The 255,000-nt window shown below is 38.5% G+C and overlaps 2 protein-coding genes across 3 annotated transcripts in view; one reads left to right on the forward strand and one right to left on the reverse strand.

Annotated features, from left to right (window-relative positions):
• Positions 1–91,449: 91,449 nt before the first annotated feature.
• Positions 91,450–206,761, forward strand: SCN3B (sodium voltage-gated channel beta subunit 3). Its single transcript, XM_053691524.1, has 6 exons — positions 91,450–91,901; positions 143,472–143,638; positions 180,562–180,787; positions 187,953–188,091; positions 202,425–202,504; positions 205,694–206,761. Exons 1-5 carry the CDS (start codon positions 91,847–91,849, stop codon positions 202,486–202,488), a joined length of 651 nt encoding a protein of 216 aa, XP_053547499.1. The 5' UTR covers positions 91,450–91,846; the 3' UTR covers positions 202,489–202,504; positions 205,694–206,761.
• Positions 206,762–247,737: 40,976 nt separating this feature from the next.
• GRAMD1B (GRAM domain containing 1B) overlaps positions 247,738–255,000 on the reverse strand; it is a 602,742-nt gene continuing 595,479 nt past the window's right edge. For both annotated transcript variants that reach the window (XM_053691526.1, XM_053691525.1), the window contains one exon: positions 247,738–250,938. In XM_053691526.1, the coding sequence (XP_053547501.1) occupies positions 250,855–250,938 (84 nt within the window). In that variant the 3' untranslated portion in view covers positions 247,738–250,854. The remainder of the gene's footprint in view (positions 250,939–255,000) is intronic.

Below are 255,000 nucleotides of genomic sequence, written 5' to 3' on the forward strand. Positions count from 1 at the left end.
AGTGAAAAGATACTTGTACTGAAGAAGTAACTACTTAATACCCACTGTCTTCTATACATTACTATAATAATCCAATGTGACCCTGAAGAGTGAAAAGATACTTGTACTGAAGAAGTAACTACTTAATACCCACTGTCATCTATACATTACTATAATAATCCAATGTGACCCTGAAGAGTGAAAAGATACTTGTACTGAAGAAGTAACTACTTAATACCCACTGTCATCTATACATTACTATAATAATCCAATGTGACCCTGAAGAGTGAAAAGATACTTGTACTGAAGAAGTAACTACTTAATACCCACTGTCATCTATACATTACTATAATATTCCAATGTGACCCTGAAGAGTGAAAAGATACTTGTACTGAAGAAGTAACTACTTAATACCCACTGTCATCTATACATTACTATAATAATCCAATGTGAACCTGAAGAGTGAAAAGATAATTGTACTGAAGAAGTAACTACTTAATACCCACTGTCATCTATACATTACTATAATAATCCAATGTGACCCTGAAGAGTGAAAAGATACTTGTACTGAAGAAGTAACTACTTAATACCCACTGTCATCTATACATTACTATAATATTCCAATGTGACCCTGAAGAGTGAAAAGATACTTGTACTGAAGAAGTAACTACTTAATACCCACTGTCATCTATACATTACTATAATATTCCAATGTGACCCTGAAGAGTGAAAAGATACTTGTACTGAAGAAGTAACTACTTAATACCCACTGTCATCTATACATTACTATAATAATCCAATGTGAACCTGAAGAGTGAAAAGATACTTGTACTGAAGAAGTAACTACTTAATACCCACTGTCATCTATACATTACTATAATAATCCAATGTGAACCTGAAGAGTGAAAAGATAATTGTACTGAAGAAGTAACTACTTAATACCCACTGTCATCTATACATTACTATAATAATCCAATGTGAACCTGAAGAGTGAAAAGATAATTGTACTGAAGAAGTAACTACTTAAAGGATTACTTTCTGTTATAATTTTTAAGCTAAACAACTAACATATTAAAGTTAATAAACATTAATTAAAACCTACTGACCTATATTTTCTCCAAAACGAAGTTTCATAACGTTCTAAAAGTTATATCTTTTATTCGCCGATGATGTCACGTTATCCTGCCCACTATTTTCAGCACTGCATGTTCAAAATACTTAAACCAATAACTTTGGCCTAGATTTGGAGTTCGGCGGTAGCCGTCAAAACCAGCGTTAGAGGCTCCTAATGCTGGTTTTGGCCGCCCGCCGGTATTTGGAGTCAGTGATTAAAGGGTCTAACGCTCACTTTACAGCCGCGACTTTTCCATACCGCAGATCCCCCTACGCCATTTGCGTAGCCTATCTTTTCAATGGGATCTTCCTAACGCCGGTATTTAGAGTCGTTTCTGAAGTGAGCGTTAGAGCTCTAACGACAAAATTCCAGCCGCCTGAAAATAGCAGGAGTTAAGAGCTTTCTGGCTAACGCCGGTTCATAAAGCTCTTAACTACTGTACTCTAAAGTACACTAACACCCATAAACTACCTATGTACCCCTAAACCGAGGTCCCCCCACATCGCCGCCACTCGATTAAAATTTTTAACCCCTAATCTGCCGACCGCCACCTACGTTATACTTATGTACCCCTAATCTGCTGCCCCTAACCCCGCCGACCCCTATATTATATTTATTAACCCCTAATCTGCCCCCCACAACATCGCCGCCAGCTACTTAAAATAATTAACCCCTAATCTTCCGACCGCAAAGCGCCGCCACCTACGTTATCCCTATGTACCCCTAATCTGCTACCCCTAACCCCGCCGACCCCTATATTATATTTATTAACCCCTAATCTGCCCCCCTCAACGTCGCCGACACCTGCCTACACTTATTAACCCCTAATCTGCCGAGCGGACCTGAGCGCTACTATAATAAAGTTATTAACCCCTAACCCGCCTCACTAACCCTATCATAAATAGTATTAACCCCTAATCTGCCCTCCCTAACATCGCCGACACCTACCTTCAATTATTAACCCCTAAACTTCCGACCGGAGCTCACCGCTATTCTAATAAATGTATTAACCCCTAAAGCTAAGTCTAACCCTAACACTAACACCCCCCTAACTTAAATATAATTTACATCTAACGAAATAAATTAACTCTTATTAAATAAATTAATCCTATTTAAAGCTAAATACTTACCTGTAAAATAAACCATAATATAGCTACAATATAAATTATAATTATATTATAGCTATTTTAGGATTAATATTTATTTTACAGGCAACTTTGTATTTATTTTAACCAGGTACAATAGCTATTAAATAGTTAAGAACTATTTAATAGTTACCTAGTTAAAATAATAACAAAATTACCTGTAAAATAAATCCTAACCTAAGATATAATTAAACCTAACACTACCCTATCAATAAAATAATAAAATAAACTACCTACAATTACCTACAATTAACCTAACACTACACTATCAATAAATTAATTAAACACAATTGCTACAAATAAATACAATTAAATAAACTAGCTAAAGTACAAAAAATAAAAAAGAACTAAGTTACAGAAAATAAAAAAATATTTACAAACATAAGAAAAATATTACAACAATTTTAAACTAATTACACCTACTCTAAGCCCCCTAATAAAATAACAAAGCCCCCCAAAATAAAAAATTCCCTACCCTATTCTAAATTAAAAAAGTTACAAGCTCTTTTACCTTACCAGCCCTGAACAGGGCCCTTTGCGGGGCATGCCCCAAGAAGTTCAGCTCTTTTGCCTGTAAAAAAAAACATACAATACCCCCCCCCCAACATTACAACCCACCACCCACATACCCCTAATCTAACCCAAACCCCCCTTAAATAAACCTAACACTAATCCCCTGAAGATCTTCCTACCTTTTCTTCACCATCCAGGTATCACCGATCCGTCCTGGCTCCAAGATCTTCATCCAACCCAAGCGGGGGTTGGCGATCCATAATCCGGTGCTGAAGAGGTCCAGAAGAGGCTCCAAAGTCTTCCTCCTATCCGGCAAGAAGAGGACATCCGGACCGGCAAACATCTTCTCCAAGCGGCATCTTCGATCTTCTTCCATCCGGAGCGAAGCGGCTGATCTTGAAGACCTCCGGCGCGGATCCATCCTCTTCTTTCGACGTCCAACTGAAGAATGAAGGTTCCTTTAAGGGACGTCATCCAAGATGGCGTCCCTCGAATTCCGATTGGCTGATAGGATTCTATTAGCCAATCGGAATTAAGGTAGGAATTTTCTGATTGGCTGATGGAATCAGCCAATCAGAATCTAGTTCAATCCGATTGGCCGATCCAATCAGCCAATCAGATTGAGCTCGCATTCTATTGGCTGATCGGAACAGCCAATAGAATGCGAGCTCAATCTGATTGGCTGATTGGATCAGCCAATCGGATTGAACTTGATTCTGATTGGCTGATTCCATCAGCCAATCAGAAAATTCCTACCTTAATTCCGATTGGCTAATAGAATCCTATCAGCCAATCGGAATTCGAGGGACGCCATCTTGGATGACGTCCCTTAAAGGAACCTTCATTCTTCAGTTGGACGTCGAAAGAAGAGGATGGATCCGCGCCGGAGGTCTTCAAGATCAGCCGCTTCGCTCCGGATGGAAGAAGATCGAAGATGCCGCTTGGAGAAGATGTTTGCCGGTCCGGATGTCCTCTTCTTGCCGGATAGGAGGAAGACTTTGGAGCCTCTTCTGGACCTCTTCAGCACCGGATGCCAGGACGGATCGGTGATACCTGGATGGTGAAGACAAGGTAGGAAGATCTTCAGGGGCTTAGTGTTAGGTTTATTTAAGGGGGGTTTGGGTTAGATTAGGGGTATGTGGGTGGTGGGTTGTAATGTTGGGGGGGGGTATTGTATGTTTTTTTTTACAGGCAAAAGAGCTGAACTTCTTGGGGCATGCCCCGCAAAGGGCCCTGTTCAGGGCTGGTAAGGTAAAAGAGCTTGTAACTTTTTTAATTTAGAATAGGGTAGGGAATTTTTTATTTTGGGGGGCTTTGTTATTTTATTAGGGGGCTTAGAGTAGGTGTAATTAGTTTAAAATTGTTGTAATATTTTTCTTTTGTTTGTAAATATTTTTTTATTTTCTGTAACTTAGTTCTTTTTTATTTTTGTACTTTAGCTAGTTTATTTAATTGTATTTATTTGTAGCAATTGTGTTTAATTAATTTATTGATAGTGTAGTGTTAGGTTAATTGTAGGTAATTGTAGGTAGTTTATTTAATTATTTTATTGATAGGGTAGTGTTAGGTTTATTTGTAACTTAGGTTAGGATTTATTTTACAGGTAAATTTGTTATTATTTTAACTAGGTAGCTATTAAATAGTTCTTAACTATTTAATAGCTATTGTACCTGGTTAAAATAAATACAAAGTTGCCTGTAAAATAAATATTAATCCTAAAATAGCTATAATATAATTATAATTTATATTGTAGCTATATTAGGATTTATTTTACAGGTAAGTATTTAGCTTTAAATAGGAATAATTTATTTAATAAGAGTTAATTTATTTCGTTAGATGTAAATTATATTTAACTTAGGGGGTGTTAGTGTTAGGGTTAGACTTAGCTTTAGGGGTTAATACATTTATTAGAATAGCGGTGAGCTCCGGTCGGAAGTTTAGGGGTTAATAATTGAAGGTAGGTGTCGGCGATGTTAGGGAGGGCAGATTAGGGGTTAATACTATTTATGATAGGGTTAGTGAGGCGGATTAGGGGTTAATAACTTTATTATAGTAGCGCTCAGGTCCGCTCGGCAGATTAGGGGTTAATAAGTGTAGGTAGGTGTCGGCGACGTTGTGGGGGGCAGATTAGGGGTTAATAAATATAACATAGGGGTCGGCGATGTTAGGGCAGCAGATTAGGGGTACATAGGGATAACGTAGGTTGCGGCGGTTTACGGAGCGGCAGATTAGGGGTTAAAAGTGTAATGCAGGGCTCAGCGATAGCGGGGGCGGCAGATTAGGGGTTAATAAGTGTAAGGTTAGGGGTGTTTAGACTCGGGGTACATGTTAGAGTGTTAGGTGCAGACGTAGGAAGTGTTTCCCCATAGGAAACAATGGGGCTGCGTTAGGAGCTGAACGCTGCTTTTTTGCAGGTGTTAGGTTTTTTTTCAGCTCAAACAGCCCCATTGTTTCCTATGGGGGAATCGTGCACGAGCACGTTTTTGAGGCTGGCCGCGTCCGTAAGCAACTCTGGTATCGAGAGTTGCATTTGCGGTAAAAATGCTCTACGCTCCTTTTTTGGAGCCTAACGCAGCATTTGTTTTAACTCTCGATACCAGAGTTAAATTTATGGTGCGGCCAGAAAAAAGCCCGCGGAGCGTTAACAGCCCTTTTACCGCCAAACTCCAAATCTAGGCCTTTGTGTTTAAAGCGCCATTTTGAAACCTAGGTATTGTAAACGGATTGGTACAGAACAAAGGATACCCACGGAGTGGGTTTGGAAAACAATTAAATTTGCAGACAAGATTTCTGATATACGGTAGAGATATGTTAATGAAATGATATTGATAAAAAGCGTATTTGGGGTAGTTAGTTAGTAACAGGCATAGAAAATATTTACTTACAGTGGCCCTTTAATACCCACTGTCTTCTATAAAGAGGCAGCACATTCTAATAATCTCACATATACAAAAATAATTATTAATGTAGGAATATATCGAGGCAAGTTTAGAAATATATTGTTTATTTTGCAACACATTCAGCCAAGTGCAACACTTTCCTAGTATTGTAAAATAATTTTACCAGATATACTAAGAATGAATGAGTTACAGCTCAGCCAATACTATAGCAATAGGTTTTCCAATATTGTTATTATTTAAAGAGCACTTTCCCTCCACCCAGAATAAGCAAAAGTGTCAGTTATTATAGCAGTCGAGTAATAACGCAACCCAGACGTAATGGTGTGTTCTAGGGTTACAATGAGATGCTCTATATCTTTAGTGCATTTCATTTTTAATGACTGCTCAATTTGTGGCATATGTAGGTACAGTGCATTGATAATTCTCAGCAGGGAGTAGCCAGTCAGCCAATCACAGGAGGAAAATGCTCAGATTCAACCAATCACCAGCTATATACTTTTCATAAACAGCAAGGGAGATTGCTGAGTGTGCTACTTCATGTGTTTAACCCCTTTGCAGAGCATTTTATATTCCCCCTAGAGTTTTCAACAAGTATTACAGTGAGCCACTTACTAACTAAGCCAAGCCATATCCATATTGCACTCATTTAAAATGGAGATGAGATTGCTTATAGACATGATGCTCATCCGTTGGTTGTCTGGAGCAAAAAACAACAAGAGCTAAACACACTACAGTGGAGATTATAATAGACTCCAGGAGGAAGACAACAGCACTTCTTCTCCTCACCATCCTGAATAGTGCTGTAGTCACTGTAGAGTCCGTCAGGTTCTTGGGCTCTATTATCTCACGAGACCTAAAGCGGAAGCTCCACCACATTAATTCAGTACTGGTAGCCCTCAGTTTACGCCGGGGTTAGGTTCCAGAAGGAATGGTTGTAAATCGAAACCGTTGTAAATTGAAACCCAGTTTATAATGTAAGTCAATGGGAAGTGAGGGAGATAGGTTCCAGGCCCCTCTCAAAATTGTCATAAGTAACACCTAATACATTATTTTTAAAGCTTTGAAATGAAGACTTTAAATGCTAAACAGCATTATAAACCCAATAAAATAATCACACAACACAGAATATATAATTAAACTAAGTTAAATGAACAAAAATATTTGCTAAACAGCATTATAAACCTAATAAAATAATCACACAACACAGACTTCACTTGCATTTTTCAGCAAACAGTTCTTTCTATGCATTCCAATCTGTAATGATTTATAGACAGGAAGATCTTGTTCCTTTGAAATCTGCTCGATAGCTCAGATCTGGTTAAACTGATTAATTTCATCTTGCTTGGCTTTGCTGCAACACAAGCGGACAGCTTCATCTACTGGCTATTTTAATAAATGCACTGCTTCTCAATGCTTTTCAATAGCAGTCACATGACTGGAAAAAAGGTTGTTATTCTGAAACGGTGTAAATTGAACCGTTGTAAAACGAGGGCCACCTGTACTGAAAAAGGCCCAGCAGAGGCTGTATTTTCTTCACTAATTGAAGAAGTTCAATTAGTCACAGGAGATGCTGACTCAGTTTTACACAGCTGCAGTCTATTGCATATATTTTTCTATGGTAATACAGTCTATTTTATATATTGTACTCTCTATGGTAATACAGTCTCTTGTATATATTGTACTCTCTATAGTAATACAGTCTCTTTTATATAATGTACTCGTTATGGTAATACAGTCTCTTTTATATATTGTACTCTCTATGGTAATACAGTCTCTTGTATATATTGTACTCTCTATGGTAATACAGTCTCTTGTATATATTGTACTCTCTATGGTAATACAGTCTCTTGTATATATTGTACTCTCTATGGTAATTCAGTCTCTTGTATATATTGTACTATCTATGATAATACAGTCTCTTGTATATATTGTACTCTCTATTGTAATACAGTCTCTTGTATATATTGTACTCTCTATGGTAATACAGTCTCTTGTATATATTGTACTCTATATGGTAATACAGTCTCTTGTATATATTGTACTCCCTATGGTGATACATTCTATTGTATATATTGTACTCTCTATGGTAATACAGTCTCTTGTATATATTGTACTCTCTATGGTAATACAGTATATTGTATATATTGTACTCTCTATGGTAATACAGTCTCTTGTATATATTGTACTCTCTATAGTAATACAGTCTCTTTTAGATATTGTACTCATTATGGTAATACAGTCTCTTTTATATATTGTACTCTCTATGGTAATACAGTCTCTTGTATATATTGTACTCTCTATGGTAATACAGTCTCTTGTATATATTGTACTCTCTATGGTAATACAGTCTCTTGTATATATTGTACTCTCTATAGTAATACAGTCTCTTGTATATATTGTACTCTCTATGGTAATACAGTCTCTTGTATATATTGTACTCTCTATGGTAATACAGTCTCTTGTATATATTGTACTCCCTATGGTGATACATTCTATTGTATATATTGTACTCTCTATGGTAATACAGTCTCTTGTATATAGTGTACTCCCTATGGTGATACATTCTATTGTATATATTGTACTCTCTATGGTAATACAGTCTCTTGTATATATTGTACTCTCTATAGTAATACAGTCTCTTGTATATATTGTACTCTCTATAGTAATACAGTCTCTATTATATATTGTACTCTCTATGGTAATACAGTCTCTTTTATATATTGTACTCCCTATGGTAATACAGTCTCTTTTATATATTGTACTCTCTATGGTAATACAGTCTCTTTTATATATTGTACTCTCTATAGTAATACAGTCTCTTGTATATATTGTACTCGTTATGGTAATACAGTCTCTTGTATATGTAGTACTCTCTATGGTAATACAGTCTATTGTATATATTGTACTCTCTATGGTAATACAGTCTCTTGTATATATTGTACCCTCTATGGTAATACAGTCTATTGTATATATTGTACTCTCTATTGTAATACAGTCTCTTGTATATATTGTACTCGTTATGGTAATACAGTCTCTTGTATATATTGTACTCAATATGGTAATACAGTCTATTGTATATATTGTACTCTCTATGGTAATACAGTCTCTTTTATATATTGTACTCTCTATGGTAATACAGTCTCTTGTATATATTGTACTCATTATGATAATGCAGTCTCTTGTATATATTGTACTCTCTATGGTAATACAGTCTCTTGTATATGTAGTACTCTCTATGGTAATACAGTCTATTGTATATATTGTACTCTCTATGGTAATACAGTCTATTGTATATGTAATACTCTCTATGGTAATACAGTCTATTGTATATATTGTACTCTCTATGGTAATACAGTCTCTTGTATATATTGTACTCTCTATAGTAATACAGTCTCTTGTATATATTGTACTCTCTATGGTAATACAGTCTCTTGTATATATTGTACTCTCTATGGTAATACAGTCTCTTGTATATATTGTACTCCCTATGGTGATACATTCTATTGTATATATTGTACTCTCTATGGTAATACAGTCTCTTGTATATAGTGTACTCCCTATGGTGATACATTCTATTGTATATATTGTACTCTCTATGGTAATACAGTCTCTTGTATATATTGTACTCTCTATAGTAATACAGTCTCTTGTATATATTGTACTCTCTATAGTAATACAGTCTCTATTATATATTGTACTCTCTATGGTAATACAGTCTCTTTTATATATTGTACTCCCTATGGTAATACAGTCTCTTTTATATATTGTACTCTCTATGGTAATACAGTCTCTTTTATATATTGTACTCTCTATAGTAATACAGTCTCTTGTATATATTGTACTCGTTATGGTAATACAGTCTCTTGTATATGTAGTACTCTCTATGGTAATACAGTCTATTGTATATATTGTACTCTCTATGGTAATACAGTCTCTTGTATATATTGTACCCTCTATGGTAATACAGTCTATTGTATATATTGTACTCTCTATTGTAATACAGTCTCTTGTATATATTGTACTCGTTATGGTAATACAGTCTCTTGTATATATTGTACTCAATATGGTAATACAGTCTATTGTATATATTGTACTCTCTATGGTAATACAGTCTCTTTTATATATTGTACTCTCTATGGTAATACAGTCTCTTGTATATATTGTACTCATTATGATAATGCAGTCTCTTGTATATATTGTACTCTCTATGGTAATACAGTCTCTTGTATATGTAGTACTCTCTATGGTAATACAGTCTATTGTATATATTGTACTCTCTATGGTAATAGAGTCTATTGTATATGTAATACTCTCTATGGTAATACAGTCTATTGTATATATTGTACTCTCTATGGTAATACAGTCTATTGTATATGTAGTACTCTCTATGGTAATACATTCTATTGTATATATTGTACTCTCTATGCCATGGTAATACATTCTATTGTATATATTGTACTCTCTATGGTAATACAGTCTCTTGTATATATTGTACTCTCTATAGTAATACAGTCTCTTGTATATATTGTACTCTCTATAGTAATACAGTCTCTATTATATATTGTACTCTCTATGGTAATACAGTCTCTTTTATATATTGTACTCCCTATGGTAATACAGTCTCTTTTATATATTGTACTCTCTATGGTAATACAGTCTCTTTTATATATTGTACTCTCTATAGTAATACAGTCTCTTGTATATATTGTACTCTCTATGGTAATACAGTCTCTTGTATATATTGTACTCTTTATGGTAATACAGTCTTTTGTATATATTGTACTCTCTATGGTAATACAGTCTCTTGTATATGTAGTACTCTCTATGGTAATACAGTCTATTGTATATATTGTACTCTCTATGGTAATACAGTCTCTTGTATATATTGTACCCTCTATGGTAATACAGTCTATTGTATATATTGTACTCTCTATGGTAATACAGTCTCTTGTATATATTGTACTCGTTATGGTAATACAGTCTCTTGTATATATTGTACTCGATATGGTAATACAGTCTATTGTATATATTGTACTCTCTATGGTAATACAGTCTCTTTTATATATTGTACTCTCTATGATAATACAGTCTCTTGTATATATTGTACTCATTATGATAATACAGTCTCTTGTATATATTGTACTCTCTATGGTAATACAGTCTCTTGTATATGTAGTACTCTCTATGGTAATACAGTCTATTGTATATATTGTACTCTCTATGGTAATACAGTCTATTGTATATGTAGTACTCTCTATGGTAATACAGTCTATTGTATATATTGTACTCTCTATGGTAATACAGTCTATTGTATATGTAGTACTCTCTATGGTAATACATTCTATTGTATATATTGTACTCTCTATGCCATGGTAATACAGTCTATTGTATATATTGTACTCTCTATGGTAATACAGTTTATTGTATATATAGTACTCTCTATGGTGATACAGTCTATTGTATATATTGTACTCTCTATGGTAATACAGTCTATTGTATATATTGTACTCTCTATGGTGATACAGTCTATTGTATATATTGTACTCTCTATGGTAATACAGTCTATTGTATATGTAGTACTCTCTATGGTGATACAGTCTATTGTATATATTGTACTCTCTATGGTAATACAGTCTATTGTATATATTGTACTCTCTATGGTAATACAGTCTATTGTATATGTAGTACTCTCTATGGTGATACAGTCTATTGTATATATTGTACTCTCTATGGTAATACAGTCTATTGTATATGTAGTACTTTCTATGGTAATACAGTCTCTTTTATATATTGTACTCGTTATGGTAATACAGTCTCTTTTATATATTGTACTCGTTATGGTAATACAGTTTCTTGTATATGTTGTACTGTCTATGGCAGTGCTTTCCAAACTGTGTGTCATGACACATTAGTGTGTCGGCCGCAGAGTGTCGGTGTGTCCCTGCTTCTGCACACATTTTTTTTTATTTAAAATTCTTTTTAATTTTTCTTTTGGTTTCCGACTTTCTTCCTGACTGCTATGACTATCACGTGGTTGACACATGATTGATACCTAGTGGGTCACAGATCATCTTAACGTATTGGCGCAGCTTAGCAGGTACTGAAACTATTCCTGTTGGTGACACATTGGCATCTATTTATCAAGCCGTCAACTGCAAATACACTGGAATTCCGCAGCGTATTTGTGGCAAGCCTGATTCCCCTTAGTTATCAAACCCTACAGACCGGCAAAAGTAGAATTTTGTGACGTAACATACGATCCGCCGGACTCAGTCTGACACAGAACGATGCTGACGTCATTACAGATGTTCCGAATGCAAAATCGGCACAATCTGACTACTTTTGCTAGTTATCAAATTTCTACCAGGTACGCTCGCCACTATTCCGGCCCAGCGTACCGGGTTTTCAATCCGCTGCCCTGGAGGCGGTGGATGCCATAGGAATCAATGGGAGTCTGAAAGCTGCGAAAGCTCATGTTCGCTGCTGCCCGATATCCCATTGATTCCTTTGGTAACGTTTACACCTAACACCCTAACTTGTACCCCAAGTCTAAACACCCCTATTCTGCCCCCCACTACACCGCCGCCACGTACATTATACTTATTAACCCCTAATCTCCCCCCCACATCGCCGCCACCTACATTATACTTATTAACCCCTAATCTGCCGCCCCTGACACCGCCACCACCTACATTATACTTATTAACCTCTAATCTGCCCCCCTACATCGCCGCCACCTACCTACATTTATTAACACCTAATCTGCCGTCCCCAACATCGCTGCCACTATATTACATTTATTATCCCCTAAACTTAAGTCTAACTCTAACCCTAACACCCCCCTAACTTAAATATAATTTAAATAAATCTAAATAAATATTCCTATCATTAACTAAATTATTCCTATTTAAAACTAAATACTTTCCTATAAAATAAACCCTAAGCTAGCTACAATATAACTAATAGTTATATTGTATCTAGCTTAGGGTTTATTTTTATTTTACAGGCAAGTTTGTATTTATTTTAACTAGGTACAATAGTTACTAAATAGTTATTAACTATTCTTTTAAAGGGACAGTATACACTCATTTTCATATAACTGCATGTAATAGACACTACTATAAAGAATAAGATGCACAGATACTGATATAAAAATCCAGTATAAAACTGTATAAAAACTTACTTAGAAGCTTTCAGTTTAGCTCTGTTGAAGTGGTAAATAAGACACTCCCCCCTCCCCCTTCTTTTGCATATGAAAAGACCCTTTACACAAACAGGAGCAAGCTGGAGAAGGTAGCTGACGGTATTCACATAAAACTTTGGGGCTTGGTTAGGAGTCTGAAAATCAGAGCAATGTTATTTAAAAATAAGCAAAATTATACATTTAAAAAAAACAAACTTTATGGGCTTTATAAATAGATCATCTACAAAACATTTATGCAAGGAAAAAATGTGTATAATGGCCCTTTAAGTATACATTTATACATGGACTGAGCAACTCTCTTTTTTATGGGCTTAAGGGGCCGCCTACCCGCCTCTCTCCTAGCCCTCCCACACCACCAACGATTGGCACCACCGCTGTCCGATGCAGATAGGGCCACAGAGTGGCACTCTCTGGATCGGTAACTCTGCCCGTCTATTTCTGCACTGCCACACACATGGGGCATGCAGAAATATTGCAATCTCAATACTTTTAGCGAGATCACAACAGAGAGAGGCCCAGGACAGCAGCGTCATACAGAGTCCTTAAAGGCATAATGACCAGCGTCATACAGGGTACGGCGCTAGTCCTTAAGGGGTTAAAGGGATATGAAAACCAACACTTTTCTTTCACAATTCAGATAGGGCAGCAATTTTAAACAACTTCCTAATTTACTTCTATTATCAATTTTTTCTTAGGAGCTGGCCCATTTTTTGAGCACTATATGGCAGCAGGTTTGCAAGAATGTTATCCATATGCAAGAGCACTAGATTTCAGCACTATTTCCTGCCACGTAGTGCTCCAGATGCTACCTAGGTATCTCTTCAACACAGAATACCATGGGAATTAAGCAAATTTGATATTAGAAGTAAATTGGAAACTTTTTTTTTAAATGTTATGCTCTGGGTCACAAAATAAAAAAAATGTTGGGTTTCATATCCCTTTAAGGTTACATCTGTTTTACCCCCTTTTTACAGTGTGTAAGGGAAATTGTCATTTACATGTAATCAATTAACCTATTGTAAACCATTTGTGTACTGGCATGATGGGTATACTGGTCATGTTTACTCAATGATTATATTGACACTTTTAACATTTTAAAAGTGTCATAATTTTTACCAAATACTGATTGAGAAAGCACTGCTTTCCATATGTTACAGTCATGATCTCTGTTGTTTATTGTGCTTTCCTTTCAAGTACTGTTAACTGTGCAGATTATCACATATACATATGTAACTGCAGACAGACTACACAATAGTAAGGAATAGAGCTTTAATGTATCTAAACCATATTAATGAATGCCCCCCTAAAATGTAATCTGTTGCTATGTCAGAGTGTCTTGCACATGTACAACATAATAGAAATATTCCAAATAGTCTTGGAATACTTGCAAATATGTCAAAAAGGCAGTTTTGGGACTTTAACAAGTGCCTTTAAGGGTCAAATTCAATAAGTTTAAAAAGTCTCAAAAACCAGTTGAAATGTATCAAGAAAATGGATCACTGTGAAAATTGACTCCATAGTTCAATGCAAACAACAGTGCAATTATAAAATGCTATAGAAAGTGGAGGGTCATTTTACAATCTAATACAGCTTAATTCTTGCATATGAACTTGAGTTCTCCTTTCTCACAGGATACTAAAATTAGCTTGTAGTTTATAGCTGCACACATTATCTCCCCTAACCATTTTACTGTCAGACAGCCACAGAGCAATGCTATGTAATGCACTACATGCCCTTGCAGGAAGCCAAGAAGTTAAAGCTGCTATATCTGTGGTCACAGTATCCATTTAAAGTTATTGATCATCTGAACATTTTTATCATATTTCCATCACTAGCTGTGATGCTCCTGATTCACATTCAGTTGCTGCTAAGTAACTGTGTAATACAATCTCTAGGTCAGAAGCTTTTAGTGCACAGCAAGCTGATTTTATTTGTGAGCTTGGAGAAAAGTCAAGAGAGACCTCCTACAGACTATATGATAATGACCAAACCAAAGGAATCCATTTGTGCACTTTTTAAAAGCTGCATGTTTATATTCAGAAGTAATTGGCACATCTAACTTCATTCATCTGCATTTCAATGGCAAAAACATCTTATTATTTCTGTATCTCTTTTCTAACTGACAAACAAATCTGTGCCACACTGGTCTTTAAATGTCCTTGCTATAAAAACTTTTTAGAATAGAACAGATTGTTTCAGTGTCTTGCTTATTTATCATACATTGTCATTCAAATATATTTCACTGGGATTTGTACCATTTGATGTACATAATATATCATATTGAGGGCTAGATTACTAGTGGCACGCTATTTAGTGCTTTTGTTTGAGCGCAAACACCGACAGAAGTAAAGCAAGTGAGTGCGCATTATTAATTGAAATTAAATGGTTTGTGCATGAGTAAAAGCCGACGCTAATTACATGATTTTGGATATTGCGACCACGTTAACTTCTTCTCGCCTTAGACTTTAATGGAGAGCACTGCTAAAAAATTGCTTACTCTTATCACTCACTCAGTATACTATATGGCCAAAAGTATGTGGGTTAATTATTGAGTTCAGGTGTTACAGCCACACCCATCGCTAGCAATTGCATAAAATCCTCCACATTGCCATGAAATCTCCACAAACATTAGCAGTACAATGGTTTGTACTGAAGTGCTCTGTGACTTTAACCCCTTAAGGACCAAGGACGTATAGGGTACATCCTACAAAAAATGTCAGTTAGTGACCAAGGACGTACCCTATACGTCCTCAGGGCTTTCAAGCGGTGGAAGTAATCTCGTTATTTTGAAAAAAAAAATATGTTGTTTTGCACCAATGGTGGTGAAATTAAGGACTTTGTGGAAGGGATCTGGGAGGGAGGTAGGACATCGAGGGGGGCAGCTACACTACAGAAAATGTGTTTGTAATAAAAAATAAACAAAGAACACATTTTTTGGAGGCAAACTGGGTACTGGCAGAGAGCTGCCAGTACCCAAGATGGTGGCAAATTGGTAGAGGGGGGAGGGTTAGAGAACTGTATGGGGGAATTAGGGAGGTTGGGGGCTAAGAGGGGATCCAACGCTGCAGAATCAATTGGGGGGAGGGAATTAAAAAAAAATGTTAAAATGCTTTATTTTTTAGTACTGGCAGACTTTCTGCCAGTACTTAAGATGGCGGTGACAATTGTGAGGTGGGGAGGGAAGAGAGCTGTTTGAAGGGGGTCAGAGAGGGTTCAGGCTGATCTCTACAGTAAAGCTAAAATGAACCCTACAAACTACCTAATTAACCCCTTTATTGCTGGGCATAATACAACTGTGGTGCGCAGTGGCATTTAGCAGCCTTCTAATTACCAAAAAGCAATGCCAAAGCCATATATGTCTGCTATTTTTGAACAAAGGGGATCACAGAGAAGCTTTTACAACCATTTGTGCCATAATTGCACAAGCTGTTTGTAAATAATTTCTGTAAGAATCCTAAAATTGTGAAAAATTTAACGATTTTTGTATTTGATTGTATTTGGCGGGGAAATGGTGGCATGAAATATACCAAAATGGGCCTAGATCAATACTTTGGGTTGTCTACTAAAAAAAATGTATACATGTCAAGGGATATTCAGGGATTCCTGACAGATATCAGTGTTACAACGTAACTATCGCTAATTTTGAAAAAAAAAAAATGGTTTGGAAATAGCAAAGTACTACTTGTACTTATTGCCCTATAACTTGCAAAAAAAAGCAAAGAACATGTAAACATTGGGTATTTTTAAACTCAGGACAAAATTTAGAAACTATTTAGCATGGGTATTTTTTGGTGGTTGTAGATGTGTAACAGATTTTGGGGGTCAAAGTTAGAAAAAGTGTGTTTTTTTCAATTTTTTTATCATATTTTATAAAAAAATGTTATAGTAAATTATAAGATATGATGAAGTGGCGAGAAAAACAGTATATAATATGTGTGGGTACAGTAACTGCGACAACCACTCGCTTTTACTGTTTGCTTATATTCCTTCCACACTTTGTTGCAAACCGGTTGATATTATGTTCCACCATGTGTTATGTATACATTGAATGTGCTTTGCCTAGTTACTTTATATTGATATAGGAATGACCATTTGCACTATGAATCTGCTTTCTCATTTGTTTAGATTATATATGGATAGCCCTGTTTGCTTATATCAGAGTGGTGAAACACCTTTACTTTATCACACAGAATTTGGTAATACTATTTGATGACTTGTTGAACTAATAAATATATAACTGTTAATTTAAAAGAGTGCTGGATTCCCTTTCTATAAAGAAGAAGGCTTAAAGGGCCATAATACCCAAATGTTTAAACACTTGAAAGTGATGCAGCATAGCTGTAAAAAGCAGACTAGACAATATCCCCTGAGCATCTCTATGTAAAAAAGAAAGATATTTTACCTCAAAAGTTCCTCAGTAGCCACCTCCCATTGTAAAGGATTTCTAAGCAACATTTTAGTGTGTCTGTCCTGGGACATCTGAAGGGATGAGCATCGTGAACTCTCATATTATTTCACCAATCAGGTAAAGGAAGCTTACTATGAAATCTCATGAGAGTTAAGTGAAATCTCATGAGATCACAGTAAGAGCTCATGACCTCAGCACTGCTGATGCTGATTGGCTGCTGTTCATTTCTTCATTTTTTTTTATTTTTACCTGCAGCTGGGAGCAGGTGAAGTATAACTTTTTACACAGAACTTACTCTGCTGAGCTGAGGAGATTGTGAGGTAAAATATCTTCCTTTTTTACATAGAGATGCTCAGGTGATATTTTCCTGTCAGCTTTTTACAGTTATACTGCATCAGTTTCAAGTGATTTAGCATATGAGTATTATGTCCCTTTAATTACCTTCTACACACTCTCTGTAAATTCAAATTAATATTTCTTCTAAAGGGTCTGCACCATTACCTTCAAAAAGGTGCAAACAAACAATTAAGTTTAAAATATAGGATTATTACTCTCTCCATTACTAAGTTAAAACATGTACTGTATTTATGTGTTTATATGTCTATAAATACATATAATCACATATAAATACATAAATACATCTGTACACACATATAGACATATAGAAACATACATATACATATTTAGACATCATGTATGTATCTCTATGTTAAAGCCCTTTGTCTGCCTTTTTTCCCTAACACCTGAGACCTCATATCTTTGAGCCCTTATAACTTTTTAGTTCAATAATTGAATAACTTTTATCAGATAGTGTTATTATGAGTGTAATCGTACTTTTTTTTTTGCGAAACAGTTTACCAGAGCTCTGAGGTCGCAATATCCTGTTAACTTCTATCATGCTTAATCGATCATGTTTACTTTTAATTTGTATTACAAACGATATATCCGCTACATGTGCGCCATTCATAATCAGGTCCTAAGTGGTCACAGATATGGGAGTTCCTATATAAATTCACTCAGCCCATCTTTCTGGGCTGAGTTATTGAGCAAGTAGCCTTGAGCCTGCCTGTTACCTGCTGTTGAGCTCACCTTGTATCTTGTGTTGCAAATCTACTTTGTACCTACTTTGTTTCCTGTTTGCAACTTACCTTGATCATCCTGTACCAGCTGCACGTACTCAGCTTCACCACTTGTACCTGCTGGGTTTCTTGTACCTGCTGAGTCTCCTGTAACCACTGTACCATTTGTAACTTACCTTGATCTTGCTGTACCAGCTGCACTTACCCGGTATCTTGTACAAGCTCCACCATCTCTCCCTTCTAAGTTTCCTATACCTGTTGAGTTTCCTGTACCTGCTGTATGTACCAGTTACAAATTACCTTTATCCTCCTCTACTAAGTGCACTTATCTGGTATCACATTCACCTTCTGTACCTGCTGAGTCTCCTGCACCTGCTGTACCATTTACAAATTACCTTTATCCTCTTCTACTAAGTGCACTTATCTGGTATCACATTCACCTTCTTTACCCGCTGAGTCTCCTGTACCTGCTGAGTCTCCTGTACCTGCTGTACCAGTTACAAATTACCTTTATCCTCCTCTACTAAGTGCACTTATCTGGTATCCCATATCATGTTCACCTTCTGTACCTGTTGAGTTTCCTGTGCCTGCTGTATGTACCAGTTACAAATTACCTTTATCCTCCTCTACTAAGTGCACTTATCTGGTATCACATTCACCTTCTGTACCTGCTGAGTCTCCTGCACCTGCTGTACCATTTACAAATTACCTTTATCCTCCTCTACTAAGTGCACTTATCTGGTATTACATTCACCTTCTGTACCTGCTGAGTTTCCTGTACCTGCTGTACCAGTTACAAATTACCTTTATCCTGCTCTACTAAGTGCACTTATCTGGTATCCCATATCATGTTCACCTTCTGTACCTGTTGAGTTTCCTGTACCTGCTGTATGTACCAGTTACAAATTACCATTATCCTCCTCTACTAAGTGCATTTATCTTGTATCCTGTATCACATTCACCTTCTGTACCTTCTGGGTTTCCTGTACCTGCTGAGTCTCCTGTCCTTTTGTACCAGTTGTAATTTTTCTAAATCCTGCTGTATCATTTGTACCTACCAGGTATCCCGTACTAGCTTCACCACCTGTATCTGCTAGGTTTCTTGTACCTGCTCTACCAACTGCATCTGCCTGGTAATCTCGGTTGACTTAATTTGCTCAATTGTCAGTGCAATCCTTTTGCCATCTTTGATTTGTACCTTGTTGTTGGTCTGATCTCTCGGTACCCAATCTTTGGCCTTTCCTTGGACACTGCTCTCGCTTTACCCCTTGGTACCTTGCTGCTATTTTGATCTCCCGGTACTAAATCTTTGGCCTTTCCTTGGACACTGCTCTCGCTTTACCCCTTGGTACCTTGCTGCTGGTTTGATCTCCTGGTACCCAATCTTTGGCCTGTCCTTGGACACTGCTCTTGCTTTTCCCCTTGGTACCTTATTGCTGGACTGATCTCCAAGTACCTGACCATTGGCCTGTCCTTGGACACGGCTCTTGCTTTTCCTTTAGTACATTGTTGGACTTATCTCCTGATACCTGATCTCTGGCCTAATCTTAGATTCAGTGTATCTTGTTTTATTAAAACCTTTTACTGCTTTTGGTTTTCTTCATGTCTATTCCTCCATCTGAGTTCCATTCACCTAAATCCTTACATAAACCCCATTTTACAAATTCAGGATAACTGACATGTTTGAGGTTTGGGTGCTTCAGTGATAAATGGGGGTGCTTTGCATCATTCAGCACCCCTAGAACCCCTTCTGATGGTAACCTTAACACTTGACAACCATAAGTCACTAGGGATGATCAGTAGGAGCTGTTTGTTGAGAGCTATTAGAAACTCTTCTCATGTCTCCTCATAGCATAAATCTCACAATGAGCTACAAGTATATTTAAGCCTGCTCCGAAATCATAATAAATGTATTCTTACGTCCCAACAGCTTGGTGTTTTCTGAGTGTGTAGGATTCAACTAAGCTACCTGGTAACTTGTCTTTCTAAGACAAGCCAGTGTGGGCTAGCTGCAATGACCACTGTTCTTCTCAGGTCACTAATCTTATGACCATTGACCTCAATCCGGGAAATCACATATTAACATGAGACAGTGTTGTTCACTACTAGGGGGAAAATTCATAGGTAAGATGTAACTTGGTATTAAGTGAGGGTGCACACACTTATCTGTCAAACAACGTAATACAACTGAATGTGAATAGCACCACATGACTATCAAGGTGTCACGTAAAGTGAAGACTCTGGAAGGCAGCTGTATACTTTACTTAATAAAAAGGTCCTAGAGTTAGAGGCAATAATTAATAATGCTACTTCTGCATATTGCAATCCTTCATTTTGCAAAATACAAAGTCATACAGATCAGACGGGCACAGTGTAAATGTTTCATCTTGTAGACATTCCGCTGGAGAAAGAGATATGGAAACATTGCAGTGAAGTGTTTTTTCCTAGAACATATTGGTCCCTCAGGGGGCTGTATTAGGTTTTGTGGATGTTTGAAAGAAGTTGTAATATTGGTGTAATTAAGTGATCAGTAATTAGGGCATAATTTGTGGTTTTGTCATTTTATAGCCGCCTAAGCCAAAGTAGTCTGTACTGAACACATATAGGAGGGTTATTCTATTGGCATCTGGTTAACAAAATGCTTAAAAAGTGTAATTTAAACATTTTATCCAAAAACTAATTAAACTCATTTAATTTTAATATAAATGTTCCTTTATGATTGCAATTACATATTTGAAGATATAAAAATGGTGTTTAAAAAATTAATTTAAATGATCTGAAATTATTAATTGTACACAACACATGAATTTTATTGGTTAAGGGTCATGCAAATCACCATTAAACTTTCATGGATCAGATGGAACATGCAATTTTAAGAGACTTTACAATTTACTTCTACAACTTTGATCAAATTGACTTTGTTATCTTAATATTGTTGGTTGAAAGGCATATCTAGGTAGGCTCATTAGCAGCAATGCACAATTGGGAGCTAGCTTTTTTTAGTGGCTAGGCACATATGTCTCTTATCATTGGCTCACCAGATTTGTTCAGTCAGCTCCCAGTAGTGCATTCCTGTTTTGGAGCTAACTTTCACCTAGATTACGAGTTTTGCGTTACGGTGCCGTACGGCTTTTAAAGTGAAGGTAAACTTTGATGAATGAAAGCCCGTTTTTTAAAAATACTATTAAAAACAGGGGCACTTTCATTCATCAAAGTTTACAAAGCAGCCGTTTCGATTAAACACTTACCTTTTTTTTTCTTTTCACAGCCAGAGCAGCTTCCCCCTCCTGGAAATCCTCTCTTCATACCTCAGCAATGACTAATCCAGCTTCCACCAATCACGGCTTTCCCCCCAAGGTAGTCATTGCCTGAGGCCATGCTGTGATTAGAGAAAGCCGGATTAGTCATTGCTGACGTGTGAAGAGAGGATTTCCAGGAGGGGTATGCTCTGGATGTGAAAAGAAAAAAAGGTAAGTTTTTAATCAAAACGGCTGCTTTGTAAACTTTGGTGAATGAAAGTGCCACTGCTTTTAATAGTATTTTAAAAAAACGTGCTTTCATTCATCAAAGTTTACCTTCACATTTATGCTGAAAAAATGGCCATTATGCTGGAATGGCCAGGAACGCATATTACGAGTCATGACGGTATAGCTATACCGCACATATTTTAGCCTGTAACGCAACGTCCATTCCGCACTCAAAAAAATTACGTTTTTGTGTGGGATTTTCATAGTGCCAGTATTACAGGTTGTGTGGTCAGGCTAAAATGCTGGCGTTACAGCCTATACCGACAATATCCATACTGTTATCTGAGACCAGTAGTTATGGATTTTGCGAAACAAGTGTTTCACAAAACTCATAACTAAACTGTTACAAAGTACGCTAACACCCATAAACTACCTATTAACCCTTAAACCGCCACCCACCCGCATCGCAAACACTATGTTAAACATATTAACCCCTAATCTGCCGCCCACTCACATAGCGACTATTAAATAAACCTATTAACCCCTAAACCTCCAGCCTCCCACATCAACACCACTAAATAAACCTATTAGCCCCTAAACCGCCCCCCACATCGCAAAACCCTAAGTTAAACTATTAACCCCTAAACCTAACACCCCCTAAATTAAAATTAAAATTACAATATAACTGTATTTAAATAAATAAAAACTTACCTGTGAAATAAAAATAAACTGAAGTTTAAACTATAAATTAACCTAACATAACTATTCTAATAAAATTAAAAAAAAATATCAATTAAAAAATCTAAATTACAAATTTAAAAAAAACCTAACACTACGAAAAAAATTTTAAAAATCTAAAATTGCAAATAATTATAAACACTAACGGCTAGATTACAAGTTTGGTTGGTAAAAACTTGCGGTGCTAACGCTCCATTTTATTCCAGCGCTCACTTTAAACAGCGCTGGTATTACAAGTTTTCTGAATGGCTGCGTTAGCCTCAGAAAAGTGAGCATTTAGCAAACTTAGCGCCACTTCTACCTGTAATACCAGCGTTGCTTATGGTAGCGGTAAGCTGGCAAATAGTGATGTCGCGAATAGTTCGCCGGTGAATAGTTCCCGGTGAACATAGCATGTTTGCGTTTGCCGCTGCGGGCGAACATATGCGATGTTCGATCCGCCCCCTATTCGTCATCATTGAGTAAACTTTGAGCCTGTATCTCACAGTCTGCAGACACATTCCAGCCAATCAGCAGCAGACCCTCCCTCCCAGACCCTCCCAGCTCCTGAACAGCAGCCATTTTAGATTCATTCGGAAGCTGCATTGTTAGTGAGAGGAGGGACAGTGTAGCTGCTGGTGATTTAATAGGGAAATTGATAGCTAGGCTAGTGTATTCAGTGTCCACTACAGTCCTGAAGGACTCATCTGATCTCTGCTGTAAGCACAGCCCCCCAAAAAGCCCTTTTTAGGGCTAGAACATAATTTTTTAATTTTTATTTTTTTCCCTGTGTAATCTAATTGCAGTTGCCTGCCTGCCAAGCCACTTGCCCAGTGCCACCACTCATATCTGGTGTAACAGTAGTGTAAATTTAAAAAAAAAAACGTTTTTGACTGTGAAACATCAGTCTGCTAGTGTAATCTAATTGCAGTTGCCTGCCTCCCAGCGTGTGTACCAGGCCCACTTGCCCAGTGCCACACCACTCATATATGGTGTAACAGTAGTGTAAATTTTTTAAAAAAAAAACTTTTTTGACTGTGAAACATCAGTCTGCTAGTGTAATCTAATTGCAGTTGCCTGCCTGCCAGCGTGTGTGCCAGGCCCACTTGCCCAGTGCCCCCACTCATATCTGGTGTAACAGTAGTGTTAATTTAAAAAAAAAAACTTTTTTGACTGTGAAACATCAGTCTGCTAGTATAATCTAACTGCAGTTGCCTGCCTGCCAGGGTGTATGCCAGGTCCACTTGCCCAGGGCCACACCACTCATATCTGGTGTAACAGTAGTGTAAATTTAAAAAAAAAACTTTTTTGACTGTGAAACATCAGTCTGCTAGTGTAATCTAATTGCAGTTGCCTGCCTGCCAGCGTGTGTGCCAGGCTCACAGCGTATACTGTGCCCACTTGCCCAGTGCCACCACTCATATCTGGTGTAACAGTAGTGTAAATTTAAAAAAAAAAACTTTTTTGACTATGAAACATCAGTCTGCTAGTGTAATCTAATTGCAGTTGCCTGCCTGCCAGCGTGTGTGCCAGGCCCACTTGCCCAGGGCCACACCACTCATATCTGGTGTAACAGTAGTGTAAATTTAAAAAAACAAACTTTTTTGACTGTGAAACATCAGTCTGCTAGTGTAATCTAATTGCAGTTGCCTGCCTGCCAGCGTGTGTGACAGGCCCACTTGCCCAGTGCCACACCACTCATATCTGGTGTAACAGTAGTGTAAATTTAAAAAAAAAACTTTTTTGACTGTGAAACATCACTCTGCTAGTGTAATCTAATTGCAGTTGCCTGCCTGCCAGTGTGTGTGCCAGGCCCACTTGCCCAGTGCCACACCACTCATATCTGGTGTAACAATAGTGTAAATTTAAAAAAAAAACTTTTTTTGACTGTGAAACATCAGTCTGCTAGTGTAATCTAATTGCAGTTGCCTGTCTGCCAGCATGTGTGCCAGGCCCACTTGCCCAGTGCCACACCACTCATATCTGGTGTAACAGTAGTGTAAATTAAAAAAAAAAAAAAACTTTTTAGACTGTGAAACATCAGTCTGCTTGTGTAATCTAATTGCAGTTGCCTGCCTGCCAGCGTGTGTGCCAGGCCCACTTGCCCAGTGCCACCACTCATATCTGGTGTAACAGTAGTGTAAATTTAAAAAAAAAAACTTTTTTGACTGTGAAACATCAGTCTGCTTGTGTAATCTAATTGCAGTTGCCTGCCTGCCAGAGTGTGTGCCAGGCTCACAGTGTATACTGTGCCCACTTGCCCAGTGTCCCCACTCATATCTGGTGTAACAGTAGTGTAAATTTTAAAAAAACAAAACTTTTTTGACTGTGAAACATCAGTCTGCTTGTGTAATCTAATTGCAGTTGCCTGCCTGCCAGCGTGTGTGCCAGGCTCACAGCGTATACTGTGCCCACGTGCCCAGTGCCACCACTCATACCTGGTGTAACAGTAGTGTAAATTAAAAAAAATTAAAAAAATTGACTGTGAAACATCAGTCTGCTAGTGTAATCTAATTGCAGTTGCCTGCCAGAGTGTGTGCCAGGCCCACTTGCCCAGTGCCCCCACTCCTATCTGGTGTAACAGTAATGTAAATTTAAAAAAAAAACTTTTTTGACTCTGAAACATCAGTCTGCTTGTGTAATCTAATTGCAGTTGCCTGCCTGCCAGCGTGTGTGCCAGGCTCACAACGTATACTGTGCCCACTTGCCCAGTGCCACCACTCATATCTGATGTAACAGTAGTGTAAATTAAAAAAAAAAAATTTTGGACTGTGAAACATCAGTCTACTAGTGTAATCTAATTGCAGTTGCCTGCCTGCCAGCGTGTGTGCCAGGCCCACTTGCCCAGTGCCCCCACTCATATCTGGTGTAACAGTAGTGTAAATTTAAAAAAGAAAAACTTTTTTGACTGTGAAACATCAGTCTGCTTGTGTAATCTAATTGCAGTTGCCTGCCTGCCAGCGTGTGTGCCAGGCCCACTTGCCCAGTGCCACCACTCATATCTGGTGTAACAGTAGTGTAAATTTAAAAAAAAAAAACTTTTTTGACTGTGAAACATCAGTCTGCTTGTTTAATCTAATTGCAGTTGCCTGCCTGCCAGCGTGTGTGCCAGGCCCACTTGCCCAGTGCCACCACTCATATCTGGTGTAACAGTAGTGTAAATTTAAAAAAAAACCTTTTTTGACTTTGAAACATCAGTCTGCTAGTATAATCTAATTGCAGTTGCCGGCCTGCCAGTGTGTGTGACAGGCTCACTTGCCCAGTGCCACCACTTATATCTGGTGTAACAGTAGTATAAATTAAAAAAAAAAAAAAAAATTTGGACTGTGAAACATCAGTCTGCTAGTGTAATCTAATTGCAGTTGCCTGCCTGCCAGCGTGTGTGCCAGGCTCACAGCGTATACTGTGCCCACTTGCCCAGTGCCGACACTCATATCTGGTGTAACAGTAGTGTAAATTAAAAAAAAATAACTTTTTTGACTGTGAAACATCAGTCTGCTTGTGTAATCTAATTGCAGTTGCCTGCCTGCCAGCGTGTGTGCCAGGCTCACAGCGTATACTGTGCCCACTTGCCCAGTGCCACCACTCATATCTGGTGTAACAGTAGTGTAAATTTAAAAAAAAAAAACTTTTTGGACTGTGAAACATCAGTCTGCTTTTTTTGTGTCAGGCTCACAGCGTATACTGTGCCCACTTGCCCAGTGCCACCACTCATATTTTGTTTAATAGTAGTGTAAGTGTACATTTCAAAACAAAAAAACTTTTTGGACTGTGAAACATCAGTCTACTTTTTTGTTTCAGGCTCACAGCTTATACTGGGCCCACTTGCCGAGTGCCACCACTCATATCTTGTTTAATAGTAGTGTAAGTGTACATTTAAAAACAAAAAAAACTTTTTGGACTGTGAAACATCAGTCTGCTTTTTTGTGTCAGGCTCACAGCATATACTGTGCCCACTTGCCCAGTGCCACCACTTATATCTTGTTTAATAGTAGTGTAAGTGTACATTTAAAAACAAAAAAAAACTTTTTGGACTGTGAAACATCAGTCTGCTTTTTTGTTTCAGGCTCACAGCTTATACTGGGCCCTCTTGCCCAGTGCCACCACTCATATCTTGTTTAATAGTAGTGTAAGTGTACATTTAAAAAAAAAAAAACTTTTTGGACTGTGAAACATCAGTCTGCTTTTTTGTGTCAGGCTCACAGCGTATACTGTGCCCACTTGCCCAGTGCCACCACTCATATCTTGTTTAAAAGTAGTGTAAGTGTACATTTAAAAACAAAAAAAACTTTTTGGACTGTGAAACATCAGTCTGCTTTTTTGTGTCAGGCTCACAGCTTATACTGGTCCCACTTGCCCAGTGCCACCACTCATATCTTGTTTAATAGTAGTGTAAGTGTACATGTAAAAAAATAAAAACTTTTTGCACTGTGAAACATCAGTCTTCTTTTTTGTGTCAGGCTCACAGCTTATACTGGGCCCACTTGCCCAGTGGCACCACTCATATCTTGTTTAATAGTAGTGTAAGTGTACATTTAAAAAAAAATTACAGGCAGAGGCAGGCCACCCCGCAGGTGCCGTCGTGGTGCTGTGATTCCCTTTGGCACTAGAATAATGCCTAGTGTTCAGAGGCCACGTCCCATGAACTTGAAAAGTTATGAGGAAATAGTTGGCTTTATGACACAGGACACCCAATCTTCTATAGCTTCCGCTCTGATCCTTGACGCACCATCCTCCTCCAGCTTATCTTCGGCACCTCTCAAGTTACCACTCACCCGCCTGCTGCCACCACCAACTCTAGCACCACAGCCACTTCACTTGATCTGTCAGAGGAGTTTTTTACACATCAGTTGGAAGAAATGAGTGATGCGCAACCATCATTGACAGAGGATGTAGATAACAGTGATATGTCTCAGTCAGGCAGCATTACAGACATGGACGTACGGTGTGATGATGATGATGTTGTACCCACTGCTGCTTCCTTTGTTGATTTGTCAGATACAAGTGAAGCGGTTGATGATGCCGATGCATCCGTGGATGTCACGTGGGTGCCCGCTAGAAGAGAAGAAGAACAGGGGGAAAGTTCAGATGGGGAGACAGAGAGGAGGAGACGAGTTGGAAGCCGGGGGAGGTCATCGCAAGGAGCTAGTGGCACAGTCAGACAGCATGCATCGGCACCCGGGGTCAGCCAGACAGCACGCCAATCAACGCATGCTGTTGCCACCACCAGAATGCCTTCATTGCAGAGCTCAGCAGTGTGGCATTTTTTTTGTGTGTCTGCCTCTGACAACAGTGATACCATTTGCAACCTGTGCCAAAAGAAACTGAGTCGTGGGAAGTCCAATACCCACCTAGGTACAACTGCTTTGCAAAGGCACATGATCGCACATCACAAACGCCTATGGGATCAACACATGAGTAGAAGCAGCACACAAACTCAAAGCCGCCATCCTCCTCCTGGTCCAGCATCTTCAGACACGTCAACCACTGCTGTCCTCCTTTCCCCCTTTCAACCATCCGCCACTCCGTCTCTCTTCCGGAGCAGTTCCTGCTCATCTGCCCACAGCCAGGTGTCTGTCAAGAACATGTTTGAGCGTAAAAAGCCAATGTCACAAAGTCACCCCCTTTCCCGGCATCTGACGGCTGGCTTGCCTGAACTCTTAGCCCGACAGCTTTTACCATACAAGCTGGTGGAGTCTGAAGCGTTCAAAAAATTTGTAGCTATTGGGACACTGCAGTGGAAGGTACCCACCCGAAATTTCTTTGCACAAAAGGCTATCCCAAACCTGTACTCGATTGTGCGAAAGGAAGTAATGGCATGTCTGGCACACAGTGTTGGGGCAAGTGTCCATCTGACCACTGATAGCTGGTCTGCAAAGCATGGTCAGGGCAGGTATATCACCTACACTGCGCATTGGGTAAACCTGCTGATGGCTGCCAAGCATGGAATGCGTGGCTCTGCAGAGGAGGAGTTGGTGACACCGCCACGACTTGCAGGCAGGCCTGCTGCCACCTCCTCTACTCCTCCTACTCCATCCTCTTCCATAACCTCTTCGGCTGAGTCCTCTTCTGCTGATGTGTCTTGCTCCACATCAACGGCACCCCCCCAGCTCCGCAGGTACTATTCCACATCCCGGATACGGCAGTGTCACGCCGTCTTGGGGTTGACTTGCCTGAAAGCAGAGAGTCACACCGGACCAGCACTCCTGTCTGCCCTGAACGCACAGGTGGATCAGTGGCTGACTCCGCACCAACTGGAGATCGGCAAAGTGGTTTCTGACAACGGAAGTAATTTGGTGGCGGCATTGAAATTGGGCAAGTTGACACATGTGCCGTGCGTGGCACATGTGTGTAATCTGATCGTACAATGCTTTGTGCATAAGTACCCAGGCTTACAGGACGTCCTGAAGCAGGCCAGGAAGGTGTGTGGCCATTTAAGGCATTCCTACACGGCCATGGCGCACTTTTCCGATATCCAGCGGCAAAAAAAACATGCCAGTGAGGCGCTTGATTTGCGACAGCCCGACACGTTGGAATTCAACACTCCTAATGTTCGACCGCCTGCTCCAACAAGAAAAAGCTGTTAACGAGTATTTGTATGACCGGGGTGCTAGGACAGCCTCTGCGCAGCTGGGATTTTTTTTGCCACGTTACTGGGCGCTCATGCACAATGCCTGTAGGCTCATGCGTCCTTTTGAGGAGGTGACAAACCTAGTCAGTCACACTGAAGGCACCATCAGCGACATCATACCATTTGTTTTCTTCCTGGAGCGTGCCCTGCGAAGAGTGCTGGATCAGGCCATAGAGGAGCGTGAAGAGGAAGAGTTGCGGTCACCATCACCACCAGAAACAGCCTTATCAGCATCGCTTGCTGGACCAGCGGCAACGCTGGAAGAGGATTGTGAGGAATAGGAGTCAACCACAACAGGCATCCCAGGGTGCTCGTTGTCACCTATCTTGTACCGGGGGTGTTGTACGTGGCTGGGGGGAAGAAGATACCTTCAGTGAGATCACTGAGATCGAGGAACGGGACATGAGTAGCTCGGCATCCAACCTTGTGCAAATGGGGTCTTTCATGCTGTCGTGCCTGTTGAGGGACCCTCGTATAAAAAAGCTGAAGGAGAACGACCTGTACTGGGTGTCCACGCTACTAGACCCCCGGTATAAGCCTAAAGTGCCTGAAATGTTACCGAATTACCACAAGTCGGAAAGGATGCAGCAGTTCCAAAATAAACTAAAAAGTATGCTTTACACAGCGTATAAAGGTGATGTCACAGCACAATGGGAATCTAACAGGGGAAGAGGTGAAAGTAATCCTCCGACTCCCACAACCACGCCGGCAAGGACAGGATGCTTTACTGACGTGTTGTTGATGGAGGACATGCAGAGCTTTTTAACTCCTATGCATCGCCAAAGCCCTTCGGGGTCCACCCTCAGAGAATGACTCGACCGACAGGTAGCAGACTACCTCACCTTAACTGCAGATCTCGACACTCTGAGGAGCGATGAAACCCTTGACTACTTGGTGTGCAGGCTTGACCTGTGGCCTGAGCTATCCCAATTTGCAATAGAACTTCTGGCCTGCCCCGCTTCAAGTGTCCTTTCAGAAAGGACCTTCAGTGCAGCAGAAGGTATTGTCACTGAGAAGAGAAGTCGCCTAGGTCAAAAAAGTCTAGATTACCTCACCTTTATTAAGATGAATGAGGGATGGATCCCGAAGGGACTGACATTGAGCAATACATTTGAGTAAAAAAGGCCTGATGAGATGATCTGCATTGGGCTAAAAATGGTCCACACGCTGCTGTATTTTATCTTCGAATGCCGTATGACTTGCGTGACTTATCCGCCACCAACTAGGGTTCAAGACGCAATGTTTTATGGCACTTTCTGCCTGGGAAACAAACATCAATTTTTCTGGCCGCTGCTACAGCAGCGGCTGCAACAATACCTAATTTTTCAGGCATGTGTACATGCCAAATTTTTCTGGCCTCTGGTGCTGCACTGTGGCTTCAAAAAACAAACAAAAAAAAGGCACTTAACAGGGATTAAACTGATAGGAATAGTACTACTTAACACACCACTCCTATCTGGTGGCACATTAGATTGCACGCGCAGTGCCCCAAATTTGAAGTAGGAGGACCGACCAAGCAACTTTTTCCATCTCCCGGTTCCTAAATTCCATGCCATATACATGTCCCCTGATAGGGGACGTAACAGGGATTAAACTGATCAGAATAGTACTACTTAACACACCACTCCTATCTGGTGGCACAGTAGATTGCACGCGCAGTGCCCCAAACTTGAAGTAGGAGGACCGACCAAGCATCTTTTTCCGCCTCCCGGTTCCTAAAATCCATGCCATATACACGTCCCCTGGCGCCGCAACTGCCTTTGGGAACCTTACCATGGGTCCCAGAGCGCACGTCTTGTAATTCTCTGTCTGGGAAATTATATATCTATCAAATCTATCTATTTATCTATCAAATCTATCTATCTATTGTATCTATCAAATGTATCTATTGCATCTATTGATCTATCTATCTAATCTATGTATCTATCTATCTATCAAATCTATCTATCTCATGGCCGGACTGTTATCTGACAGCCACTTGTGTTTTGGCCAAATGTCCGTCGGCTAAAAGTCCGGCCACGATTGCACGCGCAGTGCCCCAAATTTGAAGTAGGAGGACCAGCCAAGCATCTTTTTCCATCTCCCGGTTCCTAAAATCCATGCCACATACACGTCCCCTGATAGGGGACGGAACAGGGATTAAACTGATAAGAATAGTACTACTTAACACACCTTATAATAACGCAGAGAGAGGCAATGCAGAGAGAGGAGTCTGAAGAAGAGGAGTCAGAGGAGGAAGGTGGCTTTGAGGAGGTGGAAGACCAAACACAGCAGGCGTCCCAGGGGGCTTGTTGTCACCTTTTGGGGACACTTGGTGTTGTAAGTGGCTGGGTGGAGGAAGAGACCTTCAATGACATCAGTGAGGACAAGGCTAGCTTGGTATCCAACCTTGTGCAAATGGGGAGTTTGCGGTTGTGCAAATGGACTGTTTGCGGTTGTTTGCGGTGCGTTAAATGGGGATTTTGGTCTGTCACTGTGAAGCGGGCGTAACACTTACACTACCTGATCGATACAAAATCATACCTGATGTTTTAAAGCACGTTATTCCAAACAATTTAGGAATGTTAGGTGATTTATGCCCTTTATGGCTTAAAACCAGACTCTGCATCAACTATGTAATTTTACGTGGGAGTTTTGCCATGGATCCCCCTCCGGCATGCCACAGTCCAGGTGTTAGTACCCTTGAAACAACTTTTCCATCACTATTGTGGCCAGAAAGAGTCCCTGTGGGTTTTAAAATTCGCCTGCCTATTGAAGTCAATGGCGGTTCGCCCGGTTCGCCCGTTCGCGAACAGTTGCGGAAGTTCGCGTTCGCCATTCGTGAATGGAAAATTTTACGTTTGTGACATCACTACTGGCAAAACGTACTCGTGCACGATTTCCCCATAGGAAACAATGGGGCTGAGATGGCTGAAAAAAAACCTAACACCTGCAAAAAAGCAGCTTTCAGCTCCTAACGCAGCCCCATTGTTTCCTATGGGAAAATACTTTTAATGTCTACACCTAACACCCTAACATGAACCCCGAGTCTAAACACCCCTAATCTTACACTTATTAACCCCTAATCTGCCGCCCCCAACATCCTCGCCACCTGCATTATATTATTAACCCCTAATCTGCTGCTCTGGACACCGCTGCCACCTACATTATACCTATGAACCCCTAATCTACTGCCCCCAACATCGCCGACACCTATATTATATTTATTAGCCCCTAATCTGCCGCCCCCAACGTCGCCGCTACTATATTAAATGTATTAACCCCTAAACCTAAGTCTAACCCTAAGTCTAACACACCCTAACTTAAATCTATTTTTAATAAATCTAAATAAATATTCCTATAATTAAATAAATTATACCTATTTAAAACTAAATACTTACCTATAAAATAAACCCTAATATAGCTACAATATAACTAATAGTTACATTGTAGCTATTTTAGGATTTATATTTATTTTACAGGCAACTTTGTATTTATTTTAACTAGGTACAATAGCTATTAAATAGTTAATAACTATTTAATAGCTACCTAGCTAAAATAATTAGAAAATTACCTGTAAAATAAATCCTAACCTAAGTTACAAATACACATATCACTACAGTATCAATAAATTAATTAAATAAATTAACTACAATTATCTAAAATAAAATACAATTAAATAAACTAAACTATATTACAAAAAAAACCACTAAATTACAAAAAATAAAAAAAATATTACAAGAAGTTTAATCTAATTACACCTAATCTAATCCCCCTAATAAAATAAAAAAGCCCCCCAAAATAATAAAATTCCCTATCCTAAACTAAATTACAAAGTAATCAGCTCTTGTACCAGCCCTTAAAAGGGTTTTTTGAGGGGCATTGCCCCAAAGTAATCAGCTCTTTTACCTGTAAAAAAAGAACAACCCCCCCAACATTACAACCCACCACCCACACACCCCCTACTCTAAAACCCACCCGATCCCCCCTTAAAAAAACCTAACACTACACCATTGAAGATCACCCTACCTTGAGCCGTGTTCACCCAGCCGGGCACCGATGGGGCAGAAGAGGACATCCGGACCGGCAGACATCTTCATCCAGGTGGAATCTTCTATCTTCATCCTTCTGGAGTGGAGCGGAGCCATCTTCGATCCAGCCGACGCAGAGCCATCCTCTTCAATTGAAGTCCTAACGAAGAATGAAAGTTCCTTTAAATGACGTAATCAAAGATGGCGTCCCTCGAATTCCGATTGGCTGATAGGATTCTATCAGCCAATCAGAATTAAGGTAGGAAAAATCTGATTGGTTGATTTAATCAGCCAATAGGATTGAAGTTCAATCCGATTGGCTGATTGGATCAACCAATCAGATTTTTCCTACCTTAATTCCGATTTGCTGATAGAATCCTAGAGGATGAAGATAGAAGATTCTGCCTGGATGAAGATGCCTGCCGGTCCGGATGTCCTCTTCTGCCCCATCGGTGCCCGGCTGGGTGAACACGGCTCAAGGTAGGGTGATCTTCAATGGGGTAGTGTTAGGTTTTTTTTAAGGGGGGATCGGGTGGGTTTTAGAGTAGGGGTGTGTTGGTGGTGGGTTGTAATGTTGGGGGGTATTGTATTTCTTTTTTTTACAGGTAAAAGAGCTGATTACTTTGGGGCAATGCCCACGCAAAAAGCCCTTTTAAGAGCTGGTAAAAGAGCTGATTACTTTGTAATGTAGTTTAGGATAGGGAATTATATTATTTTTTTTTTTTTTTTATTTTATTAGGGGGATTAGATTAGGTCACGGTGTAATTAGTTTAAATAAATTGTAATTTCTTTTTTATTTTCTGTAATTTAGTGTGTTTTTTTTCCCGTAATTTAGTTTATTTAATTTAATTGTAATTAGTTTAATTTCATTTAGGTAATTAATTTATTTATAGAGTAGTGTTAGGTGTAATTGTAACTTAGTTTAGGGTTTATTTTACAGGTATATTTGTATTTATTTTAGCTAGGTAGTTATTAAATAGTTAATAACTATTTAATAACTATTGTACATAGTTAAAATAAATACAAAGTTGCCTGTAAAATAAAAATAAATCCTAAAATAGCTACAATGTAACTAATAGTTATATTGTAGCTATATTAGGGTTTATTTTATAGGTAAATATTTAGTTTTAAATAGGAATAATTTATTTAATTATAGTAATTTTATTTAGATTTATTTAAATTATATTTAAGTTAGGGGGGTGTTAGGGTTAGGTTTAGACTTAGGTTTAGGGGTTAATAACTTTATTATAGCCGCAGCGACGTTGGGGACGGCAGATTAGGGGTTAATAAAATTTATTATAGTGTTTGCGAGGCGGGAGTGCGGCGGTTTAGGGGTTAATACATTTATTATAGTGACAGGGAAGTCCGGTCGGCAGATTAGGGGTTAATAAGTGTAGGTAGCTGGCGGCGACATTGGGGGGGCAGATTAGGGGTTAATAAATATAATGTAGGTGTCACCGATGTTAGGGGCAGCAGATTAGGGGTTCATAGGTATAATGTAGGTGGCGGCGATGTCCAGTCGGCAGATTAGGGGTTAAAAAATGTTATTATAGTGTTTGCGATGTGGGGGGGCCTCGGTTTAGGGGTTCATAGGTAGTTTATGGGTGTTAGTGTACTTTGTAGCACCTTAGTTAAGAGTTTCATGTTCCGGCGTTAGCCCATAAAACTCTTAACTACTGACTTTTATATGCGGTAGGAGTCTTGGAGGTAGAGGCTGTGCCGCTCACTTCTTCCAAGACCAGCGTTAGGAAAATCCCATTAAAAAGATAGGATACGCAATTGACATAAGGGGATTTCAGCTCTTTTACAAGTGCCCAAAGCCCTAATCTAAAAAAAAAAAACATTAAAAAAAATGGAAAAAAAAGTCCGGACATCCATCTTCATCCAGGCGGCGAGAAGTCTTCATCCAAGCGGCAACACCTTCATCCATCTCGGGGACAACGTTTATCTTCATCCCGGTGGTGCAGAGTGGAGCTATCCTGGAAGCCCATCCCATCCTGCGTGGAGCGTCCTCTTCATACGGTCACCACCGTACACTGAAGTTGAATGCAAAGTAGCGGTTTCAAAATGGCGTACGTTGCATTCCTATTGGCTGATTTGATTCTTCAAATTCAAATCAGCTAATAGGATGAGAGATTCTGAAATCCTATTGGCTGTTCAAAACAACAAAAGGATGAGAAATACTGATTTGAGCAGCCAATAGGATTTCAGTAGCTCTCATCCTATTGGCTATTAGATTAGGTGTAATTGTTTTTATTTTTGATAATTTCGTTTATTATTTTTTGTAAGCTTAGTGATTTTTATTTTTAGCAATTTAGTGTTTATTTTTTTTTGTAAATAAAACGATTATGTATACTACTAGTATACAAAACGAAGCGCTATTAGATCTAAAATATAAAATATGTCTATAGGTATATGCACAGGGTTCCTATGTAATGAAATATTATATTAGTGCTGATATATAGATCAATATGATATATATGTGATCAATACACAAGCTATAAGTAAAGTCCCGTATAAGTCCATTAAAATATAGTGAGTCCAAATTAGCACAACAATTAGGTACAACATCAAAATGGATAGATGTATACTTATAAGTTCATATAAAAACAGTCCTGCAGCTCCTCTTAGGTTATGGCAACTCCAGTGATCCCAAAAAGAAACAAACTGTAATGGAAAAAGGCGAGAAGCATAGACTCAAGTGCAGATTACAAATTTTAATCACACAGCACACGTTATTCTAAGAACTCACAAGACAGAGTCATTTTTTTAGATTTTTTTTATTTTTTTTCGTAGTGTTAGGTTTTTTTAAAAAATTTTAATTGGTAGTATTTTTTTATTTTATTAGAATAGTTATGTTAGGTTAATTTATAGTTTAATGTTAGGTTTATTTTTATTTCACAGGTAAGTCTTTATTTATTTAAATATAGTTATATGGTAATTTTAATTTAAAGTTAGAGGGGTGTTAGGTTTAAGGGTTAACAGTTTATTTAGTGTTTTGTGATGTGGGGGGCTGGCGGTTTAGGGGTTAATAGGTTTATTTAGTGGCGATGATATGGGGGGCCAGAGGTTTAGGGGTTAATAGGTTTATTTATTAGCGGCGATATGGGAGGCTGGAGGTTTAGGGGCTAATCATTTCATTTAGTGACAGCGATGTCGGGAACAGCCCATTAGGGGTTAATAACTTTATTTAGGTGTCAGCAATGTCGGGGGGCAGCGCTATGGAGAGTGATATAACGCAACTTTTTAGAAGCTAGTTTCGCACCCTGTTTAGCGCAAAATCAGCCAAAAGGATTTCAGAAGCTCTCATCCTATTGGATGATTTGAATTTAAAGAATCAAATCAGCCAATAGGAATGCAAGGTACGCCATTTTTGAAACTGCTACCTTTCATTCAACTTCAGTGTACAGCAGTGACCGTATGAAGAGGACGCTCTGCTCAGGATGGAATCGGCTTCCAGGATAGTTCCGTTCCGCGCCACCGGTTTATAGATAGAAGACGTCCCTGAGATGGATGAAGGCGTACGGACTTCAGGATTTAATGTAATGGGGTTAGTGTTAGGGTTTGTTTTTTTTTCGTTTTTTGGGGTGTTTTTTTTTTCTAGATTAGGGCTTTGGGCAATTGTAAAATAGCTGAACACACTTTAAGGGCAATGCCCATACAAATGCCCCTTTAGGGGCAATGGGTAGTTTAGTTTTTTTGGGGGGGTTGTTTGGCGGTTGGTTAGGTGGTGGGTTTTACTGTTGGGGGACTTTGTATTTTATTTTACAGGTAAAAAAGCTGTTTAACTTAGGGCAATGCCCTACAAAAGGTCCTTTTATGGGCTATTGGTAGTTTATTGTAGGTTGGGGGGGTTTATTTTGGGGGGCGTTTTTATTTTTATAGGGCTATTAGATTAAGTATAATTGTTTTTATATTTGATAATTTCATTTATTATTTTTTGTAAGCTTAGTTTTTTTATTTTTCATAATTTAGTGTTTATTATTTTTTGTAATTTTAGATTTTTTTAATTGGTATTTTTTTTTATTGTATTAGAATAGTTATGTTAGGTTAATTTATAGTTTAATGTTAGATTTATTTATATTTCACAGGTAAGTCTTTATTTATTTAAATATAGTTATATTGTAATTTTAATTTAAAGTTAGGGGGGTGTTAGGTTTAGGGGTTAATAGTTTAATTTAGTGTTTTGCGGTTAGGTTTCGTTTAGGGGTTAATAGGTTTATTTAGTGGCGGCGATGTGGGGGGGTGGAGGTTTAGGGGTTAATAGGTTTATTTAGTAGCTGCGATATGGAAGGCCGGAGGTTTAGGGGTTAATCATTTTATTTAGTGATAGTGATGTCAGGGAGCAGCAGATTAGGGTTTAATTTGGCTAGATTGTCCCTTTAAGCAGTATAAACCCCCAAGACTAATAGATTGAAAAACAATAGCATGCCCTTTCAAACAGAGTGTGTCTTGGGGTTAAAGTTTAAGTACTGTACACTTTTTTTTTTTTAAATAATAAAAAATACGCCAGTTGTAATGCACTTAACATGTATATATCTAGATCCCCAAGCCTCTCTTTAAAATAAAAGCTAGAGTATCACTGTGGTAATAGTGATTACCTGGTGTGAATAATTTTTATATATTTGCATAGCGGCTCATGGGAGTTCCTTTGTGCACATCAAAGCTACATAACTATACCAATAGCTCAGTATTTATACAAGGATAATCCCGTCTTTTTAATACTGAGTTTAGGGAAAAACACACACACTATTGTCTATAAAGAAAAAAGTTAGCATCATCTAAATACAGCAAAACAGCTCAGCACAGCAGTTAAAGGGTTAATACCATTTATATAAGTTAAACACATAGTTATATGCAAGCAATAGAGCAATAATTCAATACAGAAACACATTTAAAAAAAAAACAACAAAAAACATTCAAAAGTATCATCAGTGGCTGCAATTATTTTTATTTCCTAAATGTCTATGAAAATCCTTCTTACAGATTTTGGTTTGGATTTAGTTTTCTAGATCACATATTTGTTGTGCTTCAATCAGCAGCTTACTGTTTGAAATCAATAAAAAAAAATCTAAGATGCTATACAATTTTTTCATGTTCACATGGTTTGTAAAGTGTCTGCCCTCTCTGTCTTCAGACAGGATAAATAATCGTAAAGTTTTTCAGGGACTGCCCTAGTTTTGCCCAGGAAACAAAGTATCCAGCACCAATGTACTTAAAGTGACACTAAACCCAAATTTTTTCTTTCATGATTCAGATAGAGCATGCAATTTTAAGCAACTTTCTAATTTACTCCTATTATCAATTTTTCTTTGTTCTCTTGCTATATTTATTTAAAAAAGCAGGAATGTGATGCATAGGAGCCAGCCTATTTTTGGTTGAGAACCTGGGTTATGCTTGCTTATTGGTGGGTAAATGTAAGCCTCCAATGAGCAAGCGCTATCCATGGTGCTGAACCTAAAATGGGCTGGCTGCTAATATTTATATTCCTGCTTATAAAATAAAGATAGGAAGAGAATGAAGAAAAATTGATAATAGGAGTAAATTAGAAAGTTGCTTAAAATGTCATGCTCTATCTGAATCATGAAAGAAAAACATTGGATGCAGTGTCCATTTAAATAGGTGCATGCTGCAGGGTCCTGTATTCACCCAAACAAAGTCAATATGCAAAAGACAACAGCACCAATTCTTTACAGCAAAGTTATTAGGACATAACCAACAGGGTAAAACGACGTTTCGGTATACACGACCTTAAGCATTGTTGTAAACTGTTGGTTATGTCCTAATAAACACATAACTTTGCTGTGAAGAATTGGTGCATGCTGTTGTCTTTTGTATATTGAGTACTAGTTTTGCCCAGGGACACCCTAAATCCACCTGGGTCTGCCAAAATGCCAACCACTGCCCATGACACTTCCATGGTCCCATACTCAAAACACTGGTGGGTGGGCCTGTTCTTGGCCTGGGAAATGTTGGGAGATATTATAATAACAAAAAACAGCCTCTTGTACTGGTGCCAGGAGGAACTTTTACAGAAAATAAACCCCAACACTTAAGTGGCAGAGGGTTTTTTGCACTTATGTCAGTATTATGTAAATAATTCAAGGGCCCTTTTGCCTCAGTACCTGGGGGTTATTCCTTTACAGAAAATAATGCGATTTTTCATAGGTGCCAGAGGCCATCCTTTCAGAAAATAAGGTCCTTTTCCTTTGCTTTCAGGGTTTATTTTAAAAAAAAGAAAAGTGCCTTTTCATTTATGTGTGAGGGTTATTTTTACAAAAGAAAAATAAGTCACCATTTGCTTTGGGTATCAGTGAGTATCTTAACCAAATTAAGGCCCCTTTGAATTATCCCTAATGGTCGCACAAAAAGCCCCTTTGCATTATCCCTAGTGGTCACACAAAAAGCCCATTTGCATTATCCCTAGTGGTCGCACAAAAAGCCCCTTTGCATTATCCATAGTGGTCACACAAAAAGCCCCTTTGCATTATCCCTAGTGGTCACACAAAAAGCCCCTTTGCATTATCCCTAGTGGTCACACAAAAAGCCCCTTTGCATTATCCCTAGTGGTCACACAAAAAGCCCCTTTGCATTATCTCTAGTGGTCACACAAAAAGCCCCTTTGCATTATCCCTAGTGGTCACACAAAAAGCCCCTTTGCATTATCCCTAGTGGTCACACAAAAAGCCCCTTTGCATTATCCCTAGTGGTCACACAAAAAGCCCCTTTGCATTATCCCTAGTGGTCACACAAAAAGCCCCTTTGCATTATCCATAGTGGTCACACAAAAAGCCCCTTTGCATTATCCCTAGTGGTCACACAAAAAGCCCCTTTGCATTATCCCTAGTGGTCACACAAAAAGCCCCTTTGCATTATCCCTAGTGGTCACACAAAAAGCCCCTTTGCATTATCCCTAGTGGTCACACAAAAAGCCCATTTGCATTATCCCTAGTGGTCGCACAAAAAGCCCCTTTGCAATATCCCTAGTGGTCGCACAAAAAGCCCCTTTGCATTATCCCTAGTGGTCACACAAAAAGCCCATTTGCATTATCCCTAGTGGTCACACAAAAAGCCCCTTTGCATTATCCATAGTGGTCGCACAAAAAGCCCCTTTGCATTATCCCTAGTGGTCGCACAAAAAGCCCCTTTGCATTATCCCTAGTGGTCGCACAAAAAGCCCCTTTGCATTATCCATAGTGGTCGCACAAAAAGCCCCTTTGCATTATCCCTAGTGGTCGCACAAAAAGCCCCTTTGCATTATCCCTAGTGGTCGCACAAAAAGCCCCTTTGCATTATCACTATTGGTCACACAAAAAGCCCCTTTGCATTATCACTAGTGGTCACACAAAAAGCCCCTTTGCATTATCCATAGTGGTCGCACAAAAAGCCCCTTTGCATTATCCCTAGTGGTCGCACAAAAAGCCCCTTTGCATTATCCCTAGTGGTCACACAAAAAGCCCCTTTGCATTATCCCTAGTGGTCACACAAAAAGCCCCTTTGCATTATCCCTAGTGGTCACACAAAAAGCCCCTTTGCATTATCCCTAGTGGTCACACAAAAAGCCCCTTTGCATTATCCCTAGTGGTCACACAAAAAGCCCCTTTGCATTATCCCTAGTGGTCACACAAAAAGCCCCTTTGCATTATCCCTAGTGGTCACACAAAAAGCCCCTTTGCATTATCCCTAGTGGTCACACAAAAAGCCCCTTTGAATTATCCCTAGTGGTCGCACAAAAAGCCCCTTTGCATTATCCCTAGTGGTCGCACAAAAAGCCCCTTTGCATTATCCCTAGTGGTCGCACAAAAAGCCCCTTGCATTAGTGTCAGTGTTTTTGTTTTTTCACACACAAAAACCAGGCCCTGTTTGCGTTGCTGCTAGTGGTTAGTTCATTGGAAACCAAAGCCCATTGGCTACTTTTCAATTAATGTCAGTGGTTATTTTTGCAGAAAAAAAGATTAATTTGCACTGGTTTCAAAGGGTTTTATTTACAGACAATAAAAAATTTCATTTTCATTGGTGTTTTTTTGTTTTTTTTTAATACAGAAAATAAACCCCATTGCATTAGTTCTGATGTTTTGTGTTTGCTTGTTTTTTTCTTTTAACAGAAAATAAGGCCCCATTTGCGTTCCTGACAGTAATTATTTTATTAAATAGAAAATAAATTCCTTAAATAAAACCCCAATTTCAGTGGTTACCTAAGCGGAAAATTAGGTAAATTTTGCGCTGGTATCAGTGGGTATTATTTACAGAAAATTAACCATTTTTTTGCATTTCTGTCAGGGGCATCAGAACAGAAAATAAAGCCCCTTTGTAAGGATTTTAGTGTTATTTTGATGTTATAAACAAATGCGAAAAAAATGGAAGTTAATGCACTAATGCTCAGATGACACTTTAAATAACAGATCGCCATAATAATCATATTCGTATTTGGACAACTGTTAAAAACACGTAGTCAGCTAATCACTGTGGCAATGCCATACAGCTCCGTCCTGTGAGGCGTCTGATATGTTCAAATAGTACAAATATGTCTAAACCAAACCAAAGCCTCAAACTAAATTTATAAAAAAATAATGTTCCTTTAGTAATATCTAACAGAAACAGAGAAAAATGTTTGGAATACACATAAATTCTGAGTCTGATGCGCTTAGTACCTCATAGTACCTTATAGATTGTAAGTTCCCACGGGAATAGGGCCCTCAATTCCTCCGGTATGTGTTTGTAAATTTTGTCCTGTCTCTTACAAGTTTTATATCATTGTTTTATTTAAATTAATTGTACCCATGGACAGCGCTGTAGAAGATGTTGGCGCTTCATAAATAAAGTATAATAATAATAATAATAGTGAGGATATACATTTATGCAGCAACTAAATGCATTAGACTGAGGGTATCTGTTGCCCAAATATTTTTCTCTGATAAATTACAGACTCATGGGGAAACTGAAATAAACAGACAGACAACGAGAAATATGCTACCTCATCGAAATTTGCTACCTTCATTAGCACATGTGCACAATTATGTAATCGCAGTCCACTAATGTTTCAAATCACTGTGTGGAATGCAATTACGTAATTAGAAGCATAGCAGATGGAGGTTGCAAATCTTGACAGAGAGGAAATTTAGTCCTTGCATTTCTTGTTAAAGTAGCCATGGACAGGTGTGCATGCGCACCTAAATGGTAGCAAATTTCGCCTACATCGTTTCTTTCTAATGACACAATGAGTCCACAGATCTTCATTAATTACTGTTGGGAATATCACTCCTGCCCAGCAGGAGGCGGCAAAGAGCACCACAGCAAAGCTGTTAAATATCACCTCCCTTCCCTCGCACCCCAGTCATTCTCTTTGCCTACGTTAGAGCAAGGAAGTGGTAAAGTAGGTGTTAGTAAGAGATTCTTCAATCAAGAGTTTATTATTTTTTAAGTAGTGCAAGATTGTGCTGCTTTGTTCTGGGGTGTAGCCGTAGTCCATACCAGTCTCTTCAGTAGAACAGTGGTGGCTTGGTGGCATTAGAGCAATGGGAACTTGTGGGACATAATTCTCACTGTGCCTCCCATATATTTATGCTGCCCTAATCCTGATAGCCTAAGTAAGATTACTCAGGCTTTATCTTTTCTCCACAGGGCTATGTGAGGGAGAGGACCTCTCAAACCTGGTGAGCTGCTTTACTGTCTGTCAGATTTAAAAGGTAAGTGCTGACTTTTTATTCTGGGTCTGGGAATTAAAAGGATCTCAGAGGAAGTGGAGCACTTTATTTACCTGGGACATAGAGCCTCCTATAAATAAAAGAAGGGGATTTATACAATAGCACTTTTTAAGCAGGCACTGGGGCTGAGGAGACTCTAGATTAGGTGATTTTTCACTGCTCCACTAGGGCTGAGGAGGTAGGCTCAGTATGAGGTAGTTTTTCACTATTCACATATAGCACATTGGCTAAGCTGCTTTCTAGCAAGCGGAAGACCCAGTTTGCCTCCAGGCTTGGCAGAATGTTAATTTAAATACCAGTGGCTTAACTTTACAACAATAAAAGTGGCGACCTGGAGATTGCTTTTTGTAACTAGGGATGGGCCAATGTTTAAAAAAATTTGAAATTTAAAACAAATTTTGATACATTCGTTCGTTCAAATCGAATTTCGAATATTTATATAACATTCTAACATTCTATTTTCGAATTTTCTTTTTCAAATTTTTCAATAAAATTCGAAAATATTCGTTCGAATAATAGTATTTTTAGCTATGCATTCATTCAATTTCGAAATGTAATATTCGAATTTGAATGTGACATTAGAATTCGAATGTGACATTCAAATTTGAAATAGTATTTCTAGTCTAATACTTTTAAATGTGATATTCGATTCGAATGTGATATTTGATTCGAATGTGACATTCAAATTCGAAATAGTATTTCTAGTCTAATACTGTGTTTTAACAATGCAATATTCGAATGTGACATTCGATTCGAATGTGATATTCGATTCAAATTTGACATTCGAAATTGTGTTTCTAGTCTACAATTGTGTTTTATAAATGTAATATTTGAATTTGAATGTGACATTCGAATGTGACATTCAAATTCGAATGTGACATTCGAATTCGAATGTGACATTCAAAAACTGTAAACATTCAAAAATCAAATTTTTAAGAATATTCGTTCTTATCAACAATCTATTATGTAAATCGAATTTCTACGATAACATTCGTTCTAACATTCAAATTCAGATATAAATACATTCGCCCATCCCTATTTTTAACGCCCACGATGGGCGGAGCTATGTGTGGTGCTAATTTGGGTTGCGCACCCTTCCTCAACACTTCCTGTTATCGGAAGGAACGGAAGGAAAAGACAGCTTGAAGTTATAAACAGAGTCCTCAGTGTGTACACATACGTTAGGACCGGACAGCGCTACAGCTGAGTTCCGAACTTTTACTGAGGGGAATGTAACCGGTGTCAGAAGGGCAGGTAGGCACCTCAGCAAAGTTAAAGGGACATAATACTCATATGCTAAACCACTTGAAACTGATGCAGTATAACTGTAAAAGGCTGACAGGAAAATATCACCTGAGCATCTCTATGTAAAAAAGGAAGATATTTTACCTCACAATTTCCTCAGCTCAGCAGAGTAAGTTCTGTGTAAAAAGTTATACTCAGCTGCTCCCAGCTGCAGGTAAAAAAATAAAAATAAATGAAGAAATTAACAGCAGCCAATCAGCATCAGCAGTGCTGAGGTCATGAACTCTTTTACTGTGATCTCATGAGATTTGACTTAAAGGGCCACTAAACCCAAAATCTTTTTCATGATTCAGATAGAACATACAAATTTAAATAACATTACAATTTACTTTTATGATTTATTTTGCTTCATTTTTTAGATATCCTTATTTGAAGAAAAAGCAATGCACGTGAGATAGCCAATCACATGAGGCTTCTATGTGCAGCAACCAATCAGCAGCTACTGAGCATATCTAGATATGCTTTTCAGCAATGAATATCAAGAGAATAAAACAAATTAGATAATAGAAGTAACTTAGAAAGTAAATCTTTCTTTCTAAATCATGAAAGAAAAAATGTGGGTATCATGGCCCTTTAACTCTCATGAGATTTCATTGTAAACTTCCCTAAACTGAATAGGGAGATAACATGAGAGTTGTCAAAGTATATGTGAAGATTAAAATATATATATTATATATTTGGCTAACAGTACCAAATGATTCATTCATTCATAGAACATTAAATGCATTGACTTGAAACCCATATTCAAGAACTGCTCATTGGAATGGCTGATCAAAGAGAGTACAAAGTTATACTCTATTAAGCAGTCCGGTGAACAGTGGGATAAAAGGGAGAGAAAGCCCAATCCTAAAGTAGTGGCCGAAACTAGGGTGTCACCTAGCCCACTCAATTTGGAGTCTAAAAAGAAAACCTATGCGGAGGTAGCCCATGGAAACTGGCCATCCCCACAAAGGTTTAACTCTACCCCTCCCCCATCAAGGGCTGAGGCACAGAGAGGCAATACCCAAAATGGGGGACATACCCATGTATATAATTACTCCCAAAAAGAAGAATACCCACAAGATAATAAATATACCCTCAAAGGTAGATACAATAAGTGGCGAAAATACTCTCAGGGTAACCAGACACCCCAAGTAAATAATGCTCCCCAAAATACTAATGCTGAAAAAGTTGAACCCCAGGGGCAAAGATGCCAGGATAAAAACAGCGGCCCTGATTCTGAGGGGACCCAAGGGCCCAGGAATCACTAGTATGGGGCATCAAGAGATAGGCCCAGGGGTAGAGGTAACTTGTACGATCAAGTAGATCAGCTTAGTACCCAGCTAATTCGGTTGAGTGAACAAGTCACTAATATGAGTCAAATATTTACGGCTCAACAACCTAACAATCCTTTTTTAGGGATACAGCCAGTGGCCAGCGGTGGGCCACAGGCACAGTCATAAATACTGCAGTATCACCTGAAAGGGAGGGGAGAGATATGCTAAATGTAATGCTAAATGTCAATAATGGTACTAATCATAGTCTCTCCCCACAGACCGGAAACAGATGAATTAGCTGTGATTACGAGCAACCTCGGCCAGAAAGCATTAACAAATCTCTTCCTTTGCAGCGTTCTCTTAACCTTGTTTCCACAGATGCAGTACACAAGAACCCAGTTGACCCTGTTACAGAGGGAACCGGTAAGAGTGAAGTCTCTTCTGCATCAGGTAACACGGCGGATTCAGGTAACACGTGGCGAAGCCCACAGATGTATGGTGATGCCAATTTTATGTGTGAAATGGTAGAAACTGCAGGAAGATATTATGTATTAGCTGAGCTGCAGGATTCAGTATACAACCCTATCATGAAATTAATTGATACTGGGTCTCAGGCAACTATTTTCTCCCACAGGTACTACTCACAGCTAAACGAGCTAACACCCCACAAACCTAAAATGAAATAATTTGATGGTTCTCTAATAGGAGTTGGGGTGACTCTCTAAAAGTCTACGGTATGGCCTGGTTAAGATTTAAACTGGGGAACAGGGTCATAAGACACCCTCTCATTATAGTGGATCTGCCAACTAATCGTTTAATTATTGGTAGTGATCTCCTGAAGCGATTAAGCACCATAATTGATTGCATAAATAATGTAATTTGGTCACAAGTTAAAAGGCCTATTAATTATGAGAAATCTGGTATATCTCGCCCCCAACATTACTGTCATGTGGTGGAAGAGAAACCAAATGCTGTGGAGATTCATTTCAGGTTAAATATCTCTCTACTTAAGCGCCAACTACACCTATGTGCCCGGATAAAGGTGAAACCTAGCTTCCACCAAAGGAAATATAGCTACAAGTCTAAGGGATTCCCAGGCGCCAATAAACAAAGGCTAGGTGTGACGAGAGTACATGTAAAAGTTGATTTTAATAAACAATAATAAAATTGATTCAATATTAAAAATGTTAAAAATGTTAAACAGGTTGTAACTTCTAATTCATGGATCCATGAAAATACAGTATATAAAAACAATACAAATGAGTACAACGATATGCTTGACTGGCCTGAGTGGGTTCAAAGGCTTGTGTAGATAAAAACCATAGGTGCTGTATAGAGCTGTGTATACACCAGATACAACAATGATAAAGAAAATAAAAAAAGGCAATAACAGCGTGTGTCCGGATAAAGTGTCCTCAAAGTCCTGATACTAGTGTTAATGAAAAAAAGTCCCGTGAATAAAGTCAATCCCAATTTGGTGTAGTATAACAAATCCAAAAAAATTGTATCCCAAAAACAATGTATATCTAACGTATCCAAAAAGAAAAATGAAAAAAAAATTCAAAATTGAAACAAAGTGTGAAAAAGGGGGAAAATATGAAAAAATAATAATAAAATGTGAAAAAATGTGCTTAATAACAAGTACTAGAAAAAGTGCTTAGTACTAAAAACAAATATTGGTGAAGTCTTCCAATCCTAATCAAAAGAGGTGTAGAAACTTTCTTATCCCTGATTCTTCTTTATGAAGGTGTAGTGCACAAGACAAAAAACACTCATAAAAAACAGGAGAATGCAAAAAATACCTGTGAAGAAAAAAATAAAGACAATGTGTGGCAAATTCATAATTAATAACTCCAATAGAAAATAGGCTTACCAGTCTACGCATTTCGGCCCCTAGTATGTGTTATCGGCCTTTTATAGCCCTCTTGTCTGATTGACCGGAAGTTAGGTTTTCCGGTACTTCCGGTTTCGCCACTAAATGTAAATCTATTTTATTTTGTTGTTTTGTTGTTATTGTGTCTTTTCTAAACACTACTGTGTAATAATATTGTATCCGTTATGAAATTCTTAAAGGTATTGTGTCTCAGATCTAAATTCATGACCAAGCTTAGCCTCCGTTATAAGTGACGTCACTTCCGGTTGGGGTGGTTGCCGATAATTGCGGCTATTTCTCAGATTTCTCGATCCGATGTCTACCATCAACTATATTTCTTGTATACTTATGGAAATAGTAGTCATTTATGTCATTATTGAAATCCACCATCCGATTTTGTATTTATTATTAATATGCCGATTTTTGGGCTATCCCATTGGTTGTGACGTCACCTGTTAGCCACAGAATGATTGGATGTCATAGCGAATGTTTATTCTGCAATTTCTGTATATATTTAATGATACTATTTTTGACACTTAAGTTTCTTATATTGATTTATGTTAGGTATGCAAATAGTATAGTTTGATTGTCATGAGGGATCTAATTTAAAAAACCGCTCAGACACTGTTAACAACATACCGATATCTGAGCTAGCTGATTGGCTTAAAATTATCTTCTAACTACCAATAGATGTATAATATATGATCCCTACTTATATTATCTTGTCATATCAGAGAAATAAGTTATTTCACTTAATAGTGTTCAAGACTTATTAATCTCAGTTATAGAAAATCGTTTCTTTTTTGGCGTGGTATTGCATTAGTCGTTGCTCTACTTATCTGAGCTAGCGATATCTACTTTTTGGGCGTAATATTGCATTGGACGTTGCTCTACTTATCTGAGCTAGCGATATCTGCTTATCTGAGCTACTTATCTGAGCTACCGATATCTGAGCTAGCTGATTGGCTTAAAATTATCTTCTAGCTACCAATAGATAGATGTTTTTTTTTTAAAAAGTGTATAATATATGATCCCTACTTATATTGTCATATCAGAGAAATAGGTTATTTCACTTAATAATGTTCAAGACTGAGTTATAGAAAGTCGTAGTATTGCAGAGTGTGATAATGTTTTTAATGTACATTTTTCTCAAGACTAGAGAAAGGAGTTAGTAAAGAGATCTTATATTTAAATATAAAATATAATAATAGCAGGAGATGTTAAATGAGAGGTACTTAGTTCGTAATGTTGCGATCTAAACTTCATAAATATTTCGTTAGTCTCTATAATGAACGACTGTCTTACTGTCAGGGGAAATATTATTCCATAATTTCTTAATAATGGATCCCTATTGGAATCTGTATTTCCTATAGAAGGATCCTTATTATAGTCTTATATAAAACTGGGTTTAGGAAAGGTTTCAAACCTGTTGATTTAACTGTATTCTATCTCTTACTGGTTGTTTCTGGATGTATATAAATGGCCATATAAAAGAGTTCCTTAAATGTTGACACTTTTTCCTTTAAATACATATGACAGACCCAAGGGTAATTTTGTCAAAATCTAAAGATAAAAAGAAAAAGAAAAAAATGATTGAGAAATAAAAATGCTGCTATCCAAAATTTCTTATCCTATTACATCTAAATAACTATCCCAAGTATTTGTGGGTAAGGAATAAGTTTAATAACTGTAAATTCTATCTCTAGAGGAAACAGTTTATATATATTATATCTTTAGTGGAGAAGCAGTTTGTATAAAGATGAGATTTACGATCTCTGGGGCTTAAACAATTTGTGAAAGTTGAAGATAGAAAATAGAAATGGAGGGGGGCATTGATCTAGAGGTTTAAAATTGGAGTTTTCAATCTTAAATTGGACATACCCATATAGTCATGGAGTCCTAACAATGAGGTAATTAAACTGAATCTAATTATACGAGACCACCTAATGGTACCTCTATTTTTTAGGAATAATACCTGGTCTAATAGTATTTGCTTATATAAGTATAAGGGGAATGTACCTATATATCTATTTTCAGGAGGCCACCGGATGGTGCCTCTATTTAAGGAATGATAACTAGTTTAATATAGATTTCTTATGTGAGTGTTACTTACATAAGTATGAAGTGGGTGTTAAGTGCATATATATACACCACTGCACATATATATATATATATATATAGTATATGTACAATCCACACGGATTTATATGCATGCGTATACATGTTCTAGGGGAGAGAGGCACGATCTTGATATTGTCAATTCTTCATAAAATGATAAAAATTCAATAGGAGTGGTCTTTAAATTGTTCTTTGTCTTTGGAGAGGGTGACTGTAATGTTTAGTGATGATCTATAATGATTAAGAGTCAAGTACCAGAAGTTTGCCTTAATGCTTGATGGTGGCCCATAACGGTTAAAAGTCAGATATAATGAGGTAATGTAGTGTAGGTCTAGCGGAAATATCCAACCGTATAGTCGTTGCTTGTTAAGAATTAGCCTCATCTGGCTTATGCTTTTGACTCATTTGTGAGAGTGTCAAATGATGTTGAACAAATGTGAGAGGTCTTCTTTGTTATTTAGACCTTTTGGGTACAGACAGTCTAAATTGAAGATCCATTTGGATTCGGCAATACGTAATTTCTTATTGTAATTGCCACCTCTCCAACATTTTGTTACTTTTTGTATTCCCATGAATGATGTCTTTCGTATTTCCTTGATGTTTAGTAGAGAAATGACTATATAAGGCTGTATCCATATTTAATTTCTCAATAAGGAGTAGGTGTTCACGGATTCTATCCTTCAGGGTCCTCGAAGTTTGGCCTACATATTGAAGCCCACAAGAGCATTGTAGCATGTAGATGACCCCATTGTCCTGGCATCTGATCAGATCTTGGACATTATATTTTTCTCTTGTATGATAACAATGGAAAGTTGCAGACTTGGTACCATGCTTAGAGGCCTTACATGATATACAGGGGAAGAAACCTTTTATGTTGTTTCCATATACATCTTTAACTCCTGGTTTCTTCTTCTTTTGTAGACTAGGAGCTAGCCTACTCTTTAAGTTCTTGGTCTTCCTATAGATGAATTGTGGGTTAGATGGTAGTTTCTCACCTATAATATCATCGTCCTTCAATAATGACCAGTGTTTACGAAATATATTTTCGATAATCTTTTTGTTACCACTATATTCTGTTATCATACTGATGTTAATAGTGTCATCTTCCATTAGTTTCTCTTTCTTATTATATTTCATCAATTCTTTTCTCTCGACTTGACTGATTTCCTGTATTTTTTGTTCCAGTTTGTCCTCCTCGTACCCTCTATCCAAGAACTTGTTCTTAATCAGTTCTGCTTGTTGTTCCCATTTTTCGTTAGTCGAGCAGTTTTTCTTTATTCGTAAGAGCTGCCCAGTCAGGATGTTGTCTTTCCAAGATTTATGGTGGCAGCTCGTTCTATGAATAAAGTTATTGCTGTCCACTTTTTTTTAAAAAGTGGACGTCTCTATTTTGCCTTGTTCTATTTCGATTTTGAGATCCAAGAAGACCAATTCAGTCCTGCTCCAAGTATAGGTAAATTTTAGGTTGGTGGTACTCCTATTCATCACTTCGATGGTGTAATCAAGATCTTCCTGTGTCCCCTTCCATATGATGATGATGTCATCTATGTACCGACGATAGAGGACCAGGTCCGCACTAGCTGGGCACGAATCCCAGAAGATGTCTTCCCATTTACCCATATATAGGTTGGAGTTATTAATTAAGAATTTGCCACACATTGTCTTTATTTTTTTCTTCACAGGTATTTTTTGCATTCTCCTGTTTTTTTATGAGTGTTTTTTGTCTTGTGCACTACACCTTCATAAATAAGAATCAGGGATAAGAAAGTTTCTACACCTCTTTTGATTAGGATTGGAAGACTTCACCAATATTTGTTTTTAGTACTAAGCACTTTTTCTAGTACTTGTTATTAAGCACATTTTTTCACATTTTATTATTATTTTTTCATATTTTCCCCCTTTTTCACACTTTGTTTCAATTTTGAAATTTTTTTTCATTTTTCTTTTTGGATACGTTGGATATACATTGTTTTTGGGATACAATTTTTTTGGATTTGTTATACTACACCAAATTGGGATTGACTTTATTCACAGGACTTTTTTTCATTAACACTAGTATCAGGACTTTGAGGACACTTTATCCGGACACACGCTGTTATTGCCTTTTTTTATTTTCTTTATCATTGTTGTATCTGGTGTATACACAGCTCTATACAGCACCTATGGTTTTTATCTACACAAGCCTTTGAACCCACTCAGGCCAGTCAAGCATATCTTTGTACTCATTTGTATTTTTTTTATATACTGTATTTTCATGGATCCATGAATTAGAAGTTACAACCTGTTTAACATTTTTAACATTTTTAATATTGAATCAATTTTATTATTGTTTATTAAAATCAACTTTTACATGTACTCTCGTCACACCTAGCCTTTGTTTATTGGCGCCTGGGAATCCCTTTGACTTGTAGAGATTCATTTCAGGAATGTACCTGAAATCACTATTTTACAAGTAGATGATCAGACTCCTTTAAGTGATTCTGATGGTAATACTTTTAAAATTTCGCCTGGAAAGATAGCGAATATTTTCTTAGACGGCGATGTATTAACCATATCTCTCCACAAGGGGGATCATAAAATCCCTAAGGTTGGAGGCCACACTCAATACCTCACAGGAATTGAGAGAGTTAAAGAGGATCTATTTATCCCTATACAAGTGCATGACCTTGGTAAAACCAAGTATGCTAAATTGAACTTAAAACAGGAAGCTAGCTATATAAGCGAAGGCTTATTAGCGCAGATAGCTGAATCTAAAGGATTAAATATCTTTCTCCCCAAGACCACTGTGTCCACAGCCTGGATGACAGGTTTGAAAGCTATAACATCAGAGCTAAGTGCTTATTATCTGTCTCTATAGGTAATAAATCAGTGAAGCACCTGTTTTTAGATTTAAATACTCCCCATAATCAAATATACATTGGCAATGATATCTTACATAGATATGCCATACAAATAGATTTGATTAACTCTTGCCTCTGGAGCAGGATAAAGGGGGACCCTGAAGTATTTCAGGATGAAAATGCAGCCCTGAAATCAAACCAGCAATTGCCATATGCTGTGAATATGCAGGTGTCTAGCGATGTTATAATTCCTGCTGGGGCTGATAAATTTCTTTTACCCTTACAGGTAAAGAGAGGTCAGAAATTAAAAACTTCTGAAACACTCATTTGTCTCTCCCATAGAATACAAAATCTGGGTATAACAATGGCCTATACTCCTATGATATTGTACATAACATGACCCCACAGGATGTTATTACACTTTTGGATTCCAGAATAATATAATTGGGCTAATACCTGAAGGGTACTTAACTGAAGAACAATTAATAGATCTTTTTTGCATCTATGCCAGAGGGTCTATTTACTATTCAGTCTATTTATCCATTCAGCTCAGAGGAAGGCATCTGTAAAATTGAAGAAGCCTCTCTAGTATTTGATCAGCCGATCAAACAGCAAGAATACCCCAATACCCAGAGTCATGGGGGCAATGTAAATTATAATCAAGGGGACCTCATCTCTAGATTGGAAGAAGCCTATGAAATAGGACAGAAGAAGAAAGTGGAGGCTGTTTCCTTAAAATAATTCCTTTATTTATTTCGTTAAAAACCGGCAAATACAGCAAGGATAGGATATGGTGTAGAAGGCGCAGCACAGTCTGGCTTACGCGTTTCGGATGAAATCCGTAGTCATAGCCTACTGTGCTGTGCTCCACACCTGTTTAAAACTAGTTAAAACAAATGTGATTGGCGCACACATAAAAACAACGCCTTCAAGTTTTAACCAATACCAACAGTGTATAAAATTAACCCACTGGTGTCAGGACCGCACATTCTCGGGTGCCTGAAGGTTTAAATTCAAGATATGATGTAATGAACCTGTGGAAATGAATATTATGGTATCTTGCAATACATTTACAAACAGATCTCCTTGTTTATTATAATGCAAGACTCATCGGGTGGTCATGTGTGCTTAACCTGTATTACATCACATTAGATTACTATAGGGGGAGGCACCATTTGTCAGCTTGTCGTTTCCTACCAGATGTCAGTATGATGTCAATTTGCTAAGATACTTTTATTTTACATAGTATCTGATAGGTTACTCCTCATTTAGAACTATTTGCTTATTGCATGTTTATTAATTTGTTAAATACATTCATTTAATTTTTGACATATGATATCCATCTATTGTGGTAATCTTTACTATGGGTTCTATTTGAATTCTGTTGCCCATTAGTGCATTAGATAGGATAGGAATAATGATTTGATTCTTACATATTGAGGATTCACTAATTGAGTCCCCTATGCGCATTATTTGGGCAACAGAGTTTCTAACAACATTAATATTATTTACTAACCCTTAGTATCGGATATTTTGTTTACAATGTATACTACAATGTTGGTTTTTCACACAAACATTGCAGTGTGTATATTACGTCTGTATGAGCTAAGGCAATGTATTAGAATGTGCGGTCCTGACACCAGTGGGTTAATTTTATACACTGTTGGTATTGGTTAAAACTTGAAGGCGTTGTTTTTATGTGTGCGCCAATCACATTTGTTTTAACTAGTTTTAAACAGGTGTGGAGCACAGCACAGTAGGCTATGACTACGGATTTCATCCGAAACGCGTAAGCCAGACTGTGCTGCGCCTTCTACACCATATCCTATCCTTGCTGTGTTTGCCGGTTTTTAACGAAATAAATAAAGGAATTATTTTAAGGAAACAGCCTCCACTTTCTTCTTCTGCAGCTATTATTGTCCGGAGTTTGGCTGTTTCCTGCTGTGCATTACGAGCTTATATACTTCAAAAAGGAGTGCATTGTGTGCTGTTTTACATTTGGCAGTTTCCTATTGCAAGCAGGAACTGTTTTTCGCTACGTCACTGGCGGAGGGATATTGCTTTCTATCGGAGGAACAAGTGTCTGGAATAAGTTGAGGAGGAGCAAGGGATCTCTGCCTCGTTCCAGAGTGTGTTCCATTGGCCGGGATTGGGCCGTGCCCCCTTAGAGGCGTCCGGATAGAACCTACAGCCGCGAATGGCGATACCCGCCTTCTCCATAGGATTGGGTGAGTGAGATCTCCATTGTCCACGCTGGAGTGAGTGAATGAGTGATACACCAAGGAACTTGGTAGTTTCTATTTAGCACCTTGCACTTTATTTGATACCTTTATGTTGTTAATACATTAAGACTGCCTATCATATTCTGGGTTTCCTTTTCTTACATTTATGAAATAGGACAGCCTGAAATCTTTCCAGGATTTCAGCAAATAGTCGAAGAGCAAATATCTTTAGCTAATGGCTGTTCCAGTGATGATGAACGCCAACAGCTGCGAGAACTCCTGATGGAGTACAAGGATATTTTTGCTAGGGACTCTTATGACTGTGGGACTACAGACTTGCACATTGCAAGAATACAAACAGATCCCGATGCGCCACCTGTCTTTACAGACTTCCTTTAGCATCATATGATTCTCTCGCAGAAATCATAAGGAACTTGGAAGAAAGGGGTATTATCAGACAGGTGCACAGCTCTTATAACAATCCTATTCTAGGTGTTGTTAAGCCCAATGGACAATGGCGTTTGTGTGCTGACTTTTGACAGCTAAACAAACAAGTGTACATGTCTGGCTGGTCTGTGTCATATATTGACCAGTGCCAAGCACAAATGCAGGGATCCAAAATATTCACTGCCATTGATTGTGCACAGGGATATTGGACCATAAAGGTACATGAGGAGGACCAGTATAAGCTGGCATTCTCCTTCCAAAAGGTCTAGTATGCTTTCCAGAGACTTCCATTTGGATACATAAATTCTGGACATGAATTTGCTGTATTCATGCATAAGGCTATGCCTGATGCACTGGAAAGGGGGACCTTATCTTATGTTGATGATGTTTTAATCGAAAGCACAGACTTTGAAAAACACATCACAGAGCTTAAACATGTCCTCAGCCAACTTAAAAGGGCAGGTGTCAAATTATCCCTACAAAAAGCTCAATGGTGCCGCACTCGTGTAAGCTTCTTGGGACATGAAGTTACTTCTGAAGGGCTAAATCCTCAGAAGAAAAAGGTGGAAGCTATAGTAAATTCTAAAAACCCAACTAACTTAAAGGAATTAAGATCATTCCTGGGTATGACGAATTATTCTCGCAAATTCATTGATAATTATGCAGAATTAGCTAAACCACTACTACTTCTGCTAAAGAAGGATGTGAAATGGCACTGGAGTGAGACTCAAGAGACAGCCATTAGAGAGCTGAAAAGAAAAGTCACTCAAGCACCTTGCTTAGCGTACCTTGAAGGTGGTAAACCTTTCTTTTTAGAGACAGGTTACACAGATATAAGCATGAGTGCTGTTTTATACCAAAAGCATGAAAATTTAAGCAAAGCCATTGCTTATGCGAGCAAAACTCTATCCCCAGTAGAAATAAAATTTAGCAATTGTGAAAAAGCCCTCTTATCTACTGTATGGGCTCTACAAAATTTCCGCAGCTATATACAGGGTGAGAAAATTATTGTAGAAACGGCCCACCAGCCTTTGCTATACTTGCAAAGTGAGAGAATAAGAGATGGGAATTTGTCTAATAGCCGCATATCAGCGCGGACTCTTTCCTTACAAGGCTGGCCTTTAGAAATTCGCTACAAACAGAATAAAAAGAATCCCGTTACATAGGGGCTTGCTGAGCTCCACAACTGTACTGCTAAGGATCCTTGGGAAGAATTATCAGAAGATGATTTTCTGGAGGAACAATTGCTTCCCCCATATAAAATGTACAATGAGGACCATTGTCAAACATTACCTTGGGTTTATGTTGATGGTTATTAGACTTGTTGCAAGAGAGGGCGCCAGAGGCCAAAAGTATCAAACACTAATATATAAAAAAATAGAACAGAAATTTATTAAAAATATAAGTTAAAATACATACTATAAGGGACATCTCCCTATAACAGTTATAGCACAATATATAAAACTATAAATGGTATATCGTATCTAAAAATAGCATACCCAGAGAGATGGCATATACATAACAAATAGTGATGACGTTATATAAAAGTCAGCAATAATGTCTGTTTTAGGGAGGTATTATACCAATGAGTATGGCTTGCTGATATATGTCTGGTATGTGACAATTACCAAAATAAAGCTGCGTTCTAAGGTTAATCCTAGGAGGGTGGATGTACACAATCCCAATATTGAGTTCACATACAAGATGTTAAATGTAGTTTACGTGAGGGTTGTAAATCATACCCTTTCCGTGATAATGGTTGTTCTTACCATGCCACTATTGATAATGAGCGCAGATTAGTCGCTGGCATTGGTATAACTTGGGCAAATGGATTCCCAAATATATCTATAGGTTTCAACATTGGACCAAAATCCAGTCAAGTTCCAGAACTCACTGCTGTTCTAAAAACCATTGAAATGGCTATTGAACATTGTCTTCATGAATTTGTGATCATAACTGACTCAAATTATGTGCGTGACAGTTTTGTTGGATACCTGCCAACTTGGAAAAGGAATGGAATGCAGAAAGTAATAACAAACCAGTCAAGCATGGCAAGTTGTTCTGCGAGATTGATAATCTGGTGGTATCCAATGATTTAACCATACACTGGAAAAAGAACAAGGGTCACTCCAGGGTTCAAGGTCCAGATAAGGAAGGCAATGATCTTGCGGATTCATTGGCCAAACAAGGAGCCATAACTGGAGAACTTAATAATGACCACTTAATGGGTGCAATTCAGGTAGAAGCCATTACCAGAAACCAAGCTAAACAACAGAGTGAGCCTAACCTGGTGCAATGGAGTCAGGATTCTCCTAGCGAGGACCTGATCACTAGTCAAAAAGAAGACCCCATTGTAGGCATCTTCTATAAACACATAGAAGATCCTGAAAGCAACCCCATCTCAAACAATGATTGTATTGGCAAAGAAGATCTTAGAATCTTAATAAAATCCAGATCACAATTTAAGTTACAGGATGGTTTGTTAATTAGAGCCTACAAAACTGGCATTCAGCAATTGGTAGTATCCACCAAGTTCAGTGGTCTAATGCTTCAACATGCCCATGATGCTCCCACATCTGGTCATTGTGGTGCCAAACTCACGTATGAAATATTGCGTGATTATGCATTCTGTCCACACATGTTGAAAGATGTTCAAACCTACTGTCAAGGTTGTCTAATCTGTCCACAGTTCCAACCCACTGCACCAACGCATAGAGCGCCATTGCAGAAAAGGGGGATGGTAATGCCATGGTCAGATATACAAATTGATTTTATTGGTCCAGTAACTAGGTCATCAAGAGGTAACAAATACATGTTAACAGTGACATGTCTGTTCACTAAATGGGTAGAGTGTATCAGTGCACCTAACAATAGTGCTGAAACATGCGCAGCATTGCTCATCAACCACGTGTTTTCCAGATTTGGTTTGCCCCAAAGAATTGAATCAGATCGGGGAATCCACTTCACTGGCGAAGTGATTACCAAAATGTGGAAAATACTAGGGGTAAAAAGAAAGCTCTATATTGCTTATAGAGCTGCCTCAAGTGGTGGAGTAGAGCATTACAACCAGTCCATTATTAAAATCCTCAAAAAGTTTGTGAAACGGGTAAACACTGGGATGTAAAACTACCTCTAGTCAATGGCATTAAGAGCAACTCCAAGTAGTGCTACCAAGATGTCACCTTTTGAACTGATGACTGGTAGAATAATGGTTCTACCTCAGCATCTACTGTACCGTACATCACAGCAGAACTTGATAAACGCTGCCAATACACATCAATATGTGGAGAATCTAAGAAAGCACCTGCAATATGCCTTTGCATTTGCACAAAGGATCTTAGAGAAAGCCGCAACTACCACTAAAACCTATTATAATCTCAAAATGTCCAAAAAGGAATATGAAATAAATGATAAAGTTTATCTTTATAACTTTGGAAGAGATCAGGTTAAGGAGAATAAATTTCTCCCATCATGGAAAGTGGCCTATAAATTATGGATCCCCAAAAATAATAGTTTCATAGATAAATGGGTCCATATCAATCAGCTGTGAGCATGCCATCCTAGGTCCCAACTACAAGTCATAGAGGGAGAATGAAGTGTCATATCCCCAAATGCACTTAAGACATACTGTAGTTTAAAGATGGCTAGCTGAAAAGCATGAAGGCTCAAAAATTACGGAATCTCTTCATAGAAGACTGTCTATGATGTGTACGGTCAACATCCTCACCAAATACCATTGACGTTAAGCCAGTTTAAATACATGTGTCCAACATCTATTTAAAATTAGAAGGGGGATTTATATCAAAGTATATGTGAAGATTAATATATATATATATATATATTATTATATATTTGGCTATCAGTACCAAATGATTAATTCATTCATAGAACATTAAATGCATTGACTTGAAACCCATATTCAATCCTCCCCCATTCAGTATGTAAAGTTAAAATGCATCCAAGTGAGGACAATAAAACATTTGGTTTACTTAACTTAAACAACTTCAAAAGACCATATGGTCACTACCTGGAAATGTGTGATAAAATTTCCTACTCCTTACAAAGTAGCCTAGAAGTCTGGCATAAGTGACATATTTTGTGGGAAAGTAACCATTTATATTTCAATGCAAATTAGTCCCTGCTGTGTAATTGAAGCAATGAAAATTTTACCAGCTAAAAAAACACATGTTCTAAATTATACTCTTAAACCCATTGTTAAAATGCAGCATAGAAATGGATACATATATATATATATATATATATATACATGTACATATGTATTTAGACAAAATATTTAATATATATATACCTTAGACTGTATTACATGTCTATAATGAAATTCAGATTGAAATAAATTAAATGAATAACTGCATTAGTAGATATAAAATGTTTATGTTATTCCAAAATTAATAAAATGTCTCTGTATTCCAGGAAAACAAGAGGTCCTTAATCATAAAAACAGACATATAGATATTTAATATTTTAACATAAAAATTAATAACCCTATTATTTTTATTTCAGATCTGCATAGAAGATGATTCATGCATTCAGGATTTATTAGAAATATGAAACATATTATATTCATGTTGGGATGCAGTGCAGTACTGAATATGAAATATGCTGTGTTTGTATATAAATGTGGGGAAATGACCTGGCGACATTTTAAATAGATTTTAAGATAATTAGTTAGCAGTATAAATTACTTTGATATAATATAATGTTAGAAACATAATGTGTTTGGTATTAGAATAATCAGAAGAAATAATGTGACATAGTCCAGTACATGTGAAAATGTAACTTATTAAAGGGACACTGAACCCAAATTTTTTCTTTCGGGATTCAGATAGAGCATGCAATTTTTTTTTTTTAAATATTTATTTATTTTCCACTGTGCAATGAACAAGAAGCCAACATAACATAACATAAAGTTTCCAGTTAAATATGTTTACAACATATATCCACCAGCACTTTTCCTTATTAATATAATCAATAACAAACTTATCATAATTACACTGATATCCAGTCATCTTATCAGTCTTAATGTAAACTTATTTTCTTGTATACAGTTACTGCACAGCAGGATTTTGTAAACCATTAATTATCATTCACTCAGTGGTCCTGTGACCATGGACCCTCACAAAACAGAAAAACAAGACAAAACAAAACAAAACAAAACAAAAAAAAATTATAAATAAAAGAAGGGAAGAAAATGACCCTCTCTCCCATTCTCCCCGACGTCCCTGCTACCAAACACATAGAAGCACCAACTCTGAATTCTGAAATGGAAAAATCATATAATCAATCTCATTTTCAGGGAGTGTTTTAATATATACAGCCCATTTAGTGAAAAAAATGTTTATATCTTCTGTGTTGTCTATATCAGTATCAAGTACACATTGTTTTTTCAAACAGTTCTGAATTTCAGAGACACTTGGTGTGGAACGCATTTTCCATTTTTTACATATGAGATATCTAGTTGCTAAAATAGACATGGATACAATGTTCTCATTTGGGTAATGCTTCTTTAAATTATCAAAACAAAAAATAATCTGAAAGAGGGATAAGGTCACTGGGGAAATTTTAAAAACATTATTTAGCCAATGTTCAAGCTTACCCCATACTTTACGAATTTTTGGACAAAATCAGAACATATGCTTAAGGTCAGCTGCAGGAAGTGAGCATTTAGGACATCTGTCGAAGTCCGAGTTGTGCAACCTGTGGCCCTTCTCCGGGGTAAAGTATGCTCCATGCAGCAGTTTAATGTGTGCCTCCCGCCATGTGGCAGATAGGGTTGTCTTTGCTACTCTGATTATGGAATATTGTAAGATTTTTGGTTCCACTATGGTCTGGCCTAAGATTGAGGACCATGATAAGGCAAGGTTAGCTAGAGTTGAAGTACCCCTGTCAGTGACAAGTAAGCGGTAACAAAAAGAAATGGACATCCTATTCACTTTAATAAGTGTAAGCCAATTTTCTAATTTACCCAGTGTCCAGGACCATCCTACTTCTCTGATAATTCCGGAAATATAATGCCTTATCTGAAGGAAAGCAAAGAAGTCTTTGTTAGGTAAGTTAAATTACATTTTGAGTTTTTCAAATGTATTAATCAATTTGCTGTCAGCATCTATCATTAAAGATAACTTATTTAAGCCATTCCTATGCCATCTGAAAAAGACCTCAGATTGTAGCCCAGGCTGGAATCCTGGATTACCTATTAAAGGTAAATGGATCGAAATTCTGGGATTGATTGAAAGAAGATTTGATATTTTCCACCAAGCTTTGATAGGGTTGGCTATCGTTTTGAATCTCTGGTGGAATCTCTTTAAATGGGAAATGTAAAAGAGCGCAAGGGAGATATGGATCACACATATTTGTTTCGAGAGAATTATTTAAAACATAATCTTTAGAGAGAATCCACCCTGATGCTATCCGAGCCAGAAAACTAAGATTATAAGCGCGAATATCAGGCAATGCCAAGCCTCCCATTTCGCGCGGAAGAGAAAGTTTAGTGCGAGAGATCCGTGCTTTTTTCCCCTGCCAAAGAAATTGGCCAATTAGATTGTTTAAAAGCCGGACATCTTTTTCAAAAAGAAATAGCGGTACGTTCTGGAGTACGTATAACAGTTTTGGGAGGAGAATCATTTTCCATATTGCAATTCGACCCGAGATTGATAATGGGAGATTTTGCCATTGCCTGAGTTTTTCCCTGACTTGACTTATAATTGGAGGTATATTATATTTATAAAGATCGCCAGATTTTGCTGGAATAATTATCCCTAGGTATTTAAAGGACTCTGTTACTAATTTGAAAGGATTCGGGACACAGGAGTCGTTCTTCTTGTGAATCCATAATATTTCTGATTTAGATGCATTTATCTTATAACCCGAAAAGGTACCAAAATGATCAATTATCTTCAAAAGTCTATGGATATTGGTTTTAGTGTTAGATATATACAACAAAACATCATCCGCATATAAGCCAATTTTAATCTCATGTTGCTTAATCTTTATGTCTTCCATATTTTGTCTTAATGTGATTGCCAGTGGTTCAATAGCAATGTCGAAGAGGAGTGGAGAGAGGGGGCATCCTTGACGTGTCCCTCTTTTTAACAAAATTGGGGGGGAAACAGATCCGTTGACTAATAAACTTGTAACTGAATGGTCATATAAGTTCTCTATAAATTCTGGGAATTTACCATTGATTCCAAACTTAAGCAAAGAGGTGTTAAGATGTTTGAAGGTGACAGAGTCAAACGCTTTCTCTGCATCAATGGTAAGAATAGCCATATCAGATAAATTATCATGCACCTTATTAGATTGTAGTATTTTTTCGAAATAATCCAAAACAACTAGAACCTCCCGGATTTTAGCCGACAAATTCCGTTTATGTAGGAAACCTGCTTGGTCCGGGTGGATTATTTTGGGAAGAATAAACTGTAATCTAGAGGCTAAGATAGAAGTTAAAATCTTGTAGTCTGAATTAAGTAAGGCTATAGGCCTATAAGAATCCATTCAATGGATCTTTCCCTCCCTTAAGTATAAGACTAGTATAGGAAGAGGAAAAAGAGGATGTAACAGGGTTTCCAGTAATGTAAATGTCATTATACAGATTCGTTAAATGAGGGGTGATTTCAGCAACTAATATTTTATAAAATTCGTTAGGTCACCCATCTGGGCCAGCTGCTTTATTACTAGAAAGCTTGGAAATCATGTCTGTAACTTCCTGAACAGAGTTCGGAGAATTAAGAGAATCTATACACTGCTTTGTTAGTACAGGACTCACGATTTTGTCCCAAAATTCTGCAGATTTATCACCATCGTATCCTCTACAGGAATATATATCCTGGTAGTATTCCACAAATGCAGAAGCAATTTCATCTGGCTTCAAGAATCGCTTATCCTTGTTTACAATCTCTTCGATATATGACTGTTTTTTTTTCGTTTTTAACTAATCTAGCTAACATCTTTCCAGACTTGTTACCAAATCTATATAACTTTGCTTGCATTCTTAACTCTTTTTGTACTTGTTGAGTTAAAGTAAATGTGTCTCTTGCTTCTTTAGCTTGTACATATTTGGCCCAATTTAAAGGGTTTTTCTGCAACAGAAATTTGTTATATGAATTAGATAATATTTTTTGTATTTCTTTTTTCTTTGACCTCAACTTCTTAGACAAAGTCATATTGAAGGCAATAATTTCGCCTCTAAGAACCGCTTTAGCGGTCTCCCAGAACACGGCAGGGCGATCTATGTAATTAGAGTTAAAATATAGAAATTCCTCAAATTTTGACTTAAGGCAGGTTTTAAACTTCATATCAGAAGCTAGAAAATATGGAAAATGGAAGCGCAGAACCTTGGGTCTTGCTTGTTTAGGCTGTATATCCAAAATTATGGGGGCATGATCTGATAAGAAAATAGAAGCAATACTCGCCTAAATCCTAAGGGATCCCAATCTCTCATCTGTCAAATATAAATCAGTACGTGAAAGCGTCTTATGTGCTTTTGAGAGACAGGTAAATTCCTGGGTATCTGGGTTCTGACTTCTCCATATATCACGTATAGCTAAGTTTTGTTTTAGACTGTTTCCTCAGGCATAATTATGCCTGAGGAAACAGTCTGAGACTGAGAAACGCGTCGCAATTTATTATTATTTTATTAAAGTGATTTTAACTTTTACTATAAACACTTGCTGCCTATGAACTGGTTTTTATCTGAGGATATCACTGACCTAAAGACCACTGAGAGGACTATTGCATGCTGTATGCCACGAGCTAAGTCTGTTGGGTGACTGAATTAATCCCAGCTTGTCTCTATAGCATCATTGGGGATGCTTCACCAAATGTGAGTTCAAAATCTTATACTACTATCTGGTGTGGAATCACTCTAGTCATACAATACTAGGCCATATAGGCTTTTTTGTGTTTTCTATTTTACACAGACCCTGAACATCTCGAGAGGCCGGTCTGCTGGGTGACTGTTATAGATCCCAGACTGTGTCATTTGCACCAATTGAGGTGCTCCAATTCATGTGAGTTCAACTATATAATAAAATCTACATAAATTTGGAAACTACAATATTGGGCCTGTGGCGCATCTGTCTCTGTTTGATATTTTAGATTGCTTAATTGGATCCTGGTCTGGACCACTACAGATTGCTGCCTTGGTATTCTACTATCAAGACCTTTATAAAGGACAATATAGTGATCATTGTCACCCATTAATCACTATCTTTGAGTGAGATATAACTATCCTATTAACATTGTGATTATTAAATTGTATAGGCTAACATCTATTTACTCTGTTCACAACGTATATACTAATTTTGAGTGAGATACAACTGTCCTATTAACATTGTGATTATCAAATTGTATAGGTTAACATCTATTTACTCTGTCCACAACATATATACTAGTTACTACTGAATCAGTGTATCATCATTTATACTGAAAAGTGCATTTCTATTGGTAACATATAAGCTACCTCATATACTACATATTACCATTTATAGATACTCTCAAGGGCGCCCCCTTTTCTTTTGTTGTATTGATAAGTTTTGTTTTATTTTATTAAACAATTTGAATTCTAAGTTGTCCTTTTTCTGTCTTTTCTGTTTCATGGTATCTCGGAGTCTATCTAACGGGCATTGAGGAGCCATATTAAAATCGCCTCCCATGATTAAATGCCCTTCTGTGTATAGAAGAATTTTGGATTGTAGTTTATCCCAAAACTCTGAATCATAAGAGTTAGGGCCATAAATATTACATAAGGTGAACATTTCTTGGGCGATTCGAACCTTTAATAAAACAAATCTTCCCCCCAAATCCGGTTCACAGTGCACAACTTCGAGCTGAATCATTTTCCCTATTAGAATAGCTACCCCCCTTTTTTCCCAACACTTGGTGAGAAAAATACATCTCTGACCCAAGAAGTTTTAAGTTTACAGGATTCTTCCAGACTCAAATGCATTTCTTGAATGAATCCAATGTCTGCGTGCAGTTTTCTTAATTGGGTCAGTATGGTTTTACGTTTGATAGGGGTAGAAATCCCACCCACGTTCCACGAGACTATCTTACATCCCTCCATTATTTATAATATTAGTCAACATGGGGGCAAGGGGGGAGAAAAGAGAGAAGAAGGGGGAGGAGAGAGGAGAAAGAGAGAAGGAAAAAAAAACAAATAAAAACCCCCCAAAAAACAAAAAATTATACTTTGGTCATTCCATACATACATAATCCCGAACCCAAGGGATAATCGCAACTACTGGACCATTTCTGACTATGGCGGTGCAGACCCAACTGAGGCTAGAGGATCCAGGGATATAAGGAACTTCTCAGCTTCCAAAGCCTCTGAAAAAAGTGGACTGCATCATTCGCTGATACTTTAAGTTTAGCAGGGTACAGTATGGTGGCGTCAAAGCCATTGTTTATAAATTTAGTGCAGATAGGTGCTAGTTCTCTCCTCCTAGAGGCTGTTTCAGCCGAGAAGTCCTGAAATAAAAGAATCTTAGCACCATTGATAATAAGTGGTTGTGTTTTCCGAAAATGTTGTAAAAGAGCAACTTTATCTTGGAAGTTCAATAATTTTGCAATAACAGGTCTAGGACGGGTAGTGGTTTTGTTTGGTGTACGGGGTGGACCTAGCCTGTGCGCCCTTTCTACTACAATACGATGGTTTGTAGGAGGAAATTTAAGTGCAGTGGTCAGAGTATCTGTGATAAAAGAGGACAAGTTCTCATACTGTTTTTCCTCTGGGAGGCCAATTATTCTAATGTTATTCCTTCTGCTGCGGTTTTCTAAGTCTTCTAACCTTGAGAAAACTTTTTGGATACTGTATATCAATATTATCAATTTTGGAACCATGTACTATTGTAAGGTCCTCTAGATCTGACACTCTCTGCTCAGCCTCAAGAAGCCGGGAGGAGAATTGTCTAACTTCTTGCGATAAAGAAGATATGTCTTGCTTGATATCTATCTTCAGGGCCTCAAATTTAGGAGAAAGGGCCTCAGAGATGCTAACCGCTAAGCTTTGAATGTTTAGTGCCTCAGGCATAGGTGTATTTACTAAGGCTGAGTGCAGATCAGGGACTGGGTCCTGTGTTACCTTGGGCTTTCTATCCCTTTGCCTAGCTGACATAGCTGGAGAAGATGGTTTAGCAGAGATACCCAAGTATTTGTCCATGTACCAGGTGTGGTTCGGTGACCGTGAAGAAAAGTGCACATATAATTATTCTACAAGTGATGAGATAGGTGGAGAGGGAAAAAAAAAAAAAGGGGGAGAAGTGAAAAATTAATTGGTGCTAATAATGGGTGCTAGTGAAAAAGTGAAATGGGCAAGAGATTGTGTTGCCCGATACCGTTAGTGAAGTGAGAACCAAAAAAAAAGAATTACCACACTGAAGATCCTATAAAAGTGAGGATTATCCTAGTGAACTATAACCGTGATAGCAAGGGGAAGAAAAGTATAGCTTCCACACAGTGAACTTAGTGAATTAATTTAAAGTACACAGCTATATTACCCTTTTTTAGGCCAGCTATGTAACTAAGCTGCAGGGTTTATGTCAAATGTGTGACAGTTTAGCTTAGTTTAATAGGAACTATGAAGGTTAGATTCAATAAGGCTTAGTTATACATCCTTGTACTTAGTAAGTAGTTAGTGGTTTAGAATTTTTTATGCAAAACTTAGTAGCAGAGAATCAAAGGACCTCAGTTTAGAAGGATCCTTCTTAGTTCAATTCATATATATTCATGCGCTATAAATCAATACAGCTTAATGCCATAAGGCGATCCAAAAGTAAACAACGCCAAGTGCTTAGTGAGATATAAATATAGGCCCTAAAGTTTGTCTTGCATATATAAGAGTACCCCAAATAACTTGGGTTAGATAGATTTTCTCTTTTTCCCCCTTCTTCCTCCCTCTCCCACATCTCTACCTTCCCTTCCCCTTTCCTTCCCCCCGCATTGATACCAAGGAAGATGAGATTAAAGAGCGATTCCCCTTCTCTTCCTTTTTAGCACTTTACAATTCGTTGTAAGTTTCTATTAGAGATTATAACAATTATTGTAAACAACAGGGATATGATGCAGTTACACAGCTATAATTACTGAAAGAGAAAGATAAAAAGAAGCAAAATGTGATAGAAATGCAAGTATCGTCAGACCAATAGCAGCCGTAATCTCTATGAATCTGGAGAGAGTGTAGCAATATAATGTAATATAAACAGTATGAACATCTAAAGGAAAATCATCAAAGTTAATTAATGTTTCCCCTCCATTCTGCATGGTTTTCCAGGGTAAAAATTGCATAGATACTGTACCCACAGACCCAAACATTAAAGTATACTAGTACAGTCACAAGAAGCCTCTGTTAGGCAAGTACCCTGTTTCAGAGTCTTATAGTAGCTTTGTTTTAAGCTAAAAAAGGAAAATGAGGGAGAATTCAGTGTCCACCGATATATCCTAGTCAATCAGCTCATACAGCCTTACAAAGATATTAGTCCGATGACTAGCAGGGACTCTCACTCCGAGCTTAGTCAGATTCTGCTTTAGTGTCTTTGTCTTTATTCCCCTTTCGTGAAGTGCTTCTGATACGAATTGATTAGATAGAAAGATAACACTCACCCCTTCTCGTGGCGTTGGGCTGCCCGCGGTGGCTGTATCTTAGTTTGCTGCTCCCTGAAAGGTAACTCAGTCCCAGAGGTAGCCGACGTCAGGAGCCTCAGTCACAGAAACAGGAGCCAAGAACAAAGTTTCCCTCACGCAACATCGGTGGGAGGGGAAACCCTGAAGCCCTCCGGCGACACCACAGGTGAATTCCAGACTCAGTCCCCATGACGAGACCAGGCCCGACCTCCTCCTGCGCAACCCGCCGGTCGGTAGGGCCTGCAGGCAAACAATGCGGAGCTCCTCAGTGGCAGTGCTGGTGAGGCTGTAGAGGAAAGAACCCCTAGCATCTTGAAATCCCGGATCCAGCCGAAGACAGGCAGCGGGCAGCAGACCCAGAGAGGGGGAGTGGGGACAGCAAACAAGACACTTCAACGGGGTAAGAGGAAAAAAGTAACTTTGTATCGGGTGCTTCAGGTAGATTAATTTCCTTATTAACCAAGCCAGTTGGTCTGTATAAATCGCTACACTGAGTCCAAGTAGCGAATATCCAGCATATACCAGTGGGGTGGAAGTCCACTGGTGAGGTTCCAGAGATGGTAAAAAAATCTGTCCTTCAAAGCAGCCTCAAAAGCTTGAGGTAAGGCGCAGATAGTTTCTCCGCCAGTGGCAAACGAACTGGAGCTGCGAGCTAAGCACACCTGCGTGAGCAACACCTGCCTAGCTCCTCCTCCACCGCAACCTCTAGAGCATGCAATTTTAAGCAACTTTCTCATTTACTCTTATTATCAAATTTTCTTCATTCTCTTGGTATCTTTATTTGAAATGCAAGAATGCAAGTTTAGATGCCGGCCCATTTTTGGTGAACAACCTGGGTTGTTATTGCTGATTGGTGGATAAATTCATCCACCAATAAAAAGTGCTGTCCAGGGTCTGAAACAAAAAAAAGCTTAGATGCCTTATTTTTCAAAGATAGCAAGAAAATGAAGAAAAATTGAAAATAGGAGTAAATTACAAAGTTGCTTAAAATTGCATGCTCTATCTGAACCAAGAAAGAAAAAAAATTGGGTTCAGTGTCCCTTTAATGTAAAGAAATTATGGCATTTTGAATATATATTTTAAAGAAATATTTTACTGTCTAGAAATGGTTAAATGAATCTGTTTGTTTGTCATGTTGCCCACGATGGCCAAAATCCGGTATTACAGCCAAAAGATTTGACTGTTAAAAAGATACATTTCCAAAATGAACCAATAAGAAGGGACAAAGTTTTCAAAGGGCCTCCCATGTTTCTCACCTATGATTAGACAATATAAGCTGGAATGCAGGATGAAGGGGACTGAGGCTGATTTTTGCTAAACTGACTGATAACTGGTTGCGTGGGAGACAGTCAAGACTCTAAGCAACTTTTGGCTATACCTTCCTTATCTATTGCAAAGACACTTATTTTTATATGAGGTGGGACAAGTTTTGAAGCTGAATATCATTTTGGTAAAGTATATATATAGAGGTTGCTAAAATATAGGTAAACATTTAAGATAAGCATTCCTTGTTGCTGTAGTAAATAAATTTAAAGAGCATATGTGTATTTTAAAACTAGTATTTCATAGTCTGTGTATTTTAAACTAATCATTAGTGCTAAGCAATTTATCCTGGAAAATATACATATATATATATATATATATATATATATATATATATATATATATATATATATATATATATATATATATATATATATATATATATATATATATATACCAGAATTGTCTTAATTGTAGATAACTAAGAATTTATTTCAGTTAGATAAATTGGCATAGAGTTTGGTTATTGGTACAAATAATATATACAATTGCTGATGTTTTAAATTGGAATTATATAGGATAAATTGTGGCTAAATAGCTGAGTGTATTGCTTGAATGTTAGTAGCTAAATATCTTGGAATCTCATTGTGTTAAAGGGACAGTCAACACAAGAATTTTTGTTGTTTAAAAAGATAGATAATCCCTTTATTACCTATTCCCCAGTTTTGCAAAACCAACACTGTTATATTAATACACTTTTTACTTCTGTGACTAACTTGTATCTAAGCCTCTTCTGACCGCCCCTAATCACATGACTTTTAGTTATCTATTGACTTGCATTTTAGCCAATTAGTGCAGTGTCTGCCACTAGCCACGATCGTGATCACAATGCTATCTATATGGTCTACATGAGCTTGCTCTCCCCTGCTGTGAAAAGTAAATAAAATAGAGGAGGCCTTCAAGGGCTTAGAAATTATCATATGTGCCTTCCTAGGTTTGCTTTAAACTAGAATACAGAGAGAACAACGCAAAATTGTTGATAAAAGTAAATTGGAAAGTTGTTTAAAATTACATGCCCTATTTGAAAAATAAATGTTTTTTTTTTGGACTTGACTGTCCCTTTAATTGAATGAAATCCTATTGTGAATAAGGCTAGTTAAAAAGTTACAATTTGGTTTGCCTTGTAAAGAGTATTGCATCAGTTTAAACACTATATAGTTTGATTCATATTCTGGTTCCTACAAATATATTTCAATGTGTTTATAGATATAAACTAATAAAAAGAATTCAGGAATTTATATTAATTTTATGGTCTAGTTTGTATATGCATATTGATTGGGGTTTAGTTTAAAGGATACATATTACATATTGTGTTATAACCCAGCCATATACTGACAGAGTGCACGAGGCTCATCCCTTCAGCTGTCCCAGGACAGACATACTAACATGCTGCTTAGATGTCCTTTACAATGGGATGTGGCTACTGAGGAACTTTTGAGGTAAAATATCTTTCTTTTTTACATAAGGATGTTCATGTGATATTTTCTAGTCAGCTTTTTACAGCTATGCTGCATCATTTTCAAGTGTTTAAACATTTGGGTATTATGGCCCTTTAAGCTGAGGTGTAGAGGGGTTCTGCAGTATTTGTGTACCAATTTAGACTTTTTCTGCACACAAAAATAAAAAGTTACGTTTTAAAATTTAAAGAGACAGTAATGTTTTTTTCTGTTTTAATTTTTATTAAAAAAATTTAAAATTTTTATTCGATTAATTCATCCTTTGTGAGTCAGAATGGACCAAGAGGGCCTGTTAGGTGTCACTTGTTCTTTATATTTTGATGCCAATGTAGAACCACCAATCCCTTTCTGTTCCTCATGTGTTGAGAGAATTTTAAATTATAGGGATAGATTTTTTCTGAGCCAACTTCTGGTAAGGCGGATGTTGTTCAGGAGTCTAATGACAATGTTCAATATATGCCGCAACTTTCTCCTCAACTGTCCCAAATTTTATCGCCCACACATGCAGTGCCCTGTGCTTCCTTTCAAACTCCACCTGGAGTTACCTTGCAAGACATTGCTTCTCTAATGTCATCGGCGGTATCTGATGCATTGTCTGCTTTTCCCATGCTGCAGGAAAAGCACAAGAGGAAATGTATACAAGTAAAAGTTGCTGATACAGTAGTGGTTATTCCGAATGTTTCTTCCCAGAAGCCTGAAGAGGAAGATACTTCGGTATTATCTGAGGGGGAAATCTCAGATTCAGACAGTGTAATACCTTTAACTGATACTGAAGTTGTTCCTTCAGGTTTAAGCTTGAGCACCTCCGTTTGTTAATTAAGGAGGTTTTAGCTACCCTGGACGACTCTGACACTACCAGCGTAGTCAATCCTAAAAAAGTCCAGTAAACTAAACAAGTATTTTGACATGCCCTCCATGGTGGAAGCATTTCCTGTACCAGTAAGGGCTACAGAGATTATTGATATGGAATGGGAGAAACCAGGTATCCCTTTTTCTCCATCTCCTATTTTTAAAAGGTTGTTTCCTATAGCGAACTTTATTAAGGAGTCTTGGCAGACGGTACCCAAAGTGGAAGGGGCAATTTCCATGCTAACCAGAGAACTACTATGCCCATAGAGGATAGTTGTTCCTTTAAAGATCCTATGGATGAGAAGTTAGAGGGGTTGCTCAAAAGAATGTATGTACACCAGGGTTTACAATGGCAACCTGCGGTACTAACGTCACTAGTGTGGCAGCATACTAGTTTGATGCGTTTGATTCTATTCAGACAGACTCTCCCCTCGAAGAAATACATGATAGGATAAAGGCCTTTAAGTTAGCCAACTCCTTTATTACAGATGCTTCCCTTCAGGTTATTAAGCTGGGAGCTAAGATTTTAGGCTTTGCCATATTGGTCCGCATAGAGTTATGGTAAAAATCTCCAAACTTTTGGCAATTCCTTACAAGGGAAAGACCTTGTTTGGACCTGGTTTGATGGAGATAAATTCTGATATTATCGGAGGTAAGAGACATTCCCTCCCTCAGTATAAAAGAAATAAACAAAAAGGATGTCAGAGTAATTTTCGTTCTTTTTAAAATTTCTAGAAAAATCCTTCCACTCCCTCTTCCAAGCGTGAGCAGTCCAAGTCTTCCTGGAGACCCAATCAGTCTAAAATAGGGGAAAGCAATCCAAGAAGCCTGCTGTTGAATCAATGACAGCATGAGGGGCCTGCCTCCGATCCGGGACCGGATCTTGTGGGGGGCAGGCTTTCCTTCTTCGTTCTGGCTTGGGTTGGAGATGTTCTAGATCCCTGGGCAGTGGACATTGTGTCCCAGGGATACAAACTGGAGTTCAAGACCTTTCCTCCCAGGGGCAGGTTCTGCTTTCAAGATTATCTGCAGACCAGACAAAAGGAGAGGCGTTCTTACACTGTTTGTGGAACCTCTCCGACCTGGGAGTGATAGTTCCTGTTCCAATGCAGGAACGAGGTTTGGGATTCTATTCCAATCTGTTCGTGGTTCCCAAGAAGGAGGGAACCTTTAGACCAATTTTAGAGCTCATGAGTCTAATTCAGTTTCTCGGAGTGCTGCCCTTCAAGATGGAAACTATTTGTTCCATTCTTTCTTGGGTCCAAGAGGGTCAGTTAATATGACCACGGTAGATTTAAAGGATGCTTACTTGCATGTTCCCATCCACAAGGACCATCACAAATTGGCTCTTCCATTCAGCCTTGCCACAGCTCCCAGAATTTTCTCAACTCTTGGATGGAAGGTGAATTTGGAAAGAGTTCTTGGAATCCTTTATAGACTCCTTATCAATTAAAAAAAAAATTCTGACAGAAGTCAGGAAATCAAGGATTTTAATTTTGTCTAGCACTTCAGTCCTCACCTCGACCGTCAGTGGCTCAGTGCATGGAGGAAATTGGGCTGATGGTAGCGGCGATGGACATCAATCCGTTCGCACGTTTCCACCTCAGCAGTTAAGCATGCTCAGGCAGTGGAACTGAGATTATGCGAATCTTTCTCCGCAATTAAAGCTGGAGACAAGGGTTTCTCTACTTGGTGGTTGTCTCTGTATCATCTCTCCCAGGGAACCTGCTTCTGCAGACTCTCTTGGGTGATTGTGACAACAGACGCCAGCCTTCTGGGAGGGGGAGCAGTCTGGGGCTCCCTAAAGACTCTGGGAACATGGAGGTTCCAGTAGGACAATATATCTTCAGTGGCTTACATTAATCAGCATAGCCAAGATCATTCAGTGGGCAAAGACCCACAATTGCTGTCTGTCTGCAATACACATTCCAGGAGTGGACAACTGGGAGATGGACTTCCTAAGCAGACAGATTTTCCACCTGGGGGAGTGGGAACTCCACCGAAGGTGTTTTCCAGCTTGATTCTCAGATGGGGTCAGCCGGAATTGGACCCCATGGTATCTCGGCATAATGCCAAGCTTCTGAGGAATGGGTCAAGGGACCCTCAGGCTGTACTGATAGACGCTCTGATGGTACCTTGGAGCATTCCGTCTTGCATACCTTTCTCCTTCTTTTGCTTTTCTTCTTCGAGTCATTGCTCGAATCAAGTAAGAGAGGGCGTCAGTAATCCTGAATGCACCGGCGTGGCCCTGCAGGATTTGGTATGCAGACCTGGTGGACATGTCATTTCTTCCACCTTGGAGACTCCGTTGAGGAAGGACCTTCTACTCAAGGATACTTCCTTCATCCAAATCTAGTTTTCTCTGAAGCAGACTGCTTGGAGATTGAATGTTTAGTTTTATCCATGCGTGGAATTTCAGAATCAGTCATTGAGACCATGATTCAGGCTAGTAAACCTGTAACTAGAAAGATTTACTATAAGATATGGCGTAAATATCTATATTGGTGTGTATCCAAAGGCTACTCTTGGAGTAGAGTTAGGATTCCTAGAATTTTGTCCTTTCTCCAAGAAGGTTTGGAGAACGGTTTATCGGCAAGTTACCTAAAGGGAAAAATTTCTGCCTTGTCTATTTTGTTACATAAATGTCTGGCAGATGTCCCAGTCGTACACTATTTTTGTCAGGCCTTGGTCAGGATCAGGCCGTATTCTAACCAGTTACTCCTCCCTGGAGTCTTAATTTAGTTTTTAAGGTTCTTCAAGGGACTCTGTTTGAGCCGATGCATTCCTTAGATATTAAGTTGTTATCTTGGAAAGTTTTGTTTCTTATTACATTTTCCTCTGCTCGTAGAGTGCCAGAGCTCTCAGCATTTCAGTGTAAGTCACCTTACCTTATTTCTCATCAGATAGGGTGGTTTTACGTACCATAATGTAATTTCTGTCTGGAACATTAATTGAGGAGTCTGGTGTTCTTTCCTTGTGACCTAATCCTTCTTCTTGGAAGGAACGGCTTTTGCACTATTTGGACATGGTTTGTGCTCTAATATTTTACTTACAGGCGACTAAGGATTTTGTAAGTCTTCTTCCTTTTATGTGGTTTTCACCAAAAAAAGTAAGGGAAAGTTTTTCTTTCTTTATAGCTGAAGAGTATCATACGTTTTGCCTATGAAATTGCTAGACGGCAGCCTCCAGAGAGAGTGACGACTCATTCCACGAGGGCTGCTGATTTCTCATGAGCATACAGAGTTGGAGCTTCTATGGAACAGATTTGCAAGGCTGCATCTTGGTCCTCTCTTCACTCTTCTTCAAAATTCTATAAATTTGACATTTTGGCCTCAACTGAGGTCGCTTTTGGGAGAAAGGTTCTTCAAGCTGCGGTGCCTTCAGTTTAGGTTTCCTGTCTTTTCGCTCCCTTATCATCTGTGTACTCTAGCTTGTGTATTGATTCCCAACAGTAATTAATGATGATCCTTGGACTCATCGTGTCATTAGAAAGAAAACAAAATTTATGCTTACCTGATAAATGTATTTATTTCTTGACATGATGAGTCCACGGCCTGCCCTGTTTTTAAGACAGGTTGTTGGTATGTTATAAACTTCAGACACCTCTGCACCTTGTTGTTTCCTTTCTCTCCTTTACTTCGGTCGAATAACTGGGGTGGGAGGGAAGGGAGGTGATATTTAACAGCTTTGCTGTGGTGCTCTTTGCCACCTCCTACTGGGCAGGAGTGATATTCCCAACAGTAATTAATGATGATCCGTGGACTCATCGTGTCAAGAAAGAAATACATTTATCAGGTAAGCATAAATTTAGTTTTTTCAATCAATTACACATCTAATAAAAATTAAATAAAGTGTTGTTCCACCACTCCAACACTATTTAATATGCCCTTCTTAATTACAGGTCAATTTTAAATAAAGAATTTCTCCATTATTTTTTAATATGCACATTAATTAAAGGGGCATTATACACTAGATTATTCTTTGTATAAATGTTTTGTAGATGATCCATTTATTTTGTCCATACAGGTTTTTTTTTTTTTAAATGTAAAGTTGTGCTTATTTTAAATAACATTGCACTGATTTTCAGAGTCCTAGTCAAGACCCAAAGTTTTAGGAGAATACCGACGTATACCTACTCCAGCTTGCTCCTGTTTGTGTAAAAGGTCTTTTCATAAGCAAAGGAAGGGGGAGGGGGGAGTGTCTGTTATTTCCCACTTGCAGTGGGTGTTCCAGTAACCTTTTTAACAAAGCTAAACTGTAAGCTTCTAAGTAAGTTTTTAAACGGTTTAATACTGGATTTTTAGATCAGTATCTGTGCATATTATTCTTTATAGTAGTGTCTATTACATGCAGTTAAATGAAAATTGGTGTATACTGTCCCTTTAAGATTATTCCTAAATTCATTGTCTGTGCGCTACAGGAGCTGATCAAGAAGACAAGACAACGCATCATACAGTTAAGAAGTGCATATAACTGGGAGCTAGCGGATTGCATCAGTAGCCAATGATAAGAGGTATATTTGTGAAGCCACCTATCAACTACTAGTCGCCAGCTACTGAGCCTACCTAAGTACACTTTTCAACAAAGGATATCACGAGAACGAAGCAAATTAGATAATAGAAGTAAATTGGATAGTTTTTTTTTAAATTGTATGTACTGTCTGAATCATGCAAGAAACTTTTTGGATTTCATGTCTTTAAAAATCATGTGTAAAGCAGAAAAAAAGCCAAACGTTAGTTAAAGCATAAAACAAGGCTATAAATTTATACATGTACATAATGTATGTGAGATTCCTTGAGGGCTACTTTAAATGAGAAGTTATTTTTAAAAAACACTTGAAGAATGTTCAGATGATTGTTACGTTTACAGTGACAAGTACGCAATAATTAACTAGCCGTTACAAGTGTCTGGTTATTGCTAATGCGACCTTGAGGTAGCAGTTAGCTCTCTGAAGATTAACTAGAGATTAGATCTCTGGTTAATTTTTCTAAAAGTGCCTCAAATGCCCTCAAAGTAGAGGACATTATAGTTTTTTATTAAAAAAAAAGTAGCATTTTTTTAAAATAAAAAACAACTGCACTAGGCAGTTTTGGGGCTTTAAAGTTGGTGGGAGGGGGGTGTTAGAAAAAAAAACAGCACGCAAAGTGCCTTTACATTGCGGTCTATAGGAACTGTGTGTTCTCATAGAACACAAGGTAAATATATATGTATATGATTATATACATATATATTTATCTGTTTATATGTACAGAAGGTTTATATACACACAGTGCCTACACAAAACGATACAAGCTCCCAAAATGAGATCCCTAATAAACTCAAAAGTTAGTTATAATAGTACAGAAAGAGGGAGCGCCAAAAAAGGCTAAATTATCACTCTATTCAACTTAACACTCTATTGAAATTCTAAAATACAATTGTGTATTTAAAATCAACATTTATTACAATAAAAATAGGGTACCCTATGTAGGACAAAATTATAAACAAAGTGAAATAAAAATGATCTCAATGTCTCTGATGAGAGATGGCCAGTATAAGAAGTGCAAATAAAATGAGTGATTAGCAGTGACTCGAGACTTATATGTAGGGCAAGCCTGGTTTTAGTAGATCTTAATCCACATTTTATTTGCACTATGTGATCTTTTTTCCACAGATTCCGACACCATTGGACACTTTTGGATTAAAGTGAAGGTTAAGTTTTCACGATTTGAAGACATAAATGCATCCATTACTTACATAATAAGCAGATTGCTAAGTTTATTAAAATGCATTTTACCCATTTCTATTTATTTAAAACATAGTAATCTACCTACCGTTTGCATGTAAACTCCTCCCCACCTCTACTTCCGGATTTTCTATGCATCTCCAAACCGCATGCACGATGATCGTAAGTATTGCGCATGAGCGAATCGCAGATTTCTAGTACTAATGCGCATGCGATACTCTTCAATCTCACCCACCAATGCGCATGCTTTACTCGCGGTTTGCAACATAGTATTGAAAGAATAAGGAATTACGCCTAGATTTAGAGCTCTGCGTTAGCCGTCAAAACCAGCGTTAGGGGCTGTACCGATCAGCCAATAGAATGCGAGCTCAATCTGATTGGCTGATTGGATCAGCCAATCGGATTGAACTTGAATCTGATTGGCTGATTCCATTAGCCAATCAGAATTTTTCTACCTTAATACCGATTGGCTGATAAAATCCTATCAGCCAATCGGAATTCAAGGGACGCCATCTTGGATGACGTCCCTTAAAGGAACCGTCATTCGTCTGGAAGTTGTCGGCCAGGATGGATGTTCCGCGTTGGCGGGATGAAGATGGATCCAGAAGAAAGAAGATTGAAGATGCCGCTTGATAGAAGACTTCAGCCGGGTGATGGACCTCTTCAGCCCCCGCTTGGATCAAGAATTCAGCCGGATGATGGATCTCTTCATCCCCCGCTTGGTTCAAGTCTTCCGCCGGATGATGGACCTCTTCAGCCCCGGATCGGATGAAGACTTCGGAGCCTCTTCTGGATGGATCGGTGATACCCGGTGTGGTGAAGACAAGGTAGGAAGATCTTCAGGGGCTTAGTGTTAGGTTTATTTAAGGGGGGTTTGGGTTAGATTAGGGGTATGTGGGTGGTGGGTTGTAATGTTGGGGGGGGTATTGTATGTTTTTTTTACTGGCAAAAGAGCAGAATTCTTTGGGGCATGCCCCGCAAAAGGCCCTTTTAAGAGCTGGTAAGGTAAAAGAGCTTTTCAATTTTTATTTTAGAATAGGGTAGGGCATTTTTTTATTTTGGGGGGCTTTGTTATTTTATTAGGGGGCTTAGAGTAGGTGTAATTAGCTTAAAAGTGTTGTAATATTTTTATAATGTTTGTAAATTATTTTTTATTTTTTGTAACTTAGTTCTTTTTTTATTTTTTGTACTTTAGTTAGTTTATTTAATTGTATTTATTTGTAGGTATTTGTATGTAATTAATTTATTGATAGTGTAGTGTTAGGTTTAATTTTAGATAATTGTGGGTATTTTATTTAATTTATTTATTGAGAGGTTATTGTTAGGTTTAATTGTAACTTAGGTTATGATTTATTTTACAGGTAATTTTGTAATTATTTTAACTAGGTAACTATTAAATAGTTCTTAACTATTTAATAGCTATTGTACCTAGTTAAAATAAATACAAAGTTGCCTGTAAAATAAATATTAATCCTAAAATAGCTACAATATAATTATAATTTATATTGTAGCTATATTAGGGTTTATTTTACAGGTAAGTATTTAGCTTTAAATAGGAATAATTTATTTAATAAGAAATAATTTATTTTGCTAGATAAAAATTATATTTAACTTAGGGGGGTGTTAGTGTTAGGGTTAGACGTAGCTTTAGGGGTTAATAAATTTATTAGAGTAGCGGCGAGGTCTGGTTGGCAGATTAGGGGTTAATACTTGAAGTTAGGTGTCGGTGATGATAGGGAGGGCAAATTAGGGGTTAATACTATTTATTATAGGGTTATTGAGGCAGGAGTGAGGCGGATTAGGAGTTAATAACTTTATTATAGTAGCGGTGAGGTCCGGTCGGCAGATAAGGGGTTAATAATTGTAGGTAGGTGGCGGCGACTTTGGGGGCGGCAGATTAGGGGTTAATAAATATAATATAGGGGTCGGCGGTGTTAGGGGCAGCAGATTAGGGGTAAATAGGGATAACGTAGGTTGCGGCTGTGTACGGAGCAGCAGATTAGGGGTTAAAAAAATATGCAGAGGTCAGCGATAGCAGGGTCGGCAGATTAGGGGTTAATAAGTGTAAGGCTAGGGGTGTTTAGACTCGGGGTACATGTTAGGGTGTTAGGTGCAGACTTAGGAAGTGTTTCCCCATAGGAAACAATGGGGCTGCGTTAGGAGCTGAATGCTGCTTTTTTGCAGGTGTTAGATTTTTTTTCAGCTCAAACTGCCCCATTGTTTCCTATAGGGAAATCATGCACGAGCACGCTTTTTAAGCTGGCCGCGTTCGTAAGCACCACTGGTATTTAGAGTTGCAGTGGCGGTAAATTATGCTATACGCTCCCTTTTTGGAGCCTAACACAGCCCTTCTGTGAACTCTAAATACCAGCGGTATTTAAAAGGTGCGGGGGGGAAAAGACATGCGTAGCTAACGCACCCCTTTGGCCGCAGAACTCTAAATCTAGGCGTTAGTGAATAAAATAGTGCGCTGGGTGTTGGAATATCAAACTCCTTACAGAAAAAATATATCCTTCAATCTATTTAAAGTTTGTGAACACAGAAAGGGTTGTAAGGGCGCTCAAAGCTAAAGCTATCCAGCTAGAAGCTGAAAATACGTATGTATGCAAAGAATATATTAAAAATCTAGAACCATCAAAAGAAGTTAAAATAATTTATTCTTTAAGTACATAGAAATATAATGAACCTATAGAGACGTCTCTAAAACTAATATAAAAAATTGAATAAAGTGTTAAAAAATTAACAAATTCATGTCTAAGCTAAATTGCTAAGCATAAAAAATACAGAATATATAAAAAATACAGAATATATAAAAAATACAGAATATATAAAAAATACAGAATATATAAAAAATACCTCGTGTGAAAGGTCACAAACAATCTCTGAGTGGTGACAATCAGACCCAATATCTATGCCACATTTGATAAATATGTACAACATTTATATCTATACTCTAGATCGTGCCTAAAACTATAAACAGCGGATTAGCTAAAAAGAGTCTAGACAACAGACTAACTGGATTAGGTCTATATAGATATGTACCAAACAAACGCTAAGTAAAAGCAGTGCTAAATATTAAATAAAAAAGGTTTCACACTGATATATAAAACAGAGTCCATTGGATCCAGCAGTGTTAAAAGGGGAAAGCGCTATTATCCAAAATTAGGTATAGGTAGTAAAGCTATAGAATGTCAAATATCTTGTCAGAATATAGCCGATGGATGGTGTTGAAAAAGCCTCCTAAGGGATTAAATGACGTTCCTGTTCAACTATTTCATCTACAGAACCTGCGTGCATAGCACTAAGGACAGGTGAAGTCTCTATAATAATATATCCCTCAGCTTGAATACACACTAAGAAGGGGAGTTCTAAAGGTATTCCTTTTCTGTGTCGGCTTGGAAGTCGGAGCTGGTTGGTAGGGCTGAGACAAGCCCCCGGAGTGTTGGCCGTGATGTCAGACGCCCAAAGTCACGAGGAACAAACTCACGAACATCCAGATTGCGGGACACACAGGACACTCTTTTCCTTCAGGACAACAAAATTTCTAAGGTACAATCCTATATTATAATATAAACAGGAACGTCATTTAATCCCTTTGGAGGCTTTTTCAACACCATCCATCGGCTATATTCTGACAAGATATTTGACATTCTATAGCTTTACTACCTATACCTAATTTTGGATAATAGCGCTTTCCCCTTTTAACACTGCTGGATCCAATGGACTCTGTTTTATATATCAGTGTGAAACCTTTTTTATTTAATATTTAGCACTGCTTTTACTTAGCGTTTGTTTGGTACATATCTATATAGACCTAATCCAGTTAGTCTGTTGTCTAGACTCTTTTTAGCTAATCCGCTGTTTATAGTTTTAGGCACGATCTAGAGTATAGATATAAATGTTGTACATATTTATCAAATGCGGCATAGATATTGGGTCTGATTGTCACCACTCAGAGATTGTTTGTGACCTTTCACACGAGGTATTTTTTATATATTCTGTATTTTTTATGCTTAGCAATTTAGCTTAGACATGAATATGTTCATTTTTTAACACTTTATTCAATTTTTTATATTAGTTTTAGAGACGTCTCTATAGGTTCATTATATTTCTATGTACTTAAAGAATAAATTATTTTAACTTCTTTTGATGGTTCTAGATTTTTAATATATTCTTTGCATACATACGTATTTTCAGTTTCTAGCTGGATAGCTATACTGTATTCATTCCGTACTATGTTGTGCGATCAAGAGAGCAGCAGCAGTTTTTTTATACGTGACCAGATTCCAACGAAAATTACTATACTCTTACTGTACAAACAATGTTACGTAATGTGGGCGGTCTGCATTCAAGCTATTATGCCTGCGCGAAACCGGAGTGCGCATAGAGTCCAAGATGGAGAATAAGACAGTAGCGCATGAACAGTTTCAATAGGAGGCAGGTGACGTAGATCGACGGATGCCTAACGGACAGAATTTCAATTGGTTGTTTGCAGAACGTGATCTTAAATTTTTAAAAAAAAAAAACGGGTTGATTTTGAAACATGAAAATAAGTATTTAATACGGCGATAACTTTATTTCAAGGTGATTTCATACAAGATGATGAATGAAACTCATATTAATTTGGGACTGAGAATTGAATTCAAGTTTGACATACAGGTAACTTAACCTTCACTTTAACTATATATTTTTCGGTTCATTTTTGCATTACCATTTTTATTCTACTTTTTCTATTTTTATTTTTATTTGTATCTTTATTTTTTTACTGATTCTTTTTTTTGTGCCTTTTTTTCTTCCAACACTGGGGTCGATCCGATATAGATCGTAGTTTGCGGCGCAAGCGAGGGAACCCGCGTCGCCCGCAGTTTCAGCTCGCAACTCGAGCTATCCCATATATGTCGCCGTCAGATGCTAACGTGCCGTAAGTCTGATAAACCAGCGATGTCCAGAAATCTGCGCAAGTACAAATTTCTGGCGTCGCCAGTGACTTGCGGCACGTTAGAAACTGCCGGCGCCTACAAAACCTGACTAAAGTCTAAATTACCCGCACTGTCTAACACGCCTCCCTAACATAGCCCGACACGTCTAACACGCCTCCCTAACATAGCCCGACACGTCTAACCCTCTATCCGCTATCCCCCCTCACTAGCCTAACAATAAAATATGTATTAACCCCTAAACCGCCGCTCCCGGAGCCCGCCGCAACCTAATAAAATTATTAACCCCTAAACCGCCGCCAGCTATACTAAATCTATAACCCCCTAAAGTGAGCCCCTAACACCGCCGCCATTTACCTTACCTACCCCCTAAAGTGAGCCCCTACCCCACCGCTATCTATTTTAAAATTATTAACCCCTAATCTAATCCCCCTACCCAGCCGCCATCTATATTAAATTATTTAACCCCTAAAATACTAAACTATCCCTACCACTAAACCTAAGTCTAACTCTACAAATAGCCCTGAAAAGGGCTTTTTGCGTGGCATTGCCCCAAAGTAACAGCTCTTTTGCCAGCCCTTAAAAGGGCTTTTTGCGGGGCATGCCCCAAAGTAACAGCTCTTTTGCCAGCCCTTAAAAGGGCTTTTGGCAGGGCTTTGTCACAAAGTAAACTGCTCTTTTGCCTACAATCTACATCCCCCTACACCGCGGCCATCTATAATAAATGTATTAACCCCTAATCTAATCCCCCTACACCGCCGCCAGCTATATTAACTATATTAACCCTAATTATATTAGGGTTAATATAGTTAATATAGTTACTATAGTATTTATATAAACTATATTAACTCTATCTAACCCTAACACCCCTAACTAAATTCTTATTAAATAAATCTAATTCATATTATAAACTAAAATATTCCTATTTAAATCTAAATACTAACCTATAAAATAAACTCTAAGATAGCTACAATGTAATTAATAATTACATTATAGCTATGTTAGGGTTTATATTTATTTTACAGGTAAATTGTTAATTATTTTAACTAGGTATAATAGCTATTAAATAGTTATTACCTATTTAATAGCTACCTAGTTAAAATAATTACCCAATTACCTGTAAAATAAATCCTAACCTAAGTTACAAATACACCTACACTATCAATAAATTAAATAAACTACAAATATCTATCTAAAAATACAATTAAATTAACTAAACTAAATTACAAAAAAAAACAAACACAAAAAAAAAAAAGATTACAAGATTTTTAAGCTAATTACACCTATTCTAAGCCCCCTAATAAAATAATAAACCCCCAAAATAAAAAAAATTCCCTACCCTATTCTAAATTAAAAAAAAAGTTCAAAGCACTTTTACCTTACCAGCCCTTAAAAGGGCCTTTTGTGGGGGCATGCCCCAAAGAAAACTGCTCTTTTGCCTGCAAAAAAAAACACAATACCACCCCCCAACATTACAACCCACCACCCACATACCCCTAATCTAACCCAAACCCCCCTTAAATAAACCAAACACTACCCCCCCTGAAGATCTCCCTACCTTGTATTCACCCCGCCGGGCAGAACTCCTCATCCGATCCGGGCGATGTCTTCCAGCAAGCGGCAGTGAAGTCTTCTTCCATCCGGGCGATGTCTTGAAGCAAGCGGCAGAGAGTCTTCTTCCATCGGCGATGTCTTCAAGCAAATCGGCATCTTCAATCTTCTTTGTTCGCTCCTCCGCCGCGGAGCATCCATCCGGCACGACGACTTCCCGACGAATGAGGTTCCTTTAAATGACGTCATCCAAGATGGCGTCTGCCGAATTCCGATTGGCTGATAGGATTCTATCAGCCAATCGGAATTAAGGTAGAAAAATCTGATTGGCTGATTGAATCAGCCAATCAGATTCAAGTTCAATCCGATTGGCTGATTGAACGCTTCTCCGTAACCCTGTCCGACTGCTATGAGCAGGCGGACAGGCATCGCTGCAATTCAACCCGATCGAATATGATCGGGTTGATTGACACCCCCCTGCTGGTGGCCGTTTGGCCGCGATTCTGCAGGGGGCGGCATTGCACCAGCAGCTCTTGCGTCGCCGACTTTTGCAGGCGACGATTTTTATCGGATCGACCCCACTGTCTTCAGATTTTCTGGACACTACTCACTTGGAACTTTTACACCTATTGAACACTATTATAGAAGATAATCACTAATTTTATTTTAACTTCTTATACTGGCCAAGTGGCCATCTCTCATCAGAGACATTGAATTTATTGTTATTTCACTTTTCTTATAATTATGTCCTACATAGGGTACCTTATTTTTATTCTAATAAATGCTGATTTTTAATATGCAAATGTATTTTAGAATTTCAATAGAGTGTTAAGTTGAATAGAGTGATACTTTAACCTTTTTTGGCGCTCCCTCTTTCTGTACTATTATGTGTTTAAATGTGTAAATACACAAATTAACACATAAATATATATATGTATATACACATAGTAACACATAAATATATATGTATATACACATAGTAACACATAAATATATGTATGTATATACACATAGTAACACATAAATATATATGTATATACACATAGTAACACATAAATATATATGTATCTACACATAGTAACACATAAATATATCTGTATATACACATAATAACACATAAATATATATGTATGTACACATAGTAACACATAAATATATATGTATATACACATAGTAACACATAAATATATATGTATATACACATAGCAACACATAAATATATATGTATATACACATAATAACACATATATATATATGTATATACACATAGTAACACATAAATATATCTGTATATACATATAGTAACACATAAATATATACGTATATACACATAGTAACACATAAATATATATGTATATACACATAGTAACACATAAATATATATGTATATACACATAGTAACACATAAATATATATGTATCTACACATAGTAACACATAAATATATACGTATATACACATACTAACACATAAATATATCTGTATATACATATAGTAACACATAAATATATACGTATATACACATAGTAACACATAAATATATATGTATATACACATAGTAACACATAAATATATATGTATATACACATAGTAACACATAAATATATATGTATATACACATAGTAACACATAAATATATCTGTATATACACATAGTAACACATAAATATATACGTATATACACATACTAACACATAAATATATATGTATATACACATAGTAACACATAAATATATATGCATATACACATAGTAACGCATAAATATATCTGTATATAAACATAGTAACACATAAATATATATGTATATACACATAGTAACACATAAATATATATGTATATACACATACTAACACATAAATATATATGTATATACACATAGTAACACATAAATATATATGTATATACACATAGTAACACATAAATGTATCTGTATATACACATAGTAACACATAAATATATATGTATATACACATAGTAACACATAAATATATATGCATATACACATAGTAACGCATAAATATATATGTATATACACATAGTAACACATAAATGTATCTGTATATACACATAGTAACACATAAATATATATGTATATACACATAGTAACACATAAATATATATGTATATACACATAATAACACATTAATATATATATATATATATATATATATATATATATATATATATATATATATATATACACACATAGTAGCACATAAATATATATGTACATACACATAGTAACACATAAATATATATGTATATACACATAGTAACACATAAATATATATGTATATACACATAATAACACATTAATATATATATATATATATATATATATATATATATATATACACACACATAGTAGCACATAAATATATATGTATATACACATAGTAGCACATAAATATATATGTATATACACATAGTAACACATAAATATATATGTATATACACATAGTAACACATAAATATATATATATATATATATATATATATATATATATATACACATAGTAACACATAAATATATATGAATATACACATAGTAACACATACATATATATGTATATACACATAGTAACACATAAATATATATGAATATGCCCATAGTAACATATATATATATATATATATATATATATATATATATATATATATATATATATATATATATATATATATATATATATGTACACATAGTAACACATAAATATATATGTATATACACATAGTAACATAAATATATAAGTATATACACATAATAACACATAAACATATATGTATATGCACATATTAACACATAAATATATATGTATATACACATAGTAACACATAAATATATAAGTATATACACATAATAACACATAAACATATATGTATATGCACATATTAACACATAAATATATATGTATATACACATAGTAACACATAAATATATAAGTATATACACATAATAACACATAAATATATATGTATATGCACATATTAACACATAAATATATATGTATATGCACATAGTAACACATAAATATATATGTATATACACATAGTAACACATAAATATATATGTATATACACATAGTAACACATAAATATATATGTATATACACATAGTAATACATAAATATATATGTATATACACATAGTAACACATAAATGTATATGTATATACACATAGTAACACATAAATATATATGTATATACACATAATAACACATAAATATATATGTATATACACATAGTAACACATAAATATATATGTATATACACATAATAACACATAAATATATATGTATATACACATAGTAACACATAAATATATATGTATATACACATAGTAACACATAAATATATATGTATATACACATAGTAACACATAAATATATATGTATATACACATAGTAACACATAAATGTATATGTATATACATATAGTAACACATAAATATATATATACACACACATAGTAACACATAAATATATATGTATACAGGTAGCCCTCAGTTTACGCCGGGGTTAGGTTCCAGAAGGAATGGTTGTAAATCGAAACCGTTGTAAATTGAAACCCCGTTTATAATGTAAGTCAATGTGAAGTGAGGGAGTTAGGTTCCAGGCCCCTCTCAAAATTGTAGCACCTAATAAATTATTTTTAAAGCTTTGAAATGAAGACTTTAAATGCTAAACAGCATTATAAACCTAATAAAATAATCACACAACACAGAATATATAATTAAAGTAAGTTAAATGAACAAAAACATTTGCTAAACAGCATTATAAACCTAATAAAATAATCACACAACACAGACTTCACTTGCATTTTTCTCCAAACAGTTCTTTCTATGTTCCTTTGAAATCTGCTCGATAACTCAGGTCTGGTTAAACGGATTAATTTCAGCTTGCTTGGCTTTGCTGCAACACAAGCAGACAGCTCCACCTACTGGCTATTTTAATCAATGCACTGCTTCTCAATGCTTTTCAATAGCAGTCACATGACTGGAAAAAAAGGTTGTTATTCTGAAACGGTGTAAATTGAACTGGCCACCTGTATACACATATTAGCACATAAATTTATATGTATATATTAATTTACATATATATTTTAAAATGCAGCCTATCGCTGTGCTACTTATCCTCATAGGAGCTTATGGAAACGCACTCTTGTGAGCTCAATGCTTCCTAGCAATGCGAACGCGGGCTCACGTTCGCATTGCAATTAACTTGTTATACCAGCGCACATTATCATGCGCTCCACTTGTAATCTGGCCCTTATTTGGGAGCTCACTGAAAGCAACAGTACCAGAAATTGACTTTCATAAGAAATATTTAGACCATCTATTGCAGTAATTCATTATTCAGATACTGAGGTAGGCTCAGGCACATACATTTGTTTTGACCACTATATATTTGCAACAAATGTTTTACATATTCTCATGTTAAATGTGCACGCTCCTATGCCTACATCAGTATGCTCTCATGTAAAAAAAAAAAAAAAGCGGCTTTGAACAAAGGATACCAAGAGAAAGTGATACATTTGTTCAAAAGAGTAAATTGGAAAGTGCATGTGAAACATAGCGAGATATTCTCAGTTCACCAGCATTTTAACTACTGCAGCTGCTCAGGGCGCTAGTGGGGCTTGTATCATACCAGCAATTAACATATTTGAGTCATTACCAGATGGTGCAAGCAAGTGCTGTGTTTAAAATGCTTGTGCACGGTGCATACTTAAAGGGCCATGATACTCACATTTTTTCTTTCAAGATTTGAAAGATAATGCATTTTTAAACATCTTTCTAATTTACTTCTATTATCTAATTTGTTTTATTCTCTTGATATTTTTTGCTGAAAAGCATATCTAGATATGCTCAGTAGCTGCTGATTGGTTGCTGCACATATAAGCCTCACGTGATTGGCTCACCGTTGTGCATTGCTTTTTCTTCAAATAAGGATATCTAACAAATGAAGCAAAATAAATAATTGAAGTAAATTGTAATGTTGTTTAAATTTGTATGTTCTATCTGAATCATGAAAGAAAGATTTTGGGTTTAGTGGCCCTTTAAATACACATTTGAAACAGCTATATATTTTATTAGAAGCATGTTTGCTAATACGTGTATATTACAAAAACGCTTCTATTCAAAACTAAAATGCATCCATGTGGATTCCAATTTGGAATGTCCCTTTAAGTACAAGGACTAGTGCTATGAAGTTAGAGGACTGTAGGTTCAGTGATATTTTGTCATTTACAAAAAGGACAATATAATAGATATTTGAAACAGTGTCTCCGCAGATGTAATAGAAAAATGCAGAACTAAATTTAAACAATACCTGAGATATAAGTTTTGTTTGAGGATTAACTAACAATACACTTAAGTAAGGATAATGAGCAGAGTAAGTGACACTGCTGGTTTATATACTTTCAGCTGATAGCTACAAGATCATGTAAAACATCATTTGAAAGACGTGACCATGATCCTGAGTATCATTATGATCATTTGAAAAAGATCATAAGTCAGTCCCTTGCAGCCTATAAGAATACCCTCATCTGAAAGAATTGCCATCTGTTAATGACCTAGTTAACTTGAAAATGATAATTAATAAATAAATAAATAAATAAATAAATAAATATAGGATGTTTACTGTAATAAGTGAAAGTCAAATCCTTACACCTACCAATTAGAGTCCTTAATATAACAATAGAACCTCCTGTAGAAGCTCCACTGTCTATATATGTTCTCAGCTGTACACAGCTTTGTACAATTGTGCATTAGAAGATTCAGGAGAAATTGTGTTACCTCTTCTTTATGAGCAGCAGACCAGACTAGTACAGTAGACCAGACTAGTACAGTAGACCAGACTAGTACAGTAGACCAGACTAGTACAGTAGACTCTAACCTAAGAGGGCATGACAATTCAGAGATATTCAATCGCCCAGTTGTTTGTATATATTGCACTGGACATCTGATAGTTCAGAGTTGGCAACCAAAGTTCTCAAAGAAAATTGAGCCTTATAAACAATAGACAACATCTTGAGTCTACGAAATATTGAAAGGATCATTACCCTGAAGTAAAAGGATATTAGTGAGCGTTCATGATGATAAGGCTATTGTTATGGGGAAAGCACAGAGCAAAAGAAGATTGGATATGTATAGTCAGATGCTATATAATTATGTACCACAATCTATTACTATACACTGTATGTCTACTGATTTGATAAGAACATGAGCTGTTATGTAGTTGTGCAATACAGTGTAGGTTATATGGTTCCCACTCTCTCAATCCTCTGTGTTAGTCCCTATACCGCCTGCTCGTCATTCTTTATAATAGATTGCTGACTATTACTTTAATCACAAAGACTGTGAATCCACCCTCACACTGGGTAAACTAACTTTAATCCTGATAGAACAAAAATATATCTTAGATTTGTTCATTTTCAGTTGGGAAGGTTCTGAGAATGGAAGCCATGCAGCTCATTGCACGTGCACAAAGACTTGTATGGGCTGTATAAAGGGACAGTGTATTCAAAAATAAACTTTCATGATTCAGATAAAGCATGCAATTTTAAGCAACTGTCTAAATGTAGCCACGAATCAGCAAGCGCTACCCAGGTGCTGAACCAAAAATGGGCCGGCTTCTAAGCTTACATTCCTGCTTTTTCAAATAAAGATAGCAAGAGATCGAATAAAATTTGATAATAGGAGTAAAATAGAAAGTTGCTTAAATTGCATGCTCTGTCTAAATCATGAAAGTTTTATTTTGACTAGACTATCCCTTTAAGCATATACATTTTAATGGGATATAACAGTCAAATTCTAAACCTCACAATATATTTGTTTGCAAAACGGTTGATAATTCTGTGCCAATTGTCCTCCCTGTCATGTCTGCCTTTGCATATCCATGAAAGCTGTGTGCATCTGACACTAGCACATGAGTTGCCTGGTGACCAGTTCTAGGGGGAAGCAAGGTCTACAAACTATCCCTAGGCTTCTAGTTTGCAATCTCATTTGGCTGAGGGTAAAATGTAATAATTACTATTCCCTGCACCATCATTTAGTGCCGGCCACGTCCCACAACTGCCTAACCCAACCTCCAGACCACCTGGCTCTGCCCTCAGAACATCTTCACCTCTTCCTGACCTGACCCTACTCATGTAGGGTTTGTCCCCCATAATAAGGTTTCTGGAACCGCCCTGCTGATGACACAACCAATGTGCTTGACAAATTGTAACAAAAAAATATTGTTACAAACTATAATGTATTGCAAATGTGCACCTTGTAAAATGTATACTGTGCTGCTGTGAACTTCAGAATAGAATTGTATGTCCCTTTAATAGTGTACAGCATACAGCCTGAGTCTGGTTCAGTTGTGCTGTCTGTAGATAAACCTTTTAAAGGATGGGGCATTTTAATTTTAAATGTCTTCCCATTTCTCTTAACATCTGGTAAAAACCTGCAAATGGATGAAAGTAAAAAAAGTGAACCTGGCTCACTTCCATGCTGCTACAGAGGCTATAACCAGTGAGCCAATCAAGAGCAGGAATAGGTGTGAATGATCCAATCACTTGCTGCAGTCTCATCTTGTGCAGTATAGGAGTGTTCCAGCACAGACTTTCCTACCATTTTGCAAGGGTTAAACACATAGGTAAAGGAAGTAATTTAATGACAAAACAATGCTATAAAAAAGATGATTATCATTGTAACTGTAGCAACACCTGCTATTCGCTTACATTACTCACATCTCTATGACAATAGGGGAAACTTTTGTTTATTCACATATAGAACAGTTTAGCTTTCTGGTGGCATTTACTGCTCTGTTGTCTTCACTGATCTTTATGTTTATCCCACATCTTTTGTATTGTAATTTTCACAAAGACCTCTTCTTACATTTGTGCTGTGTAGCAAGACCCCAGTTAATCTATGTCCACTTGTCCAGCACATGAATTCTAATCACATTTTATCATGCAAACCGGCCTTGCTCTCTGCTACCACCTAGTGGCAGTAAAGCTAATTTATTTGCCTGCCCATCTTCCTGTTGCCTTCCCTTTGTGCGCAGTGCAAGCATATTAGACCGGGGTTTATCCTACAGATCTCTCATGCTGTGTGCCAGGAGAACAGAGCTGCTGCCTTCATAAAGACACTAGGTTACCTGATCCTCTGAGGATGCAATATTAGATCACCTTTATCCAGCCGAGAACTGCTTATTCTGAAAGCTACTACACAAAGCCCTGTCCTGCAAGCCCAGCCAGCTGACAGCACCAACACCCTAGCCCTGCCTGGATCCTGCCTCTGGGAACTGCCAGGCTCACATTCTCTCCAAGGTGCTGATTCTAAAGGCCTTACAAGCTCTGGCTCTGATGGGTGCACAGAAAATGTAGTATACTATCAGCTTCAGTAGCATCTCATCAAGACCTTGTAAAGGGGACTATACCTAGGCTGATCATGGCTGCCTTGTGGAACAGCATCTGGACAAAGTCACTGCTGCTTCTGTTTATGGGTATGTGATGTACATTCATACTATCAATTTATCTAGCTACATGCCTATAGTGTGTATGTGAGTATGTATGGTTTTGTGTGTGTATGTGGGTATTTATGCATATGGGTTTGTGTGTGTATGTGGGTATGTATGTGTATGGTTTTGTGTGTGTATGTGGGTATGTGTATGGGTTTGTGTGTGTATGTGGGTATGTATGTGTATGGGTTTGTGTGTGTATGTGGGTATTTATGCATATGGGTTTGTGTGTGTATGTGGGTATGTATGTGTATGGGTTTGTGTGTGTATGTGGGTATTTATGCATATGGGTTTGTGTGTGTATGTGGGTATGTATGTGTATGGGTTTGTGTGGGTATGTATGTGTATGGGTTTGTGTGTGTATGTGGGTATTTATGCATATGGGTTTGTGTGTGTATGTGGGTATGTATGTGAATGGGTTTGTGTGTTTATGGGTATGTATGTGTATGGGGTTGTGTGGGTATGTGGGTATTTATGCATATGGGTTTGTGTGTGTATGTGGGTATGTATGTGAATGGGTTTGTGTGTTTATGGGTATGTATGTGTATGGGTTTGTGTGTTTATGTGGGTATTTATGCATATGTGTTTGTGTGTGTTTGTGGGTATGTATGTGTATGGGTTTGTGTGTTTATGGGTATGTATGTGTATGGGGTTGTGTGGGTATGTGGGTATGTATGTGTATGGGTTTGTGTGTGTATGTGGGTATTTATGCATATGGGTTTGTGTGTGTATGTGGGTATGTATGTGAATGGGTTTGTGTGTTTATGGGTATGTATGTGTATGAGGTTGTGTGGGTATGTGGGTATGTATGTGTATGGGGTTGTGTGTGTATGTGAGTATGTATGTGTATGGGTTTGTGTGTGTATGTGGGTATGTATGTGTATGGGTTTGTGTGTGTATGTGGGTATGTATGTGTATGGTTTTGTCTGTGTATGTGGGTATATACTGTATGTGTATGGGTTTGTGTGGGTATATATGTGTATGGGTTTGTGTGTGTGTGTGTGTATATGGGTATGTATGTGTATGGGTTTGTGTGTGTATGTGGGTATGTATGTGTATGGGTTTGTGTGTGTATGTGGGTATGTATGTGAATGGGTTTGTGTGGGTATGTGGGCATGTATGTGTATGGGGTTGTGTGGGTATGTGGGCATGTATGTGTATGGGTTTGTGTGTGTATGTGGTTATGTATGTGTATGGTTTTGTCTGTGTATGTGGGTATGTATGTGTATGGGTTTGTGTGTGTATGTGAGTATGTATGTGTATGGGTTTATGTGGGTATGTATGTGTATGGTTTTGTCTGTGTATGTGGTTATGTATGTGTATGGTTTTGTCTGTGTATGTGGGTATGTATGTGTATTGGTTTGTGTGTGTATGTGAGTATGTATGTGTATGGGTTTATGTGGGTATGTATGTGTATTGGTTTGTGTGTGTGTATACACACATATACACATGCATATACACATATCTATCTATCTATCTATCTATCTATCTATCTATCTATCTATCTATCTATCTATCTATTTATCTATCTAATCAAGTTTTCTGTTTAACTATCTGTCTTTCTGCATGTCTGTCAGTTACACACATCTACAAACTCATATAGGGAGGGGCAATGCAGGCTGACAATTAACTGTTTGCATGCCATGCTAGGGCCTTAGGTGTATGATGCCACTGAACAAGCAGCCTTCAACAGCACAATCAGAAGAGGAATGTTACTATAAATCTATTTTCTGCACAGATAGACAGTTGATATGGAACCATATTGCTGGGGTCTTATGCTGAGATATACTGTATATAAAATATATTAAGCTCACAGGCCATCAGCCTTGGACTATTGATTGAAATGTCAGCATCCGTCCTGAGTGTATTCCCAGGAGTAGTTTGAGTAGCTGTGCAAATGCAAAATAGCAGTGAAAGTGGCGAAGCGGCATCTGTAGACCATAGGGTAGACTCCTGGCACCCCTAGGCAAATGCTTACTAAATATATCCTGACATTTAAATGACCTGTGCCAGGTGATGTCACCTCTCATGTATCACTATAGCAACTCACAAATATAATAAATACAGAGAAAATAAGTTGGTTGCATTCAGTGGGAATACCCTTTCATTGGACCAAGAATGAATATTAAACGACAAGCTTTTAACGGTTTAATCTCCACTTCAGCAAACAGATCAACCTGCAGAAGAGAAAACAAATTCAGAAACTTATCTTTTAATATCCATTGCTGGTCCAATGAAAATCATCTGAATCAATAGAATAACACAGGTACTGCAATCAACACAAGGACACACACACACACATACAAATATATGATAACAAAATAACGTGATAATAAACAGAGTGTACTGCTCACGAAAAGTCACAGTTAACACTTATTGGATGTATTTTACAGCCTACTGTATCTGATATTTTAATAAGGTCTTAAACCAGGCAAAAAAAGCTGAGAGTTTGGCTTAAAGGGATATGATTCAGATAGGGAAAGCAATTTTTAGCAACTTTCTCATTTATTCCTATTATCAAATGTTCTTTGTTCTCTTGGTATCTTTATTTGAAAAGCAAGTATGTAAACTTAGGACCCAGACCATTTTTGGTTCAACACCTGGTTAGCCCTTGCTAAATATAGCCACCAATTAGCAAGCGCTACCCAGTGTGCTGAACAAAAAATGGCCTGGTTTCTAAGCTTACATTCCTGCTTTTCAAATAAAGATACCAAGAGAATGAAGTACAATTGATAATAGGAGTAAAGTAGAAAGTTGCTTAAAATTGAATGCTCTATCTGAATCATGAAAGAAACGGTGTGGGTTTCATATCCCTTTAACTTACATGTGAGGGCTAAAATATTGAAAAAATCTTAGTGGAATGTGGAAATATGTCAGAAAAGACAAATAGGTTTGTAATGTAGATCCGGGTGAAAGATGTTTTTTTAATAACTACTTATAAACAACTAATATGTAGTTGGAGGACTTTGGCAGATACCCCTTACAACTCATTGACTGACAGAGAATACTGCCCTGATATTAGTGCTTCTAACAGCACACTGATGTGAAGTTTCATTTATACCTCTACTTCTCTGCTGAGTACTCCAGTAGCTGTTATTATTATAATTATTATTATTTTTTTATTTCTTTCAAAAATTCTAACCAATTATTAAAATACAAACAGTAAACATGGAACAATAAATGCAGAATTCACAGTGGTAAAGTGACCAGGTACACAACGTTGAAAATTCAGATACTCCTGTTCACAAGATTCATTTCTCATCTCTCAATTAATTGGCCTAAAAAAGTGAAAAAGTTTAGAGCCTCAAAAGAATTAAATGTCTAGAATCATAAACATATAGCAAAGATATACAAATACAAATGTACGGGTGTTTGGATATAAAATCTTCCCACAAAAAGGAGTGATAGTCATCCATATGTTTAATCCATATATAGTGGGGGAGGGGGTTTCTAGTTGAAGGGTGTGAGTTACCCTATCTCTTCATAGAACAACATTTGGTAAAGCAGTTTTTTTCTAGTTCATAGGGATCAACCGTTTTGCTCTATTAATCATAATGGTTAGCAAGTTTAAATGTAATAGGCATTTTATTTTAGGAAGTCGATTAAAGAGGAAAAGCCTTTGGTCCATATTCAGTTGTATGGATAGTGCCAGTTTTATTTCAGCTTTTATGTTAGACCAATAATTACCAACAATGGCGCACGACCACCATATATGTATAAATGTACCTCTATATATGCAGCCTCTCCAACAATTCATTGTGATACCTGTATAAAGTACCACCTACTTAAGAGTTTTAAATTCATCTCTATTATGGAAATGGACAAAGTGGGTGAGTTCATTTGTTCAAATACTCATTGTCATTCCATTTTAGTTTGTGATTGTTGGATTTTAGCTGAAGAGAGTGGATTTGGATAGTGCGCTATAAGTTATTTGTAAACCATGGAAACTACACCCTTTAGTAAATAAGCATTATAACACATTTTAAAAAATGGTAAGTGGACATGAAATAGCAGACTTAAAGGGATGAATGGAAATAAAATAAAACAATTGTCGAATCTCAGGCCTAGGGATTCAATTATTTCCGTTTGTGATTTTAATTTTCTCTCACGCAGTATTGTATAATAAGGAAGTGACCTGTGTAGAGTATTTTCCGGTAGTATTATCAAGGAATGCAGAGGGGAGGTAGGGTTATCTAAAAGGGGCATTAAAGGGGATGTTAGGGTAGAGATTGATTTACATTTCTTATTACATTTATCCCAGACATTAAAGGGTGAAGAAGTCTGTGGGCAGCCGGTAACCAACACTTCCCTCCTAACTGTTTATAGTCTGCAATGTTGTCTAATTGTGACCATTCCTTGTTTGTGGTGTTTTTACAAGAGTTTACCACTCTAGTTAAAAAGGATGCTATCCTGTAATACATCAAATTTGGGGCTCTCATTCCCCCCTGCATTTAACCAAGTGCGCTAATCTGACATTAAATATTAATATTTCACATTCCAATGTTCTTCACATAGAAGAATATGTTCTATTATCATTATATATTTATGATGTTTTTTTTTTATTAAATATATATCTACTAGTCCTAAAGCCTGTGTACATGGGCCATTTTTTGCAGTGCAGCAGTCCCACCCCTTGCTCTCTCTCTCCCCCCTCTCTTTTACTCTCTCACCCCCCTCTCTCTCTCCCCCCTCTCTTTTGCTTTCTCTCTCTCCCCCCTCTCTTTTGCTCTCTCTCCCTCCCCCCTCTCTTTTGCTCTTTCTCTTTCACACGCTCTTTTGCTCTCTCTCACCCTCCTCCCTTTTGCTCTCTCTCCCCCCTCTTGTTTGCTTGCTCTCTCCCCCTCTCTTTTGCTCACTCCCCCCCCCTCTCTTTTGCTCTCTCCCATCTCTCTTTTGCCTCTCTCTCTCTCCCCCCCTCTCTTTTGATCTATCTTTCTCCCCCCTCTTTTTGCTCTCTTTCTCCCCCCTATTTTTTGCTCTCTCTCTCTCCCCCTCTCTTTTGCTCTCTCTCTCTCTCCCCTGTCTCTTTTACTCTCTCTTTCCCCCTCTCTTTTGCTCTCTCTCCCCCTTCTCTTTTGCTCTCTCTCCCCCCTCTCTTTTGCTCTCTCTCTTCCCCCTCTCTTTTTGCGCTCTCTCTCCCCCCTCTCTTTTGCTCTCTCCCCCCTCTCTTTTGTTCTCTCTCCCCCCTCTCTTTTGCTCTCCCCCTCTCTTTTGCTCTCTCTCCCCCCCTCTCTTTTGCTCTTTCTCCCCCTCTCTTTTGCTCTCTCTCCCCCACGCCCACTCTCGCTGGCCACGTCCCCGCAACCGCCCGCCAGCCACACCCCATCACGGGGCTCCCATCTTGCAACACCCCCTCATCACAGCCGTTCCCACTGGCCACGCCCCCATCACGGCGCTCCCATCCGGGCACGTCTTGCGCATGCCTCTGTTTTGCCTCGCCCACGCCTCTGTCACTGCTCTATCACTGAAAGCCAGGTTATCCTGTAATACATCAAATTTGGGGCTCTCATTCCCCCTTGCATTTAACCAAGTGCGCTAATCTGACATTAAATATTCATATTTTACATTCCAATGTTCTTCACATAGAAGAATATGTTCTATTATCATTATATATTTATGATGGGTTTTTTTTATTAAATATATATCTACTAGTCCTAAAGCCTGTGTACATGGGCCATTTTTTTCCGTGCAGCAGTCCCACCCCTTGCTCTCTCTCTCTCTCTCTCCCCCCTCTCTTTTGCTCTCTCTCCCCCCGCTCTCTCTCCCCCCTCTCCTTTGCTCTCTCTCCCCCCTCTCTTTTGCTCTCTCTCCCCCCGCTCTCTTTTGCTCTTTCTCTTTCACCCGCTCTTTTGCTCTCTCTCACCCTCCTCCCTTTTGCTCTCTCTCCCCCCTCTTGTTTGCTTGCTCTCTCCCCCTCTCTTTTGCTCACTCTCCCCCCTCTCTTTTGCTCTCTCCCATCTCTCTTTTGCGCTCTCTCCCCCCTCTCTTTTGCTCTCTCTCTCCCCCTCTCTTTTGCTTGCTCTCCCCCCCCCCCCTGTCTCTTTTACTCTCTCTTTCCCCCCTCTCTTTTGCTCTCTCTGCCCCTTCTCTTTTGCTCTCTCTCCCCCCTCTCTTTTGCGCTCTCTCTCTCCCCCCTCTCTTTTGCTCTCTCTCCCCCTTTCTTTTGTGCTCTCTCTCCCCTCTTTTTTGCTCTCGTCGCCGCCGCCCCTCTCTTTTGCTTTCTTTCTCTCTCCCTTCTCTTTTGCTTTCTCTCTCTCTCCCCCCTCTCTTTTGCTCTCTCTCCCGCCCCCCTCTTTTGCTCTTTCTCTTTCACACGCTCTTTTGCTCTCTCTCACCCTCCTCCCTTTTGCTCTCTCTCCCCCCTCTTGTTTGCTTGCTCTCTCCCCCTCTCTTTTGCTCACTCCCCCCCCCCTCTCTTTTGCTCTCTCCCATCTCTCTTTTGCTCTCTCTCCCCCCTGTCTTTTGATCTATCTTTCTCCCCCCTCTTTTTTGCTCTCTTTCTCCCCCCTATTTTTTGCTCTCTCTCTCCCCCTCTCTTTTGCTCTCTCTCTCTCTCCCCTGTCTCTTTTACTCTCTCTTTCCCCCTCTCTTTTGCTCTCTCTCTCCCCCTTCTCTTTTGCTCTCTCTCCCCCCTCTCTTTTGCTCTCTCTCTTCCCCCTCTCTTTTGCGCTCTCTCTCCCCCCTCTCTTTTGCTCTCCCCCCCTCTCTTTTGTTCTCTCCCCCCTCTCTTTTGCTCTCCCCCTCTCTTTTGCTCTCTCTCTCCCCCCTCTCTTTTGCTCTTTCTCCCCCTCTCTTTTGCTCTCTCTCCCCCACGCCCACTCTCGCTGGCCACGTCCCCGCAACCGCCCGCCAGCCACACCCCATCACGGGGCTCCCATCTTGCAACACCCCCTCATCACAGCCGTTCCCACTGGCCACGCCCCCATCACGGCGCTCCCATCCGGGCACGTCTTGCGCATGCCTCTGTTTTGCCTCGCCCACGCCTCTGTCACTGCTCTATCACTGAAAGCCAGGTTATCCTGTAATACATCAAATTTGGGGCTCTCATTCCCCCTTGCATTTAACCAAGTGCGCTAATCTGACATTAAATATTCATATTTTACATTCCAATGTTCTTCACATAGAAGAATATGTTCTATTATCATTATATATTTATGATGGGTTTTTTTTTATTAAATATATATCTACTAGTCCTAAAGCCTGTGTACATGGGCCATTTTTTTCCGTGCAGCAGTCCCACCCCTTGCTCTCTCTCTCTCTCCCCCCTCTCTTTTACTCTCTCTCCCCCTCTCTCTCTCCCCCCTCTCCTTTGCTCTCTCTCCCCCCTCTCTTTTGCTCTCTCTCCCCCCGCTCTCTTTTGCTCTTTCTCTTTCACCCGCTCTTTTGCTCTCTCTCACCCTCCTCCCTTTTGCTCTCTCTCCCCCCTCTTGTTTGCTTGCTCTCTCCCCCTCTCTTTTGCTCACTCTCCCCCCTCTCTTTTGCTCTCTCCCATCTCTCTTTTGCGCTCTCTCCCCCCTCTCTTTTGCTCTCTCTCTCCCCCTCTCTTTTGCTTGCTCTCCCCCCCCCCCCCTGTCTCTTTTACTCTCTCTTTCCCCCCTCTCTTTTGCTCTCTCTGCCCCTTCTCTTTTGCTCTCTCTCCCCCCTCTCTTTTGCGCTCTCTCTCCCCCCTCTCTTTTGCTCTCTCTCCCCCTTTCTTTTGTGCTCTCTCTCCCCTCTTTTTTGCTCTCTCGCCCGCCCCTCTCTTTTGCTTTCTTTCTCTCCCTTCTTTTTTGCTTTCTCTCTCTCCCCCCTCTCTTTTGCTCTCTCTCCCCCCCTCTCTTTTGCTCTTTCTCTTTCACACGCTCTTTTGCTCTCTCTCACCCTCCTCCCTTTTGCTCTCTCTCCCCCCTCTTGTTTGCTTGCTCTCTCCCCCTCTCTTTTGCTCACTCCCCCCCCCTCTCTTTTGCTCTCTCCCATCTCTCTTTTGCTCTCTCTCCCCCCTCTCTTTTGATCTATCTTTCTCCCCCCTCTTTTTTGCTCTCTTTCTCCCCCCTATTTTTTGCTCTCTCTCTCCCCCTCTCTTTTGCTCTCTCTCTCTCTCCCCTGTCTCTTTTACTCTCTCTTTCCCCCTCTCTTTTGCTCTCTCTCCCCCTTCTCTTTTGCTCTCTCTCCCCCCTCTCTTTTGCTCTCTCTCTTCCCCCTCTCTTTTGCGCTCTCTCTCCCCCCTCTCTTTTGCTCTCCCCCCTCTCTTTTGTTCTCCCCCCCCTCTTTTGCTCTCCCCCTCTCTTTTGCTCTCTCTCCCCCCTCTCTTTTGCTCTTTCTCCCCCTCTCTTTTGCTCTCTCTCCCCCACGCCCACTCTCGCTGGCCACGTCCCCGCAACCGCCCGCCAGCCACACCCCATCACGGGGCTCCCATCTTGCAACACCCCCCTCATCACAGCCGTTCCCACTGGCCACGCCCCCATCACGGCGCTCCCATCCGGGCACGTCTTGCGCATGCCTCTGTTTTGCCTCGCCCACGCCTCTGTCACTGCTCTATCACTGAAAGCCAGGTTATCCTGTAATACATCAAATTTGGGGCTCTCATTCCCCCTTGCATTTAACCAAGTGCGCTAATCTGACATTAAATATTCATATTTTACATTCCAATGTTCTTCACATAGAAGAATATGTTCTATTATCATTATATATTTATGATGGGTTTTTTTTATTAAATATATATCTACTAGTCCTAAAGCCTGTGTACATGGGCCATTTTTTTCCGTGCAGCAGTCCCACCCCTTGCTCTCTCTCTCTCCCCCCTCTCTTTTACTCTCTCTCCCCCTCTCTCTCTCCCCCCTCTCCTTTGCTCTCTCTCCCCCCCTCTCTTTTGCTCTCTCTCCCCCCCGCTCTCTTTTGCTCTTTCTCTTTCACCCGCTCTTTTGCTCTCTCTCACCCTCCTCCCTTTTGCTCTCTCTCCCCCCTCTTGTTTGCTTGCTCTCTCCCCCTCTCTTTTGCTCACTCTCCCCCCTCTCTTTTGCTCTCTCCCATCTCTCTTTTGCGCTCTCTCCCCCCTCTCTTTTGCTCTCTCTCTCCCCCTCTCTTTTGCTCTCTCTCTCTCCCCTGTCTCTTTTACTCTCTCTTTCCCCCCTCTCTTTTGCTCTCTCTGCCCCTTCTCTTTTGCTCTCTCTCCCCCCTCTCTTTTGCGCTCTCTCTCCCCCCTCTCTTTTGCTCTCTCTCCCCCTTTCTTTTGTGCTCTCTCTCCCCTCTTTTTTGCTCTCTCGCCCGCCCCTCTCTTTTGCTTTCTTTCTCTCCCTTCTCTTTTGCTTTCTCTCTCTCCCCCTTCTCTTTTGCACTCTCTCTCCCCCCCTCTCTTTTGCTCTCTCTCTCCCCCCTCTCTTTTGATCTCTCTCCCCCTTTCTTTTGTGCTCTCTCTCCCCTCTTTTTTACGCTCTCTCCCCCCTCTCTTTTGCTCCCTCTCCCCCCCTCTCTTTTGCTCCCTCTCCCCCTTCTCTTTTGCTTTCTCTCTCTCTCCCTTCTCTTTTGCTCTCTCTCTCCCCCTCTCTTTTGCTCTCTCTCTCTCTCCCCCCTGTCTCTTTTACTCTCTCTTTCCCCCTCTCTTTTGCTCTCTCTCCCCCTTCTCTTTTACTCTCTCTCCCCCCTCTCTTTTGCGCTCTCTCTCCCCCTCTCTTTTGCTCTCTCTCCCCCCTTTCTTTTGTGCTCTCTCTCACCTCTTTTTTGCTCTCTCTCCCCCCCTCTCTTTTGCTCCCTCCCCCCCCCCCCTCTCTTTTGCTTTCTTTCTCTCCCCTCTCTTTTGCTTTCTCTCTCTCCCCCCTCTCTTTTGCTCTCTCTCTCCCCCCTCTCTTTTGCTCTCTCTCCCCCTTTCTTTTGTTCTCTCTCTCCCCTCTTTTTTACGCACTCTCCCCCCCCTCTCTTTTGCTCCCTCTCCCCCCCCTCTCTTTTGCTCCCTCTCCCCCTTCTCTTTTGCTTTCTCTCTCTCCCTTCTCTTTTGCACTCTCTTTCCCCCCTCTCTTTTGCTCTCTCTCTCCCCCTCTCTTTGCTCTCTCTCTCTCCCCCTCTCTTTTGCTCTCTCTCTCCTGCTCACTTTTGCTCTCTTTCTCTCCCCCTCTCTTTTGCGCTCTCTCTCCCCCTCTCTTTTGCTCTCCCCTCCTCTATTTTGTTCTCTCCCCCCTCTCTTTTGCTCTCCCCCCTCTCTTTTGCTCTCTCTCCCCCCTCTCTTTTACTCTTTCTCCCCCTCTCTTTTGCTCTCTCTCCCCCACGCCCACTCCCGCCGGCCATGTCCCCGCGCTCCCATCTGGCCACGCCCCCTCATCACAGCCGTTCCCACTGGCCATGCCCCCATCACGGCGCTCCCACCCGGGCACGTCTTGCGCATGCCTCTGTTTTGCCTCGCCCACGCCTCTGTCACTGCTCTATCACTGAAAGCCAGGTATGTTTGTCTCTACTGCGCATGATAGCTTCGGACAAACATACCTGGCTTTTTTATATTATAGGATACTTACATAAATAGATGATTATATATAGGTATAGATATATACAGAAATATATAGGAATGTCTATTTAAAAAACTTGAAACATATTCCCTATGTGAAAAACATTGAAATGTGAAATATTTACAGGTACATACACAGTTAAACACTTTATTAAATATGAATAATGCATAAATATGGTTTTTCATGTTTTCATCCACTTGACTGCAAAGGGCTCCAATGCACTGAGATATATATTATATATATATATATATATATATATATATATATATATATATATATATATATATATATATATATATATATATATATATATATGCCACAGTGCATTCCCTGCTTGGGACACATACACACACAGCATGGAAGAAGGGCCGTGACCTCATGCAAAACTTTCTGCCTTCCAGAAAGCTCACTCCTCACCACTGTACAATGCATGCTGGGATTAGAATCCAGAATACTGAGAGTGAAACAGAGAACTTTAAATTCCACAATGCTATGTAACTTCCAGAATATTGTGCCTGTTCCTCTAAAACAGAGCTACATTGAGGGGTATTAAAAGGAAGAAAATAAAACGGACATTCAGTTGTCTTTTTTTCTAACGTTTCTACTCCCCCTAACCCCCCTCCCCTGTGTACACCCATGCATAGGTATTAATATGGAGTTTGACCCCCCTTAGTGGCTATAGCAGCTGCCACTCTTCTGGGAAAGCTTCCGACTGAATTTTGGAGTGTGTATGGTGGAATTTGTGCCAATTCAGTCAAAAGAGCAGTTGTAAGGTAAGGCATTGATGTAGGATTGGAAGGTCTAGCTAGCAATCAGCATTTAACTTCATCCCAAAGGTGTTCAGTGGGGTTGAGGTCAGGGTTCAGTGCAGACCACTTGACTTCCTCTACACCAAACTCAACAAACCATGTCTTTATGGACCTAACTTTGTGCAGAAAGGCACAGTCATGTTCAAATAGGAAAAAGCCTTCCCCAAACTATTACCACAAATTTGGAAGCACACAGCTGTCTGCAATATCCTTTATCAGTAATATGACCCTTCCCAGCAACTAAGAAGCCTTGCCAAAACCCTAAAAAACATTCCCTGACCATTATCCTTCCTCCACCAACCTTACAGTATGTACTATGCATTGTGGTAGGTAGTGTTCTCCTGGCATCTAGCACACCCAGATTCTTCCTCTTGACTGTCAGATGGTGAATTCTGATTCATCACTCCAGAGTCCAGTGGTGGAGTGCTTTACCCCACTCCAGCTGGCACTTGGCATTGCACATGTTCATATGAGGCCTGTGTACAACAGCTCAGTCAAGGAAGCCTATTTCATGAAGCATCCTATGCACAGTTTGTGCACTGATGTTGCTTAGAGAGGCATTATGGAACTCTGTAGTGAGTGATGCAGCAGATGATTGGCAATTTGTATGTGCTGCACACTTCAGGATTCAGTAGCCCCACTCTGTTGCTGGGCTGTTTGTTGCTTCTAGAAACTTCCACTTCACAATAAAAGCACTTGCAGAAGACCGCCACGGTGGGGCAGAAATTTCACAAATTAACTTATGGCAAAAATGACATCTTATGACCGTGCCATGTCTGAAATCACTGAGCTCTTCAGTACAACGTACTGCCAATGTATTTCTATGAAGATTTCATAGCTATGTGCTGGATTATATGCATTTATATCTAAATCAGTGCCTGAAATACAAAACCCAGAGGGGCGGTACTAACTTTTCCACTCAGTCCCTAAACACAAAAAATATAGTACAAAGGTTCGAGGGTGTATTAAGCGCTGGGCTAGATAAAGGAGATAGAAATGAACGAGATACAATACAGTAGTGGAAATATATGAAATAAAGTGTATAATAGGATATCTCTAATATGTTGATAGTTCCTAATAATATATCACAATACAGTATATAACCCCATACGGATAGAACAGGTGGAATAAAATGGCACGGGTTAGTATCAAAAGGAAAACTGGGTAACCTATAACAGTAAAATAATGCACTCAAAATATGGCAATGAATGCCTCTATGTAATAATGGACCGAGGTAGTTAAAAAAGTTCAAATATGTCCATATAAAATTCAGAGGTGTATGAAAAACCAAATACACAGAGATTGAAAATCCCACAGTTCTTCCCCTCTTGTGAATCTACTTACAGACTCGTACCCCAATAGTATGAGGTAATTTGAAAGCAATGGAATCTTTGTTTCAATCGGTCCTTTTACATATAGGTAGGGCTATTTGATATGCTCCTGAATCTTTGTTCCGTTCTCTTGTACGGCTCCGTTTGATATGCTCCTGAATCTTTGTTCCGTTCTCTTGTACGGCTCCGTTTGATATGCTCCTGAATCTTTGTTCCGTTCCCTTGTATGAAATGTATGACCCCAATGATATGAGGTAACAACAGTGTATGCAAAGTGATAGTGACAGGTTGCAGCTGTAAAACTATACACAGATCTGTACCGGCCGGTTACAGTTATCTGGAACACTGCATTTGGAATCAACGTGAAGAGTCGAGTATACAATAAGAAACAAAGTGTTCCTCTGGTACACCGACAACTGATGCGTTTCCTTCTTCATCAGAGGCATAATGCCGATGTTGAGTGGGTTGCGCTTTTTAAAGTTTGGCGGCAACACCCCCCCTACACTACTCGCCTTCCGATTGGTCCTGTCGATTCACACCCACAGTTGTTAAAATAAACGGATGGCGAGGACTCTTCACTACAGATTTTTCATTATTACAAATATATTATAAATAGCTGATATTCAAATGACATCCCTTAATTGAAATAACGTATGTCAAAAAGTTTTAAACCCTAAAAGGTATATCTATATGAGTAGCGTCTTACTCGACGGTTAAGACTAAATTTTTTAAAAATTCGATCTAATTCTAAAAACATACTATAGCTGTTAAGAACTTATCTAGTAAAAATAGATTTGATTAAATAAAATATATATAATCCAGTTCTTACAGACTGGATTAGATATATTGGTTAATTGATATGCAGCCTTTTTAAATGATCCATGGCATTATATACTAGACGTACATCTTTACATGGGTTTATTATTATATTTATGGATTTATGACAAAGAAAGAAATATTGGATGTAGGTATGAAGAAAATAGAGAATAAGTATTTTCTTTTTTGGTCCCCTGTTCTAGCGTGTATGAATATACGCAAGAAATATTTCATTTGATTTATATTCACATAGTATTAAATGTAGTTTTCAGTCTTCATTTCAGATATAGCCCTACTGTTCAGTATAAAATGTTAGTTAGTACATTGTGTTTGGAACAACTAAAGAGTGAATTTGATACAACTGAAACACTTTTTTAGTATAATCTTTTAGCTTTTTATTTGCACGTATATATATTTTTTCACCTATTAAATATTTAATTTAAGCAAATCTATTTTTACTAGATAAGTTCTTAACAGCTATAGTATGTTTTCATCCATGCAGGCATTCTATTCGGATGAATATTGCATTCAAAATCATCACTGTTATTTCCAATCGAAACTTCAGCTAATAGACAATTTATATTAACAAAAAGCTAACATTATAGGATTTGAACCTATCTTTCAATGTTAAAAGATCATTCAACTCTGTAGGACTAAAATCCAGCATCTAGTGCCTGAATGGCTGACCCTAATATCAGTCATTTGGATTAGTAATACTATGGCAGGAATTCACTGGACCAGTGGACACATAAATGGTAAGATCCCTGTACATCATCAAACAAAGTAGCTTATTAACCAAACAACTTAACACCTTCCTCCCATTCCAGCACCTTTTTTGACACCAAACGGCACAACAAATTAACAAATCAATATTGTCAAACAATCATTAGTTTCTCATCCATTTTGTTCAATAACATATTTGGCTTTTCGTGTACCGAACAACTTGACGATTATGCACATGTGTGAATGCACAGCTCTAATAAGATTTTCCCTTTTTCTTCTGCTAATGCCTCTTGCCCAGCATTATTCACCAAATTTTTAGAAATAATAGTTTTAAAATCCTGTTGCTCTTTTACTACTGTCAGTGATTTGACATAAATACAACACAAAACCAGTATAGTATATACAGTATCTCACAAAAGTGAGTACACCCCTCACATTTTTGTAAATATTTTATTCTATCTTTTCATGTGACAACACTGAAGAAGTGACACTTTGCTACAATGTAAAGTAGTGAGTGTACAGCCTGTATAACAGTGTAAATTTGCTGTCCCCTCAAAATAACTCAACACACAGTCATTAATTTTTAAACTGTTGGCAACAAAAGTGAGTACACCCCTGAATGGAAATGTCCAAATTGGGCCCAAAGTGTCAATATTTTGTGTGGCCACCATTATTTTCCAGCACTGCCTTAACCCTCTTGGGAATTGAGTTCACCAGAGCTTCACAGGTTGCCACTGAAGTCCTCTTCCACTCCTCCATAATGACATCACAGAGCTGGTGGATGTTAGAGACCTTGCGCTCAATAGGGTTTAGGTCTAAGACATGCTTGGCCAGCCCATCACCTTTACCCTCAGCTTCTTTAGTAAGGCAATGGTCGTCTTGGAGGTGTGTTTGGGGTCGTTATCATGTTGGAATATTGCCCTGCGGCCCAGTCTCAGAAGGGAGGGGATCATGCTCTGCTTCAGTATGTCACAGAACATGTTGACATTCATGGTTCCCTCAATGAACTGTAGCTCCCCAGTGCCGGCAGCACTCATGCAGGCCCAGACCATGACACTCCCACCACCATGATTGACTGTAGGCAAGACACACTTGTCTTTGTACTCGTCACCTGGTTGCCCCCACACAATCGACACCATCTGAACCAAATAAGTTTATCTTGGTCTTATCGGACCACAGGACATGGTTCCAGTAATCCATGTCCTTAGTCTGCTTGTTTTCAGCAAACTGTTTGCAGGCTTTCTTGTGCATCATCTTTAGAAGAGGCTTCCTTCTGGGACAACAAAAACCATGCAGACCAATTTGATGCAGTGTGCAGCGTATGGTCTGAGCACTGACAGGCTGACCCCCACCCCTTCAACCTCTGAAGCAATGCTGGCAGCACTCATATGTCTATTTCCCAAAGCCAACCTCTGGATATGACGCTGAGTACCTACACTCAACTTCTTTGGTTGACCATGGCGACGCCTGTTCTGAGTGGAACTTGTCCTGTGAAACTGCAGTATGGTCTTGCCCACTGTGCTGCAGTTCAGTTTCAGGGTCTTGGCAATCTTCTTATAGTCTAGGACTCTAGGTCATCTTTATGTAGAGCAACAATTCTTTTTTTCTGATCCTCAGAGAGTTCTTTGCCATGAGGTGACATGTTGAACTTCCAGTAACCAGCATGAGAGAGTGTGATAGCGATAACACCAAATTTAACACACCTGCTCCCCATTCACACCTGAGACCTTGTAACACTAACGAGTCACATGACACCGGGGAGGGAAAATGGCTAATTGGGCCCAATTTGGAAATTTCCACTTAGGGGTGTACTCACTTTTGTTGCCAACGGTTTAGACATTAATGGTTGTGTGTTGAGTTATTTTGTGGGGACAGTAAATTTACACTGTTATAGAGGCTGTACACTCACTACTTTACATTATAGCAAAGTGTCATTTGTTTAGTGTTGTCACATAAAAAGATAATAAATATTTACAAAAATGTGAAGGGTGTACTCACTTTTGTGAGATACTGTATATCATTGTTACAGTGTTGCAAATACAGCTGCCATATATTGTCCATTATGATGCTGTTTTTGATGAATTCAGATTTCCAATATGCTTTTCCAGAATGCAGACTAACTTATAAAGTCCAGAAATCATGTTAAAGAAATATAAGCTAGCATATTGCACAATAAAGGAACATGCTACACTTTCCAATTTACTTCTATTTACCAATTCCCTTCATTCTCTTGTTATCCTTTATTGAGGGAGCAGCAGTACACATCAGTAAGCTAATGAAAACATGAATATATGTGCAGCCACCAATCAGCAGCTAGCTCCCAAGCCTACCTAGATATGCTTTTCAGCAATGGATACCAAGATGTAAATTAGAAAGTTATTTAAAACGGTATTATCTATCTGAATCATTAAATATTTTTTTGGGTTTCATGTCCCTTTAATGACAAAACATTTCTTAAGATAATTAACTCGTAAGGGCTGTAAAAACTAAAAAGGAATACAAGTTAACATATATTTTAGTAATAAATCACACATGGTCCTTCAGTACCATATGTCTGATATTTTAAGTAATGTGTGCACTTTAAAATAGAGTCATTATTTATTTACGTGGAAATAGTATTCAGGGTAAATGTCTGTGGATAATGGCAGTTACAAGGAGCTTAGACGATCATTAAATGGACAAACAGCTCTCGTAGCATTTACTGTGCACTTAAAATATGATTAGAATAGGGATCAGAACTATCAGCGGTGTTGCTAAGGGGCTACTCTAAAAGGAGATGAAATAAAAAATGTATTTTGTGATTTAGATAGAGCATACACTTTCCAGTTTATAAAGAGCATATTCTTTCCAATGTATTTCTGTTATCAAGTTTAGTTCATACCTTTTAGTATCTTTTGTTCAAAAGCAGGTAGTTAGGCTCAGGAGCATGTGTGTCCTGAGCACTATTTGGCAGCAGTTTTGCGAGAATGCTTTTAGCCATGTTATACAATGTGCAGACATTCCTGCCAATTAGTGCTCAAAAGCATTCTTGCAAACACTGCTGCCATATACTGCTCCAGAAATGTGAATGCTACCTACCTAGGTATGCTCTTCAATTAAGCATTCAATGGGAGCTAAGTAAATTTGATAAAAGAAGTAAATAGGAACCTGTTCTATAATTGTATTTTCTATCATAATCACAATAGGAAAATCTTGGGTTTAATGTCCCTGCTTTTTTCCCATGAGGCTAAAAATTCCTGAGAACATTTTGATTTTATGTAGAATAAAAAATAGTTTTTATTTATTTTACCCATTTTTTTCCACCACCTAAGGAGAAGGTGGAATGTAGCCCAAAGGATTTACATTAACTGACCCCACAACATGCTACATGTACAGCTAGATTACAAGTTTGTGCATTCGTCTTTTAACGCTGAAAATATGGTATATTCAGCGTTAAAACAGCACCACAGCCATTAAAAGTCTTGTTGGTAAAGGTGTACCACAAGCGTTTTAGCCTGTAACGCAACGTCAGTACCGCACTCCTAAACAATGACATTTTCAATGCGATTCCCATAGCGCCGGTATTACGAGTTTTGCAGTGAGGCTAAAAAGCGAGCGTTACAGCCTAAAACAACAAGATCCGTAACGCCATCTAAAGTCAGTAGTTATGAGTTTTACGCTACAAAAGCTGTAACATAAAACACTAACACCCATAAACTACCTATTAACCCCTAAACTGAGGCCCTCCCGCATCGCAAACACTATTTTAAAGTTTTTAACCCCTAATCTTCCGCTCCCGACATCGCCGCCACTAAAAAAAAATATTAACCCCTCTCTGCCGCTTCCTAACATCATCATCACTATAACAAACTTATTAACCCCTAAACCACCACCCTCCTGCATCGCAAACACTATTTAAATATTATTAACCCCTAATCTTCCGTCTGCCCACATCGCCCCCACTATACTAAAGTTATTAAGCCCTACACCGCCAGCACTATAATAAACCTATTAACCCCTAAATCGCTAGCCCCCCCCACAACAAAATATACTAAATTAAACTATTAACCCCTAAACCGAAAGCCCCCCACATCGCAATAAACTAATTTAAACTAGTTTATATTAAAATTACAATTTCCCTATCTTAAATTTAATTAAAAATCTCCTTTTAAATTAAAAAAACTAACCACTAGATTTAGAGTTTTGTCGGTAAAAACCTGTGTAGCTAATGCTGCTTTTTTTTTGCCAACGCACCCTTCCAACAACGCTGGTATTTAGAGTTGTCTGAGGGGCTGCATTAGGCTCAAAAAAGGGTGCGTTGAGCCTAACTTAGCTCCACTTCAACCCTCAATACCAGCGTTGCTTACGGTAGCGGTAAGCTGGCAAAACGTGCGTGTGCACGATATCCCCATAGGAAACAATGGGGCAGTTTGGGCTGAAAAAAAACCTAACACCTAACGCAGCCCCATTGTTTCCTATGGGGAAACACTCTCTAAGTCTACACTTAACACCCTAACATGAACCCCGAGTCTAAACACCCCTAATCTTACACTTATTAACCCCTAATCTGCCGCCCCCGCTATCGCTGACACCTGCATTATACTATTAACCCCTAATCTGCCGCTCTGGACACCGCCGCAACCTACATTATACATATGAACCCCTAATCTGCTGCCCCTAACACCGCCGACCCTTATATTATATTTATTAACCCCTAATCTGCCCCCCCAACGTCACCGCTACCTAACTACACTTATTAACCCCTAATCTGCCGACCAGACCTCGCCGCCACTATAATAAATGTATTTACCCCTAAACCGCCGCACTCCCGCCTCGCAGTCTAAGTCTAAGCCTAACCCTAACACCCCCCTAACATAAATATAATTTAAATTAAACAAAATAATATTCCTAAAATTAACTTAATTAATCCTATTTAAAACTAAATACCGGTACTTACCTATCAAATAAACCCTAATATAGCTACAATATAAATAATAATTACATTGTAGCTATTTTAGGATTTATATTTATTTTACAGGCAACTTTGTATTTATTTTAACTAGGTACAATAGCTATTAAATAGTTAATAACCTACCTAGTTAAAATAAATACAAAATTACCTGTAAAATAAATCCTAACCTAAGTTACCATTAAACCTAACACTACACTATTATTAAATAAATTAAATAAATTTCCTACAATTACCTAAAATAAAATACAATAAAATAAACTATTCTATTATACAAAAAAAAAACAAACACTAAATTAAACCTAAATAAAAAAAGAATTACAAGCAGTTTAAACTAATTACACCTAATCTAAGCTCCATAATAAAATAAAAAAGCCCCCCAAAATAAAAAATTCCCTACCCTATTCTAAAATACAAAAGTAATCAGCTCTTTTACCAGCCCTTAAAATGGCTTTTTGCGGGGCATTGCCCCAAAGTAATCAGCTCTTTTACATGAAAATAAAAACATTACAACCCACCACCCACATACCCCTACTTTAACCCACCCAAACCCCCCTTAAATAAACCTATCGCTAACCCCCTGAAGATCATCCTACCTTGAATCGTCTTCACCCAGCCGAGCCAAATTCTTCATCCAAGGTGCGCAGAGGAGGTCCTTGATCGGGTAGAAGTCTTCATCCAAGCGGCAAAGAAGAGGTCCTCCATCTGGTAGAAGTGTTCATCCAGGCGGCGTCTACAATCTTCATCCAACCCTGAAGTGGATCGTCAGGGGGTTAGTGTTAGGCTTTTTTTAAGGGTTTATTGTGTGGGTTTTATTTTTTAGATTAGGGTCTGGGCAGTAAAGAGCTAAATTCCCTTTTAAGGGCAATGCCCATTCAAATGCCCATTTCAGGGTAATGGGTAGCTTAGGTTTTTTAGATTTTTTTTTTATTTTGTAGGTTTGGGGGGTGGGGGTTGTAATGTTAGTTGGTCTTCGTATTTTTTTTTTCACTAAAAGAGCTGCTATTGTATGTGGTAAGGGATAATCATCTTATCCTCCACGTCCATATTTGGCAGAGTGGTATTGTCTCTGCCCTGCTCGTGGAGCCTTGTTTGAGAGTGTCCCGGTTAGCTTATAAAAATGGCTCCTCGGGAATTTCCTATGTTTACTATTATGTGTTCATTACATCTAAATACTTTTTTATTTTCGTCTTAGTATAAGAGTTTTCTCACTTATGTACCTAAAGTATGGTAATCTACACACCCCATATTACTATAATAGTCATCATATAACACCTGATTTTCATTTTGTTTATTATATGCTGAGAATCTTTCTTCCTGTATGTTATGTCTCCAGACAGGTACTGACTTTCAGATCCCACAAGTGGATCTATTTCATTTTGTTGACACATGCTTTCCCTGTTACTTAACTGTAAAATGGGGCTTTATTAGGGTCAATACCGTGCTCCTCCTAATGTCACTGTATTACTGTTTGATCGAAGGACTACTGTCATGTACTTTTGTTTGAGATATTGCCCTATCAACAATGTTTGTACTTGGATGTTTTATTGCCTCAATAAAAATAATTAAAAAAAAAAAAAAAAAAAAAAAAAAAAAGAGCTGCTATCTTTAGGGCAATGTCCTACAAAAGGCCCTTTTAAGGGCCATTGGTAGTTTATTCTAGATTAGTTTTTTTTATTTTGGGGTGTTTTTTATCGGTATTAGAATAGGAATAGTTTTTTTTTAGTTATGATAATTTGTTTGTTATTTTGTGTAATGCATATTTTTAGGGGGTGTTTTTTTTAGCAAAAGAGCTGTTTAACTTAGGGCAATGCCCTACAAAAGGCCCTTTTAAGGGCCCCCCATAAAGGCCCTTTTAAGGGCCCTTGATAGTTTATTCTAGATTAGGCTTTTTTATTTTGGGGTGTTTTTTTTTTTTTTTTTTTAAAGGCTATTAGAATAGGAATAATCTTTATTTTTTTGTATAATTTCGTTTGTTATTTCGTTTGGTAGTTTTTTTTATTTTTTGTAATGTTAGGTTTTAGTGTAAAGCAGGTTAGGTTTTATTTCACAGGTAAGTTTGTATTTATTTTAACTAGGTAGTTAGTAAATAGTTAATAACTATTTAGTAACTATTCTACCTAGTTAAAATAAATACAAACTTACCTGTGAAATAAAAATAAAACCTAAGATAGCTACAATGTAACTATTAGTTATATCGTAGCTACCTTAGGTTTTATTTCACAGGTAAGTATTTAGTTTTAAATAGGAATTATAAATGAAAATTCAATTTAGATCTAATTTCATTATGTTAAATTTAGGGGGTGTTAGGGTTAGGTTTAGGGTTAGGATTAGGTTTAGGGGTTAATATAGTTTAATTTAGGTTGTTGCGATGTGAGGGCGCTGGCGGTTTTAGGGGTTAATAGGTTTATTTAGTGGTAGTGATGTGGGAGGCCAGAGATTTAGGGGTTGATAACTTTATTTAGTTGCGGTGATGTTGAGGAGTGGCGGAATAGGAGTTAATAACCTTAATATAGTGGCGGCGATATCGGGAGCGGCAGATTAGGGGTTAATAATTTTATTTAGGTGGCGGCGATATCTGGAGCTGCAGATTTGGGATTAATAACTTTAATATAGTTGCGGCAATGTTGGGGTGCGGTGGAATAGGGGTTAATAACTTTAGTATACTGGCGGCGATATCGGGAGCGGCAGATTAGGGGTTAATAATTTTATTTAGGTGGCGCGATATCGGGAGTGGCAGATTAGGGGTTAATAACTGTAGGCAGGCATCAGCAATGTCAGGGGCAGCAGATTAGGGGTGTTTAGACTCAAGGTTTATGTTAGGGTGTTAGGTTTAAACTGTATTTTCTTTTTCCCCATAGACCTCAATAGGGCTGCGTTATGGAGCTTTTTATTCTGCGATTGCAGGTGTTAGACTTTTTTTTGCCGGCTCTCCCCATTGATATCTATGGGGAAAGCGTGCACAAGCTTGTTTTGGGTGCGGTATGGAGCTTAAAATCTCCTTATTGCACACGCAAGCCGTGTTTTTCAAAACTTATAAAGGCAGCGCTATAGGGAATTAAATAACGCAACTTTTGTTGCGTTCGTTAATTTCCCTATAGCGCTCAAAACTCGTAATCTAGCTGATTGTTCACTGCAGGAGCTTATGTATATCAGTTTGTATTTTGGCCGCCGCAAAGGACATAAGATAAACATATTCAAAAGGCTTTTCCCTGATCTGCAACCAAAATGTAGATGTTGCTAATAAAATTACAGTTAACTGTTCATGAAACATTTGTTGTATATGCAGATGTTTTGCAATGCAGTATAGGAATATGTACATATGAATTCTACACATAGAGAAGCGCTTTATTGCCCCGTTAATCTGTTCCTAGCAGCACTTTATTTTTCAGATACATATTTTACATATAAGAAGGCTTTTTTATCAGACACAGAAACAAATGAACCTGCTGTGGTTCAGCTAGCATTATCCAGGCCCTCTATATGCATATATACATATGCCAAACAAACAGAGCCATCACAGCTATGCAGACAGATTTATGATCACTTTAAAAGCAGCTATTACATATCTTTAGGGCACAATGTATTGACTGCCTAATTGGTAGTCCTCAAATAACCTACAGTTACAGCTGCAATTAAATCTAAAAATACACTTGTATCTAGAAGTCCATTAAGGGCTAGATTACGAGTGGAGCGCTATTTACAACTCACAAGCTAACTCCACTAGTAAGCTTTTTTATATTTATATATACAGTGTATATATATATATATACTGTATATATATATATTTATATATATATATATATATATATATATATATATATATATATATATATATATATATGATATTTTGGTACAATATACAGGTAGCCCTCAGTTTACGCCGGGGTTAGGTTCCAGAAGGAATGGTTGTAAATCGAAACCATTGTAAATTGAAACCCAGTTTATAATGTAAGTCAATGGGAAGTAAGGGAGATAGGTTCCAGGCCCCTCTTATTAAGTAACACTTAATACATTATTAAAATGAAGACTTTAAATGCTATACAGCATTATAAACCTAATAAAATAATCACACAACACAAAATATATAATTAAACTAAGTTAAATTACCAAAAACATTTGCTAAACAGCATTATAAACCTAATAAAATAAACACACAACACAGACTTCACTTGCATTTTTCTGCAAACAGTTCTTTCTTTGCATTCCAATCTGGACTGAGTTATAGACAGGAAGATCTTGTTCCTTTGAAATCTGCTCGATAGCTCAGGTCGGGTTAAACTGATTAATTTCAGCTTGCTTGGCTTTGCTGCAACACAAGCGGACAGCTCCACCTACTGGCTATTTTAATAAATGCACTGCTTCTCAAAGCTTTTTAATAGCAGTCACATGACTGGAAAAAAAGGTTGTTATTCTGAAACGGTGTAAATTGAACCGTTGTAAAACGAGGGCCACCTGTATATTTATACCTATATATATATATTTATATATATATATAGGAATAGCTATTTAAAAATACCTAGAACATATTCTGCTATGTGCTATATTTACAGTAAATATAAATATTGCATAAATATGATTTTACCTGTTTTATCTACTTGACTGCATAGCGCTCCAATGCACTTATATATATGTCTATGTGTATATATACCTGTACATACATGTATACACATATAAATACATAAAGTTTTTACACTGGATTTTAGATCAGCATCTGTGCATATTATTATTTATAGTAGTGTCTGTTACATGCAGTTAAATTAAAATTGGTGTAATGAATATATATTACACAGTACAGTTACACTCATAATAACACTATCTAATAAATTATCATTACAAAGTACAGTTACACTCATAATAACACTATCTAATAAATATACATTACACAGTACAGTTACACTCATAATAACACCATCTAATAAATATATATTACACAGTACAGTTACACTCATAATAACACTATCTAATAAAAATACATTACACAGTACAGTTACACTCATAATAACACCATCTAATAAATATACATTACACAGTACAGTTACACACATAATAACACTATCTAATAAATATACATTACACAGTACAGTTACACACATAATAACACTGTCTAATAAATATACATTACATAGTACAGTTACACACATAACACCATCTAATAAATATATATTACACAGTACAGTTACACACATAATAACACCATCTAATAAATATACATTACACAATACACTTACACATATAATAACACCATCTAATAAATATACATTACACAGTACAGTTAAACTCATAATAACACCATCTAATAAATATATATTACACAGTACAGTTACACACATAATAACACCATCTAATAAATATACATTACACAGTACGGTTACACACATAATAACACTATCTAATAAATTATCATTACAAAGTACAGTTACACTCATAATAACACTATCTAATAAATATACATTACACAGTACAGTTACACTCATAATAACACCATCTAATAAATATATATTACACAGTACAGTTACACTCATAATAACACTATCTAATAAATATATATTACACAGTACAGTTACACACATAATAACACTATCTAATAAATATACATTACACAGTACAGTTACACACATAATAACACTATCTAATAAATATACATTACACAGTACAGATAAACTCATAATAACACCATCTAATAAATATATATTACACAGTACAGTTACACACATAATAACACCATCTAATAAATATACATTACACAGTACAGTTACACACATAATAACACCATCTAATAAATATATATTACACAGTACAGTTACACACATAATAACACCATCTAATAAAAGTTATTTAAAAAAAAAATATTGCACAAAAAGTGCTAAAAAGTGCTAAAAAGATATGAGAAGAAAAAAGGCAGGCAAAGGGCTTTAACAAATACATATATACATATATATGACTAAATATGTATATGTATGTGTATGTATGTATACATATATATATATATATATGTATGTATTTGTATGTGTGTACATATGTATTTATATGTGTATACAGTATATGTATTTACAGACATAAATACACATAAGACATACAAATATATATACAGCAAAGCTTTTTTTCTATAGTGACTACGCCCACTAAACCTTTCACGACAAATTATCTGACACATCTCCAACATACGCAAATTCCGTATGAGAAACCTTCATTGGGGATTTATACATTCAAGTGGCGAACACCTCCAAGTGGCCGAAACATTATTGAAGTAACTAGCTGGCTAACCAAGTCCCACAGTGCGCTCGACAACGAGTACCAGATACAGTTCTGGACACAGCTTTATTTGTCCATCCGTGCCTGCCTTACCGAATAAGATTGAGGTTAATTCCAGTAAGTGAATACCCCATATGGGCTTTTGCCTGAAGAATTTTATTGACACCAATATGGACTATATCTTTTTTTTAATTTCTAATTCGAGTCAGATTTCTCCGCTCTGACATCTTTTATGCACATTATTAGCGTTGCACTTTTATGGACGGCATCTAAATTATATGGTGTTTTTAGGTTAAAATACGTTTTTTAGGTTTCATTGAGATTCCATTTATCTTCAATATCCATTTATATATATGTTTATATCTGAGATGCATTCATGTACCACCGTGGTTCGCTATATGCATCTATTCTGAGTCACAATTACTATTCGTTCGCTCCCTAGTCCACACATATATACACAGTCTTATTTTTCATCGCTTCTTCTCTTGGATACAGTGCACTTATATATATATATATATATATATATATATATAGTCATTATTTATTGGACGAATATTTATCATTCACACTTTTGATTACTATCTAGTCTCATTTTATAGCGCTGAGGTGTTGTGCAGTATTCCTTCCCTTTACATTTATCGCTCGAGTGTCTTGGAAAAGGTCACTCACCCTTACTATCTCATCAACACCTCTTGGCAGCTATTTTTTAACACTCACAATTATTTTATTTATCATTTTTATTCTAGTACATTATTTTCCCATTACAGTATTTTATTTCATTGCTTGTTTTGCATTGCATCCAATCTTATCTATATGAATTATTGTTACTATTTTTTACTATTTATATAGTTTTGCACTTTCTATTCTAAATAGCTTACACCTTCTCCAGTAGTTGGTGTATTCTACTTCAAGTTTATATATACAGTATATATATATATATATATATATATATATATATATATATATATATATATATATATATATATATATATATAAAGGGAGTGCAGAATTATTAGGCAAATGAGTATTTTGATCACATCATCCTCTTTATGCATGTTGTCTTACTCCAAGCTGTATAGGCTTGAAAGCCTACTACCAATTAAGCATATTAGGTGATGTGCATCTCTGTAATGAGAAGGGGTGTGGTCTAATGACATCAACACCCTATATCAGGTGTGCATAATTATTAGGCAACTTCCTTTCCTTTGGCAAAATGGGTCAAAAGAAGGACTTGACAGGCTCAGAAAAGTAAAAAATAGTGAGATATCTTGCAGAGGGATGCAGCACTCTTAAAATTGCAAAGCTTCTGAAGCGTGATCATTGAACAATCAAGCGTTTCATTCAAAATAGTCAACAGGGTCGCAAGAAGCGTGTGAAAAAACCAAGGCGCAAAATAACTGCCCATGAACTGAGAAAAGTCAAGCGTGCAGCTGCCAAGATGCCACTTGCCACCAGTTTGGCCATATTTCAGAGCTGCAACATCACTGGAGTGCCCAAAAGCACAAGGTGTGCAATACTCAGAGACATGGCCAAGGTAAGAAATGCTGAAAGACGACCACCACTGAACAAGACACACAAGCTGAAACGTCAAGACTGGGCCAAGAAATATCTCAAGACTGATTTTTCTAAGGTTTTATGGACTGATGAAATGAGAGTGAGTCTTGATGGGCCAGATGGATGGGCCCGTGGCTGGATTGGTAAAGGGCAGAGAGCTCCAGTCCGACTCAGACGCCAGCAAGGTGGAGGTGGAGTACTGGTTTGGGCTGGTATCATCAAAGATGAGCTTGTGGGGCCTTTTCGGGTTGAGGATGGAGTCAAGCTCAACTCCCAGTCCTACTGCCAGTTTCTGGAAGACACCTTCTTCATGCAGTGGTACAGGAAGAAGTCTGCATCCTTCAAGAAAAACATGATTTTCATGCAGGACAATGCTCCATCACACGCGTCCAAGTACTCCACAGCGTGGCTGGCAAGAATGGGTATAAAAGAAGAAAATCTAATGACATGGCCTCCTTGTTCACCTGATCTGAACCCCATTGAGAACCTGTGGTCCATCATCAAATGTGAGATTTACAAGGAGGGAAAACATTACGGTACCAACAGTGTACCAAGGGTTAATACCAGATGACAACGTCCTGCATAGACAATCAGCAATTCACAACCCCGATCAATTTCCCCTCAAACATGAGACCAAGCTCCACATTTCAGGTTTAAAACAGAATGACATTTATTAAAGGCTAGATGCCTAGTATTTATACAGGTTTGACTCCAGATGGGGGGGTTGAAAGACTCTTGTACATTTAGATAAAAAGGGGAAGACGCCCTTTTATGAAACAGTAGAATTACATTACTTAAATACTTTACTTAGGCAGATAACAACTTAAACACATTTGGCTTGTCTTATCACCTAGCGTCTGCTCTCTGAGGGTGATTAAACAATGGCCTGTTTATTACTTAAATGAAATTATAGCACACAATAGCTGAGGCCAGAAAACCTGTCTTTAGAAATTAGATTCTTAAAGCTAAACACAGTTAACTCCTTCAGTCCTGACAGAAGGGTCTGTCACAGTACACCTCTCTGAACAGTGTCTGGGAGGCTGTGGTTGCTGCTGCACGCAATGTTGATGGTGAACAGATCTAAACACTGACAGAATCCATGGATGGCAGGCTTTTGAGTGTCCTTGCAAAGAAAGGTGGCTATATTGGTCACTGATTTGTTTTTGTTTTGTTTTTGAATGTCAGACATGTATATTTGTGAATGTTGAGATGTTATATTGGTTTCACTGGTAAAAATAAATAATTGAAATGGGTATATATTTGTTTTTTGTTAAGTTGCCTAATAATTGTGCACAGTAATAGTCACCTGCACACACAGATATCCCCCTAAAATAGCTATAACTAAAAACAAACTAAAAACTACTTCCAAAACTATTCAGCTTTGATATTAATGAGTTTTTTGGGTTCATTGAGAACATGGTTGTTGTTCAATAATAAAATTAATCCTCAAAAATACAACTTGCCTAATAATTCTGCACTCCCTGTATATATGTGTGTGTACAAACATATATACACATATAAATACATATATACTAAAATTGCGTTTGTAACGCGTCCGTTTGAGTCACCAGTTGCGCACGCATCCTCATAGGAATGTTGGCTGTGCGAAGCAGCCAAAAGAATCTACCTGGATGCAGCGAAGCTGCATCCAGGTGGATTTCGAAAGTGGCAGGGTGGTGGTCAATTCTTTCACCACCCTGCCATTTTCGGAATTCACTTGGATGCAGCGTAGGGAAACAAAGCATTAAAAAAAAACATGCAAAACTAACCTCCTGCACGAAGTATTAACAAACACCTAAACCGCCAACCCCCACATTACAAAATATTAAAGTAATTAACCCCTAATCCGCAAATTAAACAACGCAAATAACATAATTAAAATATTAACCCCTAAACAGCCAACACCCACATCGCAATAAACCTAATTAACCTATTAACCCTTAAACCGCCAACTCCCCACATTGCAATAAACTTAATTAACCTTTTAACTACTAAACCGCCAACCCCCCACAACGCAAATAGCTAATTTAATTAATAAGCCTCCTAACCTAACACCCCCTAAATTAACCCCAATAACATAAACTAAGTTACAATTAAAATAAAACCTAACATTAAATTACAAAAAATGTATCTAAAATTACAAAAAATAAAAAGTCTAAAATTACAGAAAAAAAAAATATATCAAAAATAAAAAGCATTAAACCTAATCCCTATGAACCCCCCCACAAATAAAAACACCCCCTAAGGCCGTTTGTAGGGCATTGCCCTAAGTAAAACAGCTCTTTTACATTTAAAAAATACTAACGGCTAGATTTAGAGTTTTGCGTTTAGCGTTAGCTACGCATGCTTTTTTTTTCTCCGCACCTTTTAAATACCGCAGGTATTTAGAGTTCACAGAATGGCTGCGTTAGGCTCCAAAAAGGGAGCGTAGAGCATAATTTACCGCCACTGCAACTCTCAATACCAGCGGTGCTTACGGACGCGGCCAGCTTCAAAAACGTGCTCGTGCACGATTCCCCCATAGGAAACAATGGGGCAGTTTGAGCTGAAAAAAAACCTAACACCTGCAAAAAAGCAGCGTTCAGCTCCTAACGCAGCCCCATTGTTTCCTATGGGGAAACACTTCCTAAGTCTGCACCTAACACCCTAACATGAACCCCGAGTCTAAACACCCCTAACCTTACACTATTAACCTCTAATCTGCCGACCCCGCTATCGCTGACCCCTGCATATTTTTTTAACCCCTAATCTTCCGCTCCGTACACCGCCGCAACCTACGTTATCCCTATGTACCCCTAATCTGCTGCCCGTAACACCGCCGACCCCTATATTATATTTATTAACCCCTAATCTGCCGCCCCCAACGTCGCCGCCACCTACCTACAATTATTAACCCCTAATCTGCCGACCGGACCTCACCGCTACTATAATAAAGTTATTAACCCTTAATCCGCCTCACTCCCGCCTCAAAAACCCTATAATAAATAGTATTAACCCCTAATCTGCCCTCCCGAACATCGCCGACACCTAACTTCAAGTATTAACTCCTAATCTGCCGACCGGACCTCGCCGCTACTCTAATAAATGGATTAACCCCTAAAGCTAAGTCTAACCCTAACACTAACACCCCCCTAAATTAAATATAATTTTTATCTAACGAAATAAAATAAATCTTATTAACTAAAGTATTCCTATTTAAAGCTAAATACTTACCTGTAAAATAAACCCTAATATAGCTACAATATAAATTATAATTATATTGTAGCTATTTTAGGATTAATATTTATTTTACAGGCAACTTTGTATTTATTTTAACTAGGTTTAATAGCTACCTAGTTAAAATAATTACAAAATTGCCTGTATAATAAATCCTAACCTAAGTTACAATTAAACCTAACACTTCACTGTCAATAAATTAATTAAATAAAATACCTACAATTACCTACAATTAAACCTAACACTACACTATCAATAAATTAATTACATACAAATACCTACAAATAAATACAATTAAATAAACTAACTAAAGTACAAAAAATAAAAAAAGAACTAAGTTACAAAAAATAAAAAAATAATTTACAAACATTATAAAAATATTACAATTTTTATCTAATTACACCTACTCTAAGCCCCCCTAATAAAATAACAAAGCCCCCCAAAATAAAAAAATGCCCTACTCTATTCTAAAATAAAAATTGAAAAGCTCTTTTACCTTACCAGCCCTTAAAAGGGCCTTTTGCGGGGCATGCCCCAAAGAATTCTGCTCTTTTGCCTGTAAAAAAAAACATACAATACGCCCCCCAACATTACAACCCATCACCCACATACCCCTAATCTAACCCAAACCCCCCTTAAATAAACCTAACACTAAGCCCCTGAAGATCTAACTACCTTATCTTCACCGATCACCGATCCGTCCACAAGAGGATCAGAAGTCTTCATCCAAGCCCAAGCGGGGGCTGAAGAGGTCCATCATCGGGCTGAAGTCTTGATCCAAGTGGGGGCTGAAGAGATCCATCATCGGGCTGAAGTCTTGATCCAAGCGGGGGCTGAAGAGATCCATCATCCGGCTGAAGTCTTGATCCAACCGGGGGCTGAAGAGGTCCATCATCCGGCTGAAGTCTTCTATCAAGCGGCATCTTCAATCTTCTTTCTTCCGGATCCATCTTCATCCCGCCGATGCGGAACATCCATCCGGGCCGACGACTTCCCGACGAATGTCGGTTCCTTTAAGGGACGTCATCCAAGATGGCGTCCCTCGAATCCCGATTAACTGATAGGATTCTATCAGCCAATCGGAATTAAGGTGGGAAAATTCTGATTGGCTGATGGAATCAGCCAATCAGATTGAGCTCGCATTCTATTGGCTGATCGGAACAATAATTGTAGGTAGGTGGCGGCGACGTTGGGGGGGACAGATTAGGGGTTAATAAATATAATATAGGGGTCGGCGGTGTTAGGGGCAGCAGATTAGGGGTACATAGGGATAACGTAGGTTGCGGCGGTGTGCGGTCGGCAGATTAGGGTTTAACAAATTTTTATTAGAGTGGCGGCGATGTGGGGGGACCTCGGTTTAGGGGTGCATAGGTAGTTTATGGGTGTTAGTGTACTTTAGAGCACAGTAGTTAAGAGCTTTATGAACCTGCGTTAGCCCAAAAAGCTCTTAACTCCTGGCTTTTCTCTGCGGCTGGAGTTTTGTCGTTAGAGTTCTAACTCTCACTCCAGCCAAGACTCTAAATACCGGCGTTAGAAAGATCCCATTGAAAAGATAGGATACACAAATGGCGTAGGGGGATCTGCGGTATGGAAAAGTCGCAGCTGGAAAGTGAGCGTTAGACCCTTACCTACACGACTCTAAATACCAGCGGTAGCCCAAAACCAGCGTTAGTAGCCCCTAACGCTGGTTTTGATGGCTAACGCAAAACTCTAAATCTAGGCGTAAGTCCCCCTGCCAACAGTAAAACTCCCCCACCCACCAAACCCCCCAAAAACCTAACACTAAGAAAAACCTAAACTGCCCATTGCCCCTAAAGGGGCATTTGTATGGGCATTGCCCTTAAAAGGGCATTCAGCTCTTTTACAAGCCCATTAAATTCCTAATCTTAAAAATAATTTAAAAAATCTAACCCCCAAATAGGTACTCACCGTTCCTGAAGTCTGGCAGAGAAGGTCTTCTTCCAGGCGGCTCCATCATCTTCTGTCTTCATCCGGAGCAAATGTGGCGTTGAGCGGAGGTGCGGAGCTGGCTACCCTGATGCACGGATCCTCAGCGGTGGTATTCAGTGGAGGTTCCTCTTCATGCGATCGTCCGTCGCACACTGAAGATTGAATGCAAGGTACCCCATATTTATTGGGGTACTTTGCATTCCTATTGGCTGAAATTTTGAAATCAGCCAATGGGATGAGAGCTACTGAAATTTTATTGGCTGATTTGAACAGCCAATAGGATTTCAGTAGCTCTAATCCTATTGGCTGATTTCAACATCTCAGCCAATAGGAATGCAAGGTACCCCAAATTGAATGCGGTACCTTGCATTAAATTTTTTGTGTGCGCCAGAGATCGGATGAAGAGGAGCCTCCCCGCAGCTGAGAATCGCCGCCTCTGAAGACCGCCCCTGAGGACTGCCAAGAACCACTGTTAAGGAGCACAGCTCCGGATCCGCACATCAGGGAAGACCGCTCCACACCTCTGCTCAGCGCCACCTTCGCTCCAGATGAAGATAGAAGATGATGGAGCCGCCTGGAAGAAGGCCTTCTCTGCCGGACTTCAGGAACGGTGAGTACCTATTTGGGACTTAGTCTTAGGCTTTTATTTTTTGGGGTGGCTTTTTTTTAGATTAGGTTTTTTAGGGCAGTAAAAGAGCTGAATGCCCTTTTAAGGGCAATGCCCATACAAATGCCTCTTTAGGAGCAATGGGTAGTGTAGGTTTTTTAGTGTTAGTTTTTTTATTTTAGGGGTGGGGGATTTTTACTGTTAGGGGGGACTTAGTATTTTTTAAATGTAAAAGAGCTGTTTAACTTAGGGCAATGCCCTACTAAAGGTCCTTTTAAGGGCTATTGGTAGTTTAGTATTAGATTAGGAGGTGTTTTTTGGGGGGTGTTTTTATTTTTATAGGGGTATTAGTTTAGGTTTAAATTTTTTATTTTGGAAAGTTGTTTTTTTTTTTCTGTAATTTTACTTTTTTATTTGTTGTAATATCACCTTTGGGGTTTGTTATTTTTAAACATAGACTACCCTCTGGGAAGGATTATCGCCTATATATATATAAAAGCATTGGAGCTCTTTGCAGTTAAGTAGATGAAAACATATAAAATCATATTTATGCAATATTCATGTTTCATAAAGTGTTATACTGTGTATTTAATGTAAATATTTCACTTCCCAATGTTCTACACATAGTCCTATGTGTGTCTGTAAATATCTATACACAGGGATGGAACTACTATTGGTGCAGTGGCAATGGAGCCCAGGTGCTGGGGGGGGGGGGGGCATAGCAGTCAGTCTATACATAGGTATGTGCAGAATGTCTATAATACTAATGCTGGGGGGTCACATAGCAGTCAGTCTATACATAGGTGTGTGCAGAATGTGTACAATACTAATGCATGGGGGCCCCATAGCAGTCAGTCTATACATAGGTGTGTGCAGAATGTGTACAATACTAATGCTGGGGGTCCCATAGTAGTCAGGCTATACATAGGTGTGTGCAGAATGTGTACAATACTAATGCTGGGGGATCACATAGCAGTCAGTCTATACATAGGTGTGTGCAGAATGTGTACAATACTAATGCTGGGGGTCCCATAGCAGTCAGTCTATACATAGGTGTGTGCAGAATGTGTACAATACTAATGCTGGGGGGTCACATAGCAGTCAGTCTATACATAGGTGTGTGCAGAATGTGTACAATACTAATGCATGGGGGTCCCATAGCAGTCAGTCTATACATAGGTGTGTGCAGAATGTGTACAATACTAATGCTGGGGGGCCCCATAGCAGCCAGTCTATACATAGGTGTGTGCAGAATGTGTACAATACTAATGCTGGGGGGTCCCATAGCAGTCAGTCTATACATAGGTGTGTGCAGAATGTGTACAATACTAATGCTGGGAGGTCCCATAGCAGTCAGTCTATACATAGGTGTGTGCAGAATGTGTACAATACTAATGCAGGGGGTCCCATAGCAGTCAGTCTATACATAGGTGTGTGCAGAATGTGTACAATACTAATGCAGGGGGTCCCATAGCAGTCAGTCTATACATAGGTGTGTGTAGAATGTGTACAATACTAATGCAGGGGGTCCCATAGCAGTCAGTCAGGGGCGTATTAAGGCATAGGCCAACGAGGCCGGTGCCTAGGGCAGCAGATTTTTAAGGGGCAGCAGAATTTTGAGTCCCTAGGGCTACTTTACTGAACTCAGGGTCGGGTGGCTATGGGATTGTATGTGGGTGCGCATGACATGGTGACAGTGGAGGCGGAGCTCACTTGCGCAGCCTGGCCTGGACTGAGAGAGAATGCGGTATTCTTCCTGGCTCCACCGCGTGATTGAGATGCACACAGACTACACAGTGCAGTGTGCACTACAATGTGACCACTGTGAAACAGCATATGCATTAAAATACTTAAATGGATTAGTCACTAAATACTTGTACATTTACTGTTTGTCTATCCGTCATACATGCAAAGAATAAGTATTTATTGCTGAATCTATATAACTATGTGACTTAAAACACAACTGAAAATATGTTGCATGCATTTAATACATTCAGAAACAATACAAGTATATACTTTATTATGATTGTATCATGTGACTTTATCCCCTAGGATACAATTCCTAAACCTATCATAACTACTGTTGTATTTTTTTAAGTACTTTTAAAGGCCAGTTTGTATATTCATTACATATTTATCCAAGCAGATATTTTGCTTAAATAACTGTCAATCACTAAAGAAGATGTTTAAGGTTAAACAACTAGCTACTGACAAACTATCATACAGTGAAGAATATTTTTTTCCGATATAAACACTTTAATCATCTGACTTGCAAAATAATGTATTAATATGTATGTATGTGTGTGTGTGTGTGTGTCTATGTGTGATCAGAGTGAATGCAAGCCCTGGTGAACATCTAATTAAAAAGACATTATTTTTTATAATATTTACACCCTGCCCCAAAAATATTATGTCTAAAAAAAGGCCTTAAACCTGGGGTGGGGTGGGGGGTAGGGGGGTTGCAGAATTTTGAGTGCCTAGGGCAGCACAAAACCTAAATACGCCCCTGCTGTTATGGGACCCCCCAGCATTAGTATTGTACACATTCTGCACACACCTATGTATAGACTGACTGCTATGGGACCCCCCTGGATTAGTATTGTACACATTCTGCACACACCTATCTATAGCCTGACTGCTATGGGGCCCCCTAGCATTAGTATTGTACACATTCTGCACACACCTATGTAAAGACTGACTGCTATGTGACCCCCCAGCATTAGTATTGTACACATTCTGCACACACCTATGTATAGACTGACTGCTATGGGACCCCCAGCATTAGTATTGTACACATTCTGCACACACCTATGTATAGCCTGACTGCTATGTGATCCCCCAGCATTAGTATTGTACACATTCTGCACACACCTATGTATAGCCTGACTACTATGGGACCCCCAGCATTAGTATTGTACACATTCTGCACACACCTATGTATAGCCTGACTGCTATGGGGCCCCCCAGCATTATTATTGTACACATTCTGCACACACCTATGTATAGCCTGACTGTTATGGGACCCCCCAGCATTAGTATTGTACACATTCTGCACACACCTATGTATAGACTGACTGCTATGGGACCTCCATGCATTAGTATTGTACACATTCTGCACACACCTATGTATAACCTGACTGTTATGCAGGGGCGTATTAAGGCATAGGCCAACGAGGCCGGTGCCTAGGGCAGCAGATTTTTAAGGGGCAGCAGAATTTTGAGTCCCTAGGGCTACTTTACTGAACTCAGGGCCGGGTGGCTATGGGATTGTATGTGGGTGCGCATGACATGGTGACAGTGGAGGCGGAGCTCACTTGCGCAGCCTGGCCTGGACTGAGAGGGAATGCGGTATTCTTCCTGGCTCCACCGCGTGATTGAGACTCACACAGACTACACAGTGCAGTGTGCACTACAATGTGACCACTGTGAAACAGCATATGCATTAAAATACTTAAATGGATTAGTCACTAAATACTTGTACATTTACTGTTTGTCTATCTGTCATACATGCAAAGAATAAGTATTTATTGCTGAATCTATATAACTATGTGACTTAAAACACAACTGAAAATATGTTGCATGCATTTAATACATTCAGAAACAATACAAGTATATACTTTATTATGATTGTATCATGTGACTTTATCCCCTAGGATACAATTCCTAAACCTATCATAACTACTGTTGTATTTTTTTAAGTACTTTTAAAGGCCAGTTTGTATATTCATTACATATTTATCCAAGCAGATATTTTGCTTAAATAACTGTCAATCACTAAAGAAGATGTTTAAGGTTAAACAACTAGCTACTGACAAACTATCATACAGTGAAGAATATCTGTTTCCGATATAAACACTTTAATCATCTGACTTGCAAAATAATGTATTAATATGTATGTATGTGTGTGTGTGTGTGTGTGTCTATGTGTGATCAGAGTAAATGCAAGCCCTGGTGAACATCTAATTAAAAAGACATTATTTTTTATAATTTTTACACCCTGCCCCAAAAATATTATGTCTAAAAAAAGGCCTTAAACCTGGGGTGAGGTGGGGGGTAGGGGGGTTGCAGAATTTTGAGTGCCTAGGGCAGCACAAAACCTAAATACGCCCCTGCTGTTATGGGACCCCCCAGCATTAGTATTGTACACATTCTGCACACACCTATGTATAGACTGACTGCTATGGGACCCCCCTGGATTAGTATTGTACACATTCTGCACACACCTATCTATAGCCTGACTGCTATGGGGCCCCCCTGCATTAGTATTGTACACATTCTGCACACACCTATGTATAGACTGACTGCTATGCCCCCCCCAGCATTAGTATTGTACACATTCTGCACACACCTATGTATAGCCTGACTGCTATGGGACCCCCCAGCATTAGTATTGTACACATTCTGCACACACCTATGTATAGACTGACTGCTATGGGACCCCCCAGCATTAGTATTGTACACATTCTGCACACACCTATGTATAGACTGACTGCTATGGGGCTCCCATGCATTAGTATTCTACACATTCTGCACACACTTATGTATAAACTGACTGCAGGGGCGTATTTAGGTTTTGTGCTGCCCTAGGCACTCAAAATTCTGCAACCCCCCTACCCCCCACCCCACCCCAGGTTTAAGGCCTTTTTCTCCAACATAGGTGTGTCCGGTCCACGGCGTCATCCTTACTTGTGGGATATTCTCTTCCCCAACAGGAAATGGCAAAGAGCCCAGCAAAGCTGGTCACATGATCCCTCCTAGGCTCCGCCTACCCCAGTCATTCTCTTTGCCGTTGTACAGGCAACATCTCCACGGAGATGGCTTAGAGTTTTTTAGTGTTTAACTGTAGTTTTTATTATTCAATCAAGAGTTTGTTATTTTAAAATAGTGCTGGTATGTACTATTTACTCTGAAACAGAAAAGAGATGAAGATTTCTGTTTGTATGAGGAAAATGATTTTAGCAACCGTTACTAAAATCCATGGCTGTTCCACACAGGACTGTTGAGAGGAATTAACTTCAGTTGGGGGAACAGTGAGCAGTCTTTTGCTGCTTGAGGTATGACACATTCTAACAAGACGATGTAATGCTGGAAGCTGTCATTTTCCCTATGGGATCCGGTAAGCCATTTTTATTACAGACAGTAAATAAGGGCTTCACAAGGGCTTATTAAGACTGTAGACATTTTCTGGGCTAAATCGATCATATTTACACATATTTAGCCTTGAGGAATCATTTAATCTGGGTATTTTTTGTATAATTATATCGGCAGGCACTGTTTTAGACACCTTATTCTATAGGGGCTTTCCCTAATCATAGTCAGAGCCTCATTTTCGCGCCGGTATGGCGCACTTGTTTTTGAGAACAGCATGACATGCAGCTGCATGTGTGTGGAGCTCTGATACATAGAAAAGTCTTTCTGAAGGCATCATTTGGTATCGTATTCCCCTTTGGGCTTGGTTGGGTCTCAGCAAAGCAGATTCCAGGGACTGTAAAGGGGTTAAATATAAAAACGGCTCCGGTTCCGTTATTTTAAGGGTTAAAGCTTCCAAATTTGGTGTGCAATACTTTTAAGGCTTTAAGACACTGTGGTGAAATTTTGGTGAATTTTGAACAATTCCTTCATACTTTTTCGCAATTGCAGTAATAAAGTGTGTTCAGTTTAAAATTTAAAGTGACAGTAACGGTTTTATTTTAAAACGTTTTTTGTGCTTTGTTATCAAGTTTATGCCTGTTTAACATGTCTGAACTACCAGATAGATTGTGTTCTGACTGTGGGGAAGCCAAGGTTCCTTCTCTTTTAAATAGATGTGATTTATGTCATAAAAAATTTAGTAAAAATGATGCCCAAGATGATTCCTCAAGTGAGGGGAGTAAGCATGGTACTGCATCATCCCCTCCTTCGTCTACACCAGTCTTGCCCATACAGGAGGCCCCTAGTACATCTAGCGCGCCAATACTCCTTACTATGCAACAATTAACGGCTGTAATGGATAATTCTATCAAAAACATTTTAGCCAATATGCCCACTTATCAGCGAAAGCGCGACTGCTCTGTTTTAGAAAATACTGAAGAGCATGAGGACGCTGATGATATTGTTTCTGAAGGGCCCCTACACCAGTCTGAGGGGGCCAGGGAGGTTTTGTCTGAGGGAGAAATTTCAGATTCAGGAAAAATTTCTCAACAAGCTGAACCTGATGTGATTACTTTTAAATTTAAGTTGGAACATCTCCGCGCTCTGCTTAAGGAGGTGTTATCCAATTTGGATGATTGTGATTATCTGGTCATTCCAGAAACACTATGTAAAATGGACAAGTTCCTAGAGGCCCCGGGGCCCCCCGAAGCTTTTCCTATACCCAAGCGGGTGGCGTACATTGTTAATAAAGAATGGGACAGGCCCGGTATACCTTTCGTACCTCCCCCCATATTTAAAAAATTGTTTCCTATAGTCGACCCCAGAAAGGACTTATGGCAGACAGTCCCCAAGGTCGAGGGGGCGGTTTCTACGCTAAACAAGCGCACCACTATACCCATAGAAGATAGTTGTGCTTTCCAAGATCCTATGGATAAAAAATTAGAAGGTTTGCTAAAAAAGATGTTTGTTCAGCAAGGTTACCTTCTACAACCAATTGCATGCATTGTCCCTGTCACTACAGCCGCGTGTTTCTGGTTCGATGAGCTAGAAAAGGCGATTATTAGTAATTCTTCTTCTTATGAGGAGATTATGGACAGAATTCGTGCTCTTAAATTGGCTAATTCTTTCACCCTAGACGCCACCTTGCAATTGGCTAGGTTAGCGGCGAAAAATTCTGGGTTTGCTATTGTGGCGGGCAGAGCGCTTTGGTTAAAATCTTGGTCAGCGGATGCGTCTTCCAAGAACAAATTGTTTGACATTCTTTTCAAGGGGAAAACACTGTTGGCCCTGACTTGAAAGAGATTATCTCTGATATCACTGGGGGCAAGGGCCACGCCCTTCCTCAGGATAGGTCTTTCAAGGCCAAAAATAAACCTAATTTTCGTCCCTTTCGCAGAAACGGACCAGCCCCAAGTGCTACGTCCTCTAAGCAGGAGGGTACTACTTCTCAAGCCAATCCAGCCTGGAGACCAATGCAAGGCTGGAACAAAGGAAAGCAGGCCAAGAAACCTGCCACTGCTCCCAAGACAGCATGAGATGCGGGCCCCCGATCCGGGACCGGATTTGGTGGGGGGCAGACTCTCTCTCTTCACTCAGGCTTGGGCAAGAGATGTTCTGGATCCTTGGGCGCTAGAAATAGTCTCCCAAGGTTATCTTCTGGAAGTGATTCATCCTGTTCCATTAAAAGAACGAGGGATGGGGTTCTACTCCAATCTGTTCGTAGTTCCCAAAAAAGAGGGAACGTTCAGACCAATCTTAGATCTCAAGATCCTAAACAAGTTTCTCAAGGTTCCATCGTCCAAAATGGAAACCATTCGAACAATCCTTCCATCCAGGAAGGTCAATTCTTGACCACGGTGGATTTAAAGGATGCGTATCTACATATTCCTGTCCACAAGGAACATCATCGGTTCCTAAGGTTCGCATTCCTGGACAAGCATTACCAGTTTGTGGCGCTTCCTTTCGGATTAGCCACTGCTCCAAGGATTTTCACAAAGGTACTAGGGTCCCTTCTGGCGGTGCTAAGACCAAGGGGCATTGCTGTAGTACCTTACTTGGACGACATTCTGATTCAAGCGTCGTCCCTTCCTCAAGCAAAGGCTCACACGGACATAGTCCTGGCTTTTCTCGGATCTCACGGATGGAAAGTGAACGTGGAAAAGAGTTCTCTATCTCCGTCGACAAGAGTTCCCTTCTTGGGAACAATAATAGACTCTTTAGAAATGAGGATTTTTCTGACAGAGACCAGAAAAACAAAACTTCTAAACTCTTGTCGGATACTTCATTCCGTTCCTCTTCCTTCCATAGCGCAGTGCATGGAAGTGATAGGTTGGATGGTAGCGGCAATGGACATAGTTCTTTTTGCGCGCATTCATCTAAGACCATTACAACTGTGTATGCTCAGTCAGTGGAATGGGGACTATACAGACTTGTCTCCGAAGATACAAGTAAATCAGAGGACCAGAGACTCACGCCGTTGGTGGCTGTCCCTGGACAACCTGTCACAAGGGGTGACCTCATTGTCACGACCGACGCCAGTCTGATGGGCTGGGGCGCGGTCTGGGGATCCCTGAAAGCTCAGGGTCTTTGGTCTCGGGAAGAATCTCTTCTACCGATAAATATTCTGGAAATGAGAGCGATATTCAATGCTCTCAAGGCTTGGCCTCAGCTAGCGAGGGCCAAGTTCATACGGTTTCAATCAGACAACATGACGACTGTTGCGTACATCAACCATCAGGGGGGAACAAGGAGTTCCCTGGCGATGGAAGAAGTGACCAAAATCATTCAATGGGCGGAGACTCGCTCCTGCCACCTGTCTGCAATCCACATCCCAGGAGTGGAAAATTGGGAAGCGGATTTTCTGAGTCGTCAGACATTGCATCCGGGGGAGTGGGAACTCCATCCGGAAATCTTTGCCCAAATCACTCAACTGTGGGGCATTCCAGACATGGATCTGATGGCCTCTCGTCAGAACTTCAAGGTTCCTTGCTACGGGTCCAGATCCAGGGATCCCAAGGCGACTCTAGTAGATGCACTAGTAGCACCTTGGACCTTCAAACTAGCTTATGTATTCCCGCCGTTTCCTCTCATCCCCAGGCTGGTAGCCAGGATCAATCAGGAGAGGGCGTCGGTGATCTTGATAGCTCCTGCGTGGCCACGCAGGACTTGGTATGCAGATCTGGTGAATATGTCATCGGCTCCACCATGGAAGCTACCTTTGAGACGAGACCTTCTTGTTCAAGGTCCGTTCGAACATCCGAATCTGGTCCCACTCCAGCTGACTGCTTGGAGATTGAACGCTTGATCTTATCAAAGCGAGGGTTCTCAGATTCTGTTATTGATACTCTTGTTCAGGCCAGAAAGCCTGTAACTAGAAAAATTTACCACAAAATATGGAAAAAATATATCTGTTGGTGTGAATCTAAAGGATTCCCTTGGGACAAGGTAAAGATTCCTAGGATTCTATCCTTTCTTCAAGAAGGATTGGAGAAAGGATTATCTGCAAGTTCCTTGAAGGGACAGATTTCTGCCTTGTCTGTGTTACTTCACAAAAAGCTGGCAGCTGTGCCAGAAGTTCAAGCCTTTGTTCAGGCTCTGGTTAGAATCAAGCCTGTTTACAAACCTTTGACTCCTCCTTGGAGTCTCAACTTAGTTCTTTCAGTTCTTCAGGGGGTTCCGTTTGAACCCTTACATTCCGTTGATATTAAGTTATTATCTTGGAAAGTTGCAATTTCTTCTGCTAGAAGAGTTTCAGAATTATCTGCTCTGCAGTGTTCTCCTCCTTATCTGGTGTTCCATGCAGATAAGGTGGTTTTACGTACTAAACCTGGTTTTCTTCCAAAAGTTGTTTCTAACAAAAACATTAACCAGGAGATAGTCGTGCCTTCTTTGTGTCCGAAACCAGTTTCGAAGAAAGGAACGTTTGTTGCACAATTTGGATGTTGTTCGCGCTCTAAAATTCTATTTAGATGCTACAAAGGATTTTAGACAAACATCTTCCTTGTTTGTTGTTTATTCTGGTAAAAGGAGAGGTCAAAAAGCAACTTCTACCTCTCTCTCTTTTTGGATTAAAAGCATCATCAGATTGGCTTACGAGACTGCCGGACGGCAGCCTCCTGAAAGAATCACAGCTCATTCCACTAGGGCTGTGGCTTCCACATGGGCCTTCAAGAACGAGGCTTCTGTTGATCAGATATGTAGGGCAGCGACTTGGTCTTCACTGCACACTTTTACCAAATTTTACAAGTTTGATACTTTTGCTTCTTCTGAGGCTATTTTTTGGGAGAAAGGTTTTGCAAGCCGTGGTGCCTTCCATTTAGGTGACCTGATTTGCTCCCTCCCTTCATCCGTGTCCTAAAGCTTTGGTATTGGTTCCCACAAGTAAGGATGACGCCGTGGACCGGACACACCTATGTTGGAGAAAACAGAATTTATGTTTACCTGATAAATTACTTTCTCCAACGGTGTGTCCGGTCCACGGCCCGCCCTGGTTTTTTAATCAGGTCTGATAATTTATTTTCTTTAACTACAGTCACCACGGTATCATATGGTTTCTCCTATGCAAATATTCCTCCTTAACGTCGGTCGAATGACTGGGGTAGGCGGAGCCTAGGAGGGATCATGTGACCAGCTTTGCTGGGCTCTTTGCCATTTCCTGTTGGGGAAGAGAATATCCCACAAGTAAGGATGACGCCGTGGACCGGACACACCGTTGGAGAAAGTAATTTATCAGGTAAACATAAATTCTGTTTTTTAGACATAATATTTTTGGGGCAGGGTGTAAAAATTATAAAAAATAATGTCTTTTTAATTAGATGTTCACCAGGGCTTGCATTCACTCTGATCACACATAGACACACACACATACATACATATTAATACATTATTTTGCAAGTCAGATGATTAAAGTTTTTATATCGGAAAAAAATATTCTTCACTGTATGATAGTTTGTCAGTAGCTAGTTGTTTAACCTTAAACATCTTCTTTAGTGATTGACAGTTATTTAAGCAAAATATCTGCTTGGATAAATATGTAATGAATATACAAACTGGCCTTTAAAAGTACTTAAAAAAATACAACAGTAGTTATGATAGGTTTAGGAATTGTATCCTAGGGGATAAAGTCACATGATACAATCATAATAAAGTATATACTTGTATTGTTTCTGAATGTATTAAATGCATGCAACATATTTTCAGTTGTGTTTTAAGTCACATAGTTATATAGATTCAGCAATAAATACTTATTCTTTGCATGTATGACAGATAGACAAACAGTAAATGTACAAGTATTTAGTGACTAATCCATTTAAGTATTTTAATGCATATGCTGTTTCACAGTGGTCACATTGTAGTGCACACTGCACTGTGTAGTCTGTGTGAGTCTCAATCACGCGGTGGAGCCAGGAAGAATACCGCATTCCCTCTCAGTCCAGGCCAGGCTGCGCAAGTGAGCTCCGCCTCCACTGTCACCATGTCATGCGCACCCACATACAATCCCATAGCCACCCGGCCCTGAGTTCAGTAAAGTAGCCCTAGGGACTCAAAATTCTGCTGCCCCTTAACAATCTGCTGCCCTAGGCACCGGCCTCGTTGGCCTATGCCTTAATACGACCCTGCATAACAGTCAGGTTATACATAGGTGTGTGCAGAATGTGTACAATACTAATGCATGGGGGTCCCATAGCAGTCAGTCTATACATAGGTGTGTGCAGAATGTGTACAATACTAATGCATGGGGGTCCCATAGCAGTCAGTGTATACATAGGTGTGTGCAGAATGTGTACAATACTAATGCATGGGGGTCCCATAGCAGTCAGTCTATACATAGGTGTGTGCAGAATGTGTACAATACTAATGCTGGAGGGTCCCATAACAGTCAGGCTATACATAGGTGTGTGCAGAATGTGTACAATAATAATGCTGGGGGGCCCCATAGCAGTCAGGCTATACATAGGTGTGTGCAGAATGTGTACAATACTAATGCTGGGGGTCCCATAGTAGTCAGGCTATACATAGGTGTGTGCAGAATGTGTACAATACTAATGCTGGGGGATCACATATCAGTCAGTCTATACATAGGTGTGTGCAGAATGTGTACAATACTAATGCTGGGGGTCCCATAGCAGTCAGTCTATACATAGGTGTGTGCAGAATGTGTACAATACTAATGCTGGGGGGTCACATAGCAGTCAGTCTATACATAGGTGTGTGCAGAATGTGTACAATACTAATGCATGGGGGTCCCATAGCAGTCAGTCTATACATAGGTGTGTGCAGAATGTGTACAATACTAATGCTGGGGGGCCCCATAGCAGCCAGTCTATACATAGGTGTGTGCAGAATGTGTACAATACTAATGCTGGGGGGTCCCATAGCAGTCAGTCTATACATAGGTGTGTGCAGAATGTGTACAATACTAATGCTGGGGGGTCCCATAGCAGTCAGTCTATACATAGGTGTGTGCAGAATGTGTACAATACTAATGCAGGGGGTCCCATAGCAGTCAGTCTATACATAGGTGTGTGCAGAATGTGTACAATACTAATGCAGGGGGTCCCATAGCAGTCAGTCTATACATAGGTGTGTGTAGAATGTGTACAATACTAATGCAGGGGGTCCCATAGCAGTCAGTTTATACATAAGTGTGTGCAGAATGTGTAGAATACTAATGCATGGGAGCCCCATAGCAGTCAGTCTATACATAGGTGTGTGCAGAATGTGTACAATACTAATGCTGGGGGGTCCCATAGCAGTCAGTCTATACATAGGTGTGTGCAGAATGTGTACAATACTAATGCTGGGGGGTCCCATAGCAGTCAGGCTATACATAGGTGTGTGCAGAATGTGTACAATACTAATGCTGGGGGGGCATAGCAGTCAGTCTATACATAGGTGTGTGCAGAATGTGTACAATACTAATGCTAGGGGGCCCCATAGCAGTCAGGCTATAGATAGGTGTGTGCAGAATGTGTACAATACTAATCCAGGGGGGTCCCATAGCAGTCAGTCTATACATAGGTGTGTGCAGAATGTGTACAATACTAATGCTGGGGGGTCCCATAACAGTCAGGTTATACATAGGTGTGTGCAGAATGTGTACAATACTAATGCTGGGGGGTCCCATAACAGTCAGGCTATACATAGGTGTGTGCAGAATGTGTACAATAATAATGCTGGGGGGCCCCATAGCAGTCAGGCTATACATAGGTGTGTGCAGAATGTGTACAATACTAATGCTGGGGGGCCCCATAGCAGTCAGGCTATACATAGGTGTGTGCAGAATGTGTACAATACTAATGCTGGGGGGTCACATAGCAGTCAGTCTATACATAGGTGTGTGCAGTATGTGTACAATACTAATGCAGGGGGGCCCATAGCAGTCAGTCTATACATAGGTGTGTGCAGAATGTGTACAATACTAATACTGGGGGGCCACATAGCAGTCAGGCTATACATAGGTGTGTGCAGAATGTGTACAATACTAATGCTGGGTTCCCATAGCAGTCAGTCTATAGATAGGTGTGTGCAGAATGTGTACAATACTAATGCTGGGGGGTCCCATAACAGTCAGGCTATACATAGGTGTGTGCAGAATGTGTACAATACTTATGCTGGGGGGTCCCATAGCAGTCAGTCTATACATAGGTGTGTGCAGAATGTGTACAATACTAATGCTGGGGGTCCCATAGCAGTCAGGCTATACATAGGTGTGTGCAGAATGTGTACAATACTAATGCTGGGTTCCCATAGCAGTCAATCTATACATAGGTGTGTGCAGAATGTGTACAATACTAATGCTGGGGGTCCCATAGCAGTCAGGCTATACATAGGTGTGTGCAGAATGTGTACAATACTAATGCAGGGGGGCCCATAGCAATCAGTCTATACATAGGTGTGTGCAGAATGTGTACAATACTAATGCTGGGGGGGTCACATAGCAGTCAGTCTATACATAGGTGTGTGCAGAATGTGTACAATACTAATGCATGGGGGCCCCATAGCAGTCAGTCTATACATAGGTGTGTGCAGAATGTGTACAATACTAATGCAGGGGGGCCCATAGCAGTCAGTCTATACATAGATGTGTGCAGAATGTGTACAATAGTAATGCTGGGGGGTCCCATAGCAGTCAGTCTATACATAGGTGTGTGCAGAAAGTGTACAATAGTAATGCTGGGGGGTCCCATAGAAGTCAGTCTATACATAGGTGTGTGCAGAGTGTGTACAATACTAATGCTGGGGGGCCCATAGCAGTCAGTCTATACATAGGTGTTTGCAGAATGTGTACAATACTAATGCTGGGGGGCCCATAGCAGTCAGGCTATACATAGGTGTGTGCAGAATGTGTACAATACTAATGCATGGGGGTCCCATAGCAGTCAGTCTATACATAGGTGTGTGCAGAATGTGTACAATACTAATGCATGGGGGTCCCATAGCAGTCAGTCTATACATAGGTGTGTGCAGAATGTGTACAATACTAATGCTGGGGGGCCCAATAGCAGTCAGTCTATATATAGGTGTGTGCAGAATGTGTACAATACTAAGGCATGGGGGTCCCATAGCAGTCAGTCGATACATAGGTGTGTGCAGAATGTGTACAATACTAATGCTGGGGGTCCCATAGCAGTCAGGCTATACATAGGTGTGTGCAGAATGTGTACAATACTAATGCTGGGGGATCACATAGTAGTCAGCCTATACATAGGTGTGTGCAGAATGTGTACAATACTAATGCTGGGGCTCCCATAGCAGTCAGTCTATACATAGGTGTGTGCAGAATGTGTACAATACTAATGCTGGGGGGTAACATAGCAGTCAGTCTATACATAGGTGTGTGCAGAATGTGTACAATACTAATGCTGGGGGGCCCCATAGCAGTCAGTCTATACATACGTGTGTGCAGAATGTGTACAATACTAATGCTGGGGGGTCACATAGCAGTCAGTCTCTACATAGGTGTGTGCAGAATGTGTACAATACTAATGCTGGGGGGTCCCATAGCAGTCAGTCTATACATAGGTGTGTGCAGAATGTGTACAATACTAATGCTGGGGGGCCCCATAGCAGTCAGTCTATACATAGGTGTGTGCAGAATGTGTACAATACTAATACTGGGGGCCCATAGCAATCAGTCTATACATAGGTGTGTGCAGAATGTGTACAATACTAATGCTGGGGGGGCCATAGCAGTCAGTCTATACAGTGGGGGGCCCATAGCAGCCAGGCTATACATAGGTGCGTGCAGAATGTGTACAATACTAATGCATTGGGGTTCCATAGCAGTCAGTCTATACATAGGTGTGTGCAGAATGGGTACAATACTAATGCTAGGGGGCCCAATAGCAGTCAGTCTATACATAGGTGTGTGCAGAATGTGTACAATACTAATGCTGGGGGGTCCCATAGCAGTCAGTCTATACATAGGTGTGTGCAGAATGTGTACAATACTAATGCATGGGGGTCCCATAGCAGTCAGTATATACATAGGTGTGTGCAGAATGTGTACAATACTAATGCAGGGGGTCCCATAGCAGTCAGTTTATACATAAGTCTGTGCAGAATGTGTACAATACTAATGCATGGGAGCCCCATAGCAGTCAGTCTATGCATAGGAGTGTGCAGAATGAGTACAAAACTAATGCTGGGGGGTCCCATAGCACTCAGTCTATACATAGGTGTGTTCAGAATGTGTACAATACTAATGCTGGGGGGTCCCCATAGCTGTCAGGCTATACATAGGTGTTTGCAGAATGTGTACAATACTAATGCTGGGGCGGCATAGCAGTCAGTCTATACATAGGTGTGTGCAGAATGTGTACAATACTAATGCTAGGGGGCCCCATAGCAGTCAGGCTATAGATAGGTGTGTGCAGAATGTGTACAATACTAATGCAGGGGGTCCCATAGCAGTCAGTCTATACATAGGTGTGTGCAGAATGTGTACAATACTAATGAAGGGGGGCCCATAGCAGTCAGTCTAAACATAGGTGTGTGCAGAATGTGTAGAATACTAATGCTGGGGGCTCCCATAGCAGTCAATCTATACATAGGTGTGTGCAGAATGTGTACAATACTAATGCAGGGGGGCCCCATAACAGTCAGGCTATACATAGGTGTGTGCAGAATGTGTACAATACTAATGCTGGGGGGCCCATAGCAGTCAGTCTATACATAGGTGTGTGCAGAATGTGTACAATACTAATGCTGGGGGTCCCATAGCAGTCAGTCTATACATAGGTGTGTGCAGAATGTGTACAATACTAATGCATTGGGGTCCCACAGCAGTCAGTCTATACATAGGTGTGTGCAGAATGTGTACAATACTAATGCAGGGGGGCCCCATAGCAGTCAGTCTATACATAGGTGTGTGCAGAATGTGTACAATACTAATGCTGGGGGGGTCCCATAGCAGTCAGTCTATACATAGGTGTGTGCAGAATGTGTACAATACTAATGCTGGGGGGTCCCATAGCAGTCAGTCTATACATAGGTGTGTGCAGAATGTGTACAATACTAATGCTGGGGGGGGTCCCATAGCAGTCAGTCTATACATAGGTGTGTGCAGAATGTGTACAATACTAATGCTGGGGGGTCCCATAGCAGTCAGTCTATACATAGGTGTGTGCAGAATGTGTACAATACTAATGCTGGGGGCCCCATAGCAGTCAGTCTATACATAGGTGTGTGCAGAATGTGTACAATACTAATGCTGCGGGTCACATAGCAGTCAGTCTATACATAGGTGTGTGCAGAATGTGTACAATACTTATGCTGGGGGTTCCCATAGCAGTCAGTCTATACATAGGTGTTTGCAGAATGTGTACAATACTATAGGTGTGTGCGGAATGTGTACAATACTAATGCTGGGAGGTCCCATAGCAGTCAGTCTATACATAGGTGTGTGCAGAATGTGTACAATACTAATGCTGGGGGGTTCCATAGCAGTCAGTCTATACATAGGTGTGTGTAGAATGTGTACAATACTAATGCTGGGAGGTCCCATAGCAGTTAGTCTATACATAGGTATGTGCAGAATGTGTACAATACTAATGCTGGGGGGTCCCATAGCAGTCAGGCTATACATAGGTGTGTGCAGAATGTGTACAATACTAATGCTGGGGGGTCCCATAGCAGTCAGTCTATACATAGGTGTGTGCAGAATGTGTACAATACTAATGCATGGGGGTCCCATAGCAGTCAGTCTATACATAGGTGTGTGCAGAATGTGTACAATACTAATGCATGGGGGTCACATAGCAGTCAGGCTATACATAGGTGTGTGCAGAATGTGTACAATACTAATGCATGGGGGTCCCATAGCAGTCAGTCTATACATAGGTGTGTGCAGAATGTATACAATCCTAATGCAGGGGAGTCTTTTATTAGCGCAGGTTGCAGGGTCATTACACAGGGCAACATGTATATTATTACTATTTCATCTGAGTTACCTTTGGGGGGGGGGTCCAAAAAATATTTGCACCAGGTCCCTCAGTTAAGAAGGTCAGCTACTGTCAATACCTATATATAATCATATATATATATATATATAGATACCAAAATACCATTTTATATATATATATATATATATATATATATATATATATATATATATATATATATATATATATATATATATATATAGGTTCTAATATAGCGCACTCTCACTCACAAGTACATTCGCCAGGGTGCGAGCAGTTAAATATAACAAATTACAATGATGGCACTCACTGGTCTTTTGTCAATATGTAGTATTTAATCCATTTGACGTTTCGGGGGACACCTCCTCCCACAGGGGAATAGAACATAATCTGCTATGGGAAGAACATTGGAAAGTGAAATATTCATATTTTTATTTTGTGTCAGCGCACTTGAGAAAATGCAATCTGGTTTGCGTGCGAGTAGCGTGTTTTTTCCACTTTTTTTGTTCAATTGACAATTATGGGGGGAATACGTAATCACGCACGCGACATTCTAAGTTTCAGTTTTTACACGAATCAGGTGTTCGCACGAGCGAAAACAGTTTACTTTCAACTTGTAGTACAAGCGCTCGAGCTAGAGCGTTAAATAGGACATTAAACACTAAATAAATGCTAGACAGAATGAAGCATCCAAAGAAAAGAATAACAAGTAGATGTATTTTTAAACTTTCATTAGCTGTTTAAATATTGGCAAAATAAGTGTAAAGTTTTAGTGTCTATAAAACAATGGGAGCTGCCATGTTGTAACTTAGGTTACCTTCTCTGCTGTAGCCAATTAGAGACAGTTATAAATAGGTCATAGAGTGTGCAGCCAATGGCTGTGTGGAATATATCAGTGTTCTGCACTTCCACTTCTAACAGGAACTGAAACCCTCACAATTTCAGAATGGAATTACAGGAAAAGGGAACAAAATAAATAATGAAAGTATATTGTAGTGTTTTTTTTATATATGCAATTTATCATTTTATATTACCATCTCAAAGTGTTTCCTGTTCCTTTATTGTTTATTTTATGTATAAAATTTGCATTCCAACATATTATAGTTTTCTCATTGTATATTGAATTAGCTGTCATCATGCTTTCATTTTGGCCTCATAAGTTTTACTTCTGTGAAGATCTCTGTAAATCCTTGCAAGATTCTACTTGAAAATTCCAAGATGCCGTTGTATTTTATTGTTTGTTATTTTGTGCGTTTTTTTTAGTCAAGAGCAAAAAAAAAGCACACTGGCATCCAGAAATATTGTAAAGTAACCCAGGTAAATGTATTTGTTGTCTGATTTATTACAATAGCTCTGAAATCAATAAAAACAAACAGTATGCTTTTAAAGGACTGGAATCCAGGCCTGTGTGTCACATTATTATATAATGCATTTTTTTTACATTAACATTAGTATAAATACAGTGGTGATGTTATTCTCTAGACATTTATATTCATTTGAAATGTTGTCTTTTAGGAATAAAAAAAGGTATAATTTAACTAATAGATGTTTCTCTCTTCTCTGTCCCCTTTCATTGTATTTTGTGTCTGTTGTTAACCTTCCCTATGTTACCAATATTTTGTATTTCTTAATTTTTTATTTCTATATTTTTTTTCAATTCTGATCTCCCATATTGCAACCCTTGTTTTGTTGTGTAATATTGTTTCTTGTGATATCTGTATTTTGTTTGGTACAATTTTCCATTCCTTTTGTTTTTTACCCCTAAATGTGTTTGGTTTTTGGGTGACCTCCCTTGCACGCTTTACATCGCTCATCTGAAGTCGGCATCTGCTCACCTGTATGCGTTGAAGTTCCTCCTGGGACAGAGGCGGTAAAAGGAGAGAACATGACCTTATTGTGCATTTCTTGTATGAAGAGGGAAGAAGTTTATGCCGTCACCAATGTTAAGTGGTTTTACCAGCCTAACGATAAGGAACAAGAGCTACTTGTATGTATTTAGAATTAACTACTGTTCTTTCTCAATTTAGATTGCGTATTGCGTAATTGCATACTTGTAAGCAAGGTGTGGGAGAGTTTATGGAAAAAAAATGCAGCTACCTTCGTAGAAAGTGCTTTGTGTCTTTTTTATATAAGGAATAAGTGTTCTGAAGGTTAAAAATTGTTCATTTTGTTTATATATTTATGGAAATAAGATTTCTGAATAACTTATGCTAAGGGAAATTATAATCTGAATATCTGGTTGTTCAAAATGTAATAGTAACAGTATAGAGGTTTATGTTATTATTTAGACCTTCTGATTCTGTCACCAATAGGAAAGAGCAGAATTTAAACATGATACTTCCTGCTGATGGTCATTGGCTGATAGGTACTTCCTGCTGATGGTCATTGGCTGATAGGTACTTCCTGCTAATGTTTATTGGCTTGAAGGGACTTCCTGCTAATGCTTATTACGTTATTATTAAAGTGTGCCCATAAACTGGAAAATTTGCCCCTTTACGGGCGCACGTTAAATTAGCGCTTCACTTGTAATCTAGCCCTAAGTAACTACTTTTATTCTGACCTTACATCCCCAACCACACAGCTATTTTTTACCCTCATGACCAGTAGGCAGTACAGTCATGTATACTATTGATCTAGAGCAGTGATCTCACTGCTGCTATTATTGAGATACAGTTACTGCCTATATTTATATGAAGAGCTTTGACTTAACTGTATATGTACAATATACAGTTATAGCCCTTCATGAGAAATTGCCATGGAGTGGTCTGTATGTTTATTATGATTGGCTGTATTGCCTGCTGGTCATAAGGGAAAGAAAAACTGCATAGATGGGGGAGGTTGGATACACCTTACAAGGTCAGAATAAAATTAGTTATATAACTTTCAAATTGTGTTTTAAACTCTGAAACTATATTTAATCATGTGCAGTCATCATAGACTGCATTTTAATATGGTTAGGCTTACCAGAAGTCCCAGTTTGACTGGGATTGTCCCTGTTTGGAGGTGCTGTCCAGTGTCCCACCCGATTGTTCATTCTGTCCCAGACGGTGCCGGCATTACAAATACCAGCAATGCTAAAGCTGTTTTTTTACATTCTGATTGCAATTGGCTAGCATAGCTGACATGGGCGGTATTATCAGGAAATGCTATACTGTGTAGGTCCCTGAATGCCACCTCTAAACTCAAAATAAAGTACCACACAACCCTCCGATTGGAAGCCACACTCAGTTACACGCCCAAATAGCTTTATTCATCCAATCCAAAAACGCAATGCGGTGAGAGGAATTTAAGGTGTCATCTGACAAAATACTGACAGCAGCACTGACAGTGCAAGGCAGAACCGGGGCTATAAGGAACTGGTAATAATCGTGGAAGAAAAGACTGAACCAGGACATGAAGAGAGTCAGTAAAGGAAGCAAAGCGGGACAAGGAAAGAGTTAATAATAACTGTGGCACCAAGGCACACAGGGCAGAACAGGAGTGAATAAGACCAGGAATATCCAAGCTACCTCCCGTACACACTACCATGCCCCCCCCTCAGAGTGAGCATAATCGGTTCAGGAAATTGGTGAGTCAGAATCAGCAGTCATCACTGTGCCACAAGCAGTGAATATCACTTATTTGGGTCATAGTCTCATATAGTCTGACCCGTTGAAACTAGGAGGTAAATAATAAATGCAACCAACTGGGATCTTGGTGTAGTATTAGCCAGTACTGGTATTTATTTACGGGAACAACAATTACGACACTTAATTTCCTAAAACTAGACTCTGTCTTATTTTACTGGTACAGTCTCCAACTCCCATCAATAAATGGTGAAATCTTAATCTTTTCACTGTTTCGGTCAGTGCTTACCATGAATACTACGTGAATAGTTATTATTCACTACCGACTGCTTCTACTCTAACCTCTTATCACTAGACTAGCGCTGACCTCTCAACCACAACCATTAACCACTAATGATTTCTAGTTACTATAAGATTATCGATTAGGATGCAAGGAATGTAGTTGTTATCCCTCCCAAAGCTCTAGGGAGCCACATTAGACATCTTTTTCTGTCTCTTCTCTCTCTATTATAGAGAGACGCAGAGAGATTTAATAGAGATTTAAAAATTAGCCTTTGTTGTGCCCCAAAATGAAGCATTCAAGTGCAACAGATCAAATGACTATTCTTTTATATGGGTGAAAAATAAAAAGGAAGGGTGTAAAGGAGGAGCTCAGTTTTTTACATTTTGCTATGGGGCCTAGGTTTCCTTTAGTTATGCCCCAGACTGGTCAAGCAGCAGCCTTCCATCAATGAGCATTCTGCCCCTGCTCTTCAGCTATAGTGATGTCGCGAATTGTTCACCGGCGAATAGTTCCCGGCGAACATAGCTTGTTCGCGTTCGCAGCAGCGGGCGAACATATGCGACGTTCGATCCGCTCCCTATTCGTCATCATTGAGTAAACTTTGACCCTGTATCTCACAGTCTGCAGACACATTCCAGCCAATCAGCAGCAGACACTCCCTCCCAGACCCTCCCAGCTCCTGAACAGCAGCCATTTTAGATTCATTCGGAAGCTGCATTGTTAGTGAGAGGAGGGACAGTGTAGCTGCTGCTGATTTCATAGGGAAATTGATAGTTAGGCTAGTGTATTCAGTGTCCACTACAGTCCTGAAGGACTCATCTGATCTCTGCTGTAAGGACAGCACCCCAAAAAGCCCTTTTTAGGGCTACATCAGTCGTGTTTTTTTGTTTTTTTGCCTGTGTAATTTTGACTGTGAAACATCAGTCTGCTAGTGTAATCTAATTGCAGTTGCCTGCCTGCAGTGCCACTACTCATATCTGTTGTAACAGTACTGTAAATTTAAAAAAAAAACTTTTTTGACTGTGAAACATCAGTCTGCTAGTGTAATCTAATAGCAGTTGCCTGCCTGCCAGCGTGTGTGCCAGGCCCACTTGCCAACTAGTGCCACCACTCACATCTGTTGTAACAGTAGTGTAAATTTAAAAAAAAATAAAAAAATTGACTGTGAAACATTAGTCTGCTAGTGTAATCTAATTGCAGTTGCCAGCGTGTGTGCCAGGCCCACTTTCTAAGTGCCACCATTCATATCTGTTGTAACAGTAGTGTAAATTTTTTTTTAAAAAAAAACTTTTTTGACTGTGAAACATCAGTCTGCTAGTGTAATCTAATTGCAGTTGCCTGCCTGCCAGCGTGTGTGCCAGGCCCACTTGCCAACTAGTGCCACCACTCATATCTGTTGTAACAGTAGTGTAAATTTTTTTTTTTTAAAACTTTTTTGACTGTGAAACATCAGTCTTCTAGTGTAATCTAATTGTAGTTGCCTGCCTGCCAGCGTGTGTGCCAGGCCCTCTTGCCAACTAGTGCCACCACTCATATCTGTTGTAACAGTAGTGTAAATTCACAGTCAAAAAAGTTATTTTTTAAAAACATCAGTCTGCTAGTGTAATCTAATAGCAGTTGCCTGCCTGCCAGCGTGTGTGCCAGGCCCACTTGCCAACTAGTGCCACCACTCATATCTGTTGTAACAGTAGTGTAAATTCACAGTCAAAAAAGTTTTTTTAAAAAAACATCAGTCTCCTAGTGTAATCTAATAGCAGTTGCCTGCCTGCCTGCCAGCGTGTGTGCCAGGCCCACTTGCCAACTAGTGCCACCACTCATATCTGTTGTAACAGTAGTGTAAAAATTTAAAAAAAAAAAAAATTTGACTGTGAAACATCAGTCTGCAAGTGTAATCTAATTGCAGTTGCCTGCCTGCCAGCGTGTGTGCCAGGCCCACTTGCCAACTAGTGCCACCACTCATATCTGTTGTAACAGTAGTGTAAATTTTTTTTTTAAAAAAAACTTTTTTGACTGTGAAACATCAGTCTGCTAGTGTAATCTAATTGCCGTTGCCTGCCTGCCAGCGTGTGTGCCAGGCCCACTTGCCAACTAGTGCCACCACTTATATCTGTTGTAACAGTAGTGTAAATTTAAAAAAAAAAAAAAACTTTTTTGACTGTGAAACATCAGTCTGCTAGTGTAATCTAATTGCAGTTGCCTGCTTGCCAGCGTGTGTGCCAGGCTCACAGCATATACTGTGCCCACTTGCCCAGTGCCACCACTCATATCTTGTTTAATAGAAGTGTAAGTGTACATTTAAAAAAAAAAACTTTTTTAACTGTGAAACATTAGTCTGCTTTTTTGTGTCAGGCTCACAGCGTATACTGTTCCCACTTGCCCAGTGCCAGCACTCATATCTTGTTTAATAGTAGTGTAAGTGTACATTAAAAAAAAAATGACAGGCAGAGGCAGGCCACCCCGCAGGTGCCGTCGTGGTCGTGGTGCTGTGATTCCCTTTGACCCTACAATAATGCCCAGTGTTCAGAGGCCATGTCCCATGAAAGCGAAAAGTTCTGAGGACCTAGTTGACTGGCTAACACAGGGCACCCAATCTTCTACAGCTTCCGCTCGGAACCTTGACGCACCATCCACCTCCAGCTTAGCTTCGGGCACCTCTCAAGTGACCACTCGCCCTCCTGCCGCCACCACCAACACTAGCACCACAGCCGCTTCACTTGATCTGTCAGAGGAGTTATTGACACAGTTTGAAGAAATGAGTGATGTGCAACCATAATTGACAGAGGATGTAGATAACAGTGATATGTCTCAGTCAGGCAGCATTACAGACATGGACGTACGGTGTGATGATGATGTTGTACCCGCTGCTGCTTCCTTTGTTGATTTGTCAGATACAAGTGAAGCGGTTGATGATGATGGGTCCGTGGATGTCACGTGGGTGCCCGCTAGAAGAGAAGAAGAAGAGGGAGAAAGTTCAGATGGGGAGACAGAGAGGAGGAGGAGGAGACGAGTTGGAAGCAGGGGGAGGTCGTCGCAAGGACCTAGTGGCACAGTCAGACAGCATGCATCGGCACCCGGGGTCAGCCAGACAGCACGCCAATCAACGCATACTGTTGCCACCACCAGAATGCCGTCATCGCAGAGCTCAGCAGTGTGGCATTTTTTTTGTGTGTCTGCCTCTGACAACAGTGATGCCATTTGCAACCTGTGCCAAAAGAAACTGAGTTGTGGGAAGTCCAACACCCACCTAGGTACAACTGCTTTGCAAAGGCACATGATCTCACATCACAAACGCCGATGGGATGAACACATGAGTACAAGCAGCACACAAACTCAAAGCCGCCATCCTCCTCCTGGTCCAGCATCTTCAGCCACATCAACCACTGCTGTCCTCCTTGCCCCCTCTCAACCATCCGCCACTCTGTCTCTCTTCCGTAGCAGTTCCTGCTCATCTGCCCACAGTCAGGTGTCTGTCAAGGACATGTTTGAGCGTAAGAAGCCAATGTCACAAAGTCACCCCCTTGCCCAGCGTCTGACAGCTGGCTTGTCTGAACTCTTAGCCTGCCAGCTTTTACCATACAAGCTGGTAAAGTCTGAGGCGTTCAAAAAAATTGTAGCTATTGGGACACCACAGTGGAAGGTAACCGGACGAAATTTCTTTGCACAAAAGGCAATCCCCAACCTGTACTCGATTGTGCAAAAGGAAGTAATGGCATGTCTGGCACACAATGTTGGGGCAAGGGTCCATCTGACCTCTGATAGCTAGTCTGCAAAGCATGGTCAGGGCAGGTATATCACCTACACTGCGCATTGGGTAAACCTGCTGACGGCTGCCAAGCATGGAATGCATGGCTCTGCAGAGGAGTTGGTGACACCGCCACGACTTGCAGGCAGGCCTGCTGCCACCTCCTCTACTCCTCCTAGTCCATCCTCTTCTATAACCTCCTCAGCTGAGTCCTCTTCTGCTGCTGTGTCTTGCTCCACATCAATGGCACTCCCCCAGCTCCCCAGGTACTATTCCACATCCCGGATATGGCAGTGTCACGCCGTCTTGGGGTTGAATTGCCTGAAAGCAGAGAGTCACACCGGAACAGCACTCCTGTCGCACAGGTGGATCAGTGGCTGACTCCGCACCAACTGGAGATCGGCAAAGTGGTTTCTGACAATGGAAGTAATTTGTTGGCGGCATTGAAATTGGGCAAGTTGACACATATGCCGTGCATGGCACATGTGTGTAATCTGATCGTACAACGCTTTGTGCATAAGTACCCAGGCTTACAGGACGTCCTGAAGCAGGCCAGGAAGGTGTGTGGCCATTTCAGGCGTTCCTACACGGCCATGGAGAATTTTGCAGCTATCCAGCGCCAAAACAACATGCCAGTGATTTGCGACAGCCCGACACGTTGGAATTCAACACTCCTAATGTTCGACCGCCTGCTCCAACAAGAAAAAGCCGTTAACGAGTATTTGTATGACCGGGGTGCTAGGACAGCCTCTGCGGAGCTGGGGATTTTTTTGCCATGTTACTGGACGCTCATGCACAATGCCTGTAGGCTCATGCGTCCTTTTGAGGAGGTGACAAACCTAGTCAGTCGCACCAAAGGCACCATCAACGACATCATACCATTTGTTTTCTTCCTGGAGCGTGCCCTGCGAAGAGTGCTGGATCAGGCCGTAGATGAGCGTGAAGAGGAAGAGTTGTGGTCACCATCACCACCAGAAACAGCCTTATCAGCATTGCTTGCTGGACTAGCGGCAATGCTGGAAGAGGATTGTGAGGAAGAGGAGTCAGAGGAGGAATGTGGCTTTGAGGAGGAGGAGGAGGAGGAAGACCAACCACAACAGGCATCCCAGGGTGCTCGTTGTCACCTATCTGGTACCCGTGGTGTTGTACGTGGCTGGGGGGAAGAAGATACCTTCAGTGAGATCACTGAGGACGAGGAACGGGACATGAGTAGCTCGGCATCCAACCTTGTGCTAATGGCGTCTTTCATGCTGTCGTGCCTGTTGAGTGACCCTCGTATAAAAAAGCTGAAGGAGAAGGACCTGTACTGGGTGTCCACGCTACTAGACCCCCGGTATAAGCATAAAGTGCCTGAAATGTTACCAAATTCCCGCAAGTCGGAAAGGATGCAGCAGTTCCAAAATATATTAAAAAGTATGCTTTACACAGCGTATAAGGGTGATGTCACAGCACAACGGGAATCTAACAGGGGAAGAGGTGAAAGTAATCCTCCGACTCCCACGACCGCGCCGGCAAGGACAGGACGCTTTACAGACGTGTTGTTGATGGAGGACATGCAGAGCTTTTTAACTCCTATGCAACGCCACAGCCCTTCGGGGTCCACCCTCAGAGAACGACCGACAGGTAGCAGACTATCTCGCTTTAACTGCAGATCTTGACACTCTAAGGAGCGATGAACCCCTTGACTACTGGGTGTGCAGGCTTCACCTGTGGCCTGAGCTATCCCAATTTGCGATAGAACTTCTGGCCTGCCCCGCTTCAAGTGTCCTGTCAGAAAGGACCTTCAGTGCAGCAGGAGGTATTGTCACTGAGAAGAGAAGTCGCCTAGGTCAAAAAAGTCTAGATTACCTCACCTTTATTAAGATGAATGAGGGATGGATCCCGAAGGGACTGACATTGGGCGATACATTTGAGTAAAAAAGGCCTAATGAGATGATCTGCCTTGGGCTATAAATGGTCCACAAGCTGCTGTATGTTATGACTTGCGTGACTTATCCGCCACCAACTAGGGTTCAAGCCGCAATGTTTTAGGGCACTTTCTGCCAGGGAAACAAACATCAATTTTTCTGGCCGCTGCTACAGCAGCGGCTGCAACAATACCTAATTTTTTAGGCATGTGTACATGCCAAATTTTTCTGGCCCCTGGTTCTGCACTGTGGCTTCAAAAAACAAAACAAAAAAAAGGCACGTAACAGGGTTTAAAGTGATAGGAATAGTACTACTTAACACACCACTCCCCCAATATTTGAAGTAGGAGGACCGACCAAGCATCTTTTTCCATCTCCCGGTTCCTAAAATCCATGCCATATACACGTCCCCTGATAGGGGACGTAACAGGGATTAAACTGATAGGAATAGTACTACTTAACACACCACTCCTATCTGGTGGCACATTAGATTACACGCGCAGTGCCCCAATATTTGAGGACCGACCAGGCATCTTTTTCCATCTCCCGGTTCCTAAAATCCATGCCACATACACGTTCCCTGATAGGGGACGTAACAGGGATTAAACTGATAAGAATAGTACTACTTAACACACCACTCATATCTGGTGGCACAGTAGATTGCACACGCAGTGCCCCAAATTTGAAGTAGGAGGACTGACCAAGCATCTTTTTCCATCTCCCGGTTCCTAAAATCCATGCCATATACACGTCCCCTGATAGGGGACACCACAGTGGAAGGTACCCGGACGAAATTTCTTTGCGCAAAAGGCAATCCCCAACCTATACTCGATTGTGCAAAAGGAAGTAACCTTACCATGGGTCTCAGACCGCACGTCTTGTAATTCTCTGTCTGGGAAATTATCTATCTATCAAATCTATCTATTTAACTATCAAATCTATCTATCGTATCTATCAAATGTATCTATTGCATCTATTGATCTATCTATCTAATCTATGTATCTATCTATCAAATCTATCTATCTCGTGGCCGGACCGACCAAGCATCTTTTTCCATCTCCCGGTTCCTAAAATCCATGCCATATACACGTCCCCTGATAGGGGACGTAACAGGGATTAAACTGATAAGAATAGTACTTCTTAACACACCACTCATATCTGGTGGCACAGTAGATTGCATGCGCAGTGCCCCAAATTTGAAGTAGGAGGACTGACCAAGCATCTTTTTCCATCTCCCGGTTCCTAAAATCCATGCCATTTACACGTCCCATGATAGAGGACACCGCAGTGGAAGGTACCCAGCCAAAATTTCTTTGCACAAAAGGCAATCCCCAACCTGTACTCGATTGTGCAAAAGGAAGTAACCTTACCATGGGTCTCAGACCGCACGTCTTGTAATTCTCTGTCTGGGAAATTATGTATCTATCAAATCTATCTATTTATCTATCAAATCTATCTATCGTATCTATCAAATGTATCTATTGCATCTATTGATCTATCTATCTAATCTATGTATCTATCTATCTATCAAATCTATCTCGTGGCTGGACAGACCAAGCATCTTTTTCCATCTCCCGGTTCCTAAAATCCATGCCATATACACGTCCCCTGATAGGGGACGTAACAGGTATTAAACTGATAAGAATAGTACTACTTGACAGACCACTCATATCTGTTGGCACAGTAGATTGCACGTGGTGCTCTGACAAAATGCAGAAGGACATTTGGCAGACGGACATTTGGCCAACAGATAGAAAGCTAAAGAATGTTCTGATTTCGGCCGAGGGCAGATACGTTCCAGAGTGCTCTGTTCTAATCAGAGCCTCGGGCGCCGCAACTGCCTCAAGGAACCTTACCATGGGTCCCAGCCCGTACGTCTTGTAATTCTCTGTCTGGGAAATTATCTATCTATCTATCAAATCTATCTATTTATCTATCAAATCTATCTATCGTATCTATCAAATGTATCTATTGCATCTATTGATCTATCTATCTAATCTATGTATCTATCTATCTATCAAATCTATCTATCTCGTGGCAATGGGGAGTTTGCAGTTGTGCAAATGGACTGTTTGCGGTTGTTTGCGGTGCGTTAAACGGGGAGTTTGGTCTGTCACTGTGAAGCAGGTGTAACCCTTACACTACCCGATCGATACAACATCATACCTGATGTTTTAAAGCACGTTATTCCAAACAATTTAGGAATGTTAGGTGATTTATGCCCTTTATGGATGTAATTTTCCGTGGGAGTTTTGCCATGGATCCCCCTCCGGCATGCCACATTTCAGGTGTTAGTACCCTTGAAACAACGTTTCCATCACTATTGTGACCAGAAAGAGTCCCTGTGTGTTTTAAAATTTGCCTGCCTATTGAAGTCAATGGCGGATCGCCCAGTTCACCCGTTCGTGAATACTTGCGGAAGTATTAAGTTTGATACATCACTATTCAGCTTCTGACTGTTCATTCAGTTTTATTACTTAAATCTGATCATGGACACAGACCAGCAGTTTAATGCTTCCATATCACAGTACCTACCTCCATCCCTGTACAATTGCAGAGCCTGTATGTGTCTCCTTCTGTGCACCATGCTGTTACATTGGTCATACTAATGATAATTAACATTGTGAACACAGATACCATCATGTATATTGTTCAATATAATATAACTCCTCTATATATGTAGAAATACAATTTGATTAGCCATATCCTCACCATCTCCGAGTAGTTTCTTCTTTAAAGGGACATTAAACACTAAATACATGCTAGATAGAATGATGCATTCAAAGAAAAGATTAGTCCATGAGTAACATTTAGATGTATTTTTTAAAGTTTCATTAGTTGTTTAAAAAGTGACAAAATAAGTGTAAAGTTTTAGTGTCTATAAAACACTGGGAGCTGCCATGTTGTAACTTGTGTTACCTTCTCTGCTGTGGCCAATTAGAGACAGTTATAAATAGGTCACTAGAGTGTGCAGCCAATGGTTGTGCTGGATTTAACAGTGTTCTGCACTTCCATTTCTAACAGGAACTGAGATGCTCACAATTTCAGAATGGAATTACAGGCAAAGAGGACAAAATAAATAATGAAAGTATATTGCTGAGCTGTTTTATATATACAATTTATCATTTTATATTACCATCTCAAAGTGTTTAATGTTCCTTTAAGTTCTGACTTTTCCAACCCTAACTACTTTCATGCAACTGAATGATCTAATTCCTATTATTGATACATTCTATTCCAGTCAGAGTCTATTTTCAAAAAAGATTAAATGATGCATTTGTGAGCTTTTTGAAAAATTTGTTTTGGTCGGCAATGACCATGCACCTTGACACGCTCCTGACCACACACCCACTGGCACAGCGCCAGGTGGTCCCAGTTTCACCTCTAAAAATGATGGTAAGCCTAAATATGGTGAGATTTACTATCACTTTAATAGGTACTTCATGATCATGTTCATACTAAAAAGTACTTACTGCTATTCCCATTGTCTGTTAGGTACTTCCTGTTAATGCTCATTGGTTACTTTCTCCTAATACCTATTTTCTGTTAGGTACTTCCTGTTAATACTTGTTGGTTACTTTCTGCTAATGCCCATTGTCTGTTAGGTAAATCCTGTTGATCCTCATTGGTTACTTTCTGTTATTACCCATTATCTGTTAGGTACTTCCTGTTAATGCTCATTGGTTACTTTCTGCTAATACCTGTTAGGTACTTCCTGCTAATGCTCATTAGTTACTTTCTGCTAATACCCATTGTCTGTTAGGTACTTCCTGAAAATGCTCATTAGTTACTTTCTGCTAATACCCATTGTCTGTTGGGTACTTCCTGCTAATGATCATTGGTTACTTTCTGTTAATACCCATTGTCTGTTAGGTACTTCCTGTTGATCCTCATTGGTTACTTTCTGCTAATACCCATTATCTGTTAGGTACTTCCTGCTAATGCTCATTAGTTACTTTCTGCTAATACCCATTGTCTGTTAGGTACTTCCTGTTGATCCTCATTGGTTACTTTCTGCTAATACCCATTATCTGTTAGGTACTTCCTGCTAATGCTCATTAGTTACTTTCTGCTAATACCCATTGTCTGTTAGGTACTTCCAGTTAATGATTATTTGTTACTTTCTGCTAATACCCATAATCTGTTAGGTACTTCCTGCTAATGCTCATTAGTTACTTTCTGCTCTTACCCATTGTCTGTTAGGTACTTCCTGCTAATGATCATTGGTTACTTTCTGCTCTTGCCTTTTATCTGTTAAGTACTTCCTGTTAATGATTATTAGTTACTTCTTGCTAATACCCATTATCTGTTATGTACTTTCTGCTAATGCTCATTTGTTACTTTCTGCTCTTACCCATTATCTGTTAGGTACTTCCTGGTAATGCTCATTTGTTACTTTCTGCTCTTACCCATTATGTGTTAGGTACTTCCTGTTAATGCTCATTTGTTACTTTCTGCTCTTACCCATTATCTGTTAGGTACTTCCTGTTAATGTGCATTGGTTACTTTCTGCTAATACCCATTGTCTGTTAGGTACTTCCTGTTAATGCTCATTTGTTACTTTCTGTTAATACCCATTGTCTGTTAGGTACTTCCTGTTGATGCTAATTGGTTACTTTCTGTTAATATCCATTATCTGTTAGGTACTTCCTGTTAATGCTCATTGGTTACTTTCTACTAATAATCATTATCTGTTAGGTACTTCCTGCTAATGATTATTTGTATCTTTCTGCTAATACCCATTAACTGTTAGGTACTTCCTGTTGATGCTAATTGGTTACTTTTTGTTAATATCCATTGTCTGTTAGGTACTTCCTGCTAATGATTATTTGTATCTTTCTGCTAATACCCATTAACTGTTAGGTACTTCCTGTTGATGCTAATTGGTTACTTTTTGTTAATATCCATTGTCTGTTAGGTACTTCCTTCCACTGCTTATGAATTACTTTCTGCTAATACCCATTGTCTGTTAGGTACTTCCTGTTAATGCTCATTGGTTACTTTCTACTAATACTCATTATTTGTTAGGTACTTCCTGCTAATGATTATTTGTTACTTTCTGCTAATACCCATTATCTGTTAGGTACTTCCTGTTGATGCTAATTGGTTACTTTTTGTTAATATCCATTGTCTGAATTACTTTCTGCTAATACCAATTGTCTGTTAGGTATTTCCTGTTAATGCTCATTGGTTACTTTCTGCTAATACCTGTTGTCTATTAGGTACTTCTTGCCAATGCTTATTAATTACTTTCTGCTAATACCTATTGTCTGTTAGGTACTTCCTGCTAATTCTCATTAGTTACTTTCTGCTAATACCCATTGTCTGTTTGGTACTTCCTTCTAATGCTCATTGGTTACTTTCTGCTAATACCAATTCTCTGTTTGGTACTTCCTGCTAATGTTCATTGGTTACTTTCTGCTAATACCCATTATATGTTAGGTACTACAAGTTAATGCTAATTGGTTACTGTTTGTTAATGTCTATTGCCTGTTATGTACTTCCTGCCAATACTCATTAATTACTTTCTGCTAGTAACCATTATCTGTTAGGTATTTGCTGTTAATGATTATTGGTTACTTTTTGTTAATATCCATTGTCTGTTATGTACTTCCTGCTATTGCGCTAATACCCATTATCTGTTAGGTACTTCCTACTAATGCTCATTAGTTACTTTCTGCTAATACCCATTGTCTGTTAGGTACTTCCTTCTAATGCTCATTGGTTACTTTTTGCTAATACCTGTTAGGTACTTCCTGCTAATGCTCATTAGTTACTTTCAGCTAATACCCATTGTCTGTTAGGTACTTCCTGTTAATGCTCATTAATTACTTTCAGCTAATACCCATTGTCTGTTAGGTACTTCCTGCCAATACTCATTAATTACTTTCTGCTAATACCTATTTTCTGTTAGGTACTTCCTGGTAATGCTCATTAGTTACTTTCTGCTAATACCCATTGTCTGTTAGGTACTTCCAGCTAATGATTATTTGTTACTTTCTGCTAATACCCATAATCTGTTAGGTACTTCCTGCTAATGCCCATTAGTTACTTTCTGCTCTTACCCATTGTCTGTTAGGTACTTCCTGCTAATGATCATTGGTTACTTTCTGTTCTTGCCTTTTATCTGTTAAGTACTTCCTGTTAATGATTATTAGTTACTTCTTGCTAATACCCATTATCTGTTATGTACTTTCTGCTAATGCTCATGTGTTACTTTCTGCTCTTACCCATTATGTGTTAGGTACTTCCTGTTAATGCTCATTTGTTACTTTCTGCTCTTACCCATTATCTGTTAGGTACTTCCTGTTAATGCTCATTTGTTGCTTTCTGCTAATACACATTATCTGTTAGGTACTTCCTGTTAATGTGCATTGGTTACTTTCTGCTAATACCCATTGTCTGTTAGGTACTTCCTGTTAATGCTCATTTGTTACTTTCTGTTAATACCCATTGTCTGTTAGGTACTTCCTGTTGATGCTAATTGGTTACTTTCTGCTAATATCCATTATCTGTTAGGTACTTCCTGTTAATGCTCATTGGTTACTTTCTACTAATAATCATTATCTGTTAGGTACTTCCTGCTAATGATTATTTGTATCTTTCTGCTAATACCCATTATCTGTTAGGTACTTCCTGTTGATGCTAATTGGTTACTTTTTGTTAATATCCATTGTCTGTTAGGTACTTCCTTCCACTGCTTATGAATTACTTTCTGCTAATACCCATTGTCTGTTAGGTACTTCCTGTTAATGCTCATTGGTTACTTTCTACTAATACTCATTATTTGTTAGGTACTTCCTGCTAATGATTATTTGTTACTTTCTGCTAATACCCATTATCTGTTAGGTACTTCCTGTTGATGCTAATTGGTTACTTTTTGTTAATATCCATTGTCTGAATTACTTTCTGCTAATACCAATTGTCTGTTAGGTATTTCCTGTTAATGCTCATTGGTTACTTTCTGCTAATACCTGTTGTCTATTAGGTACTTCTTGCCAATGCTTATTAATTACTTTCTGCTAATACCTATTGTCTGTTAGGTACTTCCTGCTAATTCTCATTAGTTACTTTCTGCTAATACCCATTGTCTGTTTGGTACTTCCTTCTAATGCTCATTGGTTACTTTCTGCTAATACCAATTCTCTGTTTGGTACTTCCTGCTAATGTTCATTGGTTACTTTCTGCTAATACCCATTATCTGTTAGGTACTACAAGTTAATGCTAATTGGTTACTGTTTGTTAATGTCTATTGTCTGTTATGTACTTCCTGCCAATACTCAATTACTTTCTGCTAGTAACCATTATCTGTTAGGTATTTGCTGTTAATGATTATTGGTTACTTTTTGTTAATATCCATTGTCTGTTATGTACTTCCTGCTATTGCTCATGAATTACTTTTTGCTAATACCCATTATCTGTTAGGTACTTCCTACTAATGCTCATTAGTTACTTTCTGCTAATACCCATTGTCTGTTAGGTACTTCCTTCTAATGCTCATTGGTTACTTTTTGCTAATACCCATTATCTGTTAGGTACTTCCTGTTAATGCTCATTAATTACTTTCAGCTAATACCCATTGTCTGTTAGGTACTTCCTGCCAATACTCATTAATTACTTTCTGCTAATACCTATTTTCTGTTAGGTACTTCCTGGTAATGCTCATTAGTTACTTTCTGCTAATACCCATTATCTGTTAGGTACTTCCTGTTAATGCTAATTGGTCACTTTATGCTAATACCTATTGTCTGTTAGGTACTTCCTGCTAATACTCATTAGTTACTTTCTGCTAATACCCATTGTCTGTTAGGTACTTCCTGCCAATGTTCATTGGTTCCTTTCTGCTAATACCCATTGTCTGTTAGGTACTTCCTGCTAATACTCATTAATTACTTTCTGCTAATACCTATTTTCTGTTAGGTACTACCTGGTAATGCTCATTAGTTACTTTCTGCTAATACCCATTATCTGTTAGGTACTTCCTGTTAATGCTCATTTGTTACTTTCTGTTAATAACCATTATCTGTTAGGTACTTCAAATTAATGCTAATTGGTTACTTTTTGTAAATTTCCATTGTCTGTTAGGTACTTCCTGCCAATACTCAATAATTACTTTCTGCTAATACCCATTATCTGTTAGGTACTTCCTGTTGATGCTAATTGGTTACTTTTTGTTAATATCCATTGTCTGTTATGTACTTCCTGCCATTGCTTATGAATTACTTTCTGCTAATACCCATTATCTGTTAGGTACTTCCTGTTGATGCTAATTGGTTACTTTTTGTTAATATTCATTGTCTGTTAGGTACTTACTGCTAATGCTCATTGGTTACTTTCTGCTAATACACATTGCCTTTTAGGTACTTACTGCTAATGCTCATTGGTTACTTTCTGCTAATACCCATTGTCTGTTAGGTACTTCCTGTTAATGCTCATTGGTTAATTTCTGCTAATAACCATTATCTCTTAGGTACTTCCTGCTAATGTTCATTTGCTAATTTCTGCTAATACCCATTATCTGTTAGGTACTTCCTGTTAATGCTCATTGGTTAATTTCTGCTAATACTAGGGATGGGCGAATGTTTCTAAAAATTCAAAATTTAAAACAAATTTTGATACATTTGTTTGTTCGAATCTCGAATGTTTATATAACATTCTAACATTCTATTTTCGAATTTTCGATTTCGAATTTTTCAATAAAATTCAAAAATATTCCGTTCGAATAATAGAATGTTTAGCTATATATTCATTCAATTTTGAAATGTAATATTCGAATTCAAATGTGACATTCGAATTCGAATGTGACATTCAAATTTGAAATAGTATTTCTAGTCTACAACTGTGTTTAATAAATGTAATATTCTAATTTGAATGCTACATTTGAGTGTCACATTCGAATTTGAAATAGTATTTCTAGTCTAATACTGTGTTTTAAATGTGATATTCGATTCGAATGTGCTATTCGATTTGAATGTGACATTCAGATTCAAAATAGTATTTCTAGTCTAATACTGTGTTTTATCAATGTGATATTCGATTCGAATGTGACATTCGAAATAGTGTTTCTAGTCCACAATTGTGTTTTATAAATGTAATATTCGAAAACTGTAAACAACATTCGAAAATCAAATTTTTAAGAATATTCTTTCTATTATGTAAATCAAACTTCTACAATAACATTCAAATTTGGATATAAACACATTTGCCCATCCCTAGGTACTTCCTGTTAATGCTCATTGGTTACTTTCTGCTAATACCCATTGTCTGTTAGGTACTTCCTGTTAATGCTCATTGGTTACTTTCTGCTAATACCCATTGTCTGTTAGGTACTTCCTGTTAATGCTCATTGGTTACTTTCTGCTAATACCCATTGTCTGTTAGGTACTTCCTGTTAATGTTCATTGGTTACTTTCTGCTAATACCCATTGTCTGTTAGGTACTTCCTGTTAATGCTCATTGGTTACTTTCTGCTAATACCCATTGTCTGTTAGGTACTTCCTGTTAATGCTCATTAGTTACTTTCTGCTAATACCCATTGTCTGTTAGGTACTTCCTGTTAATGTTCATTGGTTACTTTCTGCTAATACCCATTGTCTGTTAGGTACTTCCTGTTAATGCTCATTGGTTACTTTCTGCTAATACCCATTGTCTGTTAGGTACTTCCTGTTAATGCTCATTGGTTACTTTCTGCTAATACCCATTGTCTGTTAGGTACTTCCTGTTAATGCTCATTGGTTACTTTCTGCCAATACCCATTGTCTGTTAGGTACTTCCTGTTAATGCTCATTGGTTAATTTCTGCTAATACCCATTGTCTGTTAGGTACTTCCTGTTAATGCTCATTGGTTACTTTCTGCTAATACCCATTGTCTGTTAGGTACTTCCTGTTAATGCTCATTGGTTAATTTCTGCTAATACCCATTGTCTGTTAGGTACTTCCTGTTAATGCTCATTGGTTAATTTCTGCTAATACCCATTGTCTGTTAGGTACTTCCTGTTAATGCTCATTGGTTAAGTTCTGCTAATACCCATTATCTGTTAGGTACTTCCTGTTAATGCTCATTGGTTAATTTCTGCTAATACCCATTGTCTGTTAGGTACTTCCTGTTAATGCTCATTGGTTAACTTCTGCTAATACCCATTATCTGTTAGGTACTTCCTGTTAATGCTCATTGGTTAATTTCTGCTAATACCCATTATCTGTTAGGTACTTCCTGTTAATGCTCATTGGTTAATTTCTGCTAATACCCATTGTCTGTTAGGTACTTCCTGTTAATGCTCATTGGTTAACTTCTGCAAATACCCATTATCTGTTAGGTACTTCCTGTTAATGCTCATTGGTTAATTTCTGCTAATACCCATTATCTGTTAGATTCAGAAATTAATTAGTGGGTTTGGAGTAATAAGCGACAGTGAAATTTTTTTTTTTTTTTAAGTGTTGTGGGTGCTGTAGCATCCCACAAAACAGCTTAAAGGGACATGAACATTTTCATTCAATATTCAGAGCATGCAATTTTCTTTGTTCACTTGGTATCTTTTGTTGAAAAACAGGGACATAAGCTCAGGAGTGTGCACGTGTCTGGAGCACTAGATGGCAGCACTTGTTCCTGCCATGTAGTGCTCTAGACCCCTACCTAGGTATCTATTCAACAAAGTATATCAAGGGAACAAAGACATTTTTGCTAATAGAAGTAAATTGTGTGCTCTGTCTGAATCACAAAGGGACATTAAAGTCAAAATGTAGTTTCCTTAAAAATTAATACTGCCAAAAATAAATCTGAAATCTACTTTCTTTCTTTGTTTTTCCTGATTTTCCTGTAAATTAAATCTGAAAATGTTATTTTTTTTTCCACTGCCTCCAGAAAGGCTGTGGAATTCAGAACATTTAATCTTTTTATTTGCTGTGGTGATTGCTTAATATGTGACAGTGCCAATTCATATTTGTCTCTAATTGGCAACTGCAAAGGAAATTTGATAAACAACATCTAATCAACCTTCCAATAAGCCTTCAAAGTGATTTGTGTGTAAAATGAAAAAGAATGCACATTTTGCAAACAAAATGACAGTTTTACATTTTTTTAAAACTAATATTCCATCTTAATATGAGTCCACAATGCATTCCTTACTTGTGGGAAATACTGAACCTGGCCACCAGGAGGCGGCAAAGACACCGCAGCCATACCTCCCCCACTTCCTCATAACCAAGAAGTAGGTTGTATCCAGCACAAATGTGCCCAAAGTGTGCAAAAGCTGTGGGGTGTAAACTGCCAAATACCAAAAAGTAGTGTCAAAAATACAAAATCACAGCAGCACCACTTGCAATGTTCAAATCCCTTCTTTATTCCATGTCACAAGGATGGCAAAAAGCAATAAAACAGAACGACGTTTTGGGTTAAGAACCCTTACTCATGTTCATACAGTCTGAGTACCTATACACAGAACTTAAGTACCTATAGCCAGGTGTGACCACACCTCTTCAATTAACACTTTTAGGTATAACTTACTATTCTTTATTCCTATACACTGACACCTAGTGGTCAACACCTGTAAACATTACCAGTTTTTTTAAAAAAAACTTTTTTCAAAGTTTTTTTTACAATTTAAAACTCAATAATACAGATATGGAGTAGGCAGTTCTAATTTACAGATTACATCAAAGACAATGTATAACTTATCACTTTATCACTTGCCCATTCAAATTAACCTTAAAAACAGCCTCTATATGAATACACTCAAATCAATTTCCCTATTCATCCCTTTGGGAATTAATGACTCTAATTTATTTATCCAAAGTGCTTCTCGCCTTTTAAGAAGAAGTTCCCTATTACCCCCTCTTCTCGGGATGGGTACATAGTCAATAATCTGAAATCTTAGCTGTGAGACTGTGTGGCCTTTTTCCACAAAGTGGTATGCTACAGGGGCATTAAGATCACTATTCGTAATATTGGATTTGTGTTGTAAGATTCTGTCCCTGACCCCTTGGGTCGTCTCACCAATATAAATTATGCCACACGGACACTTAATCAAATACACCACATAAGTTGCATTGCAATTATAGTACCCTTTAATTCCAAATTTCTGACCCGTTAGGGGGTGGGTAAAACTATCTCCTTTTATTAGATTGTTACAATTTGAACAATTAAGGCAGGGATAGCAGCCATTGTTTTTTGAAGTAATAAAACTCTGTTTAGTCTTCTTCTTACTACCCACATCTGCCCTAATTATCTTATCTCTTAGGCTAGGAAGTCTAGTATAGGCAGGCATAGGTGGCTGTTTAAAGGCTTTTACCTCAGGGTTACACTCACTTAGAATGTGCCAATGCTTTCGAATAATTCTTTGTATTTTTGGGCTACAGGCATTGTATTCTGAAATAAACACCATTCTGTCAGGGTCTTTCTTCTTTCTGCTATTCTCTTTATTAACCCTTCCTTTTGGTGTTTGCAATACATTTTCAGTAACTTCATCTATCATTTTCTGGGGATAACCTCGCTCTACAAATCTGTCTCCCATTTCTTTAAGTCTTACCTGTGCCAGAGTATCATCTCCCACAATCCTTCTCACTCTTAACATTTGGCTAAATGGAAGTGACTTAATCAATGCTGGGGCATGAGCACTAGTATAGTGAAGAAGTCCCCAGGCAGAGGGAAACTGTGGGGATATAGAAGAGCGCAATTATGAGACAGAGAACTGAGCACCAGGTCTTAGTTTGTCCTTGTCGCCATTGTGACCTGGTGCTCAATATTTGTACAGCAGTGTTTTAGACCTACATAAGATCTTATTTTAAAATTAAATTGTACAAATCGTTGAACCCGGTTTATAGATTATTTTAATTCACAGGATCATTTGCTTTACAGATAGAAGAAATAATTTCACTCGTGGTACAAAAAGGTAAAAGCTAACATGCCGACTCTCTTGCATGCCACCTCATTACCATAGAGGCAATGTCACATCTGTCACAGGTGAGCAGTGTGAGATTCCGTCCCGAAATGGGATGGCGTTATCTTCACTCTTCCTAAACGTACTACTATCCCACTTGAAGAGCCCATGGATAAAAGATGGAAACTCTGTTAAGAAAGATGTTTCAACATACAGGATATTTGTTTCAACTGGCGGCGGCTGTTGTCATGGTTACTGGAGAAACTACCTTCTGGTGTGACTCCTTATAGGATTTGATCAGGGTGGAGGATCCAACGTTACTCAGAAAAGATTTACAGCCTTAAGGGTTGTTATTCTTTTATCTGTGCTGCTATCAGGCAGTTTATTTGCTTGGATGCTATGGCTTCAGCTTTTTCTGTTGTGTTCTGTTTTTCTGGCTGAAGTCATGGTCTGTGGATATGACTTCTAAGTCTAGACTTCTTACCTCCCTTTAAGGGAATGATTTTGTCTGGTCCAGGCCTGGACTCAATTATCTCCATGGTCACAGGGGGCAAGGGTGCTCTCCTACTACAAAGGTTTATGAACTAATCTAAGGGATGATTTTCGTTCTGATAAAGCCCATGTCAGCAGTCCTCCGCTAAGCCAGAGCAAACCAAGAGCTCTTGGAAGCTGGCTCAGTCCTAGAATAAATCCAAGCAGAGCAAGAATCCCACAAGTCTACATCAGCATGGATGGGCAGTCCCCAGTCCTCTTCTGGACAGTGTAGAAGACAGTATGTTGCTCTTTTCAGTCGCTTGGTTTAGGGACGTGCAGGATCCATGGGTCCTGGAGGTCATAGCTCAGGGTTACAAGATAGGTTTTTAGTCTCAGCCACCCAAGGGCAGATTCCTCCTGTCTTCCTGACCAGGAAGGAGGGAAGCCTTTCTGCAGTGTGTACAGGATCTGTCCTCTAGGAGTTATTGCCCTGATGCCTATCGCAGTTAGAGGTTTGGGATGCTATTCAAGCCTTTTCGTGGTCCCTAAGAAGGTGGGAACTTTCTGTCCGATTCTGGACCTAAAGTGCTTAAGCAGGTTTTTAAATGTCCCCTTGTTTAAGATGGAGACAATAAGGTCCATTCTTCCCCTCGTTTGAGAGGGGTAGTTCATGACCACGATAGATCTGAAGGATGCTCCAACCCTCAAGGACCACTTCCAGTTCCTAAGGTTTGCATTCCTGGACCATCATTTCCAGTTCATTGCCTTCCGTTTGGTCTAGCTAAAGAAATTTTTGGAAGAGTGGACCATTCGGAATATCTCCTCTTTTTTCTTCAATCCCATGTGTTACAGTACCAACAGTGTACCAAGGGTTAATACCAGGGAACAACGTCCTGCATAGGGAATCAGCAATTCACAAAACCAAGCCAGTTTTCAGGTTTAAAACAGAATGACATTTATTAAAGGCTAGATACCTAGTATTTATACAGGTTTGACACCCCCCCCCCCCCAGATGGGGGTTGAAAGACTGTTGTACATTACATGGAGGGAACAAGCCCTTTGACATGATACAATAGAATTATATTACTTAAACACTTCAACCACAAGACACTCTTGGCCCTTCTTATCACTTAGGCGTTTTCTCTCTGGAGGTGATCAAACAATAGAATGCTTAGCACTAATTAGATTATAGCTGGAGCCAGCAACTCTGTCTTTAGAAATTAGTTTCTTAGCTAAACACAATTAACTCCTTCAGTCCTGACAGAAGGGTCTGTTACATATCTCCCCCGTTGTGGAACACTCCGGCAGACCCGGCTTGACCCTTTGGCGGGTCAACCTGGGGATGACCGGACTAGGAGGTGGTAGGCATGTCAGTTTGCCAGGACAATCCATCTGTATTCCCGTTATGAGAGAGAATTCCTGTCCATACAAAGAAGGGTTCAACTTCCTCAGTGCCCAGACTAGGGCTAAACAGTCCTTCAAAATCCCATCAGCTTCTTTACGAGTTTTCTGTACCTGCTCTTTATAGATATCCACAATCCCTTCATACTGACATAGGGTGCCCTTGAGTTGCTGCACCTCACTATGAGCCAGCGTCAGCTTCTCCTCAAGTGTCGCTAAGTTTGTCTTTAAGGTTTCATATCCCACTCTCAAGCTGGTGTTTTCTGCAGTCTGTCGGTGCAGCTTGTCTAGCAGAGATTCACGTTCTAAACGTGCTTTTTCCTCTGCGCTCCTCTTCTCCTTCATCAGCGCATTGTAACGGGACCTCCACATATCAATAGCGGATAGAGATTTACTGAGCTCAGCGTCCTGGGGCTTAGCAGCAGGTGGGTCAGTCTCTGCTGCACGGATCTGGGCACGGGTAGTCACAGAGTTAACATCAGCGGGACCCATAGGAGCGTAGGCAGAAACAAGGGGGGCCAAGTCATTTCCAAGAAGAACATCAGCAGGTAAGTCCTTCTTGACCCCCACATTCACAGGTCTAGCGCCCACTCCCCAATCCAAATGTACCCTGGCAACAGGTAGGCTGAACACATCGCCCCTTGCTACCCTCACAGCCACAGTGTCTCCAGTGTACTGTTTCTCAGACACCAAGTTCTTTTGAAGCAAGGTCATGGTAGCACCAGTATCCCGTAGACCACTGACCTTCTTCCCATTCACTTTAACCAGTTGCCGGTTATTCCGGTGGGCAGCTTGCACAAGGTCTGCCTCATGTAGGATGCTCCAGCATTCTTGCGCCTCTACGTAGCGGGCCGCAGGCTGAGGATTACGTGGGATTCCGCCGGCAGGTCTTCTCCAGGACTGCGCTTGGTTCGCTGCGTTTAGGGGACACTCTGGTCTTTTGTGCCCTAGTTGCTTACATCCAAAGCATCGAATCGGTTGTGAGTAGCCCCGCAAATTGAACCAGGCTCTCTGAGGGTAGTTCGTGGCCGGAGGCCGTGTGGTATAGCGGTGCGCCGGGGTTTGGTAACTGGCAGCTGCTGGGGTGACTGGGGGTCTGTACTCCACTCTAGCAGGGGGCTTAGTGGTAGCAGTGTCCAGTTTGCGGGCATCCGTATACTCATCTGCCAAGCGAGCCGCTTCCTGCAGGGTGGAGGGTTTACGGTCCCGAACCCACTCTCGAACTCCTGCGGGTAACTTGTCGAAGCAATGTTCCAACAGGAATAGCTGCAGCACCTCTTCCCCAGATATGGCTTGGCACCCCGCTATCCAGTGAGCTGCTGTGCGGTGCACCTTACATGCCCACTCAAGGTAGGAATCTCCAGCTAATTTAACAGTGTCTCTGAACCGTCTCCGGTATGCCTCCGGTGTAACCGCATACCTGGAGAGCAGAGCCTCTTTTACAGTATTATAATCCCTGACTTCCTCATCTGGAATGGCCCGAAAAGCCTCTCTGGCCCGGCCGGATAATTTTCCAGATAATATCGTGACCCAGTCCTCTGCGGGTACCTTGTGTAGTGCACATTGCCTCTCAAAATCCGCAAGGTACCCATCAATCTCTCCTTCTGTTTCCAGGAAGTTTTTAAAAGCTGCAAAATTTACTTTTCTCTTTTCCATCTTAGTCAGTATTGTAATAATCCCCCTCTTCCTGAGGTTACTGGCTTGTGTAGTTGCTCTTCTGGGCGATAAGGTTCATTCCGTCGCTTGCCACCAATGTTACAGTACCAACAGTGTACCAAGGGTTAATACCAGGGAACAACGTCCTGCATAGGGAATCAGCAATTCACAAAACCAAGCCAGTTTTCAGGTTTAAAACAGAATGACATTTATTAAAGGCTAGATACCTAGTATTTATACAGGTTTGACACCCCCCCCCCCCCCAGATGGGGGTTGAAAGACTGTTGTACATTACATGGAGGGAACAAGCCCTTTGACATGATACAATAGAATTATATTACTTAAACACTTCAACCACAAGACACTCTTGGCCCTTCTTATCACTTAGGCGTTTTCTCTCTGGAGGTGATCAAACAATAGAATGCTTAGCACTAATTAGATTATAGCTGGAGCCAGCAACTCTGTCTTTAGAAATTAGTTTCTTAGCTAAACACAATTAACTCCTTCAGTCCTGACAGAAGGGTCTGTTACACCATGGATGGCAGATAATCTAGAGAGAGTTCTCTTGTATCAAGTACCAGGGTAGAATTGTCGGATACTATAATAGTCTCCATAGACATGAGAATATTTCTAAAAGACCATAGACATTGCAAGCTAGCTTCAACATGCCTTGCCCTCCAGATCTCCTTAAGGCCATCTGTGGCTCGGTGTATGGAGGTGATTGGTCTCATGGTGTCCAGCTTGGACATCATTTCCTATGCCAGGTTTCACCTCAGACTGTTGCAACTGCGCATCCTGAATGAGTGGAACGGCGATCATTCGGATCTGTCTCAAAAGATTTATCTGGACAACCAATCGGGAGAATCGCTCTCTTGGTGGTTTTGTCTGGATCACTTGTCCTGAGGTACGTCCATCTCAAGACCATCCTGGGTGATTGTGACTATGGTAGTGAGTCTGTCAGGATGGGGAACTGTTTGGGGTGCCAGGAAGCCACAGGGCCTCTGGTCTCAGGAGGAAAAGCGCCCTAATGATCTCATTTTGGATCTTTGGGCAATATACAATGCTCTGAAGGCTTGGCCTCTTCTGGGTTCGTCCCAGTTAATCAAGTTCCAATCAAACAATATATCCTCAGTGGCTTACATCAACCATCAGGGGGAATGAGAAGCTCCCTAGTTTTGAGGTAAGTATCTCAGATTTTGGTGTGGGGAAAACCTGCATTTGTTCGCTGTCAGCGATCCACATTCCGGGTGTGGACAACTGGGAAGCGGATTTCCTCAGCAGACAATCCTTTCATCCGGGAGAATGGTCTCTTCATCCCGAGTGTTAGCAGAGATTTGCAATAGGAAGATCTTATAACGTTTCAATACCAAGCTACCCAGATAGTGGTCGAGGTACAGGGATCCTCATGCGGAGCTAACAGATTCAGTTTGCCAGGACAATCCATCTGTATTCCCGTTATGAGAGAGAATTCCTGTCCATACAAAGAAGGGTTCAACTTCCTCAGTGCCCAGACTAGGGCTAAACAGTCCTTCAAAATCCCATCAGCTTCTTTACGAGTTTTCTGTACCTGCTCTTTATAGATATCCACAATCCCTTCATACTGACATAGGGTGCCCTTGAGTTGCTGCACCTCACTATGAGCCAGCGTCAGCTTCTCCTCAAGTGTCGCTAAGTTTGTCTTTAAGGTTTCATATCCCACTCTCAAGCTGGTGTTTTCTGCAGTCTGTCGGTGCAGCTTGTCTAGCAGAGATTCACGTTCTAAACGTGCTTTTTCCTCTGCGCTCCTCTTCTCCTTCATCAGCGCATTGTAACGGGACCTCCACATATCAATAGCGGATAGAGATTTACTGAGCTCAGCGTCCTGGGGCTTAGCAGCAGGTGGGTCAGTCTCTGCTGCACGGATCTGGGCACGGGTAGTCACAGAGTTAACATCAGCGGGACCCATAGGAGCGTAGGCAGAAACAAGGGGGGCCAAGTCATTTCCAAGAAGAACATCAGCAGGTAAGTCCTTCTTGACCCCCACATTCACAGGTCTAGCGCCCACTCCCCAATCCAAATGTACCCTGGCAACAGGTAGGCTGAACACATCGCCCCTTGCTACCCTCACAGCCACAGTGTCTCCAGTGTACTGTTTCTCAGACACCAAGTTCTTTTGAAGCAAGGTCATGGTAGCACCAGTATCCCGTAGACCACTGACCTTCTTCCCATTCACTTTAACCAGTTGCCGGTTATTCCGGTGGGCAGCTTGCACAAGGTCTGCCTCATGTAGGATGCTCCAGCATTCTTGCGCCTCTACGTAGCGGGCCGCAGGCTGAGGATTACGTGGGATTCCGCCGGCAGGTCTTCTCCAGGACTGCGCTTGGTTCGCTGCGTTTAGGGGACACTCTGGTCTTTTGTGCCCTAGTTGCTTACATCCAAAGCATCGAATCGGTTGTGAGTAGCCCCGCAAATTGAACCAGGCTCTCTGAGGGTAGTTCGTGGCCGGAGGCCGTGTGGTATAGCGGTGCGCCGGGGTTTGGTAACTGGCAGCTGCTGGGGTGACTGGGGGTCTGTACTCCACTCTAGCAGGGGGCTTAGTGGTAGCAGTGTCCAGTTTGCGGGCATCCGTATACTCATCTGCCAAGCGAGCCGCTTCCTGCAGGGTGGAGGGTTTACGGTCCCGAACCCACTCTCGAACTCCTGCGGGTAACTTGTCGAAGCAATGTTCCAACAGGAATAGCTGCAGCACCTCTTCCCCAGATATGGCTTGGCACCCCGCTATCCAGTGAGCTGCTGTGCGGTGCACCTTACATGCCCACTCAAGGTAGGAATCTCCAGCTAATTTAACAGTGTCTCTGAACCGTCTCCGGTATGCCTCCGGTGTAACCGCATACCTGGAGAGCAGAGCCTCTTTTACAGTATTATAATCCCTGACTTCCTCATCTGGAATGGCCCGAAAAGCCTCTCTGGCCCGGCCGGATAATTTTCCAGATAATATCGTGACCCAGTCCTCTGCGGGTACCTTGTGTAGTGCACATTGCCTCTCAAAATCCGCAAGGTACCCATCAATCTCTCCTTCTGTTTCCAGGAAGTTTTTAAAAGCTGCAAAATTTACTTTTCTCTTTTCCATCTTAGTCAGTATTGTAATAATCCCCCTCTTCCTGAGGTTACTGGCTTGTGTAGTTGCTCTTCTGGGCGATAAGGTTCATTCCGTCGCTTGCCACCAATGTTACAGTACCAACAGTGTACCAAGGGTTAATACCAGGGAACAACGTCCTGCATAGGGAATCAGCAATTCACAAAACCAAGCCAGTTTTCAGGTTTAAAACAGAATGACATTTATTAAAGGCTAGATACCTAGTATTTATACAGGTTTGACACCCCCCCCCCCCCCCAGATGGGGGTTGAAAGACTGTTGTACATTACATGGAGGGAACAAGCCCTTTGACATGATACAATAGAATTATATTACTTAAACACTTCAACCACAAGACACTCTTGGCCCTTCTTATCACTTAGGCGTTTTCTCTCTGGAGGTGATCAAACAATAGAATGCTTAGCACTAATTAGATTATAGCTGGAGCCAGCAACTCTGTCTTTAGAAATTAGTTTCTTAGCTAAACACAATTAACTCCTTCAGTCCTGACAGAAGGGTCTGTTACACCATGGATGGCAGATAATCTAGAGAGAGTTCTCTTGTATCAAGTACCAGGGTAGAATTGTCGGATACTATAATAGTCTCCATAGACATGAGAATATTTCTAAAAGACCATAGACATTGCAAGCTAGCTTCAACATGCCTTGCCCTCCAGATCTCCTTAAGGCCATCTGTGGCTCGGTGTATGGAGGTGATTGGTCTCATGGTGTCCAGCTTGGACATCATTTCCTATGCCAGGTTTCACCTCAGACTGTTGCAACTGCGCATCCTGAATGAGTGGAACGGCGATCATTCGGATCTGTCTCAAAAGATTTATCTGGACAACCAATCGGGAGAATCGCTCTCTTGGTGGTTTTGTCTGGATCACTTGTCCTGAGGTACGTCCATCTCAAGACCATCCTGGGTGATTGTGACTATGGTAGTGAGTCTGTCAGGATGGGGAACTGTTTGGGGTGCCAGGAAGCCACAGGGCCTCTGGTCTCAGGAGGAAAAGCGCCCTAATGATCTCATTTTGGATCTTTGGGCAATATACAATGCTCTGAAGGCTTGGCCTCTTCTGGGTTCGTCCCAGTTAATCAAGTTCCAATCAAACAATATATCCTCAGTGGCTTACATCAACCATCAGGGGGAATGAGAAGCTCCCTAGTTTTGAGGTAAGTATCTCAGATTTTGGTGTGGGGAAAACCTGCATTTGTTCGCTGTCAGCGATCCACATTCCGGGTGTGGACAACTGGGAAGCGGATTTCCTCAGCAGACAATCCTTTCATCCGGGAGAATGGTCTCTTCATCCCGAGTGTTAGCAGAGATTTGCAATAGGAAGATCTTATAACGTTTCAATACCAAGCTACCCAGATAGTGGTCGAGGTACAGGGATCCTCATGCGGAGCTAACAGATGCATTAGCAGTGCTTTGGAGGTTCAATCTAATTTATCCTTTCCGACCATTACCACTACTTCCTAGTGTAGTGGCTCGAGTCAAGCAGGCGTCAGTTATACTGACTGCTCCATCTTGGCCGCGGAGGATATGGTTCACGGATCAAGTGGGAATGTCATCATATCCTCCGTGGAAGTTACTTTGTCGCAGGGATCTGCTGACCAAGGTCTCTTTGTTCATCAATGTCTAGATTCTCTGAGGCTGTCTGCGTGGAGATTGAACGCTTAGTCCTAGCCAAGAGAGGGTTTTCTGAGAGTTATTTTTACTCCCATTCAAGCTCGTAAGCTGGTTGCTTGTCGCATCTATCATAAGGTGTGGAAGACCTACTTATTCTAATCTCCAGGATGAACTGGAGAAAGACTTTTCTGCAAGTCCCCTGAAGGGACAGTTTTCGGCCCTGTCTGTGATATCCCTTTAAGAATTACTAGCTATCAGCACTTCCTCCTATTTAAGGAAGTGCTATTCCTTCACTCAGGGCCTGAAAATTAAAGTGGATTCTCACATTTTGTTTTCCTAAGAACAAAACTTTGTATTATCCTTTCAGGTCCTATCTTACAACTTGCTGTGTTGCTTTTGTGGCTATCTTGCTGCACTTCTTCCCTGCTGATACTCAGACTTCAATACCATCCCAGATCCCTACGCTAGCCGGATCTTCTTGCACACGCGATCCGAAGTCGCGCTCACACACGCTGCTACCAGAACGCCGCTGTTAGCTCTCTCTCCGGGCTTGCTCTCACCAAGGTGTCATTCACCGCTCTCCATGCCACACCACCGCCCTGGGGAATACTGGATCATTATCCACGCTGCTTTTGGGTATCGTAGCATACTAACCTGATAAACTCTCTTTTATTTCAAGTTATGTTTGCTTATATAAATTAGGTGCTTTTTCCTGATTAACCCATCTCCTTGCTGGGCAATATTGTGTGTGTGCTGGAACTTTGTATATATATTTTAGAGTGTTTGTGTGAGTGCGTGGACCTTGAGGAAAACTAACTGAACATTCATATTGGAGTATTAACTTTGAATGCTAAAGACTTATCCTGAATATTTAGGATTTATCACATTACTGCTTAACCAAGCTTTTTGAGCAATTATTCATACAACTCTGAGGCTTAGAGAGTTTCTCTCATAACCTTTATTTTTTCTTTATTATGAGAAATGCCATACTATAGATTCAATTACAAAAGTAAATGCTCACCTTTTGCATGCTAGTAAAATAAGTTGTTTTTACCAGCTGTTAATAAGAATAGAGCAACATTACTATTATTTTCTTGATAAAGTTATTCAGCTAATTCAGTGAGATTGTATATCACAGAATTTTCAGGCCTAAAAAAGTTTTTTTTTCAGATCATGGATCCTAATGAAATAAAAAATGAATTTTCTAATATTCATCAAAAATTAGAATACCTTGCTAGAGCCTTAACTGAGGTACAAACGGAGCATAAAGCCCTCAAAACCCTAATAAAAGATTGTATGCCAGGGAAAGAAGCTGAAGTTCCTGAACCTCACATCCAATACCCACAACCCTTTTCGGGTAAACGTAGCGAATTCAGGGATTTCAAAAGTGCATGCAAACGCCTATATCAGACCTAAAACTTATCATAGTGAAAGGATCAAGGTTTGCACCACTATCTCTTTCCTCCAGGGGGAGCCTCGCTCCTGGGCTAATAGATTCTTTGAAAGTGAACATCCAATAATAGATTCACTTGAAGATTTTTTTCTAGCAATGACTGCGTTGTATGAGGATTCCCACACTCAAATAACTGCAGAAACTAAATTAAGATCTATGAAACAGGGGAAAAGGAACATAGAGGAATATATCACAGAGTTCCAAATGTGGATTGATGACTCCCAGTGGAACGAAATCAGCTTAAAGAACCAATTCAGATTGGGACTATCTGAATCCCTTAAAGATGAATTGTCCCGATTAGAGATGCCTGACACACTTAATGGATTGATGAAATTAAGCACCACATTGGATCGCAGATTACGTGAAAGAAAGGCTGAAAGAGCTTCCTATGAAGTTATGCCTAGACGCTCCTATCCTTGCCCTTCAAACATGGAAAAGGCCACCTCTAACCAGATTCCTATGGAAATTGGAGCTATAAGGGGTCCTCTAACTCCTGAAGAAAAGGCCAGACGTCGATCAGAAAACCTCTGTCTTTATTGTGGACAAAAAGAACATTCGGTCACAAATTGTCCATCACTGCTAAGAAAAAAAAAGGGTAAGAATCAATTCAATCATAATATTTTGCATATCTCACAAAATCCACAACTTACTCTCATCCTTTCTTTACAGTGGGATCAGAAAAACGTGCGTTCTAATGCTTTGATTGATTCTGGGGCGTCAGGAAATTATATTGACACCTCCTATGTTAAAGTTAATAAAATTCCAATTGTTTGCAAATCACATCCTGTCTCTGTTAAACTCATAGATGGTTCTATCATACAACAGGGCCCCATTACCCACCAGACAATCCCTCTACTCGTAACTACTGACAAGGGGCATTCTGAATATCTTACTTTTGACCTTATACCTATCTACATGCATACTCTCATCTTGGGTTTTAGTTGGTTACAAATACATAACCCACATATTGATTGGTCATCATCACAGGTAACCTTTGATTCTGACTTTTGTGTAAAGACTTGTTTTCCCTATCAGGTAATTTCTGCTATAGAACATGAACTACCTGAAATTTATCAGGACCTGGCAGAGTTATTTGATCTTAAAGAGGCAGAAAACCTCCCACCACATAGGGAGTTTGACTGCCCCATTGATTTAATACCTGGATCTCAAATACCTCATGGAAAGATTTATCCTCTTTCACAAGAAGAACTAGTATACTTACGTTCATATCTGGATGAAAACCTGCGTAAAGGTTTCATCTCTCACTCAACATCTCCTGCTGCACCCGGAATGTTTTTAGTACGCAATAAAGACGGAACAATTAGACTTATTATTGACTACAGGGCCTTGAACGAAATAATAATTAAAAACAGGTATCCTTTACCCCTCATTCCCGAACTACTCGAAAGGTTAAATGAGGCTACAATATATTCAAAATTAGATCTAAAGGGCGATTATAACCTAATTCGTATAAAAGAAGGACATGAATGGAAAACTGCATTTAGAACTCGCTATGGACTTTTCCAATATAACCTAATGCCCTTTGGGTTAAGCAACACCCCAGCAACCTTCCAACATTTTATTAACGACATTTTTCATGATCTAATGGATATCTGTGTCGTCATATATCTAGACGACATTCTGATATATTCTAAAACTCCCATAGAACATGAAAAGCATGTCATATGGGTGCTTGCTCGTCTCAAAGAGCATAAACTATATGCGAAATTGGAAAAATGTGTTTTCCATGTGTCTAAAATAAAGTTTTTGGGTTATATAATAACCCCAAACAAAATAGAAATGGATCCTGAAAAAGTATCTGCCATTGAAAATTGGCCTACACCCACGACTGTAAAATCATTACAGCGGTTTATAGGCTTCGCAAATTTCTACCGTAAATTTATTAAAAACTTCTCCTCAGTAGTAAGACCCCTAACACAATTAACAAGTATAAATAAGCGTTTCAAGTGGTCAGAACAAGCTCAAGAAACCTTTGAGAGACTTAAGAAGTTGTTTACTACAGCTCCCATATTATCACTGCCTAATTTTGATCTACAATTCCAATTGGAGGTAGATGCCTCTAACACAGGCAATGGGGCTATTCTCTCCCAACAAGATAAGGAAATTGGTGAGGTTCACACCATTGCCTTTTATTCAAGAACATTGACTTGTGCTGAATCTAACTATAGAGTGGGTGATAAAGAACTCCTTGCAATAAAATGTTCTCTAGAACAATGGAGACATCTATTAGAAGGGTCAGTAATTCCATTTCTCATTTATACTGATCATAAAAACCTAGAATACTTAAAGAAGAATAAGACTTTAACAGCTAGACAGGCAAGGTGGTCAATTTTTCTAGATCGCTTTAATTTTATTATTACCTATAAACCTGGGAGTCAGAACACCAAAGCAGACACACTTTCCCGTATACATGAGTTACTTCCTCAGGAACAATCTAACTTTACTATCTCACCAGAAAAGATAATAGGTAATCTGACACCACTAGAAGAAGAGGTTTACACCGCTTTGAAACATGATTCAATTCCATTTCAGCATTGTTCTAAAGATCCTGAAACAGGTCTCTTTTATCATGAAGAACAGTTATACATACCCGAGAAAATAAGAACATCCATTCTCTCTCACACCCATGATGATACTATTTCTGGTCATCCTGGTATCCAAAAAACCATTGAACTTACCCGCCGTAAGTTCTGGTGGCCAGGAATGAATAAATACATTTACGATTACGTATCTGGGTGTGAGAACTGCGCCAGTAATAAAGTAGATCACAAGAAACCTATAGGTTTACTTACACCTCTGCCCATTCCAGATAAACCATGGAGTACAATTGCCATGGATTTTATAGTGGAGTTACCTGAATCACAACAATATAACACCATCATGGTAATTGTTGACCATTTAACAAGACTGGCACATTTCATCCCACTAAAGGGATTACCGACTGCTATGACAACTGCAAAAGTATTTCTTGACCAGGTTGTCAGACTACATGGACTACCCTCTAATATAATTACTGATAGGGGTACCCAATTCACCTCCTCCTTCTGGAGATCCTTATGTAAGCTTTTGAAAATAGACCACCGTTATACCACTGCTTTCCATCCCCAGACAAATGGGTTGACAGAAAGACTGAACCAGACTATTGAACACTTTTTACGCTCTTATATTTCACATTTACAGGATGACTGGTCAGTATTCCTTCCTATGGCAGAATTTACACACAATAATTCAATATGTACCTCAACCAAAATGTCCCCCTTTTTTGCAATTTATGGGTATCATCCTAACACCATAACCTTATCCCACAAAGCAGTGAATTCACCAACAGCCATAGAATTTTCTTCCACTCTCCAAGAAAGATTGAGTATTTTAAAGAAACATCTATCTGTGGCCAAAGATTACTAGAAGAAATATTATGATCGGAAACATGCAATCGGACCTGATTATAAAGTAGGTGATTTAGTACTCCTTTCGACCAAGAATCTTAAACTTCGGGTTCCCTGCAAGAAATTGGCAAACCAGTTTCTGGGACCTTACCCTGTGGAACAAATAATGAACTCCAATGTGGTCAAACTTAAATTGCCCAAGGATTACAGAATTCATCCCGCCTTTCATATTTCATTGTTAAAACCTTTCCACTCAATGACTCGCACTAGCAATGATCCTCCCCCTCCTATACTAGTGGATTGTCAAAAGGAGTTTGAGGTCGAATTAATACTGGATTCTAGGATTCGACGGCACAAACTAGAGTATCTCATTAAATGGAAGGGATATGGCCCTGAGTATAATTCCTGGCATCTTCACTCCGAAGTCCATGCCCCTCGCTTGGTGAGGTCTTTTCATCGAAAATACCCTCTCAAACCAGATCTGGAATCCCCGGGGGTGATTCCCTGAGAAGGGGGGGATGTGATATCCCTTTAAGAGTTACTAGCTATCAGCACTTCCTCCTATTTAAGGAAGTGCTATTCCTTCACTCAGGGCCTGAAAATTAAAGTGGATTCTCACATTTTGTTTTCCTAAGAACAAAATTTTGTATTATCCTTTCAGGTCCTATCTTACAACTTGCTGTGTTGCTTTTGTGGCTATCTTGCTGCACTTCTTCCCTGCTGATACTCGGACTGCAATACCATCCCAGATCCCTACGCTAGCCGGATCTTCTTGCACACGCGATTCGAAGTCAGGCTCACACACGCGGCTACCGAAACGCCGCTGTTAGCTCTCTCTCCGGGCTTGCTCTCACCAAGGTGCCATTCACCGCTCTCCATGCCACACCACCGCCCTTGGGGAATACTGGATCATTATCCACGCTGCTTTTGGGTATCGTAGCATACTAACCTGATAAGCTCTCTTTTATTTCAAGTTATGTTTGCTTATATAAATTAGGTGCTTTTTCCTGATTAACCCATCTCCTTGCTGGGCAATATTGTGTGTGTGCTGGAACTTTGTATATATATTTTAGAGTGTTTGTGTGAGTGCGTGAACCTTGAGGAAAACTAACTGAACATTCATATTGGAGTATTAACTTTGACTGCTAAAGACTTATCCTGAATATTTAGGATTTATCACATTACTGCTTAACCAAGCTTTTTGAGCAATTATTCATACAACTCTGAGGCTTAGAGAGTTTCTCTCATAACCTTTATTTTTTCTTTATTATGAGAAATGCCATACTATAGATTCAATTACAAAAGTAAATGCTCACCTTTTGCATGCTAGTAAAATAAGTTGTTTTTACCAGCTGTTAATAAGAATAGAGCAACATTACTATTATTTTCTTGATAAAGTTATTCAGCTAATTCAAGTGAGATTGTATATCACACTGTCTGTGTTACTGCACAAGAGGTTTGCAGAGCTTCCAGATGTGCAGCCATTTGTTAAGACTCTTCTGGGATCAGACCTGTGTTTAGATCTAAGGCTCCTCCTTGGAGTTTAAATCTCGTCCTTAAGGTTTTGCAATGGGTTCTGTTGGAGCCTATGCATGAAGTAGACATTAAATTGTTTTCTTGGAAGGTTCCTTTTCTACTGGCTATTGCTTCTGCGTGCAGAGTATCTGTGATTGCTGCCTTGCAATGCGTCCCTCCTTATCTGGCTTTTCATGCCGATAAGGCTGTTCTACGAACCAGGTTAGGTTTTATTCCTAAGGTTGTGTCAATTCCCAACATCAATCAAGAGATTGTGGATTCTTTCTTATGTCCTAATCCTTCTTCGTCAAAGGAATGTTTACAACGTATTTCTGGATGTGGTTTGTGCCTTGAAGTTCTATCTTCGGGCCATGAAGGAATTTAGAAAAACCTTTTTCTCTGTTTATTCTCTTTTCCGGGAAGCGTAGGGATCAGAGGGCCTCTTCGACTTCCTTATCTTTTTGTCTGAGGAGTGTCATCCGTTTAGCATAGAAACGGCGGGAGATAAGCCTCCTCTGAGGATTATGGCTCATTCTACGAGAGCAGTGGTTTCTTCTTGGGCCTTCAAATATGAGGCCTCTATGGATCAGATTTGTAAGGCGGCTACCTGGTTCTCCTTACATACTTTTTCCAAAATTTTACAAGTTTGATATTTTTGCTTCTGCTGAAGCAGCCTTCGAGAGAAAGGTTTTGCAGGCTGTGGTGCCCTCAGATTAGGGTCTGCCTCTCTTTTTTCCCTCCCGTTAGCATTCCGTGTACTCTAAAGTTTGGGTATATGTTTCCCACAAGTAAGGAATGCAGCTGTGGACTCTTCCCATATTAAGATGGAAAACATAAATTATGCTTACATGATAATTTAATTTCCTTCTGTATGGGAAAAGTCCACAGCTCCCGCCCGTGTTCTCTGATGGGCGGCCCTAAATTTGAAATTTTTTCTTCTGGCATCTTCTTCACCCTGAGATTTCTCCTACTGTTCCTTGTTCTCTCGGCAGAATGACTGGGGTTATGAGGAAGTGGGGGAGGTATTTAAGCCTTTGGATGGGGTGTCTTTGCCTCCTCCTGGTGGCCAGGTTCAGTATTTCCCACAAGTAAGGAATGCAGCTGTGGACTCTTCCCATACAGATGGAACTGAAATTATCAGGTAAACATCATTTATGTTATTTTTGTAGCAAAACTTTTGTAATGATTCATTTTTCGACTGTATTTACAAAATGTACTTCAATGACCCTAAACCAAATACCAAGAGTCACAGATTCTAAAATTGTACCACCCCCTCCTATCTACTTTTATTTATCTATCTATCTATCTATCTATCTATCTATCTATCTATCTATATATATATATATATATATATAACTGTAAATTAAATCATTTTTACTATTTCATATTCTGGTTTGCTTCTATATTTCATACATAGAATGTATGACATAAAACCACTGCTTCAACTCACAGGAAGGCTCTTGTTTTCAGGTAGTACAGATATGGGAAATGTAACATGGAATTGTGCAAAAAGCCTAGGGCAAGACTAGTTAACCTACAGCTTAAGATAGCAGAACAGGTACGCAGCATGCAATGCCACCCCTCTAATGTCACCATACTGCTTAAAAGAAGATTGTTTTTTTTAGATTATAGCCAATGTTGGCACACACTGAAAAAGTTTTACCACACTTTGTGTAGAGCACAACATATAGTATATCATTTATAAGGTGACTAGAACCTGTATTTTGTGGTACGTGCAATGTTTCCAACTCACTTAGGCTGTATAGTATTGCATAGAAAGGAGATGAAGCCATAATTGTCATTTAAGACATTTATTTCATTTCAGAAGCTGTATTCAGAACTGCCAATGGATATTAAGATTTGTTCTACCTTGTCTCCAACTAGATCTTCGAATACGACAGGGGACCAATGATATACGATAGCCCTATGAAAGGTCGTCTTCACTGGAATGGCAGCAAAGATCTTCAGGATGTTTCTATTACCTTACATAATGTGAGACTGAATGACTCGGGAGTCTTTACCTGCAATGTAACACGCATTCTCCATTTTGATTCATACCGTCACTCTGTTCAGAGCAATGTAAGCATTAACCTCAGGGTCACAGAAGAAGGTAGGTAGTGATGCAGTTTTATTCCACCCTCATTTTATACGAAAAAATGTCATAACAATACAAATAAATGGAGACTATATTTCCAAATCACCATTCCTGCATTATAAGCATTGTACAAATATAACAGTTTACTAATCTTACAAATTATCCACAAGAAAGCTGTTTAGAAAGATGGTGGTCTATGGGCATCTGGGAGTGAAGGGGAAGCAAAATAAAACAAACCCATTGTGGATGTTTTTTTTTTCAGACCCAGTGCGCAGTGCAATGCTTTACCGCGCAGCAGCAGGAGAGTACCGTACCACAGGTCCTATCTGCACTGTGCTACATCCCTGTTATAATCCATGTACAGACAGGACTAATATGCAGACCTGGCTGTGTTTCCTTTTTGCTGTGCTTCCATTCCACCTTGCTGGACTCAGTCATTAGTGCAACATTTTACTCGTGAAATCAAGCTAAAGAGTTTGATATTATCGTTTTGTTTATTATATGCCATTTTTTTGTACCTTTGACAACAATGTTGTAGACCTTAAAAACCTTTATATTTCGGAATTTAGTGGCGAAAAAGACCATTTAGGGTTACTGTGTAAAATGTTTTCCCCTTTTATTTCTTGCCATTTTACCTGCTGGACAGTATAAAATTGTTTAAAAATAGACCCTTTACTTTTATTTTGGCATCTGAAATAGACGATTTTGTCTGTGATATTTCCACCTATACATGAAGTTTCAATACTTAAGTACTTACAAAAAAAAAAGCTATGTAAACACAGTCATCAGAAGAAATTGCACTCCCAGTTGGGGGTATGCGAGATAAGTAATAAAATGTTAATTTTGCAATTGTTCTGTCTAAATATTAAACTTTCATAAACAAACTGAGATAAAACAAGAGTTTATAGAATTTAGATAGAAAGTAGTCAAATAAGGAGATATGATTTCCTTGTAAGCTCAGCCCATTTTAATGGTTTATGGTGACAAAAAAAACCCTGTTATCTCATATAAAAACATAAACATAAAAGAGGAAGTTTTTAAACGTTGCTGAAACATAGGGAGCAGTTAACTACAATCACACCAGTTAACTGATGTTTCCTGTCTCCTTAGCAAACATCAGAACCATCGGCATATACATTTAGAGCTATTCAGAGGTTCATCCAACAATACCTTATAGGGACATGAAACTCAAAATCTTTATTTCATGGTTTAGATAGAACATGCAATTTTAAACAACTTTCTAATATGCTTCTGTTATCAAATCCTCTTTGTACTCTTGGTATCTTTTGTTAAAAAGCAGGGACATAAGCTCAGCAGCGTGCACGTGTCTAGAGGACTATTTGTCGGCAGTTTTGCTACTATGTTATCTGGCAGCACTATTTCCTGCCATGTAGTGTTCCAGACACCGACTTACTTACGGCTAGATAACGAGTTTTGCGTTATGAGCGGCGCGGTACTAACTTGCAAGCTATTTCCACCGCTCCACTCCCTATAGCGCTGCTATTTCAGGTTTTCATAAACCCAGTGTTAGCAGGCAATATTGCAGCGTTGAGCTCCATTGAGCACCATACCGCACTCAAATACCAGCGCTGCTTTGAGCTGGTTTTACATGCTCGTGCACGATTTCCCCATAGACATCAATGGGAAAGCCAGCTAAAAAAAAAGCCTAACACCTGCAATAAAGGAGTTTAAAGCTCCGTAACGCAGCCCCATTGATTCATATGGGGAAACAAAATTTATGTTTACACCTAACACATACACCGAGTCTAAACACCCCTAATCTGCCGCCCCCGACATCGCCAACACCTACATTACATTTATTTACCCCTGATCTGCCGCCCCTGACATCGCCGCCACCTACCTACATTTATTAACCGCTAATCTGCCGCCCCCAATGTCATTGCTACCTACCTACACTTATTAATCCCTAATCTTCCGCCCCCAACGTCGCCTCCACTATACGAAAGTTATTAACCCCTAACCCTAACACCCACTAACTTGAACATAATTAAAATAAATCTAAATAAAAATTACAATTAATACCTAAATAATTCCTATTTAAAACGAAATACTTACCTATACAATAAACCCTAAGCTAGCTACAATATAACTAATAGTTAAATTGTAGCTAGCTTAGGTTTTATTTTTATTTCACAGACAAGTTTGTATTTATTTTAACTAGGTAGACTAGTTACTAAAATAGTTATTAACTATTTACTAGTTACCTAGTTAAAATAAATACAAATTTACCTGTAAAATAAAACCTACCCTGTCATACACTAACACCTAACCTTACACTATAATTAAATAAATTACAAACAAAAAAAAACACTAAATTACACAAAATATTTTTTTATCAAATATTTAAACTAATTACACCTAATCTAATAGCCCTATCAAAATAACCCCCCCCCCCCCCCCAAATAAAAAAAACCCTAGCCTAAACTAAACTGCCAATGGCCCTTAAAAGGGCCTTTTGCGGGGCATTGCCCCAAAGAAATCAGCTCTTTTACCTGTAAAAAAATACAAACAACCCCCCAAAATAAAACCCACCACCCAAACAATCAAACCCCCCAAATAAAATCCTATCTAAAAAACCTAAGCTCCCCATTGCCTTGAAAAGGGCATTTGGATGGGCATTGCCCTTAAAACGGCATTTAGTTCTTTTTCAGCCCAAACCCTAAGCTAAAAATAAAACCCACCCAATAAACCCTTAAAAAAACCTAACACTAACACTAACACTAACTAAAAGTTTTTGAAGACCGGACATCTATCCTCAACAAAGCCAGGAGAAGTCTTCATCCAAGCGGCAAGAAGTCCTCAACAAAGCCGGGAGAAGTCTTCATCCAGACAGCAAGAAGTGGTCCTCCAGGTGGGCAGAAGTCTCCATCGAGACGGCATCTTCTATCTTCATCCTTCCGACGTGGAGCGGCTCCATTTTCAAGACAAGAGCATCCTCTTCTGACGACGGCTACTGAAGAATGAAGGTTCCTTTAAGAGATGTCATCCAAGATGGTGTCCCTTGAATTCCAATTGTCTGATAGAATTCTATCAGCCAATCGGCATTTAAAGGTGAAAAAATCATGTTGGCTGATGCAATCAGCCAATAGGATTGAGCTTCAATCCTATTGGCTGATCCAATCAGCCAATAATATTGAGCTTGCATTCTATTGGCTGATTGGAACAGCCAATAGAATGCAAGCTCAATCCTATTGGCTGATTGGATCAGCCAATAGGATTGAAGCTCAATCCTATTGGCTGATTGCATCATCCAATAGGATTTTTCACCTTTAATTCCGATTGGCTGATAGAATTCTATCAGCCAATCGGAATTCAAGGGACGCTATCTTGGATGACGTCTCTTAAAGGAACCTTCATTCTTCAATAGCCGTTTTCAGAAGAGGATGCTCCACGCCGGATGTCTTGAAGATGGAGCCGCTCCGCGTCGGAAGGATGAAGATAGAAGATGCTGTCTGGATGAAGACTTCTGCCCGCCTGGAGGACCACTTCTTGCCGTCTGGATGAAGACTTCTCCCGGCTTCATTGAGGACTTCTTGCCGCTTGGATGAAGACTTCTCCCAGCTTCGTTGAGGATGGATGTCTGGTCTTCAAAAACTGTAAGTGGATCTTCGAGGGTTAGTGTTAGGTTTTTTTAAGGGTTTATTGGGTGGGTTTTATTTTTAGCTTAGGGTTTGGGCTGAAAAAGAGCTAAATGCCCTTTTAAGGGCAATGCTCATCCAAATGCCCTTTTCGGGGCAATGGGGAGCTTAGGTTTTGAGGGCCATTGACAGTTTAGTTTAGGCTAGGGGCTTTTTTATTTTGATAGGGATATTAGATTAGGTTTAATTAGTTTAAATATTTCATTACTTCTTTTTTATTTTGTGTAATTTAGTGGGTTTTTTTTGTAATTTAGGTAATTGTATTTAATGTAATTTATTTAATTGTAGTGAAAGGTTAGGTGTTAGTGCAACTCATGTTAGTTTTTATTTTACAGGTAAATTTGTATTTATTTTAGCTAGGTAGCTAGTAAATAGTTAATAACTATTTAGTAACTAGTCTACCTAGTTAAAATAAATACAAACTTACCTGTGAAATAAAAATAAAACCTAAGATAGATACAATGTAACTATTAGTTCTATTGTAGCTAGCTTAGGGTTTATTTTATAGGCAAGTATTTAGTTTTAAATAGGAATTATTTAGGTATTAATTGTAATTTTTATTTAGATTTATTTTAATTATATTAAAGTTAGTGGGTGATAGGGTTAGGGTTAGACTTAGGGTTAGGTTTGGGGGTTAATAACTTTAGTATAGTGGTGGCGATTTTGGGGACAGCAGATTAGGGGTTAATAACAGTAATGTAGGCTGTGACAATGTTAGGGACAGCAGATTAGGGGTTAATAATATTTAACTGTCGACAACTGCATCATTACCCCGCATGCCCGATATCTCGGGGTCACATTTGACTCAAATCTTTCTTTCACTCCTCACATTCAGTCATTGGCTAAAACCTGCCGCTTCCACCTTAAAAACATCTCTAAAATTAGACACTTCCTTACACAAGACACAACTAAGATTTTAATCCACTCTCTCATTCTTTCCCGCCTCAATTACTGCAACTCTGTCCTCTCTGGTCTCCCCACCTGCTGCCTAGCTCCTTTACAATCCATAATGAATGCCTCTTCCAGACTCATCTTCCTTACACTTCGCTCTTCATCTGCTGCACCTCTCTGCCAATCCCTTCACTGGCTTCCTCTTGCCTCTAGGATCAAACACAAAATTCTCACTCTGACATACAAAGCCCTCAACTGCACTGCTCCCCCCTATATCTCAGACCTTGTCTCCAGATACTCTCCCTCCCGTCCCCTTCGCTCTGCTCACGACCTTCTACTCTCCTCCTCTCTTGTCACCTCATCATACTCCCATTTACAGGACTTCTCCAGACTGGCTCCCATCTTGTGGAACTCTCTGCCTCGCCCCACAAGACTCTCTTCTAGTTTTAAAAGCTTCAAGTGCTCCCTAAAGACTCTACTGTTCAGGGATGCATACAACCTACGCTAACCTTTCTTTATACCAGTTCCTCTCCTCCATTGCTATCCCCTTAACCCCCTTAGCATTTAAGCCTAAGAGTCCAGCTGTTTGTAGATCACCTTCTTAAGAGCTGACTACAACAGTGTAACTCTTGGCAGGGCCCTCTACCTATTTGATCCCTATAATTGTTTTGTTGTACTCCGCATTTGTTTATAGGGCTGCGGAATCTCTTGGCGCTTTACAAATAACCGATAATAATAAAATAATAATAAAATCTAGTGTTTGCAATGCGGGAGTATGGCGGTTTAGGGGTTAATATGTTTATTCTAGTGGCGGCGATGTCGGGAGTGGCAGATTAGGGGTTAATAATTTTATTTTAGTGTTTGTGATGCAGGAGGGCCTCAGTTTAGAGGTAATAGGTAGTTTATGGGTGTTAGTGTACTTTTTAGCACTTTAGTTATTTGTTATGGCTTTGTAACATTAAAGCCATAACTACTGACTTTCAGTTTAAGGTATGGATCTTTTAGTTATGGGCTGTACCGCTCACTTTTTGGCCAGACAGGCAAACTCATAATACCGGCACTATGGAAGTCCCATTGAAAAAGGACTTTTAGAAAGCTGCGGTAGTTACGTTGCATGACGGCCAAAAAAGTTTGCTTTACAGCTATACGTACAAGACCGTAATACCAGCAGTAGTGAAAAAGCAGCGTTATGAGGCTTTTTCACCCATAACTCAAAACTCGTAATCTAGCCGTTAGTTATCTCTTCAACACAGAATATAATGGGAACAAAGCAATTTTAATTATAGAAGTAAATTGGAAACTTTTTGTATGCTTTGAATCACAGAAGAAAATTTTAAGTTTCATATCCATTTAATTGTATATATTTTAAGATACTTTTGTCCATGAATTAAAATGTCAAAATGTTAAAAATGCAGCACAAAAAAAAGAGGAATACAATTGTTTTCAAGACAATAACCACAATTCTGTTAATAACAATCATAGTTGCTTGATGTATTATAATTACGATAATTACAAAATCTTTTTTTTTTTTAGATCAATCCTATTTTTTTTTTCTTTTTAATATTCATGTAAAGTATATGCTTGTGCATCTATTGACATGCAAAAATAATAATAATAATAGGATTCACCCACATGCTGTTCCATAGATTCCTTAAAGATGTTTTAACCTACAAATAATTTCACATCTGTTACTTCATTTTGACCACAAGGGGCTGCAGTTTCTAAGTGAAATATCCAGTAAACCTCTTATTTAGAAACAACAGTCTATCTTTATTATGGGGAGTGTCTTTGTGCATGCTCAGTGGTCCGCTGTAGTAGTGAACATTCACTGGTGTGCTTGTTTTCTGCTATTAATTGTATATTATCCGCTAGTAAGTTGTATAGCAGCCCTTATGTAAAATATACATTTTATCACAATAGGTCATTGGTAAGGTAGAACCAGCAAAATTATGCAGTAAAATATGTGGTTAAGAAATGTTGTTTTTATTGTTTGAATTACTAATAAGAAAATTAGAACATACCATTTTAAACAACTTTCTAATTGACTTCAATTATCTAATTTCCTTTGTATCTTTTGTTGGAAAGCATACCAAGGTAGGCTCAGGATTATCAATGATGCACTAATGGGTACAAGCTGCTGATTGGTGGCTGCACAGATATGCTATTGTCATTGGCTCACCTGATGTGTTCAGCTAGCTCCCAGTAACGCATTGCTGCTATTTGGTTTAAGAATACCAAGAGAATGAAGCAAATTTATTATTAGAAGTAAACTAATTGTTTAACCCCTTAATGACAGCTGTATTACAGTCGTATTACAGGGCGTAAAACTCCTTAGGACACACTATATACAGGGTAAATTTGTGTCATTAAGGGGTTAAAACTGTATGCTCCATCTGAATCATGAGAGAAATATTTTGGGTTTCATGTCCTTTAAATATTGTATTATAGACTATTTCTGCTGTTAGTAACATTATACTTATAATATTGGTTTTAAATAAGTTATTAAAACCATCATCAGTCATTTTTATGGCCTCTAGGTTGGGCAAACAACATGTAATGTAGAGTGAATGGAGAATCAGAAGCAATTTCAGTGCTATTTTAACCATTAGTTATCCTCTTGTGTCTAACAGCTGGGGAAGATTTTACATCCGTGCTCTCTGAAATTGTGATGTACGTCCTCCTCGCTTTCCTAACCTTCTGGCTCTTGGTTGAAATTGTATATTGCTACAGAAAAATCTCTAAAGCAGAAGAAGTGACCCAAGAAAGCATGTAAGTTTATTTATTTACACTTACAGGGACATAAACTTTTTTGTGGCATTTCAATTTATTAACACCCCAAGGGGTTGGCCACAATCTATCATTTAATAATTATGAGCAAATTAACAGCTATGGATGAGCGATTTTGGATGCCCACATGAACACTAGCAGCCATTTTGATTAGAAGCACTATTTTCATTCTTGGTTCAGTGAACTTTTGCTCTATGCTTAAAGGGACATTAAACATTAAATACATTTCATACTTCTCCCTTTAATTATTGTTCCGCCATTTTGGAACCTAGGTTACACAGCAGATTTCTGAAGGAGAGTTGCTGCACATGTGCAAACACATCAGTACGGGACTGAAGTGAAAGGTAGATTTGACAGCACCCATAATTACAAGGAGGCGGGAAATAGCCTAAATACTATGCTTAGAAAATAGTTTTTAATGGCCCTTTAATATGTGCCAGTTTTACTGACCACAAACCAAACTCTAGATAATAAACAACACATATACTGGGTCATATTTCACTTATTATTCTGACTCAGATAGTTGTAATAATGATCTATCCCTTGCTGAGACCTCTATGCCTGGCCTTTATAAGAAGATACAATCATTGCAGACAATCCTTGTCAGATAGCTGAACTTACCAATACCTTGTCCATCCACAAAGTTGATTTATTCTGAATATCAGGTTTCAGCAGATAATAAAATACAGCAGATGAATGACTGGTTACAGTATTTAAGCGGTCAAAAGTTGATACTGATCGTAGCTTGCAATGTATTATCATGAGTGCTTGTTACATGAGGCTGTTAGCTGCAGCCATGATACAGGAAAACATCATAAAACTACAAGGGCGGAGCAATACACAAAAAGGAAATGCATAATAGGTCAGAGGTAAGATACTGTAGAAAACAGGAACTTTACCAAAAAGGGTCACTAGATGGCAGTACAGAATAAACATAGGGAAGCCTTGAGAAAAATGGCGGGTATAATGAGAGGATTCTGTTCTTGACCTCCCAACTTAGCCTTGTTTAATCGTCCTCCAACCCTTAACATTCCATCATGAATGGGTTCAGGTTAGCTATTGGGCTGTTTTTTGGAATGCCCCTCTTGTCACGGATACATTTACTTTCTGAGCCAAAGACATCCTGTTGTACACTGCGTATTATGAACAGTTCACTTTCAGCAATATCCTTTGCAGAAAGAAACCTTTGGCACATGTGCCAACCTTGACAATGAGCATCTGTGGGCTTTGTGTGAAAGCAGTGTGCAATGTGGACTAACCTTGCAATGGTACGTACAAGCCTTGTCCACTTGGAAAAATGTTCAAAGCGTTGACAGCCCAAGACGAGTCTTTGTTCAGTTCTGGTGACAAGGGTTTTTACTTCAGGACGAATCTCTGGATCGTTGTCAGGTACTAGAAGACTGAAGACATCAGCTGTGGTTTCTTCTGGATCATTCCGCAGGAATTCAGAGCCTGTTAACCAAGAAGAATTTGCAAAGACACTTGCAGACACCGGCCTAGTGGCATGATCTGCAGGATTAATTTCAGATGGAACATAATGCCATTGTTTGGGCTTAGATGATTTCCTGATTCTTTCTACACGGTTGCTGACATAGACATAGAAATGTTAAGTCTGGCTGTATATGTAGCCCAGAACAGCTTTGCTATCTGTGTAGAACTTGACGTCGTCTATCTGAATGTCTAGCTCCCGCAGAATGAAATCTGCAATTTCTACAGCTAGCACGGCCCCACAAAGTTCAAGCCTGGGAATGGTGTGTTCAGGCTTAGGAGCTAGCTTAGCTTTCCCAAACAGAAACCATAAATGGGTTTGATTAGAAGAGTCTCTTACCTTGAGGTAGGCAACAGGTGCTATGGCCTCAGTAGACGCATCTGAGAAAATGTGAAGCTCTTTTCTCTGACTTGTAGCAAGGGAAGCTGAAGTGTAGCAACATGGTATACAAATTCCATCTAAGGAATGTAGAGAATGTTTCCAGGACTCCCACCTTGAAAGTTTGTCTATTGGTAGTGGAGCATCCCAATCTTTAATAGTCTCTGAGAGCTGTCTCAATAGGGCTTTAACTTGTATGGTGATGGGGGCCACAAATCCCAGTGGATCGTATAGACTGTTCACCACCGACAGAACACCACGTTTGGTAAATGGCTTATCTGCAGAGCTGACTTGAAAGCCAAAGGTGTCCTTTAACAAGTCCCACCGTATGCCCAGACTTCTCTGTACAAGTGGAATGTCCATTCGCATGGTCGCCAGGTTGAAAGGCCTTCATAACAGCAACACTATTTGAAGCAATCTTGTGTAGTCAGAAAGCATACTTTGTGTCCTTTGGAGCAGATCTATGGCTTCTCCATCTACAGGTAAAGATTTAAGTCCATCGTCGACATAGAAGTCTCTCTCAACGAAGTGTCTAGCATCCACACCATACTCCTTTTCTCCGTCAAGAGCAGTCCTTCGTAAACCATATGTTGCAACAGCAGGTGAAGGGCTATTTCCGAAAACGTACCTTCATGGGGTACTCAATCATTTCATTGTCCATGTTGTTGTCACGGTACCACAGAAACCTTAGGAAGTTCCTATGGTCTTCTTGTACAATGAAGCAATTAAACATTTGTTCAATATCAGCAGTTATGGCAACTGGCTCTCTTCTGAACCTCATAAGTACACCTACAAGGTTGTTGGTTAGGTTAGGACCAGTGAGAAGAACATCGTTCAGGGATACGCCTTGATGCTTGGCACTGGAGTCGAACACTTCCCTGATTTGTTTTGGCTTACGTGGATGATACACTCCGAAGAAAGGCAGGTACCAGCACTCTTGGAGTTTTTGAAGTGGTAAAGCTGGTTCGGCATGATCATTGTCAAAGATTCTTTTCATAAAGGCAATGAAATGGTCCTTCATTTCAGGCCTGTTCTTTAGTGTTCGTTGAAGTGAGTTGAATCTGGATAACGCCTTTTCGTGATTGTTTGGGAGTTTGACCCTTGCAGCACGAAAAGGCAATGGTGCAACCCAGTTGTTAGATGCGTCCTTGAAGAATTCTTTGTCCATTACTTCAACTGACAAGGCTATTTTGTTGTCATCACTTGTAGTACAAAACAATGTGGTACCCAGATTGTCGTCACAAAGTATAGGAGTAACATCGGGTATTTGGATGATGTCAGGAGGCTTCTCCCTTACTTCATAATGATGAAAGCACTGTTTGAAGTAGGGTGCACGTCCATTTCCTAATATGTACGTTTTGAAGGAGTGGATCTCAGATGATGTACGCATACTATTCAAGCATACATCGCCAACTATCACCCAGCCTAGATCAAGTCTTTGTGCATAAGGCGCATCATCCGGTCCATCGCACTGCTCGCGTACTTTATGTACTCTGAGAATGTCTCTTCCTAGCAGGACCAAGATTTCTGCATTCATGTCCATTGCCAGAATCTCATCAACAAGGTGCCTTAAGTGAGGATGGTGATAGGCAGCCTCTGGAGTAGGAATCTCTTCCCTTTCGACTGGTATCTGGTCACACTCGACTAATGTTGGTAGGGGTATGCCTTTGTTTCTTTTGATATGAGAGACCATGAATCCATTGGCCCTTCTGCCAAAGGCCTCTACACAACCAGAACAGGTTCTCAAAGTATACGGTGTTGCATGACCCTCTATGCCGAAGATCTCAAAGAATTTAGGCTTAACCAGGGATCTGTTGCTCTGTTCATCTATTATAGCATACATCCTAGCAACTTTCTCAGGTTGATCCTGTGGGTAAATCTTGACTAGACATACCTTGGCACAGCATTTGTAGTCTAAGCCTTCTCCACAGACTTCTGTGCATGCAGAGGAAACCCTTGCTGTGACTGGAGCACGACTTTGTTGCTCCCCGCCATGAATTGAGACAGGGGTAAAGGCAGTTAGCGGCTGTGGGTTGTCTGGAAGGGGAGTAGGATGCATAGCTGTAAAGTGTCTGTCGCTACTGCATTCTGTGCACTTTATAACAACTTTACAGTCTTTAGCAAAGTGACCATTATTATTATTATCGGCTATTTGTAGAGTGCCAACAGATTCCGCAGCACTAGACCATAAGAAGCACAACACCTGTAGCATACTCCAAGTTTCTGGAGAATCTCCCTGCGCTCTTGTAAAGTCTTCACCCTAAGCCCACAACATTTCTTAAGAGGGTGAGGCTTCCTGTGAATAGGGCACTGACAATTAGGGTCTTTATCTCTCTCTCCCAAGTCACTCTGGTGTGCAGGAGAGGATACTGGTGGTGACTCGGAGATGTCTGCCCTTTTAACAGATATTGCTCTATTAAAGTCTCTTTGTTTAGCTGCCGTGTTATCATACCTTGATGATGTTGGTGAGGATGATGAAGCAGGCAAGTTGGGTTCGCAGAAGCTGAAGCTGGGATTGTTTCTCATCCAGGCTTGATTGCTGATGTACCTGCAAAAGTATGAGAATGGAGGAAAAGATACATTATAGTCTCTTTTGTATCTTGAGCCCTATTGTGCCCATTTCTCTTGCAGGTTACATGACAGTTTAGACACCACTGGATTGACACCATGAGCAGTGTCCAGAAAGCTTAGTCAAGGTAGACGTGGGTCTGTCTTTGCCAACTCAAGCTCCATGAGGAGGTCACTTAGTTCTTGGAGCTTGCGATAGTCTTTGTTCCCTATTTTCGGGAAGTTTTGCAGTCTCTTGAACAGAGCGCTTTCTATGGCTTCAGAGCTACCATAGGCTTGCTCAAGTCTTGCCCATGCAGCAACAACGCTTGAATCTGGGTGGTCAACATGTACTGTTCTCAGTCTTTTAACACGATCTGCAGATTCTGGCCCTAGCCACTTTATGAGCAAATCAAGTTCCTCCTTGGTTGTAAGGTCGAGATCAGCGGTAGCAGCCTTGAAGGTTGATCTCCAGGCCCTGTAGCTCTCTGGACAGTCGTCAAACCTTGAGAGGCTTGTGTTAATGAGCTCACGGCGAATCATGTATCTGGCAAAGTAAGTAAAGTCTGATCTCTCACTCTTTGTGCCAAAGTAACTTGAGGAACCCCTTGGGTGTGAAAGTTCTTTGGTGAAGAAGGGTGAAGTTTACCAGGATAAAATGATGTTGCAAGAGCATTCAACTGTGGTGTAGTCTCTAAGGCTTCTGCTGACTGTGGCTTGAGCTGTGGCTTGTCACTTGAAGTCACCTTATTGTCAGCGGAAGGTGATGCGGTTTGCTGCTTAGATGCACTTTTGTTGTGGATTTGAAGAGGCTCAGGCATTTGGTGCCGAGAGGTCTCTGTGTTGAGATTGAGAATGATGGTGTTAGTAGCAGGCACAGGAGATGACTCTGTATCGTTGCAAATATTATGCTTTAGCACGTATTTACTAGTGCGTTAAACTGGTTCGTCCAGATCTGCTGGGATATGGCAATCTGAATTAGTACTTTCTCCCATTGCTTGCTGAAGGACTTTCAGCCTTGCTAGGGCTGCTGATTCTTCCTTTTCCATTTGCAGAACCTTTATTTGGGAATCCACCTCTGCTTGCTGGGCAGCCATTTGTGCTTCCTGGGCAGCCCTTTGTGATTGGAGAGCTTTGCTTTGGGCTTCCATCTCTGCTTCCTGGGCAGCCCTTTGTGCTTGGAGAGCTTTGCTTTGGGCTTCCATCTCTGCTTCCTAGGCAGCCCTTTGTGCTTGGAGAGCTTTGCTTTCTCTTCCATTTCTGCTTCCCTTCTGATAAAGGAGCTTTGCGCTTTTTTGATTCTGCATCAGCACGGGCCTCTATTAGCTTGTCTCTTAATGTTGAACTTCTGGAGCGAGAGGATCTAGAAGAACGTGCAGTGAGCTTAGTTGATGTGGATCTATGAGATCTGGTCTCCTGCAGTTGAGCAATGCAGAACTCTGCCTTTTCTTTAGCGATTTGTACTAAGAGATCTCTATGTTGGTCGAGTGCATCAGTCCTAGTCAGTTCTGCTGAAGAGTCCTCTATATTAAAGTCCTGTAAGAAGCCTGTGTATTTTGCAGACAGCCGCTGGTAGCGTTCATATGCAGCAGATAGGTGATCTATAGAGTCTCTCAATTTGGCTGGTTGATCATTAAAGTGTGACAAAACTGACATGCATTGTGAAATTCTGTCCCATAAGTCTGACAGATTGCTGGAGATCTCATCTCTAGTGAATTCATAGTTTTCTCTGAGTTTATGTGTCAGTTTTATTGTACGTTTGGGTCTTACACTCTGTTCAGCAATATCTGCAGGATCTGCTCCCTGTACATCTGCGGGTTTGGCTATAAAAAGAGTGCTCAGAGCCTTGTCTAGACATTTTTTCAAGTTTTGCAAAAAATGGTACTGTCTCTTTAAGAAGACAAACAGCAGCTTAAACAGGTGGGGTAACAGTTCAATGCAGAGAAACAATTTTCAACATTCAGATGAAGTGCAGTAAACTTGTGCGACCTTGTGCTTTCACAAGATGGCGGATGGCCCTGAGCTTGATTGCAGATTAGACACACACATATACATAGCAGGCTGTAGGAATTCTATACAACTTTTGACTATTCTGACTCAGATAGTTGTAATAATGATCTATCCCTTGCTGAGACCTCTATGCCTGGCCTGTATAAGAAGATACAATCACTGCAGACAATCCTTGTCAGATAGCTGAACTTACCAATACCTTGTCAATCCACAAGTTGCTTTATTCTGAATATCAGGTTACAGCAGATAATAAAATACAGCAGATGAATGAATGGTTACAGTATTTAAGCGGTCAAAAGTTGATACTGATCGTAGCTTGCAATGTATTAACATGAGTGCTTGTTACATGAGGCCTGTTAGCTGCAGCCATGACACAGGAAAACATCATCAAACTACAAGGGCGAAGCAATACACAAAAAGGAAATGCATAATAGGTCAGAGGTAAGATACTATAGAAAACAGGAGCATTACCAAAAAGGGTCACTAGATGGCAGTACAGAATAAACATAGGGAAGGCTTGAGAAAAATGGCATAAAAATATATACACCTAGATTTAGAGTTCTGCGTTAGCCGTCCAAACCAGCATTAGGGGGTCCTAACGCTGGTTTTGGCCGCCCTCTGGTATTTAGAGTCAGTCAGGAAAGGGTCTAACGCTCACTTTCCAGCCACAACTTTTCCATACCGCAGATCCCCTTACGTCAATTGCGTATCCTATCTTTTCAATGGGATCTTCCTAACGCTGGTATTTAGAGTCTTGGCTGAAGTGAGCGTTAGAACTCTAACGACAAGACTCCAGCCGCAGAAAAAAGTCAGGAGTTAAGAGCTTTATGGGCTAACGCCGGTTTATAAAACTCTTAACTACTGTGCTCAAAAGTACACTAACACCCATAAACTACCTATGTACCCCTAAACCGAGGTCCCCCCACATCGCCGCCAGTCTAATAAATTTTTTAAACCCCTAATCTGCCGAACGCACACCGCCGCAACCTACATTATCCCTATGTACCCCTAATCTGCTGCCCCTAACATCGCCGACACCTACATAATATTTATTAACCCCTAATCTGCCCCCCCAACGTCGCCGCTACCTTACCTACACTTATTAACCCCTAATCTGCCGAATGGACCTCGCCGCTACTCTAATAAATTTATTAACCCCTAAACCGCCTCACTCCCACCTCGCAAACCCTATAATAAATAGTATTAACCCCTAATCTGCCCTCCCTAACATCGCCGACACCTAACTTCAAGTATTAACCCCTAATCTGCCGACCGGACCTCGCCGCTACTATAATAAATGTATTTACACCTAAAGCTAAGTCTAACACTAACACCCCTCTAAGTTAAATATAATTTTTATCTAACGAAATAAATTAACTCTTATTAAATAAATTAATCCTATTTAAAGCTAAATACTTACCTGTAAAATAAACCCTAATATAGCTACAATATAACTAATAATTATATTGTAGCTATTTTAGGATTTATATTTATTTTACAGGCAACTTTGTATTTATTTTAACTAGGTACAATAGCTATTAAATAGTTAATAACTATTTAATAGTTACCTAGTTAAAATAATTACAAAATTACCTGTAAAATAAATCCTAACCTAAGTTACAATTAAACCTAACACTACACGATAAATAAATTAATTAACTAAACTATCTACAATTATCTACAATTAAATCAACTAAACTAAATTACAAGAACAAACACTAAATTACAAAAAATAAAAAAAGATTACAAGAATTTTAAACTAATTACACCTACTCTAAGCCCCCTAAAAAAATAACAAAGCCCCCAAAATAAAAAAATGCCCTACCCTATTCTAAAATAAAAAGTTAACAGCTCTTTTACCTTACCAGCCCTTTAAAGGGCCTTTTGCGGGGCATGCTCCAAAGAAAACAGCTCTTTTGCATTTAAATAAACACAAAATACCACCCCCCAACATTACAACCCACCACCCACATACCCCTAATCTAACCCAAACATCCCTTAAAAAACCTAACACTAAGCCCATGAAGATCTCCCTACCTTATCTTCACCACGCCGGGTATCACCGATCCGTCCAGAAGAGGATCCGAAGTCTTCATCCTATCTGGCAAGAAGAGGACATCCGGACTGGTAGACATCTTCATCAAGGCGGCATCTTCTATCTTCTTCCATCCGGCGCGGAGCGGGACCATCTTGAAGCAGCCGACGCAGATCCATCCTCTTCTTCCGGCGACTCCCGACAAATGAAGGTTCCTTTAAGTGACATCATAGGATTCTATCAGCCAATCGGAATTAAGGTAGGAAAAATCTGATTGGCTGATTGAATCAGCCAATCAGATTCAAGTTCAATCGGATTGGCTGATCCAATCAGCCAATCAGATTGAGCTCGCATTCTATTGGCTGATCGGAACAGCAATGCTGGTATTTAGAGTTGAAGTGGTGGTAAATATACCTGTACGCTCCCTTTTTGGAGCCTAACGCAGCCCTTCTGAGAACTCTAAATACCAGTGTTGTTTAGAAGGTGCGGGGGAAAAAACACGCGTAGCTAACGCACCCCTTCTAACGCAAAACTCTATATCTAGGTGATATTTTCTTAACTATAACAACATGAATATTAACAGAGGCTATGTAATATTCTATGCCCCATTGAGGCAGCACACTTATCAAATCCCATAGCTAAAAGCACTTAATAAACCCCCAGAAAGCCCTTTTCAACTTATTACGGAGTACCCTAAACAGTTGTCAAATGTAACTAATGTTTAACATGGGCAAAAAACACTGAAATTACCTGACTGCCCTGTTAGATTAGTAAGCAACATCACCAAACCGACACAAACACTACCTGCGCAATCAATGGACAGCACTTGTCTATTGGTGGATGAATGTATCCACCAATCAGCAAGAACTACCCAGGTTGTTCACCAAAAATGGGTTGGCATCTAAACATACATTCTTGCTTTTCAAATAAAGATACCAAGAGAATGAAGAACATTTGCTAATAGGAGTAAATTAGAAAGTTGCTTAAAATTGCATGCTCTAACTGAATCACAAAAGAAAAAATTTGGGTTCAGTGTCCCTTTAACTCCTTTGTATTTTCCTTGCTGAGGTAACATATTAGTCATTACAAGCCCCCGGGGGTAGGGGAGTGTTTCACTACCCAGTCATGTTGTTTATGTTTGGTCCCATGAGGAATCCCTCCGGTAAAATATAAACATTTTGGCAAAATCTTTAATTTATCCAGTGGAGAAACATTTAGAATATATGTAAACCGGGCATGCAATATGTAAACACAAAACTATACCATTAACGGATACTCACTCCACACCGCTGTGATATGTATTGTGACAAAATTTTTGCAATAACTGATAAATTGCATATTTTATATACCTTGCAAGTTGATATCAACACTTAACACTATTTTTGTTTATTACTGTCACCATGACAACCATTTTGGGTGCACATTCTGAGGGGGAGGGGTGCTTTTGTTTTAAAAGTCTGCTATACGCTACCACTCAGGTCTGAAGATGTGGTGAATTCCTGAAACGTCACCATCTAAAGTTGTGAAATCCAGTGAGTGCAGTCTTTTTGATTTTATATAAACATATATTAGATTTTAAATTGAAGCTAAATTTTAGTATAATTCAATAGAAATTATGCGTGGCTAATGCCTTTTTGCATGAATAGAAAAATCCAGCTTTTCGTGAGATGCAAAAGCTCTAAAACATAATTCTTTATTAAAGTCGCCAAATATTTAAAACCAGTCAGAGAGTACAAAAGCATAACAGTATGCTTACTGGTTAAAAAATTCCCCACGCGTTTCATGTTGAGACACTTCATCAAGGATACAAGGACTAAGGACTTGCTATCACATCTGCTTGTACAATGTCATGATTTTACATAAGCATGACTAACAAGGAAAGGGGAGAGAGGGGGAACAAAAAGGGGTTTGTTAAGCACTCTTACACCTATAGTATGTATGTTGCTGTATCCGAACAGCATAAGGACATTGCTAGTCTGTAGAGGTATATATATAAAAAATTGAAACTTTATTAAATTTACAGCATAAAAAGGTGAGCTGTATCACCTAAGTACCCCACACTGGATATTACACTCAAAAACCTTGGTACAAGGATGACGGAACATCTAAGTAATATTAGATCGGCATTAAGACTTTGGAGAGAGGCAAGAAACTTACCAGTGTAGCCAGACACTTTTTACAAAAACATAATTGCAACACAAAGTCTTTCAAATGCTGGGGATTAGACTGTATCAAACCTGGGATTAGGGGTGGAGAAACAGAACAGGCTTTACTCAAAAAAGAAGCCAGATGGATTTTTAAATTGAACTCCGTCATGCCATTTGGCATGAATGAAAATAATAATTTTTGGGTGTATTTGTAAATAATGCTAATTTAAATATTATATGTATAGTGGAAGATACTCAATAATATGCCTAATGTTGATAACATCATAAATGAATTACTACAATATGGCAAATATTTGAAACAATCACTTAGATGGTCCTAAATTGAGTTATCCAACACCAGCTATAGACATACATATATATTTTTATACAATTGGTATGATCATGATTGACGTTTTAGAACGCAGTGAGGATTAATGATCAGTACCAATGTGTACTAATGAGTAGCATAATTAATAAATCCATATTCTTTGGGATATGCACCCAGAATGGGCTATCATAAAGATATAATCATATAAATGGACTAGTGCTAAAGTGATTAATTAATTATCTTTGATTTAGCTAACATTTGATGATTTATATGATATGAGCCCACACATCAGATTATAAATAGTAAATAAGTGTGTTATTAAAATGTCACTAAGGTTTGGTTAAGGTTTGGGAGCCTGTGCTATAAAGGAGCCGTAAGACGTTTTTTTATTATGTCTGAATGGATAATACTCTGGATGTGCATGTCCCATACATAATATTATTATTATCATATCTTTCTAACATGCCACCCAGAGTGTAGTTAGATGGCAAAGATATGGTTAATCAGAATTACACCTACATCCTCAGAAGCCTATATGACAATGAATCACCGAACATACAAGGTACTATAATCGCGTAACATATGCTTATAAACATCAGACTGTCCTTACAATGTGCAATGCGGAATAACCAGCATGTATAACTGCCTGTTAGATGTTCAGATTTGCTTTTAACATATCAGGCTGTCCCTACAATACGGAATAACTAGCATGTATAGCTGCCTGTCAGATGTTATGTAGTGTGACCGAAATTTGCACAAGCTTTAGCTTGCATTTGAACGCAAACATGCATGAAGAGAAGTAATCTGCACTTAAAATTATCGTATAATTGCGGCGGTGTATACACACTTAGGATCGTGAGGAACAATTAATGTTCATTTGCACTATACTTGTTTAGTACGAGTGTGACACAATAATACCACGATTACAGAATGACTTGTACATAGAAGCAACGATTGTTTGGCTAATAAGAGGTGATAGGATGTTTCTCTGCTACTCCGTCAAATCGGAAAACGGATATCTTTGTCAATTAGGGCAAGACGTAAAGAATCGTTTATGATTGGCTATCTAAGAGGCACGCCTATTTCCGCCTTGATGATTGGGTCTTAGCTCCACACACTAAGGGTTTAAAAAGCTTGGATACAGAGGTTCGGCTTGTCACTTTTACATATCGTATCACATTGAAAAAGGCCGTATAGCGGCCGAAATGCATTTGTGCTGTTCTATTTTTTAAAATAATTCTGTTACCCGCATTCACCGTATGTGCTGCTTGCTAATGTTACTATATGCTACCTCTGACACCTGATGCCGATGTTTCCAGTTATCGGCCAGGAATACAGGGAGGTAGCCTTCTTATAGCTTGCAGCCTGAGCGGTGTTCTTGAGGGTAATATCCAGTGTGGGGTACTTAGGTGATACAGATCACCTTTTTATGCTGTAAATTTAATAAAGATTCAATTTTTTATATATATACCGCTACAGACTAGCAATGTCCTTCTGCTGTTCGGATACAGCAACATACATACTATAGGTGTAAGAGTGCTTAACAAACCCCTCTTTGTTCCCCCTCTCTCCCCTTTCCTTGTTAGTCATGCTATTTAAAGGAGCAGCACCAAGGTTTTTATTACCTCTATAATCCTATTACATGATACTGTGCCTATATCTTTTTGTATTTTAATGACTTTACATAGCAACATTAGATTAATAGTAAAGAGTATAATCTTTATGTTCTCTGCAAAAACAAGGATTGTTAGTTTATAATACATTATGTTTCATACATCTATGATGTAATTTAACCCCTTAACAACCAAGGACGTGTCAGGCACGTCCTACATTGGGTGTCGGTTAATGACCAAGGACGTGCCTGACACGTTCTCTGGGGTTTCAAGCGCTGGAAGCGACTCTGTGTCTTTCTCTGCATCGGCCGTGGTGCTGATCATTGGTGGGTGGGAGCCATAGCAGGGAGGCGGGTGGGTGGCCCATTGCTGGTCTGCTTTTTAGTGGTTGTAGATGTGTAACAGATTTTGGGGATCAAAGTTAGAAAAAGTATTTTTTTTCCATTTTTTCATCATATTCTATAATTTTTTATAGTAAATTATAAGATATGATGACAATAATGGTATCTTTAGAAAGTCCATTTAATGGCGAGGAAAACGGTATATAATAATATGTGTGGGTACAGTAAATGAGTACGAGGAAAATTACAGCTAAACACAAACACCGCAGAAAACATAGCCCTGGTCCCAAACCAAACCAGTAGGAAAATTGAAAAATGGTCTGGTCACTAAAGGGACACAAAAGCCCAAATCTTTCTTTCATGATTTATATAGAGAATGTTTTTTTAAACAACTTTCAAATGTATTTCTATTATCTAATTTACTTTGTTCTCTTGGTATCCCTTTTTGAAAAGCATACCTAGGTAGTGAAAGCAGCAGCAGTGCACTACTGGGAGCTAGCTGCCGATTGGTGACTGCGTATATATATATATATATATGCCTCTTCTGATTTGTCCAGTATTCCCAGTGGTACATTGATATTTCTTCAACAAAGGATACCAAGGGAATGAAGCAAATTTGATATTTAAAGTATATTGGAAAGTTGTTTCTGAAATATTAATACAAGAAAAAGAACAGAGGCATAGTGGGGCACACTTAGGAGGATTACTACTCAAACAGTATAGGGTGGGGTTAATTCCATTTGTAATGTGAAATTCCTTAAAACATAGCATTTATTATGTCAGTTAAAATGTTGTGTGTTGTGGACCATGCCACCATTAAAGCTAAAATTTGTTACAGAATAAGAAAAGAAGTATTTTAAAAAATAATAATAAATATATTATTACCACACTGAGTGCTCTCAAGATTGGAGTAGAGAAACTCCTACCATAAATTACATTAGAACTAAGTATTAAGCTGGCAGTTATAATCATCCATAAAGCTTGTAAGGTTTCACAGGGAGAGGAGCGATTAAAGAAGACCGTTCTACTTATCAAACAGTGGCTCAGTATAAATATATAACTATAAGTCCGTTGCCTGTTTAGCAATTATGTCTAAGGTATGAGTCACTGCATCATAGTTATCAACTGCCCCATCTTCCACAACTCACAAGATGAGTTAACACTTTTATCAACAATAATATTCTCTAAGATTTAAGAGTTAAGGTTAGACCAGCTATATCTAATGTTTTAAAAAACCAGGTGAGAGCACCAGTTCGCACTTTAATGCTTGAGATAAGGCTGCTTTATTGATTTCCTCTCAGATCATTATAAAATAATGTTTCAAATAAAAAGAGATTTGCAAGTATCCCAGATTTTACATTGCTGTAGCATTTTTTATGGTAATTATATTTCACACCTTTTAGTATAGTTTACACATTTCTTTTCAGCACTGATTACTTGGCAATACCTTCCGAAAACAAAGAAAATTGTGCAGTTCCCGTGGAAGAGTAACTGTCAGCAAAGAGGGGTGAGTATTGTAGAATAAAGATGGACAAAAATAGTTGTGTTATATAAATAGCATTATTTAAACATCTTAAAAATATATTTATGCCGCTTAAAGGGACATGAAACTCAATACAGTATTTGTTTTTCATTATCCAGATAGAACATAGACAACTTTATGTTATCAAATTTTGATCATTCTCTTGGTATCCTCTGTTAAAGGAGCAGCAATGCACTACTGGGAGCTAGCTGAGTAGGTGAGCCAATAACAAGAGGCAAAAAGTGCAGCCACCAATTGGCATTGCTGCTCATAAGCCTGCAAAGGTATGGTTTTTAATAAATGATACCAAGAGAACAAAGTTAATTAGATAATAGAAAACGGAAAGTTGTTTAAAATTGAATGACCTATCTGAATCATTACAGAAGAACTTGACTTTAAAGTCCCTTAAAACTTCCATGGATTCATGCATGTAATATAAAAAAAAATCCAGTTTATTTTTCTATTAAATGTTATAAATGGTGTTTCCACTTGTGCCATATAGTCGTCAATATAAATGCACGCTCCTGAGCTTACCTAGGTGTGCTCTTCAACAAATGATCCACAATAAAATGATACGATGAAGGGTAGTGGTGCTAAACATAAGATCCAGTAATGAATAAGTAAAGGAGTCATTTAAACTTTAAAGTGCTGCTGTGGATTTAGAGCAAGAGTTGGCAGTGACCTTAGACTGTGAGTTCGGTGCTGTACTTTTTTTTATGGACTTTTGTTGCTAAGCTTCATCAAAGGATACCAAGAGAATGAAACAAATTTAAAGTAAATTGAAATGTCTTATAAAATCAAACGCTCTATTTGAATAATGAAAGTTTAATTTTGCCTTTTATGTGCCTTTAAATGAAATCCCCAGCTCTGCTTGAAATGACAGAATGCACTGATATCTCGCTTTGCTTTTACCCTCTGAATGTGCGCTACTATGAAATACTTCTGTCTCGCTTTTGATTGACTAAGAGTTTACCTGCAGCCAATACAGGAGTAATTCCCAGAACTGTACATCCAGATCGCAGTGGAAAGCACTTTAGGCAGAAAAATCAATACAAGTTTTAAGCAAAGTGCTTTTTATGCTACCTAAATAATGCCCATTGTGTGTAGGTAACATAGGGACTTTATTATTAATTAAGGAACATGGGAATATTAAATCAACTTTAATGCATCACTTTAAATCCAGCACTTTAATTTAATAATGCATGTTTGATTTTGAAGGGGATTTTAGGTGTTAAAGCATAATTAACTTAAATGTCGTCCTCTCAAGTCTGAGTGTATATACTTAGGGCTAGATTTATCATACCTGAGGCGTACAGGGGCACGTATACGCGCCCCTGTACGCCTCAGCTCGCCTGTGGCAGGGCGAAATTACCCATAGGTAATTAACATTGCACACGAGCGCAATTTTGCGCTCGTGTGCAATCCCGCCCCCTGCCCGCGCACAACCAATCACGCGCGGGCAGGAGCTGTCAATCTCCTCGGTCGGACTCGACCGAGGAGATTGAATTTCGCCAGTTTAGAGGTGGCGAAGAGTTTAGGGAAGCAGCGGTCTGGTGACCGCTGCTTGTTAAATCGCGGCGAGCAAGTTCTTGTGAGAACTTGCTGCCGTAAGGGCTTAATAAATCTAGCCCTTAGTGTATAATAGTCATACAGACGTTAGGTGATACCACAAATAATTCTCTTTCTAGACTGATATTATTAACTGATTGTCATAAAGGTTCTAAGCTTCGATGAGAATGAATTATCTTCTCTGGATTTAAATCACCCACATGTTTCAAAAATCATGTTTAAGTATTTTGTAAATCATTTAGAAAAAGTAATACTCATTTAAGTTATGGTGGAGATAAATGCATGAGATTAAAGAAGCCCAATTTTTTTTTAATTATTTAGAAAGAGCATGCACTTTAACAACTTTCCAATTTACTTCTATTATCTTATTTGCTTCATTCCCTTGATATCCTTTGTTGAAAAGCATATCTAAATAGGCTCAGTAGCTGCTGATTGGTGGCTGCACATAGCATTTATATTTCTTCAGCAAAGGATGTCAAAAAAATAAAGCAAATTAGATAATAGACATAAATTGGGATGTTGTTTAAAATGGTATTCTCTATCTGAATCATGAAATAAACATTTTGGGTTTCATGTCCATTTAAAATCCTCCATTTCATAAAAGTAAGATACATAGAATTATTGTATCGAAAATGTTCAAATTTAAGCAAGTACCCGTTTGCCTTTTATAGCTGCATCCATCCCATAAAGGGGGTCACTCTGTTTAAAACAACTTGAAAGCAAAGTACCCAAAGTTCCCTGGTACATTGGTAACAGTGTATACACAGTACTTCCGGGTAAGGGCAAGCAGGGATACTTGCCTACATTTGCTAATTTTCTATACAATGGTTTTATATCTCATAAATACCTTTACAAACAAGTACACTCTTAAAAGTACCAAAACTGTAAGATGAAATTAAAAATGTCTGGCATCAAAAATAGTTCAGTTTAAAGGGACACTGAACCCAAATTTTTTCTTTCGTGATTCATTTAAAGCATGCAATTTTAAGCAACTTTCTAATTTACTCCTATTATCAAATGTTCTTTATTCTCTTGGTATCTTTATTTGAAATGCAAGAATCTAAGTTTAGATGCCGGCCCATTTTTGGTGAACAACCTGGGTTGTCCTTGCTGATTGGTGGAAAAAATTCATCCACCAATCAAAAAGTGCTGTCCAGAGTTCTGAACCCAAAAAAAGCTTAGATGGCTTTTTTTTCAAATAAAGATAGCAAGAGAACGAAGAAAAATTGATAATAGGAGTAAATTAGAAAATTGCCTGCTCTATCTGAATCATAAAAGAAAAAAATTGGGTTCAGTGTCCCTTTAACTGTTAACTTTAAGGATAGCAAAAATACCAAATGCAAAATAAAATGTGATGCTTTTCAGCAGTTATTACTTGACGGCTAATGTCCCTCTAATGAGACAGTCGGTAGTGTCAGCCATAGTGCTCTTCTGTCAAATTAGATGTGATAAATTCAATAAATAAGGATTTGATGTGGCTTTGTATAAATGTTTTTCAATCCTTAGCTGTCTGACAACCAAGGAGTAAAAGTTGTTTTGATACATAGAAAAAGTGGTGAGAGACGTTACAAAGCATTAACTGTTTCTTAATTCTCTCTGTACAAGGAGGAAGAAGATGCAAATCAGTTGCCTGTCTGCACAAGAACTGGATCTAGCCCTGTACCCCAACTCACTATTACATATCTGTTATTCAGAGAGATCTCATATAAACACCTATCCTGCTCTGTACATCTCCTTGTTTGGTTCACAATGTATCTTCAGAGGCGCTACAATCTCCTTTTTATACAACGCGTATTTGTCAAGGTTGCCGGAATGTGCTCTAAATACCCAAGTTATGGATATTCTTTTATGTAGAAAGATCTTGTGGTTGAATACTGTAACTAATTGAACACAATGTGTAAAAGCAAATACAAAATAAGCAATTGGAGCCTTAGAAGATGGAAAAGGGAAATTTTAAAGACCATGTGGCAAGCTGGTATTTTTTTTCTGCACTATGTCCATTTTTGACTGGTTACCTTTCTTTTCTTGCTATTTAGAAATGATGAGGTCACCGCAAAAATATTGGGCGAAGGAGGACATTTTTATAGATAGGGTGCAATATTTAGTCCTATATGGTTAATTGTGCTTTTAAATATGTGCGTGAATGCATTTAGCGGTAACATCTCCACATAGAACAAAACAGGCACCGGCGCACATGTAACAGGTGTTTAGAGGTGTCAGAGGTTTATTTCTGGCAATGTATGGATTTTATTTTTGAGCAGCGTTTATAAATGCAAGTCAAGCTAATGTCCCCAGTCTTTTGTAGTATTGACATTTATGAGGACAAACATGGAAGAACCAGTTAAGAAACACTGCCAAGAAGACGATCAGAAGTGCTATCCTTCTTTCTTGCAATTGTCGATATGCTGTATGCATGTTCACTATCTACTTCTCAGTATTTTATTATTGCACTGTGCAGCAGGTAAACACTGTATATAAATAAAAAATACATTATTTGAAAATGGAAACACTTTAAGTACATTGACATTATATACCATCATTTTAAACAGTATTATCTTCCATGGATTTTGTCTGGTCATATAATTTGTCAGCCATGCTTATTTATTTATGTATGTATTTATTTTTTAACAAAAATAAAGGTATGGGTTTTTGTTTTGGTTTCTCAACATCAAAGATGCATTTTTTTGCACATCTCTCTCTCTCTACAAATATATATATATATATATATATATACACAGGTGGCCCTCGCAACGGTTCAATTTGCGCCGTTTCAGAATAACAACCTTTTTTTTCAGTCAGGTGACTGCTATTGAAAAGCATTGAGAAGCAGTGCATTGATTAAAATAGCCAGTAGGTGGAGCTGTCCACTTGTGTTGCAGCAAATATATGCAAGCCAAGCAAGCTGAAATTAATCAGTTTAACCAGACCTGAGCTATCGAGCAAATTTCAAAGGAACAAGATCTTCCTGTCTATAAATCAGTCCAGATTGGAATGCATAGAAAGAACTCTTTGTAGAAAAATGCAAGTAAAGTCTGTGTTATGTGATTATTTTATTAGGTTTATAATGCTGTGTAGCAAATGTTTTTGTTCATTTAACTTAGTTTAATTATATACTCTGTGTTGTGTGATTATTTTATTAGGTTTATAATGCTGTTTAGCATTTAAAGTCTTCATTTCAAAGCTTTAAAAATAATGTATTAGGTGTTACTTATGACAATTTTGAGAGGGGCCTGGAACCTAACTCCCTCACTTCCCATTGACTTACAATATAAACTGGGTTTCAATTTACAATGGTTTCGATTTACAACCATTCCTTCTGGAACCTAACCCAGGCGTAAACTGAGGGCTACCTGTATATATATATATATATATATATATATATATATATATATATATATATTGTACACACAGTATTTATCTATATGCATATTGTCCCTATATAGGGCTAGATAACAAGTGGACCGCTACTGAATTTACAAAATATATTCCACTATAGAAGTCAATGGAGCAAAAAAAGTGGGGGGATCTAATACCCTACTCGGATGCAAACACGATTATATATATTCTCAAGTGCACTAACCCAACATGAAAATACGGATATTTCACATTCATTCATTTCACATTTATTCATAAATATATATATATATATTGTCAAGGTATATGTAAAGATTAATATATATATATATATATATATATATATATATATATATATATATATATATATATATATATATATATATATATATATATATTATATATTTGGCTAATTAATTCCAAATGATTCATTCATTCAGAAAAATTGACTTGAAACTCATGTCCAGTCCTCCCCCATTCAGTATGCAAAGTTAAAATGCATCCAAGTGAAGACAATAAAACATTTGGTCTACTTAACTTAAACAATCATTTAAAAAGGAATGTTGTAAAAGTGATTTTGAAGAAGAGCAGAGTTTTATAGCTTGAGATAGGATAGGATTATTGAGTCACTTCAAAACATCCCTTACCCCATACAGTGAGTGGGGGACGGGGTGTCTGGGATCTGTCTTTGAGGCTAAATGAGATGCTCACAATTTCAAGGAAATGGAAATTAGCATGATGGAGCCTCAAAAGTACATGCCCATATATGGGTTTCCTGCCAAAGTAAGGCGCCGATCCGTCTGTGATATTGTTTGAGGATACAAACATATTCAAGGAATTGTGGCTTTTAACAACTACCTATTAAATGACCCCCTGTGAGCTATATACACATGTTACAGTTAAGCTATTTTAAATTCAATTTTTAATACAGCCTACATGATTATAAATAAAAAATATATAACAATGTTTTATCTGCTGTATTTTGTATGAATATATATGTATATATATGTGTGTGTGTGTGGGGTGCACATATGTTCAGTATATTCAGACACATATTACACATGGAGACATGAGAGCTAAAATTTCAAGATGTTTTCACATATATATATATATATATATATATATATATATATATATATATATATATATATATATATATATATTGGAAGCATAGAATGTTTTGGGATTTAACATGAGCATTCTAACAATTATTTATTTGGTTGCAGACAACAATTGGACATGGGCATCAATTTATATATTCAGGAAGCAGTACACTGAATGTGAAACATGCTGTATTTGTGTGAATATATATATCAGGATTTTAAATGCTAATAATTTTGGAATAATTAGCAGTATAATTGCTTTGATATAATCTAATGTTAAAAACATACTGTATTTAGTATTAGAATAATCAGAAAAAATCACATGATGCTATCCTGTTTGAAATTCGGAGTGTAAGTAATTAATGCAAGAAATTATGATGATTTTAGATACTTAAATTGTAGCAAAGATGAATGTTAAGAATGAATCTGTTTTGATTGTCATATTGCCCCTGATGGACAAAATCTGGTGTTGTGATGCAAGAATTACAACCAAAAGACAATTGGTTGTTACAAAGATGCATCTCCCTGACAACATACATTCCCAGATGAACCAATCCATGTTCAGTTTCAAAGGGCCAATCCGAGACAAGCTTCCGTTGGGCGTTTCCAATCTCACCAATGATGGTACTGATCAAAAAAAAGGGGAGGGGTGAGATCAGATGATTTAACCCCAAGCATAGAGAGAAAAAGAGGCTGCTGCTGGCTAACTTTGACTGGTAAACTGTTTTGCTGAACCCTGGATGAATATCTGCTGCTGTTATTATAAGCAAACAGCTATTTTTATTCTCCATATGCAACTATACTCCAATTTTGGTATTCTGAGGTGAGATTGTTCCTGTTGAGAAATATTGGATATTGATTTGTTTATCTGGGTAAAGTATAAAAAAGTTGCTAATAACAGATAATATTTTAAAATAAATAAATGCATAGTCATTACAGTTAAACTACAACTGATAGATTTAAAGTGCATATTTATATTTTAGAATTATTTTCATAGTCCTGTGTAATTTTAAGCTTGCCTTTTTATATGCCAAATATTTAAAGTAGACATTCATTGTTGCTATATGTAGCAGACTTAAAGAAATAATTTGCATTTTAACTAATATTTCAAAGCCTGTGTATTGTTAAACATATATCCTTAATGCTAAGTTGTTTTATCTGTGCAAATATAGAGTTATAACTCAGTTTGGTTATTGGCACAAATAATATATACAATTTCTGATGTTTTAAATTGGAATTATATAGGATAAATTGTGGTTAAATAGCTGAGTGTATTGTGGTTAAATTGTGGTTTAATAGCTGAGTGTATGTTAGTAGCTGAATATCTTGGAATCTCATTGTGTTAATTGAATGAAAGGCTATTGTGAATAAGGCTAATTTTAAAGGTAAACTTTTATGAACTTTGCATAGCATATTTTAATAGTTTTAAACGTGTATAATATTGATTCATATTCTGGTTCCTACAAATATATGTCAATGTGTTTATAGATATCAACTAATAAAAAGAAATCAGGAATTTATATTAATTTTATGGTTTCTAGCATATGCATATTGATTAAGGGTTTAATTTAAAGAAAGATTGTTAAATATATTGTGTTATAACCCAGCCATATGCTGACATATTATTTGGAGGCACTTTGCATGAGATATTATTAATATTTATCATATTTATATAATATATTTGTAGTAAATAGAAATTATTATAAAAAAGAGAAAAAAATCATATTTAGAAATTAATATTTTGAAAATATAATTTTTTTTGAAAACTGAAATATTGATTTTCATATTTCAAGATTAATATTAATATCTTGAAATATTATTAAAGATTAATTTTTGAAAATGTTTTCATATTTCAAAATTAATCAAAAATATTAATTTTTCATATTTCAAAATTCATACAAATATTAATTTTTCATATTTCAAAAATTCACAAAAATATAAATTTTTCATTTCAAAATTCATAAAAATATTAATTTTTCATATTTCAAAATTAATATTAATTTTTTTGAAAATATATATTTTTTTCTCTCTTTTTATTGGTAAAAATTGTATTAGCGTTTTAATTTAACTGAATACTAAGCCAATATAATAATGTCTGTTACCAGGAGTGAATCATTTAATTCTATACATAACGTTGAAGGTTGTGCCCTAACAATACCCTTTACTCGAGGTCAGGTCCTTAAGAGGGACATTATAGGCCACATTAAAGAGAGGTTTAGTATTGAGGGTGAATTCAATGATTTTATGGATATGCTGGAAATTGATATGCTGGAAATTAAGGCTAAAAATATTGCCATTGATGATAATTTGTGGAATGAAAACAGTGAATTATTCCAAAAATTATTAATGATTAATCAATGCAAGGTTCTCAAAAAGCGTGATGAACTAAAATCTTGGCCCCTTGTGATATGCATTATTGACGAAATGTCGCTATACCTCATATCTCATAGAGAAAGAATTGCAAATACAGGAGCTAGAAAGTAGTATTCACTCCTCACACAGATGCAAAGAGAATTTAAAAATAGCCGAATATAAAATTGATGAGTTTGCCCAAGACATAACCTTAGATAAGCATAACGTAGATTTACTAGCAAAGATACAAGAGTTAAGTAAACAGCTTGCGCAAAGCCGGAGAGAATTAAGTGATTTAAAAAGGTCATATCGTCATAATGAAAATCCCTATATTAACAGTGAGAATAATGCAGATAATTTTAACTCCCTTAGAGAATGCGTCAGGGACGAAATGCAGAAATATATAGAAGAATGTAGACAAAGGACCCCTGTTGGGTCAGAAATAGATTTCCCAAATAGTCACCACATGATGAAAATTTAGGGAGCTGCTGTAACTTAGCTGATGAGGGGGAGGGAAACTTTAATAGAGAAGAGGGAGGAGCTAGAAACCAAAATAGCCCACGTAACAATAATATACGTAGAGGGTCTCCCCATAGTGAAAATAGGGAACACTCCTACCCCAAAAATAAGGCTCCTAGAGAATCCCAAAATAAGTCTAATAAGGTATATGACTCCCATAAAATAATCACTTTCCTAAAGGATGCAGTACCTATATTCTCCAACAAGGGAACAAACTCTATAATTGATCACTTAGAGGCCTTTGAAAATGCTTTAGCTATAATGAATGTTACAAGTGAGCAATCAAAAATTAAATTTCTGCCCTGGGTACTTGAAGGTAAACATCACAAATTATTTGCTTCACTAAAGGATATGAATATTCATTCCTGGAGTGAAACAAAACGACTGTGCAGAAAGGAATTTGGGCAACATCGCACTAAAACTGCAGCAAAAATAGCTGTATATGGTTTAAAATGTAGTGCAAATCAAAGTCCCATAAAATTCCTTTCCGTATTGAAAAATGCATACAGTATGGCTGAAGATAATCCCATATTTGAATGCTCAGAATTTGTGAATCTATTTTTTTGAAGCACTGCCCGCCCCCATCGAAATTAATTTAGCTAGAGATTTTGATGAGAACTCATTGGAATGGCTGATCAAAGAGAGTAGAAAGTTATACTCTATTCAGCAGTCCAGTGAACAGGGAGTTAAAAAGGAATTAAAACCCAAAATTGTGTCAGAAACTAGGGTGTCACCTAGCCCCCTCAATTTAGAGTCTAAAAAGAAAACCTAAGCGGAGGTGGCCAGAGGAAACAGGCCATCTCCACAGAGGTTTAACTCTACCCCTCCCCCAAAACGGGCTGAGGCGCAGAGAGACTATCACTAAAGTGGGGGACATACTCAGGTAAATAATTACTCCCAAAGAGAATACCCCTAAAATAATTGGTACCCCGCAAGGGTAGATACAATAAATGGCGAAGATATTCTCAGGGTAACCAGACACCCCAAATAAATAATGCTCCCCAAAATACGAATGCTGAACAAGCTGAACCCCAGGGGCAACCACGCCAGGATAGAAATAGAGGCCCTGATTCTGAGGGGACCCAATGGTCCAGGAATCATTATTATGGTGCATCAAGAGATAGGCCCAGAGGTAGAGGTAACTTGTACGATCAAGTAGATATGCTTTATACCCAGTTAAATTGGTTGAACGAACAATTTGCTAATATGAGTCAACCTTTCATGGCTCAGCAACCGAACAATACTTTTTTAGGGGTACAGCCAGTGGTCAGCAGTGGGCCACAGGCACAGTCATAAATACTGCAGTATCACCTGAAAGGGAGGGGAGAGATATACAAAATGTAATGATAAATGTCAGTAATGGTACTAATCATATTCTCTCCCCACAGACCGGAAACGGACGATTTAGCTGTGATGACAAGCAACCTCAGCCGGGAAAAGTTTACCAATCTCTCCCTTTGCAGCGTTCTCTAAACCTTATTTCCACAGATGCAGTACACAAGAACCCAGTCGACCCTGTCATAGAGGAGACCGGTTAGAATGAAGTCAATTCTGCATCAGGTAATACGGCAGATTCAGGTAACACGTGGCGAAGCCCACAAGTGTGCAATCATGCCAATTTTATGTGTGAAATGGTAGAAACTGCAGGGAGATATTATGTATTAGCTGAGCTGCAAGATTCAGTCTCCAACCCTATCATGGGATTAATTGACACTGGATCTCAGGCAACTATTTTATCCCACAGGTACTACACACAGCTAAATGAGCTAACACCCCACAAACCTTAAAAAAAGAATTTGATGGTTCACTAATAGGTGTTGGGGGTGACTCTCTAAAAGTCTACGGTACGGCCTTGTTAAAATTTAAACTGGGGAACAGGGTCATAAGACACCCTGTCATTATAGTGGATCTGCCAACTGATCGTTTAATTATTGGTAGTGTTCTCCTGAAGTGATTAAGCACCATAATTGATTGCATAAATAATGTAATTTGGTCACAAGTTAAAAGGCCTATTAATTATGAGAAATCTGGTATATCTCTCACTCGACATAACTGTCACATGGTGGAAGGGAAGCCAGATGCTGTGGAGATTCATTTCAGGAATAACCCTGTACCTGAAATCACTATCCTACAGATAGATGATCAGACACCTTTAAGTGGCTCTGATGGTAATACTTTTAAAATTTCGCCTGGAAAGATAGCAAATATTTCCTTAGGCGGCGATGTATTAATCATATCTCTCCACAAGGGGGATCATAGAATCCCTAAGGGGGGAGGCCACGCTCAATACCTCACAGGAATTGAGAGAGTTAAAGAGGATCTATTTATCCCTATACAAGTACATGACCTTGGAAAAACTAAATATGCCAAATTGAGCTTAAAACAGGAAGCTAGCTATATAAGCGAAGGCTTATTAGCGCAGATAGCTGAACCTAAAGTGATTAAATATCTTTCTCCCCAAGACCACTGTGTCCACGGCCTGGATAACAGGTTTGAAAGCTATTACATTACAGCTAAGTGCTTATTATCTGTCTCTATAGGTAATAAATCAGTGAAGCACTTGTTTTTTGTTCTAAATACTCCCCATAATCAAATATACATTGGCAATGATATCTTACATAGATATGCCATACAAATAGATTTGATTAACTCTTGCCTCTGGAATGCAGCCCTGAAATCAAACCAGCATATGCTGTGAATATGCAGGTGTCTAGCGATGTTATAATTCCTGCTGGGGCTGATAAATTTATTTTACCCTTACAGGTAAAGAGAGGTCAGAAATTAAAAACTTCTGAAACACTAATTTGCCTTTCCCATAGAATACAAAATCTGGGCATCACAATGACCCATACTCCTTTGGTAAATATTGGAACTATTCCAATACATGTTATTGTACATAACATGACCCCACATGATATAACCTTATCTAAAGGAACTACCATAGGATATGCACTGGAATCAAGTTATTACACTTTTGGATTCCAGAATAATGTAATTGGGCTAATACCTGAAGGATACTTAACTGAAGAACAATTAATAGAACAATCCTTTGCCTCTATACCAGAGGGTCTATTTACTATTTAGTCTATTTATCCCTTCAGCTCAGTGGAAGGCATCTGTAAAATTGAAGAAGCCTCTCTGGTATTTGATCAGCCGATCGAATAGCAAGAATACCCCAATACCCAGAGTCATGGGGGCAATGTAAATTATAATCAAGGGGATCTCACCTCTAGATTGGAAGAAGCCTATGAAATAGGACAGCCTGAAATCTTTCCAGGATTTCAACAAACAGTCGAAGAGCAAATATCCTTAGCTAATGGCTGTTCCAGTGATGATGAACGCCAACTGCTGCGAGAACTCCTGATGAAGTACAAGGATATTTTTGCTATGGATTCTTATGACTGTGGGACTACAGATTTGCACATTGCAAGAATACAAACAGATCCCAATGCACCACCTGTCTTTGTTAAACAATACAGACTTCATTTAGCCTCATATGATTCTCTCGCAGAAATCATAAGGAACTTGGAAGAAAGGGGTATAACAATCCTATTCTAGGTGTTCTTAAGTCCAATGGACAATGGCGTTTGTGTGCTGACTTAAGACAGCTAAACAAATGACTGTACATGTCTGGCTGGCCTGTACCATATATTGACCAGTGCCTAGTGCAGATGCAGGGATCCAAAATATTCACTGCCATTAATTGTGCACAAGGATATTGGACCATAAAGGTACATGAGGATAACCAGTATAAGCTGGCATTCTCATTCCAAAAGGTCCAGTATGCATTTCAGAGACTTCCTTTTGGATACATAAATTCTGGACATGAATTTGCTGTATTCATGCATCAGGCTATGCCTGATGCACTGGAAAGGGGGACCTTATCTTATGTTGATGATGTTTTAATCAAAAGCACAGACTTTGAAAAACACATCGCAGAGCTTAAACGTCCTAAGCCAACTTAAAAGGGCAGGTGTCAAAAAAATAAAGAAGTGTCATATCCCCAAATGCACTAAAGACATACTGTAGTTTAAAGATGCCTAGCTGATAAGGATAAGGACCCAAAAATAACAGAATCTCTTCATAAGAGACTGTCTATAATGCATACTGTCAACATCCCCACCAAATACCATTGACTTTAAGCCAATTTAATTACATGTGTCCTACATCTATTTAACATTGGAAGGGGGATTTATGTCAAGGTATATGTAAAGATATATATATATATATATATATATATATATATATATATATATATATATATATATATAAAATTATATATTTGGATAATCAATTCCAAATGATTCATTCATTCAGAAAAATTGACTTGAAACTCATGTCCAGTCCTCCCCCATTCAGTATGCAAAGTAAAAATGCATCCAAGTGAAGACAATAAAAGATTTGGTCTACTTAACTTAAACAATCACTTAAATAGGAATGTTGTAAAAGTGATTTTGAAGAAGAGTTTTATAGCTTGAGATAGGATAGGACCATTGAGTCACTTCAAAACATCCCTTACCCCATGCAGTGAGTGGGGATGGGGTGTCTGGGATCTGTCTTTGAGGCTAAATGAGATGCTCACAATTTCAAGGAAATGGAAATTAGCATGATGGAGCCTCAAAAGTACATGCCCATATATGGGTTTCCTGCCAAAGTAAGGAGCCGATCCGTCTGTGATATTGTTTGAGGATACAAACATATTCAAGGAATTGTGGCTTTTAACAATTATATATATATATATATATATATATATATATATATATATATATTGGAAGCATAGAATATTTATATATATATATATATATATATATATATATATATATATATATATATATATATATATATATATATATATATATATATATATATATTGGAAGCATAGAATGTTTTGGGATTTAACATGAGCATTCTAACAATTATTTCTTTGGTTGCAGACAACAATTGGACATGGGCATCAATTTATATATTCAGGAAGAAGTACACTGAATGGGAAACATGCTGTATTTGTATGAATATATATCAGGATTTTAAATGCTATTAATTTTGGAATAATTAGCAGTATAATTGCTTTGATATAATCTAATGTTAAAAACATACTGTATTTAGTATTAGAATAATCAGAAAAATTCACATGATGCTATCCTGCCTGGAATTCGGAGTGTAAGTAATTAATTCAAGAAATTATGATGATTTTAAATAATCATTATATTGAAGTTATTTAAATTGTAGCAAAGATGAATGTTAAGAATGAATCTGTTTTGTTTGTCATTTTGCCCCCGATGGACAAAATCCGGTGTTGTGATGCAAGAATTACAACCAAAAGACGATTGGTTGTTACACAATGCATCTCCCTGACAACATACATTCCCAGATGAACCAATCCATGTTCAGTTTCAAAGGGCCAATCCGAGACAAGCTTCCGTTGGGCGTTTCCAATTTCACAAATGATGGTACTGATAAAAAAAAAGGGGAGGGGTGAGATCAGATGATTTAACCCCAAGCATAGAGAGAAAAAGAGGCTGCTGCTGGCTAACTTTGACTGGTAAACTGTTTTGCTGAACCCTGGACGAATAACTGCTGCAGTTATTATAAGCAAAAAGCTATTTCTCTTGTAAGGTGTATCCAGTCCACGGATCATCCATTACTTGTGGGGATATTCTTCTTCCCAACAGGAAGCTGCAAGAGGATCACCCACAGCAGAGCTGTCTATATAGCTCCTCCCCTAACTGCCACTACCAGTCATTCTCTTGCAGCTCTCGACAACATAGGAAGTAGCTAGAGAGATGTGGTGAATTTATGTAGTTTATCTTCAATCAAAAGTTTATTATTTTCAAATGGTACCGGAGTTGTACTATTTTAGCCTCAGGCAGAAAGTTGAAGAAGAGTCTGCCTGTGGTTTTTGATGATCTTAGCAGGTTGTAACTAAGATCCATTGCTGTTCTCACACATAACTGAAGAGATGAGGTAACTTCAGCTGGGGGAATGGCGTGCAGGGTCTCCTGCAATGAGGTATGTGCAGTTTAAATTTTTCTAGAGAAATGAATATGCTAGAAAATGCTGTTAATACCGGATTTATTTAAGGTAAGCCTGATTACAGTGATTTAATAACGACTAGTATCATGCTTGCTGTAAAAGGTAATATTCTTTTTTAAACGTTTTTTTCTACATATTGTTGATAAAACTTTATTGGGGCCCAGTTTTTTCCACATGGCTGGCTAGATTTTGCCTAGGGATAGTTTTTTATGGCCCTCTCACTGTGAATACAGGTTGGGAGGGGCCTAATTTCAGGCCTAAATCGTGCAGTAGTTTTTGCAGCTTGAGACTTCCAGCTTCCCTGAAGGAGTCCCCTGAACACTTAGGACTTCTACAAAGGGTTTTTGTGCCTTCAAAAGTCGTTGTATGGGCAGGTAGGGCCACAACAGAGCTGTGGCAGTTTGTTGTGACTGTTAAAAAATGTTTATATCGTTTTTTTGATCTGGTTTTGAAACTAAGGGGTTAATCATCCATTTGCAAGTGGGTGCAATGCTCTGTTAGTCTATTATACACACTGTAAACATTTCGTAAGATTTACTGCTTTTTATCACTGTTTTTCAATTTCTGACAAAATTTGTTTCTCTTAAAGGCACAGTAACGTTTTTATTTTTTGCTTGTTTACATTTATCAAAGTGTTTTCCAAGCTTGCTGGTCTCATTGCTAGTCTGTTTAAACATGTCTGACATAGAGGAAACTCCTTGTTCATTATGTTTAGAAGCCATTGTGGAACCCCCTCTTAGAATGTGTACCAAATGTACTGATTTTACTTTAAGTTATAAAGATCATATTCTGTCTTTAAAAGATTTATCACCAGAGGAAATTGACAAGGGGGAAGTTATGCCGACTAACTCGCCCCACGTGTCAGAACCTTTGACTCCCGCTCAAGGGACTCCCGCTCAAGTGGCGCCAAGTGCATCTAGCGTGCCCATGGCGTTTACTTTACAAGACATGGCGGCAGATATGGATCATACCCTTACAGCGGTATTGTCCAAACTACCAGGGTTACTAGGAAAGCGAGACAGCTCTGGGACTAGAAAAAATACAGAGCTCTCTGACACTTTAGTAGCTATGTCTGATATCCCCTCACAATATGCAGAAGCTGAGGCAGGAGAGCTTCTTTCTGTGGGTGATTTTTCTGACTCAGGGAAGATGCTTCAACCTGATTCTGATATGTCTACATTTAAATTTAAGCTTGAACACCTCCGCGTGTTGCTCAGGGAGGTTTTAGCTACTCTGGATGACTGTGACACCATTATAGTGCCAGAGAAATTGTGTAGATTGGATAAATACTATGCAGTGCCTGTTTACACTGATGTTTTTCCAATACCTAAAAGGTTTTCAAAAAATATTACTAAGGAATGGGATAGACCAGGTGTACCGTTCTCTCCCCCTCCTATTTTTAAGAAAATGTTTCAAATAGATGCCGCTACATGGGACTTATGGCAAATGGTCCCTAAGGTGGAGGGAGCAGTTTCTACACTAGCTAAGTGTACAAATATTCCCGTCGAGGACAGTTGTGCTTTCCTAGATCCAATGGATAAAAGTTAGAGGGTTACCTTAAGAAAATGTTTATTCAACAAGGTTTTATTCTCCAGCCTTCTGGTTTGAGTCTCTGGAAGAGGCCTTACAGGTAGAAACTCCATTGGATGATATACTTGACAAGCTTAAAGCGCTTAAGCTAGCCAATTCATTTGTTTCTGACGCTGTTGTTCATTTAACCAAACTAACGGCTAAGAACTCCGGTTTTGCTATACAGGCGCGTAGGGCGCTATGGCTTAAATCCTGGTCAGCTGACGTTACTTCAAAGTCTAAGCTTCTCAACATTCCCTTCAAGGGGCAGACCCTATTCTGGCCTGGAATGAAGGAGATAATTTCTGATATTACTGGAGGAAAAGGTCATGCCCTTCCTCAGGATAGGTCTAATAAATTAAGGACCAAACAAAACATTTTTTGTGCCTTTCGAAACTTTACGACGAGCGCGGCATCAACTCCCTCTAATGCAAAACAAGAGGGAAATTTTGCCCAGTCCAAGCCGGTCTGGAGACCTAACCAGGCCTGGAACAAAGGTAAGCAGGCCAAGAAGCCTGCTGCTGCCTCTAAGACAGCATGAAAGATCAGCCCCCGATCCGGTAACGGATCTAGTAGGGGCAGACTTTCTCTCTTCGCCCAGGCTTGGGCAAGAGATGTCCAGGATCCCTGGGCGTTGGAAATTGTGTCCCAGGGATATCTTCTGGACTTCAAAGCTTCTTCCCCAAAAGGAAGATTTCACCTTTCACAATTATCTGCAGACCAGATAAAGAGAGAGGCATTCTTACATTGTGTTCAAGACCTCCTAGTTATGGGAGTGATCCACCCAGTTCCAAAGGAGGAACAGGGGCAAGGCTTCTATTCAAATCTCTTTGTGGTTCCCAAGAAAGAGGGAACCTTCAGACCAATCTTAGATCTCAAGATCCTAAACAAATTTCTCAGGGTCCCATCTTTCAAGATGGAGACTATTCGAACCATCCTACCTATGATCCAGGAGGGTCAATACATGACTACCGTGGACTTAAAGGATGCTTATCTTCACATTCCGATACACAAAGATCATCATCGGTTTCTCAGGTTCGCCTTCCTAGACAGGCATTACCAGTTTGTGGCTCTTCCCTTTGGGTTAGCTACGGCACCAAGAATCTTTACAAAGGTTCTGGGGTCACTTCTGGTGGTCCTAAGGCCGCGGGGCATAGCAGTAGCCCCTTACTTAGACGACATTCTGATACAGGCGTTGAATTTCCAAATTGCCAAGTCCCATACGGACATTGTTCTGGCATTCCTGAGGTCTCATGGGTGGAAATTGAACGAAAAGAAGAGTTCTCTATCCCCTCTCACAAGAGTTTCCTTCCTGGGAACTCTGATAGATTCTGTAGAAATGAGGATTTACCTGACAGAGGACAGGTTGTCAAAACTTCTAAATTCCTGCTGTGTTCTTTATTATACTTCTCGCCCTTCAGTGGCTCAGTGTATGGAAGTAATCGGCTTAATGGTAGCGGCAATGGACATAGTTCTGTTTGCCCGCCTACATTTCAGACCGTTGCAACTCTGCATGCTCAGTCAGTGGAATGGGGATTACACAGATTTGTCCCCTCTACTAAATCTGGATCAAGAGACCAGGGATTCTCTTCTCTGGTGGCTATCTTGGGTCCATCTGTCCAAAGGTATGACCTTCCGAAAGGCCAGATTGGACAATAGTAACAACAGATGCCAGCCTTCTGGGCTGGGGTGCAGTCTGGAACTCTCTGAAGGCTCAGGGGTCATGGACTCAGGAGGAGGCACTCCTTCCAATAAACATTCTGGAACTAAGAGCGATATTCAATGCTCTTCAGGCTTGGCCTCAGCTAGCGGCAGTGAGGTTCATCAGATTTCAGTCGGACAGCAACATGACTGTAGCTTACATCAACCATCAAGGGGGAACAAGGAGTTCCCTAGCGATGTTGAAGGTTTCAAAGATAATTCAATGGGCAGAGATTCACTCTTGCCATCTATCAGCTATCCATATCCCAGGAGTAGAGACCGGGAGGCAGATTTTCTAAGTCATCAAACTTTTCATCCGGGGGACATTGGGACAAACCAGAACTGGATCTCATGGCATCTCACCAGAACGCCAAGCTTCCTTGTTATGGATCCAGGTCCAGAGATCCTAAGGCAGCGCTGATAGATGCTCTAGCAGCGCCTTGGTCCTTCAACCTGGCTTATGTGTTTCCACCGTTTCCTCTGCTCCCTCGTCTGATTGCCAAGACCAAACAGGAGAGAGCATCTGTAATTTTGATAGCACCTGCGTGGCCACGCAGGACTTGGTATGCAGATCTGGTGGACATGTCAGCCTTTCCACCATGGACTCTGCCTCTAAGGCAGGACCTTCTACTTCAGGGTCCTTTCAACCATCCAAATCTAATTTCTCTGCAGCTGACTGCTTGGAGATTGAACACTTGATTTTATCAAAGCGTGGTTTCTCCGAGTCGGTCATTGATACCTTAATACAGGCGCGAAAGCCTGTCAACAGGAAAATCTATCATAAGATATGGTGTGCATATCTTCATTGGTGTGAATCCAAGGGTTACTCATGGAGTAAGGTCAGGATTCCTAGGATATTATCTTTTCTCCAAGAAGTATTGGAGAAGGGTTTGTCAGCTAGTTCCTTAAAAGGACAGATTTCTGCTCTGTCTATTTATTTGCACAAACATATGGCTGAGGTTCCAGACGTGCAGGCGTTTTGTCAGGCTTTGTCAGAATCAAGCCTGCGTTTAAACCTGTTGCTCCGCCTTGGAGTTTAAATTTAGTTCTTAAGGTTCTTCAAGGGTACCAAACCTGTTTTTTTACCTAAGGTGGTATCTAATAAAAATATCAATCAGGAGATTGTTGTACCGTCACTGTGTCCTAATCCTTCTTCAAAGAAGGAACGTCTTTTACACAATCTTGACGTGGTTCATGATTTAAAGTTTTATTTACAAGCTACTAAAGATTTTCGTCAAACATCTGCATTGTTTGTTGTCTACTCTGGACAGAGAAGAGGCCAAAAGGCTTCGGCAACCGCTCTTTCTTTTTGGCTAAGGAGTATAATCCACTTAGCTTATGAGACTGCTGGCCAGCAGCCTCCTGAAAGGATTACAGCTCATTCTACTAGAGCTGTAGCTTCCACATGGGCTTTTAAAAATGAGGCTTCTGTTGAACAGATTTGTAAGGCGGCAACTTGGTCTTCGCTTCATACTTTTTCAAAGTTCTATAAATTTGATACTTTTGCTTCTTCGGAGGCTATTTTTGGGAGAAAGGTCTTGCAGGCAGTGGTGCCTTACATTTAAGCGCCTGCCTTGTCCCTCCCTTCATCCGTGTCCTATAGCTTTGGTATTGGTATCCTACAAGTAATGGATGATCCGTGGACTGGATACACCTTACAAGAGAAAACATAATTTATGCTTACCTGATGAATTTATTTCTCTTGTGGTGTATCCAGTCCACGGCCCCCCTGTCATTTTAAGGCAGGTGTTTTTTATTTTTAAACTACAGTCACCACTGCACCCTATAGTTTCTCCTTTCTCTTGCTTGTCTTTGGTCGAATGACTGGTAGTGGCAGTTACGGGAGGAGCTATATAGACAGCTGTGCTGTGGGTGATCCTCTTGCAGCTTCCTGTTGGGAAGGAGAATATCCCCACAAGTAATGGATGATCCGTGGACTGGATACACCACAAGAGAAATAAATTTATCAGGTAAGCATAAATTATGTTTTTTATTCTCCATATGCAACTATACTCCAATTTTGGTATTCTGAGGTAAGATTGTTCCTGTTGAGAAATATTGGATATCGATTTGTTTATCTGGGTAAAGTATAAAAAAGTTGCTAATTACAGATAATATTTTAAAAGAAAATATATGCATAGTCACTACAGTTAAACTACAACTGATAGATTTAAAGAGCATATTTATATTTTAGAATTATATTCATAGTCCTGTGTAATTTTAAGCTTGCCTTTTTATATGCCAAATATTTAAAGTAGACATTCATTGTTGCTATATGTAGCAGACTTAAAGAAATAATTTGCATTTTAACTAATATTTCAAAGCCTGTGTATTGTTAAACATATATCCTTAATGCTAAGTTGTTTTATCTGTGCAAATTATTATTATTATTATTATTATTATTATTATTATCGGTTATTTGTAGAGCGCCAACAGATTCCGCAACGCTATTAACAAAGGCGGAGTACAAAAAAAACAGTTATAGGGATCAAATGGGTAGAGGGCCCTGCCAATAGTTGCACTGTTGTAGTCAGCTCTTGAGAAGGTGATCAACAAACAGCTGGACTCTTAAGCTTACATGCTAGGAGGGTTCAGGGGATAGCAATGGAGGAGAGGAACTGGTATAAAGTAAGGTTAGCGTAGGTTGTATGCATCCCTGAACAGTAGAGTCTTTAGGGAGCACTTGAAGCTTTTAAAACTAGAAGAGAGTCTTGTGGAGCGAGGCAGAGAGTTCCACAAGATGGGAGCCAGTCTGGAGAAGTCCTGTAAACGGGAGTGTGATAAGGTGACAAGAGAGGAGGAGAGTAGGAGGTCTTGAGCAGAGCGAAGGGGACGGGAAGGAGAGTATCTGGAGACAAGATCTGAGATATAGGGGGGAGCAGTGCAGTTGAGGGCTTTGTATGTCAGAGTGAGAATTTTGTGTTTGATCCTAGAGGCAAGAGGAAGCCAGTGAAGAGATTGGCAGAGAGGTGCAGCAGATGAAGAGCGACTTGTAAGGAAGATGAGTCTGGCAGAGGCATTCATTAAGGATTGTAAAGGAGCTAGGCGGTAGGTGGGGAGACCAGAGAGGACAGAGTTGCAGTAATCGAGGCGGGAGAGGATGAGAGAGTGGATTAAAATCTTAGTTGTGTCTTGTGTAAGGAAGTGTCTAATTTTAGAGATGTTTTTAAGGTGGAAGCGGCAGGCTTTAGCCAAAGACTGAATGTGAGGAGTGAAAGAAAGATCTGAGTCAAATGTGACCCCGAGACATCGGGCATGCGGGGTAGGGGTAATGATGGAGTTGTGGACAGTTATAGAGAGATTGGGGGTGGAGAGTTTTGAAGAAGGGGGGAAAATAAGGAGCTCCGTTTTGGAGAGATTTAGCTTGAGGTAGTGAGAGGACATCCAGTTGGAGATGTGAGAAAGACAGTTAGTGACACGGGTTAGCAAGGAATGAGAAAGGTCTGGTGCAGAGAAGTAGATTTGGGTGTTGTCGGCATACAAATGATATTGTAAACCATGGGACTTTATTAGGGAACCTAGTGATGACGTGTAGATTGAGAAGAGAAGGGGACAGAGGACAGAGCCTTGCGGTACTCCGACAGAAAGTGGTGACAGGGCAGAGGAAGCCCCAGAGAAGGCTACACTAAAGGTACGGTTTGACAGGTAGGAAGAGAACCACGAGAGGGCTGTGTCACATATGCCGAAGGATTGGAGGGTTTGGAGCAAGAGAGGATAGTCAACAGTGTCAAAGGCTGCGGACAGATCAAGGAGAATAAGCAGAGAGAAGTGGCCTTTTGATTTTGCTGTAAGTAGGTTGTTGGTAACCTTAACAATTGCTGTTTCTGTGGAGTGATGGGGACGAAATCCAGATTGCAATGGGTCAAGGAGGGAGTTTATTGTAAGGAAATGGGAAAGGCTTGCATAAACTAGTTTTTCGAGAAGCTTTGATGCAAGAGGGAGGAGGGAAATAGGACGGTAGTTGGATGGGGAGGTAGGATCAAGGGAAGGTTTTTTGAGGATAGGTGTGACCAGTGCATGTTTCAGCGATGAGGGAAATATACCGGTGCTGAAGGAGAGGTTGAAAGTGTGTGTGAGTATAGGGGTAAGGGTGGCAGAGAGGGAGGGGAGTAGCTGTGAGGGGATAGGGTCAAGGGGACAGGTAGTGAGGTGAGAGCGCAGTATAAGTGCCGAAACAAATATAGAGTTATAACTCAGTTTGGTTATTGGCACAAATAATATATACAATTTCTGATGTTTTAAATTGGAATTATATAGGATAAATTGTGGTTAAATAGCTGAGTGCATTGCCGTTAAATTGTGGTTAAATAGCTGAGTGTATTGCGGTTAAATTGTGGTTAAATAGCTGAGTGTATGTTAGTAGCTGAATATCTTGGAATCTCATTGTGTTAATTGAATGAAAGGCTATTGTGAATAAGGCTAATTTTAAAGGTAAACTTTTATGAACTTTGCATAGCATATTTTTTAGTTTTAAACGTGTATAATATTGATTCATATTCTGGTTCCTACAAATATATTTCAATGTGTTTATAGATATCAACTTATAAAAAGAATTCAGGAATTTATATTAATTTTATGGTTTCTAGTATATGCATATTGATTAAGGGTTTAATTTAAAGAAAGATTGTTAAATATATTGTGTTATAACCCAGCCATATACTGACAATATATATTTATATCAAAATAACAAGAGTATTGCATTGAGCAATGATGCTTTTTTTATTGGACTAACTATACTTTTATAAGTTGACAAGTTTTCGGAAGAATGCCTTCCTTTATCAAGTCTAAAGCTATATATATATATATATATATATATATATATATATATATATATATATATATATATATATATATATATATATATATATATATATATATATATATATATATATATATATATATATATATATATATATATATATATAAAATAGTGCAAAAGGTCCAGCACTCACTATAATCCATTAAAGCTGGGGTGCATCCCACGTTTTATATAAGCAATAAGTCCAAAAGAGATCACTCACCATAAGTAAAAGTATATTTATTCAATCAGTGCTGTAAACGTTTTCGGGGAGTAACCCCGTCATCAGACAGAAATACAAAACAAGTGTACTCACCAAACAGTGCTTTTTATGTGCTAGTGTGGATCGGCCACCGGTCCCCGCGGGAGTATGCCGCTCTGAAATCGGGTTCCGGCGGCTTGCCAGGTGTACAATTGGACAATGCATAGTGTAAAGAAGAAGGTTGTCATGGTATCGGATGATAATAAGTAACAGGGCATAAATACATTTTATAAAGACTTGTGAAAAATGCCCTAATGTGAAACAAATATACAGTGTATTATATTGTGACACCAGGGTCCCCAATGGGCTAAATACCCACTTGGACTGGCACTGCTTCCTGTAACCAAATGGATGGCATATTAGATGGCACTAATAAGCCTCCAGCTAGTCACCCCCTATCAAAACTCTATCTCCATATATGTTTAACTTAAGTTAGTCTTATTTAATACATATACATTTCCATAACCGCTGAGTACTGACTAACATAGTAGTACACTATTCTAGCTAGACCACATACGTCCTTAACATATATCTTAGATTCTAGTAAAAATTAAGAATCTAGATATGAGCCATACAACATCAACCTATATATTCCTGGGTTTCCCTTCTCCTTTCCCTCCCTTCTCTTTCTTTTTTCTGTTTCTTTCTTTCCCCCACTGCCTCAATCCCTATGTACTCATCTTAGCAATTATTGTACATTTAGCCTCTGGTTTAAAACTGGTTAATTTGTAGAATTAACCCTGAATATGGATGCCATGTAGCCAGTGCAATACCCGCTAGGGATAGTACCCATTGGCTTTTACAACATATTGTGCCACCCTAGTGCATGCCTACTTACTAATAGCACACCTTATGGCCTAGTCAAGTTGTACATATGTTTTACTCTACTAAATCTCTTCTTTTCCCCTCCCTCTTATCTTCCCTCCCTCTCCCCCCTTCCTCTACTGTGCCTGTATCCATCTTTATTATTTTTGTCTCTTATACCATCATTCCCTTTGGCTATTTCCATAACATTGTTTTTAACTTTAGGTTGTTTAACACCTGGTTGTCACAATAATAATTTTCACTGTGTCACAATATAATACACTGTATATTTGTTTCACATTAGGGCATTTTTCACAAGTCTTTATAAAATGTATTTATGCCCCGTTACTTAGTATCATCCGTTACCATGTCAACCTTCTTGTTTACACTATGCATTGCCCAATTGTACACCTGGCAAGCTGCCGGAACCCGGCGGGATGACGTCACATCCACTTCCGGTTTCGGAGCAGGGTTCTCCCGTGGGGACCGGCGGCCGATCCACACTAGCACATAAAAAGCACTGTTTGGTGAGTACACTTGTTTTGTATTTCTGTCTGATGACGGGGTTACTCCCGAAAACGTTTACAGCACTGTTTGATTAAATATACTTTTACTTATGGTGAGTGCTCTCTTTTGGACTTATTTTATATATATATATATATATATATATATATATATATATAAACACACACACACAATTGATTTTTGGTACAATATATACCTATATATATATATATATATATATATATATATATATATATATATATATATATATATATATTTATATATATATATATATATATATACATATATCTTATTGGTATAGATATATACAGATATATAGGAATATCTATTTATAAATACATAGAACATATTCTTCTACGTGCAGAACACTGGAATGTGAAATATTTACAGTTAATACACACTTTATTAAATATGAATATTGCATAAATATGATTTTTCATGTTTTCATCTACTTAACTGCAAAGGGCTCAATGCACTTATATCTATGTCTATCTATGTATACATCTGTATTTATGTTTATATGTATATATATTTGTTTGTAAATACATATATACAGATGTACACATAGATAAACACACACATATATTTATATATATATATATCTATATATATATATATATATATATATATATAATCTTTGAGCCTTTATAACCTTTTTGTGCAATACGTTTTTAAAATAATTTGTATTAGTGTTATTATTAATGTAACTATACTTTTTAATGTATTTTTGATGTTTTTTGTTACCCTTTTTGTTGTGCAAAACAGTTAAACAGAGCTCTGAGGCCATGATAATATGAGCGAAAAACCTAATGCGTGCAAAGAGCCTCAATAAATCCCTTTTCGCTTGGGCGCAACAGTTAGTGCGACCCTCGTAATAGTATAATGTGATAGAAGGTAAAATTCTACTCTTGTTTGCGTGTAGTAGAAAGAGATGACGACTGCTGTCAGAGTAAAGTTTGCACATATGTGTAAATTAGATAAATGAGACACAAGACGATTCTTCTGGATGTTGAATACATTTTATTCAGAGAGTTGCTCTCGCTACTTCACATTAAGGTTCGGCTGAGTAGCCATCATAGGTCAATGCTACTATACCCCAGGTTACAATACTTCAGCGCACAGCGCAGAGTCTTGTTTTACAGTTACACGTCCAGAGGTCAGTAACAACAATAAACAACCGATATTCCAAATACATGACTGTAGAAGATCATTTCACATACAGGCCATGATGTGCGAACAATAACTCTGATGAATGTAGATTCTCTGGTACCCTTCCAAGGCCACATCATTAGAATCTAGCAGCAGACAGATTATAGCCACTCTACATTCAATTACAGGGAAAACTAATTAAACATTAAATGTTTTTCAAAACTTTCACCCTAAAGCTGAAGTGCAATACGTTATAGGAAGGTGGACTAAACTTTGGTTAAAGGACCCAATGTTACGGGACATCGGTTCAAGGTTTGACTAAAAATGTTATCTCAAGGTGAAGGGTCATGGAATTAAGGGTCAAGGATTTTTATCTACAGGGGCTGGTTATGAACCAAGTTTAAAAAAAAAAACCTTGCTTGGATAGGGAGGGTACTAATTAAATCTACCTATGGTCAGGTAAGTGCATTTTTAAACCTGGCAGCTTACACTTCTTCAAGGAACGGTCTTCCCATCACTTTAAATGGATAAAAATTGGAAAGTGCAAATATTTCTCCATTCTCCCATACTGATTCTGTATAATTAATAAGATGTTTTATGAGATCCTTAAATCGCTATAATAAAGGATTTCATTAATCTTGAAAAACCTTTTATTACCAACTTTTGCAGAAACTTGGATTTTTATTGAAAACTTGAATCATAAATAATACAAACCCATCACACCCTCATCACCAAATTAACTAGCAAACAGTGATTGTATTAGGTTTTTGTGGGCTAAAGTGAGGTCATACTTTTTTTTCCCAAGGTCCATACAAATATAGGATAATTTAATTGAAATAGCAAATTAATACACATTACATTTGTTTCCATTAGTACATCTGTAAAATCAAATCTAAAACACCTAGCAACTAATGCCCAAATTTGAGTTCTATAAAGTTGAGAGAACATTGATAGCACCATATATATATATATAAACATTACATCAGTGCATATGCTATATGCAACAAAGAGAATTATAGCACCATATGATCAAGTTATGATTTCTGTCTATTGCTCTCTGCTGATCTAAAACCATAACATCAAATGACCGATGCATTTAACATGGTGACTTCAGATCAGGTTACGTAAAGCACTATAGCTCTCTCTAGCAACCAAAGGGTTAAGGGTCTGGGGAGAAAAAAGATCAAAACTCAAGATTGTATCTAAACATTTCTACCTAAAATATATATTTATTTTTATATATATTTAAAACAAGATACGAAAGTCTGATTTGGCTATTCTGTGGCATGAAACAATAATAGTATGGCAATAAATGACATCAGATGTCATGTTCTCTTAAATATTATCCCAAAAATTAAAGGCATTCTTTGTTAGGTCTTCTTTATTGTTGGATTTGAATTGCATTGAAGACAATTAGGCATTTTCCGAATTTATTAAACTTTTTATATAAGAAATGATCCATCAATTTGAAGTCTACAGTAAATTCATGTGCGCTTATGGTGGCGTTGCTGTACTGTATGTTCATGTCTGTAAAGATACCCATGATATACCACATAATTCTAACTCTGCAATTCTAGTGTTCGGTAAAAAAAAATAACAACATGTTTATAGATTTATTGGGTTAGGGTGAGTAGTTATACTAATGTAGCCTCCTTCTGATCTGCAAGCTAACTGTATATATAAGCTTTTTTTTTAATATAAAGCAAAACAAAGGGTTAAGGTGCAACATTCTATTTATCTATTCAATCTACTATTGTGCAAGATTTAATACAAACTTCTAAATCCAAGATAACCCTCCATGCGTCTCTGGTTCTCATGCAGTTAGTGCATGCAGAAGAGCAAGGGGAGGATTGTATAGGCATAAAAATGTCTAAAACAGACAGGATAGGTGTAAAGGGTTCTACAGCTAATTTCCTATAACTGAGGGTAATCTGGAAGCTCTGAGATTTTGATTTCAAACAGATTATTTGCACACGGGTCGATACAAAATGATCTTTAAGAAAGTTCTGTTCTACTAGTCTGTTGCAGGGAAGTTCTAGAACTAAGTGCCAATAGTCACTCTTTCATTAGCACATGACCAGGCTTGGCATTCAAAGTGCAATTAAAGGATTCACAACTATAGAAAAGCATGGAATAATTCATTATAAATAATTATTAATTAATGCTATTTTATAACAAAGTAAACATTGAATGCATACACATATGTAGGTAAATGCACATTTGGCATTAAAGGGATACTGACAGATAACCCTGAATAACAAAGGAAAGATGATTCTCAATATCATATTATTATTGACAATTAACACCTTGGCAATGCAGTGTGTTGCAGCCCTTTCTAGCAGCAGAGGGTCATTATGTGTCAGGTTTTTTTTAGTGGACTCAGCACAGATAGGAGGACAACTCTGCTTAAGATAGTGATGACATCAGCATAGTGATATCATCAAGATAAGAAGAGAAAATGTACTAGTGCCAAGCAGTATTAATGTGTTAGCTCTGCCTGTCCTGTTTAATTCTGCAATAATCTGTAAATCCTAGATTCAGCAAACAAAGAAAATCTTGAATCATCAACTGTAGATGAGCAACTATAAATTAATGTCATCCATATAAAAGAGCAAGATCTAAACGTGGATTTTAAAAAAAAAAAGTTAAGTAAAAACTGTATAATTTGTGCACTTCCTGCTAATGCTCCTTGGTAGATAATTACTTCCTGTTAATTTGCGCTGATTGATAGTTACTTCCTGCTAATGCTCCTTGGTAGATAATTACTTCCTGTTAATATGCGCTGATTGATAGTTACTTCCTGCTAATGCTCCTTGGTAGATAATTACTTCCTGTTAATGTGCGCTGATTGATAGTTACTTCCTGCTAATGCTCCTTGGTAGATAATTACTTCCTGTTAATGTGCGCTGATTGATAGTTACTTCCTGCTAATGCTCCTTGGTAGATAATTACTTCCTGTTAATGTGCGCTGATTGATAGGTACTTCCTGCTAATGCTCATTGTCCATGTATAGGAAGTATCTATAAACCCCTGGTTTTCAAACCTGTCCTCAGGCCTCCCTGATAGGCCAAATTTTAAGGATATCTGAACTTGAGCACAGGTGAAATGATCAGCTGATTAGTAACCATGGTTATTAACCTGAACTCATACAAGGTAATTCTACAAATCTAACCCGTTAGGGAGGCCTGAGGACAGGTTTGAAAACCAGTGATATAACCAATGATCATTAGTAGAGAGTGCACAGCTGATACTGGTATATTCATTTAAATCGTTTTGGCGCCTTTTTACATTATAATTGTTTATGCAAAATGCTGCTCTTTTATACAGGGTGCAGATTTTTATTACAGTGTCCCTTTAATATAAATATATATATTTTATTTTTTTAAACGCAGCTAAATGGAGTAAAGGCAAATATATATTTTTAACAATCCCAAAACTTATATATAGTCTCTAAAAACCATCTGTCAAAGTCCCCTTAATTTACAGAAATTTGCTTTGAAATCCCCCAGATTTAACAGCCTAAAATAAATCGTCCTGATAAGAACATTTTGGATACATTCATGTAGGGTTTGCACCTCAGCCATGTTTTCCTGGGCACTTATGAGTTAGACATGCTGCAGGGTGTGCAGGTAGGAACATGTATTGTGTGTCTAGACAGCACTATTCATGTTCCTCCCTGCACACCCTGCAGCATGTGTAACTTATAAGTGTTCTGTATTTTAAGGGGCGGGTGGCAACCCTACTTTCATGCAGCGAGAATATAAATATTCCAGTACATAAATATTGTTTGGCGGAACTTGATAGCTTTTTTATTATTATAGGTTTATTCTTTTTTTACAACTGATCCCTTATGTAACTCAGTTTATCCTCCAAATAACTAAAATGATGTACAAGTTATTTATTTCCTTTACAAATCAGAGTTAAATATATTTATATATATGTACAAAACTTGTGCTAGGTTTATTATATAAACTATAGATAGCTACAATTTATAATCTGGCTAAGGAGTGCACCTTTAATATTTGCTGTAGGATAGATTTTAACAACATCATTTTAAAGATATAGTTTATGCCCAAGAATTCAGTCAATAAAGCCTTTGCAAAAGGATAACTTCCAGCTATATAACAATATGTTAATAAATCCAACTGTCTAGCCCTGCAACTGCAAGCAAAAAGAAAAAAAACCTAAACGTTCTTAACACCTGTTCCATTCACAAGAGTATAAGCGGTGTTCATTTGTAAACATACAGAAAAGAACATCTTCTAAATACCATATCTTCTAACAAGGAAGCTGATGAGCTGCTTAACAAGATATATCTCTTTGATCAGAAGTCTCAGCTCTATTTATCACATTTGTTTGCTTTATGAGAAGCTGTCTGGCATCCAGCGGCTCTCTGTGTGAATAAATGCCATTACTTTTAGTGCCCTTTACCTCAAATAGACAAAGCAAATGGAAACTTTCTGTAACTGACTATGCAGCAACACAAAGATAATAAAGAGAGTAATGACAAAATGACATGATTCAGTTGGAGCATTCAGTTTTAAACAATCTTCCAATGTACTTGTTATCTATTTTAGTTCATTCTCTTAGTATCTTTTACTGAAAAACATACTTAGGTAGGCTCTGGAGCAGGAATGCAGTCATAATAAATGCTGTTTGGTGGCTGCACTTATATGCCTCTTGTCATTGGCTCACCAGATGCGTTCAGCTATCTCCCAGTAGTAGATTGCGGCTCCTTCAATAAAGGATACCAAGCGAATGAAGTACATTTCATAACAGAAATAAATGTGAAATGTTTTTAAAACTGTTTGCTGTCTCTGGATCCTGAAAGAAAAATGTTAGGTTTAATGTCTCTTTAAAGAGATATGAAACCCAAATTTTTTCTTTAATGATTCAGATAGAGCAGCAATTTTAACCAACTTTCTAATTTACGCCTATTATTTTTTCTTCAATCTCTTTGTATCTTTATTTGAAAAGCAGGAATGTAAGCTTAGGAGCCGGCCCATTTTTGTTCCCGCACCTGGGTAGCATGGGCCAACTCCTAAGCTTTACATTCTTGCTTTTCAAATAAAGATACCAAGAGAACAAAGATACATTGATAATAGGAGTAAATTAGAAAGTTGCTTAAAGGGACATTAAACACTAAATAACTGCTACATAGAATGATGCATTCAAAATAAAATATGAAAATATATTGCAGAGGTTTTTTAATACATACGATTTATCAGTTTATATTTCCATCTCAAAGTGTTCAATGTTCCTTTAAAATTGCATGCTCTATCTGAATCATGAAAGAAAAAAACATAATTTATGTAAGAACTTACCTGATAAATTCATTTCTTACATAGTGGCAAGAGTCCATGAGCTAGTGACGTATGGGATATACATTCCTACCTGGAGGGGGCAAAGTTTCTCAAACCTCAAAATGCCTATAAATACACCTCCCACCTTACTCATACTTTAGTTTAACGTATAGCCAAGAAGTGAGGTGTAAAAAATGAGTAAAAAGCATACAAAAAAGAGGAACTGGAAAAAATAATGTGCTTTTTACAAAAAAATCATAACCACAAAAAATAGGGTGGGTCTCATGGACTCTTGCCACCATGATAGAAATGAATTTATCAGGTAAGTTCTTACATAAATTATGTTTTCTTTCATGTAAGTGGCAAGAGTCCATGAGCTAGTGACGTATGGGATATAATACCCAAGATGTGGAAGTCCACAAGTCACTAGAGAGGGAGGGATAAAAATAAAAACAGCTATTTCCGCTGAGAAATCAAATCCCAAACAATAATTATGTTTTTTATTTAAAAAAAACTCAAATCAAAGGCATGAGAATCAAGGTGAGACAACTGCCTGAAAAACCTTCCTACCAAAGGCTGCTTCCGAAGAAGCAAACACATAAACAATGGTAAAATGAAAAAGTATGCAAAGTAGACCAAGTTGCTATCAACTGAAGCTTCATTCTTGAGAGCCCAAGAAGTGGCAACTGATCTAGTAGAATGAGCTGTAATTCTCTAAGCTTTTTATATCAAAAGTCTGGACCCAAAAAACAGAGAAATAACAGAAACCTTCTGACCTTCCCTGGAGACAGAAAAAATAACAAAATGACTAGAAGTCTTTTTGAAATCTTAAGTAGCCTCAACATAATATTACAAAGTTCTTACCACATCCAAAGAATGTAAAGACCCTACAAGAGTATTCGTAAAATAGGACACAAAGAAGGAACAACAATTCCCTTATTGATGTTGTTAGAATTCACAACTTTAGGCAATAATGTAAATGAAGTCCGCAAAACAGCTTTATCTTAATGGAAAATCAGATAAAGACACTCACAAGAGAGAGCAGACAATACAGAAACTCTTCAAGCAGAAGAGATAGCCAAAAGAAATAACACTTTCCAAGAAAGTAATTTAATGTACAGAGAGTACATAGACTCAAAAGGAGGAGCCTGAAAAATCTTCAAAACCAAAATTGAGACTCCAAGGAGGAGAAATAGATTTAAAAACAGGTTTAATATGAATCAAAACCTGAACAAAACAGTGAATATCAGGAAGTTAAGCAATCTTTCTATGAAATAAGACAGAAAGAGCAAAAATGTGTCCTTCCAAAGAATTTGCAGACAAAACGTTAATCCAAACCAACCCGAAGAAACTGTAAATTCCTAGGAATTCTAAAAGAATGCCAAGAATAATCATGAGTTGAACATCATGAAATATAGGTTTTCCAAACCCGAAAATAAAATCTCCTAGAAACAGACTTACGAGCCTGTATCGTAGTGCTAATAACTGAGTCAAAGAAACATCTATGACTAAACACTTAAGCGTTCAATTTCCAAACCTTCAAATTTAGAAATGTGAGATCCTATGGAAAAAACGGCCCCTGAAACAGAAGGTCTGGCCTTAAAGGAAGTGGCAAGGGCTGGCAACTGAACATCCTGACAAGGTCCGCATACCAAAACCTGAGAGACCAAGCTGGAGCTATCAGAAACACATAAAAATTGTTCCATTATGATCTTGAAGATCACCCTTGGAAAAAGAACCAGAGGCGGAAAAATGTAAGCAGGTTGGTAAAAACCAAAGAACTGCTAGAGCATCCACTATCCCTGCCTGAAGATCCTTGGATCTGTAAAGGAATCTGGAAAACTTCTTGTTTAGACGAGAGACCATCAGATTTATTTCTGGAAGACCCCACATCTGTACAAGATGAAAAAAAAACACATCTGAGAGGAGAGCACTCCTCCAGATATAAAGTCTGATGGCTGGAATAATCCCCTTCCCAATTGTCTACACCTGAGATATGAATCACAGAAATTAGACAAGAGTTGGATTCCATTCAAAAAAGTATCCAAGATACTTCCTCCATAACTGAAGGACTGCAAATCCCACCTTGATGACTGACAAATGCCACTGTTGTGATATTATCTGTTTAAAAAACAAGTGTAAAACTTGTCTCTTCAAAAGAACTCACGTCTGAAGAGCCCTGAAATATCATGGAGTTCTAAAATATTGATTGATAACCTCGCCTCCTGAGGTTTCCAAACCCCTAGTGCTGTCAGAGACTCTCAGACAGCTCCCCCACCTTAAAAACTTGCATCTGTTCAGGGACAGGGACAAACAAATGAGGCCCCCTGAACAATAAAGTGATAGTTTAACCATCAAATCAGAGAGAAAAAAGTGTTGGGATTTAAGTATATCAGTTGTAATAACTGAAAATAATCCCTGCACCTATGGGGCAACATGCAAAGCTTTAGAGGCCCCAAACAAAAAACGAGCAAAGAGGATCGCACCTGATGCTGCAGTCATGAGACCAAAAACTTCCATGCCCATAAGCACTGTAGGAAAAAATAGAGACTGAAGGTTTAGACAAACTAAAATTAACTTAATTAGTCTCTAGTCTATCAGAGAAAGAATCATAGACACTAACATTTATCTGGAAACCTAAAAAGGTGACCCTTGTCTAAGGAATCAAAAAACACTATTGTAAATTGATCCTCCAACCATGTCTTGAGGAAACCACACAAGTTGTTTTAATTGAGATTCTGCTGAATGAAAAGATTAAAGCTAGTACCAAATATCATCCAAATAAGGAAACACCGCAATACCCTGCTCTCTGAATACAGATAGAATACAGATAGAAGGTGTCGCCCTCTTGTTTTTCTCATAACTTTCAGATCACAGACACACATTCTGTTTTGGGAGGAGCAGCCTTAGTCCGGTGCACAGTTTGCTGGGACACTGTGAAGTTCCCAGACCGTTCTCCTAGGCATTATCTCTGCCTTTTAACATTGTGAGTATGTTTGCACTTTTTGTACTCCATTTTTGAAATATTGGCTACACTAGGAGGCGCCCTTCCTTTCTGCTTTGTTTTTCCACAGATAGAAGGGCACCAACGAGCGACAAATTGGTAATGCTTATCTAGAAAAGAGAATCTCAGAAAACAATAGTGGTCTGAATGAATTGAAAATAAGCATCCTGTAAGTCTGTTGTGGACATGAAGTAACCTTGCTAAACAGAAAGGCAGAATAGTGCCTATAGTCACCATCTTGAAAGTTGGGACTCTTATAAAACGATATAAAAAAATTTAGATCCAGAATTAGTCTGAACAAATTTTTCCTTTAGGACAAAGAATAGATTTGAATAGAAACCCAAATTCCGTTCCTGCAGAGGAACTAGAACCATCACCCCTGAAAACTCTAAATCTAAAACACATTTCAGAAAAACCTGAGCTTTCACAGGGTTTGTTATAACATGGAGAAGAATCTTCCCATGGAGGTTTTTATTCTGAAACCTATTCGATACCCCTAAGACAACAATATTCTGAATCCACTGATTTGAACAGAAACTGTCCAAATGTGTTGAAAAAAATTCAATCTGCCCCCCACCAGTAGAACTGGTTAAAAGGCCCCACCTTCATGCAGTCTTATGGGCTGAAATTAGTTTAATTATAAGGCTTGGAATTTTTCAAATTAAAAAAATAATAATCTAAAAACAGAGCCAGAGGCCTAAGGGGAATGACAACACAATTGGGAGTTTAAAAATTACCCTTAGATTTCTTAACTTGGGGCAGAAAAGACTCCCTTTACCCCTGTAACAGATGAGATAATAAAATCCAATAGAAAACCTTTAAAAATTGCTATCCTAAAATAATAAGATAGTAATCTAAATTTAAACACCGTATCAGAGATTTAAGCCATAAAACTTTTCAGATAAAATTTACATAAAATATAGCATCATAAATTAAATGATTAGCACGTTGAAGTAAAAGAACAATGCTTAGACAAATCAAGATCTGATAATTAAACTGTCCAACCAAAAAGTTGAAACAGCAGCAACATTAGCCATAGAAATGACAGGTTTAAAAAATATGGCCAATATGTAAATATGCTTCTCTTAAAGGGCCATGATACCCACATTTTTTCTTTCATGATTTAGAAAGAGAATGCATTTTTAAACATCTTTCTAATTTACTTCTATTATCTAATTTGTTTTATTCTCTTGATATTCTTTGCTGAAAAGCATATCTAGATATGCTCAGTAGCGGCTGATTGGTTGCTGCACATAGAAGTCTCATGTGATTGGCTCACCCATGTGCATTGCTTTTTCTTCAAATAAGGATATCTCAAAAATGAAGCAAAATAAATAATAGAAGTAAATTGTAATGTTGTTTAAATTTGTATGTTCTATCTGAATCATGAAAGAAAGATTTTGGGTTTAGTGGCCCTTTAAGATAGGAAACAAACTTCCGATCTAAAGGATCCTTAAAAGAAGAAATATCTTCCATAGGATAGAATTACGTTCGGCAAGAGACGAAATAGCCCCACCTTAAAGGGATACTAAACCCAATTTTTTCTTTCATGATTCAGATAGAGCATGAGATTTTAAACACCTTTCTAATTTACTCCTATTATCAATTTTTCTTTGTTCTCATGCTATCTTGATTTGAAAAAGCAGTACTGTAAGCTTTAGAGCCAGACCATTTTTTGTTCAGCACATGGGTAGCACTTGCTGATTTGTGGCTAAATGTAGCAAACCAATCAGCGGCTCTACCAAGGTGCTGAAATAAAAAATGGGCCGGCTCCTAACCTTTTATTACTGCTTTTTCAAATCAAGACAAAGAAAAATTGTTAATAGGAGTAAATTGGAAAGTTGCTTAAAATTGCAGGCTCTATCTGAATCATGAAAGAAAAAATGAGGGGTTAGTATCCCTTTAAGGGACTTTTACCTAAAAACACTAACTTAGCCATAGGTAAAGGATATAGCTTTTTAAACCTAGAAAAAAAGGTAAAAAGAAGCACTAAGTTTAGATTCCTTACTAAAAATTCAAGAGTTACCTCAGAAGCTTAAAAAAAAAAACAGAATTCAAACTTTTGCTATTCTTGTTATCAAGAGGACTAGATTCCTCAATCCTCAAAGGTAACAACACTTTGTTAATCAAAAATGAATACATTCAATTGAAAGTTTGATTTATCAAAATCAGTCTCTGAAATAGGATCCTCTGCTCTGAGACAGAGAAAACCACATCAGCAGAAATACTATAGTATGCTGTCAATCAATACAAACTTCATAGGTTTATGAGAAGTTAGGAGAGATTGTTTACGTTAATTTGAAGGCGGAATAGCAGTCATAGCCTTCTCTATAGCTTTTGCAATATAATCCTTTATATCAACAGTAATATCATGTACATTAGACTGTGAAGGTAAAACAGTAAATGTATATGTATTATAAAAACATTATCAGTATGAATAATAAAACATAACAAGTGCCACATATTTGAGCTGAAGAAATAAAATCAGCTAATTAAACAATATACACACTTAGCTTTGGTAGAAATTGTGTACAGGCAGCATAGTGTCTACAGTAACATCAGAGGCAGGATCAGTTTGAGACATGTTGAAATATGTAACAAAAAAGAAAAAATAACATTTAAACAAAATATCTAATTTCCACAAAATAGTAGTTTCAGAAATGGGAAAAAATACTTATATAAAAAACAAAAGCAAATATCATAGCCCTCTGTAACAAATGAAAGCAGAGAGCATAAAAGGGAGAGTCTTAAAGGGCCACTGTAAGTAAATATTTTCTATGCCTGTTACTAACCAACTACCCCAAATACGCTTTTTATCAATAGCATTTCATTAACATATCTCTACCGTATATCAGAAATCTTGTCTGCAAATGTAATTGTTTTCCAAACCCACTCCGTGGGTATCCTTTGCTCTGTACCAATCCGTTTACAATACCTAGGTTTCAAAATGGGGCTTTAAACACAAAGTTATTGGTTTAAGTATTTTGAACATGCAGTGCTGAAAATAGTGGGCAGGATAATGTGACATCATCGGCGAATAAAAGATATAACTTTTAGAACGTTATGAAACTTCGTTTTGGAGAAAATATAGGTCAGTAGGTTTTAATTAATGTTTATTAACTTTAATATGTTAGTTGTTTAGCTTAAACATTATAACAGAAAGTAATCCTTTAACATTTTTGGTGCCAAAAATGATGCCAACAAAGATGACGCAAATTCTGAGAAAAAAACTTTTGGCGCCAAGGTTAACAGGTAATGACATGATTCGCATCATAACCAGCGCAACTTCACGGCAACAAAATAATTTGCGTCAACAAAGACGCAAGAAATGACGTGACTCGCGTCACAACAAACGCAACCTTTGCACCAAAAAAAATGCCCCCACAAAAGGCCCTTTTAAGGGCTGGTAAGGTAAAAGAGCTTTGAACTATTTTTAATTTAGAATAGGGTAGGGAATTTTTTTTATTTTGGGGGTTTATTATTTTATTAGGGGGCTTAGAATAGGTGTAATTAGCTTAAAAATCTAGTAATCTTTTTTTTATTTTTTGTAATTTAGTGTTTTTTTTTTTGTAATTTAGTTTAGTTTAATTGTATTTTTAGATAGATATTTGTAGTTTATTTAATTTATTTATAGTTTAGGTGTATTTGTAACTTAGGTTAGGATTTATTTTACAGGTAATTGGGTAATTATTTTAACTAGGTAGCTATTAAATAGGTAATAACTATTTAATAGCTATTATACCTAGTTAAAATAATTAACAATTTACCTGTAAAATAAATATAAACCCTAACATAGCTACAATGTAATTATTAATTATATTGTAGCTATCTTAGGGTTTATTTTATAGGTAAGTATTTAGATTTAAATAGGAATATTTTAGTTTATAATATAAATTAGATTTATTTAATAAGAATTTAGTTAGGGGTGTTAGGGTTAGATAGAGTTAATATAGTTAATATAAATACTATAGTAACTATATTAACTATATTAACCCTAATATAATTAGGGTTAATATAGTTAATATATATAATGTAATAACTATATTAACTATAATATACTTAGGGTTAATATAGATAATATAGCTGGCGGCGGGGTAGGTAGATTAAATTAGGGGTTAATAATTTTAATATAGATGGCGGCGGTGTACGGGGCTTATATTAGGGGTTAATACCATTAATATAGGTGCGGCGGTGTAGGGAGGGCAGGTTATAGGGCAAAAGAGCTGTTAACTTTGGGGCAAAGTCCCGCAAAAGGCCCTTTTAAGGGCTGGTAATAGAGTTTATTACTTTATGGATATTAGATTAGGGGTTAATAATATTAATATAGCTGGCGGCGGTGTAAGGGGTCAGATTAGGGGATAGATCAGGTAGATGGCGGCGGTTTTAGGGGCTCATAGTAGGGGGTTAGTTTATGTAGATGGCGGCGGTTTAGGGGTTAAATACTTTATTAGGGATTGCGGCGGGGGATCGCGGCTGACAGGTAGATAGACATTGCGCATGCGTTAGGTGTTAGGTTTTATTTAGCAGATCGCGGTTGACAGTTAGATAGACATTGCGCATGCGTTAGGTTTATTTAGCAGCTAGTTTAGAGAGTTACGGGGCTCCAATAGTCAGCGTAAGGCTTCTTACGGCTGCTTTTTGTGGCGAGGTGAAAATGGAGTAAGATTTCTCCATTTTCGCCACGTAAGTCCTTACGCTGTATATTGGATACCAAACTGCGCGGGTTTGGTATACCTGCCTATGGCCCAAAAAACTACGGGCGACGGCAGAAATATACGCGCGTAACTTCTAGGTTACGCCATATATAGGATACCAAACCCGCGCAAATATTGGCATCGCCAGCTTTTGCGGGCGATGATTTTTATCGGATCGACCCCTTGGTAGTCAGTCTGGGAGGTTGTTGGCATCTCTAGTGAAAGTTAAAAAAACTGCCAAACAAATTATGTTTCAAATCTCTAATCAAGGATCTAATAATATAGAAATAGTGGAAGAATTTAGGAAATATTCTGTATCTCTATATTCATTGTAAAGCAATAAGGGTAATGGAAAAGAAATTCCTTTTTTGCATTCTGTAGTACTTCCAAGAAATATACAGGAGCAATAGGAGATGTTAAACGCTACTAAAATGAGAGAAGTTATTAAAACTATGTCTGTAATGACAAGCGGAAAGGCACCAGGCCCAGGCGGTTTACCTTTGGAATGGTATAAACTATTACAAAATAAAACAGTAGAAGCATTGACAGAGTTAAATCATGCTTATTTATTTGGGAAAATACATCACAGACCTTCTCGGCAGCCTGTAATATTGTGATAGCTAAAAGTGTAAAAGACCCTTTAAATGTTACATCTTATGGTCTGATATCTCTACTTGATCAAGACTAGGGGGTATATTTATCAAAGTGCGAGCGGACATGATACGATGTAGCGTATCATGTCCGCTGCACATCGATAAATGCCAACAGCATACACTGTCAGCATTTATCATTGCACAAGCAGTTCACCAGAACTGCTTGTACAATACCGCCCCATGCAGATTCGCAGCCAATCGGCCGCTAGCAGGGGGTGTCAATCAACCCGATCATATTAAATTGGGTTGATTTCTGTCTGCCGCCTCAGAGCAGGCGGACAAGTTATGGAGCAGGGGTCTTTAGACTGCTGCTTCATAACTTCTGTTTCCGGCGAGCCTATATAGCTAAGATTTTGGATAATAAGTTGAAATTATGTTTCCCGAACTTGATCCATAAAGATCAAGCAGGTTTTGTTCAAGCAAGGGCCTCTGCTAAAAAGATGCGTAAAGTGCTATACATTGTTAACCATTTTTGAGCACTAAGGAATAAACAAGGCAGAGATCAAGCTATACAAAATGTCCTTCTTTTAGCCCTAGATGCCGAGAAGGTCTTTGACAGGTTGGAATGGCCTTATTTATTGTCCTGTTTAGGGCACTATAACACACAGGGTCCTTTCCTTAACTTCATAAGGAGCATTTATTCTAATCCATTTGTCTTTCTTTCAGTTAATGGAGAAGTGCCTTTCTGGTTTAATTTGGAAAGAGGTACCCAACAAGGTTATCCCCTGTCACCTCTCTAATTTAATTTGGCATTGGAGCCTTTAGCCATTAAACTAAGAGATACATTTCCTGAAATCAATTTGAACAAGGCTAACTATCAACTCACCCTTATATGCAGATGATATGCTGCTGTTAATCCAGATAAATACCTACATACGATACTGGAATAAATTAAGGATTTTGGTCAAGTTTCTGACTTCAGGATAAACAGTAGCAAATCTTAAGTACTTTGATTAAACAAAAACAATGATTGTGATATAAATGACTTTACCTTTATAGTAGTTAAGAAGTATCTAACATATTTAGGTATTAACATTTTGAATATTCCATATAAATGGTACAATATAAATTTTGATCAGATTCTCTTGGCTATATCGCAGGATCTCAAACAGTGGGGGGCACTTGCTTATCTCTTTGTTGGATAAAGCACATCTTAATAAAATGATGATTCTCCACAAATTGCTTTATTCTATGAATATGCTTCCGATTTTTATCCCCAAGAAAGACATTAACAATTTGAACAAGATGTTCAATGACTTTCTATGCGGAGGGAAAAAATGACGTATTCGTTTGGAGAAGCTTTAACAACCTTTTACATGTGGAGGTATGGCTATTCCGGATAATAAATATTTCAACCTTACTTCTTTGGCGAAAGTGGCTATAGATTGGATTTTAGATACAGAACATTTTTATGAGGAATCATCAGCGCTGCGGAATCTGTTGGCGCTCTACAAATAACCGATAATAATAATAATAAAATAATGAAATAGCTTACTTTTGGGTGATATTTTCAAGGCATTGTTATAACACATGGATTGGAGAGAGATACCCCCTCGAGTTAGAAATAACATAATGTATGAAGGAATCTCAAAGGCTTGGATTAAAATACATAATCTGTTAGATGTTACATGCCAATTGTCAGTTTATTTGCCCATTTTAGGGAATCTAAGTTTCCTGTCTGGACTGAATTACCAGATATTTAAAGATTGCAGGAAAGATAAAGGGATAGTCTACACCAGAATTTTTATTGTTTTAAAAGATAGATAATCCCTTTATTACCCATTCCCCAGGTTTGCATAACCAACAGAGTTATATTAATATACTTTTTACCTCTGTGATTACTTTGTATCTAAGAATCTTCTTCCAGCCCCCTGATCACATGACTGTGACTGTTTATTATCTATTGTCTTAAGTTTAGCATTGTTTTGTGCTAAATCTTAACCCCTTAATGACCACAATGTACCCTGTATGTCACTAGTTGTTAATGTTTTTTTAGGACATAATAGCACAAGTCTAGCAAGAACACACTATTAATGCCCTCCCTCCAGCAGGCTTTGTGGAATAGAGCAGTCTCAACGCTGGTGGCAAGACTGTGCTGTGCTATAAAACAATCAAGTCGCAAAAAAAGGCCAGTGACATACAGGGTACGTCGCTGGTCCTTAAGGGGTTAAATAACCCCCTGTGCCTGAACACAGTGTTATCTATATAGCCCACGTGTACTTTCTGTCTCTTTGTGTTGAAAAGAGATTTAAAAAGCCTGTGATAAGAGGCAGCCCTCAAAGGCTTAGAAATTAGCATATGAGCCTACCTAGGTTTAGTTTAAACTAAGAATACCAAGAGAAAAAAGCAAATTTGATGATAAAAGTAAATTGGAAAGTTGATTCAAATTAAAAGTCCTATCTGAATAATGTAAGTTTAATTCATACTTGACTGTCGCTTTAAATGCAGTAAAAGGGAAGAAAGCATGTTGTACCCCATAGATACTTCACTATAAGACTTCTCTTCATGGACTTGCATTATCTTGTATCTAAGCCTCTGCAAACTGCCCCTATTTCAGATCTTTTGGCAGACTTGCAGTTTAGCCAATCAGTGCCTGCTCCCAGATAACTTCACATGCACGAGCACAACGTTATCTATATGAAATACGTGAACTAACACCCTCTAGTGGTGAAAAACTGTTAAAATGCATTCTGAAAAGAGGTGGCCTTCAGGTCTAAGAAATTAGCATATGAACCTCCTAGTTTAAGCTTTCAACTAAGAATACCAAGAGAACAAAGCAAAATTGGTGATAAAAGTAAATTGGAAAATTGTTTAAAATTACATGCCCTATCTGAATCATGAAAGTTTATTTTGGCCTAGACTGTCCCTTTAAATTAAAAAAAAGATAGGGGACTTGTTGGATCCTATGAATGGAACAATAAGGCCTTTTTTCAGATATTCAATATAAATTTGGATTAAAGAATTCTCCTTATTTTTCATATTTATAGCTATCGCATTATATTAAGGGAATTGTAAAAACCCATCCTTTACTAAGGGAGCCACACTGCCTTGCCAAAATGGTCCAGTTATTTACATATTATACAATGTACAAAGCTCTATTGGATTCAAAGTCTAAAATGATGCTGGTAAAAATAATAGAGGGCTGGCAGAAAGAAGCTCCAGTCCATTTGGACACAATGGGAATTGAAAGAAGTCTTGAATTTATAATGACATCTACACTTTTAGAGAAACGCAGATCAAAATCCTGCATAGGTTCTATGTTACTCTCAAGAAAACCGCTTGATATTTTAAGTGTGATAATAAATGTGTAGTTTGATAGACCTCTCTTTGAAGCATTAATTATGGGATTGTCCCAAAACAAATCAATATTGGGCTAAAATGAATTTTTGGGTTTCTAATATTTTAAAGATAAAAATTAATATCAAATTCATGGATATTTTATATTTGATTGATAAGCATTTAGATAATGAAAAGGTTGTGTTGTTGGTAACGGTAATATTAATGGCAAAGAAGTGTATCTTGAAAGAATGGCCGTCGCCACAAATTCCGAGTATTAAAGAAACTTATTTAGCCCTGAGAGAACAACTAAATATTGAAATATTGGATGTCTTATATTATAGAGCAATAAGAATAATACAAACAATATGGAAATGGAGAGAATTGGATACTTCTGTCCAAAAACAGGTCCTTTGATCTGTGGTCTGTCAGATCACTTTAATTGGGGACAAGTAGTAGAGGGGTTTAGGGGGATATATTTTTAGTATTGGCATGTACAGGTTATTACTGAATTTTAGGCTATAAGATAACAGGTTATATCGGTGACCTATAAGGAAGCTCAGTAGGCACCAATTTATGTGGATGTGAACTCTACTCTAGGGAACTTTAAGAGACTATTACTATCTATCTATCTATCTATCTATCTATCTATCTATCTATCTATCTATTACCTGGCAATGCCAAGCAATAATATTAAGCAATTTGAATTGTAGTAGAGAAAATATGATTATTTTATGCTTTTTATTTCAATGTGTAGGTACATGCATTTTGTTATGTGATTTATGGTTGTGTGTCTGTAATAATAAATAATAATAATAAAAGTTTGAAGATTGGAAAGCAGTGTAACAGGGAAAGAACAACAACTAAATATTGGCTAAACGTTATTCCTCAATAAACCGGAAATATATATATATATATATATATATATATATATATATATATATATATATATATATATATATATATATATATATATATATATATACTGTGACTGTAATGCTTTATTATATAGTTAATAGTTTTTAAACACTTTCATATAGGCATATTGCAGTGTTTCAAACACAACATGCCATTCTTCATTGCAGGTTCAGATTTATTGCATAGTCTTTGGCGCTGACTTTATAAGCTATTATGCACAGAATAGTTTGCTTAAACTTTAAATTAAAACAATTCACATTGTTTCCTCATTTAATTACCAGAAACAGAGCTGATGAGGTTTGCATGGCATAGAATTGAGTTTGTGTGGTTACACTGTATAGACAAGCCTGCATGGTTTCTAGTGTGTGTGTGTTTGTGTGTATATATATATATATTTAACAATGTGAGAGCGGACATGATACAAAGTAGCGTATCATGTCCGCTGCACATGGCTCCACATTGATAAATGCTGACAGCATACCCTGTCGGCATTTATCATTGCACCAGTAAGCAGTTCTTGTGAACTGCTGGTGCAATGCTGCCCACTGCAGATTCGCGGCCGCTAGCAGGGCGTGTCAATCAACTCGATCGTAGCAGGTGGACAAGTTAGGGAGTAGCGGTCTTTAGGCCGCTGCTTCATAACTTCTGTTTCTGGCGAGCCTGAAGGCTCGCCGGAAACAAGGAGTGGATAAATATGCCCCAAAGTATCTTTTAAAACAATAACCATTCTATTGTAGACTGTCCCTTTAAGAGGAGTATGCATGAAGACATGTTTGAAAGCAAGATGAGATTGTATTTTCATGTTTTTTAATCTATCGAGATGATCCACTGTTGGAGAATTGATTGTAAAAAAAAAAAGGGACATAAAACCCCAATTTTTCTCTTTCATGATTCAGATAGAACATTCAATTTTAAACAACTTTCCAATTTACTTCTAATAATACGATGTAAGCACAGTGTGCACGTGTCCGCAGGGCTATATATCAACATGTTTGCAACAATTTTATACATTAGCAGGAGCACTAGATGGCAGTGCTGTTTCCTGTCATGTATTGCTTCAGGCACGTGCACACTACCTACCTAGGTATCTCTTCAATAAAGAATAACATGAAAATGAAGCAAATTTGACAATAGAAGTAAATTGGAATCTTTTTTTAAATTGTATTTTCTACCTGAAAAATGAAAGAAAAATTTTGGTTTTCATGTCCCTTTATTAAGTTTATTTCAAACATGATGTCAACTCTTACACTTAATATGAATAACGAATGATGATGAAAACTGACAACCAATTGTTCTTTCTATGCCAGAAACAGATGCCCCCGAAATTGAATTAATGCAGATGATGAGCAGATCTATTATATTATGTAAGTGCATAACATTTGGCTTTAGACTTAAGTCTTACATTAAATTGCACCTGAAAAGCTTATTGAAATTTTTTTTTTCTGCAAACGTCCACAAACTCCAATGTGTTTTATTTTTTATGTTGATCGCTTTCTTGTCTGCAATTATATCTAGACCTTAGTGTGAAATGACCTGAGATAAATTGTCAAAGTATTATTTTACCTTGTGAAAGTTGGATCGTAAATAGTAGGAGTGAAATCCGCAAAGGAAACAAACTCTGCTAGAACAATATAAGATAATGTACCTTTGTTTTAATTAATAAAATAGTTTGTTTTTTTTAGAAAAAAATCATGCATTTTATATACAGTTTTAACATTACATACAATACCAGGCATGTCCTCCATGTTTGCTCTCAAAAACTGATGCGCTGTACATTGGTGGAGTCTATAAATAATTTGGTTTACAGAATAATGCATTCATAGTTTCCAATAGTAAGCATTAAAGGGGCATTGGAGTAATTTTATATACATGCATAATATATATCTGCAATTCAGCACTGCATTTCATAGGATCTGCATATAAAATAAATGTTTTAGAAGCATTTACAATGCAATTTTGCTAGCAAACGTTGCATTTGTTTGCAATCTAGAAATACACCCCTTGAAAAACACATTGGGTATGTTTAATGTATCTCCTTCACTGCAGCCAATTAGGGACAGATATTAATACAATTTCACACTACCCTTGATTCAATTTTCTGACATTTTAGAATACATTCCAGTCTCTTTGGGAAAACATCATATTTTATACGTAAATTATATATAATGAAAATTATATATATATATATATATACACATACGCACACATATATAAATATATATATACATAATTATATTTATATACACATGTATTTATAATTTTATGGGGCTGGTAATTTTGGAGTTTAATGTCCCTTTAAACCATTTTAATTTTTGTTTTCAAAATAGCTGGGTTGCACTATAGGGAATTTCAATTATAAAATGATTTCTCCTGCAAAAATTGGGGAAACCTTAAGTTTGATCATTTATCTCAAATTATTTCATGCTAAGCCAAAATTCCCCATATACCTTAAAGTCTTCATTATATATATTTAAACACAGAATAATAACAGTTCGTACTTAGTACTTCACGCGTCAGTCAAGCTTAAAAACGGTGACAAAACTGACTGTTTAGATAACTTGGTAAGTAGAACGATAAATACAGTTACACCAATATTTAACTGCATATTTGTCAGACGTGCTCTGCATCTCTGTCAAATTACTTTACTGATCTTAAGAAATTCCAGATTTCTAAGTCTCAGTTCACAAATTGCATACATCACTCAGTGATACACTTCTTGATAGGGATAATTAAATCACAAGCTTAAATAATACATAAATTCTTAAATTTAATATCATTCACTCTATTCAATGATTCACAACTTAGCTCACTCAAAAATTCCATTCAACCTAATGAGATATTTGTCAAGCCATAGGGAAAAGCAAAATATACACTCAGGCATATTTGGAAGCAATTATCAAGGGTTTCTGTAAGACTGAACCCTAGTAATTTTCTCTTTCACCAAAATGATGTTTTTGTTTTTAAAATCTTTTATATGCTGATGATCAATCATCCAATCAAGCAAACAGAAACCATCAATGTGTTGGCATTTGGTTTAGAAAATACAGGAATGCATGGCTACTTAAAGGGACACCAAACTCATTTTTATATATGCATAGCATATATAATTAACTAATTAATTAATTAAGCATTGCATTTTAAAGATCGGCATAAAAATATGTTTAAAATGCAATCAGTTGGTTAATAAATAAAATATGATTGTTTTGCAATTAAGGGACATACTCTTTGAAATGCTTCTTAAGAACACTAACTTTTCTCATATGTTTACTATTTAGGGACATATATAAATGAGCCACTGTGTATAATGTAACAGGGCCAGGCTTCTGGAGTATGCACTCCAAACTCTTTGTCAGAATAGGAAAAACGACAATATTCAGTGATAAATTACAGGAAAAATGAAAATAAAAATAATAAATAGTGCATTGTACAAATATTTTTATAAATATTTAAAGATTTTTGTTTTATGCCCAAATAAGCAGTGGAATAATCTTTTGAATTGCACGCTTATAGAGATATCTCACACATTCAACGCAGTCAGTCCACTAACAAAATAACATTTCCACATTGTTCCCTGTCTTCTGCTTTGTCACCATGGTTGCCATTAAGCAAATATATGGCAGTGTTAACCTAGCCTGCAGGTTAACAAAAAGCCCTTTCCTACGGTGGGACTGGAGCATTCTGGCACCCCATGCCCACCATTACTGACACAAAGCAAGAGAACAGAGTAAAGAACCAGGAAATATACACTATGGCATTAAGCGGCCTCTCTATCAGTGCTAACAACCTCTGGGGAATTCCCTAACCTTAGCAGCTTTCCATAAAAAACATTAGAGATTCAAGCTTTTTGTCATTCAGACACATTCATAGTTTGACAAACAAAAGTGAATATAACCTATCACAGTAGCTCACAAGTAACCCAAGGGGAATTTCCAAACACGTCTGATTTGGGAAATAATACCAATTCATAACCATATTGGCAATGTCATGAATGAAATAAAGGATGGTCATCTTCAAATAATGGTCTGGATGGGCTATTCAGGGAAGATTTACAAGTCTACAGATACTGCAGGGATGGTGTAAAGTCCTGAAAGACACAATATGCCTTTTCTAAAAAGAAGAAATTACTTTTGAAAAGAAAGACAAAAATCCCTAATCTTCAAGCCTTAAATTACTTAAGAAAAAATAATATAAAATCTAATCTTCCTTGTATCTCTCCATCCAGGAGACAAAACACTCCTCAGATGCTGCAGGTAAGTGCTTGTGGTAGTGGAGTAGAATTTTCACGGATTAGTCCTATAGTTTGTGTTGAAATTAATCCGCAAGGAGCTTTTGTGCCGTAGCTCCTTTCTCCTCCTTTCCTGGGGTGTTTCCTGTCCCCTAAGCACCTATCTACTTTGAGCGCCAGTGAATGTCTTCATGATGGAGGGCAGCTTCAGGCTGACATCAGCAAGATTTGCAGGTGTCGGAGGTAGAGCTATGGCGCAGAATTATATACTCATCCTGCAGAAGAGCTGCCCAAGTCCTTTCTTTATAACAAAGGCTGAGAAAGTAAGTCGCAAACATCACTTCCCGTGGACTCAAATCTGAGACAAATGGAGGAAGATCACCCAATATATATAGCTGCTTTCTCGCAATATCAATATAGAATATAAATTTGTTTTCATAGTATACATATATTTATGTATCTACATATCATTGTTTTCAGTACATATATTGCACTCTTGTTATGGTCAACCGTACCAAGCGTTTTCACTGGTACTGCTTTTCATCTGAGTCTGAACCCAAGTCTCGAGAAATAATTCCATTCTGAAGGTTTGTCAATGAGTCCTTCATCTGTAATAAATAAACAAATACATTTATTTTAGGAAACAGTCATCTCACAGATTTACATAGTGTAGTAACGTAAAAAGGAAAATGTTAACAATATCTTTATGGAAAAAAACTATAGTTCTACAAGTATCCTTTCCATATATTGTTCTAATTATCAACAAATACCAGCAGAAGGTTTCTCCAAAATCAATAATGAAGATGTAATTTAGGAGCAGTAGACTTTTCAAAAACGTGAGAAAACTCAATTTAGACACATAGGCCCCCATGTACTAAGCAGCGAGCGGTCAAGCTTCTCAACTCGAGAAGTTGTCCGGTCGCCTTCGCTACATACGTATGTGTAAAGCCGCTCCTTCTCTCACTTGACCAATCGCGTGAGAGAAGGCACTGTCAATTACCGAGAGCAAGCATGCTCTCAGTGATTGACAGTCCCTTCGCCACTTCAGAGGTGGCGTAGAGTGTAAGAAGCAGTGGTCTAATGACCACTGCTTCTTACATTGTGGGAAGCAGGCTTGCATTTGCAAACCTGCCCCGCAAAGGCTCTGGAGAAGCTTTCACCGCTAAGTACATGGAGCCCATAATCTTTTTGGTTCCTAGGGGATATATATAAATATATATATATATATATACACACATACATACAATCATAAATATATATATATATATATATATATATATATATATATATATATATATATATATATATATATATATATATATATATATATATATATATATATATATACACACATATATACACATACACACACACACACCACAACATTTAAAATTAGGGGGAGGTAAAAGATGAGTTTAAAATCCTCCACTACGCACAAAATATAGAGAAAATAACTAATTGTGTAGTTTATTAACAAATCTAGACAGACTGTATTTTGCCCCGAAATCAACTTCATCCAGCCGTGATTCAAAACTGCCGAATTATAATTAAAAAAGAGGGCAGGGTCATGGACTCTCCATATCCGGAAAGAAAGAAATTGATCAGGTAAGCATAAATTTTGTTTTCTTTCCTATGACATGGAGAGTCCACAACGTCATTCCAATTACTAGTGGGAACTAATATCCAAACTAGAGGACACTGAATGCACAGGAAGGGATAAAAAAGGCAATCTGGAATTATTAGACAAATGCCAAACTTAATAAAATAATTATTTATTATGCCAAAAATTTTATGCACAATGCATTATTAAAGGGACAGTAAACACCAGAATTTTTGTTGTTTTAAAAGATAGATAATCTCTTTATTACCCCATTCCCCAGTTTTGCAAAACCAAAACTGCTATATTAATACACTTTTTATTTCTGTGACTAACTTGTATCTAAGCATCTTCTGACCGCCCCTAATCACATGACTTTTAGTTATTATTTATTGACTTGCATTTTAGCCAATTAGTGCAGTGTCTGCCACTAGCCACGGGCGTGATCACAATGCTATCTATATGGCCTACATGAGCTTACTCTCCCCTGCTGTGAAAAGTAAATAAAATAGAGGCAGTCTTCAAGGGCTTAGAAATTATCATATGCACCTTCCTAGGTTTGCTTTCAACTAGAATACCAAGAGAACAAAGCAAAATTGTTGATAAAAGTAAATTGGAAAGTTGTTTAAAATTACATGCCATATTTGTAAAATTAAAGGTTTTTTTGGACTTGACTGTCCCTTTAATAAAAAGTTGTTACAAATAAAATTACACATTAGCAAACAGTTTTTCAAAATAAAAAGAAGAAAATTAGAAACCTTACACTGCACTAGTCTTTGGAATCTGTTACCAGAGAGATGGCATGAAGCAATTGGGTCCTTACTCTGTGTTGTCACAGCCTCCCTTGTAAGAATGACATCTCATAGCTGAAAAATAAGATTCTTATACCTATTTTCCATAGATCAGGTAACCTGACCACACCCTCCTGGGCGGGCTAAGAAACCCCCCTGTCTTTAAACACATATAGGCATTAGACCAATGTCCTTTTATTGACCTCATCAGGATATGGGGGAGAAGCACTGTGGTATCTCTGGAGCTGACAGATTGACTCAATGCATACACAATAACATTTGGAGGAAGGGTTTTTTAGAAACTATTTATGAGGGGTTCTGGCACATCAAAGAAAACACAAACAAACCCAGTACACAGCTATATTTAAAAAAACAAACAACTGTTCTTAGTTCACAACTAAGCAGAATTAACCCCTTCTCAGCTAGCTCCTGAGGTATTCGTGACACTGACCCTTTACGGTATTAACTGATAAATCCTTATCCAGAACCCCTTAGAGTCACACCAAAAAAGATATTTACGTCATATCTTATGGTAAATCGTGCAAGTAACCGGTTTTCGAGCCTGAATCCTAGTTTCAATGACCGCTTCAGAAAAAAACAAATTTAGACAGAACTAGGCGTTCAATCTCCAAGCAGTTAGCTTCAGCGAATCTAGATTTTGATGGAGGAAAGAACCCTGAAGTAGAAGATCTTTCCTCTGAGGTAACCTCCAAGGAGGTAGAGATGACATCCTCACCAGATCCACAAACCAGATCCTGCTAGGTCATGCAAGAGCTATTAGTATCACCAATGCTCTCTCCTGTTTGATACAAGCAATGATATACTAATCCTGTTCTGTATCCATAGCTTAGAATAACAGGCCCACTAACAATCTCCACAATTTTAATCCTTCAGTTAAATAATAAATATTAAACACTTGAATTTGATTCAAATGTATAAATATAATTTTGAAAACTGCCTCAGTTGCCTGAGGCTCCTACCAGCGAGAAAAAATGTCCCACTAGTAAGAGCAACTCTCTAGAAGTGATTTCTCCTCTAGTAATCCGGTGAGCAGATAAACAGAGCCGATACAAAAGACTTTCAAGCTCAAAAGAGTCAAAGATGGCTGCACAAAACACTCCAAACGCTCCGCACCATAAAAGCGAAAGTGCGGTCGTCACGTGATCGGGTAACCAGAAAAAACTGCGTCACAGAAATTTACACAGCTCTAAAAAGAGCGCGAAGGAAGCTGCAGTCTAAAAAAACGGCTAAAATAGAAAGACTGTTAATAAAACTGTTAAAGATAAGCCCCAACAATGAAAAATATATATAGTGAACCTAGAAGCATAATTATATTGTAGGTAACCAATAAAGTATTCTTTTGCCATTAACCCATGAAATCCCCGGGCCAAGTGAACTCCTCATACTATATAAAAATACAGAAGTGCCATGTCCTTAATGTGAATCCTTAATTAATAAGGAGTATTAAGTCCCAAAGGAAAGATCTGAAAATGTATTTATTTATTTATAAAATATTTTACCAGGAAGGATACATTGAGATTTCTCTCGCTTTCAAGTATGTCCTGAGTTCAATGATGATTAACCTCTTAAGTGCTGTTATCCTTCTGTACCTAGAAGGCAAAGGCACTTATCTTACATCCAATTGCATGATAGATGCTGATCCTTAGGTGTGGCAGGTGCTTCACTCCCTGTCATAGACCTGTAGGAAAATAAAGAACAGAGTAACTAACTCTGGCTTTCTACAGAGGGGTAGCAAAGTGTTAAAAGTAAAGCAAAGACTTCCTCGCCGCCTTTTAACTGCTAAAAGCCACCACTTCTCTTACTCAAGAGATTGACATGGACACAGCTAGACCCCAATCCTTGCTTGCAGAGAAAAGTACCAATAAAGGGATTAAAATCTTCAGAAACCAACTTCGCACAACCTCCATTGACAGAGGCAAAGAGAATGACTGGGGGTTATGGGTAAGGCAGTTACACTTAACAACTTTGCAGGGGTGCTCTTTGCCTCCTCCTGCTGGCCAGGAGTTGAATATCTAACTAGTAATTGAAATGACGCTGTGGACTCTCCATGTCATAGGAAAGAAATGGCATTTTCGATTATTTCGGTTTTCAGTTTTTTTGCCTGTTCTTTTCGGTAAAATTGATGCTAGCCTAGAGCTGCTGTTTAAGCTCATTACTTGACTTACTGTTTTGCATATAATAATAGTTTTTAAGGACTATACTTTATTTGGATGATTGGTAAAAAAAAAAACCTGTTAAATCTGATTCTGCTACACTGAACT

The sequence above is a fragment of the Bombina bombina genome, chromosome 8 (genome assembly GCF_027579735.1).
Source record: "Bombina bombina isolate aBomBom1 chromosome 8, aBomBom1.pri, whole genome shotgun sequence".
Taxonomy (NCBI): Eukaryota; Metazoa; Chordata; class Amphibia; order Anura; family Bombinatoridae; genus Bombina; species Bombina bombina.

What these genes read in the sequence shown, in the direction of transcription:
- SCN3B (XM_053691524.1), top strand. Translation starts at nt 91,847, where the DNA reads ATGGCTGCCTTGTGGAACAGCATCTGGACAAAGTCACTGCTGCTTCTG. An exon ending in ACTGCTGCTTCTGTTTATGG is followed by an intron (nt 91,902 to 143,471) that starts GTATGTGATGTA and finishes GCTCATCTGAAG; the next exon opens with TCGGCATCTGCTCACCTGTA. An exon ending in CCTCAGGGTCACAGAAGAAG is followed by an intron (nt 180,788 to 187,952) that starts GTAGGTAGTGAT and finishes TGTGTCTAACAG; the next exon opens with CTGGGGAAGATTTTACATCC.